At 41.1% G+C, this 244,032-nt stretch overlaps 1 protein-coding gene across 2 annotated transcripts; it reads left to right on the forward strand.

Moving 5' to 3' along the window:
* The first annotated feature begins 24,308 nt into the window (after positions 1–24,308).
* LOC106609097 (ankyrin repeat- and BTB/POZ domain-containing protein 3-A) lies at positions 24,309–242,455 on the forward strand. Of its 2 annotated transcripts, XM_014207500.3 has the most exons (16): positions 24,309–25,430; positions 128,934–129,083; positions 137,008–137,212; positions 146,903–147,055; positions 166,849–167,011; positions 182,383–182,472; positions 192,272–192,365; positions 208,584–208,719; positions 225,626–225,852; positions 226,556–226,734; positions 228,196–228,298; positions 231,197–231,299; positions 231,785–231,866; positions 232,255–232,323; positions 233,482–233,595; positions 241,753–242,455. In XM_014207500.3, exons 1-16 carry the CDS (start codon positions 24,566–24,568, stop codon positions 241,981–241,983), a joined length of 2,964 nt encoding a protein of 987 aa, XP_014062975.3. In that variant the 5' UTR covers positions 24,309–24,565; the 3' UTR covers positions 241,984–242,455. The 2 variants fall into 2 exon arrangements, with proteins under 2 accessions (XP_014062975.3, XP_014062978.3); XM_014207503.3 differs by lacking the exon at positions 24,309–25,430 and having other exon boundaries at positions 128,939–129,087.
* The last annotated feature ends 1,577 nt before the right edge of the window (positions 242,456–244,032 follow it).

Below are 244,032 nucleotides of genomic sequence, written 5' to 3' on the forward strand. Positions count from 1 at the left end.
ACTCAAACATGACTTAGACCTTGTTTTTGAAAAACTGTTTATTTCTGTATTACATGATTGCAACTTGCTGAAAAGTGTCAACAATGTTTCTATCATCCTGATTTATCACTACAGAAAAATTGTACTTACATGACTTAGACCTTGTTTGTGAAAAACTGTTTATTTCTGTATTACATGATTGCAACTTGCTGAAAAGTGTCAACAATGTTCCTTTCATCGAGCTTAAACAGTACAGCAAAATGGTAATTACAGAGTGACTCAAACATGACTTAGACCTTGTGTTTGAAAAACTGTTTATTTCTGTATTACAACTTGCTGAAAAGTGTCAACAGTGTTTCTATCATCCTGATTAAGCTGTACAGCAAAATTGTACTTACATGACTTAGACATTGTTTGTGAAAAACTGTTTATTTCTGTATTACATGATTGCAACTTGCTGAAAAGTGTCAACAATGTTCCTTTCATCGAGCTTAAACAGTACAGCAAAATGGTACTTACAGAGTGACTCAAACATGACTGAGACCTTGTTTTTTAAAAACTGTTTATTTCTGTATTACAACTTGCTGAAAAGTGTCAACAGTGTTTCTATCATCCTGATTAAGCAGTACAGCAAAATTGTACTTACATGATTTAGACCTTGTTTGTGAGAAACTCTTTATTTCTTTATTTCATGATTGCAACTTGCTGAAAAGTGTCAACAATGTTCCTTTCATTGAGTTTAAACAGTACAGCAAAATGGTACTTAGAGAGTGACTCAAACATGACTTAGACCTTGTTTTTGAAAAACTTGTTTATTTCTGTATTACATGATTGCAACTTGCTGAAAAGTGTCAACAATGTTTCTATCATCCTGATTAAGCAGTACAGCAAAATTGTACTTACATGATTTAGACCTTGTTTGTGAAAAACTGTTTATTTCTGTATTACATGATTGCAACTTGCTGAAAAGTGTCAACAATGTTCCTTTCATCGAGTTTAAACAGTACAGCAAAAATGGTACTTACAGAGTGCATCAAACATTATTTAGACCTTGTTTGTGAAAAACTGTTTATTTCTGTATTACAACTTGCTGAAAAGTGTCAACAGTGTTTCTATCATCCTGATTTAGCAGTACAGCAAAATTGTACTTACAGATTTAGACCTTGTTTGTGAGAAACTCTTTATTTCTGTATTTCATGATTGCAACTTGCTGAAAAGTGTCAACAATGTTCCTTTCACTGAGGTTAAACAGTACAGCAAAATGGTACTTAGAGAGTGACTCAAACATGACTTAGACCTTGTTTTTGAAAAACTGTTTATTTCTGTATTACAACTTGCTGAAAAGTGTCAACAGTGTTTCTATCATCCTGATTAAGCTGTACAGCAAAATTGTAAATACATGACTTAGACATTGTTTGTGAAAAACTGTTTATTTCTGTATTACATGATTGCAACTTGCTGAAAAGTGTCAACAATGTTCCTTTCATCGAGTTTAAACAGTACAGCAAAATGGTACTTAGAAGTGACTCAAACATGACTTAGACCTTTTTCTTGAAAAACTGTTTATTTCTGTATTACATGATTGCAACTTGCTGAAAAGTGTCAACAATGTTCCTTTCATCGAGTTTAAACAGTACAGCAACAATGGTACTTTCAGAGTGCATCAAACATTATTTAGACCTTGTTTGTGAAAAACTGTTTATTTCTGTATTACAACTTGCTGAAAAGTGTCAACAGTGTTTCTATCATCCTGATTAAGCTGTACAGCAAAATTGTACTTACATGACTTAGACCTTGTTTGTGAAAAACTGTTTATTTCTGTATTACATGATTGCAACTTGCTGAAAAGTGTCAACAATGTTCCTTTCATCGAGTTTAAACAGTACAGCAAAAATGGTACTTTCAGAGTGCATCAAACATTATTTAGACCTTGTTTGTGAAAAACTGTTTATTTCTGTATTACATGATTGCAACTTGCTGAAAAGTGTCAACAATGTTCCTTTCATCGAGTTTAAACAGTACAGCAAAAATTGAACTTACAGAGTGCATCAAACATGATTTAGACCTTGTTTGTGATTTTTTTTAAATCTGTATTTCATGATTGCTTCTTGCTGAAAAGTGTCAACAATGTTCCTTTCATCGAGTTTAAACAGTACAGCAAAAATGGTACTTACAGAGTGCATCAAACATTATTTAGACCTTGTTTGTGAAAAACTGTTTATTTCTGTATTACAACTTGCTGAAAATTGTCAACAGTGTTTCTATCATCCTGATTAAGCAGTACAGCAAAATTGTACTTACAGATTTAGACCTTGTTTGTGAGAAACTCTTTATTTCTGTATTTCATGATTGCAACTTGCTGAAAAGTGTCAACAATGTTCCTTTCACTGAGGTTAAACAGTACAGCAAAATGGTACTTAGAGAGTGACTCAAACATGACTTAGACCTTGTTTGTGAAAAACTGTTTATTTCTGTATTACAACTTGCTGAAAAGTGTCAACAGTGTTTCTATCATCCTGATTTAGCAGTACAGCAAAATTGTACTTACAGATTTAGACCTTGTTTGTGAGAAACTCTTTATTTCTGTATTTCATGATTGCAACTTGCTGAAAAGTGTCAACAATGTTCCTTTCACTGAGGTTAAACAGTACAGCAAAATGGTACTTAGAGAGTGACTCAAACATGACTTAGACCTTGTTTTTGAAAAACTGTTTATTTCTGTATTACAACTTGCTGAAAAGTGTCAACAGTGTTTCTATCATCCTGATTAAGCTGTACAGCAAAATTGTAAATACATGACTTAGACATTGTTTGTGAAAAACTGTTTATTTCTGTATTACATGATTGCAACTTGCTGAAAAGTGTCAACAATGTTCCTTTCATCGAGTTTAAACAGTACAGCAAAATGGTACTTAGAAGTGACTCAAACATGACTTAGACCTTTTTCTTGAAAAACTGTTTATTTCTGTATTACATGATTGCAACTTGCTGAAAAGTGTCAACAATGTTCCTTTCATCGAGTTTAAACAGTACAGCAACAATGGTACTTTCAGAGTGCATCAAACATTATTTAGACCTTGTTTGTGAAAAACTGTTTATTTCTGTATTACAACTTGCTGAAAAGTGTCAACAGTGTTTCTATCATCCTGATTAAGCTGTACAGCAAAATTGTACTTACATGACTTAGACCTTGTTTGTGAAAAACTGTTTATTTCTGTATTACATGATTGCAACTTGCTGAAAAGTGTCAACAATGTTCCTTTCCTCGAGTTTAAACAGTACAGCAAAAATGGTACTTTCAGAGTGCATCAAACATTATTTAGACCTTGTTTGTGAAAAACTGTTTATTTCTGTATTACATGATTGCAACTTGCTGAAAAGTGTCAACAATGTTCCTTTCATCGAGTTTAAACAGTACAGCAAAAATTGAACTTACAGAGTGCATCAAACATGATTTAGACCTTGTTTGTGATTTTTTAAAAATCTGTATTTCATGATTGCTTCTTGCTGAAAAGTGTCAACAATGTTCCTTTCATCGAGTTTAAACAGTACAGCAAAAATGGTACTTACAGAGTGCATCAAACATTATTTAGACCTTGTTTGTGAAAAACTGTTTATTTCTGTATTACAACTTGCTGAAAATTGTCAACAGTGTTTCTATCATCCTGATTAAGCAGTACAGCAAAATTGTACTTACAGATTTAGACCTTGTTTGTGAGAAACTCTTTATTTCTGTATTTCATGATTGCAACTTGCTGAAAAGTGTCAACAATGTTCCTTTCACTGAGGTTAAACAGTACAGCAAAATGGTACTTAGAGAGTGACTCAAACATGACTTAGACCTTGTTTTTGAAAAACTGTTTATTTCTGTATTACATGATTGCAACTTGCTGAAAAGTGTCAACAATGTTTCTATCATCCTGATTAAGCAGTACAGCAAAATTGTACTTATATGACTTAGACCTTGTTTGTGAAAAACGGTTTATTTCTGTATTACATGATTGCAACTTGATGAAAAGTGTCAACAATGTTCCTTTCATCGAGCTTAAACAGTACAGCAAAATGGTAATTACAGAGTGACTCAAACATGACTTAGACCTTGTTTTTGAAAAACTGTTTATTTCTGTATTACAACTTGCTGAAAAGTGTCAACAGTGTTTCTATCATCCTGATTAAGCTGTACAGCAAAATTGTACTTACATGACTTAGACCTTGTTTGTGAAAAACTGTTTATTTCTGTATTACATGATTGCAACTTGCTGAAAAGTGTCAACAATGTTCCTTTCATCGAGTTTAAACAGTACAGCAAAATGGTACTTAGAAGTGACTCAAACATGACTTAGACCTTTTTTTTGAAAAACTGTTTATTTCTGTATTACATGATTGCAACTTGCTGAAAAGTGTCAACAATGTTCCTTTCATCGAGTTTAAACAGTACAGCAAAAATGGTACTTTCAGAGTGCATCAAACATTGTTTAGACCTTGTTTGTGAAAAACTGTTTATTTCTGTATTACAACTTGCTGAAAAGTGTCAACAGTGTTTCTATCATCCTGATTAAGCTGTACAACAAAATTGTACTTACATGACTTAGACCTTGTTTGTGAAAAACTGTTTATTTCTGTATTACATGATTGCAACTTGCTAAAAGTGTCAACAATGTTCCTTTCATCGAGTTTAAACAGTACAGCAAAAATGGTACTTACAGAGTGCATCAAACATTATTTAGACCTTGTTTGTGAAAAACTGTTTATTTCTGTATTACAACTTGCTGAAAAGTGTCAACAGTGTTTCTATCATCCTGATTAAGCAGTACAGCAAAATTGTACTTACAGATTTAGACCTTGTTTGTGAGAAAGTCTTTATCCTGTTAGGGCTAGGGGGCAGCATTGACACGGCTGGATAAAAAACATACCCGATTTCATCTGGTTACCACTCCTACCCAGTAACTAGAATATGCATATACTTGTTTGTGAAAAACTGTTTATTTCTGTATTACATGATTGCAACTTGCTGAAAAGTGTCAACAATGTTCCTTTCATCGAGTTTAAACAGTACAGCAAAAATGGTACTTTCAGAGTGCATCAAACATTATTTAGACCTTGTTTGTGAAAAACTGTTTATTTCTGTATTACATGATTGCAACTTGCTGAAAAGTGTCAACAATGTTCCTTTCATCGAGTTTAAACAGTACAGCAAAAATTGAACTTACAGAGTGCATCAAACATGATTTAGACCTTGTTTGTGATTTTTTAAAAATCTGTATTTCATGATTGCTTCTTGCTGAAAAGTGTCAACAATGTTCCTTTCATCGAGTTTAAACAGTACAGCAAAAATGGTACTTACAGAGTGCATCAAACATTATTTAGACCTTGTTTGTGAAAAACTGTTTATTTCTGTATTACAACTTGCTGAAAATTGTCAACAGTGTTTCTATCATCCTGATTAAGCAGTACAGCAAAATTGTACTTACAGATTTAGACCTTGTTTGTGAGAAACTCTTTATTTCTGTATTTCATGATTGCAACTTGCTGAAAAGTGTCAACAATGTTCCTTTCACTGAGGTTAAACAGTACAGCAAAATGGTACTTAGAGAGTGACTCAAACATGACTTAGACCTTGTTTTTGAAAAACTGTTTATTTCTGTATTACATGATTGCAACTTGCTGAAAAGTGTCAACAATGTTTCTATCATCCTGATTAAGCAGTACAGCAAAATTGTACTTATATGACTTAGACCTTGTTTGTGAAAAACGGTTTATTTCTGTATTACATGATTGCAACTTGATGAAAAGTGTCAACAATGTTCCTTTCATCGAGCTTAAACAGTACAGCAAAATGGTAATTACAGAGTGACTCAAACATGACTTAGACCTTGTTTTTGAAAAACTGTTTATTTCTGTATTACAACTTGCTGAAAAGTGTCAACAGTGTTTCTATCATCCTGATTAAGCTGTACAGCAAAATTGTACTTACATGACTTAGACCTTGTTTGTGAAAAACTGTTTATTTCTGTATTACATGATTGCAACTTGCTGAAAAGTGTCAACAATGTTCCTTTCATCGAGTTTAAACAGTACAGCAAAATGGTACTTAGAAGTGACTCAAACATGACTTAGACCTTTTTTTTGAAAAACTGTTTATTTCTGTATTACATGATTGCAACTTGCTGAAAAGTGTCAACAATGTTCCTTTCATCGAGTTTAAACAGTACAGCAACAATGGTACTTTCAGAGTGCATCAAACATTATTTAGACCTTGTTTGTGAAAAACTGTTTATTTCTGTATTACAACTTGCTGAAAAGTGTCAACAGTGTTTCTATCATCCTGATTAAGCTGTACAGCAAAATTGTACTTACATGACTTAGACCTTGTTTGTGAAAAACTGTTTATTTCTGTATTACATGATTGCAACTTGCTGAAAAGTGTCAACAATGTTCCTTTCATCGAGTTTAAACAGTACAGCAAAAATGGTACTTTCAGAGTGCATCAAACATTGTTTAGACCTTGTTTGTGAAAAACTGTTTATTTCTGTATTACAACTTGCTGAAAAGTGTCAACAGTGTTTCTATCATCCTGATTAAGCTGTACAGCAAAATTGTACTTACAGATTTAGACCTTGTTTGTGAGAAAGTCTTTATCCTGTTAGGGCTAGGGGGCAGCATTGACACGGCTGGATAAAAAACATACCCGATTTCATCTGGTTACCACTCCTACCCAGTAACTAGAATATGCATATACTTATTACATATGGATAGAAAACACCCTACATTTTCTAAAACTGTTTGAATGGTGTCTGTGAGTATAACAGAACTCAAATGGCAGGTCAAAACCTGAGAGATTCCTTTACAGGAAGTGGCCTGTCTGACCATTTGTTGAACTTCTTTTCCATCTCTATCATTTACTAAGGATCTCTGCTCTAACGTGACACTTCCCACGTCGTCCATAGGCTCTCAGAGCCCGGGAAAAAACAGAATGTCGTCATTCCAGCCCCAGGCTGAAACACATTATCGCCTTTCTCAAGTGGCCGATCAAGAGACACTGGCTTATGCGCATGACCCCGACCGCCCCCGCCTTTGGGATTTTTTCCTCTGTTTGCCGAAAAGGAGATTCCCTGTCGGAATATTATCGCTTTTCTACGAGAAAAGTGTCGTAAAAATTGATTTTAAACAGCGGTTGACATGCTTCGAAGTACGGTAATGGAATACTTAGAATTTTATTGTCACGAATTGTGCCAAGCCCGTGACACTTCTTTACTATTTCGGATAGTGTCTGGAACGCACGAACAAAACGCCGCTATTCGGATATAACGATGGATTATTTTGGACCAAACCAACATTTGTTATTGAAGTAGCAGTCCTGGGTGTGTATTCTGACAAAGACAACAAAAGGTAATGAAACTTTTATAATAGTAAATATGATTATGGTGAGTGCTAAACTTGCCGGGTGTCTAAATAGCGAGCCCGTGATGCCTGGGCTATGTACTTAGAATATTGCAAAATGTGCTTTCACCAAAAAGCTATTTTAAAATCGGACATATCGAGTGCATAGAGGAGGTCTGTATCTATAATTCTTAAAATAATTGTTATGCTTTTTGTGAACGATTATCCTGAGTAATTTAGTAAAATGTTAGCGAATTCCCCGGAAGTATGCTAGTTCTGAACGTCACATGCTAATGTAAAAAGCTGGTTTTTGATATAAATATGAACTTGATTGAACAAAACATGCATGTATTGTATAACATAATGTCCTAGGGTTGTCATCTGATGAAGATCATCAAAGGTGAGTGCTGCATTTAGCTGTCTTCTGGGTTTTGGTGACATTATATGCTGGCTTGAAAAATGGGTGTCTGATTATTTCTGGCTTGGTACTCTGCTGACATAATCTAATGTTTTGCTTTCGTTGTAAAGCCTTTTTGAAATCGGACAGTGTGGTTAGATTAACGAGAGTCTTGTCTTTAAATGGCTGTAAAATAGTCATATGTTTGAGAAATTGAAGTAATAGGATTTTTAAGGTTTTGAAAATCGCGCCACAGGATAGCAGTGGCTGTTACGTAGGTGGGACGAATTCGTCCCGCCTAGCCTAGAGAGGTTATTTCTGTATTTCATGATTGCAACTTGCTGAAAAGTGTCAACAATGTTCCTTTCATTGAGTTTAAACAGTACAGCAAAATGGTACTTAGAGAGTGACTCAAACATGACTTAGACCTTGTTTTTGAAAAACTGTTTATTTCTGTATTACATGATTGCAACTTGCTGAAAAGTGTCAACAATGTTTCTATCATCCTGATTAAGCAGTACAGCAAAATTGTACTTACATGATTTAGACCTTGTTTGTGAAAAACGGTTTATTTCTGTATTACATGATTGCAACTTGCTGAAAAGTGTCAACAATGTTCCTTTCATCGAGTTTAAACAGTACAGCAAAAATGGAACTTACAGAGTGCATCAAACATGATTTAGACCTTGTTTGTGAAAAATTGTTTTATCTGTATTTCATGATTGCAACTTGCTGAAAAGTGTCAACAATGTTCCTTTCATCGAGCTTAAACAGTACAGCAAAATGGTACTTACAGAGTGACTCAAACATGACTTAGACCTTGTTTTTGAAAAACTGTTTATTTCTGTATTACAACTTGCTGAAAAGTGTCAACAGTGTTTCTATCATTCTGATTAAGCTGTACAGCAAAAGTGTACTTACATGACTTAGACATTGTTTGTGAAAAACTGTTTATTTCTGTATTACATGATTGCAACTTGCTGAAAAGTGTCAACAATGTTCCTTTCATCGAGTTTAAACAGTAGAGCAAAATGGTACTTACAGAGTGCATCAAACATGATTTAGACCTTGTTTGTGAAAAACTGTTTATTTCTGTATTACAACTTGCTGAAAAGTGTCAACAGTGTTTCTGTCATCCTGATTAAGCAGTGCAGCAAAATTGTACTTACATGACTTAGACCTTGTTTTTGAAAAACTGTTTATTTCTGTATTACATGATTGCAACTTGCTGAAAAGTGTAAACAATGTTCCGTTCATCGAGTTTAAACAGTAGAGCAAAAATGGAACTTACAGAGTGCATCAAACATGACTGAGACCTTGTTTTTGAAAAACTGTTTATTTCTGTATTACAACTTGCTGAAAAGTGTCAACAGTGTTTCTATCATCCTGATTAAGCAGTACAGCAAAATTGGACTTACATGATTTAGACCTTGTTTGTGGAAAACGGTTTATTTCTGTATTACATGATTGCAACTTGCTGAAAAGTGTCAACAATGTTCCTTTCATCGAGTTTAAACAGTACAGCAAAAATGGAACTTACAGAGTGCATCAAACATGATTTAGACCTTGTTTGTGAAAAATTGTTTTTTTCTGTATTTCATGATTGCAACTTGCTGAAAAGTGTCAACAATGTTCCGTTCATCGAGCTTAAACAGTACAGCAAAATGGTACTTACAGAGTGACTCAAACACAACATAGACCTTGTTTTTGAAAAACTGTTTATTTCTGTATTACAACTTGCTGAAAAGGTGTCAACAGTGTTTCGATCATCCTGATTAAGCTGTACAGCAAAACTGTACTTACATGACTTAGACCTTGTTTGTGAAAAACTGTTTATTTCTGTATTACATGATTGCAACTTGCTGAAAAGTGTCAACAATGTTCCTTTCATCGAGTTTAAACAGTACAGCAAAATGGTACTTACAGAGTGACTCAAACATGACTGAGACCTTGTTTTTGAAAAACTGTTTATTTCTGTATTACAACATGCTGAAAAGTGTCAACAATGTTCCTTTCATTGAGTTTAAACAGTACAGCAAAATGGTACTTAGAGAGTGACTCAAACATGACTTAGACCTTGTTTTTGAAAAACTGTTTATTTCTGTATTGCATGATTGCAACTTGCTGAAAAGTGTCAACAATGTTTCTATCATCCTGATTAAGCAGTACAGCAAAATTGTACTTACATGATTTAGACCTTGTTTGTGAAAAACGGTTTATTTCTGTATTACATGCTTGCAACTTGCTGAAAAGTGTCAACAATGTTCCTTTCATCGAGTTTAAACAGTACAGCAAAAATTGAACTTACAGAGTGCATCAAACATGATTTAGACCTTTTTTGTGAATTTTTTTAATCTGTATTTCATGATTGCAACTTGCTGAAAAGTGTCAACAATGTTCCTTTCATCGAGCTTAAACAGTACAGCAAAATGGTACTTACAGAGTGACTCAAACATGGCTTAGACCTTGTTTTTGAAAAACTGTTTATTTCTGTATTACAACTTGCTGAAAAGTGTCAACAGTGTTTCTATCATCCTGATTAAGCTGTACAGCAAAATTGTACTTACATGACTTAGACATTGTTTGTGAAAAACTGTTTATTTCTGTATTACATAATTGCAACTTGCTGAAAAGTGTCAACAATGTTCCTTTCATCGAGATTAAACAGTACAGCAAAATGGTACTTAGAAGTGACTCAAACATGACTTAGACCTTTTTTTTGAAAAACTGTTTATTTCTGTATTACATGACTGCAACTTGCTGAAAAGTGTCAACAATGTTCCTTTCATCGAGTTTAAACAGTACAGCAACAATGGTACTTTCAGAGTGCATCAAACATTATTTAGACCTTGTTTGTGAGAAACTCTTTATTTCTGTATTTCATGATTGCAACTTGCTGAAAAGTGTCAACAATGTTCCTTTCATTGAGTTTAAACAGTACAGCAAAATAGTACTTACAGAGTGCATCAAACATGATTTAGACCTTGTTTGTGAAAAACTGTTTATTTCTGTATTACAACTTGCTGAAAAGTGTCAACAATGTTCCTTTCATTGAGTTTAAACAGTACAGCAAAATGGTACTTAGAGAGTGACTCAAACATGACTTAGACCTTGTTTTTGAAAAACTGTTTATTTCTGTATTACATGATTGCAACTTGCTGAAAAGTGTCAACAATGTTTCTATCATCCTGATTAAGCAGTACAGCAAAATTGTACTTACATGATTTTGACCTTGTTTGTGAAAACTGTTTATTTCTGTATTACAACTTGCTGAAAAGTGTCAACAGTGTTTCTATCATTCTGATTAAGCAGTACAGCAAAAGTGTACTTACATGACTTAGACATTGTTTGTGAAAAACTGTTTATTTCTGTATTACATGATTGCAACTTGCTGAAAAGTGTCAACAATGTTCCTTTCATCGAGTTTAAACAGTACAGCAAAATGGTACTTAGAAGTGACTCAAACATGACTTAGACCTTTTTTTTAAAAAACGGTTTATTTCTGTATTACATGATTGCAACTTTCTGAAAAGTGTCAACAATGTTTCTATCATCCTGATTAAGCAGTACAGCAAAATTGTACTTACATGATTTTGACCTTGTTTGTGAAAACTGTTTATTTCTGTATTACATGATTGCAACTTGCTGAAAAGTGTCAACAATGTTCCTTTCATCGAGTTTAAACAGTACAGCAAAAATGGAACTTACAGAGTGCATCAAACATGATTTAGACCTTGTTTGTGAAAAATTGTTTTTTTCTGTATTTCATGATTGCAACTTGATGAAAAGTGTCAACAATGTTCCTTTCATTGAGTTTAAACAGTACAGCAAAATGGTACTTACAGAGTGCATCAAACATGATTTAGACCTTGTTTGTGAAAAACTGTTTATTTCTGTATTACAACTTGCTGAAAAGTGTCAACAGTGTTTCTGTCATCCTGATTAAGCAGTGCAGCAAAATTGTACTTACATGACTTAGACCTTGTTTTTGAAAAACTGTTTATTTCTGTATTACATGATTGCAACTTGCTGAAAAGTGTAAACAATGTTCCGTTCATCGAGTTTAAACAGTACAGCAAAAATGGAACTTACAGAGTGCATCAAACATGATTTAGACCTTGTTTGTGAATTTTTTTTTTTTTCTGTATTTCATGATTGCATCTTGCTGAAAAGTGTCAACAATGTTCCTTTCATCGAGCTTAAACAGTACATCAAAATGGTACTTACAGAGTGACTCAAACATGACTGAGACCTTGTTTTTGAAAAACTGTTTATTTCTGTATTACAACTTGCTGAAAAGTGTCAACAGTTTTTCTATCATCCTGATTAAGCAGTACAGCAAAATTGGACTTACATGATTTAGACCTTGTTTGTGGAAAACGGTTTATTTCTGTATTACATGATTGCAACTTGCTGAAAAGTGTCAACAATGTTCCTTTCATCGAGTTTAAACAGTACAGCAAAAATGGAACTTACAGAGTGCATCAAACATGATTTAGACCTTGTTTGTGAAAAATTGTTTTTTTCTGTATTTCATGATTGCAACTTGCTGAAAAGTGTCAACAATGTTCCGTTCATCGAGCTTAAACAGTGCAGCAAAATGGTACTTACAGAGTGACTCAAACACAACATAGACCTTGTTTTTGAAAAACTGTTTATTTCTGTATTACAACTTGCTGAAAAGGTGTCAACAGTGTTTCGATCATCCTGATTAAGCTGTACAGCAAAACTGTACTTACATGACTTAGACCTTGTTTGTGAAAAACTGTTTATTTCTGTATTACATGATTGCAACTTGCTGAAAAGTGTCAACAATGTTCCTTTCATCGAGTTTAAACAGTACAGCAAAATGGTACTTACAGAGTGACTCAAACATGACTGAGACCTTGTTTTTGAAAAACTGTTTATTTCTGTATTACAACTTGCTGAAAAGTGTCAACAATGTTCCTTTCATTGAGTTTAAACAGTACAGCAAAATGGTACTTAGAGAGTGACTCAAACATGACTTAGACCTTGTTTTTGAAAAACTGTTTATTTCTGTTTTACATGATTGCAACTTGCTGAAAAGTGTCAACAATGTTTCTATCATCCTGATTAAGCAGTACAGCAAAATTGTACTTACATGATTTAGACCTTGTTTGTGAAAAACGGTTTATTTCTGTATTACATGATTGCAACTTGCTGAAAAGTGTCAACAATGTTCCTTTCATCGAGCTTAAACAGTACATCAAAATGGTACTTACAGAGTGACTCAAACATGACTGAGACCTTGTTTTTGAAAAACTGTTTATTTCTGTATTACAACTTGCTGAAAAGTGTCAACAGTGTTTCTATCATCCTGATTAAGCAGTACAGCAAAATTGTACTTACATGATTTTGAACTTGTTTGTGAAAAACTGTTTATTTCTGTATTACATGATTGCAACTTGCTGAAAAGTGTCAACAATGTTCCTTTCATCGAGTTTAAACAGTACAGCAAAAATGGAACTTACAGAGTGCATCAAACATGATTTAGACCTTGTTTGTGAAAAATTGTTTTTTTCTGTATTTCATGATTGCAACTTGCTGAAAAGTGTCAACAATGTTCCGTTCATCGAGCTTAAACAGTGCAGCAAAATGGTACTTACAGAGTGACTCAAACACAACATAGACCTTGTTTTTGAAAAACTGTTTATTTCTGTATTACAACTTGCTGAAAAGGTGTCAACAGTGTTTCGATCATCCTGATTAAGCTGTACAGCAAAACTGTACTTACATGACTTAGACCTTGTTTGTGAAAAACTGTTTATTTCTGTATTACATGATTGCAACTTGCTGAAAAGTGTCAACAATGTTCCTTTCATCGAGTTTAAACAGTACAGCAAAATGGTACTTACAGAGTGACTCAAACATGACTGAGACCTTGTTTTTGAAAAACTGTTTATTTCTGTATTACAACTTGCTGAAAAGTGTCAACAATGTTCCTTTCATTGAGTTTAAACAGTACAGCAAAATGGTACTTAGAGAGTGACTCAAACATGACTTAGACCTTGTTTTTGAAAAACTGTTTATTTCTGTATTACATGATTGCAACTTGCTGAAAAGTGTCAACAATGTTTCTATCATCCTGATTAAGCAGTACAGCAAAATTGTACTTACATGATTTAGACCTTGTTTGTGAAAAACGGTTTATTTCTGTATTACATGATTGCAACTTGCTGAAAAGTGTCAACAATGTTCCTTTCATCGAGCTTAAACAGTACATCAAAATGGTACTTACAGAGTGACTCAAACATGACTGAGACCTTGTTTTTGAAAAACTGTTTATTTCTGTATTACAACTTGCTGAAAAGTGTCAACAGTGTTTCTATCATCCTGATTAAGCAGTACAGCAAAATTGTACTTACATGATTTTGACCTTGTTTGTGAAAAACTGTTTATTTCTGTATTACATGATTGCAACTTGCTGAAAAGTGTCAACAATGTTCCTTTCATCGAGTTTAAACAGTACAGCAAAAATGGAACTTACAGAGTGCATCAAACATGATTTAGACCTTGTTTGTGAAAAAGTGTTTTTTTCTGTATTTCATGATTGCAACTTGCTGAAAAGTGTCAACAATGTTCCTTTCATCGAGCTTAAACAGTACAGCAAAATGGTACTTACAGAGTGACTCAAACATGACTGAGACCTTGTTTTTGAAAAACTGTTTATTTCTGTATTACAACTTGCTGAAAAGTGTCAACAGTGTTTCTATCATCCTGATTAAGCAGTACAGCAAAATTGTACTTGCATGATTTAGACCTTGTTTGTGAGAAACTCTTTATTTCTGTATTTCATGATTGCAACTTGCTGAAAAGTGTCAACAATGTTCCTTTCATTGAGTTTAAACAGTACAGCAAAATGGTACTTACAGAGTGCATCAAACATGATTTAGACCTTGTTTGTGAAAAACTGTTTATTTCTGTATTACAACTTGCTGAAAAGTGTCAACAATGTTCCTTTCATTGAGTTTAAACAGTACAGCAAAATGGTACTTAGAGAGTGACTCAAACATGACTTAGACCTTGTTTTTGAAAAAATGTTTATTTCTGTATTACATGATTGCAACTTGCTGAAAAGTGTCAACAATGTTTCTATCATCCTGATTAAGCAGTACAGCAAAATTGTACTTACATGATTTAGACCTTGTTTGTGAAAAACTGTTTATTTCTGTATTACATGATTGCAACTTGCTGAAAAGTGTCAACAATGTTCCTTTCATCGAGTTTAAACAGTACAGCAAAAATGGAACTTACAGAGTGCATCAAACATGATTTAGACCTTGTTTGTGAAAAATTGTTTTTTTCTGTATTTCATGATTGCAACTTGCTGAAAAGTGTCAACAATGTTCCTTTCATCGAGCTTAAACAGTACATCAAAATGGTACTTACAGAGTGACTCAAACATGACTGAGACCTTGTTTTTGAAAAACTGTTTATTTCTGTATTACAACTTGCTGAAAAGTGTCAACAGTGTTTCTATTATCCTGATTAAGCAGTACAGCAAAATTGTACTTGCATGATTTAGACCTTGTTTGTGAGAAACTCTTTATTTCTGTATTTCATGATTGCAACTTGCTGAAAAGTGTCAACAATGTTCCTTTCATTGAGTTTAAACAGTACAGCAAAATGGTACTTACAGAGTGCATCAAACATGATTTAGACCTTGTTTGTGAAAAACTGTTTATTTCTGTATTACAACTTGCTGAAAAGAGTCAACAATGTTCCTTTCATTGAGTTTAAACAGTACAGCAAAATGGTACTTAGAGAGTGACTCAAACATGACTTAGACCTTGTTTTTGAAAAACTGTTTATTTCTGTATTACATGATTGCAACTTGCTGAAAAGTGTCAACAATGTTTCTATCATCCTGATTAAGCAGTACAGCAAAATTGTACTTACATGATTTAGACCTTGTTTGTGAAAAACGGTTTATTTCTGTATTACATGATTGCAACTTGCTGAAAAGTGTCAACAATGTTCCTTTCATCGAGCTTAAACAGTACATCAAAATGGTACTTACAGAGTGACTCAAACATGACTGAGACCTTGTTTTTGAAAAACTGTTTATTTCTGTATTACAACTTGCTGAAAAGTGTCAACAGTGTTTCTATCATCCTGATTAAGCAGTACAGCAAAATTGTACTTACATGATTTTGACCTTGTTTGTGAAAAACTGTTTATTTCTGTATTACATGATTGCAACTTGCTGAAAAGTGTCAACAATGTTCCTTTCATCGAGTTTAAACAGTACAGCAAAAATGGAACTTACAGAGTGCATCAAACATGATTTAGACCTTGTTTGTGAAAAAGTGTTTTTTTCTGTATTTCATGATTGCAACTTGCTGAAAAGTGTCAACAATGTTCCTTTCATCGAGCTTAAACAGTACAGCAAAATGGTACTTACAGAGTGACTCAAACATGACTGAGACCTTGTTTTTGAAAAACTGTTTATTTCTGTATTACAACTTGCTGAAAAGTGTCAACAGTGTTTCTATCATCCTGATTAAGCAGTACAGCAAAATTGTACTTGCATGATTTAGACCTTGTTTGTGAGAAACTCTTTATTTCTGTATTTCATGATTGCAACTTGCTGAAAAGTGTCAACAATGTTCCTTTCATTGAGTTTAAACAGTACAGCAAAATGGTACTTACAGAGTGCATCAAACATGATTTAGACCTTGTTTGTGAAAAACTGTTTATTTCTGTATTACAACTTGCTGAAAAGTGTCAACAATGTTCCTTTCATTGAGTTTAAACAGTACAGCAAAATGGTACTTAGAGAGTGACTCAAACATGACTTAGACCTTGTTTTTGAAAAAATGTTTATTTCTGTATTACATGATTGCAACTTGCTGAAAAGTGTCAACAATGTTTCTATCATCCTGATTAAGCAGTACAGCAAAATTGTACTTACATGATTTAGACCTTGTTTGTGAAAAACTGTTTATTTCTGTATTACATGATTGCAACTTGCTGAAAAGTGTCAACAATGTTCCTTTCATCGAGTTTAAACAGTACAGCAAAAATGGAACTTACAGAGTGCATCAAACATGATTTAGACCTTGTTTGTGAAAAATTGTTTTTTTCTGTATTTCATGATTGCAACTTGCTGAAAAGTGTCAACAATGTTCCTTTCATCGAGCTTAAACAGTACATCAAAATGGTACTTACAGAGTGACTCAAACATGACTGAGACCTTGTTTTTGAAAAACTGTTTATTTCTGTATTACAACTTGCTGAAAAGTGTCAACAGTGTTTCTATTATCCTGATTAAGCAGTACAGCAAAATTGTACTTGCATGATTTAGACCTTGTTTGTGAGAAACTCTTTATTTCTGTATTTCATGATTGCAACTTGCTGAAAAGTGTCAACAATGTTCCTTTCATTGAGTTTAAACAGTACAGCAAAATGGTACTTACAGAGTGCATCAAACATGATTTAGACCTTGTTTGTGAAAAACTGTTTATTTCTGTATTACAACTTGCTGAAAAGAGTCAACAATGTTCCTTTCATTGAGTTTAAACAGTACAGCAAAATGGTACTTAGAGAGTGACTCAAACATGACTTAGACCTTGTTTTTGAAAAACTGTTTATTTCTGTATTACATGATTGCAACTTGCTGAAAAGTGTCAACAATGTTTCTATCATCCTGATTAAGCAGTACAGCAAAATTGTACTTACATGTTTTAGACCTTGTTTGTGAAAAACGGTTTATTTCTGTATTACATGATTGCAACTTGCTGAAAAGTGTCAACAATGTTCCTTTCATCGAGTTTAAACAGTACAGCAAAAATGGAACTTACAAAGTGCATCAAACATGATTTAGACCTTGTTTGTGAAAAATTGTTTTTTTCTGTATTTCATGATTGCAACTTGCTGAAAAGTGTCAACAATGTTCCTTTCATCGAGCTTAAACAGTACATCAAAATGGTACTTACAGAGTGACTCAAACATGACTGAGACCTTGTTTTTGAAAAACTGTTTATTTCTGTATTACAACTTGCTGAAAAGTGTCACCAGTGTTTCTATCATCCTGATTAAGCAGTACAGCAAAATTGTACTTACATGATTTTGACCTTGTTTGTGAAAAACTGTTTATTTCTGTATTACATGATTGCAACTTGCTGAAAAGTGTCAACAATGTTCCTTTCATCGAGTTTAAACAGTACAGCAAAAATGGAACTTACAGAGTGCATCAAACATGATTTAGACCTTGTTTGTGAAAATTTTTTATTTCTGTATTACAACTTGCTGAAAAGTGTCAACAGTGTTTCTAACATCCTGATTAAGCAGTACAGCAAAATTGTACTTGCATGATTTAGACCTTGTTTGTGAGAAACTCTTTATTTCTGTATTTCATGATTGCAACTTGCTGAAAAGTGTCAACAATGTTCCTTTCATTGAGTTTAAACAGTACAGCAAAATGGTACTTACAGAGTGCATCAAACATGATTTAGACCTTGTTTGTGAAAAAATGTTTATTTCTGTATTACAACTTGCTGAAAAGTGTCAACAATGTTCCTTTCATTGAGTTTAAACAGTACAGCAAAATGGTACTTAGAGAGTGACTCAAACATGACTTAGACCTTGTTTTTGAAAAACTGTTTATTTCTGTATTACATGATTGCAACTTGCTGAAAAGTGTCAACAATGTTTCTATCATCCTGATTAAGCAGTACAGCAAAATTGTACTTACATGATTTAGACCTTGTTTGTGAAAAACGGTTTATTTCTGTATTACATGATTGCAACTTGCTGAAAAGTGTCAACAATGTTCCTTTCATCGAGTTTAAACAGTACAGCAAAATGGTACTTAGAAGTGACTCAAACATGACTTAGACCTTTTTTTTGAAAAACTGTTTATTTCTGTATTACATGATTGCAACTTGCTGAAAAGTGTCAACAATGTTCCTTTCATCGAGTTTAAACAGTACAGCAACAATGGTAATTTCAGAGTGCATCAAACATTATTTAGACCTTGTTTGTGAAAAACTGTTTATTTCTGTATTACAACTTGCTGAAAAGTGTCAACAATGTTCCTTTCATTGAGTTTAAACAGTACAGCAAAATGGTACTTAGAGAGTGACTCAAACATGACTTAGACCTTTTTTTTGAAAAACTGTTTATTTCTGTATTACATGATTGCAACTTGCTGAAAAGTGTCAACAATGTTCCTTTCATCGAGTTTAAACAGTACAGCAACAATGGTACTTTCAGAGTGCATCAAACATTATTTAGACCTTGTTTGTGAAAAACTGTTTATTTCTGTATTACAACTTGCTGAAAAGTGTCAACAGTGTTTCTATCATCCTGATTAAGCAGTACAGCAAAATTGTACTTACATGATTTTGACCTTGTTTGTGAAAAACTGTTTATTTCTGTATTACATGATTGCAACTTGCTGAAAAGTGTCAACAATGTTCCTTTCATCGAGTTTAAACAGTACAGCAAAAATTGAACTTACAGAGTGCATCAAACATGATTTAGACCTTGTTTGTGAATTTTTTTAATCTGTATTTCATGATTGCAACTTGCTGAAAAGTGTCAACAATGTTCCTTTCATCGAGCTTAAACAGTACAGCAAAATGGTACTTACAGAGTGACTCAAACATGGCTTAGACCTTGTTTTTGAAAAACTGTTTATTTCCGTATTACAACTTGCTGAAAAGTGTCAACAGTGTTTCTATCATCCTGATTAAGCTGTACAGCAAAATTGTACTTACATGACTTAGACATTGTTAGTGAAAAACTGTTTATTTCTGTATTACATGATTGCAACTTGCTGAAAAGTGTCAAAAGTGTTCCTATCATCCTGATTAAGCAGTACAGCAAAAATGGTACTTACAGAGTGCATCAAACATGATTTAGACCTTGTTTGTGAAAAACTGTTTATTTCTGTATTTAATGATTGCAATTTGCTGAAAATTGTCAACAATGTTCCTTTCATCGAGTTTCAACAGTACAGCAAAATGGTACTTACAGAGTCACTCAAACATGACTTAGACCTTGTTTTTGAAAAACGGTTTATTTCTGTATTACATGATTGCAACTTGCTGAGAAGTGTCAACAGTGTTCCTTTCTGGATTAAGCAGTACAGCAAAAATGGTACCTACAGAGTGCATCACACATGATTTAGATCTTGTTTATGAAAAACCGTTTATTTCGTTATTTCATGATTGCAACTTGCTGAAAAGTGTCAACAATGTTCCTTTCATCGAGTTTAAACAGTACAGCAAAATGGTACTTACAGAGTGACTCAAAAATGACTTAGACCTTGTTTTTGAAAAACGGTATATTTCTGTATTACATGATTGCAACTTGCTGAAAAGTGTCAACAGTGTTCCTATCATCCTGATTAAAACAAGTTAAGCTTTATTTTGATGTATTGCACTTGTGATTTCATGAAAGTTTAACTTTTTATGGACAGGGGGCAGTATTTTCACGGCCGGATAAAAAACGTACCCGATTTAATCTGATTATTACTCCTGCCCAGAAACTAGAATATGCATATAATTATTAGCTTTGGATAGAAAACACTCCTAAGTTTCCAAAACTGTTTGAATGGTGTCTGTGAGTATAACAGAACTCATTTGACAGGCCAAAACCTGAGAAGATTCCAAACAGGAAGCGCCATCTCAGACCATTTATTGGCCTTCTTGATCATCTCTATCCAAAACAGGGGATCTGTAACGTGACATTTTCTAACGCTCCCATAGGCTGTCAGAAGGCGCCAGAACGGGGAATGATGACTCTGCAGGCCATGGCTGAAAAACAGTAGCGCATTTGGATAGTGGTCGATCTGAGAACAATGAGACTGGGGGCGCGTGCACGAGCCGACACCATGTTTTTATTTTTTCATCTTTGAACGAAAACAGGGTTTCCCGGTCGGAATATTATCGCTTTTTTGCGAGAAAAATCGCATAAAAATAGATTTTAAACAGCGTTTGACATGCTTCGAAGTACGGTAATGGAATATTTTGAATTTTTTTGTCACGAAATTCGCCGGGTGCGTCACCCTTCTTTACCCTTCAGATAGTGTCTTGAACGCACGAACAAAACGCCGCTATTTGGATATAACAATGGATTATTTGGAACCAAACCAACATTTGTTATTGAAGTAGAAGTCCTGGGAGTGCATTCTGACGAAGAACAGCAAAGGTAATCCAATTTTTCTTATAGTAAATTTGAGTTTGGTGAGGGCCAAACTTAGTGGGTGTCAAAATAGCTAGCCCGTGATGGCGAGCTATCTACTCAGAATATTGCAAAATGTGCTTTCACCGAAAAGCTATTTTAAAATCGGACACCTCGATTGCATAAAGGAGTTCTGTATCTATAAATCTTTAAATAATTATGTTTTTTGTGAACGTTTATCGTGAGTAATTTAGTAAATTCACCGGAAGTTTTCGGTGGGTATGCTAGTTCTGAACGTCACATGCTAATGTAAAAAGCTGGTTTTTGATATAAATATGAACTTGATTGAACAAAACATGCATGTATTGTATAACATAATGTTCTAGGAGTGTCATCTGATGAAGATCATTAAAGGTTAGTGCTGCATTTAGCTGTGGTTTTGTTTTTTGTGACATTATATGCTAGCTTGAAAAATGGGTGTCTGATTATTTCTGGCTGGGTACTCTGCTGACATAATCTAATGTTTTGCTTTCGCTGTAAAGCCTTTTTGAAATCGGACAGTGTGGTTAGATAAAGGAGAGTTGTCTTTAAAATGGTGTAAAATAGTAATATGTTTGAAAAATGGAAGTTTTCGGATTTTCGAGGACTTTGTATTTTGCGCCACGTCCATCATTGGATATTGGAGCAGGTGTTCCGCTAGCGGAACGTCTAGATGTAAGAGGTTAATATTTATAGTAATTGAATTAGAATTTTGCGCTCTGCCATTTCACCGGATGTTGGCCAGGTGGGACGCTACCGTCCCACGTATCCATAAGAAATTTATTAAGCAGGGCTTATGCCACCCTTTTTATATGTCATATTTTACATAGTGGGTTATGTCAAATTTGACAATGGTTATGCCACATTTATGAACCCTTTATAAAGCATGACATACCGTTATGATTTGTAACACATTTATGTAGTATTTATGAAGGCCTTTATAAGCTGCACATCATTTAAAGTGGGATCCACTAGGTCGATGGCTTGTTTTCCCCCAGCAGACTGTCAATGTTACTGCACATATTCTCTTCCATTTCTAACTTGCTCATTGAGGGATGATGACCTTATCTCTTGTGTTCACAAGAAGGTCATACACTGTCTTTCTGTGATTACCTTGCATGGGATTGTCTCTTCCCATGTGTCTTTAGACGCCCCGTTGATGGAGAATAGACTTAACACTCTTGGGTCTTTTGCTCTCCCTCCCGATGTAGCCTAATACTTGTCAGTCACTGAAGTGAGGTCCATTACCTTTAGTCAATGTATTTCTGTTAATGCATGTCTATTCATCTATCCTGATCCATACTCAACTTTTTGATAGTAAGTGATAGTAAACACTAAGGCTCGGTTTCACATACACTGATTAAACCTAGTCCTGGACAAAAATAACTTTAAATGGAGATTGCACTAAAAAGCATTCTCGATTGTTTGATTTTATTTGCCAGTTTAAAAAAAAATCATATATACACAGAGTACATACATTTTAAAAACTTTACAAGGATAACACAAAGCCAGTGACTTCTTTCCATTGTGTTCCCTAATCTGCATTGAATGTGTTTTTTAGTCCAGGACTGGGCCTTATCTGTGTGTCTAGGGTTATAACATCATTGGAAGCCCTTTTTTTGAACAACCTGCATTTACATGAAGTGTATTTTAAATGAATGAATAATAGGCTTTTTTTCATTTTAGGCTTTTTAAAAGCGTTATGACCACGTTATGAATGCTTCTAACAAATGTAATAAACATATGAACATTTATAAGCCTCATATGCATTACATTGCATTTATAACATAAATGAATTTAGCATAAAAATGCTAAAAGCATTTATAAGCTCTTCATGTGGCAAGTTTTGCTGGGTGAGTTATGAATGTTGATAGCATATTGTGCAATACGCAATGGCTGTGATAAAGTGCACTATGCGCATGAGTAAAACTAATGTTGAATAATGTGGTAATGCTATAAATCTAAATCCTGAATGAAAAGCAAGGGAACTAAGTACCAGGACTGTGTGTTTTATGGCACTCACATGAGGAAATATAAAAAAGACCCCATCAATTAGGATTGTACAAACTACATAGATAGTTAAAATGTTCATATAGCCTTTAGCCCACTACCATTTCTTGATTAGCAATGCATTGCTCCTTTATATCCTTTTGACATTTGATGATGTTTCCATAAGATTATCTGCAGTAAGGCTGCAAGGGTATGTTCAGTGATGTGAGCCATTCAAAACGTTGCAGAAATAAAATGTAGCCTTGAGCTGGTGCGGACATGATTCATTATTTTAAGCCTACCCACCTGATAGGAAACCATTTCTGATATAGTCACAATGTTCAGTAACGTTGCACCCCTGTGAAGATAGGACCTTCACCCCAAAGACACTGATGTTTTATTATCCTTTCCATCAATATTGTGAATGTTTATTTATGTGTATTTCAGGATCCTGTATTCATTCCATTTTCATATCATTGCCATAGTCGAATTCTTTATTAATCATTTTACCCAAGCGGTCTATTGATTTGTAGCTTATATCAGTGAGTACGTTGACATGTATCACTATTAAACTAGTTATGGCAGTAGGCAGATTATGCAATAGTCATGTAAACACCTTACTTTGCCTATCTTAAATCAGCGTAAGGCCAAAATTGAAGAAGCATACTCCGATTAAACACAGGGTTTTCTGAGCAATCTTTCGAATTATTAGGATATTTAAACACCCCAATCGGCATCTCAGCTGTATACTTGATCTGCACATGTGCAAGCACCAGCCGAGCAAGTCTTTAAGATGAACTAAGTGAGTTTGGAACAACTGAATGTATGCGCCTTAGAAGTAATTTTCACATACAAACTTCATATGTTAAAAAAATAGCATGGTCGCAATGCCTATTTTCTGCATTCATCAGAGTGCCATCAGGTAGCCTGATTTCAGATGTGTCCATGTAAACAGGATAATTATAGAAATCATTCTAATCATATTAATCTGACTATCCACAACAATCGCATTATTATGAGCATGTAACGTACGGAGTGTGTTTTCATATGTGTAGACAGGCATTGTTAATGTGCTAACTGCAACACGCTCCCATCCATTAGGCCTGATCATTAGCAGGTGGATAAATGTGTGTGGGAGAGTGTCATTCTTAATCTGCCTGTTTGAAATCTGTTGTATTTATTATGATATAAGACTCAGATTTTTGAGTAAATCCTTTTCCAGTCATATTTGAAACATTTTTAATGTGCCCATCAACAGCTACTATCATCATACATCCCGTTGACACATTGATTATGTCAGTCAAGAGTTATAAAGGCATCAGATTGGCCTTTAGCAGCCCACCATGTGTATAGCCCCTCCTCTCCACACACAAGTCTGTGCTGCGCCTGATGCAGTGGCTTGTGGATTCGATCTCTCTCAGGTTACGCATGAGTTAGAGAAAGACCAGTTTAATGGAATATTGTCAGTAAACGCAAGAAAGTGAAAACTAGGTAAAACATTCACTTCATTTACAGAGATTTAATGTAGCCGAATATAACTCTTGGAGCCAGCAGCTGTGGAATAGCTACGACAGAGACAGAGTTTGTGGTATTCATTGAAAAAGCAGACCTTTAGTATGCAATGCAGCCATGACAGGCAAGAGTAAGACAGCTGTGAGGACGCTGGAGGATTTAACACTCGATTCCGGTTATGGTGGAGCCGCTGACTCCTTCAGGTCTTCCAGTGTGTCGCTGTGTTGCTCGGACACGAATCTGTCATATGCTCATGGGGGAAACTGCTGGCATCTTACCGAATCTATGCACAGCCGACACAACAGTTTGGACACGGTCAACACCGTCCTGGCGGAGGACACGGATATATTGGAGTTCTCCAGCCAATGCGCCAAGCTTCCCGAGCTGGAGGACGTGCCATGGAGCCTCAGCGAGGTGGAGTGCGCACTCAGGAAGAAAGAGGAGCTATGTGTGGGGAACCCGTCACAAGAGGTCCTGGCCAAGCTCTCAGCATTGGTCAGTCGGGCGTTGGTGAGGGTCGCCCGGGAGGCTCAGCGCCTCAGTCTGCGCTATGCCAAGTGCACCAAGCACGAGATCCATAGCGCCATCAAGATGGTTCTCTCCTGGACCATCTCTGTCAACTGCATCACCGCTGCACTCGGTGCACTTTCGCTCTATAATATGAGCAATAGGGATAAATTCTACCGGGGCAAGTCAGCGCGGTGCGGGCTCGTCTTTTCTGTAGGACATTTTTTCAAGTGGATGGTTGAGAATCGAGTGGCACTCCGGGTCCATGAGCACGCGGCTATATACTTCACTGCCTGTGTGGAGAGCCTGTTCCGTGAGGTATTCAGCCGAGTGCAGCGGAGCGCGCTCATCGAGAATGACAACGGCACCTCCACATTTATGCTCGGGTCCCTAGAGAAGGCCATCAACAATGACTCAGAGATCTGGGGTTTGCTGCAGCCCAACCAGCACCTCATATGTGGGAAGAATGCAAGCGGTAAGAAAAACAAAATACATGTTGCTCATTTTCTGTTGACAGAAATGTGTCCTGAGTGGAATCGGATGTAATATGTTGTGGGTTTTTCATTGGAAACTCATGTCGTTCCAAGCAGAATGTACTTTGTTGACCACACCGTTGGCACAGATCCTTTGTTTTTTTTTCTATTATTTGCCTGGCAGATCTGCCAGTGCATTAGGGGATATAGGGATCTGTTAATAGGCGTCTGTTTGTATCATTGGCCCTTGCCAATGTTGTTGTGAATGACGGTCACCTTACGTCGAGTTGAGGGACTGTTTATAGAGGTGACTACATAACGTTTATTTTAATGGGTCTTTAATAATTGAGTTATTTTGATAGAGGAATAACATCTACGTCATCACGCACAGATTATTGGTTCATAATATGCATTTTTAAGACACATTCTGTCATAGGTTAAGCTTTTTTTTTAACCTATTTGCCAAAGTTAGGGTAGTAGGTGGTAACTAGCTTCCTGGGGCAACTGCCCCCCCCCCCCCCCCCTTATCTTTGGGTCTTAATGCAAATTGTCACAGTTAACACTTTCCGTGTTGTAGATATATTCCAATGACGTTAGATCTATAATTGTTTAAATATACAAGAAGGTAAGCCTTAAGATAAATAATCCACTTGTTTAGAGAGAAAAATGTAGATCATTTGAGTAAAGTAGTAATATGTTGGATGAGTGTGTTGGGGCAACACCCCCTCCCCCTCTTACTTTGTGGTTATGAATGTGTTTCTACCTGTGATTTAGACAATGACTAGCCCAGTTAGCGCTAGTTTATGTTCATTTGCTAGCTAGTTACTTCACCAGCAGTAAATACTAGCCAGCTAGCTAGTTAGAGTAAGCTGCTAGGAGTGCTAGCTAGCAACCTTACTGGTTGTAAATGTTTCCACTAGTGACTGATAGCTTTACAGTTAGTTACTTTTTAGCCTTTTAGCTGTTTTACACTGCATTTTATGTTATACAGCTAGATACTGTAGCTAGCTACATTTTAAAGAGAGCTTTTCAATTGGCATCTCTCCCCCTGTTTTCAGTCACAGGTAGGGACTGGATTAGGTGTGAGCGCTGCAGGAGGTGGGCTCATGAGTTGTGCTCCAATTTTACTGACAGCTTTATTTGTGACCTATGTACAAATTAGAATTGTGCAATAGCAAAGCATAACAGTTGCCACGTCAATGTTACACTGAATTTGTCACGGGTGTTGTAGGGATTGGATCAAAACGCAGCGGGAATATGTATACTCATCTTCTTTTTTATTGAAGAAGGAAAACAAAAATAAACACGCATACAAAAACAACGACGAAACAGTCCTGTAAGGCTACTAGGCTATACAAAGAACAACTACCCACAAATCCCATAGAAAAAAACACCCCTCTTAAATAGGATCTTCATTTAGAGCCAACGAGGAACAGCTGCCTCCAATTGAAGGTCAAAACAATAAAGTAGACAGAGAAATAGAAAAACTAGAAAATAGAACATAGAAATACAAAACATAGAACACAACCCAAAAACCCTGACAACACAAAACAAATAAAATGTATCTGAAGGTGAGTTAAAAAGAGGGACTTTACATCAAATCTCCAAATTTTTCAGAAAAAAAATGTAGGGTGTAGAAATGTTATACTCTTAGTGTTATGCTCTTAGTGCGCCGCCCTATGGGACTCCCAATCACGCCCGGATGTGATACAGCCTGGATTCGAACCAGGTACTATAGTGACTCTTGCGCTGAAATGCAATGCCTTAGACTCATAGTGCAGATAGTAATGGTGACATGTGCAATACCATTTTCCCCCCATATTTTATTTAAATAATTAAAATAAGACAACTAGACTTAGCTTTTAAGTATTACTTACAAAATAATTTCTTAATAACACTGATTGTCACACCCTGACCGTAGAGATCCTTATTATTCTCTATGTTTGGTTAGGTCAGGGTGTGACTCGGGTGGGGAAGTCTATGTTTTCTGTTTCTTTGTTTTTGGGCGAATGTGGTTCCCAATCAGAGGCAGCTGTCTATCGTTGTCTCTGATTGGGAATCACACTTAGGCAGCCTGTTTTCCACCTGTGTTTGTGGGAGGTTATTTTCTGTTTAGCATCTATGCCTGATGGAACTGGTCGCTTTCGTTTTGTTACTTTTGGTTATTCTTGTTTGAGTGTTTCTTGTAATAAATTATCAACACTTACCAGGCTACGCCTTGGTCCACTTCTCCTCCTAAACACACTGGTATGAAACCCTACCCCATAATCTAAAAAAATAAATAATTGCCCTTTTTTCCAAAAATGTTATGAACTAAAACGTGTAAATTGTAGGCATTTTATTTCCCTTTATAGTTTTTTCGCCTAAGCATGACCTTCATCCACACAACAACATTGCTTTTTGTGTCAGCAATTAGACATTGTTCTTAGGGGGGGCTAGTTACCCCCTAGGACCCTGCATGAGTCTGCCAGAGTTAGATAATTATGTTGGAGGAAAATATTCCTCCAACATAATTATTATTACTATTCCCATCTAATCATAAGCAACAAAACTGTTTGACAGTAGCTAGGTTCTTCTTAAATAGTGCTTGAGAGTACCCTGGTCTACATAATGAGATTATTATAGATAAGAGTGAGTATAGTCACGGGAGCGAGGGATGCTGAGGGTGCTGCAAAAAAGTATTTGTATGCATTTACACTATAAACACAAAAGTATGTGGACACCCCTTTAAATTAGTGGATTCGGCTATTTCAGCCACACCTGTTGCTGACAGGTGTATAAAATCGAGCACACAGCCATGTAATCTCCATAGACATACATTGTCAGTATAATGGCCTTGCTGAAGAGCTCAGTGACTTTCAACTTGGCACCGTCATAGGATGTCACCTTCCAACAATTCAGTTCGTCAAATTTCTGCCTTGCTAGAGCTGCCCCGGTCAACTGAAGTGGAAACGTCTAGGAGAAACATCAGCTCAGTCGCGAAGTGGTAGGCCACACAAGATCACAGAACAGGATCGCTGAGTGCTAAAAAAAATGTCTGTCCTCTGTTGCAACTCACTACCGAGTTCCAAACTGCCTCTGGAAGCAACGTCAGCATAGGAACTGTTTGTCAGGAGCTTCATGAAATGGGTTTCCATGGCCAAGCAGTCGCACAAGCCTAAGATCACCATGCACAATGCCAAGTGTCAGCTGGAGTGGTGTAAAGCTCACTGCCATTGGACTCTGGAGCAGTGGAAACACGTTCTCTGGAGAGATGAATCAAGCTTCACCCTGTCAGTCCGATGGACAAATTCGGGTTTGGCGAATACCAGGAGAACGCTACCTGCCCGAATGTATAGTGCCAAATGTAAAGTTTGGTGGAGAAAGAATAATGGTGTGGGGAAGTTTTTCATGGTTCAGGCCAGGCCCTGTAGTTCCAGTGAAGGGGAATCTTAATGCTACAGCATACAGTGACATTCTATATGATTCTATGCTTCCAACTTTGTAGCAACAGTTTGGGGTTAGCCCTTTCCTGTGTCAGCATGACAATGCCCCTATGCACAATGCGCGGTCCGTGCAGAAATAGTGGAAGAGATCAGTGTGGAAGAACTTGACTGGCCTGCTCAGAGCCCTGACCTCAACTCCATTGAACACATTTGGAATGAATTGGAACGCAGACTGCGAGCCAACACCACTAATGCTCTTGTGGCTGAATGTATTTGTATTTATTATGGATTGCCAATAGCTACTGCCAAGGCAGAAGCTACTCTTCCTGGGGCCCAGCAAAATTAAGTCAGTTATACAATTTAAAAAACATAACAGTACATTCACAACAGATTTCACGATGCACTAAGTATGCCCTCAGAACCTTACTCCACTACCAAATATCTAAACCCAAAATCCATGTGTACGTGTGTTTATAGTGCGTATGTTATCGTGTGTGTGTATGCATGTGTCTGTGCCTATGTTTGTGTAGCTTCACAGTCCCCTCAGTTCCATATCTGTTTTTTTAATAAATGTTACTGCTTGCATCAGTTACTTGATGTGGAATAGAGTTCGATCTAGTTATACTGTGTGCCTCCCATAGTCTGTTCTGGACTTGGGGACTGTGAAGAGACCTCTGGTGGCATGTCTTGTGGGGTATTCAAGTCTCTCTTTTTGGCACCTGGCCACACGACTGAACAGTAGTCCAGGTGCGACAAAACCAGGGCCTGTAGGACCAGCCCTGTTGATAGTGTTAACTTTTTAAGGCTAGGGGGCTGTATTCGGAAGTTTGGATGACTGAGGTGCCCAAAGTTAACTGCCTGTTACTCAGGCCCAGAAGCTAGGATATGCATATGCATGGTAGTATTGGATAGAAAACACTCTAAAACTTCTAAAACTGTTAAAATAATGTCTGAGTATAACAGCACTGATTTGGCAGGCAAAACCCTGAGGACAATCCATCCAGGAATCTTTTTGTTGTTGAGGTCATTGGACTTTTCAATGCTTTTCTATGGGAAAGTCTAATAATTAGGACCCAGATTGCAGTTCCTATGGCTTCCACTAGATGTCAACAGTCTTTATTGTTTCGTGCTTGTTTTTTGAAAAATGAAGAAGTATTCGTATTCTTTCGAAGTATCCCTCAGAAGGACTCTAGTCTATTGGCGTGCGACTGTGTGCGCGCTCCTCATTAGTTTTCTCCGGTTATTGAACACAGTTTACTCCGTCTTAAATTTTAGCGATTATTTACATATTAGGGTACCTGTGGTTGGATAAGAAACATTGTTTGAATTGTTTGACGAAGTTTACAGGTAACGTTTTATATTATTTTGTAGGCATGTTGGGCGAGTTGGAAAAGGTGGATTGCTGAATCTAACGTGCCAAATAAACGGACATTTTTGGGATATATAGAAGGACTTTATCGAACAAAACAACAATTCATTGTGTAACTGGGACCCTTTGGATTGCAAAAAGATGAAGATCTTCAAAGGTAAGTGATTTATTTTATCTCTATTTTTGAGTTGTGACACATGTGCAGGTTATGAATTCATGTTAATGCAGGAAGTGGGTGAGGTGCTGTCCTCAGACGATCAAATGCTATGCTTTTGCCGTAAAGTCTATTGTAAATCGGACAAAGCGGTTTGATTACCAAGATTCTAAGCTAAAGAATGGTGTATAACACTTATATTGTTATGAATGTTTAATATTACTACTTTTGTTTTTTGAATTTCGTGCTCTGCAATTTCACCGGATGTTGTCGAGTTGGAACGCTAGCATCCCAGTGATCCGAAAGAAGTTAAGGCGGCAGAGCATCGCTTTATTATGGACAGACTTCTCCCCATCTTACCTACTGTTGAATCAATAGGTTTTGACCATGACAGTTTACAATCCAGGGTTACTCCTAGCAGTTTAGTCACCTCAACTTGCTCAATTTCCACATTATTCATTACGAGATGTAGTTGAGGTTTAGGGTTTAGCCTGTTGAGGGTAGGGGGCAGTATTTGCACGGCCGGATAAAAAACGTACCCGATTTAATCTGGTTATTACTACTGCCCAGAAACTAGAATATGCATATAATTATTGGCTTTGGATAGAAAACACCCTAAAGTTTCTAAAACTGTTTGAGGGGTGTCTGTGAGTATAACAGAACTCACAAACGCTCACTAACAGGGATGTAAACAAATTTGTGCAATAAAAATGAGACAAATTAGCTTTTTGTGCATATGGCACATTTCTGGGATTTTTTATTTCAGCTCATGAAACATGGGAACAACATTTTACATTTTTTGATGTTGAGTAAACCTGAGAAGATTCTGTACAGGAAGTGCCCTCTCTGACCATTCCTTGGGCTTCTTGACTCTTTTTATTGAAAACTTAGGATCTTTGCTGTAACGTGACACTTCCTACGGCTCCCATAGGCTCTCAGAACCCGGGAAAAAGCTGAATGATGTCGAGGCAGCCCCTGGCTGAAAAACATTAGCGCCTTTGGTAAGTGGTCTATCAGAGGACAATGAGACTGAGGCGCATGCACGAGGCGACCCCATGTTTTTATTTTCTCTCTCTTTCTACTAAAACACGGTTTCCCGGTCGGAATATTATCGCTTTTTTACGAGAAAAATAGCATAAAAATTGATTTTAAACAGCGGTTGACATGCTTCGAAGTACGGTAATGGAATATTTACATTTTTTTGTCACGAAACGCGTCGGACGCGTCACCCTTCTTTACCCTTTCGGATAGTGTCTTGAACGCACGAACAAAACGGCGCTATTTGGATATAACTATGGATTATTTTGAACCAAACCAACATTTGTTATTGAAGTAGAAGTCCTGGGAGTGCATTCTGACGAAGAACAGCAAAGGTAATAACATTTTTCTTATAGTAAATCTGACTTTGGTGAGGGCTAAACTTGGTGGGTGTCTAAATAGCTAGCCCTGTGATGCCGGGCTATCTACTCAGAATATTGCAAAATGTGCTTTCACCGAAAAGCTATTTTAAAATCGGACATAGCGAGTGCATAAAGGAGTTCTGTATCTATAATTCTTAAAATAATTATGTTTTTTTGTGAATGTTTATCGTGAGTAATTTAGTAAATTCATCGGAAGTATGCTAGTTCTGAACGTCACATGCTAATGTAAAAAGCTGGTTTTTGATATAAATATGAACTTGATTGAACAAAACATGCATGTATTGTATAACATAATGTCCTAGGATTGTCATCTGATGAAGATCATCAAAGGTTAGTGCTGCATTTAGCTGTGGTTTGGGTTTATGTGACATTATATGCTAGCTTGAAAAATGGGTGTCTGATTATTTCTGGCTGGGTACTCTGCTGACATAATCTAATGTTTTGCTTTTGCTGTAAAGCCTTTTTGAAAATCGGACAATGTGGTTAGATTAACGAGAGTCTTGTCTTTAAAATGGTGTAAAATAGTCATATGTTTGAGAAATTGAAGTTATAGGTATTTATATTTCGCGCCACGCGATTCCACTGGCTGTTGACTAGGGTGGGATGCAAACGTCCCACTGGCCCAGAGAGGTTAATTTGTGTGTGCATATTAGTAACTGGAATAAGCAATTTCATAAATGTGTCTGGTTGCTCCTCATTACACACCACTGAAGCTATTAAGGAGCCTTTTGTACCTAGACTTGGCGCTCCGGTACCACTTGTCGTGCAGTAGCAGAAAGAATAGTCTATGAGTAGGGTGGCTGGAGTCTTTGACAATGTTTTGGGCCGTCCTCTGACACCGCCTGGTATAGAGGTCCTGGATGGCAGGAAGCTTGGCCCCAGTGATGTACTGGGCCGTAAGCATTAGCCTCTGTAGTGCCTTTGCTGAGCAGTTGCCATATCAGGCGGTGATGCAACCAGTCAGGATGCTTTCGATGGTGCAACTGTTTCACTTTTTGAGGATCTGAGGACCCATGCCAAATCTTTTCAGTCTCCTGAGGGGGAATAGGTGTGGTCGTGCCCTATTCACAACTGTCTTGGTGTGTTTGGACCATGATAGTTTGTTGGTGATGTGGACACCATGGAACTTGAAGCTCTTGAACCTGCTGAAAGTGCACAGTATGAGCTTGGTGCTCCTTTCCAATAAATGTTGGGTCTTATTCTGGTGACATGATGATCGATCCTTGACTCGGTTAGCTAAATTGGGAGAAAAAAGTATACTTTAACCTCTATGGGCGAGGTGGGACGCTAGCGTGCCACCCGTGGTGCACTCCATCAACAGCAGGTGCATTTCAAGAGCGGCAAATTTGAATCCAAATAAATGTCAAAATTCTAATTTTTCAAACATACAACTATTTTACACCCTTTGAAAGATAAACATCTCCTTAATCTAACCACGTTTTACGATTTCAAAAAGGTTTTACGGCGAAAGCATAAATTTAGAGTATGTTAGGACAGTACATTTACAAGAGTTGTGTGTAATGTTTTGTCAATTCAAAGACAGGGTCACCAAAACCATAAAACCAGCTAAAATGATGCACTAACCTTTTACAATCTCCATCAGATGACACTCCTAGGACATTATGTTAGACAATGCATGCATTTTTAGTTCTATCAAGTTCATATTTATATCCAAAAACAGCGTTTTACTATGGCATTGATGTTGAGGAAATCGTTTCCCTCCAATAACCGGCAGTCAAGTCAGCGTCACAAATTAAATAATTAAAATTAGAAAACATTGGTAAAATATTATATTGTCATTTAAAGAATTATAGATTTACATCTCTTGAACGCAATCAACTTGCCAGATTTAAAAATAACCTTACTGGGAAATCACACTTTGCAATAATCTGAGCACTGCGCCTAGAAAAATACGCGTTGCGATACAGACTAGACGTCATGTTGGGGAGATCTAAAATCGAAAATACTATGTAAATAATCCATTACCTTTGATTCTCTTCATCAGATGTCACTTCCAGGTATCACAGGTCCATAACGAATGTAGTTTTGTTCAAAAAAGCTCATCATTTATGTCCAAAAATCTCCGTCTTGTTAGCACATGATCTAAGCCAGCCGGACTTCTCGTCATGAACGAGGGGAAAAAATATATTTACGTTCGTTCAAACATGTCAAACGTTGTATAGCATAAATCATTAGGGCCTTTTTTAACCAGAACATGAATAATATTCAAGGTGGACGAATGCATACTCTTTTATAACGTATTGGAACGAGGGTACCCAACATGAACTCGCGCGCCAGGTGTCTAATGGGACATCATCGTTCCATGGCTCTTGTTCGGTCAGATCTCCCTCCAGAAGACTCAAAACACTTTGTAAAGGCTGGTGACATCTAGTGGAAGCAATAGGAAGTGCCAAAATATTCCTCAGCCCCTGTGTTTTTCAATGGGATAGGTTTAAAGGCAATACAACACATCAGGTATCCACTTCCTGTCAGAAAATGTCTCAGGGTTTTGCCTGCCAAATGAGTTCTGTTATACTCACAGACACCATTCAAACAGTTTTAGAAAATGTAGGGTGTTTTCTATCCATATGTAATAAGTATATGCATATTCTAGTTACTGGGTAGGAGTGGTAACCAGATTAAATCGGGTATGTTTTTTTATCCAGCCGTGTCAATACTGCCCCCTAGCCCTAACAGGTTTTAAGGAAAAGGTTTTTATATATTTCTTTTTACCATTTTTGTTCAACTCAGATAATATAATTGAAAGGATTGCATTAAGGTGTCTGTAAGAGAAAAAACATTGCAAAAACATTTGTAAAGCATTTCTATAGCTTCCAAAATATTTTTTACAATGGGGGGGAGTGACAAAATGGACCAGTGGTGGCTTCAAATATATATATCATTGTTTGCTCCATTCATCTTAGGGCTAGGGTCTATTTTCCTGAATTTCCGCCTGACTGACATGCCCAAAGTAAACTGCCTGTTACTCAGGCCCAGAAGCCAGGATATGCATATAATTGGTATCACTGGATAGAAAACACTGATGTTTGTAGAATAGTTAAAATAATATATGAGACTATAACACAATTGATATGGTAGGCAAAAATCCAAAGATAAAACCAACCGGAATTTTAATTTTTGAGGTCCCAGGCTATTATCATGGAAAACTATGGGTCCTATGCAATTCTATCTCCCAGATTGCAATTCCTATGGCTTCCACTAGATGTCAACAGTCTTTGTTTAAGGTTTCAGGCTTGTTTCTTCCAAAACGAGGAGTTTTGGTACAAAGAGTCACAGTGGAAAATCAGTCATTCGGCGTGCCTGCTAATTTTACTTTTCTATTGAACATACTTCTTTTCATATGAAATATTATAGTTTATTTACATTTTAGGGTACCTGAGGATTAAATAGAAACGTAGTTTGACTTGTTTGAACAAAGTTTAGCAGTAGCTTTTTGGATTCCTTTGTCTGCATGTTGAACGAGTGGATTACTTAAATCGATGGTGCCAACTAAACTGACTTTTTGGGATATAAAGAAGGATTTTATCTAACAAAACGACCATTCATGTTGTAGCTGGGACCCTTGGGATTGCAAACAGAGGAAGATTTTCAAAAGTAAGTGATTTTTTTAATCACTATTTGTGATTTTATGAAGCCTGTGCTGGTTGAAAAATATGTTGATGTGGGGTGCCATCCTCAAACAATTGCATGTATGCTTTCGCTGTAAAGCCTATTGTAAGTCGGACAATGCAGTTAGATTACAAAGAATTTAAGCTTTCAAACGATAGAAGATACTTGTATGTTCATAAATGTTTAATATTACGATCATTTATTTGAATTGCGCACCCTCAAATTTTACCGGATGTTGTCGACAGGTGTCCCACTAGCCTTAATTAAAACGTTAATAGGTTCCTCCAAGAACCCTTCAACTAACCGAAGATGCAAATATGTATTGATCGGAAACCAGCCTTTCATTACTCTGAACTTCATTATCTGTTCACAATTCAGCAACATCTGCAGTGACATCTGCTAGTCAGCAATAAATAGCTGCAATAAATACCTGCTAAGTCATAATATTTTTTTGCAAAACCCTAACCATCAGTGGGATCTTGTGTTTTGCAACAAACTGAAAAAGCATGAGATCAAACGAAGCTTCGGACGTCATTGAGGACATTCTTCTGATAAAGTGATACACACAGTTCGAAGTTAGCTGCTTAGCGATTTCAAAGTATTTCTTCGAGCTCTGTATTATAACCGTAAAATCACTACCAACTGGAACCACTGGGAAAGGGGAATGTTCAGTTGTAAGTTGTACAACTGAATGTCTTCAACTGAAATGTGTCTTCCGCATTTAACCCTGCCTTAATCAACATCCACATCTTCAGCGTCCAAAGAACAGTGGGTTAACTGCCTTGCTTAGTGGCAGATTTTTACCTTGTCCGGCCGTGTCAATACTGCCCCCCAGGTTAAAGTTTAAACACTGATGCGCAGGTACTATTTAAATGAAAGAAAAAATTACAATAAAGCGTTCTGTGGAACCCGTCTTGCCTTCCAAAGAGTCATCAAATAACATTTTCTAGGATGAAAAATGTTCTATGTAAAATCTTTTTCCTTACAAAGAACCCTTGTCTTCCAAAAAGAGCATATCTTTCAATGGGTAAGAATTGTATGACAGTCTCGAATGCGTGAAAAGAAGGTCTTATCTCATTAAAACAAGCATTTCAAATGTCATTGTCAGGCCAAGAGGTAAATAATCCGGCACCCTCATGCATATGTTAAGATTTTAAATGACAAGTTTTCAAACCCATTCACAGGAATGGTTAACTCTGGAGACTTCTTTGGTATCTAGAAAGTTAGGTAGATCAGCCTTTGGTTTCCTTTTTACGTGGAATGATCTACAATGCACTTCAAAATTTGAGGAATTGGTACCTCTAGGGCATTTTAGACGGTTCTTAGGGGACCTCTATTGTTGTGTATTTCTGTTTTTAATGAAAAAATTTAGGGGGTAGATCACCTTTAATATGCAGATAGTTTGTGGCTTCCATCAATGTAATTGTCTGCATCATTTCCAATCCCCAATTTTTTTTGTCCATTATGGGCTACGCAAGCGTCCCACCCACAGTTCACTATTCAACAGCCAGTGAAAAATCAGAGTGCCAAATTCGAAAACAACAAAATGTCATTATTCAAATTTCTCAAACATACAACTATTTTACACTATTTTATAGATAAACATCTCCTTAAAATAACATAAAATTTATGAGAAACACAGTGTAGACGTTGTAAATGACTATTGTAGCTGGTAACGGCAGATTTTTTTGTGGAATATCTACATAGGCGTACAGAAGCCCATTATCAGCAACCATCACAGTGAAGAGGCAACTCCGGGAGGCTGGCCTTCTAGGTAGAGTTCCTCTGTCCAGTGCCTGTGTTCTTTTGCCCATCTTAATATTTTCTTCTTATTGGCAAGTCTGAGATATTTAATTTTCTTTGCAAATCTGCCTAGATGGCCAGCATCCCGGAGTCACCTCTTCACTGTTGACATTGAGACTGGTGTTTTGCGAGTACTATTTAATGAAGCTGCCAGTTGAGGACTTGTGAGGCGTCTGTTTTTCATACTAGACACTCTAAACTCTTGCTCAGTTGTGCACCGGGGCCTTCCACTCCTCCTTCTATTCTAGTTAGAGCCAGTTTGCGCTGTTCTGTGAAGGGAATAGTACACAGCGTTGTACGAGATCTTCAGTTTCATGGCAATTTCTCACATGGAATAGCTTTCATTTCTCAGAACAGAAATAGACTGATGTTTCAGAAGAAAGTTCTTTGTTTCTGGCCATTTTGAGCCTGTAATTGAACCCACAAATGCTGATGCTGCAGATACTCAACTAGTCTAAAGGTCAGTTTTATTGCTTCTTTAATAAGGACAACAGTTTTCAGCTGTGCTAACAGAATTGCAAAAGGGTTTTCTAATGATCAATTACCCTTTTTAAAATGTTAAACTTGGATTAGCTAACACAACGTGCAATTGGAACACAGGAGTGATGGTTGCTGATAATGGGCCACTGTACATCCTATGTAGATATTCCATAAAAAATCTGCTGTTTCCAGCTAAAATAGTCATTTACAACATTAACAATGTCTACACTGTATTTGTCATCAATTTGATGTTATTTTAATAGACCAAAAATGTGCTTTTCTATCAAAATCAAGGACATTTCTAAGTGACCACAAACTTTTGAACAGTTGGGTGTGTGTGTGTGTGTGTGGTGTGTGTGTGTATGTATGTACACTGCTCAAAAAATAAAAGGGAACACTAAAATAACACACCCTAGATCTGAATGAATGAAATAATCATATTAATAAATTTTTTCTTTACATAGTTGAATGTGCTGACAACAAAATCACAAAAATAATCTATGGAAATCCAATTTATCAACCCATGGAGGTCTGGATTTGGAGTCACACTCAAAATCAAAGTGGAAAACCACACTACAGGCTGATCCAACTTTGATGTAATGTCCTTAAAACAAGTCAAAATGAGGCTCAGTAGTGTGTGTGGCCTCCACGTGCCTGTATGACCTCCCTACAATGCCTGGGCATGCTCCTGATGAGGTGGTGGATGGTCTCCTGAGGGATCTCCTCACAGACCTGGACTAAATCATCCGCCAACTCCTGGACAGTCTGTGGTGCAACGTGGCGTTGGTGGATGGAGCGAGACATGATGTCCCAGATGTGCTCAATTGGATTCAGGTCTGGGGAACGGGCGGGCCAGTCCATAGCATCAATGCCTTCCTCTTGCAGGAACTGCTGACACACTCCAGCCACATGAGGTCTAGCATTGTCTTGCATTAGGAGGAACCCAGGGCCAACCGCACCAGCATATGGTCTCACAAGGGGTCTGAGGATCTCATCTCGGTACCTAAAGGCAGTCAGGCTACCTCTGGTGAGCACATGGAGGGCTGTGCGGCCCCCCAAAGAAATGCCACCCCACACCATGACTGACCCACCGCCAAACCGGTCATGCTGGAGGATGTTGCAGGCAGCAGAACGTTCTCCACGGCGTCTCCAGACTGTCACATCTGTCACATGTGCTCAGTGTGAACCTGCTTTCATCTGTGAAGAGCACAGGGCGCCAGTGGCAAATTTGCCAATCTTGGTGTTCTCTGGCAAATGCCAAACGTCCTGCACGGTGTTGGGCTGTAAGCACAACCCCCACCTGTGGACGTCGGGCCCTCATAACACCCTCATGGAGTCTGTCTCTGAACGTTTGAGCAGACACATGCCATTTGTGGCCTGCTGGAGGTCATTTTGCAGGGCTCTGGCAGTGCTCCTCCTGCTCCTCCTTGCACAAAGGCGGAGGTAGCGGTCCTGCTGCCAGGTTGTTGCCCTCCTATGGCCTCCTCCACGTTTCCTGATGTACTGGCCTGTCTCCTGGTAGCGCCTCCATGCTCTAGACACTACGCTGACAGACACAGCAAACCTTCTTGCCACAGTTCGCATTGATGTGCCATCCTGGATGAACTGCCCTACCTGAAGCACTTGTGTGGGTTGTAGACTCCGTCTCATGCTACCACTAGAGTGAAAGCACCTGCAGAAATCAAAAGTGACCATAACATCAGCCAGGAAGCATAGGAACTGAGAAGTGGTCTGTGGTTACCACCTGCAGAACCACTCCTTTATTGGGGGTGTCTTGCTAATTGCCTATAATTTCCACCTGTTGTCTATTCCATTTGCACAACAGCATGTGAAATGTATTGTCAATCAATGTTGCTTCCTAAGTGGACAGTTTGATTTCACAGAAGTGTGATTGACTTGGAGTTATATTGTGTTGTTTAAAACCTGTTGGGGCTAGGGGGCAGTATTGAGAATTTTGAAAAAAATATGTGCCCATTTTTAACTGCCTCCTACACCAACTCAGAAGCTAGAATATGCATATTATTGTTCCGGTTTGGATAGAAAACACTCTGAATTTTCTAAAACTGTTTGAATGGTGTCTGTAAGTATAACAGAACTCATATGGCAGTCAAAACCCTGAGACAAATTCTGACAGGAAGTGGATACCTGATGTGTTGAATTACCTTTAAGCCTATGCCATTGAAACACACAGGGGCTTATTAATCGTTGAGCACTTCCTATGGCTTCCACTAGATGTCACCAGTCTTTAGAAAGTGTTTTGAGTCTTATACTGTGAGAACTGAACGAACAAGAGCCTTGGAACGGTGGTGGCCGATTAGACTCTGATGCGCGAGTTCATGTTGGGTTCTCTCGTTCCAAAAAGTTTTAAAAGAGAATGCAAACGTCCGCCTTGAATATTATTCATGTTCTGGTTAAAAAAGGCACTAATGATTTATGCTATACAACGTTTGACATGTTTGAACGAACGTAAATATTTTTTTCCCCCTCGTTTAGATCTCTCCAACATGGCGGTTAGTCTGTATCGCAAAGCGTATTTTTCTGGGCGCAGTGCTCAGATTATTGCAAAGTGTGATTTCCCAGTAAGGTTATTTTTAAATCTGGCAATCCGGTTGCGTTCAAGAGATGTAAATCTATAATTCTTTACCAATGTTTTCGAATAGTAATTATTTAATTTGTTGTGCTGCTTGACTGGCGGTTATTGGAGGGAAACGATTTCCTCAACATCAACGCCATAGTAAAACGCTGTTTTTGGATATAAATATGAACTTGATAGAACAAAAAATGCATGCATTGTCTACCATAATGTCCTAGGAGTGTCATCTGATGGAGATTGTCAAAGGTTAGTGCATCATTTTAGCTGGTTTTTCTGCTTTTGGTGACGCCTGTCTTTGAATTGACAAAACATTACACACAGCTATTGTCAATGTACTCTCCTAACGTAATATAACTTTATGCTTTTGCCGTAAAGCCTTTTTGAAATCGGACAACGTGGTTAGATTAAGGAGATGTTTATCTTTCAAAGGGTGTAAGATAGTTGTATGTTTGAGAAATCTGAATTATGACATTTAATTGTTTTCAAACTTGGCGCTCTTGATATTTCACCTGTTGTTGATTGGGTGTACCAGGGGTGGGACGCTTGCGTCCCACATAGCCCATAGAGGTTAAGTGTTCCCTTTATTTTTTTGAGCAGTAAATATGTATTATCATTTTCATTATTGTGCATGCATAATGCCTGCCAATTAAAAAATAGCAGTGTGTTTAACAGTTCATTTCCATGGTACTATCCATTACAACACGGACACATTTCAAAATTACATGTAAATGCTTAAATGTTAATTTGTCATGTTTGCCATTTCATTTCCTTGATGTGACAGTAAGAATTGTGACAAAGAAAATGCTTTTCCATACTTGATTTTGCTATTTAGTTTCTACATTGCTCCATTGCGTTTTCATTTTCAACGTATGTTAGACCTGTCAATCATGCAGGGTGGGCGGTAATGTAAGGTGAAAAAGGTTGCCTGGTCTTGCTATCTATCCTCAAACAGAAATACAATTCATTTTGTGAAGTATTTCTGGATCATAGAGGAAGAGGTGACGCTGTACTATATACTGAATAACAAAAATATAAAACACAACAAGTGTTGGTTCCATTTTCCATGAGCTGAAATAAAAGATCCCAGAAATGTTCCAGATGCAAAAAAGCTTTTTTCTCTAAAATGTTGTGCACACATTTTTGTGAGTTAGTGAGCATTTCTCCTTTGTCAAGATAATCCATCCACCTGACAGGTTTGGCATATCAAGAAGCTGATAAAACAGCATGATTATTACACAGGTGCACCTTGTGCTGGGGGCAATAAAAGGCCACTGTAAAATGTGCATCCTGTCACACAACATAATGCCACTGATGTATCAAGTTTTGAGGTAGCGTGCAATTGGTATGCTGACTGCAGGAATGTCCACCATAGCTATTGCCATAGAAATTAACATTACATTCTCCACCATAAGCCACATTCAACGTAGATTTAGAGAACTTAGTACGTCCAACCGGCCTCCCAACCGCAGACCACGTGAAACCACGCCAGCCCAGGATCTCCACATCCGGCATCTTCTGAGACCAGCCATCCAGACAGCTGATGAACCTGAGGAGTGTTTGTCTTTAATAAAGCCCTTTTGTGGGTAAAAACTCATTCTGATTGGGCGGGCCTGGCTCCCAAGTGGGTGCACCCATGGCTGCGCCCCTGCCAAGTCATTTGAAATCCATAGATTAGGGCCTAATACATTTATTTGAATTGACTGATTTACTACATGAACTGTAAATCAGCAAAATCGTTGAAATTGTTGCAGGTTGCGTTTATATTTTTGTTCAGGACTGCTTTAAAACAGTGTTTGTGTGTTAAGATACAGGTTTAAAGCTGTGTGCAGTGGGTCACCTTGCTTGACTCAGGAGTTTAATCACATTGTGGACATCCCTTATAGTACTTAACTACAGCTCACTAACATGTTGTTTTGGACTGGTCCCCTTGTGTTTAAACGGTAAAGGCTTTGAAGAAAGAGTGAGCAGGATTTTCTGTTCCTACTTGTACTTTGTAATGAGAGCAGTCTGGATCCAAAAAGCACTGCACATTTCCATTTCATATGTTCCCAAAAAGAGAGCGACATCGGTTCAGAGCGATTTTTTTTTTCTGCAGCGATATCTGACGGAAAACCAATTTGTTCAATTTTTGTAGCCATCATGACGCTAGGACTCAGGGAGTTACACCACGGCTGCTTGGCTTCACACAACACCTAATCTGACACACAACACATTACTTAACAGAAAAGATTACAATAGATTGAGTTTATATTACACAAGCTGTATCCATGAGAAGAAATTACACAAGCTGTCGGCAGAGCACCAAAGCAGAAGTTCTGATATTCCAATTCATGTTCTAATTATCGCTGTCACACTAGTCAATCGGTACGGCAATGAGCTGTCCAAAAAGGCAGTGAGTTGTGATTTAGGGAGTTTTGTGTGCCTCGAGAAAATAGCACTAGGTAAATAGGATGAAGAGATTAGAGGCGCAGGAATCACCTCCCCAGTTTATTTAGTTACTAGGGAGTTGTGTGCTTATGTTTATTATGCTTACTACTAGTTTCTCCATTGGTTGCATTTGATTTTATATAGTAATATCGGCACACTGCTTTGGACGAGACAGCCTCTTTCCACAAACTGATAGACTCAATTGAATTAAAAACGTTTATGACAATTAGAATAAATTCAATGAACTCATTAATGATTTAACATAATGGAAGATGGGATGTTGTCCAAATGGTGCCCTTTGTTGTTGGCTGGGGTTCACTATTAATTCCATCTCTGCCAGACTCATCTTCCTCAAACAACAATAACAATCACTGTGACCCTTAACTTCATATTAGCATGTAACGGTTTGAGCAGGATGTAATGCATTTATTTGTCTTTAGGTCATCCCCTAAGCCTAATTGACACCTTCCACTTCAAACGAACGTCCACTCCTGTCCGCACATTAGATATTGCATAATTTGTACTAGCGGATGGCGCGGAAGATATATATTAGGCTTTACCATGTCTAAATGTGATCTCTAACGTGTTTACTGGGGCTAGAGTGTAGGATCAGTACTGACTATGACGGGGTCCTCTGTTTCTGGGTGTTCGGGAGTGGGGAAAGCACCTTAGCAGGCTAGAACTGAAGACCCATGTCAGTCCCTGATCCCTTTCCTCTCCTCTCTACTTACTGACTGTACCGCTTAATCACGAGGTGACAATCGCATGCGAGCGCCAACGCCTATCTGAAAATCCCACACCATGGACCAGGGATGGGGCCAGAAGCATAACGAACAAACTGTATTGAGCTTCAGCAGGAGAGTGAGTGTTCCATTCCTCATGACATGTAATGGAATATTCATGTGTAATTACATGATTGACATTCAAAAACTTTGTATATTAGGAAAGACAACATCTGGGAGATTGAGGAAATTATCAGAAGATAGGAGTTACATAGTTCAGATTACACAAAATAGCGTTTTTTTTGTTTTGAAAGTAATCTTTCATTGACAAGCTATAAGTGAATTATTGATGACTAGAGCTGGAAACACATCAGATGCCTTCCACAACATGTGAACAATATCCCAAAAAATGGGATTGATAGACCTAACAACTACCAATAGGCAACTTTTTTGTAAGTGGTGTCAGGTGTGGTCACAGGAAGTTTCCAAGTGTCCCTAAAACTCTCCAAAGTGGCATATGTCTGTAAATTAGATAATACCAGTGCTATTACATATTTGCAATCCCTAAATTCTATTTGTTCAGTATAAAAACACAATTTCTACCATATCAACCTCACTCCAACATTGTGGCATTATGGGGTGTTATGGGGGTTTCCAGGGCACATTCAAGTGTCCTTTCAACCTACTTTCAAGTGTTCGAAAGTGGTAATTGCACTGTTTTTACACACTGGATGTGCCTAAAAGTTATTGTTCACTATAAAACTACATTTCTACAACACCAACCTCTCTCAAATATTGTGGTGGTGTCAGGGGACATACAGGGGATAACCAAATGTTTTTTCAACCTCTCCAAAGTGCCTGAACGTTTAGCCTAGGCATATCCAATGCATTGGTCCCACATACAATTGAAAAGTTTACAAAAACAATATAAAAGCAACAGATATACAATACCAGTCAAAAGTTGACACATCAACGCATTCCAGGATTTTTCTTTATTTTTACTATTTTCTACATTGTAGAATAATAGTGAAGACAAAACTATGAAATAACACATGGAATCATTTAACCAAAAGAGTGTTAACCTCTTACATCTAGCTCCAATATCCAATGATAGGCGTGGCGCGAATTACAAATTCCTCAAAAATGCAAAAACTTCAATTTTTCAAACATATGACTATTTCACAGCATTTTAAAGACAAGACTCTCCTTTATCTAACCACACTGTCCAATTTCAAAAAGGATTTACAGCGAAAGCAAAACATTAGATTATGTCAGCAGAGTACCAAGCCAGAAATAATCAGACACCCATTTTTCAAGCTAGCATATAATGTCACAAAAACCCAGAAGACAGCTAAATGCAGCACTAACCTTTGATGATCTTCATCAGATGACACACCTAGGACATTATGTTATACAATACATGCATGTTTTGTTCAATCAAGTTCATATTTATATCAAAAAACAGCTTTTTACATTAGCATGTGACGTTCAGAACTAGCATACTTCCGGGGAATTTGCTAACAATTTACTAAATTACTCACGATAAACGTTCACAAAAAGCATAACAATTATTTTAAGAATTATAGATACAGAACTCCTCTATGCACTCGATATGTCCGATTTTAAAATAGCTTTTTGGTGAAAGCACATTTTGCAATATTCTAAGTACATAGCCCAGCCATCAAGGGCTAGCTATTTAGACACCTGGCAAGTTTAGCCTTCACCAAAATCAGATTTACTATTATAAAAGCCTGATTACCTTTTGTTGTCTTCGTCAGAATGCACTCCCAGGACTGCTACTTCAATAACAAATGTTGGTTTGGTCCAAAATAATCCATCGTTATATCCGAATAGTGGCGTTTTGTTCGTGCGTCCCAGACACTATCCGACATGATAAAGAAGTGTCGTGCGCATGGCGCAATTCGTGACAAAAAAAAATCTAAATATTCCATTACCGTACTTCGAAGCATGTCAACCGCTGTTTAAAATCAATTTTTATGCCATTTTTCTCGTAGAAAAGCGATAATATTCCGACCGGGAATCTCCTTTTCGGCAAACAGAGGAAAAAAATCACAAAGACGGGGGCGGCCAGAGCACGCGCCTAAGCCCACAGTCCCTTGATCGGCCACTTGAGAAAGGCGATAATGTGTTTCAGCCTGGGGCTGGGATGACGACATTCTGTTTTTTCCCGGGCTCTGAGCGCCCATGGAAGACGTAGGAAGTGTCACGTTAGAGCAGAGATCCTTTGTAAAAGATAGAGATGGCAAAGAAGTTCAAGAAATGGTCAGACAGGCCACTTCCTGTAAAGGAATCTCTCAGGTTTTGACCTGCCATTTGAGTTCTGTTATACTCACAGACACCATTCAAACAGTTTTAGAAACTTTGGAGTGTTTTCTATCCAAAGCCAATAATTATATGCATATTCTAGTTACTGGGCAGGAGTAGTAACCAGATTAAATCGGGTACGTTTTTTATCCAGACGTGAAAATACTGCCCCCTAGCCATAACAGGTTAAACACATTAAAATATATTTTATATTTGAGATTCTTCAAAGTAGCCACCCTTTGCCTTGATGACAGCCCATAAGTCACACCAAAGATGTTAACGCTTTTACAACATACATCAGTGCGCTGTTTATCAAGGGGAAACTATATGCAATGTGCAGGACAAAATTGAGGCTTATGATTAGGAAGTTGGAGCTCTTCTCTTTCTGCATTAACCTCTCTTGGGTAGGGGGCAGTATTTTCACCTCCGGATGAAAAGCGTGCCCAAAGTAAACTGTTACTCAGGCCCAGAAGCTAGGATATGCATATAATTGGTATCATTGGATAGAAAACACTCTAAAGTTTCTAAAACTGTTAAAATAATGTCAGTGAGCATAACAGAACTGATATGGCAGGCGAAACCCCGAGGACAAACCATCCAGGGGGAAAAAAATTGAGGTCATACGATTTTCCATTTGTTTTCTATGGGATACCCTTATTATTAGAAACCTGGTTGCAGTTCCTTGGCTTCAACTAGATGTCAACAGTCTTTAGAAATTATTCGATGTTTTTCTTTTGAGAAATGAAGAAGTGATATTCATTGTAGTGTCACTCCAGGTGGACTCTACTGTTTTGATCCGCGTGAACTGGAGCGCGCTTCACATTTTTGTGTGCAAATGAACTCAAGCTTACGGACAATGTCAAATGTGATATAGAGAAGCACCTGAGTGAGCTAGGTGCGCAGGTACTTTCCCGAAATGGACAACACAAACAACTGGATTCGTTATCCCTTTCATGCCCTGCCTCCAGTCCACTTACCGATATCTGAGCAAGTGAGCCTCATTGAAATTGAGGTTCTGTGAAAATGTAATTTAATCAGAAGTCACTGCCAGATTTCTGGATAGGGCTGCGCTCAGATCGGCTGTTAAGGCACTGATGCCCTTTGCAACCACGTACCTATGTGAGAGTGGATTCTCGGCCCCCACTAGCGTGAAAACTAAATACAGGCACAGACTGTGTGTGGAAAATTATTTAAGACTGAGACTCTCTCCAATACAACCCAACATTGCAGAGTTATGTGAATCAATTCAAGCACACCTTTCTCCCCTGTGGTGAGTTATTCACAATTTTTGATGAACAAATAAGGTTTTATATGTAAGATGGCTAAATAATGAGCTAAATTATTGATTATATTGTTATTTGTTCCCTCTTCCTATGAGAGCTCTTTGTCATTTCCCACGAGATGGGTTGTGACAAAAACTCACACTCATTCTGATGTTTAATAAATGTATCGTATAGTGTGTATGTGGCAGGCTTACAAATTATGGACAATTTGAGAGTGCGCTGACCCTGGTGCTAGAGGGGGTACGCAGCTGGAGGTTGAATATTTGAAGGCCTACGGGACTAAAAAAAGTTTGGAAACCACTGCTCTAGGCTATAAGGCTTGGAAGCACTAAGGTGAGCACTTTGCTATGTAGCATATCTGGTTGAACCTGCTGCCTTTTGGGCAGTGAAACTGAAATGCCCAGACACATGAGGGTGAAGACTTGCATGACAGCTCATGACTTTGACTCACCACTCCCTGATTCGTTCATTTTTAATCAGTAACACACACACGGCACACTGTGTTTGTGTAACCATTACTTAGAGTCTTCAATATGTCACATGCACTTATTGAAGTCTTTAAATAATGTCACGTGTGCTCCCTCTCTGGTCTCTAGGTCACCAGGCTGCTCGTTAGGGCGCACACCTGTCACCAGCGTTACGCGCATTATAACACACCTGGACTCCCATCACCTCCTTGATTACCTGCCCTTTATATACATTTTTTTATTTTACCTTTATTTAACTAGGCAAGTCAGTTAAGAACAAATTCTTATTTTCAATGACGGCCTAGGAACAGTGGGTTAACTGCCTGTGTCACTCCCTTTGGTTTCTTCCTCAATTGTCATTGTTCCTGTTTCATGTCGGTGCGCTGTTTGTGTTTCTTGTTTTGTCATTTATTTATTAAATGTATTCACTCCCTGAACTTGCTTCCCGATTCTCAGCGTACATCGTTACAAATACTAACATTGGCAGTATTCAAGATCACACAACAGAGCACTTCAACTGGAACAAGACTCAGTAGCGGGTGCACAAAAATAACTGCGTGCAAACCACGGCCCAAAATATTCAAATGAGCCCCATCACTAAATTATGAGGTAGCTGTAAGCTTGCCGGTGCTGGGCTTGGTGTCGGCCTGCCCATGCTGGGCTAGTCTGTGTTGGGCTGGTCTGGGCTAGCCCATGCTGAGCTTGGTGTGGGCTAGCCAGTGCTTGGCTAGACATGTTTGGCTAACCTTTGTTGAGCTGATGTGGGATTGGTGTTGGGCTTGTTGTGGGCTAGCCCATGCCCACCTTGCGCACCGAATACCTACATGGGGTCATGTTTGCTGGGATACTGCTACCATCGGCATTCACACATTGAAATAAGATAATCCTCTAGTTACACAGCAGCAGGCGTCTTCCACAAGAGCTGTCCCATCTCATGAGTGCCCACAATCCATCATAATATTCCAGAGGCTCTGCAGTGCAGTTGCTTAACCTCTTGGGGCTAGGTGGGACGCTAGCGTGCCACCCGTGGTGCACTCCATCAACAGCAGGTGCATTTCAAGAGCGGCAAATTTGAATCCAAATAAATGTCAAAATTCTAATTTTTCAAAAATACAACTATGTTACACCATTTGAAAGATAAACATCTCCTTAATCTAACCACGTTTTACGATTTCAAAAAGGTTTTACGGCGAAAGCATAAATTTAGAGTATGTTAGGACAGTACATTTACAAGAGTTGTGTGTAATGTTTTGTCAAGTCAAAGACAGGGTCACCAAAACCATAAAACCAGCTAAAATGATACACTAACCTTTTACAATCTCCATCAGATGACACTCCTAGGACATTATGTTAGACAATGCATGCATTTTTAGTTCTATCAAGTTGATATTTATATCCAAAAACAGCGTTTTACTATGGCATTGATGTTGAGGAAATCGTTTCCCTCCAATAACCGGCAGTCAAGTCAGCGTGACAAATTAAATAATTAAAATTAGAAAACATTGGTAAAATATTATATTGTCATTTAAAGAATTATAGATTTACATCTTTTGAACGCAATCAACTTGCCAGATTTAAAAATAACCTTACTGGGAAATCACACTTTGCAATAATCTGAGCACTGTGCCCAGAAAAATACGCGTTGCGATACAGACTAGACGTCATGTTGGGGAGATCTAAAATCGAAAATACTATGTAAATAATCCATTACCTTTGATTCTCTTCATCAGATGTCACTTCCAGGTATCACAGGTCCATAACGAATGTAGTTTTGTTCAAAAAAGCTCATCATTTATGTCCAAAAATCTCCGTCTCGTTAGCACATGATGTAAGCCAGCCGGACTTCTCGTCATGAACGAGGGGAAAAAATATATTTCCGTTCGTTCAAACATGTCAAACGTTGTATAGCATAAATCATTAGGGCCTTTTTTAACCAGAACATGAATAATATTCAAGGTGGACGAATGCATAGTCTTTTATAACGTATTGGAACGAGGGTACCCAACATGAAGTAGCGCGCCAGGTGTCTAATGGGACATCACCGTTCCATGGCTCTTGTTCGGTCAGATCTCCCTCCAGAAGACTCAAAACACTTTGTAAAGGCTGGTGACATCTAGTGGAAGCAATAGGAAGTGCCAAAATATTCCTAAACCCCTGTGTTTTTCAATGGGATAGGTTTAAAGTCAATACAACACATCAGGTATCCACTTCCTGTCAGAAAATGTCTCAGGGTTTTGCCTGCCAAATGAGTTCTGTTATACTCACAGACACCATTCAAACAGTTTTGGAAACTTTAGAGTGTTTTCTATCCATATATAATAAGTATATGCATATTCTAGTTACTGGGTAGGATTAGTAACCAGATTAAATCGGGTACATTTTTTTTATCCAGACGTGCAAATGCTGCCCCCTAGACCCAACAGGTTAAATGTAGTTTGTTTTTTATCCATTCCAGGCAAACTAAGAATATCCTATCATGTTGGGGTTATTATCTCATTGTGTCTCTTGTTTTGAAGTCTCAATTGGTCGACCAAGGGCTCAGGAGACAATCCCTGTATGACACAATCTAATACCGTATCCCACATTGCTATTTTCAGACATTTATATTCTCTTCTTCACACTGCTCTCAGAGCACTTGTGTGATAGTTTTCCTTGTGTTTGATCAATTCAGGTGTTCATATCATCTTATACAGATGTTATGATTGTCGATCATGTTATATTATACATTGTGTAAAATAAGATAAAAAAACTGAAACATTGTCTTTTTGTAGTCCTGAATATGTTTATACCTGGTTGTATGTAACCTTATGCAACAGACATTTAGTTCAAAATATATTATTATGAAATACTGTATATTGTCTGCCACATAGGTTTGACAGTTTATTTTTGGGAATACTGTCAAATTAAGCAGATATTATAAAGCAATATGATTCACAACAGTATGAGGTTTATTCCATATATTTGGAAGTATATATCTCGAAAGCAATTTCTGCAAAGGTGACTATACTGTTTCTAAAGAGGGATATACTGCTTGTGGAGCATGCCTTGCATTGAATGAGGATGGTTTTCTCCCAGCCTCCCGTCTCTTCACTCCCAAATACACAAATCCCAGCGTCCTCGGGTAAGTAGGAGACTGATATAGTTCACCGCTCACCTTCCCTCAAAGTCCCCCTGCAGGGAATGGGCTTCCCCATCTTAAAATGCCTCTACAGCATTATGGGTCATGTTTTTGGCAACCGTATGTAAAGGTTAACCCATTAAAGAAAAGCTGAGATTTGACAGCGAACAAGACTTCTCCGGCCTGAAGATGGATTCTGTAGGACTGTAAGGTTGTCACACAGTTTGTTGGGCAGATTGTGGAGGTGATATACTGTAGATTGTTCTCTCAAAGATAAACTGGTGAATTGAGTCTTAACCTCTTGGGGCTAGGTGGGACGCTACCGTGCCACCTGTGGTGCACTCCATCAACAGCAGGTGCATTTCAAGAGCGGCAAATTTGAATCCAAATAAATGTCAAAATTCAAATTTTTCAAAAATACAACTATGATACACCATTTGAAAGATAAACATCTCCTTAATCTAACCACGTTTTACGATTTCAAAAAGGTTTTACGGCGAAAGCATAAATTTAGAGTATGTTAGGACAGTACATTTACAAGAGTTGTGTGTAATGTTTTGTCAAGTCAAAGACAGGGTCACCAAAACCATAAAACCAGCTAAAATGATACACTAACCTTTTACAATCTCCATCAGATGACACTCCTAGGACATTATGTTAGACAATGCATGCATTTTTAGTTCTATCAAGTTCATATTTATATACAAAAACAGCGTTTTACTATGGCATTGATGTTGAGGAAATCGTTTCCCTCCAATAACCGGCAGTCAAGTCAGCGTCACAAATTAAATAATTAAAATTAGAAAACATTGGTAAAATATTATATTGTCATTTAAAGAATTATAGATTTACATCTTTTGAACGCAATCAACTTGCCAGATTTAAAAATAACCTTACTGGGAAATCACACTTTGCAATAATCTGAGCACTGTGCCCAGAAAAATACGCGTTGCGATACAGACTAGACGTCATGTTGGGGAGATCTAAAATCGAAAATACTATGTAAATAATCCATTACCTTTGATTCTCTTCATCAGATGTCACTTCCAGGTATCACAGGTCCATAACGAATGTAGTTTTGTTCAAAAAAGCTCATCATTTATGTCCAAAAATCTCCGTCTCGTTAGCACATGATGTAAGCCAGCCGGACTTCTCGTCATGAACGAGGGGAAAAAATATATTTCCGTTCGTTCAAACATGTCAAACGTTGTATAGCATAAATCATTAGGGCCTTTTTTAACCAGAACATGAATAATATTCAAGGTGGACGAATGCATAGCCTTTTATAACGTATTGGAACGAGGGTACCCAACATGAAGTAGCGCGCCAGGTGTCTAATGGGACATCACCGTTCCATGGCTCTTGTTCGGTCAGATCTCCCTCCAGAAGACTCAAAACACTTTGTAAAGGCTGGTGACATCTAGTGGAAGCAATAGGAAGTGCCAAAATATTCCTAAACCCCTGTGTTTTTCAATGGGATAGGTTTAAAATCAATACAACACATCAGGTATCCACTTCCTGTCAGAAAATGTCTCAGGGTTTTGCCTGCCAAATGAGTTCTGTTATACTCACAGACACCATTCAAACAGTTTTGGAAACTTTAGAGTGTTTTCTATCCATATATAATAAGTATATGCATATTCTAGTTACTGGGTAGGATTAGTAACCAGATTAAATCGGGTACATTTTTTTTATCCAGACGTGCAAATGCTGCCCCCTAGACCCAACAGGTTAAAACAATTCAAGCATTTATCTCCAATTGTCAGGGAATCTGTGGTAGTGAAGATTATATGTGCTTGCTGTTTACGAGATTGTAACGGCCGTCGAAGGGAGTAGACCAAGGCGCAGCGGGTTGAGTGCTCATTCCTCAATCTACACACAATACCCCATAACTACAAAGCAAAAACAGATTTTTCTAAATATTAGCAAATTTATACAAAAAAATTCAAACAGAAATACCTTATTTATATAAGTATTCAGATCCTTTGCTATGAGACTCGAAATTGAGCTCAGTTGCATCCTGTTTCCATTGATCATCCTTCAGATGTTTATACAACTTGGAGTCCACCTGTGGTAAATTCAATTGATTGGACATTATTTGGAAAGGCTCACACCTGTCTATATAAGGTCTCGGAGTTGACCATGTATGTCAGGTACAAAAACCAAGCCAATTGGTCGAAGGAATTGTCCATAGAGCTCCGAGACAGGATTGTGTCGTGGCATAGATCTGGGGAACGATACCAAACATTTTCTGCAGCATTGAAGGTCCCCAAAACACAGTGCTTTCCATCAGTCTTAAATGGAAGAAGTTTGGAATCATAATGACTCTTCCTAGAGCTGGCCGTCCGGCCAAACTGAGCAATCGGGGGCGAAGGGCCTTGCTGTATTTGGCGCATGTGACAAATAAAATTTTATTTTATTTGACATTTGAAAAATCAACACTAGTTAACACTGGCAAATTGGCTGTGTGCTATGAAGGGAACACATCTACAGGCTTCCATACTTTTCAAGAGTTCTCCAAGGAACCTTAAGAGCTGAGAGAGAACCATTTCAGTAATTGTATTTTTTTAATTAATTGACTATGACTGCCTTGGAAGTGAGGGATTTAACATTAAGTAGTCCTATTTTGAGATGTGAGATATTATCACCATCTCTTTCAATAATGACAGGAATGGAGGAGGTCTTTATTCCAGGGAGATTGCTAAGGCGAAACCACAATTTTTAGTTTTGCTCAACCTAGATCGAGGCACTGAAACAGTCTCAATGGGGAAAGCTGAGCTGACTATACTGATTGTGCTAGTGGCAGACTCCACTAAGCTGCCAGGCTGGCTAACATCCTGCTGCCTGGCGTGCACCCTATCTCATTGTGGAGCTAGAGTTAGAGCCCTGTCTATGTTAAATTCTTTGGGATCTGGGGGCAGTATTGAGTAGCTTGGATGAATCATTACATTACATTACATTACATTACATTTAAGTCATTTAGCAGACGCTCTTATCCAGAGCGACTTACAAATTGGTGCATTCACCTTATGATATCCAGTGGAACAACCACTTTACAATAGTGCATCTAAATCTTTTAAGGGGGGGGGGGGTTAGAAGGATTACTTTATCCTATCCTAGGTATTCCTTAAAGAGGTGGGGTTTCAGGTGTCTCCGGAAGGTGGTGATTGACTCCGCTGTCCTGGCGTCGTGAGGGAGCTTGTTCCACCATTGGGGTGCCAGAGCAGCGAACAGTTTTGACTGGGCTGAGCGGGAACTGTGCTTCCTCAGAGGTAGGGGGGCCAGCAGGCCAGAGGTGGATGAACGCAGTGCCCTTGTTTGGGTGTAGGGCCTGATCAGAGCCTGAAGGTTTGGAGGTGCCGTTCCCTTCACAGCTCCATAGGCAAGCACCATGGTCTTGTAGCGGATGCGAGCTTCAACTGGAAGCCAGTGGAGAGAGCGGAGGAGCGGGGTGACGTGAGAGAACTTGGGAAGGTTGAACACCAGACGGGCTGCGGCGTTCTGGATGAGTTGTAGGGGTTTAATGGCACAGGCAGGGAGCCCAGCCAACAGCGAGTTGCAGTAATCCAGACGGGAGATGACAAGTGCCTGGATTAGGACCTGCGCCGCTTCCTGTGTGAGGCAGGGTCGTACTCTGCGAATGTTGTAGAGCATGAACCTACAGGATCGGGTCACCGCCTTGATGTTAGTGGAGAATGACAGGGTGTTGTCCAGGATCACGCCAAGGTTCTTAGCACTCTGGGAGGAGGACACAAGGGAGTTGTCAACCGTGATGGCGAGATCATGGAACGGGCAGTCCTTCCCCGGGAGGAAGAGCAGCTCCGTCTTGCCGAGGTTCAGCTTGAGGTGGTGATCCGTCATCCACACTGATATGTCTGACAGACATGCAGAGATGCGATTCGCCGCCTGGTTATCAGAAGGGGGAAAGGAGAAGATTAATTGTGTGTCGTCTGCATAGCAATGATAGGAGAGACCATGTGAGGATATGACAGAGCCAAGTGACTTGGTGTATAGCGAGAATAGGAGAGGGCCTAGAACAGAGCCCTGGGGGACACCAGTGATGAGAGCGCATGGTGCGGAGACAGATTCTCGCCACGCCACCTGGTAGGAGCGACCTGTCAGGTAGGACGCAATCCAAGCGTGGGCCGCGCCGGAGATGCCCAACCCGGAGAGGGTGGAGAGGAGGATCTGATGGGTCACAGTATCAAAGGCAGCAGATAGGTCTAGAAGGATGAGAGCAGAGGAGAGAGAGTTAGCAATAGCAGTGCGGAGAGCCTCCGTGACACAGAGAAGAGCAGTCTCAGTTGAATGCCCATTCTTGAAACCTGACTGATTAGGATCAAGAAGGTCATTCTGAGAGAGATAGCAGGAGAGCTGGCCAAGCACGGCACGTTCAAGAGTTTTGGAGAGAAAAGAAAGAAGGGATACTGGTCTGTAGTTGTTGACATCGGAGGGATCGAGTGTAGGTTTTTTCAGAAGGGGTGCAACTCTCGCTCTCTTGAAGACGGAAGGGACGTAGCCAGCGGTCAAGGATGAGTTGATGAGCGAGGTGAGGTAGGGGAGAAGGTCTACGGAAATGGTCTGGAGAAGAGAGGAGGGGATAGGGTCAAGTGGGCAGGTTGTTGGGCGGCCGGCCGTCACAAGACGAGAGATTTCATCTGGAGAGAGAGGGGAGAAAGAGGTCAAAGCACAGGGTAGGGCAGTGTGAGCAGGACCAGCGGTGTCATTTGACTTAGCAAACGAGGATCGGATATCGTCAACCTTCTTTTCAAAATGGTTGACGAAGCCATCCGCAGAGAGGGAGGAGGGGGGGGGGAGGGGGAGGAGGATTCAGGAGGGAGGAGAAGGTAGCAAAGAGCTTCCTAGGGTTAGAGGCAGATGCTTGGAATTTAGAGTGGTACAAAGTGGCTTTAGCAGCAGAGACAGAAGAGGAGAATGTAGAGAGGAGGGAGTGAAAGGATGCCAGGTCCGCAGGGAGGCGAGTTTTCCTCCATTTCCGCTCGGCTGCCCGGAGCCCTGTTCTGTGAGCTCGTAGTGAGTCGTCGAGCCACGGAGCAGGAGGGGAGGACCGAGCCGGCCTGGAGGATAGGGGACAGAGAAAATCAAAGGATGCAGAAAGGGAGGAGAGGAGGGTTGAGGAGGCAGAATCAGGAGATAGGTTGGAGAAGGTTTGAGCAGAGGGAAGAGATGATAGGATGGAAGAGGAGAGAGTAGCGGGAGAGAGAGAGCGAAGGTTGGGACGGCGCAATACCATCCGAGTAGGGGCAGAGTGAGAAGTGTTGGATGAGAGCAAGAGGGAAAAGGATACAAGGTAGTGGTCGGAGATTTGGAGGGGAGTTGCAATGAGATTAGTGGAAGAACAGCATCTAGTAAAGATGAGGTCAAGCGTATTGCCTGCCTTGTGAGTAGGGGGGAAGGTGAGAGGGTGAGGTCAAAAGAGGAGAGGAGTGGTAAAGAAGGAGGCAGAGAGGAATGAGTCAAAGGTAGACGTGGGGAGGTTAAAGTCACCCAGAACTGTGAGAGGTGAGCCATCTTCAGGAAAGGAACTTATCAAGGCGTCAAGCTCATTGATGAACTCTCCAAGGGAACCTGGAGGGCGATAAATGATAAGGATTGTTCTGGTTAAAAAAGGCCCTAATGATTTATGCTATACAACGTTTGACATGTTTGAACGAACGGAAATATATTTTTTCCCCTCGTTCATGACGAGAAGTCCGGCTGGCTTACATCATGTGCTAACGAGACGGAGATTTTTGGACATAAATGATGAGCTTTTTTGAACAAAACTACATTCGTTATGGACCTGTGATACCTGGAAGTGACATCTGATGAAGAGAATCAAAGGTAATGGATTATTTACATAGTATTTTCGATTTTAGATCTCCCCAACATGACGTCTAGTCTGTATCGCAACGCGTATTTTTCTGGGCGCAGTGCTCAGATTATTGCAAAGTGTGATTTCCCAGTAAGGTTATTTTTAAATCTGGCAAGTTGATTGCGTTCAAGAGATGTAAATCTATAATTCTTTAAATGACAATATAATATTTTACCAATGTTTTCTAATTTTAATTATTTAATTTCTGACGCTGACTTGACTGCCGGTTATTGGAGGGAAACGATTTCCTCAACATCAATGCCATAGTAAAACGCTGTTTTTGTATATAAATATGAACTTGATAGAACTAAAAATGCATGCATTGTCTAACATAATGTCCTAGGAGTGTCATCTGATGGAGATTGTAAAAGGTTAGTGCATCATTTTAGCTGGTTTTATGGTTTTGGTGACCCTGTCTTTGACTTGACAAAACATTACACACAACTCTTGTAAATGTACTGTCCTAACATACTCTAAATTTATGCTTTCGCCGTAAAACCTTTTTGAAATCGTAAAACGTGGTTAGATTAAGGAGATGTTTATCTTTCAAATGGTGTAACATAGTTGTATTTTTGAAAAATTTGAATTTTGACATTTATTTGGATTCAAATTTGCCGCTCTTGAAATGCACCTGCTGTTGATGGAGTGCACCACGGGTGGCACGCTAGCGTCCCACCTAGCCCCAAGAGGTTAAGCTTGAAAGGGCTGGTAACTGTGACAGCATGGAATTCAAATGAGGAGATAGACAGATGGGTCAGGGGAGAAAGAGAGAATGTCCACTTGGGAGAGATGAAGATTCCAGTGCCACCACCCCGCTGGCTCGATGCTCTAGGGGTATGCGAGAACACGTGGGCAGACGAAGAGAGAGCAGTAGGAGTAGCAGTGTTATCTGTCGTAATCCATGTTTCCGTCAGCGCCAGGAAGTCTAGGGACTGGAGGGTAGCATAGGCTGAGATGAACTCAGCCTTGTTGGCTGCAGACCGGCAGTTCCAGAGGCTGCCGGAGACCTGGAACTCCACGTGGGTCGTGCACGCTGGGACCACCAGGTTAGAGTGGCAGCGGCCACGCGGTGTGAAGCGTTTGTATGGCCTGTGCAGAGGGGAGAGAACAGGGATAGACAGACACATAGTTGACAAGCTACAGAAGTGTTGTTACTTGTATTATTGTCTCTTGTGTCTTTAGAGAACTGTTTCACTTTGATATCCTTTTTCTTCTGTCCTGGTTTTCTCTTTCTTTTCTTCTGTTAACTAGATATTCTTTGTTGTTCTTCGTTAGCTAGCTAGCTTCTTCCAAAAGAGTCCCTAGCAACTGCTTAGCAACTGGTAAACAATTCAGCTAGCTAAGATAACTACAATTTTATGAAAAATAGTTATTTTTCAAAAGCCTATCTTCTTTGTTTGTTGCTTGTTTTTTCTCCTCTTCAGTCTTGCAGTTTTCTTTTGCTTTTTCCGATGTACTTCACTCTAAAAACCATGTAAATTTCAATATTTGTAGGAGCTCATTTTTCAGCTGCTGCTGCTCAAATTGGAGTTCCGGAACAAGGTGGTGCCCAGAGTAAACTGCCTGCTACTCAGGCCCAGAAGCTAGGATATGCATATTATTAGTAGATTTGGATAGAAAACACTGATGTTTATAAAACTGTTTGAATGATGTCTGTGTATAACAGAACTCATACGGCAGGCAAAAACCTGAGAAAAATCCAACCAGGAAGAGGGAAATCTGAGGTTTGTAGTTTTCAAGTGATTGCCTATCCAATATAGTGTCTGTGGGGTCATATTGCACTTCCTAAGGCTTCCACTAGATGTCAACAGTCTTTAGAACCTTGTTTCATGCGTCTACTGTGAATGGGGAGAGAATAAGAGCTATTGGAATCAGATGTCTGGAAAAATGGCATGAGCTCAGTCATGCGTGCAGCCGTGAGAGTTAGCCGAGTTCCTTTTACATTTCTAAAGACAAAGGAATTGTCAGGTTGGAATATTATTGAAGATTTATGATAAAAACATCCTAAAGATTGATTCTATACATTGTTTGACATGTTTCTACAAACTGTAATGCAACTCTTTTGACTTTTGGTCTCGACTCAGTGCATGCGCCTACTGCATTTGGAATAGTGAACTGAACGCGTGAACAAAAAGGAGGTATTTGGACATAAATATGGACTTTATTGAAACAAAACTAACATTTATTGTGGAACTGGGATTCCTGGGAGTGCATTCCGATGAAGATCATCAAAGGTAAGTGAATATTTATAAAGTTATTTCTGACTTTTGTTGACTCCAACATGGCGGGTATCTGTATGGCTTGTTTTGGTGTCTGAGCGCTGTACTCAGATTATCGCATGGTGTGCTTTTGCCGTAAAGCATTTTTAAAATCTGACACAGCGGTTGCATTAACCTCTATGGGCTAGGTGGGACGCTTGCGTCCCACCTACGTAACAGCCACTGGCAGCCTGTGGCGCGATTTTCAAAACGTTAAAAATCCTATTACTTCAATTTCTCAAACATATGACTATTTTACAGCTATTTAAAGACAAGACTCTCGTTAATCTAACCACACTGTCCGATTTCAAAAAGGCTTTACAACGAAAGCAAAACATTAGATTATGTCAGCAGAGTACCCAGCCAGAAATAATCAGACACCCATTTTTCAAGCTAGCATATAATGTCACATAAACCCAAACCACAGCTAAATGTAGCACTAACCTTTGATCTTCATCAGATGACAACCCTAGGACATTATGTTATACAATACATGCATGTTTTGTTCAATCAAGTTCATATTTATATCAAAAAACAGCTTTTTACATTAGCATGTGACGTTCAGAACTAGCATTCCCACCGAACACTTCCGGTGAATTTACTAAATTACTCACGATAAACGTTCACAAAAAACATAATTATTTTAAGAATTATAGATACAGAACTCCTTTGTGCAATCGAGGTGTCCGATTTTAAAATAGCTTTTCGGTGAAAGCACATTTTGCAATATTCTGAGTAGATAGCCCAGCCATCACGGCTAGCTATTTTGACACCCACCAAGTTTAGCCCTGACCAAACTTCGATTTACTATTAGAAAAGTTTGATTACCTTTTGTGTTCTTCGTCAGAATGCACTCCCAGGACTTCTACTTCAATAACAAATGTTGGTTTGGTTCAAAATAATCCATAGTTATATCCAAATAGCGGCGTTTTGTTCGTGCATTCAAGACACTATCCAAGGGTGACGAAGGGTCACGCGCACAACGCATTTCGTGACAAAAAAAAAATCGAAACATTCCATTACCGTTCTTCGAAGCATGTTAACCGCTGTTTAAAATCAATTTTTATGCCATTTTTCTCGTAAAAAAGCGATAATATTCTGACCGGGAGTGGTGGTTTTCGTTCAAAGACGAAAGAATAAAAACATGGAGTCGACTCGTGCACGAGCCTGAGTCTCATAGTACTCTGACCGGCCACTATCCAAACGCGCTACTGTTTTTCAGCCAAAGCCTGCAAAGCCACGATTCAGCTTTTTGCCGCCTTTTGAGAGGCCATGGGAGCCGTAGGAAGTGTCACGTAACAGCAGAGATCCCCTGTATAGGATAGAGATAATCAAGAAGGCCAAGAAATGGTCAGACAGGGTACTTCCTGTACAGAATCTTCTCAGGTTTTGGCCTGCCAAATGAGTTCTGTTATTCTCACAGACACCATTCAAACAGTTTTAGAAACTTTGGTGTGTTTTCTATCCAAAGCTAATAATTATATGCATATTCTAGTTTCTGGGCAGGAGTAATAATCAGATTAAATCGGGTACGTTTTTTATCTGGCCGTGAAAATACTGCCCCCTAGCCATAACAGGTTAACACCATTTACGTCATTTAGCAGACGCTCTTATGAGAATCTCTCCCATAGCTGAACTATATACCTGCAAGTTTATTTCCTTAATGGTATATCCACCAATTTTTCACCAATGTATTTTCATCAGATATGATGGCTTACCTTTGTGTGTAAAATATTACAGTTCTCAGATTCTTTTGAACAGATAAAAAAAAGGTTACTGTAAGTCGCTCTGGATAAGAGCATCTGCGTTGTCTCCACACTGTGTTGTCTCCGTATTGCTGTACTGTTTGTTGTTACTTGGCTACCTACCAAACTTCTTTGCTTTTTAGTCTTAATAACTATTTAATCAAACTATGTATTTAAGGCCAGATCATTCTTCAAGATGTTCAAAGGTTCATACAGTGGATGCTCCACTAATGGTTTTGCGATTATGCTGCAGGACTTAGAGGTCATTTGTGGTTTAGTACGGTACCGTGCATCACCACTTCATGGCTCCAGATCAGCGCAAGGGGAAGTTAGAGCACTGATTATGCTTTTGGGTAATTACTGCGTCTCTAACTGACAATGAATGGGCGACAAAAACCTAAGTAGAAACTGATAATTGTGCACGACTTCAGAATTACAGTTGAAGTCGGAAGTTTACAAACACTTAGGTTGGAGTCATTAAAATTCGTTTTTCAACCACTCCAGAAATGTCTTGTTAACAAACGATAGTTTTGGCAAGTTTTGGCAAATCTACTTTGTGCATGACAAGAAATGTTTCCAACAATTGTTTACAGACAGATTATTTCACTTATTATTCACTGTATCCCAATTCCAGTGGGTCAGAAGTCTACATGCACTAAGTTGACTGTGCATTTGAACAGCTTGGAAAATTCCAGAAAATGATGTCATGGCTTTAGAAGCTTCTGATAGGCTAATTGACATCATTTGAGTCAATTTGAGGTGTACCTGTGGATGTATTTCAAAGCCTACCTTCAAACCCAGTGCCTCTTTGCTTGACATCATGGGAAAATGAAAAGAAATCAGCCAAGACCTCAGAATACTAATTGTAGACCACCAAGTCTGGTTCATCCTTGGGAGCAATTTCCAAAAGCCTGAAGGTACCATGTTCATCTGTACAAACAATAGTACGCAAGTAGAAACACCATGGGACCACGCAGCCGTCATACTGCTCAGGGTGGAGACGCATTCTGTCTCCTAGAAATTAAGGTACTTTGGTGCAAAAAGTGCAAATCAATCACAGAACAACAGCAAAGGACCTTGTGAAGATACTTTTGTACCCGTTTCCTCCAGTATCTATATCCAGTAAAACGAGTCCTATATCGACATTCCGCTCAGCAAGGAAGAAGCCATTGCTCCAAAACCTCCATAAAAATGTTTTGCAACTACGGTTTGCAACTGCACATGGGGACAAATATTGTACTTTTTGGATAAATGTCCTCTGGTCTGATGAAACAAAAATAGAACTGTTTGGCCATAATGGCCATCGTTATCTTTGGAGGAAAAAGGGGGAGGCTTGCAAGCCGAAGAACACCATCCCAACGGTTGAAGCACGGGGGTGGCAGCATCATGTTGTGGGGGTGCTTTGCTGCAGGAGGGACTGGTGAACTTCACAAAATAGATGGCATCATGAGGTAGGAAAATTATGTGGATATATTGAAGCAACATCTCAAGACATCAGTCAGGAAGTTAAAGCTTGGTCGCAGATGTGTCTTCCAAATGGACAATGACCCCAAGCATACTTCCAAAGTTGTGGCAAGGTGGCCTAAGGACAACAAAGTCAAGGTATTGGAGTGGCCATCACAAAGCCCTGACCTCAATCCCATAGATAATGTGTGGGCAGAACTGAAAAAGCGTGTGCGAGCAAGGAGGCCTACAAACCTGACTCAGTTACACCAGCTCTGTCAGGAGGACAGTGGGAAGCTTGTGGAAGGCTACCCAAAACATTTGACCCAAGTTAAAGAATGCTACAAAATACTAATTGAGTGTATGTAAACTTCTGACCTACTGGGAATGTGATGAAAGAAATCAAATCTGAAATAAATCAATCATTCTCTCTACTATTATTCTGACATTTCACATTCTTAGGATTATTTTGCTCTTACTGTAGTACTGTAGGCCACTCCCGACCAATCACATTGTACAGCGCCTTAGTGACACAACGGTCTAAGACACTGTGTTGTTACAGATGCTGGTTCAATACCTGTGCTGGCCTCGACTGGGAGACCCATGAGATGACTGTAGGTTTTTGGTTTCTATCCCTCTAAAAACAGAAAAAAAAACATTCTAAATAACAAACTGGTTTTATTTATCTATATTTAGAAGTTAGTAACAATGTCTCACCCCATGTTCAAGAATGCCGTTTTTCCTCGCTCATTTTACATTATTTGAAAACAAACAATCTCCATGATATTACTTTCTTAAACAAAGTGATTGTTATTATTAATTTAGATTTATATAAAGCCCATTGGATAATCTCAGATATATTATTAACCCTGTCATTAGCAGGACAATATTTATTGTTCATGGCTCTATGGGATTGCTTTGCTGCATCCACTGAAAGCGCGTGAGGTTCAAGGTACGAGGGCAGGGGCCACGGGATGGGCCACAGAGCCGTGCACAGAAGATTGACCTAGCCCATGGGGAGGGGAGGAGGAGAGAGGGTGGACCCCCAGCCCGCCACACTGGCAACAATTTAAGGGGCATTGCATTAATAATGTATTAATTTAACTAGGCAAGTCTGTTAAGAACAAATTCTTATTTTCAATTATGGCCTAGGAACAGTGGGTTAACTGCATTGTTCGGGGCAGAACGATAGATTTTCACCTTGTCGGCTTGGGGATTCAATTTGCAACCTTTCGGTTACAAGTCCAACACTAACCGCTAGGCTACCTGCCGCCCCAATAATAACACTGACAAGGGAAACGTTCCTGCTGTTCTGTTCTTAGTGCCAGTCTGCACATTCAAACTAAAACAATGTAACTAATAATGGCATCTTTTGCTTTCGTTAATAAAATAACGATCAAAATACTCTTTCAAAATGCCTATGTTTATTTAGATATGGATCCATAACAAATTACTATGGGAAGAAATATCACTGAACAACAGAAATATCCTCCAATCCTCTATATGTAATTACTGTCACGTCATATTTTTTGATATACTGTAGTTCTACCGTAGGTGACTTGAGTCTCACTAGTGTTGAGTAGTGTGCTGTTAAAATGTGGTGTAAGTCTTATTTATTTAAAGAGCATATTAAAGTTAGAAGCGATAGGATTTGAAGCAATAGCCTACAACTATTTTAGTACCGTTTCGCGCTGCTCTGAGACAAGCATGGGGACTGGTCTTGATAAATCAATGAGAATTTTATTTTCACTGAATCTCCATTTGGGTATTGGTTAGACTAGAATTAGAAACTTAGGGTGTAGAAATGTTATGCTCTTCGTGTAACCTTTATTTAACTCACAAATAAAATATATTATTCACAAGTGATAGGCTAATATACCCATCAGATTATTATTGACTTAATCGTGTCTTTACATATACTAAATAATATATGTGGGAAATCTAGTTTTGATTTAGAATGGACCAGCAAATGGAGGATGCTTTTCCCATGGTTCATTTTCATGCCAGATAAAAAAAGAGAAGCAATGTGCATAATAATAGGAAAGTTGAGAAATAAATATGGTAGGCCTAGCCTATAGAAAGCTGATGGGATCCTCCTCTTTTTATTAGAAGCCATCACTCTGTTTTCTCATGCAATTTTATATCCTATAGCAATGTTGCCCAACATGAGTTAATTGGCTCTCATGATTGATTAGATTTTCGATTACATTTGCATTGATGTCAGAGTGATTAGAGGGACAACAGAGTGTTGAGTACCAGGCAGTTAGCACATTTGGTAGGCTACTAATGACATCAGTGTCATCAGAGACTAAACAGTCAAGTGGAATTTGATTGCCATCATGACTCATGTGTGGAGGCAATACATTCACCATAAAAGCCCTAGTCATGGCCTCTAAACCTTCCAGCTGCCTACTGGAACCTATTCCAACTAAACTACTGAAATACCTACTTCTTGTGTTTGGCACTCCTATGTTGAACATAATAATCGTCTCCCTATCCTCCGGAGGTGCACCAAGCTCACTAAAAGTGGCAGTAATAAAGTATTTCCTGAAAAGTCCTAACCTTGACCTAAAAAAAAAGTTGAAAGCTGTTGCACAGCAACTCGGTGCTTTGCTGAAGACACATAATGTATACGAAACGCTCCAGTCTGGTTTTACAACCCATCATTGTACTTAGACTGCACTCGTGGTGGTAAATTACCTTTTAACCTGTCTGGGAAATGTGGGACGTTTGCGTCCCACCCTAGTCAACAGCCAGTGGAATCGCGTCGCGCGAAATACAAATACCTCAAATGCTATAACTTCAATTTCTCAAACATATGACTATTTTACACCATTTTATAGATACACCTCTCCTGAATCGAACCACGTCGTCTGATTTCAAAAAGGCTTTACAGCAAAAGCAAAACATTAGATTATGTTAGGAGAGTACCCAGCCAAAAATAATCACACTGCCATTTTCAAAGCAACTAGCATGCATCACAAATACCCAAAACACAGCTAAATGCAGCACTAACCTTTGACAATCTTCATCAGATGACACTCCTAGGACATCATGTTACACAATACATGCATTTTTTTGTTTGATAAAGTTCATATTTATATATAAAAACAGCATTTTACATCGGCGCGTGACGTTCAGATAATATTTTCCCTCAAATGCTTCCGGTGAATCAGCACTACAATTTACAAAATTACTATTCGAAAACATTGGTTAAAATATAATATTGTCATTCAAAGAATTATAAATTAACATCTCGTGAATGCAACCACATAGCCAGATTTAAAAATAACTTTACTGGGAAATCTCACTTTGCAATAAATGAGGTGCTATGCTCAGAAAAATAGGCTAGGCGATACAGGTTAGCGCCATCTTGGACTCATCTAAAATCTAATATACTATTGTAAATATTCACTTACCTTTGATTATCTTCATCAGAAGGCACTTCCAGGAAACCCAGGTCCACAACAAATGTAGTTTTGTTCGAAAAAGTTCATTTATGTCCCAATAGTTCCATCTTGTTAGCGTGTTCCGAAGGCTACTCATAATGTACGAAGCGCACGGTACTTGTCCTTAAGAATGTGCAAAAAAAAATGTATTTACGTTCGTTCAAACATGTCAAACGTTGTATAACATAAATCTTTAGGGCCTTTTTCAATCAGAACTTCAATAATATTCAAGGCGGACGATTGCATTGTCTTACAAAACGTTTCGGAACGAAAGAGTACCCACGGGCATGCGCGTCATAGTAGTAATGGCCCTCCCTCTATGACAAACTTTCCAGGCCTCTCGTTCGGTCAGTTTTTACCGGAGAAGACTCAAACCACTTCGTAAAGACTGTTGACATCTAGTGGAAGCCTTAGGAAGCTAAATGAATCCTAACTCACGGTGTGTTTCATAGGCAAAGGGTTGAAAGTGATTCCACAAATCAGATTTCCACTTCCTGTTAGGATTTGCCTCAGGGTTTTGACTGCCATATGAGTTCTGTTATACTCAGACACCATTCAAACAGTTTTAGAAACTTCAGAGTGTTTTCTATCCAAATCTAATAATTACATTTACATTTAAGTCATTTAGCAGACGCTCTTATCCAGAGCGACTTACAAATTGGTGCATTCACCTTATGATATCCAGTGGAACAACCACTTTACAATAGTGCATCTAAATCTTTTAAGGGGGGGGGGGGGGGTTAGAAGGATTACTTTATCCTATCCTAGGTATTCCTTAAAGAGGTGGGGTTTCAGGTGTCTCCGGAAGGTGGTGATTGACTCCGCTGTCCTGGCATCGTGAGGGAGCTTGTTCCACCATTGGGGTGCCAGAGCAGCGAACAGTTTTGACTGGGCTGAGCGGGAACTGTGCTTCCTCAGAGGTAGGGGGGCCAGCAGGCCAGAGGTGGATGAACGCAGTGCCCTTGTTTGGGTGTAGGGCCTGATCAGAGCCTGAAGGTATGGAGGTGCCGTTCCCTTCACAGCTCCGTAGGCAATCACCATGGTCTTGTAGCGGATGCGAGCTTCAACTGGAAGCCAGTGGAGAGAGCGGAGGAGCGGGGTGACGTGAGAGAACTTGGGAAGGTTGAACACCAGACGGGCTGCGGCGTTCTGGATGAGTTGTAGGGGTTTAATGGCACAGGCAGGGAGCCCAGCCAACAGCGAGTTGCAGTAATCCAGACGGGAGATGACAAGTGCCTGGATTTGGACCTGCGCTGCTTCCTGTGTGAGGCAGGGTCGTACTCTGCGAATGTTGTAACGTTAGCTATATGACACCAAATCCTCCGTTTTAGGTAAACAACATAACTTATGATTTAGTTTTGTTCATAGATATCAGGATGTCTGGTGTGCCCCTTTCTGTTTAATGAGGTCATTTTTGGACAGGATTTCTGTCAATTTTGGAACCCCTTTTTGTCTCAAGAGCCCAGAGGCAAACGTGCCTGGCCTGGTGACTTACTTAGTGAACTCAATGGAGTTGAGTTTATTAAGCTAGTGGCCATGTTAACTAACGTTAACTAGCTAGCTAAAGTTAGCTAGTAAGCATAAACGTTAGCTACACTAAGTCGAACCATATATTTGGTCGATCACATTCACTAACGTTACTGTAGACAGGTAGCTAAGTTACATGTGCTAGCTTCTAACGTTAGCTACCTAGGTACAGTACAGTGCACGCTGTAAAAAGCAAAACACTTACTAATAATATGCATATTCTCGTTTCTGGGTAAGAGTAGTAACCAGTTTAAATAGGGTACGTTTTTTATCCGGCCGTGAAAATACTGCCCCCTATCCCCAACAGGTTTTAACCTGTTGGGGATTGCAAAGTGTGATTTCCCAGTAAAGTTATTTTTAAATCTGGCAATGTGGTTGCATTCACGAGATGTTAATCTATAATTCTTTGAATGACAATATTATATTTTACCAATGTTTTCGAATAGTAATTTTGTAAATTGTAGTGCTGATTCACCGGAAGCATTTGAGGGAAAATATTTTCTGAACGTCACGCGCCGATGTAAAATGCTGTTTTTATATATACATATGAACTTTATCAAACAAAAAATGCATGTATTGTGTAACATGATGTCCTAGGAGTGTCATCTGATGAAGATTGTCAAAGGTTAGTGCTGCATTTAGCTGAGCTCAAAATTGCCTACCTTGGAAGCCTGTGTTTCAGATACAGATATTTTTGTTTATTTTTAACCTCCGACAAAAAGTTCTAGGTCCCAAGAAACAAAGATATCTGCTGTTTGATTTGACAATTAATCTTGATGGTTGTACAGTCGTCTCAAATAAAAAACTGGGAAAGACCTTTGTTACTCTGGACCCTGATCTCTCTTTTGACAAACATATCAAGAATATTTCAAGAGCAGCTTTTTCCATCTTTATAACATTGCAAAAATCAGAAACTTTTTATCCAAAAATGATGCAGAAAAGCTCATCCATGCTTTTGACCATTCTGGATTAGACTACTGCAATACTCTACTCTTCAGCTACCCGGATAAAGCATTAAATAAACTTCAGTTTGTGCTAAATACAGCTGCAAGAATCTTGACTAGAACCAAAAAATATATACATCTTATTCCAGCGCTAGCCTCTCTACACTGGCTTCCTGAAAAGGCTAGGGCTAATTTCAAGATTATAATTCTAACCTACAAAGCATTACATGGAGGGCTTTCTCCCATAGAGCTACATTTTTATGAAATGGTCTGCCTATCCATGTGAGAGATTATCTCAACATTTGTCTTTACTGAAGACTCATCTCTTCAGTAGGTCCTATGATTGAGTGTAGTCTGGCCCAGGGGTGTGAAGGTGAACGGCAAGGCACTGGCGTGATGAACCACCCTTGGCTCTGAATCGCTGGCTTGCTAGTGCTCTCCCATGCCGTCCCTAGGAGGGGGCAGCATGTCGTGCCAGGTTATTTTATCGCTATACTCCTCTTGAGGGGGTTGAGTCACTGACGTGATCTTCCTGTCCGGTGTGGCGCCCCCTCGGGCTCATGCGGTGGGCTATACTCAGCCTTGTCTCAGGGTAGTATGTTGGTGGTCTGTTCATACAGTGGGGCAAAAAAGTATTTAGTCAGCCACCAATTGTGCAAGTTCTCCCACTTAAAAGATGAGAGGCCTGTAATTTTCATCATAGGTACACGTCAACTATGACAGACAAAATGAGAAAAAGAAATCCAGAAAAACACATTGTAGGATTTTTAATGAATTTATTTGCAAATTATGGTGGAAAATAAGTATTTGGTCAATAACAAAAGTTTCTCAATACTTTGTTATATACCCTTTGTTGGCAATGACACAGGTCAAACGTTTTCTGTAAGTCTTCACAAGGTTTTCACACACTGTTGCTGGTATTTTGGCCCATTGCTCCATGCAGATCTCCTCTAGAGCAGTGATGTTTTGGGGCTGTCGCTGGGCAACACGGACTTTCAACTCCCTCCAAAGATTTTCTATGGGGTTGAGATCTGGAGACTGGCTAGGCCACTCCAGGACCTTCAAATGCTTCTTACGAAGCCACTCCTTCGTTGCCCGGGTGGTGTGTTTGGGATCATTGTCATGCTGAAAGACCCAGCCACGTTTCATCTTCAATGCCCTTGCTGATGGAAGGAGGTTTTCACTCAAAATCTCACGATACATGGCCCCATTCATTCTTTCCTTTATCAGTCGTCCTGGTCCCTTTGCAGAAAAACAGCCCCAAAGCATGATGTTTCCACCCCCATGCTTCACAGAAGGTATGGTGTTCTTTGGATGCAACTCAGCATTCTTTGTCCTCCAAACACGACAAGTTGAGTTTTTACCAAAAAGTTCTATCTTGGTTTCATCTGACCATATGACATTCTCCCAATCCTCTTCTGGATCATCCAAATGCTCTCTAGTAAACTTCAGACGGGCCTGGACATGTACTGGCTTAAGCAGGGGGACACGTCTGGCACTGCAGGATTTGGGTCCCTGGCGGCGTAGTGCGTTACTGATGGTAGGCTTTGTTACTTTGGTCCCAGCTCTCTGCAGGTCATTCACTAGGTCCCCCCGTGTGGTTCTGGGATTTTTGCTCACCGTTCTTGTAATCATTTTGACCCCATGGGGTGAGATCTTGCGTGGAGCCCCAGATCGAGGGAGATTATCAGTGGTCTTGTATGTCTTCCATTTCCTAATAATTGCTCCCACAGTTGATTTCTTCAAACCAAGCTGCATACCTATTGCAGATTCAGTCTTCCTAGCCTGGTGCAGGTCTACAATTTTGTTTCTGGTGTCCTTTGACAGCACTTTGGTCTTGGCCATAGTGGAGTTTAGAGTGTGACTGTTTGAGGTTGTGGACAGGTGTCTTTTATACTGATAACAAGTTCAAACAGGTGCCATTAACCTGTTATGGCTAGGGGGCAGTATTTTCACGGCTGGATAACCCGATTTAATCTGGTTACTACTCCTGCCCAGTAACTAGAATATGCATACAATTATTGGCTTTGGATAGAAAACACTCCAAAGTTTCTAAAACTGTTTGAATGGTGTCTGTGAGTATAACAGAACTCAAATGGCAGGTCAAAACCTGAGAGATTCCTTTACAGGAAGTGGCCTGTCTGACCATTTCTTGAACATCTTTGCCATCTCTATCTTTTACAAAGGATCTCTGCTCTAACGTCACACTTTCTACATCTTCCATAGGCGCTCAGAGCCCGGGAAAAAACAGAATGTCGTCATCCAGCCCCAGGCTGAAACACATTATCGCCTTTCTCAAGTGGCCGATCAAGGGACTGTGGGCTTAGGCGCGTGCCCCCGTCTTTGTGATTTTTCCTCTGTTTGCCGAAAAGGAGATTCCCGGTCAGAATATTATCGTTTTTTTACGAGATAAATTGCATAAAAATTGATTTTAAACAGCGGTTGACATGCTTCGAAGTACGGTAATGGAATATTTAGAATTTTTTTGTCACGAATTGCGCCATGCGCACGACCCTGATTTACCATTTCGGATAGTGTCTGGGACGCACGAACAAAACGCCGCTATTCGGATATAACGATGGATTATTTTGGACCAAACCAACATTTGTTATTGAAGTAGCAGTCCTGGGAGTGCATTCTGACGAAGACAACAAAAGGTAATCAAACTTTTATAATAGTAAATCTGATATTGGTGAGTGCTAAACTTGCCGGGTGTCTAAATAGCTAGCCCGTGATGGCTGGGCTACGTACTTAGAATCTTGCAAAATGTGCTTTCACCAAAAAGCCATTTTAAAATCGGACATATCGAGTGCATAGAGGAGTTCTGTATCTATAATTCTTAAAATAATTGTTATGCTTTTTGTGAACGTTTATCGTGAGTAATTTAGTAAATTGTTAGCAAATTCCCCGTAAGTTTGCGGGGGGTATGCTAGTTCTGAACGTCACATGCTAATGTAAAAAGCTGTTTTTTGATATAAATATGAACTTGATTGAACAAAACATGCATGTATTGTATAACATAATGTCCTAGGTGTGTCATCTGATGAAGATCATCAAAGGTTAGTGCTGCATTTAGCTGTCTTCTGGGTTTTTGTGACATTATATGCTAGCTTGAAAAATGGGTGTCTGATTATTTCTGGCTTGGTACTCTGCTGACATAATCTAATGTTTTGCTTTCGCTGTAAAGCCTTTTTGAAATCGGACAGTGTGGTTAGATAAAGGAGAGTCTTGTCTTTAAAATGCTGTGAAATAGTCATATGTTTGAAAAATTGAAGTTTTTGTATTTTTGAGGAATTTGTAATTCGCGCCACGCCTATCATTGGATATTGGAGCAGGTGTTCCGCTAGCGGAACGTCTAGATGTAAGAGGTTAATACAGGTAACGAGTGGAGGACAGAGGAGCCTCTTAAAGAAGAAGTTACAGGTCTGTGAGAGCCAGAAATCTTGCTTGTTTGTAGGTGACCAAATACTTATTTTCCACCATAATTTGCAAATAAATTCATTAAAAATCCTACAATGTGATTTTCTGGATTTTTTTTCCTCATTTTGTCTGTCATAGTTGACGTGTACCTATGATGAAAATGACAGGCCTGTCTCATCTTTTTAAGTGGGAGAACTTGCACAACTGGTGGCTGACTAAATACTTTTTTGCCCCACTGTATGTAGGGGCTGTGCTTTGGTAAAGTGGGTGGGGTTATATCCTGCCTGGTTGGCCCTGTCCGGGGTTATCATTGGATGGGGCCACAGTGACCCCCCCCCCCATCTCAGTCTCCAGTACCTATGCTGCAATAGCTTATGTGCCAGGGGGCTAGGGTCAGTCTGTCCTATCTGGTGTAATTCTCCTGTCCTATCTGGAGTCCTGTGTGAACTTAGGTATGCTCCCTCTAATGCTCCCATCTCTCGCTCTCTCTCCCCTCTCGGAGGACCTGAGCCCTAGACCTATGTTCCCTCAAATTTTGGGGGGCACTGAGAACATTTTAGGTCTTGTGAGCGGAAACTTGAGCATTGTGAGAATTCTGTGCAACTTCCAGCGCACGTTTACAGTGAACACTGAGGCTGTACCCTTACAGTTTTAGACAGTAGCCAATAGGCAATTGTGGCTATTTGAGCATAATGTAGGACTACCAACAAAACCAATGGAGCAAATCCAATTTTTCCCAACATTTTCACATATAAATCAAAAGCTATTTCCATGATATACTAGCCTACAATAGCCTATATGTGGTGTTCAATACAGGCCTACATTGCATGACACTTTTAAAAAGTTTTTACATTATGAAGGGCTTGACATTAATTAATGATTTTTTAATTGGTCTGTAACACCATGGGCCAAATAGGTGACTGTAAATTGCATTGTATTGTTTGATGCAAGAAACCCCTTTACAAAATCGAATGAATAATTATTACAATACAGAGAATTAGACAATGTAGGCCTATTGACTTATTTGTCCCTAAAATGGCACAAAAGAAGGGGCAGCAGTTTTACGGGTGCCCAACCAATTGTGCTATTATGTTGTTTTTTTGCTGTATTTGTAACTTATTTTGTACATACTGTTTCTGCAACCACATCTTATGGCAAATAAGAGCTTCTGGATATCAGGACAGCGATCACACCTCGGATTAGACAAATATATTTTCTTCAACAAGCAGGATGCCCAGGACATTCTCTGAAACCCCGACAAGGCCAACATCCCAGTTATTTGCAAGAGGAAGAGACGCAGGTACAGAGGACACAGAGCGGGGTGCCTCGTAAGGATCTGCAGAAGGCGAGTGGGAAAGCTGCCGTTACCGTCAATATTACTTGCCAACATGCAATCATTAGACAATAAATTAGACGAGGTACGATCACCAATGGGTCATAAAAACTGTAATATCTCATGTTTCACGGAATCGTGGCTGAATGATGACATGGATATTCAGCTAGCGGGATATACGCTGCACCGGCAAGATAGAATAGCACACTCCGGTAAGATGAGGGGGAGCGGCCTGTGCATATTTGTAAACACCAGCAGGTGCACAAAATCTAAGGAAGTCTCTAGATTTTGACTGCCTGAATTAGAGTATCTTGTGATAAAATGCAGACCACACTATTTGCCTAGAGAGTTTTCAGCTATACTTTTCATGGCTGTTTATTTACCACCACAGATGGATGATGGCACTAAGACCGCACTCAGTCAGCTGTATAAGGAAATAAGCAAACAACCACAATTCTATCCTCCTGATTCCTGCCTACAAGCTAAAATTAAAGCAGGAAGCACCAGTGACTCGGTCTATAGAAAAGTGGTCAGATGAATCAGATGCTAAACTACAGGATTGTTTTGATATCACAGACTGAAACATGTTCCGGTATTCTTCCGATGGCATTGAGGAGTACATCACATCAGTCACTGGCTTTATCAATAAGGTGTCTATATGATATTTGCATTGCTACTAGGTAAACCTCCAATTGGTCCCCACTATTCCACCCGCTAAAACCCCTCCTCATCCTGAGTTGGGTTGTCATCCCAGTGACCAGCAGATCAACCCCGACCCCCGGATCCCATGGCCCCCGAAAACAGCACACAAGTTGTTATGCATGTTAAAACAAATGTTGTTATCTGATGACTTTATTATTTCATTCCAAGTCATCTCTATAGGGCTGCTGCATTTGCTGTCACTATTTTGTTGTTCTTCAAAGTAAATAAGCCATACTTTTATGACTGCCAAATACCAACTATCAATCACTTAGATCATGTAGGTACAGTAGAGATACTTTGCAAAGCAACAGCTCTATATCCCCTCATGATCGAGCATGCTTCTGACGCTTCCGTAGCAGGCCTAAAAAAACTGACCGGACAAGTAGATGCACAATGGATTATGGTCATTGCCGTTAATTACCACGTTTTAGACACTAAATTATGTAGAATATTGGCCTATTGGAAACTACATTGCACAGTTCAGGCTGGAATTGATTTAACTCTAGAGAAACTGTGCAATGTGTGAATTGATCTCAAAGAAAGAAAACTGACAAAATTCAAAACCGAAAAATAACCAATGTTGGTTATCTGCTCAGCAATACATAACTGACAGCCTTCTGTGCATAGCCAGAGAGAGACAGAGAGAGGTGGGACGAAATATATAAAAATAGAGTAAGCAAGAGTAAATTGAGTGGGAGGTGAGATGTGCATGATGGTAAAAGTCAAAGTCTACTTTTTTGTAGAGATTCTCAAAAGCAAAGTGGATTTCTGGAAAAAGTCAGGTCATCTGGTGTATAATGCAGTGTTTAATATGTTTTTTGTGCACGTTGAGTGTGAAAGTGTCTGACATACATACATACATACATACATACATACATACATACATACATACATACATACATACATACATACATACATACATACATACATACATACATACATCTTCTTCTATTTGTTGGGAAATTGATCTAAAAAGCCTACTACTCACGGGCAGTAGTGCCGAGCAACATGTATGGATTATATAACTCATAAGTTCACTGTTAACTGCATGAATGAAATGTTTTATCAGTTAGAACAGCCTCTACTGTGAGTGTCTGCTTCCCCAGCATTTGGCATAATGTAGGTAAATTGAATAGCCACATTTTCTGCTGCCTGGAAAGGAATTATACAGTCTTTGAAAAATAAGGTTTAGATTTGTTCCTAAAGGGGTACAAATGCTTGTTACTGGGGTGGTATCCTGTAAGGTACATCCCTTGTACCTTTAGTTACATCTACATAATTGTACCCCAGTTCATATCTCCAGTTCATACCTCAGATAGCACAATTCAAATATATACACTACCAGTCAAAAGTTGTCACACCTACTCAAGGGTTTTTCTTTATTTTTGTATTTTCTACATTGTAGAATAATAGTGAAGACATCAAAACTATGAAATAACACATATGGAATCATGTATTAACCAAAAAAAAAGTGTTAAATAAATCTAAATATATTTTATATTTGAGATTCTTAAAAGTAGCCACCTTGATGACAGCTTTGCACACTCTTGGCATTTTCTCAACCAGCTTCACCTGGAATATTTTTCAAACAGTCTTGAAAGAATGCCAAGAGTGTGCGAAGCTGTCATCAAGGCAAAGTGTGGCTACTTTGAAGAATCCAAAATATATTTTGATTTGTTTAATACTGTTTTGGTTACTACATGATTCCATATGTTTTATTTCATAGTTTTGACACCTTCACTATTATTCTACAATGTAGAAAATAGTATCACGTCCTGACCATAGAGAGCTCTTATTTTCTATGGTAGAGTAGGTCAGGGCATGACTGGGGGGGGGGTTTATCTAGTTTATTTAGTTATATGTTGTTTCACATTAAAAAAGTTTCACATTAAAATAAAAGATGTGGAACGATACCTACAATGCACTCTGGTCTCCTTCCTACGACGAACGTGACTAATATATATATAAAGCTTTGGGGCACCTTAAATGACATTTTGGGGAAAAAGCCAACTCGGCTCCTTCATTCATTGAATCAGATGGTTCATTCATCACAAAGCACACTGATATTGCAAACTACTTTAATTACTTTTTCATTGGCAAGATAAGCAAACTTAGGGATGACATGCCAGCAACAAACGCTGACACTACACATCCAAGTTTTTCGAACCAAATTATGAAAGACAAGAATTGTACTTTTGAATTCCGTAAAGTCAGTGTGGAAGAGGTGAGAATTATTGTTGTCTATCAACAATGACAAGCCACCGGGGCCTGACAATCTGGATGGAAAATTACTGAGGATAATAGCAGACGATATTGCCACTCCTATTTGCCACATGTTCCATTTAAGCCTACTAGAGAGTGTGTGCCCTCAGGCCTGGAGGGAAGCTAAAGTAATTCCCCTACCCAAGAATAGTAAAGCCCCCTTTACTGGCTCAAATAGCCGACCAATCAGCTTGTTACCAACCCATAGTAAACATCTGGAAAAAATATTTTGACCAGATACAATGCTAGTATTTCAGCATGTTGTATAGGGAAGAACACTCAACAAGCACAGCACTTACACAAATCTGGTGATTGGCTGAGAGAAATTGATGATAAAATGATTGTGGGTGTTGTCTTGTTAGAATAGCGCAGGTTTTGACATTATTGATCATAGTCTGCTGCTGGAAAAACTTGTGTTCTGGCTTTACACCCCCTGCTATAATGTGGATAAAGAGTTACTTGTCTGACAGGACAGAGGATGTTCTTTAATGGAAGCCTCTTAAATATAATCCAGCTAGAATCAGGAATTCCCCAGCGTAGCTGTTTAGGCCCCTTGCTTTATTCAATTTTTACTAACGACATGCCACTGACTTTTGAGTAAAGCTAGAGTGTCTATGTATGTGAATGACTCAACACGTCAGCTACTACAGTGACTGAAATGACTGCAACATTCAACAAAGAGCTGCAGTTAGTTTCAGAGTGGATGGCAAGGAATAAGTTAGCCCAAAATATTTCTAAAAATAAAAGCATTGTATTTGGAACAAAACACTCACTAAACCCTAAACCTCAACTAAATCTTGTAATAAATAATGTGTTTGGAGTAACCCTAGATTGTAAACTGTCATGGTCAAAACATATTGATGCAGTAGTAGCTAAGATGGTAGCTAAGTCTGTCTATAATAAAGCGATGCTCTACCTTCTTAACAACACTGTCAACAAGGCAGGTCCTACAGGCCCTAGTTTTGTCTTACCTTGACTGCTGTTCAGTCATGTGGTCAGGTGCGACAAAAAAGGACTTAGGAAAACTGCAATTGGCTACAAATTGGGCAGCATGGCTGGCCCTTGGATGTACACAGAGCTAATATTAATAATATGCATGTCAATCTCTCCTGGCTGAAAGTGGAGGAGAGATTGACTTCATCACTACTTATATTTATGAGAGGTATTGACATATTGAATGCACCCGAGCTGTCTGTCTAAACTACTGGCACACACCTCGGACACCCATGCATACACCACAAGACATGCCAGCAGAGGTCTCTTCACAGTCCCCAAGTCCAGAACAGACTTGATGTGGAACTCTATTCCACATCAAGTAACTGACGGAAGCAGTAACATTTGATTTAAAAAAACACCTTACGTAACAGCGGGGACTGAATCAACACAAACATTGGCACAGACACATGCATACACACACACATGATATCATACGTACTATACATGGATTTAGTGCTGTAAATATGTGGTAGTGGTAGAGTAGGGGCCTGAGGGCGCACAGTGTGTTGTGAAATCTGGGTATGTATTGTAATGTTTTTTAAATTGTATTAACCTCTATGGGCTAGGTGGGACGCTAGCGTCCCCCCCGTGGTGAACTCAATTTGCCTAGGGTGAGAATTATTGAAATGGTTATCATGCAGGCAACTGCCACCTTTGCTGATATTCGAATGATCTTCTAAATCCAATTTGTTTTCAATTCTGGGGTGTCTTCATAAACGCATTTCCAGGTGGATATTTTACCTTGTCTTGATGTGACTGTGTGCACCACTTCCTATGGTACCTCCATTAACCTCTATGGGCTAGGTGGGACGCAAGCGTCTCACCCGTGGTGCACTCCATCAACAGCAGGTGCATTTCAAGAGCGGCAAATTTGAATCCAAATAAATGTCAAAATTCAAATTTTTCAAACATACAACTATTTTACACCCTTTGAAAGATAAACATCTCCTTAATCTAACCACGTTTTACGATTTCAAAAAGGTTTTACGGCGAAAGCATAAATTTAGAGTATGTTAGGACAGTACATTTACAAGAGTTGTGTGTAATGTTTTGTCAATTCAAAGACAGGGTCACCAAAACCATAAAACCAGCTAAAATGATGCACTAACCTTTTACAATCTCCATCAGATGACACTCCTAGGACATTATGTTAGACAATGCATGCATTTTTAGTTCTATCAAGTTCATATTTATATCCAAAAACAGCGTTTTACTATGGCATTGATGTTGAGGAAATCGTTTCCCTCCAATAACCGGCAGTCAAGTCAGCACCACAAATTAAATAATTAAAATTAGAAAACATTGGTAAAATATTATATTGTCATTTAAAGAATTATAGATTTACATCTCTTGAACGCAATCAACTTGCCAGATTTAAAAATAACCTTACTGGGAAATCACACTTTACAATAATCTGAGCACTGCGCCCAGAAAAATACGCGTTGCGATACAGACTAGCCGCCATGTTGGGGAGATCTAAAATCGAAAATACTATGTAAATAATCCATTACCTTTGATTCTCTTCATCAGATGTCACTTCCAGGTATCACAGGTCCATAACGAATGTAGTTTTGTTCAAAAAAGCTCATCATTTATGTCCAAAAATCTCCGTCTTGTTAGCACATGATCTAAGCCCGCCGGACTTCACTTCATGAACGAGGGGAAAAAATATATTTACGTTCGTTCAAACATGTCAAACGTTGTATAGCATAAATCATTAGGGCCTTTTTTAACCAGAACATGAATAATATTCAAGGTGGACGAATGCATTCTCTTTTATAACGTATTGGAACGAGGGTACCCAACATGAACTCGCGCGCCAGAGTCTAATCGGCCATCACCGTTCCATGGCTCTTGTTCGGTCAGATCTCACAGTAAAAGACTCAAAACACTTTGTAAAGGCTGGTGACATCTAGTGGAAGCAATAGGAAGTGCCAAAACATTAATCAACCCCTGTGTGTTTCAATGGCATAGGCTTAAAGGTAATTCAACACATCAGGTATCCACTTCCTGTCAGAAAATGTCTCAGGGTTTTGCCTGCCAAATGAGTTCTGTTATACTCACAGACACCATTCAAACAGTTTTAGAAACTTTAGGGTGTTTTCTATCCATATATAATAAGTATATGCATATTCTAGTTACTGGGTAGGATTAGTAACCAGATTAAATCAGGTATGTTTTTTTATCCAGCCGTGAAAATACTGCCCCCTAGCCCCAACAGGTTAACTGCCTTAATTTTGGTAGCTGCTGCTTTGGCTGCAGCCAATGGGGATCCATAATAAATACATCTGTACTGTGGTTTTGCCTCTTTGATTGCCTTAGAGGGCATAGCTAGTCTGTTTGTAAACGTCCATGTTCCCAGTCATTCTGAGCTAGCCAATTAAAGTATTTTCCACAGCTATAATTGAAGCTAAACAACCCTGTAACCAGTAATCCGAACTGTCAATTTATACATGAAACATTTGTTCACAGGCTGTATTTAACACCAAGGAAATGTTTTACAATGACAAGGGCCCCAACTGTTCACTGAATCCCCCTAAATCAGGTAGGCACATTCCTTCATATGATGTGGGAGTGCCCTGCAGTTAAATGCTTCTGAGGCAAAGTTACTAAATTCCTTTTGAAGTGTATGAATTTCAATATTCAATGCTTTGCATCTATTTTACTTAACATTGATAGCCCCTTGAATCTCTGTCAGAAAAGATTAATGCTGGCAGTCATGAAAAATGAAATAGTTTTTGGCCCTAAGACGGCAACCACCTCTCTCCCATTGGATACAGTTACTATTAGAAGTTATAACATTATAATTATCGACAGCAAAACTGATTGGTAGTAGATAACAGAGGTGGGACCAAGTCATTGTTTTACAAGTCACAAGTAAGTCTCAAGTCTCAGCACTCACATCCCAAGTCAAGACAGGCAAGTCCGAGTCAAGTCTCAAGTCAAGACCGACAAGTCCTAAACAAGTCATAATGTGCTCTTCACCAAATGTAATACCATTTCATATTTTTAATAAGAGTATCGAGGATCGATACTATCGAGGATCGCTATGGGGTGTAATCGGGCGACGTAGGCTTGTACACAATCGTCCAACCTTAACACACACACACACACACACACACACACACACGCACACACACACACACACACACACACACACACACACACACACACACACACACAACATCTGTCAATGGCCAATGGCTTTAGGAACAGCAGTAACATCAGGCAGGATTTAGGCTACCAACTGCCTAGCCAGTTGTAGCGCAATCTTGGGTACAATGATCACGTTCCCGCACTGACTGACTGTGCGGAGGCTCATTGATTTAACGTTACGTTAGCCAACATGCTACACTGGCAAAGTTATGAATGATATAGCTGTCGGCTATATTAGCCATGACTTACCGTTCTTTGTGCAGCTTCAAATGTCGAAGAAAGTTGGAAGTTGTTGCGCCTCCGTCTGTCATTTTCTTCCCGCATGGTTTGCAAGTTGGAATCAGTTTTTTTGTTGATACAGCGTAGTCTTTATATCCTAAATAATAATTTTGGGTATCATCTTTACAAGGGCTCCATCTGAATTCACTCGCCGACGTTCCTCTGCACTGCCACGCGCAACTTTTTCTCAGCTGGAACAGTGTGATTGGCTGATGTCCGATTGAAACTGTAATCCGTTAAATTAAGAGTTGATGCGCTGCACACTTTTTGTAAAGCATAATTTTTTATATTTGGGCTTGGGGAGGGTATCAAGTCAGTTCGAGTTAAAAGGCTCAAGTCCAAATTAAGTCACAAGTCATTGGTGTTAAAGTCAAAGTTGAGTTGCAAGTCATAATATTTGTGACTCGATTCCAAGTCATGTGACTCGAGTCCACACCTCTGTAAGGTACAATTGAATTCTGGACAAATATACTTCACTCTTTAAAGAATAATCTTAGATAAAGCCCTACACATATAAACCAATATTTATTTAGACTTTTGTTACTTTTTTTGCTTTCAGGTCCATGGGGAAGGGGTGGTAAGGGGTTGGGGATTCTCTGGTCATTGTGGGGGAAATGTAAGGGGAGACTCAGGGGATGGATGTTGGGAGAAGTTATTTTTATAAAATAAGGCACAGCTCTCAGCCTTCAAGTAAAACAATACTTTATTTACGACTGTTTTCATACAAAAATAATAGGTTCAAACATGAATGCTTTCATCTTAAAGTGAACTTTACTTTTCGGCTGCACCTCAACTACAGGTCGGCTTTGACCACTGTCTTTCCCTACGGATGAAGCAGTAACAGAAAAGGAGTCCCATTTTCTTTGGTTATCATACCAAGGACAGAGTATTTTATGGTCAGTTTGTATCCAGCCGGCAAGGTATGAAGTCTATGGACTAAATCACTGGTCCTTTTGCATAGAGTATTCCGTAATAGAAAGCATGAAGGTAACTTTGCCAACAGAGCCCAGAACTATACTGAACAAAAACATAAACACAACATGTAAAGTGTTGGTCCCATGTTTCATGAGCTAAAATAAATAAATCCCAGAAATGTTCCTTGTGCTCATGAGTATTTCTGTCTGTAATAAAGCCCTTTTGTGGGCAAAAACTAATTCTGATTGGCTGGGCCTGGCTGCCAAGTGGGTGGGCCTATGCCCTCTAAGGCCTGCCCATTCATGTGAAATCCATAGATTAGGGCCTAATGAATGTATTTCAATTGACAGATTTTCTTATATGAATTAACTCAGTAAAATCTTTTAAATTATTGCATTTCTATTACAACATCTACCACTCTTTTTTTATTTTTTTTTAACAGCCAAAATATATTTTTTCCACATTAATTACAACAAAAAGTACAAAACAGATGAGCATGATTAGTAATGTTTCTTGAACAAGGAATGTATTACTAGTAATACGTTTCTTGTTTTCAACGCGATGTTTTGTGACCTGTCTTTTAACCAAAATATCACAGATGAGACTAAAGTTCAGCTGCCCATTTTAAGGTTACCGTGGTAACGGCCACTCAGGTCCTCACATGTGCCTGTGATCTTTTAACTGGAGGCAGTTGACGCTTGAAAACCCACAAATGTTGCTGAGTTACAGTAGTTCTACTTGAAAGAGTGGTTCAAAATGCCTCCACAGCGACATGAGAGACAGAACAATAACTACAAGAAGCATTTGCTTAGAGACATTGCAGCTAAAGGTGGCACAACCAGTTATTGCATGTAAGGGGGCAATTACTTGTTCTCAACAGGGGCATTGGGTGTTGCATAACTTTGTTTATGAAATAAATTAAATGGGTATAATTGTGTTATTTGTTCACTCAGGTTCCCTTTATCTAATATTATATTGAAGATCTGATAACATTCAATATAAAAAAATATGCAAAAGTTGAGAATTAGAAAGGGGGCAAATACTTTTTCACCGCACGATCTCTTCGTTAGTGGACTCAAACATTGTTTTGTTCACAAGTTAGGTTGTCTTTAAATGTAAATATCCAAGAAACACAAGGAAGTCTCACTATAGTAGACAGAAGCAATGATCACAGGTATAGAAGTTGGTCCTGTGTGGCTCAGTTGGTAGAGCATGGTGTTTGCAAAGCCAGGGTTGTGGGTTTGATACCCACGGGGGACCCGTATGGAAAAAAATGTATAAAATGTATGCATTCACTACTGTAATTCGCTCTGGATAAGAGCGTCTGCTTAAATGTACAAATGTCTAAAACGGACTCTTTTCAGCTTCACTCAGTGCGCATAGTCCCCCAGGCAGAAGGTGTTGCTGCGTGAGGTGGGATAAAACGCTAGAATTCATATGTCTTTGTGCATTACCAGATATGAAACAAAACTGCAGAAATACTTAAACAGCTACAGCAGCATTTTTTAAAATATAAATCACAACTTCCACATGGGCCTAGACTTGACTTTTGCTTGCACTGTAGAGCCCCAAGTGTGACCACCCACCAACGTGGCTGGTTAATTAGTCATTCTTACCCGCCAATGCCAAAATATATCGCATTTGGCGGGTGTTCGTTTTTCTGCCAAGATTAGTTCTTAGAGCTCTGCTCTTGGATGAACAGTGAATTATTTTCAACTCAGGGCAGAGTAGACCATAATAAGGAAGTATGAAGAAACTATGTTCTTATTAAAATAAGTTAACATTGATGGATGGTGTAAAGAGAATTTGACAACAGATAAAAAGTAAGCAGTTCCTACAGCTTTGCTTGTACATTTCAGTATTCCTGTCTTTGTTCGGCAACAGCGACACACGTTGCGTCAGAAATCATGTGGCACCATTGATTATCCAACTCCCAGAGGTATCTCCTTGATATGGTAGATGGCAGGAGATATTTCTTCATCGTCTACATGGCATGGCTACTGTTAAAACGTGTGACTCATCAGTGCATGGGAAGACGATATGAGGGAGTAATGGTGACAACACTGCAGCATTCTGGGTTTGCACCCAACGGAGTGCGCTGCATTATATGGCTAGGGGTTTAGCCATACGATGTGTCGTCGGGGTTCTCATGTAAGATGTCATCCCAGACAATTTGATCCAGGAATGTAGATGTATTAGCATTCCACACAGAAAGTCTAATTGAGTTGACGTCACTTCATTTCAAATCCATGTCGCTGCACCATGCTTGGCAAGAGTGACTCCTTTTATGCGTAGTAAGCTAGATTTGGTTCACTCCCCTGACTTTGACTAGAGGTTTCCTTGCTGTACACAGCACGATCACCTGCCGAGCTGAGTCACACTAAATAAAACGGTGCTATTGAGAGCCACATCACCTGCCTCAGTGCGAAGGGGTGAGAACCTGTGTATGCTGCCCACGTCCTCTTTCCCTCATATCGCTCTGTGGAGGTGGTGAAGTGGTCCCCACAATGCCGCATTTCTGTAGTAACCAGGCAACAGCCGTGGCGTGTCATTGGAGATGTGTTTACCAGAGTGCTGAGGACAAAGAAGGATCTTCTCAGAGGCTTTTGCTATACAGCCTTGGCTTCACCAGCAGAATGGATTTCAGCTTGTGATTTCCTTTCTAAAGCAATTTCCAGCTATTTCACAGCTTGCTGTTTCTCTGATGCCCTCCACTCCCACCTCTCCAGAATCTAGGCTGTCATGAAAATGACTGGGTTGGGAGTTGGACTCTTGCGTTCTTCTGTATTCAGTCAGTATCTGTATCTTGTATTTCAGACTTTAAAAGAATAAAACATGTTTATCCCTACCCAGTGGATAATAGCCATATTGGGTCACTTGGCTTAGGATGAGAGGTGCAGTGTGATACTGCTAGAGTGTGTGTGTTTGTGTACATGCATAAGAGTCAAGTCTTTACACAAGCTAAATACCAGAGGATTTCCCCATGACAGCGCTTCAATCCATGCCTGTGGTTAAGGTGATACCAGCTGGATGTGTAAAGAGGCATATCAATGATCTGTGATGCTCTGTTCAGGAATAGGCAGACTCATGCTCTAAACGTGGAACAAATGACGACAAATTCAACAATTTAGCCATGGTGCAACAATTTAAGTTTTTCTTTCACAATTAGAGATCCCATGCCTGGCTGAGGACGCACCCGGTGTTAAGAAACATTCTCAAATTTCAAAGCTGTAATTGTCTAATTTCACAATGCACCCAATTTTCTTATCCACAGTAGTCAAATCATATCCAGTTTTATTGGTCACATACACGTGTTTAGCAGATGTTATTGCGGGTGTAGCGAAATGCTTGTGCTTCTAGTTCCGACAGTGCAGCAATATCTAACAAGTAATATCTAACATTCGCAACAAATACCTAATACACACATCTAAGTAAAGGAATGGAATTAAGAATATATAAATATATGGATGAGCAATGTCAGAGTGGCATAGACTAAGATACAGTAGAATAGTACAGAATACAGTATACACATCACATTTTATAAGTCACATGCACCAAATACACCAGGTGTAGACCTTACAGTGAAATGCTTACTTACGAGCCCCTAACCAACAATGCAGTTAAAAAATATATATATTGTATTTCTTATTCTTATCCGTAACAAGTAATTAATGAGTAGCAGTAAAATAACAATAGAGAGACTATATACGGGGGGGGGGGGGGGGGGTGTACCGGTACAGAGTCAATGTGCAGGGGCACCGGTTAGTTGAGGTAATATGTACGTGAAGGTAGAATTAATAAAGCGACTATGCATAGATGATAACAACAGAGAGTGTCAGCGGTGTAAAAGAGGGGGCAATGCAAATAGTCTGGGTAGCCATTTGATTAGGTGTTCAGGAGTCTTATGGCATGGGGGTAGAAGCTGTTTAGAAGCCTCTTGGACCTAGACTTGGCGCTCCGGTAGCGCTTGCCGTGTGGTAGCAGAAAGCACAGTCTATTACTAGGGTCTTTGACAACTTTTAGGGCCTTCCTCTGACACCACCTGGTATAGAGGTCCTAGATGGCAGGAAGCTTGGCCCCAGTGATGTACTGGGCCATTCGCACTACCCTCTGTAGTGCCTTGCGGTCGGAGGCCGAGCAGTTGCCATACCAGGCAGTGATGCAACCAGTCAGGATGCTCTCGATGATGCAGCTATAGAAGCTTTTGAGGATCTGAGGACCCATGCCAAATCTTTTCAGTCTCCTGAGGGGGAATAGGTTGTGTCATCCCCACGTCACGACTTGTCTTGGTGTGCTTGGACCATGTTAGTTGTTGGTGATGTGGACACCAAGGAACTTGAAGCTCTCAACCAGCTCCACTGCAGCCCTGTCGATGAGGATGGGGGCGTACTCGATCCTCTTTTTCCTGTAGTCCACAATCATCTCCTTTGTCTTGATGAGTAATGCAAGACATGTAAACATTATTAAAGTGGAAAATGATTTCAAGTCTGTATATACAGTTGAAGTCGGAAGTTTACATACACCTTAGCCAAATACATTTAAACTCAGTTTTTCACAATTCCTAACATTTAATCCTTGTAAAAATGCGTCTCACCCGTGGTGCACTCCATCAACAGCAGGTGCATTTCAAGAGCGGCAAATTTGAATCCAAATAAATGTCAAAATTCAAATTTTTCAAACATACAACTATTTTACACCCTTTGAAAGATAAACATCTCCTTAATCTAACCACGTTTTACGATTTCAAAAAGGTTTTACGGCGAAAGCATAAATTTAGAGTATGTTAGGACAGTACATTTACAAGAGTTGTGTGTAATGTTTTGTCAATTCAAAGACAGGGTCACCAAAACCATAAAACCAGCTAAAATGATGCACTAACCTTTTACAATCTCCATCAGATGACACTCCTAGGACATTATGTTAGACAATGCATGCATTTTTAGTTCTATCAAGTTCATATTTATATCCAAAAACAGCGTTTTACTATGGCATTGATGTTGAGGAAATCGTTTCCCTCCAATAACCGGCAGTCAAGTCAGCACCACAAATTAAATAATTAAAATTAGAAAACATTGGTAAAATATTATATTGTCATTTAAAGAATTATAGATTTACATCTCTTGAACGCAATCAACTTGCCAGATTTAAAAATAACCTTACTGGGAAATCACACTTTGCAATAATCTGAGCACTGCGCCCAGAAAAATACGCGTTGCGATACAGACTAGCCGTCATGTTGGGGAGATCTAAAATCGAAAATACTATGTAAATAATCCATTACCTTTGATTCTCTTCATCAGATGTCACTTCCAGGTATCACAGGTCCATAACGAATGTAGTTTTGTTCAAAAAAGCTCATCATTTATGTCCAAAAATCTCCGTCTTGTTAGCACATGATCTAAGCCCGCCGGACTTCACTTCATGAACGAGGGGAAAAAATATATTTACGTTCGTTCAAACATGTCAAACGTTGTATAGCATAAATCATTAGGGCCTTTTTTAACCAGAACATGAATAATATTCAAGGTGGACGAATGCATTCTCTTTTATAACGTATTGGAACGAGGGTACCCAACATGAACTCGCGCGCCAGGTGTCTAATGGGCCATCATCGTTCCATGGCTCTTGTTCGGTCAGATCTCCCTCCAGAAGACTCAAAACACTTTGTAAAGGCTGGTGACATCTAGTAAGCAATAGGAAGTGCCAAAATATTCCTCAGCCCCTGTGTTTTTCAATGGCATTGGTTTAAAGGTAATACAACACATCAGGTATCCACTTCCTGTCAGAAAATGTCTCAGGGTTTTGCCTGCCAAATGAGTTCTGTTATACTCACAGACACCATTCAAACAGTTTTAGAAACTTTAGAGTGTTTTCTATCCATATATAATAAGTATATGCATATTCTAGTTACTGGGTAGGATTAGTAACCAGATTAAATCGGGTACATTTTTTTTATCCAGCCGTGCAAATACTGCCCCCTAGCCCTAACAGGTTAATGAGTGATAGTAGAGGTCAAGAGAAATGCACCCCTTTTTCATGGTTGTGAATACACAATTGGCATCTTGCCCTGTCACCCATAAAGCCTATGGGGTGTCTTGCATGGACAGTGAGTGGCAGAGGAGGATAGTGACCTAAACCCACACCAGCTGAAGCACCGACCCAGACACTCCTGGCCCTGTCTCCCTCTCTTCAAGAGACAGCATGCCCTGTCACTAACTGCTCAGCAACTTAAAAGTGGTGCTGGGTTTGTTTTTCCTCTGTAATTCTGTGTGATATCTCATGCTTCCAGGGAAAAGCAAGGGGAGACTCAATGACTGTATCAGGATGTTTTAAAAAAAAGATGAGCTGTTGCCCTGTTGTATCAATGTGCAAGATGTAATTGATAAATGACACTAAAATACTAGATAGAGAATGGTACTTTTGTTTTATAAACAGCAAATGATCCAGTGTTAAACACAAAACAGTGTTACAAATTATTTTTATCGTATTGGTACTATTTTCACAAGTATGTGGTTAATTTTCAAAACTCATATGGTAACACTTGTAACGCAGCCCCTGTCTTACATTCAAAACCTTTTATTCATCTTTCACACCACAACCATTGATCCAAAATATACATACGTTTACTGTGGAATGAAATAAATACAAGTACTTCACACTGTTTTCACATTAGACAATACACTTGCACTATCCATGCAAATTGACTGAACATCCAATTTCTATCCCATTTCTGATCAAAGATGTGATCATTGAAGACCTCTTTCCAGAATGTAATCAAATGAAAGAAAAGAAAGAAACAATGTTTAGCAGGCACTAGTTTGCATCAAGCCTGTCTTGAGCATTTGGCAATAGGTTCTCATCAAAACTGCAGTAAATATCCACATTGTTCATGCACCTGGGGAAAGACCTTTTGGCATGGCAAATCCAAGCCTGACATACAGTCTCAGTCAAACGTTTGGACACCTACTCATTCCATGGTTTTTCTTAGTTTTTACTATTTTCTACATTGTGGAATAATAGTGAAGACATCAGAACTATGAAATGATACGCATTGAATCATGTAGTAACCAAAAAGTGTTCAAGAAATCAAAATATATTTCAGATTCTTCAAAGTAGCCACCCTTTTGCCTTGATGACAGCTTTGCGCACTCTTGGCATTCTCTCAACCACCTTCATGAGGTAGTCACCTGGAATGCATTTAAATTAACAGGTGTGCGTTGTTAATTTGTGGAATTTCTTTCCTTCTTACTGCGTTTGAGCCAATCAGTTGTGTTGTGACAAGGTAAGGGTGGTATACAGAAGATGTATTTGGTAAGACTAAGTCCATATTATGGCAAGAACAGCTCAAATAAGCAGAGAAACGACAGTCCATCATTACTTTAAGACATGAAGGTCAGTCAATCTGGAAAATTTCAAGAACTTTGAACGTTTCTTCAAGTGCATTAGCAAAAAACATCAAGCGCAATGATGAAACTGGCTCTCATGAGGACGCAGTGTTACCGCTGTTGTAGAGGATAAGTTCATTAGTTACCAGCTTCAGAAATTGCAGCCCAAAGAAACGCTTCAGAGTTCAAGTAGCAGACACCTCATCAATTGTTGAGGAGACAGCCTGAGTCAGGCCTTCATGGTCAAATTGCTGCAAAGAAACCACTACTAAAGGACCCCAATAGGAAAAGTCTTGCTTGGGCCAAGAAACACAAGCAATGGACATTAGACAGAGTACAAATTTGTGATTTTTGGTTCTGACCGCGTCTTTGTGAGACTCGAGTAGTTGAACGGATCTCCGCATGTGTGGTTCCCACCGTGAAGCATGGAAGTGGTGTGGGGGTGCTTTGCTGGTGACACTGTCTGTGATTTATTTAGAATTCAAGGCACACAACCAGGATGGCTACCGCAGCGATACGCCATCCCATCTGGTTTGGGGTTAGTCCCACTATCATTTGTTTTTCAACAGGACAATGACCCAACACACCTCCAGGCTGTGTAAGGGCTATTTGACCAAGAAGGAGAGCGATGGAGTGCTGCATCTGTCACGATTCCCACCGACGGTGGCGCCCCCTCCTGCCTATTAGCTGCCACCGATTCCCTTTTGCTTTTCCCTTTTTTTATTTTGTGACACCTGTGGTCAATTAGCCATTAGAGGGGCTATTTAGTTTAGCTGGCCCGCTCCTGTTCGTGCGGGATTAATGATTGTTTCTTGTTAGACAGCTTATGTTCGTGTCGACGTTGTTGGACGCCGTATGTATTTTCTCCCCTGTGTGTGGGAACATTTGTTTTTGTGTGAGTGTATATTAAAAACACCACTACCCTGTGTTCGCTGCTTCCTGCGCCTCATTCCTCCTCCACGATTACCAAGCCGTAACAGAATCCCGCACCACGATAGAAGGCATGGAATCAGCGGGAGCAGCGGCCACTCCTCTGCCCTCGATGGAGGAACGCGTACTCCACCACACGACAGTCCTCCATCGCATCGGATCGGCAATGGACCAGATGATGGAGAGGATGGACAGATGGGAGAGAAGTGGTATCCTCTCTCCACCTCCACCTCCCCCGATACAGCCATCTTCGCCTCCCATGATGTCTGGCTCTGGCGCGCTTCGTCTGGCGCTCCCGAGGGAGTAGAATGGGGCGGCGGCTGGGTGCCAGGGGTTTTTGCTCCAGCTTGAGCTGACCTGGCCACCGTCAGACCTGCTCCCATGGGGGAGGAGAGCGTGAGTGCCCTCGTTTCCTGCCTGACGGGCCGAGCTCTGGAGTGGGCTAATGCGGTCTGGAACGGTCCAGACTCGGCGAGGGACCACTACCCGGAGTTCACCCGCCGCTTTCGGGCCGTGTTCGACCACCCTCCGGAAGGAAGAGCGGCGGGTGAACGGCTGTTCCACCTCAGGCAGGAGACGAGGAGTGCCCAGGACTTCGCGCTGGACTTCAGGACCTTGGCTGCTGGGGCGGGGTGGAACGACAGGGCCCTCATAGACCACTACCGCTGCAGTCTCCGGGCGGACGTCCGCAGAGAGCTGGCCTGTCGGGACACAGCTCTGTCCCTGGACGAGCTGATAGATATTTCCATACGACTGGACAATTTGCTGGCTGCCCGCAGCGTTCGGAGAGGGTCCTGCCCGTTCCACCCCCGTGCACCCCCGCCCCTACCCCTATGGAGGTGGGGGGGGCCGTGCCAAGGGGCACCGGAGGAGGTGGCTCCTCCTGCACCAGCTGTGGTCGGAGAGGACACACGGCCGACCGGTGCTGGAGGAGCCAGTCTGGGAGTCGAGATGGTAGGCAGAACACTTCTCGGTCACCTCAGGTGAGTCAGCACCAGATTCACCCAGAACCCCCTGTTGGTCATGTGTTTTTACCTGTTTTGTTTACTAAATTTTTTCCCTCTTCCCAGCATAGGGCGCTAGTCGATTCAGGCGCAGCTGGGAATTTTATGGACCGTGGACTTGCCATTAAGCTGGGCATTCCGCGGGTATGTTTGCGATGGTCGACGGAGGCGGACGGAGCCTTCAAGAAGTTGAAGACGCTGTTCACCGACGCACCCGTGTTGGCGCACCCGGACCCGTCTTTAGCGTTCGTAGTGGAGGTGGACGCATCCGAGGCTGGGGTGGGTGCCGTGCTATCACAGCGCTCGGGTGCGCCATTGAAACTCCGCCCCTGCGCTTCCTTTTCGAAGAAGCTCAGTTCGGCGGAGCGTAACTACGATGTGGGGGACAGGGAGTTGCTAGCAGTGGTTAAAGCTTTGAGGGTGTGGCGGCACTGGGTTGAGGGGGCTAAACACCCCTTTCTCATCTGGACCAACCACCGAAACCTGGAGTACATCCGGGCAGCGAGGAGACTGAATCCACGTCAGGCGAGGTGGGCCATGTTCTTCGCCCGGTTTAGGTTTACCATCTCCTATAGACCGGGTTCCCTGAATACTAAGGCCGACGCGCTGTCCCGTCTCTATGACACGGAGGACCGGCCCATCGATCCAACTCCCATCATTCCAGCGTCTAGGCTGGTGGCACCTGTGGTATGGGAGGTGGACGCGGACATCGAGCGGGCATTGGTGTTGGAACCTGCGCCTGCGCAGGTGCCCGTGGGGCGCATGTATGTGCCGCTCGGTGTTCGTGATCGTTTGATTCGGTGGGCGCACACGCTACCTACTGCGGGTCATCCTGGTGAGGCGAGGACAGTGGGGAGTCTAAGGGGGAAGTACTGGTGGCCCACCTTAGCTAAGGACGTGAGGTCCTATGTCTCTTCCTGTTCGGTGTGTGCCCAGAGTAAGGCTCCTAGGCATCTACCAAGAGGGAAGTTACAGCCCCTCCCCATTCCACAACGACCATGGTCGCACCTGTCCATTGACTTCCTGACAGATCTTCCCCCCTCTCAGGGGAACACGGCGATTCTGGTGGTTGTGGATCGGTTCTCTAAGTCCTGCTGTCTCCTCCCATTGCCCGGTCTCCCTATGGCCCTGCAGACTGCGGAGGCCCTATTTACCCACGTCTTCCGGCACTACGGGGTGCCGGAGGACATTGTCTCTGATCGAGGTTCCCAGTTCACATCCAGGGTTTGGAGAACGTTTATGGAGCGGCTGGGGGTCTCGGTCAGTTTGACCTCCGGTTATCACCCCGAGAGCAATGGGCAGGCGGAGAGGGTGAACCAGGAGGTGGGCAGCTTCCTGAGGTCGTATTACCAGGACCGGCCAGGGGAGTGGGCGAGGTATATTCCCTGGGCTGAGTTAGCCCAGAACTCACTTCGCCACTCCTCTACTAACATATCACCCTTTCAGTGTGTGTTAGGTTACCAGCCGGTCCTGGCACCATGGCACCGGAGTCAGACCGAGGATCCTGCGGTGGAGGACTGGGTCCAGCACTCCAAGGAGACCTGGAGAGCCGTCCAGGACTCACTAAAGGAGGCCAGTGCGCGGCAGAAGAGGAGTGCTGACCGCCACCGCAGTGAGGCGCCCGTGTTCGCACCGGGAGACAGGGTCTGGCTCTCGACCCGGAACCTGCCCCTCCGCGTGCCCTGCCGGAAGCTGGGGCCACAGTGTGTGGGGCCCTTCAAAGTCCTGAGGAGGATAAATGAGGTGTGTTATCGGTTGCAACTCCCTTCCTATTACCGTATTAACCCCTCGTTTCATGTGTCTCTCCTCAGGCCGGTGGTAGCTGGTCCCCTTCACGAAGATGAGGTGCCGGAGGCCCCTCCGCCCCCTCTGGACATCGGGGGGTCCCCGGCGTACAGCGTACGGGCCATTCTGGACTCGAGACGCCGGGCGAGGGGCCTACAGTACCTCGTGGACTGGGAGGGGTACGGCCCGGAGGAGAGGTGCTGGGTGCCGGCGGCGGACGTCCTGGACCCATCTATGTTGAGGGAGTTCCACCACCTCCGTCTGGATCGCCCTGCGCCTCGCCCTCCGGGTCGACCTCGAGGCCGGTGTCGGCGCGCTGAGGGAGCCGCGCGTCAGGAGGGGGGTACTGTCACGATTCCCACCGACGGTGGCGCCCCCTCCTGCTCGGGTGGCGCTCGGCGGTCGTCGTCACCGGCCTATTAGCTGCCACCGATTCCCTTTTGCTTTTCCCTTTTTTTATTTTGTGACACCTGTGGTCAATTAGCCATTAGAGGGGCTATTTAGTTTAGCTGGCCCGCTCCTGTTCGTGCGGGATTAATGATTGTTTCTTGTTAGACGGCTTATGTTCGTGTCGACGTTGTTGGACGCCGTATGTATTTTCTCCCCTGTGTGTGGGAACATTTGTTTCTACCCTGTGTTCGCTGCTTCCTGCGCCTCATTCCTCCTCCACGATTACCAAGCCGTAACAGCATCAGATGACCTGGGGCCTCATTTATAAAACTGAGTGGTTACACACAAATATTCTGATAGCAGTGCGCATGCACGTCCCACGCCGGTTTCCCTTTATAAATCACAATCAACTCAAAATTTGGTGCACGTGAGCGAGCTCATAGTTGCCAATAAATAGTCAGTGAAACGCCCCTAATTAATATTCATCCATTCTGACTGCATGACGACAATGACGGCAAATCCCAACAAATGCTAAACAAATAAATTTCACCCAGTGTGAAATGGAAGGTTGAAGCAAGAAAACGTATTGTTTAGTGGACACAGTATGGACATTACAAATACCCCATGTGGCGGACGCTGTGAATGCTGCTGGCTCAGGTCGGATCCTCTCAGATATAAAAAAGACATGGTCCGACATAAGTGGAGGCCAAAAGGCGTATAGCCTTACACAGTGTTTGTGTCACAGGCTGGGGAAAGGGGACACTGGAGCTCAACCCCCTTGATGAGCGACTGGCCAGTATTATAAGGGAATCCCTCCTGAGTGGAGTAGTGACAGAGGTGGAGTGGGACATGGACATGCAAGATGCACAGGATGATCCAGGTATGTAATTAGTATTCCCTCGTTTGAAAAGCGTAAGCCAAATGCATTCAACTTGGGTTTAAACATTTATTTGCACTAACAATTGTGACATTTTTCTATTTTTAGTCGCTGCGTGTTCCAGCGGGGTCGGTGGTGCTGCAGCTGAGCAGGAGCTGAGTGCACCCAGCCCTGGCATCTCCACTGTACCTCCTGCGTCACAACCCTCCAGCAGCCATGTCCTCACAGATGCAGTCCTGCAAACGCAAAGAGACCCCATTGATGCTATTAACGAGGTTTCCAAGGAGTTGAAGTGGGACAGGCACAGCTTGGTTTCCGCAAGTAAAGCTGGGCCCAATACAGCACAGAAATCCAAGAGAACAGCTATGGTAATCAAAACCGGCTCATAAGCCACTCATCATTGGCCAGTAAATCTTGCTGGTCTCTGAAAATTTGCTCTCTCCGAAATCTTCCAATCGCCAAATCTTCCAACAGTGACAAAGCAGCCATTGTGCGTCATTACACATTGTAATTGCATGCCTTTTCATACCCACCCATTTGATTGTCAAAGCTTCCCAATTGCGTAAAACCTTCAGGTGTGGTAATTACCCTGATTATAACTAACAATGACAGGTCCATTATCACATTAAAAGTTCTGCGCAACAAACATGTGATAACAATATATGAAACTGTGTACTCGCATCTACTGTTCTCCTTGTTATTTATGAGAATTAATGTCATAACATGCAAGTAATGTTTAATTTAACCTCTTACATCTAGACGTTCCGCTAGCGGAACACCTGCTCCAATATCCAATGATAGGCGTTGCGCGAATTACAAATTCCTCAAAAATACAAAAACTTCAATTTTTCAAACATATGACTATTTCACAGCATTTTAAAGACAAGACTCTCCTTTATCTAACCACACTGTCCGATTTCAAAAAGGCTTTACAGCGAAAACAAAACATTAGATTATGTCAGCAGAGTACCAAGCCAGAAATAATCAGACACCCATTTTTCAAGCTAGCATATAATGTCACAAAAACCCAGAAGACAGCTAAATGCAGCACTAACCTTTGATGATCTTCATCAGATGACACACCTAGGACATTATGTTATACAATACATGCATGTTTTGTTCAATCAAGTTCATATTTATATCAAAAAACAGCTTTTTACATTAGCATGTGACGTTCAGAACTAGCATACTTCCGGGGAATTTGCTAACAATTTACAAAATTACTCACGATAAACGTTCACAAAAAGCATAACAATTATTTAAAGAATTATAGATACAGAACTCCTCTATGCACTCGATATGTCCGATTTTAAAATAGCTTTTTGGTGAAAGCACATTTTGCAATATTCTAAGTACATAGCCCAGCCATCACGGGCTAGCTATTTAGACACCCGGCAAGTTTAGCCTTCACCAAAATCAGATTTACTATTATAAAAGTTTGATTACCTTTTGTTGTCTTCGTCAGAATGCACTCCCAGGACTGCTACTTCAATAACAAATGTTGGTTTGGTCCAAAATAATCCATCGTTATATCCGAATGGCGGCGTTTTGTTCGTGCGTCCCAGACACTATCCGAAATGGTAAATCAGGGTCGCGCACATGGCGCAATTCGTCACAAAAAAATTCTAAATATTCCATTACCGTACTTCGAAGCATGTCAACCGCTGTTTAAAATCAATTTTTATGCAATTTATCTCATAAAAAAGCGATAATATTCTGACCGGGAATCTCCTTTTCGGCAAACAGAGGAAAAATCACAAAGACGGGGGCGGCCAGGGCACGCGCCTAAGCCCACAGTCCCTTGATCGGCCACTTGAGAAAGGCGATAATGTGTTTCAGCCTGGGGCGGGGATGACGACATTTAGGTTTTTCCCAGGCTCTGAGCGCCCATGGAAGACGTAGGAAGTGTCACGTTAGAGCAGAGATCCTTTGTAAAAGATAGAGATGGCAAAGAAGTTCAAGAAATGGTCAGACAGGCCACTTCCTGTAAAGGAATCTCTCAGGTTTTGACCTGCCATTTGAGTTCTGTTATACTCACAGACACCATTCAAACAGTTTTAGAAACTTTAGGGTGTTTTCTATCCAAAGCCAATAATTATATGCATATTCTAGTTACTGGGCAGGAGTAGTAACCAGATTAAATCGGGTACATTTTTTATCCAGCCGTGAAAATACTGCCCCCTATCCTAAACAGGTTAAAGAGATGGGTGGAGCTAAGAGTTAAAGGGGAATGGAAACACTTTAGGAAGTAAATCTAAGCAAAGATATGCATTTAACATCTAAATGTAATATTTTGATCGCGACAAGGTTTGAGCTATGGTCAGCGGCATTTTAAATTACCTTAGTAATGACTGATGCCAGTGCGCAACTGGCAAGAAACGACAAATTGTTGTCTGTGGTATTGAGTTTTTGAAGAGAATGAGGTTAGGGGCAGTCAACGAAGATGGCAACAGCAAGTAGTAATTCAAGCATGAACTGTATAGCGCCAGGCTGTATTGGCTCAAAAAAAATCCCTCTGTAAACTACAGTACCATCCCAAGGACCTACAACTTTTGTAGTGGCTCCATGTCCTGAAGAGGAAGGACATGCCAGCTTGAGCTAGCATGATCTGCAGACAGCATTTTGCGGTGGCAGACTTCGGGATGAAGGGAGCTTTCGATGCGGCAACCGGGACTTTCCGAAATGGAAAGGAATCATATGCCTTCGTTGAAGCCCTCTGCTTGCATCTCCATTTGACATTTCGAGGGTTATGGTGTAGTGGTTACTGACCGACCAACATCGCTGACTTTGGAGTCAAGCAAAAGCGACTAAACGGAGGAGGCGACGCGGGTGCAATGGAACCTGAGGTAATGTTAACCGTTCATGACTGTTTAGGCTAGTGTTAGACACTGGACCACGTTGTTGCAACTGTAGTTGAATGTAACTAGCGAATTGCGTCTGAAGTGTTTTGTGTAACAACCCCCAGCAAATAACGTCAGCAAGCAACTCAAATTGCAACAGTTTATCCATGTACCCGTTACTAGGTAACGTTAGTTTCTGTAGCTAGCTTCCACCTCATAGTCAAGTACTGTGACATTTTGTTCATTTAATGTTTTAGCTCCACCTCATTTAGCTAGACTGAAGTTGACATAGTTAATGTTTGCTGAAAAATAAATGTCCCTGTAGGTGTGTGTTGACAAAGCATACAACAGGTAGCTTGTTAATGCCAACTTATATATTTGGGTTCAGTTGTCTTAACAAAATATTTGACATCATCATCCTGGAGGAAACTGTGCAGGAGGCAGGTGGTACATGCAAATCAATGTTTCTAAGGCTATTGTTTTATTTCAAGTACATGCAGTGATTCTTGAATATAATAGATGCCTTAATTGTTTTCTACCAACAGGAAAGAATGGTTAGTACAGTGGAGAAGAGGTCCACCGGGACCATCACTAAAGAGCTCAGGGCCCAGCTAGATTACGCTCACAACCATCAGTATACAACCGAGTCCTGCTCCTACACAGAGAGTGAGATCAGTGAAGACCATAACTCGCTGTATGACCCTGAGAGCTCAGAATCACAATCATCACAGTGTGAGCCAAGATATACTATCGATCACTTTGGGGGTGCGGGATGGAGTTCCGAAAATGGAGAAGGAGCAGGCCATTCAACAGCGAATTCAAAGATACATCCATCCATAAAGGGAATCGGAGTGGAATTGTTTTCCCCCATTTCAATGTCTCCCTGCTCCTCTTTCGGTAAAAAGCTGAGAGATGGGGCTTGAGAAATGTAACCACTCTCAAATTCATAGACAGAGCTATAGATGCAAGGACTGACCATCCATGATATCAAAATTGTAATTCTGTTTCCACTACCATGTACCCAGTTCGCTTTGGATAAAGGTGTCTTCCAAATGGCATATATTATTAAAGTCTATGTTGACTCTGACAACTAGCTGCCCAGTGTAGTTACCATTCCTTTCCAATAGATGGCAGCCAAAGCTAGTTGAAGTCACTACTCTAGCGACAGGGACACAGAATTAGTGTGCACTGAAAGTAGTTATTTTCAAAGCCAGTTTATCTGGTTACACTTGAACCTGTTGTTATAGTGGACAAGCTAACTAATACTATTTTTACATAAGGCACAGGCATTAGGCTAGGCTAGATGTACTAAATGAATTGGTTTTATTCAAAGCCTTTTAATTCTGGCTATGCGCACCTTGTGGAAGAAACGACACACGTAGGGATGAGACTGCGTACACATACATTCTCTGCAATAAACTCATTCTCAGACTTGGAGCTACTCGGTAAATTCAGTAATTTTTGGGAGTTCCAAAATGTTCTCTCCTGCCAGTGACACAACAATGCCAATATGGCGATTTACAGTTAGCTGCCGTTCTAAATCATAGTGTTTCCATTCCCCTTTAGAGGGTGTGAACAAAGCTGAATGGGTATAGACAGAGCTGTCCAGTAGGTGTACTAAAACATTCAAGGGCCATTTTCTCCAAAGTGGGTTACATGTTTATCAACTTTCAAAGCAGAATTTCTTTCCCATTGTTCCTCAACTGTAGTGTATGATATACCATTTTGTAGCTCTGAGTCTCTACTTTTATCCAATGTAAAAATCAACATGAAAAATGTTGCTACATAAGACCGAATCGAGCCAATCGGTAACATTTATGCCCATCCCTGCCTGCAAGTCATATTATGCTGGTTTACAAAGTGATATCTAACTCCTATTGGAATCCAGCCAGAGTGAGGATATCCAACAATTGTTGAACTTTTAATCATTTGCAATCTTCATCAAGAATGACTGCCGCGATATTGAATATGAATTATTGAGACTACCTAAATCATAATGGGTGTGGTTTTGAGCAAACACAAATTTGTAATTTTGCACATTAGCTCAAATTCCTGTCCTTTTGAAGTCAATTCAACCCACATAATGCTGATTCAAGCCATGTTGGCTTTTTTACAGTGTTACCTTCCAAAGGCAAACATGAATTTGTAATTTTACTCAAGATTTTTCAAAATCTGCTCACTTTGAGCAGAGTTTGTTGACTAAACAAAGATCAAATTATTGTCCTTTTGAAAACTCACAGAATAATGCTGATAATCATTTTTCCAAGATGGCGTAGCAGTCAGACGTCTTTGTTTTTGTCTTGTTGTGTCCCATGTATATATCTTTTTATATCCTTTTCTTTGCATATCTTTTTTATATTTTTCTAAACTTCAAAATACTCTCCTGCAACCCGCCTGGATCTGTTTTTTCTAAAGTATTTTTATTTACCTCGGAACCGGAATCCCCCAACAGAAGCTAACCTTTAGCTTGGAAAGCTCTCGCGAGTTTGTACAACGCGACTCAAACCAGAGCATACCGGACCTATTTTCTCTCCATATCCCCGGATTCCTACTGCAAGCTCTGAACCTTTCACCGGATCATCACAGCTAGCTAGCTGCAACTCGAGTGACTACTCCTGGCTAACGTCTGTCCCGAAGCAAGCACCAATTAGCCTGGAGCTAGCCCATGCTAGGCCCATTCTCCCGGCTAGCTGAAGAGGACCATCAGCACTCCTGGGCTACAATACCCGGACCCCTTCTACTGCCGGTACGGGGCACGGAACCACGCCGATCCGTCACGACTGGACTATTGATGTAACCTGCTCGAGGGGGTACTCAACTGCCCCCTATGCCGTGACGTTCCCTGAATGCCCATCTGCTAGCCTACTAGCCGCGGCCCACTAGCTGCTAGCCGTGGCCAGCTAGCTGTCTAGAGCATATTGGACTGTTAGTTGAATAGATCCATCGGCCAATTTCTTGGGCCACTATACCTATTTTGCCAATTGGACATGAACCCCTCTGCTACTCGGAACCATACTAATCCATCTCAACTGGTCTATCAACGTCACCGCACACGGAGGCTAAAACAGACTATCCTCTGTTGCGACGTCCTTCTAAGGCCCTTCTGCTAGCTTGCTAGCCCCGGCCTGCTAGCTGTCTGAATCACCGTGTCTGCAGCCAGCCCAACCACTCACTGGACCCCTATGATAACTCGGCTACGCATGCCTCTCCCTAAGATCAATATGCCTTGTCCATTACTGTCCTGGTAAGTGATTATTGTCTTATTTCACTGTAGAGCCTCTAGCCCTGCTCAATATGCCTTAACCAACCATTTAGTTCCACCTCCCACATATGTGGTGACATCACCTGGTTTAAATGTCTCCAGAGACAACATCTCTCTCATCCTTACTCAATGCCTAGATTTACCTCCAATGTACTCACATCCTACCATACCTTTGTCTGTACATTATGCCTTGAACCTATTCTATCACACCCAGAAACCTGCTCCTTTTACTCTCTGTTCCAAATGTACTAGCCTCTTTGGCCAAGGCGGGTCGCTAGCGACCCACCTCGACAAATTCCGGTGAAATCGCAGAGCACCAAATTCAAATGACAGAAATAGTAATAATAAACATTCATGAAAATACAAGTGTTATATATCAGTTAAAAGACTAACTTCTTGTTAATCCAGCCATCACTAACCTTTGAAGATCTTCCTCTGGTTGCAATCACAAGGGTCCCAGACACACAATGAATGGTTGTTTTGTTCGATAAGGTCCTTCTTTATATCCCAAACATTTCCCTTTATTTGGCGCCAATGAACTCAGTAATCCAGTCCTTCAAGATGCATACAAACAAATCCAAAAATGTACCAGCAAAGTTTGTCCAAACGATTCAATCAATGTTTTTTATGAATCCTAAGGTTGTCTAACATCTAAATAAATGATAATATTTCAGATGGAGATTACGATGTTCAATAACAAAGGAAAAGAACGAAGAGCGCGCTCTCGTTCATGCGCGCAAAGTGAATTATTTTGCCATACTGCTCCTCTTGGATAAACAACTATTACTCGTTGGTTTTTCAAGAAACAAGCCTGAAACCATGTATAACGACTGTTGACATCTAGTGGAAGCCATAGGAACTGCAATATGGGAGGCGGAAGTCATAGTTTCCAATAGCTTCACATTTGAAGTTGATGGTAGCTCAAAAAAATAATAATTAAAGATGGATATCCCTTGGATTTTCGCCTGCCATATCAGTTCTGTTCTACTCACAGACATTGCTTTAACGGTATAAAAACTTGAGTGTTCTCTATCCAATGCTACCAAGTATATGCATATCCTAGCTTCTGGGCCTGAGTAACAGACAGTTTACTTTGGGCACGTCAGTCATCCGAAACTTTGACCAAAAAGCAGTATGCCAAAGCTAGACGACCAGTTCTGTTAGCCTTTAGCCGTACCCTGGTTTCATGCCTGTTAAAACCTCTTGGGGATCCCTGCCCGGTATAGGGATTCATTGTCAAGAGACCATGGCGGGAAATTCAAAACTGCAAGAATCTAATAATTTCAATTTCTCAAACAATCAACTATTTCTCACCATTTGAAAGATAAACATCTCCTAAATCCAACCACATTGTCCGATTTCAAAGAGGCTTTACGGCGAAAGCATAAAGTTAGGTTAGGAGAGTACATTGAAAATAGCTGTGTGTAATGTTTTGTCAATTCAAAGACAGGCGTCACCAAAAGCGGATAACCAGCTAGAATTATGCACTAACCTTTGACAATCTTCCTCAGATGACACTCCTAGGACATTATGTTATACAATACATGCATTTTTTGTTCCATCAAGTTCATATTTATATCCAAAAACAGCATTTTACAGTAGCGGTGAAATTCAGATTTTTTTTTCTCTCAAATGCTTCCGGTGAACAACGTTACAATTTACAAAATTACTATTCGAAAACATTGGTAAATTATAATATTGTCATTCAAATATTTATAGTTTAACATTTCGTAAATGCTACTGCATTGCCAGATTTCAAAATAACTTTACTGGGAAATCACAATTTGCAATAAACCGGGTGCTGTGCTAAGAACAATAGGCTAGGCTATACAGGTTAGCACCATCTTGTAACCATGTAATATCAAAATTACTATTGTCAATAATCCCTTACCTTTGATTATCTTCATCCATTGGCACTTCCAGGCATCCCAGGTCCACAACAAATGTGGTTTCTTTCAACAAAGTTCATAATTGATGTCCAAATAACTCCAAGTTGTTAGCGCTTCGGTAGGCTACTAAAAAGTAGCGCGGGGGGGGGGGGGGGGTCACAGCGAAAAGTTTAAAAAATAATCTATTTACGTTCGTTCAAACATGTCAAACGTTGTTTAGCATCAATCTTTAGAGGCATTTTTAACGTGAAACATCAGTAATGTTTCAACCCGACCTCTCCTGTGTCTTGAAAAACGTTTTTGAAAAATGTCTCGCATCACATGATTGCGCAGGTGCAGGCAATAATGAAGTGACGACATCCCAGGGAGGTCAACTTCTCTTCCTTGTCATCCGGTCTCTGTTCATCATAGACGCTTCAAACAACTTTATAAAGATCGTTGACATCTAGTGGAAGCCGTAGGAAGTGCGAAATGAATCCTTTCTCACTGTGTTATCTATTAACAATGACTCAAAAAAAATAGTACTGCCACAAAATAAAAAAAAATTCTCAGGTTTTTGTCTGCCATATGAGTTTTGTTATACTTACAGACACCATTCAAACAGTTTTAGAAAATTCAGAGTGTTTTCTATCCAAATCTGGTAATAATATGCATATCCTAGCTTCTGAGTTGGTGTAGGAGGCAGTTAAAAATGGGCACATATTTTTTTCAAAATTCTCAATACTGCCCCCTAGCCCCAACAGGTTTTAACATTAGAAGCATCCTCCCTAAGTTTGTTTTATTCACTGCTTTCGCACAGTCTGCCAACCCGGATGTCCTAGCCATGTCTGAATCCTGGCTTAGGAAGACCACCAAAAACCTTGAAATTTCCATCCCTAACAACAACATCTTCCAACAAGACAGAACTGGCAAAGGGGGCGGTGTTGCAATCTACTGCAGAGATAGCCAGCAGAGTTCTGTCTTACTATCCAGGTCTGTACCCAAACAATTCAAGCTTCTACTTTTAAAAATCCACCTTTCCAGAAACAAGTCTCTCACTGTTGCCGCTTGCTATAGACCACCCTCTGCCCCCAGCTCTGCCCTGGACACCATGTATGAATTGATTGCCCCCCATCTATCTTCAGAGCTCGTGCTGCTAGGTGACCTAAACTGGGACATGCTTAACTTGTTATGGATAGGGGGCAGTATTTTCACGGCCGGATAAAAAACGTACCCGATTTAATCTGATTATTACTCCTGCCCAGAAACTAGAATATGCATATAATTATTAGCTTTGGATAGAAAATACTCCAAAGTTTCTAAAACTGTTTGAATGGTGTCTGTGAGTATGACAGAACTCATTTGGCAGGCCAAAACCTGAGAAGATTCCAAACAGGTATCGCCCTCTCTGACTATTTCTTGGCCTTCTTGATCATCTCTATCCAAAACAGGGGATCTCTGCTGTAACGTGACATTTTCTAATGCTCCCATAGGCTCTCAGAAGGCGGCAGAACGTTGAATGATGACTTTGCAGGCCATGGCTGAAAAACAGTAGCGCATTTGGATAGTGGTCGATCTGAGAACAATGAGACTGGGGGCGCGTGCACGAGACGACTCCATGTTTTTATTTTTACGTCTTTGAACGAAAACAGGGTTTCCCGGTCGGAATATTATCGCTTTTTTACGAGAAAAATCGCATAAAAATGGATTTTAAACAGCGTTTGACATGTTTCGAAGTACGGTAATGGAATATTTAGAATTTTTTTGTCACGAAACGCGCTGGGCGCTACCCTTCGGATAGTGTCTTGAATGCACGAATAAAACGCTGCTATTTGGATGTAACTAAGGATTATTTGGAACCAAACCAACATTTGTTTTTGAAGTAGAAGTCCTGGGAGTGCATTCTGACGAAGAACTGCAAAGGTAATCCAATTTTTCTTATAGTAAATCTGAGTTTGGTGAGTACCAAACTTGGTGGGTGTCAAAATAGCTAGCCATGATGGCCGGGCTATCTACTCAGAATATTGCAAAATGTGCTTTCACTGAAAAGCTATTTTAAAATCGGACACCGCGATTGCATAAAGGAGTTCTGTATCTATAATTCTTAAAATAATTGTTATGTTTTTTTGTCAACGTTTATTGTGAGTAATTTAGTAAATTCACCGGAAGTTTTCGGTGGGTATGCTAGTTCTGAACAAAACATGCTCATGTAAAAAGCTGGTTTAGGTATAAATATGAACTTGATTGAACAAAACATGCATGTATTGTATAACATAATCTCCTAGGAGTGTCATCTGATGAAGATCATCAAAGGTTAGTGCTGCATTTAGCTGTGGCTTTGGTTTTTGTGACATATATATGCTAGCTTGAAAAATGGGTGTGTGATTATTTCTGGCTGGGTACTCTCCTGACATTATCTAATGTTTTGCTTTCATTGTAAAGCCTTTTTGAAATCGGACAATGTGGTTAGATAAAGGAGAGTCTTGTCTTTAAAATGGTGTAAAATAGTCATATGTTTGAAAAATTGAAGTTTTTGCATTTTTGAGGTATTTGTAATTCGCGCAACTCTATACCATTTGATTTTGGTGAGGCGTTCCGCTAGCGGAACATCTGTCCCTAACAGGATATCGATATAGTTCAAGACTTAGTAAAGGGTTACAACTACAGCTACCATAAGAGTATAAGGATGAAGCCCTCAGAGGTCTCTTCTGAAAACTCTTTTCAAGTCTTTAAAAATCTGTATGGTTTGTTCCCTCTTCGCCGTAAGAAAAAAATTGATTTAAAATTCCTAGTGGGGGACTTGGTACGTATATCCAAGTTGAGGGGTGTTTTCGACAAAAAATATGAGCAAGGTTACAGCGACGAGGTGTTCACCATTACCGAATGTCTACAAGTTACCCGGTCTACAAGTTAAAAGACTATGACAGGGAGCTTATGGAGAGATTGTTTTATGAGAAGAAACTACAGAAGGTACAGATGGGTAAAGACAAAGTCTTTCACGTGGAGGAGATTCTAGATCATAAGAGAGAAAAGGGTAAAAAATGGGTGTTGGTCCGTTGGGAAAAACTGGCCCCAAAAGTTCAACAGTTGGGTTTTAGAGCACAATGTGGTGGAGGCATCGGGGGTTAAGCTTCAGAACCCTCATGCATGATAAATACAACATCATTCGAGTGTACACAGGAGTGCATCATGGAACACAGCGGCTTCTACCTGACCCTCCCCAGTAATGCATCTGCACATATATATCGTAATAACCAAAGTTTGAATTATACAACCAATTTTCCAAAGCCTATAGAGTTATCCGAGGCCTGGGAAGTAGGTCTCAACGAGATTACATACCCCCATAGTTGGTATAATATCAAAGATAAGGACCGGGATTTTTATTTCAAAAGGATATCGGAACCTGTGAAATTTATAAAGATTAAAAAATGGTTCTATAGAACCGTCGACAGGATCATCTCAGCGTTGAATGAACTCCTAACCCAGAACAATACGGAAATACTCTCGAGCTACAACCCTATTCATAAACGTGTACAAATCTCAGGGGCTGCGGATAGGAGTATAAAGTAATTTAGCATACATGTTGGGGATGGTTCCCAATAAATAGACTTATGTGAAAGATAAATTATTCCCATTTACAACATATTTGTGTATACCGACATCATATCAGAGGGTAGGAGACAGTTGTGTGCCCCTCATGAGAACAGGTCATATAGAGAGAAAGGATGGATAGTCACTGTCACCTACGACAAGCCACACTACGTACCTGTAAGCAAGAAATACACTGCTCAAAAAAATAAAGGGAACACTTAAACAACACATCCTAGATCTGAATGAAAGAAATAATCTTATTAAATACTTTTTTCTTTACATAGTTGAATGTGCTGACAACAAAATCACACAAAAATAATCAATGGAAATCCAATTTATCAACCCATGGAGGTCTGGATTTGGAGTCACACTCAAAATTAAAGTGGAAAACCACACTACAGGCTGATCCAACTTTGATGTAATGTCCTTAAAACAAGTCAAAATGAGGCTCAGTAGTGTGTGTGGCCTCCACGTGCCTGTATGACCTCCCTACAACGCCTGGGCATGCTCCTCATGAGGTGGCGGATGGTCTCCTGAGGGATCTCCTCCCAGACCTGGACTAAAGCATCTGCCAACTCCTGGACAGTCTGTGGTGCAACTTGGCGTTGGTGGATGGAGCGAGACATGATGTCCCAGGGGAACGGGCGGGCCGGTCCATAGCATCAATGCCTTCCTCTTGCAGGAACTGCTGACACACTCCAGCCAAATGAGGTCTAGCATTGTCTTGCATTAGGAGGAACCTAGGGCCAACCGCACCAGCATATGGTCTCACAAGGGGTCTGAGGCTCTAATCTTGGTACCTAATGGCAGTCAGGCTATCTCTGGCGAGCACATGGAGGGCTGTGCGGCCCCCCAAAGAAATGCCATCCCACACCATGACTGACCCACCGCCAAACCGGTCATGCTGGAGGATGTTGCAGGCAGCAGAATGTTCTCCACGCCGTCTCCAGACTCTGTCATGTCTGTCACGTGCTCAGTGTGAACCTGCTTTCATCTGTGAAGAGCACAGGGCGCCAGTGGCGAATTTGCCAATCTTGGTGTTCTCTGGCAAATGCCAAACGTCCTGCACGGTGTTGGGCTGTAAGCACAACCACCACCTGTGGACGTCGGGCCCTCATACCACCCTCATGGAGTCTGTTTCTGACCGTTTGAACAGACACATGCACATTTGTTGCCTGCTGGAGGTCATTTTGCAGGGCTCTGGCAGTGCTTCTCCTGCTCCTCCTTGCACAAAGGCGGAGGTAGCGGTCCTGCTGCTGGGTTGTTGCCCTCCTACGGCCTCCTCCACTTCTCCTGATGTACTGGCCTGTCTCCTGGTAGCGCCTCCATGCTCTGGACACTACGCTGACAGACACAGCAAACCTTCTTGCCACAGTTCGCATTGATGTGCCATCCTGGATGAGCTGCACTACCTGAGCCACTTGTGTGGGTTGTAGACTCCGTCTCATGCTACCACTAGAGTGAAAGCACCGCCAGCATTCAAAAGTGACCAAAACATCAGCCAGGAAGCATAGGAACTGAGAACTGGTCTGTCGTCCCCACCTGCAGAACCACTCCTTTATTGGGGGTGTCTTGCTAATTGCCTATAATTTCCACCTGTTCTTTATTCCATTTGCACAACAGCATGTGAAATTTATTGTCAATCAGTGTTGCTTCCTAAGTGGACAGTTTGATTTCACAGAAGTGTGATTGACTTGGAGTTACATTGTGTTGTTTAAGTGTTCCCTTTATTTTTTTGTGCTGTGTATATTGAAAACATTCTGGTTGAGCTTAAAATGGATCAGAACGAAAACATCGAATTTACTTACGGTAAAACGATTGTAAAACTCCACTTTAGGCCCTCCAAAGCTTCTCTACATATATAATATATTATTAGTATTTTATATATATTATTATTTTTTAAATATTTTTTAAATATTTTATTTTTTTATAAACATAATACAATAAATTAAAAATGGTTATGGAACACAACCACCATCTGGACCCTAACCGCTATGTCTCATACTATGTTGATCAAGTGGGTAATGGGTTACTCGGCTACCATGGATCCCCGACCATGTACGGTTCGGGGATAGGCGGTATATTTCGTAACCTCTTTAGGATGGTTTTACCGTTTATGAAGAGAGGCCTCAGCATAGCCAAACCCCATTTAAAATCAGCGGCTAAAAATATAGTAAGTGAGGTTGTAGCCAATGCTATTACCCGAAGGGTGTCACCAGATGCCGAGCATCAAGAAGGCTCCGGGCTTATGATGATGTCTCGAAAACCAAAAAAGAGGCAGGCCAGCCCCTAAAAAGTGGAGGTTAACCGTTAAAAGAAACTCAGTAACTCAAAGAAAACGACAAAAACGACAAAAAGAATACTCGGAAGTATTTTCTAAAAGAACCAAGAAACATGGCTCTTTTACACCGCATGTCCTCTGAAGCTATAAAGACAGAGCTCAATCTTTTCACGGCCCCCTTAACCCAACATTCAATAGATAGGTCCAGTTATGTGGAGATAGCCCCACTCTCTGCCATTACCGACAACGGTCCTATAGATTTTTTTATACCAGGCCATGGTGACAACTATCTGGACCTCAACAACACCTTGGTGCATTTATGTCTAAAAGCGACCAAAAGAGATGGTACTAATATTGCAAACGATGCCAAAGTGAGTCTCATTAATTTCCCCTTGGCGACCATCTTCTCCCAAGTGGATGTGATTTTGGGTGAACGCCTTATCAGTCAAAGCAGTGCCACATACCCCTATAGGGCCATCATAGAGTGTTTACTCAACTACTCCGAAGACACTCTCAAGACACAATTCAGCACTGGGCTGTTTAGCAAGGGTACTGCAGGAGTCTCTATGGAATCGATAGACCCTTCCACCGGTGCAAATAAAGGACTGGAGGAACGCGCTCGCTACTGTGCCGAATCTCGAGAGTTTCATCTGCTAGGGCCTATACACTCTGACATTTTCTTTCAACCACATTTACTCTTAAATTCGGTTGATTTAAGACTAAAATTAACCAGGGCCAAGGATTAATTTTGTCTGATGTCTGCCCAAGACGGTGACTTTAGTTTAAAAGTGTTGGGGGCAACGCTTTTTATTAAAAAAGTGTCTGTATCTCCGGCAGTTCGTCTGGGTCACACAGGCTTTGATGAAAGGAAATGCCCTTTACCCTCTCCAAAGAATTACCATGAAAACCTTTAGCATACCTGTGGGCAGTAGAATCTGCAGTCAAGAAAACCTTTTTCTGGGCCCTTTACCCCGCTACGTGGTTATAGGTTTGGGTGGTCACGCCTCTAATACGGGCAGCTTACATAAAAACCCATTTAATTTTCAACACTTCAATGCAGAGTATGTAGCTCTCTGTCAGGACGGACGTCAGGTCCCTGCTAAGGCTTTCCAACCGCAATTTAATAACAACATATCTGTGCGAGAATTTTGCAATCTATTCCTGGCTACTGGGAGGCAGCTAAAAGATCTCTCTTTACCTATTGACAGAAATGATTTTGCAGAGGGTTACACATTGTATGCTTTCAATTTATCCCCTGATGATGACACCTCAGGAAATCTGTCAGTGGTGTCCCAAGGTAACCTCAGGCTGGAAATGCGTTTCCGTACACCTTTAGCCTGTACAGTTAGCATGATTGTTTATGCATGCTCTGATTCAATCTTGGAAGTGAATGCCCGAAGACAGGTCTTAGTGGATAATTATTAAGGATTGTTGAGCAAAGACATGAATACCCAAGAGTTGGAAGGGCTCATGACCCGCTTGATTGGAAAAAGTTTTATGGAGTGTGGGCTTGTGATGAATTACCTATTGAGAAATGGCCTGAGCGGCCGGCCATGTTTATTGTCAATACCCATCCTAAACACATGCCTGGTGAACATTGGCTTGCTGTGACCTTAGAAGATGAAGGAGGAAGAAAAATCTCAACTTTTTTTTGATTCCTATGGCTTCCCCCCCCGGTTTTTCACATTTTCCCAAACCTATTAAAGAGTTTTTGACCAAAAATGTATCAAAAATCTACTACAGCATCAAACAAGTGCAAGATAACCTTTCCACTACTTGTGGTCAACACTGTGTATTCTACCTATGCCAAAGAGCCCGTGGAGTTTCTTTTGAAGATGTTATGTCTCTTTATAATGATGATTTAAGAAGTAATGATACCGTTGTAGCTTGTTTTGTTAGAAAATATCAAAAGTGTTCAAATATGTGTCCTTTAAGACCGTGTAATCACGGCATATGCTCACGTCAAATGTTTCAAGAATGCCACAAATGTACATTTTTCAAATAACATTTCTTGAATTTAATCATAGTCATTCAAAAGTCATTCAAAAGTCTAACCACCCCAAGGATTGAATATAACACTCGTGTGGCACATCTTGAACCACTTCAGAGTCTCTGCTTTTCAAAGGCCCTTTACAGATTGGGCAATGTATGATTCCACACACATGAGGTTTAGGGCTGTCTATTTTAAGGTTGTAATTGCAATGGCATTTTGGACATTTCTTGTTAATGTCACAACTGCTTACAGATTTACAGGCCTTGGGTTGCCATGTTTCAATTTTGTTTTTTTCATAACAGTAGGCCGAACGACATGTCCTGTGACAATCCTCACAGGGTGTCAGGTTTAAGGGCTGCATCGGACAATTTTCATCCAGACATACGGAACAGTTATAACGGCACAAGTGCCCCCCCTTTCGGGTGTAGCCGGTATGACAGGTTGGACACACATAAGGTGCGCCTAAAAACACGCAGATGTTGGTAACAGCATAATAATGATCGTTTTGCACATAAAAGTACAGAATCTGAGGATGAGGTTGTGGGTTGTTTTGGAATTTCAAGAGAGCTGCATTAGCTCTACTGTGGTACAAAACCACAATCTTGATGTTCAGAAAGTTTTCAAATTTGACTATGTCAGAGAATGCCACAGCATCCTATATGCCCAGACTGAAAGCATTTTGAAGCTCTCTAGCCTTTTGTAACGCCTCTAGATCTGTACATCCAGGGTTGAGTAAATGTGCTAGACCTATTGCAAAGCATAGCTTATTACCGGGATTGTGAACGTTTATGAGGCATGCCCTTTTATTGTTTATCATTTCTGATTGCATTAGGCTATCTAGTTTCCTTCTCTGCCCCCCACCACCCAGGGGTTGACGTATTATTTGCACTACAAGCTCTAAAGTTCTATCGGCTATGACGGATAAATTTGATTGAACAAGTAATTCCAGCAGGGCTATAAATTGTTCAAGATCTGCTTCACCATTGGGTAAAATAAGAGATACAGTGTTTTGCATGCTATCTCCACAAATGTCCAACTGTACGACATCACGAGGTTCGTCATAATCTCTGGCCCTGTCTAACAGTTCGTTCCCAGTATCCAAAATCATCACGTAAAAAAACGTATCATCGAGATTTTGATTCAACCATGTGAAACTGAAAAATTGTCTAATCTCTGTATTGCTGAATTTATTTCTGTACACAATCTCCCTCCTGATTTATTAGACAATTTATGCTCTCGTTCATATGGTTAATTAAACAAACTAGGGCGGCTGGGATTTGGGATAATTGGTTTTCATCGGTCGTCCCGGACTCGTTCATATGTTTAATTATTTCGATGAGGTCGGCGGGATCCTGGGATAACAGCTTTTCGTCTATCGGAATTATGTCCGTTACCCCATCCTCGTTCATCCATTCAATTAAAGCTTGGAGATCGGGCGGTATTTGGGCTAACAGGCTTTCAACTGTCTCAATTATGTCTGTTGGCTCGTCCATTTGGGTAACTAATGATGTATGTTCTTGTGGTATTCTGGAAGGATCCATGCTACATATTGGTTTTTTAGCGCCTGTATTTGCGTTTTTTTAAAGGTTTGTCGCTTAACAAACGAGGCATTGTTCTGCGCCAGAAGGATACATCCTGACTGTATTGCCGCTCTAGTAAAGACCCCATTCATTTGTGTAGCAAGACATTTCTGGATTTTAGAGCCCTGGAAAAGGCGGTAATAAACCTAGCTTGTTCTATTTCAGGTTTGGGTGTTTCTATATAAGAATTGGAGGAATCAAGAAGGTTGGCCAATTCGCAGAGGAGCAAGTCGTCTACCTCGGGAATGTCATTTAAAATGGTGAAATCATCCGGTTTCGTTGTTTTATTGGGAATGTCCGGCGAGCCGAAATCCTCCGCGTGCTCTCGGTGTGTAAGGTCTTCTGTGCCGTTATACGCCGGGGAGGAGTCTGAAAGAAAATAATATATACAAAATAGGTTATTAAAGTCTGCTTGAAATAGCCGCAAACCAAGCTAGGCTGCTAATGTTAGCCATCAAGCTAACAAAGTTAGTCCCAGATGAGTTTTCCAATGGAACCCTCTTTTTCTGGAGAGGTAAATGAACGGTTCCAGCGCTGTAGCAGCTGTATCTATTACACTTTGTTTCAGGAGGAACTGGATCACTCTGAGTTCCAATGCAGCTGTTGTTTGCTTGCCGAGGATTATAGGCTTGAGGTGGCTTCCTTCATCACAGAGGTCGCCAGCCTACATAAGAAACTGGGGAAAACGCAGAGTGGAATGTTTATCTTTTCTAAGCCGGTGGCTGGACGGCGTTCTCATATTGGATGCATCTCCATCTTGTCGTTTGTCGTTATCCCACTGGCCAGTGTTGCCCAGAGTTCGTTCGCCAGGGGAGCCATCTCTGGCCTCTTCTCCCCCATCTGATAATGGAGTCAAAGGATCATAGCAAGTGGAGAATGGTAATCAACAATGGTCGCATGTCACGAGCCGTGGAAGCCTACACTCCCAACGATAGACTCAGCGGATCTTCATCAGATGACACTCCTAGGACATTATGTTATACAATACATGCATGTTTTATTCAATCAAGTTCATATTTATATAAAAAAACAGCTTTTTTACATTAGCATGTGATGTTCAGAACTAGCATACCCATACCCATGAATTTACTTAATTACTCACGATTAACATTCACAAAATACATAACAATTATTTTAAGAATTATAGATACAGAACTCCTTTATGCAATCACGGTGTCAGATTTTAAAATAGCTTTTTGGCGAAAGCACATTTTGTGTCTGAGTAGATAGCCCGGCCATCACGGCTAGCTAATTTGACACCCACCAAGTTTGGCCCTCACCAAACTCAGATTTACTATAAGAAAAATTGGATTACCTTTGCTGTTTTTCGTCAGAATGCACTCCCAGGACTTCTACTTCAACAACAAATGTTGTTTTGGTTCGAAATAATCCATAGTTATATTGAAATAGCTCCATTATGTTCGTGCGTTGAGGTCAGCATTCGAAGAGTGACGCGCGGGCGCATTTCATGACAAGAAATGTCAAAATATTCCATTACCGTACTTCGAAGTATGTCAAACGCTGTTTAAAATCAATATTTATGCGATTTTTCTCATAAAATAGCGATAATATTCCAACCGGGCGACGTTGTATTCGTTCAAAGAGAGAAAGAAAAACATGGAGTCCTCTCGTGCACGCGCGCTCCAGTATCAGTGTTCCCTGCCTGACCACTCACAAAAACTCCTGCTTTTTTTTCGCCCAGAGACTGCAGAGACGTCATTCTGCTTTCTGGCGCCTTCTGAGAGCCAATGGAAGCCTTAGAAAATGTCACGTTACAGCACAGATGCTGTATTTTGATAGAGATGCCCTAGAAGGACAACAAATTGTCAGACAGGGCACTTCCTGCATGGAATCTTCTCAGGTTTTGGCCTGCCATATGAGTTCTGTTATACTCACAGACACCATTCAAACAGTTTTAGAAACTTTAGAGTGTTTTCTATCCGAATCTACTAATTATTTGCATATTCTCGTTTCTGGGTAAGAGTAGTAACCAGTTTAAATCGGTTACGTTTTTTATCCGGCCGTGAAAATACTGCCCCCTAGCCCCAACAGGTTAATCAGGGAACAAGAGGAGACTTAGTTGGAAATGCATATAGCAGATACATTCCATTACAGCAGCACCATCATAGGTTTCAGAAACATGTTTCTCCATGAAGTTAAACTCAGACGTCTCAGAATTCACCAAGTATCTTGCCCACTTGGCACATCAAAGTAGCCCAACAAACTTTCCTGAATGAAGCCCTGATCATCCACATACCTGACGATAACTGACAACTGCGAGCAGACTGGTAGCCCCATATGTCCCTAGAGTGGGGGGTAATTTTTCCTCCCTGGGGCCCAGAGTTTTTCCTTATCTGGTAACCTTACCAGAAACTTTGGAACCAAAAGGTATGACACTGATTAATCAGTTGTAAAAAGATTTTATATGGGCTATGATGGGACCAGGTTTTCCTAATCTGGTCACATGGTTTTAAAGAAAACCCTGTCAAACTGCAGCAATCTAATACTGAATTATATTTTGACTGGACTAACAAGGGGGTTTCCTCTACCCAGACACAGACAACCGATGGACAATATATCAGATCAAAGGGCTGAGCTAGCAGGCCTATGCAACTGTAGGTCTATTAAAAAAAATGTACACAGTCTGTCATCAATATTATGTTGATTGATTCATTCATTTTGGATTGAAAATGAATAGGTAACCTAGCCAGCCCAAGTTTGAAAATAAACCAAATTTGATCACATTCACACGTTCTCCTGACAAGCAAATGGCACTACGAACATACCGTCACCCGACCGATGGCAGGGGCATAGGCTGTATGCAGCTGCTATTATTAGTAGCCTGCAGTTGATCAGACTGAAAAATTCTCATTTTCATCCCATACAGCATGTCAGATCTCTAATGTTTAGGTGTAGCCTAGGCTGCTTCAACATTTATGGAATTCATTTTTGCTTGTCTGTCTGGAGTGATAATGTGTTATAACCTTTGCTAAATAAATACTGGAGGGAAGTGGAAAGCCTACTTGAGCGCACATGAAAAAATTCTGCGTCAACCTGTTTTTTTTATTTAACTTTTTAATAGATCATGTGATGGAAGCTATCAAATCATTATGAATTGATTTGGACATCCCAGAGAAGACAATAGAAACGTCCATATGCTCAACAAGTAAAGCATCATAACGTGCAATTTCCTCTACAAGCTCCTTGTAATTGCCCTTGTTAGCTGAACTTTCCCTCTTATCGTGCCAATAAGATGCTTTTGACCCTGTTTCTTCTTACCTTCTCGTTGTATTGCGCAGTTTGAATACGCAGATGTTCATCCATTACATGATCGGTGCGACTTTTTCCCAGAAGCTTGATTCTGATTTGGGCAATGAAAGGGGTTTGTCAACAAAACATACAGTACATTGTTGTTAGCATTAGCTAGCCATTCTGGAGGAAACTGCACTCTGATAGCAAGCTAACATTAGCAAGGCAAATTGAAAGAAATTGCACTAACTCGAGACAAAAATAAAGTTATATAACCAAGAAAACAATATCTACCTCCGTCTCCTACAGTTTGAAGAAACTCATTTGAATTGAATAATATCCCCAAAATGCTCGACTATCACTCCTCACTCTCATTCTCCAATATGTCACCAACTCACCAAGAATCTCAACATGTGCTCTGTGGTACAACCCCAATAGACCACTTGTGTTCTCTGATCTTAATCCTTTCATTGGATGGACAATATGTCAGTTTATATTGCAAAAGCTTTGATTGGTTGGAGGATGTCCTCCGGAAGTCGTCATAATTACCTTTTAGGTCTATGGAAGAGGGTAAGGCCTATGAGCCTCCTAGGTTTTGTATTAAAGTCAAAGTCAGAGGATGACTGGGAATAGCTATCCTCCGGCTACACCATGGTAATAACCTAAAGTGTGTTGTTGAGACTACTGTAGACCTTCATTGCAAAACACTGTGTTTATAATCAGGTATTTGGTGACGTGAATATATTTAGTATAGTTATGTAAAAAGGATAACTTTTTTATTTCATTTTATTTTCTGAAATTCACTGAGTAGGATGATGCTCCCCCTTCCTCCTCTGAGGAGCCTCCACTGGTATGAGGATGACTCAACACCATACACATCAGCTACGACAGCGAGTGAAATCACTGAAACATAACAGAGCTGCGGTTAGTTTCAGAATGGATGGCAAAGAATAAGTTAGTCCTAAATATTTCAAAAACTAAAAGCATTGTATTTAGGACAAATCATTCACTAAACCTCAATTTAATCTTGTAATAAATAATTTGGAAATTGAGCAAGTTGAGGTAACTAAACTGCTTGGATTAACCCTGTATTGTAAACAGTCATGGTCAAAACATGTTGATACTTCAGTAGCTAAGATGGGGAGAATGTACTGTAAATATCTCATGGCTCAAAGTGGAGGAGTGACTTCATCATTACTTGGAAGAAGTATAGACATGTTGAATGGACCGAGGTGTCTGTTTAAACTACTAGCACACAGCTCGGACACCCATGCATGCCACCAAAGATCTCTTCAAAATCCCAAAGCCAAGAACAGACTGGCTACATGGAACTCTATTCCACATCAGGTACAGTAACTGATACAAGCAGTAGAATCAGAATTAAAACAAACAGATGCAAATAAACCTTATGGAACAGCGGGGACTGTGAAGAGACACACACAAGCACAGATACACATAAGACGCGTACATATGGATGTTGTATTGTAAATAAAGTTGAAGTCAGAGGTTTACATACACCTTAGCCAAATACATTTAAACTCAGTTTTTCACAATTCCTGACATTTAATCCTAATAAAAATTCTGAGTCTTCGGTCAGTTAGGATCACCACTTTATTTTAAGAATGCGAAATGTCAGAATAATAGTAGAGAGAATTATTTATTTCATCTTCTATTTCTTTCATCACATTCCCAGTGGGTCAGAAGTTTACATACACTCAATTAGTATTTGGTCTTTAAATTGTTTAACTTGGGTCAAACGTTTCGGGTAGCATTCCACAAGCTCCCACGATACGTTGGGTGAATTTTGGCCAATTCCTCCTGACAGAGCTGGTGTAACTGAGTCAGGTTTGTAGGCCTCCTTGCTCGCTTTTTCAATTCTGCCCACAAATGTTCTATAGGATTGAGGTCAGGGCTTTGTGATGGCCACTCCAATACCATGACTTTGTTGTCCTTAAGCCATTTTGCCACAACTTTGGAAGTATGCTTTGGGGTCATTGTGCATTTGGAAGACCGATTTGCGACCAAGCTTTAACTTCCTGACTGATGTCGTGAGATGTTGCTTCAATATATCCAATATATTTTCCTACCTCATGATGCCATCTATTTTGTGAAGTGCACCAGTCCCTCCTGCAGCAAAGCATCCACACAACATGACGCTGCCACCCCCGTGCTTCACGGTTGGGATGGTGTTCTTCTGCTTGCAAGCCTCCCCCTTTTTCCTCCAAACAAAACGATGGTCATTATGGCCAAACAGTTCTATTTTTGTTTTATCAGACCAGAGTACACTTCTCCAAATTGTACGATCTTTGTCCCCATGTGCAGTTGCAAACCATAGTCTGGCTTTTTTTAAAAGCGGTTTTGGAGCAGTGGCTTCTTCCTTGCCGAGCGGCCTTTCAGGTTATGTCAATATAGGACTCGTTTTACTGTGGATATAGATACTTTTGTACTGTTTCCTCTAGCATCTTCACAAGGTCCTTTGCTGTTGTTCTGGGATTGATTTGCACTTTTCGTAACCAAAGTACATTCATCTCGAGGAGACAGAACACGACTCCTTCCTGAGTGGTATGATGGCTGCTTGGTCCCATGGTGTTTATACTTGGGTACTATTGTTTGTACAGATGAACATGGTACCTTCAGGCATTTGGAAATTGCTCCCAAGGATGAACCAGACTTGTGGAGGTCTACAATGTTTTTCTGAGGTCTTGGCTGATTTCTTTTGATTTTCCCCTGATATCAAGCAAAGAGGCACTGATTTGAAGGTAGGCCTTGAAATACATCCACAGGTACACCTCTAATTGACTCAAATGTTGTCAATTAGCCTATCAGAAGCTTCTAAAGCCATTACATTATTTTCTGGAATTTTCCAAGCTGTTTAAAGGCACAGTCAACTTAGTATATGTAAACTTCTGACCCACTGGAATTGTGATACAGTGAATAATAAGTGAAATAATCTGTCTGTAAACAATTGTTGGAAAAATTACTTGTGTCATGCACAAAGTAGATGTCCTAACCGACTTGCCAAAACTATAGTTTGTTATCAAGATGTTGGAAAAGTTTTAAATCACTCCAACCTGTGTATGTAAACTTCCGACTCAACTGTATGTGATAGTGGATTTGTCGCCTGAGGGAGCACACTACATGTATTGGGTAAAGTGTTATAAGTAATTTTAAATGATATATAACCACCTTCATGTTGCTGCATGCCAGGAATAAATGCAAATGCTTGTGGTATATTTAGCACACGGAACAGCAGTGTATAAGGAAAGTACCAAAATACCTTGATACTGGGGAGGTGCATGCAAGCAGATGAGGACATTTTGTATAGGATAGACAAAATTACATAGTAAAACCTGCAAAAGGGCAAATGTAAACCAGGGGGAAAAAAACACTACTTCCCCTGTGCCCCCCAAAAAACACACAACCTTACCCAAAGTTTGACAATCTACCCCTTTTTTGGACAAGGCCTTACTAACCAGAGATAGACATGCCTTTTGCAGTTGGCAAAAGGCTGTAAACTTGGCTGCAAACTTTCCAACTTCTCCAAAAAAAGTTATCATCTAACTTGACAACTGGCCCAATTCACTTTGATGTAAACTGTCAGTCTCATTATTGAAAGTAGCTGTGTCAGAGTTGGTAGAGCAAGCTATTTTTCACACAGAAAGACAACAGTATAGTTTCTCTGAGTATTCAAATGTGGTATTGTAAGTAGAGAGGCTAAGAGGAATATTTCTTTCTGTATTTTCATTGAAGTGAAATGACTTGCTTGCATTTGCATTACATGGACAGATACATTCATTGGTGGTTTATTTATGAGGACTGTCTCTTGTTGGACATTATTACAGGGTGATGGAGTTAGTTCTTGTAGGAATGATGTTACAAGGATGTGCAAGAACATCAACTTTATTTAAGCTGTTGAATGGGTCACTTTTTAATGTCTTTCATATACCGTACAGTGAGATTTTTTTTAAAGTGAGGGTTTTTAGTAGGTGCCATTTGTAATACTGTAGTTGTCCTGGTTTTGAACATCAATTTAACTAATCCTATATATGAAGTACTTAAGAAATTATTGTTTACCTAATGTGTACAGTGATAGATCATGTGAATATCAGTGATTTGGTTGGCCCACTGGGTACCAATGCTAATTCGAATAACGAAAGAAATGTCTGGAATATTGACATCGTTCTCATATTCAGCGTTATAATTATTCAGTTAATCAAAGAATTACAAACAAATTTTAAAAAGTGCTGATCTTCCATGATCTTTTTATTAATTTCTTAGCAATTCTACTGCTGGAACTCCCTTTAGGTGTCATTACAGTATGGAGGGGCAGCACGGCCACCACCGAATAGTTCAACTGTTGCACAGTCTGGACCCTCTGTAGTATCAGTGGCAAAGCTCTCTAACGTTAACCTCTCTAGGGTAGGGGGCAGTATTTGCACGGCCGGATAAAAAACGTACCCGATTTAATCTGGTTAATCCTACTGCCCAGAAACTAGAATATGCATATAATTATTGGCTTTGGATAGAAAACACCCTAAAGTTTGTAAAACTGTTTGAATGGTGTCTGTGAGTATAACAGAACTCATATGGCAGGCAAAAACCTGAGAAGATTCCTTACAGGAAGTGGCCTGTCTGACAAGTTCTTGTTCTTCTTGACTCTCTTTATTGAAAACTGAGGATCTTTGCTGTAACGTGACACTTCCTACGGCTCCCATAGGCTCTCAGAACCCGGGAAAAAGCTGAATGATGTAATTCCAGCCCCTGGCTGAAAAACATTAGTGCCTTTGGTAAGTGGTCTATCAGAGGACAATGAGACTGAGGCATGTGCACAAGGCGACCCCATGTTTTTATTTTGTCTCTCTTTGTACTAAAACACAGATTCCCGGTCGGAATATTATCGCTTTTTTGCGAGAAAAATGGCATAAAAATTGATTTTAAACAGCGGTTACATTTACATTTTTTTTTTTTTACATTTTAGTCATTTAGCAGACGCTCTTATCCAGAGCGACTTACAGTAGTGAATGCATTCATTTCATACATTTTTTTTTTTTTTTCTGTGCTGGCCCCCCGTGGGAATCGAACCCACAACCCTGGTGTTGCAAACACCATGCTCTACCAACTGAGCTACAGGGAAGGCTACAGGTTGACATGCTTCGAAGTATGGTAATGGAATATTTAGAATTGTTTTGTCACGAAACACACCCTTCTTTACCCTTTCGGATAGTGTCTTGAACGCACGAACAAAACGCCGCTATTTGGATATAACTATGGATTATTTTGAACCAAACCAACATTTGTTATTGAAGTAGAAGTCCTGGGAGTGCATTCTGACGAAGAACACCAAAGGAAATAACATTTTTCTTATAGTAAATCTGACTTTGGTGAGGGCTAAACTTGGTGGGTGTCTAAATAGCTAGCCCTGTGATGCCGGGCTATCTACTTAGAATATTGCAAAATGTGCTTTCACCGAAAAGCTATTTTAAAATCAGACATAGCGAGTGCATAGAGGAGTTCTGTATCTATAATTCTTAAAATAATTGTTATGTTTTTTGTGAACGTTTATCGTGAGTCATTTAGTAAATTCACTGGAAGTTTGCGGGGGGTATGCTAGTTCTGAACGTCACATGCTAATGTAAAAAGCTGGTTTTTGATATAAATATGAACTTGATTGAACAAAACATGCTTATATTGTATAACATAATGTCCTAAGATTGTCATCTGATGAAGATCATCAAAGGTTAGTGGTGCATTTAGCTGTGGTTTGGGTTTATGTGACATTATATGCTAGCTTGAAAAATGGGTGTCTGATTATTTCTGTCTGGGTACTCTGCTGACATAATCTAATGTTTTGCTTTCGTTGTAAAGCCTTTTTGAAATCGGACAGTGTGGTTAGATTAACGAGAGTCTTGTCTTTAAAATGGTGTAAAATAGTCATATGTTTGAAAAATTGAAATGACTGCATTTGAGGAAGGTAGTCCAGGACCCAGTTGCACAGGGTGGGTTCAAGACCCAGGGTCTCGAGCTTAATGACGAGTTTGGAGGGTACTATGGTGTTAAATGCTGAGCTGTAATCGATGAACAGCATTCTTACATGGGTATTCCTCTTGTCCAGATGGGTTAGGGCAGTGTGATGTCAATTGCGTCGTCTGTGGACCTATTGGGTCGGTAAGCAAATTGGAGTGGGTCTAGGGTGACAGGTAGGGTGGAGGTGATATGGTCCTTAACTAGTCTCTCAAAGCACTTCATGATGATGGAAGTGAGTGCTACAGGCCGGTAGTCAGTTAGCTCAGTTACCTTAGCTTTCTTGGGAACAGGAACAATGGTGGCCCTCTTGAAGCATGTGGGGACAGCAGACTGGGATAAGGATTGATTGAATATGTCTGTAAACACACCAGCCAGCTGGTCTGCGCATGCTCTGAGGACGCGACCGGGAATGCCGTCTGGGCCTGCAGCCTTGCGAGGGTTAACACGTTTAAATGTGTTAAGTCAGTCAGTATCTGGATAACATGGGTAAAATGCCTGATAATGTATGTGATATCAACAGAGGTATATTTTCTGGGTGATTTTAAATAGACTGGCTTTCATCAAGTTGCCACTCAAGAAAAAGCTAAAAACTGTAACCAGTGCCTGCAACTTGGTTCAGGTCAACCTACCAGGAAAGTTATAAACGGCACAGGAATGAAAATCAACATGTATTGTTCACATCTGAACTAATGCTTTACTAATGTATCCCAATCCATCAGATGTAGTGATCACAATATAGTAGCTATATCTAGGAAAAGTAAGGGTCAAAGGCTGGGCCTAATATAGTGTATGCGAGGTCATACAATATCTTTTGTAGTTATTCCTATGTTGTTGAGGTAAATAATATTTGTTGGTCTGTGGTGTGTAATGAGGAGCAACCAGACGTTGCACTTGACAAATGTATGGAATTGATTATTCCAGTTACTAATAAGCATGCACCCATTAATAAAATGATTGTAAAAATGGTTAAATCCCCTTAGATTGATGAGGAATTGAAAAATGGTATGGTTGAGAGGGATGAGCAAAAGGAATGACAAATAAGTCTGGCTCCACAACCGATTGGCAAACGTACTGCAAATTGAGAAATCATGTGACTAAACTGAATAAAAAGAAGCAGCAACTGGTAAGATTAGCAAATTTAGGCATGACATGCCAGTAACAAACGGCGACACTACACAAATTACAGATTTTTTTTAAAAAGAAATTGATAACCCCCAAAATATTTTTATCAGACTTCAGTGAGACTCAACACTATCCTTGTCAGCTACTACAGCAACTAAAATGACTGCAACACTTAACAAAGAGCTACAGTTAGTTTCAGAATGGGTGGTAAGGAATAAGTTAGTCCTGAATATTTCCAAAACATTGTAATTGTGACAAATCATTCACTAAACCCTAAACCTGAACTACATCTCATAATGAATAATGTGGCAATTGAGAAAGTTGAGGTGACTAAACTGCTTGGAGTAACCCTGGATTGTAAACAGTCATCGTCAAAACATATTGATACAAAAGTAGCTAAAATGGGGAAAAGTCTGTCCATAATAAAGCGCTGCTGTGCCTTCTTATCAACAATATAGTAAATAATATAATATATAGTAAATAATATAATACAGACCCTAGTTTTGTCACACCTAGACTACGGTTCAGTGGTGTGGTCAGGTGCCACAAAGAGGGATTTAGGAAAATTGCAGTTTGCTCAGAAAAAGGCAGCACGGAGAGCTAACAATGATATGCATGTCAATCTCTCATGGCTCAGAGTGGAAAAGATTGATGTCATCACTACTTGTTTTTGTAAGAAGTGTTGACAAGCTGAATGTCCCGAGCTGTCTGTTTAACCCTTGTGTGGTGTTCATGTTGGGTTTTTTTCACCCAATGTTTGTGGGTCTGATGGACCCACAACATTATTGGGTTTTTAAAACAATACAGCCATAATGTCACGCCCTGACCTTAGAGCCGTTTTATTTCTCTATTTGGTTAGGTCAGGGTGTGATGTGGGGTGGGCATTCTGTGTTCTATTTCTTTGTTGGCCGGGTATGATTCCCAATCAGAGGCATCTGTCTCATTGTCTCTGATTGGGGATCTGGCAGCCTTTTCCCACCTGTGATTGTGGATCTTGTTTTTGTGTAGCTGCCTGTGAGCAGCACGTCACATGTTTTTTTCTTCTGTTTTGTTGCTTGGTGAGTTTCATCTTCATAAAAAATATGTGGAATTCCATGCACGCTGCGCCTTGGTTTATTCATGATCGGGAGTTTGAAGACAGTGAACGTGACAGAAGATCCCACCACAAAAAGACCAAGCAGCGTGCGCCTACGGGGAAGACGAGTTGGACATGGGAGGACATCCTGGACGGCAAAGGATCCTGGATGTGGGCGGAGATCCAGGCCGGAAGGGATCGCCTCCCATGGGAACAGGTGGAAGCAGCGAGGGAGGAACGGCGACGAGATCGGGAGTCACGGCAACGACGGAAGCCCGAGAGGCAGCTCCCCAAAAAATGGAGGGGGGGGCACACGGGGAGATTGGCAGAGTCAGGGTTGAGACCTGAGCCAACTCCCCGTGCTTACCGTGGGGAGCGTGTGACCAGTCAGGCACCGTGTTATGCGGTGATGCGCACCGTATCTCCGGTGCGCATTCACAGCCCGGTGCGCTCGTTGCCTGCGCCCCGCATTTGCCGGGCTAACATGAGCATTCGGCCAGGACGGGTTGTGCCGGCTCAGCGCTCTTAGTCTCCAGTACGCCTCCTCGGTCCAGGATATCCTGCGCCAGCTCTATGCACTGTGTCACCAGTGTGCCTTCACAGTGCCCAGTGCCCCGCACTTGCCGGGCTAAAGTGACCCTATTCAGCGTACTCATGAGTACCACATTTTTGCCTTTCTTTGGCACATTGGACGTGTCGGCCATGAACACAAACTTTGAGGAATTGACAGGCCTGTTCTGTGTATTCAACAGCTGAAGTGAGAGTTCATGCTTGTTTTTGTACTGTTCTTGCCATCGTCAGCATCCTCTTGAGGAGCTCCTGTCCCAGCTTGTGTGAAGTAAAAACAAAAGTTATTGCATGTGATGTTGTGGCCACGGAGTCCCTGTGTCACATCCAGGACAACCCGCATCCCTTGTTTCTCGGACATCCAGCGAAAAATCATATCGCCATTAGCATAACAAAATTGAATAATTTTTTTTTTCAAATTATCGTTTTATAGATACACCTCTCCTGAATCAAACCACGTTGTCCGATTTCAAAAAGGCTTTACAGCAAAAGCAAAACATTAGATTATGTTAGAGGAGTATATCGTAAAAGTAGCCACATAGCCATTTTCCGACCAACCACATGCATCACAAATAACCAAAAAACAGCTAAATGCAGCACTAACCTTTTACAAACTTCATCAGATGACACTCCTAGGACATCATGTTACACAATACATGCAATCTTTTGTTCGATAAAGTTCATATTTATATATAAAAACAGCATTTTACATCGGCGCGTAACATTGACTAACTATTTTCCCTCAAATGCATCCGGTGAAACAGTGCTACAATTTACTAAATTACTATTCGAATTTTTTTTTAAATGTAATATTGTCATTCTAAGATTTATAGATGAATATCTCTTGAAAGCACCTGTAATGCCAGATTTAAAAATAACTTTACTGGGTAATCACACTTTGCGATAAAAGGGGATGCGATACTCAGAACAATAGGCTAGCCATCTTGGAACAATCGCATATCACATCTAGTCTTGTATACTATTGTCAATAATCCCTTACCTTTGATTATCTTCATCCTTAGGCACTTCCAGGAATCCCAGGTCCACAACAAATGTATTTTCGTTCGAAAAAGTTCATCCTTTATGTTCCAATAGCTTGTTCTTGTTAGCGCATTCTGAAGGCTGAACCAAAAGTTCCGATGTGCGCGGGGCTACTCGCATTTTTTTCTTATTTAGGTTCGTTCAAACGTTGTATAACATAAATCTGTAGGGCCTTTTTCAACCAGAGCTCCAATAAGATTCGAGGGGGACGACGATTGCATTGTGTTTCAAAACGTTTCGAAAGGGGAGGGTAACCAGGGGCGCTGGCGTCATAATGGTGATGGCCCTCTCATTGTGTGACCATGTTCCACAGCGTGTCATTCTGTCAGTTTTCACAGTAGGAGAGTCAAATCACTTTGTAAAGACTGGGGACATCTAGTGGAAGCAATAGGAAGTGCTCAATGAACCATAGCTCACGGTGTGATTAATAGGCAACGTGATGAAGTTGAGTTCGCAATTCAGAATTCCACTTCCTGTTTCGATCTGTCTCTGGGTTTTGACTGCCATATGAGTTCTGTTATACTCACAGACACCATTCAAACAGTTTTAGAAACTTTAGGGTGTTTTCTATCCACAAGTATTAATTATATGCATATCCTAGCTTCTGAGTTTGAGTAGTAGGCCGTTTAAAATGGGCACACATTTTTTTCCAAATGCGCTGTGGCGCCCCCTATCCTAGGCGACCGCCAAGAGGTTAAACAGCAGAGGGAGCCCAGATCTTGATTCCATATTTTGCGGGTTTAGACGGTATGTACTGCCTGAAGGGGCCAGCGGCCCCTAAATGGCATAAGCTGCTCATCAAAAGTAACGTTGGGCCCAGGTTTGTAAAATAGGGGAAGGCGGTCCACGCACTTGTCCCACATTGACCTGACTGCAGCTAGCTTGTCTCTCTGCCGCCGAGCTAGTCTGCTGTCTCGGTTATGGAAGCGGATAATCCTGGAAATAATGTGGAAGTTTTCCAGAGATTGTTGCACATAAGTTCTCTACCAGTTTCCGCATCCCACAGGGATCTGAAAACACCAGCAAGGGTAAGGACACAAGTATGCATGTAAATGAGTCTCCCATCTCTCTCCAAAAACACAGCTTCCCTCCAAATTAGTGCAGTCCAGAATAATTTTCTGGATGGTGTCTGGGATGAACAGTTCAAAAGAAGACTATGTCCTGGACATGAGTAACTGCCATCCGTGTCGGCCCTGGTTGCATCCTTATCACATTGGCAGCCATGCGGGGTGGCTCATTCCTTGGACATGAAGACCCTTCAATTTCACAATTTTTGGACATCAATATTTCTCCTTCTGCAGGCTGCTGATGAGCTGGTTGCTGACTGGCTGGTTGGTCCTGGTTTTGGCTGAGGGTCAATCTCATCCTCTTCTTCCAACTCACTGTCCAACTCTAAATTGACAGACGTGATCCTCATATTCCGAAAATTCTTCATCTTTCAAAGTGGAAGACGCTCCTTCTCGCTCTGCAAAAATTATTTCTAAGGCCCTCTGAGCAGAGATTATTTTTGCCATAATCATTGATTGTGGTAAGGAGTCACACATGCTAAGATATTTAGGGGAAGGCCACCCACTTGTCCCACATTGTCTGAAGTTTACATTCATCTTAGCCAAATACATTTAAACTCAGTTTTTCACCATTCCTGACATTTAATCATAATAAAAATTCCCTGTCTTAGGTCAATTAGGGTCACCACTTTATTTTAAGAACGTGAAATGTCAGAATAATAGTAGAGAATTATTTCAGCTTTTATTTCTTTCATCACATTCCCTGTGGGTCAGAAGTTTACATGCACTCAATTAGTATTTGGTAGCATTGCCTTTAAATTGTTTAACTTGGGTTTAAACGTTTTGGGTAGCCTTCCACAAGCTTCCTACAAATAAGTTGGGTGAATTTTGGCCCATTCCTCCTGACAGAGCTGCTGTAACTGAGTCAGGTTTGTAGGCCTCCTTGCTCACACGCTTTTTCAGTTCTGCCCACAAATTTTCTATGGAATTGAGGTCAGGGATTTGATGGCCACTCCAATACCTTGACTTTGTTGTCCTTAAGCCATTTTGCCACAATGGCTTAACAACAACTTTGGAAGTATGCTTGGGGTCATTGTCCATTTGGAAGACCCATTTGCGACCAAGCTTTAACTTCCTGACTGATGTCTTGAGATGTTGCTTCAATATATCCACATAATATTCCTACCTCATGATGCCATCTATTTTGTGAACTGCAGCAAAGCACCCCCACAACATGATGCTGCCACCTCCATGCTTCACAGTTGGGATGGTGTTCTTCAGCTTGCAAGCTTCCCTCTTTTTCCTCCAAACATAACTATGGGCGAACAGTTCTATTTTTGTTTCATCAGACCAGAGTACACTTCTCCAAAATGTCAGATCTTTGTCCAAGTTGCAAACCATAGTCTGGCTTTTTTTATGGCGGCTTTGGAGCAGTGGCTTCTTCCTTGCTGAGCGGCCTTTAAGGTTATGTCGATATAGGACTCGTTTTACTGTGGATATAGATACTTTTATACTGTTTCCTCCAGCATCTTCACAAGGTCCTTTGCTGTTATTCTGGGACTGATTTACACTTTTTGCACCAAAGTACGTTCATCTCTAGGAGACAGAACACGACTCCTTCCTGAGTGGTATGATGGCTGTGTGGTCCCATGGTGTTTATAATTGCATACTATTCTTTGTACAGATGAACATGGTACCTTCAGGCGTTTGGAAATTGCTCCCAATGATGAACCAGACTTGGAGGTCTACAATTTCTCTGAGGTCTTGGCTGATTTCTTTTCATTTTCCCATGATGTCAAGCAAAGAGGCACTACGTTTGAAGCTAGGCCTTGAAATGCATCCACAGGTACACCTCAAATGATGTCAATTAGCCTATCAGAAGCTTCTAAAGCCATTTACATTATTTTCTGGAATTTTCCAAGCTGTTTAAAGGCACATTCAATTTAGTGTATGTAAACTTCTGACCCACTGGAATTTTGATACAGTGAAATAATCTGTCTGTACACAATTGTTGGAAAATGTACTTGTGTCATGCACAAAGTAGATGTCCTAACCGACTTGCCAGAAATATATTTTGTTGACAAGAAATGTGTGGAGTGGTTGAAAAACAAGTTTTAATGACACCAACCTAAGTGTATGTAAACTTCCGACTTCAACTGTATGTGTTGTGTCCCTCCCCCAATTTGCACCTGGCTGGGGAAGAGTGTGAGAAAATAGAAATTTTTACAATGTATGGAAATAATCTATTGTAATAACATTGTGCAGGATCCTGCAAGATATTGTGTAGTTTCAAACACTACAAAGGGTAAAGATGCGGGACACACACAGGTTCTTGGTGTTATGTTGAATCAGCAGGCCCAGGGAGGAGGAAAACGGAGTGAAGACAGAGCAAACCTTTTTGTTTAATTTTTACTTGTTTTCACACATGCGCACACTTATTACCATTGGGTCCAGTGGACCTGAACACCACATACATAATATATATGTTTAGGGTGGCACAAATGTGTTCTTTTACATGTTCTTTACAGAAAATGAGCCTCGACCAATGAGTCTCACGTTGAAAAAGTATTAATTGTATAATTTCTTTTAGCAAACATTGAAAATGGGTCCCACAGGCCCGAAAATTACACAAGGATTAAACTACTAGCACACAGCTCGGACACCCATGCATAACCCACAAGACATGCCACCAGAGGTCTCTTCACAATCCCCAAGTCCAAAACAGACTGGGAGGCGCACGGCACTACATAGAGCCGTGACTACATGGAACTATATTCCACATCAGGTAATTGATGCAAGCAATGGAAATGCATACATTATAAACTGGCAAAAATACACCATATGGAGCAATGGGGACTGTGAAGAGACATACACAAAGGTGCAGACACACGCATATGCACACGCACTCTACACACACATGCATTGTAATATTGTTGTATAGTGGTATCATACGTTTTGTGTAATGTAGTGCCATAATGTGTTTGGACCCCAGGAAGAGTAGCTGCTGTATTGGGAGCAGCTATTGGTGATCCCTAATAAATAAACATTGTTTTCCTTACTAATATTTGCTCTGTGCATTCCTATCAAAGTGCCTGTGTCATGATGTGTAATTTCTACTGTAACACCATATTTATGTGTGGAGCATAATGTATTCTGTGTATATCCCTTCATAACCGCAGACACGTGATGCAATTTCATACCCTTTATGGTGTTATACTCAATTGCGCTTATGTAGCAACATTTTCATTAGTTCTGTAAAACAATGCTAATGGCATCAAAATACGTATTGGCTTGTGTTGTATACTTTGACGCTACGCTGGTCATGACTAGAATTTGAATTATTTAGCATTTAGGCTAACCCTAACCCTTGAGGATGAAGGAGTGGGGAGGTGGGTGAGATTGTCAGTATAATTGCATACTGGAACTATATTTGAATTGTATGGGAACTTTATGTCCAATAACAAAAACCCGTGTTCAGTAATCATCTCCCTATAAAGCTGGCAGTGGACTATGTGGTCATTGAGGACAGCAGTGTCGATCAGATGGAAAAAGATCTTCATATACCACTTGGTGGGTTTCCGAGTGCATGGCTGCCTTATCCACTGCCACCATATTGCGATTTATAGTTAAGCACACAGTCTGGTTTGATTTTTCTCCCTCCTATCAGGTGATCCAACCTTCCCTGTGGCTCGTTCTTCTCCTGTAGCTACAAGACATAGCAATTGGTCTTCTTGCCCAGTGCAGCTCTCAACAAATACACATGCTCTTACAAAGATTGTAGAACTCAGTGTTCAAAGAGCTGCTCAACCTTTGACAACATAACCATCAACCACTTAAACTGGTACAATACTTCCACTGATGGTTGGCACAAATACACAAAATTCTAGAACTTGTTATTTACCATACTTTCACTGCAACCTGTAGTGTACTGTAAAATTACAGGAACTTTTTAACAGTGCAGCATTTCATGTCATGGTGGAGAGGGAAAGAACAGTATGGTTCTGCACAACCATCACAGCAGTAAAGAACCGTCAACCCTGACAAAGAACAATTCAATACCTTGTTTTCTGTACTCACCCCTGACCTCTAACCTCTGTCATGTGCCCTCACCAGGTGTGCTGAGCTTGCCGGACAATCTGACCCTGCACTGGGATCAGCGGCGCTCTGGGAAGGGTGGCAAGGGCAATGCCAACAATCAGGCCGAACTCCGCAACCTGGAACAGTCCCTACTGGCTACACGTGTGGGAAGCATCGCAGAGCTCAGTAAGTGTGTTTTTTAAATTTTTTTAACTACCATTGCAGTAGACGTTAATCAAGACCTTTGTCGTTCCTCTCGCTAATGGGAGGGATCCATAACTCCACGACATACCCTGTCCGGGAACTATGTTACAGCTGTTCCAACACCTGTTTATGAGTCCTGTGGTGGGCGTTTAATGCAAGGGTCACAGGCTTGATGGTGTTTACCCTTGACTTGAAAGGCTGAACCCCACCTCTAACCTCTGACCCTTTTGTCTTCTCTCTGTTGTATTTCAAATAGATCTATTCTGAACAAAAATATAAATGCAACATGTAAAGTGTTGGTCCAATGTTTCATAAGCTGAAATAAAAGATGCAGACATTTTCCATATGCACAAAAAGCTTATTTCTCTCAAAATGATGCCCAAATTTGTTTACATACCTGTTAGTTAGCATTTCTCCTTTGCCAAGACAATTCATCCACCTGACAGTTGTGGCATACTAAAAAGCTGATTAACCTCTTACATCCAGATGTGCCGCTAGCGGACCGCCTCGCCAATATCCAATGATAGAGCGTGGCGCGAATTACAAACACCTCAGAAATCCCAAAACTTCCATTTTTCAAACATGACTATTTTACACCATTTTAAAGACAAGACTCTCCTTTATCTAACCACACTGTCCGATTTCAAAAAGGCTTTAAAACGAAAGCAAAACATTAGATTATGTCAGAGTACCCAGCCAGAAATAATCCCACACCCATTTTTCAAGCTAGCATATAAATGTCACAAAAACCACAGCTAAATGCAGCACTAACCTTTGATCTTCATCAGATGACACTCCTAGGACATTGTTATACAATACATGCATGTTTTGTTCAATCAAGTTCATATTTATATCAAAAAACAGCTTTTTACATTAGCATGTGATGTTCAGAACTAGCATACCCACCGAAAACTTCCGGTGAATTTACTAAATTACTCAAGATAAACGTTCACAAAAAACATAACAATTATTTTTAAGAATTATAGATACAGAACTCCTTTATGCAATCGCTATGTCCGATTGTTAAAATAGCTTTTCGGTGAAAGCACATTTTGCAATATTCTGAGTAGATGGCCCAGCCATCATGGCTAGCTATTTTGACACCCACCAAGTTTGGCCTTCACCAAACTCAGATTTACTATAAGAAAAATTGGATTACCTTTGCTGTTCTTCGTCAGAATGCACTCCCAGGACTTCTACTTCAACACCCAATGTTGTTTTTGTTCCAAATAATCCATAGTTATATCCAAATAGCTGCGTTTTATTCGTGCGTTCAAGACACTATCCGAAGGGGGATGTGCCGGCGCGTATCGTGACAAATGTCAAAATATTCCATTACTGTACTTCGAAGCATGTCAAACGCTGTTTAAAATCTATTTTTATGCGATTTTTCTCATAAAATAGCGATAATATTCTGACCGGGAGACCTTATTTTCGTTCAAACACTGAAAATAGAAAATGGAGTCTTCACATGCACGCGCGCACCCGTGTCATTGTTCTCAGAACGACCACTTTCCTAAATCCCTACTGGTTTTCGCCCAGGGACTGCAGAGTCATCATTCCCCATTCTGGTGCCTTCTGAGAGCCTATGGGAGCCTTAGAAAATGTCACGTTACAGCAGAGATCCTCTATTTTTGATAAAGAGGCTATAGAAGGACAAGAAATGGTCAGACAGGGCACTTCCTGTATGGAATCTTCTCAGATTTTGGCCTGCCATATGAGTTCTGTTATACTCAGACACCATTCAAACAGTTTTAGAAACTTTAGGGTGTTTTCTATCCAAATCAAATAATTATATGCATATTATAGTTTCTGGGCAGGAGTAATAACCAGATTAAATCAGGTACGTTTTTTATCCAGCCGTGAAAATACTGCCCCCTATCCTAAACAGGTTAAACAGCATCCACATTACACAGGTGCACCTAGTGCTGGGGACAATAAAAAGCCACTCTACACAAAATTCTGCCACACATCTCAAGTTGAGGGAGCGTGCAATTGGCATGGTGACTGCAGGAATGTACACCAGAGCTTTTGCCAGAGAATTGAATGTTCATTTCTCTACCATAAGCCGCCTCCAACATCTTTTTAGAAAAGTTGGTAGTACATCCAACTGGCCTCACAACTGCAGACCACGTGTAACCACGCCAGCCCAGGACCTCCACATCCGGCATCTTAACCTGCGCCATCGTCTGACACTAGTCACCCCAACAGCTGATGAAACTGAGGAGTATTTATGTTTGTAATAATGCCCTTTTATGGGGAAAAACTCATTCTGACTTGCAGGTCCTGGCTCCACAGTGGGTGGGCCTATGCCCTCCCAGGCCCATCCATGGCTGCGCCCCTGCCCAGTCATGTGAAATCCATAGATTAGGGCCTATTTCATTTATTTCAATTGACTGATTTCCTTCTATGAACTAACTCAATACATTGGTGGAAATTGTTGCATTTATATTTTTGTTCAGTATTATTGACTATTGGGGCATGTTTTGGGCATATTTATGTGTATAGAAGAATACTGTTCATTGTTGAACGAAAATGTATATTTTCACTTTTCAACCCAACTCTCCAAGGCTCATACACATACCCTGACAGGTTGGAAGCACAGGGTCAGCCGTAGGGTCAGCAGCAGTGCAGCACCCCCGCTGCAGTTAAGTGCCTTGCTCAAAGCAATTTTGCTACTGATGCCAGAAACCAGTCAGATTTCTCACATCAGATCTGTGTCTGTTGGGGTTCAAAGATTATCCAATAAAAGCAGAGTGCCTAAAATGATCTGTAGTTAATAATGTCGACATTGTCTTATTGAAAGTCATGGGTTCTATAATTAAACAAGCCCAACATGTAAGACCCATAATGAATGAACAGGAAGGAAGGAGAACTTTTACGCTAAATTATGTCTGAATTTGTCAGTTACTATTTAAATGGTTTAAATGCATTTAAATAATGCGGCTTATTAACCATTCTGAGTGGCCAATCCTAATCATGTTGAGTCCTACAGTACATTGCTAGATCAAATCCCCGCGCTGACAAGGTAAAAATCTGTTCTATCCCTGAACTGGGCAGTTAACCCACTGTTCCTAGGCCGTCATTGTAAATAAGAATTTATTCTTAACTGGCTTGCCTAGTTAAATAAAGGTAAAAAAACAACAAACAAAAAAACATGCTGTCTAAGACAGCAAGACATCACATACTGTAGCAGTAGTTAAGATGGTGGCTTTTCAAACCCAGGTCCTACATTTACTATCTTAACTTTCTTCCAATGATGAATGAGAGATCCAAACAGAGTAATGAAAGAAATAGAGTTCTGATGCAAATCTCCCAAATGTTCCTTCATGGCCACTCAAGCCTTTTGAAGATAATCCCCAAGGAGTAGGAAAAGAATGGCTGATACATACATCGTCTGCACTCCTAAAAGATAACAGAAAGTGAAAACAAACTCCACTAAAGGGCACTGAAAATGTTTGAGGGAATGATTAGCAACTCGTTTGTACTGAAGTATACAGACCCATTATTCTAAAATGCATCACCAATGACCTCAATATGCTTTACACCTTTGAAGTTGCCATATGTTGGGAGAAAGGCTTACTGCTCTACACTTTTTGGATGTCTGGAAGTATATTTCCATTAGGTACTGTACATTCATGAAATGTATTGAATTTCACAGTTTCTGTATGTGTTAGCATGATTAGAAGTGCAAAACTCATTTCTTTCTCCTATTCCTGGAGGATTTACAGTCCAAATTCACTGCAGTATTGGAGTATAAGCAATTAAAATGACTAGCTTTGTTTTGAGCCAGCATTTCACCAGATGTCAGGAGTTGTGTGGGTGTGTGAATTAGAAATGTTATTGTGACTGAGAAAGCACTTGAATGAGGGAGTGTGTGAGGGCTTTAGCAAGGGTGTGTGAGCATTTTTGTATTGTAAGGGAATCACGTGCCATAGAAAATGATAGTATCTTATTGTGTTGTAGAGTGAATGTGATGTTAGGTGTCAAGCAATAGGTGGACCAGACACTCTTTTATATATAGAGTAGTATCTCTTGACAGATTAAACGTATGTCAGCCCTGCTGCTTAATCTGAGTGGATCAATGTAAATTATTATTTTGATATCATGATTTCGTGGAAGGGATAATTGAAGTAGGGCAGGAAAAGTTCTCTAGTGCTGCACATTAAAAGTTGCCAACTTGCAAAATAATTGCATTAAACTCCATATTGTCATTCAGTGCATTGCATGCATTCTGGATTATAAACAAAGGTGGACTTTTCTGACAGGGCGGGGGATAGGCTTTGGCAGAGGCTTTGAGAGGGGTGGTACTTGTCTGCTGATTTTGTTCAGTACATATTTGAACACCTCGACCCCCAGAAAGCAAATTGAGTAGCTGGCCAGAGCACACAAGATTTGATTTGGGTTCTGAGATTAAACAGGTATTATAAACCTATTCTAATCAAATTTTATTGGTCACATACACATGTTTAGCAGATGTTGCGAGTGTAGCGAAATAATTGTGCTTCTAGTTCCGACAGTGCAGCAATATCTAACAATTTCACAACAAATACCTAATACACACAAATCGAAGTAAAGGAATGGAATAAGAATATATAAATATATGGATGAGCAATTTAGAATGGCATAGGCTAAGATGCAATAGATAGTATAGAAAACCGTATATACATATGAGATGAGTAATGCAAGATATGTAAACATTATTAACCTGTTATGGCTAGGGGGCAGTATTTTCACGGCTGGATAAAAAACGTACCCGATTTAATCTGATTATTACTCCTGCCCAGAAACTAGAATATGCATATAATTATTAGCTTTGGATAGAAAACACTCCAAAGTTTCTAAAACTGTTTGAATGGTGTCTGTGTATAACAGAACTCATTTGGCAGGCCAAAACCTGAGAAGATTCTGTACAGGAAGTACCCTGTCTGACCATTTCTTGGCCTTCTTTGTCATCTCTATCCATTACAAAGGATCTCTGCTGTTACGTGACACTTCCTACGGCTCCAATGGGCTCTCAGAGCCTGGGAAAAAGCTGAATGACGTAATTCAAAGCCCTGGCTGAAACACATTATCGCCTTTGTCAAGTGGCCGATCAGGGGACAGTGGGTTTAGGCGCGTACACTGGCCGCCCCCGTCTTTCTTTTTTTCCCTCTATTTACCGAAACGCTTTTTTACGAGAAAAATGGCATTAAAATTGATTTTAAACAGCGGTTGACATGCTTCGAAGTACGGTAATGAAATATTTATAAATCTTTTGTCGCGCCATTCGGATAGTGTCTAGAACGCACGAACAAAACGCCGCTGTTGGACATAACTATGGATTATTTTGGACCAAACCAACATTTGTTATTGAAGTAGAAGTCCTGGGAGTGCATTCTGACGAAGAACATCAAAGGTAATCAAACTTTTCTAATAGTAAATCTGATTTTGGTGAATGCTAAACTTGGTGGGTGTCTAAATAGCTAGCCCTGTGATGCCGGGCTATCTACTGAGAATATTGTAAAATGTGCTTTCACCGAAAAGCTATTTTAAAATCGGACATATCGAGTGCATAGAGGAGTTCTGTATCTATAATTCTTAAAATAATTTATGTTTTTTGTGAACGTTTATCGTGAGTAATTTAGTAAATTCACCGGAGGTTTGCGGGGGGTATGCTAGTTCTGAACGTCACATGCTAATGTAAAAAAGCTGGTTTTTGATATAAATATGAACTTGATTGAACAAAACATGCATGCATTGTATAACATAATGTCCTAGGGTTGTCATCTGATGAAGATCATCAAAGGTTAGTGCTGCATTTAGCTGTGGTTTTGTTTTTTGTGACATTATATGCTGGCTTGAAAAATGGGTAGTCTGATTATTTCTGGCTGGGTACTCTGCTGACATAATCTAATGTTTTGCTTTCGCTGTAAAGCCTTTTTGAAATCGGACAGTGTGGTTAGATTAACGAGAGTCTTGTCTTTAAAATGCTGTAAAATAGTCATATGTTTGAAAAATGGAAGTTTTCGGATTTTAGAGGAATTTGTATTTCGCGCCACGCCCATCATTGGATATTGGAGCAGGTGTTCCGCTAGCGGAACATCTAGATGTAAGAGGTTAAAGTGATTAGTGTTCCCTTTAATAAAGTGGCCAGTGATTTACAGTCTGTATGTAGGCAGCAGTGATGGCTATTTAAGTCTGATGGCCTTGAGACAGAAGCTGTTTTTCAGTCTCTCGGTCCCAGCTTTGACGCACCTGTACTGACCTCGCTTTCTGGATGATAGCAGGCAGTGGGTCGGTTGGTTGCTGTCCTTGATTATCTTTTTGGCCTTCCTGTGACGAAGGCTTCAAAGTTTATACCCGGTGTGAATATACTATACACAATAAATTACGTTTTTTTTTTGTCCTCAAGGTAAACAAATGTACAGTACCCCACCTACTCATTCAAGGGTTTTTCTTTATTTTTACTATTTCTACATTCTAGAATAATAGTAAAGGCATTAACCATTAAATAACACATATGGAATCATGTAGTAACCTAAGTGTTAAATAAATCAAAATATCATTTTATATTTGATGACAGCATTGCACACTCTTGGCATTCTCTCAACCAGCTTCACCTGGAATGCTTTTCCAACAGTCTTGAAGGAGTTCCCAACTATGCAGAGCACTTGTTGGCTAGTTTTCCTTCACTCTGCGGTCCAACTCATCCCAGACCATCTCAATTGGGTGATTGTGGAGGCCAGGTCATCGGATGCAGCACTCCATCTCTCTTCTTCTTGGTAAAATAGCCCTTACACAGCCTGGAGGTGTGTTGGGTCGTTGTCCTGTTGAAAAACAAATGAGAGTCCCACTAAGTGCAAACCAGATGGGATGGCGTATCGCTGCAGAATGTGGTAGCCATGCTGGATTAGTCTGCCTTGAATTAAAAATAAATCACAGATGGTGTCACCAGCAAAGCACCCCCACACGCTTCACGGTGGGAACCACACATCCGGAGATCATCTGTTCACCTACACTGCGTCTCACAAAGACACGGCGGTTGGTACCAAAAACCTCATATTTGGACTCTTCAGACCAAAGGATAGATTTCCACCAGTCTAATGTCCATTGCTCATGTTTCTTGGCCCAAGCAGGTCTCTTCTTCTTATTGGTGTCTTTTTAGTAGTAGTTTCTTTGCAGCAATTTGACCATGAAGGCCTGATTTCATGTAGTCGCCTCTGAACAGGTGATGTTGTGTCTTACTTGAACTCTGATGCATTTATTTGGGCTGCAATTTCTGAGGCTGGTAACTCTAATGATCTTGTCCTCTGCAGCAGAGGTAACTTTGGGTCTTCCTTTCCTGTGGCGGTCCTCAGAGCCAGTTTTCATCATAGCGCTTGATGGGTCTTGCGACTGCACTTGAGAACTTTCAAAGTTCTAGAAATGTTCCAGATTGACTGACCTTCATGTCTTAAACTAATGATGGACTGTCATTTCTCTTTTCTTATTTAAGCCCTATTTGGTAAAATACAGCTATCTTCTGTTTACCACCCCTACCTTGTCACAACAAAACTGATTGGCTCAAACACATTAAGGAGAAAATAAAACCCACAAATGAAATTGACAAGGCACACCTGTTAATTGAAACGCATCCAAGGTGACTACCTCATGAAGATGGTTGAGAGAATGCCAAGAGTGTGAAAAGCTGTCAAGGCAAAAGGTGGTTATTTGAAGAATCTCAAATCTAAAATGTATTTCGATTTGTTTAACACTTTTTTTGGTTACTACATGAATCCATATGGGTTATTTCATAGTGTTGATGTCTTCGCTATTATTCTACAATGTAGAAAACAGTGAAAATTAAGAAAAACCCTTGAATGAGGTGTCCAAACTTTTGACTGCTACTGTACAAACAAAATCCCTTGTTTTTTTTCCATTGTAGGTGATTTGATGTCACGGGCCATGCACCATCTCCAGCCATTGCGCATTAAGAACCCTAGCAACGGCATGCCAGTCCACCAGAAGAGCAGGTCGGTGCACTGGGAGCCTGAGGCACTCTACACTCTCTGCTACTTCATGCAATGTCCCCAGATAGAGTGGGAGAACCCGAACTTGGAGCCCTCCAAAGTCACCCTGCAGATCGAGAGGTGAGTCCAACCTTGCTCCACTACCCATAATACACTCTTAGATGTAAAGGTGCCTGGAAGAACCGTTTGAGTTGCTACACCGGCGGAACCTTTCCAGTTGAAAAAGGTTCCTTGAGGAAATCTGGTGTAAAGGTTCAAACATGAACCTTTTTATGATGGGAGGGTTTCAATTTTGAACTTAATATAAAAAAATTAAGTTATGAATAATCAAAAGTTTTAAAGAATATAGAATTAACTAATTCAAAGAATGAAAAAATGTAATAATATATATGCTCAAGCCCACAGACATTCGTTCTGACTGTCTGCTCAGACTAACAGCCTCACCTGTTGTTCCTGTCAATCAGACACGCAGTGTCAACCAAAGATGAGTGAGGGAGGGCCGAGCCAACTAACTCAGTCACACACTTAGCAGCTGTGAAATGAGTCAGAAGTACAGTAGCATTTGGATGCATTTTAATAATGTAGACAATGTTAGAGCACAGTGTAGAATTTGCCAAAACAAAATCTCATATAAAGCCGGTTCTACGCACAACCTACACCGGGATATGTGAACTGTGAACCCAACTGTGAAGATAGCTGTAGCGGCGCTTTGAGAAACTAGCGAGCCTGCTAGTGATAGTGGTGGAGTCAGCACCTCCACACGTGGAAAAGTATCCACTCAGTCAAGTAGGCCTACTCCGCAACCCACAGCAACGCAGTCTTCTATGGACCAGTTTATGTCTGTAGCAAAACAAGGCCAAATTGATATTTTATTGGCTAAAATGATTGCAACCGATTTCCAGGCATTTATTGATTATAGAGAAATTATAGCAATAGTCTAAATCCAAATGTACACAATTCCAAGCAGGAAAACCCTTTCAAAATAACTTATTCCACAACTGTACGAGATCACACAGGCTTCAGTGTGGGAAAGAGTCCAAAAAGCTACTGCAGTTTGCCTTACCACTGACTTCTGGACATCAAGGGTAACCACTTCTTACATGTCACTTCAATGTCTAGCTGTCTTCTGGACTGCTTTGAGTTCAGAGACAGACACACCTCAGATAACTTGGCAGAGGAAGTGTTGAGTGGCCAGAGAATGACAAGTAGATGGAAAAGTGGTCTGTTGTGTTAGCGACAATGCAGCTAACATAACCAAAGCCATGAACATTTTAAAATGGATGCGTCATCCATGTCTTGCCCACACAATCAACCTGATTGTAAGAGATGCTCTGAAGGTAATGAAGCCCACTGTGGACAGAACTTCCACAGGAGCACAGTCCGTGCTGAGAAATTTAAGTCTACACAACGCTAGAAGGGGATGCATTATTTTTCATAACAAACCAATGCATTTTTTAAATATTTTCTTTTTAACCTGTTGGGGCTAGGGGGCAGTATTTTCACGGCTGGATAAAAAAACGTACCCGATTTAATCTGGTTACTACTCCTGCCCAGAAACTAGAATATGCATATAATTAGTAGATTTGGATAGAAAACACTCTAAAGTTTCTAAAACTGTTTGAATGGTGTCTGTGTATAACAGAACTCATATGGCAGGCCAAAATCTGAGAAGATTCCATACAGGAAGTGCCCTGTCTGACAATTTGTTGTCCTTCTGTTGCATCTCTATCGAAATTACAGCATCTGTGCTGTAACGTGACACTTTCTAAGGCTTCCATTGGCTCTCTAAAGCTGCCAGAAAGTGGAATGGGGTGTCTGCTGTCTCTGGGCAAAGTACAGCAGCTCTGTTTGTGAGTGGTCAGCCTGGGAACAGTGAGACTGAGATGCGCATTCACGAGACTTCTCCTTTTTTTTCTTTCAGCCTTTGAATGAATACAACGTTGCCCGGTTGGAATATTATCGCTATTTTAAGAGAAAAATAGCATAAATTGATTTTAAACAGCGTTTGACATGCTTCTAAGTACGGTAATAGAATATTTTTACATTTTGTCACGAAATGCGCTTGCGCGCTACCCTTCAGATAGTGACCTGAACACACAAACAAAATGGCGGTATTTGGATATAACTGGATTATTTGGAACCAAAACATTTGGTGAAGTAGAAGTCATGGGAGTGCATTCTGACGAAGAACAGCAAAGGTAATCCACATTTTCTAATAGTAATTCTGAGTTTAGTGAGCCCCAAACTTGCTGGGTGTCAAATTAGCTAGCCTGTGATGGCTGAGCTATGTACTCAGAATATTGCAAAATGTGCTTTCACCAAAAAGCTATTTTAAAATCGGACATAGCTTGTGCATAAAGGAGTTCTGTATCTATAATTCTTAAAATAATTATGTATTTTGTCAACGTTTAGTTAGTTGTGTGCAAATACCTCTGTTTTGTTCGTGCGTTCAGGTCACTATCCAAAGGGTAACGCGCAAGCGCATTTCGAGACACAAAATTTCAAAATGTTCCATTACCGTACTTAGAAGCATGTCAAACGCTGTTTAAAATCAATTTTTGTCATTTTTCTCGTAAAATAGCGATAATATTCCAACCGGACAATGCTGTATTCATTCAAAAAGTAAGAGAAAAAATGGCGGTCTCGTTATGTAGCCTTAAAGTGCTACATAACCCCAAGGGGCACTGTAGTTTTGATAGAGACGCAAATGGAGAACTACAAATTCGCAGACAGGCCACTTCCTGCTTGGAATTTTCTCAGGTTTTGGCCTGCCATATGAGTTCTGTTATACTAGGACACCATTCAAACAGTTTTAGAAACTTCAGTGCTTTCTATCCAAATCTACAAATAATATGCATATTCTCGTTTCTGGGCAAGAGTAGTAACCAGTTTAAATCGGGTATGTTTTTTATCCGGCTGTGAAAATACTGCCCCCTAGCCCCAACAGGTTAACTGACTTGCCTAGTTAAATAAAGGTAAAATTACATTTTTAAGTCATGCACAATTATCAGTTTCTATTTGGTTTATGTCGCCCATTCATTGTCAGTTAGACACATTAGTGTCTTGGGACACAAAAGCAGAATTTGTGCTCTAACTCCCCCTTGCACTGGTCTGGAGTAATGAAGCAGGGTACCGTACTAAACCACAAATTACCTCTATCCTGCAACATAATCTCAACTTTTAGTTGAGCAACCACTGTATGATTAAAATTCTTCTATTGAAATGAAGTTTACTAGCTACCTTGCAAGCTAGGTATCTAACCACCACCAAGTAGCTTGGTGGTGGTTAACTTTATTTGTGAGATTAGCATAGAAACATTGAAATGACAACTATTGTTAGCTTTAAAAACAGAATCATGCAATAAATAAAAAATGCTCACTCACTGTAACTGGTGCTGATCAAATAAAAATGTAATCTCTGCCCTTACATAGCCTCGTTTAGAATCCATAGTGGACTTAAACTCCTGTCTTTAACATGTAGGGTCAGCATTCCTGAACAGTCCTATTACAAGTCAGAATGTTGAATAAACTTCATTTTAAATGAAGATGAATTGCTATGTGTGTGACGTAAGGATGAAACCTGTATAAAAAGTGTCTGCCAAGGCTGGAAAGTCAGTTGCTTCATGAACCAGCTTGGCTTATATTATTTTGTATTAAAGTTTATTTGAGCTCACAGGCTCCGGTATTTGTGAAAAATTATTGACTGAATATTTCCACGACAAGTCATTCCCTTAGCAGCAAGAGCCTCTCGGTGGATGCTGCAGTGTACCCAAGTGACGTCGGGAGCAACTGCTTGCACGTGCGTTACCACTACACTATGTCTCACTGTCTTGGCTTTTGCGCCATCAGTACACATCTTGACCATCCATTTGATGTCACGAAGCTCTCCAGTACTTTAAAAATATCCTCTCCTGTTGTCCTGTTTTCCAGTGGTTTGCAGAAGAGGATGTCTTTCTTAATTGACCCCCCATAAACGTAACGGTCATCTACCAGGAGCTGTGCCAGGTCCGCCAAGCTTGTTGACTCATCCAGCTGTAAAGCGTAGAATTGTATGTGAAGCAGTAATTGTGTCAACATCTCCACGCGTGTCACTGATGCGTCGTGAAACTGTTTTTTGATGTATTTGTTTTTGGGCCTTTTCCCCCAGCACTGTCCCAGCCATATCTGTGGCAGCAGGAAGAATGAAGTCCTCCACAATAGAATGAAGTCCTATCCACTCGGGAGCTCACCATATAAGACGCTTCTAGCCTCTTCTTATTAACGTTATCTGTTGCTTTTATACTACTCGAAAGTCGTCTTAATTCTCGCTCAAACTCCTGTGGTTTATTTTTCAAATTGCCATGTTTTGTTTCTAAATGTCTGCGCAATAGTGAAGGTTTCATCGAGTTGTGAAATACTGTGTTATATGTGCAAAAGTACTGTGGCTGAGGAAAGGCACTACTCCCAATATAAGGGAACCCCAAATCAATGTGGCTCATCATATTTGTGCCTCTTTGATGGTCCAACGTCCCTGTCTGTTCGGTGCTTTCCCAGGTAAGGGGGTAGTAGCTCTTCGGCTGCATCAGATTCCCAACTGTCAGTGTCCATGCTAGCTGGACTGACAACAAATGTAGAATTACTGATGCTAGCATTGGATGTGCTTGTGGAAGCAGAACAACTTGTGTCGTTGACAGGTGCAGTACTGCTGGTAGTAGCAGTACTACCAGTAGAGCTGGTATGTGTCTCTGGACACAGGCCTTACTCAATTTTCGAGCAAACAGAATGAGCAGCAGCTACGTTAGGCTACATATGGACCGTTAGTGTTAATTATTTGACATTGTGTTAATTATTTGACATTGTGTTATTTCGCTGAACACGAGATGGTTTAATTTTATATTTGGCAGTGAAATGAGGCTACACAGGCAAGAAAAAAAACTCACCCAAATGTATAGCCCCATTGGAAAATATAAATGGACTGTTTGAAAATGTGAATAATGAATTTTTAAATATATTTTTAAATGTGAATCACGTTTTTATTTGGCATACCCCTGATGGCATTGGCAATTTTGGGAATACCTGCTGTAGCGTAGCCTTTTTGGTTTGGTAGACAATCTTTGGATGTCATTGCTCACTTGCTTCTGGTAAAGTGATAAAGGCATTGACGTACTGCCTCGAGAAAAGGGTGTGGGGAATGAGTGTCAAATTAGTCAGCTGGCTGCTGAGAAATGGAAAAATCCCTGCAGTTTGTTTTGCCGGAGCAGACTGTCTCATCTTGGGGAGAGGTTATGTCAAATCTGGTGACCTTCAAAAAGTAGGCCAATCAAACACAGTGCACTGATATTCAAAGGATGCATGTTGTTGTAATTAATTATAAACATTCACATGTAAAGGTTTCAGGCTGTAGTAGCTCAGAAAAGTTGTGCAATACGTGGGAATGTGGAACATAATCTATTATAATTTGGCTGCTCTAAATTATTTTGACCAACAGGGGTCACAAGTGTACACTGTTGATCAAAGCAAGAATTTCCCTGTATTTAGCACCATCCATCATTCCTTCAATTCTGACCAGTTTCCCAGTCCCTGCCGATGGAAAAACATCCCCACAGCATGATGCTGCCACTACCATGCTTCACTGTGGGATGGTGTTCTCGGGGTGTTGGGTTTGCATCAGACATAGCATTTTCCTATATGGCCAAAAAGCTACATTTTAGTCTCATCTCAGCAGAATACCTTCTTCCATATCCTGTTGGGGCAGTATTTTCATGGCCGGATGAAAAACGTACCCAATTTGAACAGGTTACTACTCTGGCCCAGAAACTACAATATGCATATTATTAGTAGATTTGGATAGAAAACACTCTGAAGTTTCTAAAACTGTTTGAATGGTGTCTAAGTACAACAGAACTCATATGGCAGGCAACCTGAGAAAAATACAAGCAGGAAATAAATCTTGTGGCTGTACTATTTTCAAGTCATTGCCAATGGAACACACAGTGACAAAGGATTAATTTTGCACTTCCTAAGGCTTCCACTAGATGTCAACAGTCTTTAGAAAGTTGTTAGAGGCGTCTATGATGAACAGAGACCGAATGAGAAGGCTGGGAAGTTGGTAACTCAGGGAATGACATCATTTCATTGGTGCGCGTTCATGAGGGAGGAACCTCTGTTCCAAAACGTTTTTCAAGACACAGGAATGGTTCGGTTGAAATGTTACTGAAGTTTCACGTTAAAATGGACCTAAAGATTGATGCTATACAACGTTTGACATGTTTGAACGAACGTAAATAGATTTTTTTTTTTACTTTTCATCGTGACACTTTCCTCGCGCTTCCTGAGTAGCTTACTGAACGCGCTAACAACATGGCGTTATTTGGACATAAATTATTAACTTTATCGAACAAAACAACATTTGTTGTGGACCTGATGAAGATTATTAAAGGTAAGTGAATATTTCTAACGTTATTTATGCATTTAGATGACTCCAAAATGGCGGCTCTCTGTATTGCCTAGTGTGTTTTTCTGAGCGCAGTACTCAGATTATTGCAAAGTGTACTTTCCCAGTAAAGTTATCTTGAAATCTGTCAATGTGGTTGCATTCAGGAGATGTTAATCTATAATTCTTTGAATAACAGTTTAATATTTTATCAACATTTATAATGAGTATTTTTGTAAATTCACCGGTAGTTTTGGGGGAGAGACATTCTGAACTTCACGCGTCGCTGTAAAATGCTGTTTTTGGATATAAATATGAACTCGATAGAACAGAAAATGCATGTATTGTCTAACAATGTCCTAGAAGTGTCATCTGATGAAGATTGTCAAAGGTTAGTGCATCATTTTAGCTGGTTTTCTGCTTTTGGTGACGCCTGTCCTTGCATTGAAAATGGCTGTGTAATTTTTGTCCATGTACTCTCCTAACATAATCTAACTTTATGCTTTCGCCATAAAGCCTCTTTGAAATCGGACAATGTGGTTGGATTAACCTCTTAAATCTAGACGTTCCGCTAGCGGAACACCTGCTCCAATATCCAATGACGGGCGTGGCGCGAATTACAAATTCCTCAAATACAAAAACGTCCATTTTTCAAATATGACTATTTTACAGCATTTTAACTTCTCCAGGGCCGGCGGGACGAAATCGTCCCCCCTACGTAACAGCCAGTGGAATCCTGTGGCGCGTTATTCAAATACCTTAGTAATGCTATTACTTCAATTTTTCAAACATATGACTATTCTACACCATTTTAAGACAAGACTCTCGTTAATCTAACCACACTGTCCGATTTCAAAAAGGCTTTACAACGAAAGCAAAACATTAGATTATGTCAGCAGAGTACCCAGCCAGAAATAATCCCACACCCATTTTTCAAGCTAGCATATAATGTCACATTAACCCAGAAGACAGCTAAATGCAGCACTAACCTTTGATCTTCATCAGATGACACACCTAGGACATTGTTATACAATACATGCATGTTTTGTTCAATCAAGTTCATATTTATATCAAAAACCAGCTTTTTACATTAGCATGTGACGTTCAGAACTAGCATACCCACCGAACACTTCCGGTGAATTTACTAAATTACTCACGATAAACGTTCACAAAAAACATAACAATTATTTTAAGAATTATAGATACAGAACTCCTTTGTGCAATCGAGGTGTCCGATTTTAAAATAGCTTTTCGGTGAAAGCATATTTTTCAATATTCTGAGTAGATAGCCCAGCCATCATGGCTAGCTATTTAGACACCCACCAAACTCCGATTTTACTATTAGAAAAGTTTGATTACCTTTGGTGTTCTTCGTCAGAATGCACTCCCAGGACTGCTACTTCAATAACAAATGTTGGTTTGGTTCAAAATAATCCATTGTTATATCCAAATAGCGGCGTTTTGTTCATCCTTTCAAGACACTATCCAAGGGTGACGAAGGGTCATGTGCACAACGCATTTCGTGAATAAAAATGTCAACCGCTGTTTAAAATCAATTTTTATGCCATTTTTCTCGTAAAAAAGCGATAATATTCCGACCGGGAGTGGTTTTCGTTCAAAGATAAAACATGGAGTCAACTCGTGCACGAGCCTGAGTCTCACAGTACTGTGACCAGCCACTATCCAAACGCGCTAATGTTTTTCAGCCAGAGCCTGCAAAGCCACGATTCAGCTTTTTGCCACCTTCTGAGAGCCCATGGGAGCCGTAGGAAGTGTCACGTAACAGCAGAGATCCCCTGTATTGGATAGAGATAATCAAGAAGGGCAAGAAATTGTCAGACAGGGCACTTCCTGCATGGAATCTTCTCAGGTTTTGGCCTGCCAAATGAGTTCTGTTATACTCACAGACACCATTCAAACAGTTTTAGAAACTTTGGAGTGTTTTCTATCCAAAGCTAATAATTATATGCATATTCTAGTTTCTGGGCAGGAGTAATAATCAGATTAAATCGGGTACGTTTTTTTATCCAGCCGTGAAAATACTGCCCCCTAGCCATAACAGGTTAGTGTACATTCCCTAACACTGAGAAAGTGTAACAGCATCAGCACTAAGCACAATGTTAATTTAACACTGAAAAGTGGACTCGTATACATAATGGCTTAGTGTTAAATTGAAGACTGTTAGTGTTGATTCAACACTAGAGAATTTGCTGTGTAGTATAACACCTATACCTTTTGAATAAACATCACCCTCAACAGTTTAGAAATAAATGTTTTTTCTTTAACATACAACCGCAAACATAATGAGAGGACCTATGACATGAAAAGCAAGCTTATCTCCCACCTTAAAATGATCGTCCCTTTGGCGATCGTTATATAATTTGAGCTTTTCCTCTCAAATGGTGAATGGGAAGATTTCATCAGCATCCTTTTCGAGAGAGATCAGAAATGTGAAATATGAACATGTCAAACAGGGGAAGTTCCTTAGCAGATTGTGATTGAAGTAACCTTTAACAGCATAGAGGAGCCATTTCTGTACCAACTTATCTCTGGATTAATGTGTCTGTGGAAATGGCATATTCAGTCAATTCTTGAATAATTGGAGTCTGTGTAAACCTTGAAACTGGTCTTGATAGAGTAACTGATTTGATTTGTGATCAAATGAAAATGATACTCTGAGCATACATTATGATCAAGACAGTATACATCATGATTTAACAGGTTCAAAATCAAGATTGTAACTTTTTTCCGCATGGTTTTGCAATGCCAATGCAGGGTCCACAGCGGTGGACAAGCCAAAGTAAATCTCAGTTGTCCATGCTGAAGAGTAACACTGGTTATGAACAGCCTAGTGAGTAGTCTCGGAAATCCCAGACCTAGGGCAACAACACTAGGTCTTCGAAGCAGGAATATAAAATCTTCCTGGGAGGGTGCTCTTCACACAGACAATTCTCCCAACAAATTACAAGTTTGGGTAGGCAGGGCTTAAAATGTGGACAGGAATTGTGCTCTTTGAAAAATAAGAGGCGGACCCAATGACAGACATGGACCCGATGCGGACGCAAATAGCTAGGCTATTTATAGCCACAGCCAGTCAGTGGTAGAATGTTAGCTGTCATGGTGCAAACAAACTACTCACTTGCGAAATAGATACTCATTGAAAATATCCATCTGGCTAGCTTCCAATTTTGTGTCTGGTGGGGATGTTTATCCCATGGCACAAACGGATAAGGCTCTGGGCGGATTTCCTACGTGTCCATTTCTGACCTGTTTCCTACTATACCAAACGGATGTTTGTATCTGTGCAGACGTGTATGCTGGAACATTATTAATGTGGGAGACAACCAGTCTGCCAAGGTAGACTACATAGTGAGAGCTAATGGTGTGTCCCCCTTTCAGGCCCTTCCTTTTACTGCCCCCGCTGATGGAGTGGATTCGGGTGGCGGTGGCACACACAGAACACAGGCGCAGCTTCTCTGTGGACAGCGACGACGTGAGACAAGCTGCCAGGTTGCTCCTGCCAGGGGTGGACTGTGAGCCACGGCAGCTAAAGTAAGACATGACATGGATGAACATACAAGTGTACACACACACACACACACACACACACATAAAAATCTCTCTCAGACAGGCACACACAATTACTGAACACAGGATTGTGCATTTATTCCGACATACAGTGGCAAGAAAAAGTACGTGAACCCTTTGGAATTCTGGTTTTCTGTATAAATTGGTCATAAAATTTGATTTGACCTTCATCTAAGTCACAACAGACAAACACAGTCTACTGAAACTAATAACACACAATTTTTTTTTCTTGTCTATATTGAATACATATTTTGAACACTCAGTGTAGGTTGGAAAAAGTATGTGAATCCCTAGGTTAACCTGTCTGGGCTAGGGGGCAGTATTTTCACGGCCGGATAAAAAACGTACCCGATTTTACACTGGTTACTACTCTTGCCCAGAAACGAGAATATGCATATTATTAGTAGATTTGGATAGAAAACACCCTAAAGTTTCTAAAACTGTTTGAATGGTGTCTGTGAGTATAACAGAACTCATATGGCAGGCAAAAACCTGAGAAGATTCCATGCAGGAAGTGGCCTGTCTGACAATTTGTAGTCCTTCTGTTGCATCTCTATCGAAATTACAGCATCTGTGCGAGTTTGCTATTCACAAGAAGAATTGCCTGATATGAACCATGCCTCAAACAAAAGAGATCTCAGAAAACCTAAGATTAAGAATTGTTGACTTGCATAAAGCTGGAAAGGGTTACAAAAGTATCTCTAAAGGCCTTGATGTTCATCAGTCTACAGTAAGACAAATTGTTTATAAATGGAGAAAGTTCAGCACTGTTGCTACTCTCCCTATGAGTGGCCGTCCTGCAAAGATGACTGCAACTACACAGTGCAGAATGCTCAATGAGGTTAAGAAGAATCTTAGTGTCAGCTAAAGACTTCCAGAAATCCCTGGAACATGCTAACATCTCTGTTGACGAGTCAATGATACGTAAAACACTAAACAAGAATGATGTTCATGGGAGGACACCACAGAAGAAGCCACTGCTGTCCAAAAAAACATTGCTGCACGTCTGAAGTTCGCAGAAGAGCATCTGGCTGTTCCACAGCGCTACTGGCAAAATACACTGCTCCAAAAATAAAGGGAACACTAAAATAACACATCCTAGATCTGAATGAAATGATCTCATTAAATACTTTTTTTTTACATAGTTAAATGTGCTGGCAACAATCACACAAAAATAATCAATGGAAATCCAATTTATCAACCCATGGAGGTCTGGATTTGGAGTCACACTCAAAATTAAAGTGGAAAACAACACTACAGGCTGATCCAACTTTGATGTAATTTCCTTAACAAGTCAAAATGAGGCTCAGTAGTGTGTGTGTGGCCTCCACGTGCCTGTATGACCTCCCTACAATGCATGGGCATGCTCCTGATGAGGTGGCGGAGGGATCTCCTCCCAGACCTGGACTAACGCATCCGCCGACTCCTGGACAGTCTGTGGTGCAACGTGACGTTGGTGGATGGAGTGAGACATGATGTCCCAGATGTGCTCAATTGGATTCAGGTCTGGGGAACGGGCAGGCCAGTCCATAGCATCAATGCCTTCCTCTTGCAGGAACTGCTGACACACTCCAGCCGCATGAGGTCTAGCATTGTCTTGCATTAGGAGGAACCCAGGGCCAACCGCACCAGCATATGGTCTCACAAGGGGTCTGAGGATCTCATCTCGGTACCTAATGGCAGTCAGGCTACCTCTGGCGAGCACATGGAGGGTTGTGCGGCCCCCCTAAGAAATGCCACCCCACACCATGACTGACCCACCGCCAAACCGGTCATGCTGGAGGATGTTGCAGGCAGCAGAACGTTCTCCACGGCGTCTCCAGACTCTGTCACGTCTGTCACATGCTCAGTGTGAACCTGCTTTCATCTGTGAAGAGCACAGGGCGCCAGTGGCGAATTTGCCAATCTTGGTGTTCTCTGGCAAATGCCAAACGTCCTGCACGGTGTTGGGCTGTAAAGTTAGTGTGGGAGAGGTGGAAAAAGTGTTATCGATCAATAATCACAAACCTCCTGGCATTGTTAACTTAGATGGAAAGCTACTGAGGATGGTAACTGACTTTATAGCCAATCCTATCGGTCATATATTCAATCTGATGCTAGAGGAAAGTCTTTGTCCTCAGGCCTGGAGGGAAGCCAATGTCATTCCACTACCCAAGAATGGCAAAGTGGCCTTTACTGGTTCTAACAGCAGACCTATCAGCTTGGTGCCAGCTCTTAGCAAACTGTTGGGAAAAAAATTGGGTTTGACCAATTACAATGCTACAGTATTTATCTATAAACAAATTAACCACAGACTTTCAGGGCACTCAACATATAAAGCACTGACCAAATGACTGATCATTGGTTGAAAGAAACCGATAAAGAAGATTGTGGCAGCTGTACTTTTAGATTTCAGTGCAGCCTTTGATATTATTGACCATAACCAGTTGAGAAAAACATGTTATGGCTTTTCAATCTCAGCTCTAAATCCACAATATGGCAACCTAATAGAACTCAGAAGACTTTCTTTATTGGAAGCTTCTCTAATGTCAAACATGTTAAGTTTTTTTTTTTTTTTTTTACCAATTAACAAAGCATATGTGTCCATGAATGCTGATGATTCAAACATATACACATCAGTAACCACAGCTAATGAAGTCACTGAAACCCTTAACAAAGAGTTGGTCTGTTTTGGAATGGGTGGGCAGCAATAAACTGGCCCTGAACATGTCTAAAACTAAGAGCATTGTATTTGGTACAAATCATTCCCTGAATACTAGACCTCAGCTGAATCTGGTAATGAATGGTGTGGATGTTGAACAAGTTGAGGAGATTCAATTGCTTGGTGTTTCCTTAGATTGCAAACTGTCATGGTCAAAACATAGAGTCAATTGTTGTAGAAATGGGGAGAGGTCGGTCCGTATTAAAGAGATGTGCTGCTTTTTTGAAACCAGACTCCACAGATCAAGTCCTGCAGGCTCTAGTTGTATCTTGATTATTGTCCAGTCATAATGGTCAAGTGCTGCAAAGAAAGACCTAGTTAAGGCTCAAATTTATAAGGCTGTATAAAATGTAAGATGAAACTAATGTCATGTAGCTAGATATCGTTGATCACCGCTCGCAGACAGACAATCAACGGGCTCCTAACCAATTGTGCCATTTTACTTATTTTTCTGCCACCATCACTTATGACCTAAAAGAGCTTCTGGATATCAGAACAGCGATTACTCACCTTGAACTGGATGAAGATTTTTTTTCTTTAACGAATCGGACGCTAAGTATTTACTGCTGATACTGGACCAGAACCAAATCTCTGTAATTCACATGAAGACGGGACCGGGTGCCTTGTGAGAATTAGTCGGCGAGTGGGTAACCCGCCTCTACCATCAGTCCTATTGGCCAACTTGCAATCATTGGAGAATACGCTGGAAGAGCTTTGTTCAAGACTATCCTACCAACGAGACATTAAAAACGAATATCCTATGTTTCACTGAGTCATAGCTAAATGATGACATGGATAATATACAGTTGGCAGGGCTTTCCGTGCATCAGCAAGACGGAACAGCTGCCTCCTGTAAGACGGGGGGTGGAGGTCTGTGTCTATTAGTCAATAATGCAAAATCTAATATTAAGGAAGTCTCTGGGTTTTGTTCGCCTGAGGTAATCTCATGATAAACTGCAGACCACACTATTTACCAAGAGTTTATCTAGGTTTTCCAAGATGGCATAGCAGTAGGACGTGTGTTTGTCTTTGTCTTATCACGTGTAGATAGCCGGTCGTTTTCGTATATATATCTTAATCTCACTTTCTATCTACAAACTAAATATACTTTCTTGCAACCCGCTCACCCAATGTGGTACGGATCTGCAATTTTTATTCCTTATAACTGGAACTTCCATCAGGAGCTAGCCAGCTAACTAGTCTTTGTTAGCCACAGCTAGCAGTCTTCACCTTTTTCTCGGTCACCAGCCAGCCTTAGCTCGGGCATCACCGGCCAGTCTGCACAGCACGATATCAACCCAGAGCATATCGGACTGCTTCTCCCTACCACATCACTGGAATCATGCCGCTCTGGATCATTACACCGGATCATTGCAGCTAGCTAGCTGAAAACGAGAGGCTACTGTTAGCTAACGCCTCTGTCCCGAAGTAAGCACCAGCTAGCCTTGAGCTAGTCTTGAGCTAGGCCCATATACCAGCTAATTTTGGGCTACAATACCTCCTTTGCCAATTGGCCTGGACCCTTTATTGTCGACACGAAGCCCCGCCGATCCATCACGAATGGACTGCTGACGTGATCACCCAATGTGGTCTCAACAGGCTATTCTGTTACGTTGTTGATGAAGAACCATCTACTAGCCCCGGCCTGCTCACTCTTCTGAACGCTGTGTCCCCTGCTCGCCTAGCGTAGTAGTGACTACCGAATGGCACCCTGACTCACCTATTGCTGCTCTTTTGACTCTATGATCACTCGGCTACACAGCTGATGCCCCCTGGACTGTTTCAATAACACGGTACCTCATTTTGTTTACCTGTCGGCCACAGCCTCAACTCAGGTGCTGTATGTACCTAACTGACCCGCTCTGCCTATTCAACGCCATATACCCATTGTTGTGTTAGCTCTCCTGATCAACACCTGTGATTGCTTTATGACTCTCTGTCAATATGCGTTGTCTATTGCTGTCCTGGTTAGTTCTTGTTTTATTTCACTGTAGAGCCCTGAATCCCACTCAAAATGCCTTAGATAACTATTTTACCCCACCCTACACACATGGGGAGACCTCACATGGCTTAACAGGTGCCTCCAGAGTTGAAACCAAACGTCGTCACTCAATGCCTAGGTTTACCTCCACTGTACTCGCATCCTACCATACCATTGTCTGTACATTATGCCCTGAATCTATTCTAACACGCCCAGAAATCTGCTCCTTTTATTCTCTGTCCCCAACGCACTAGATGACCAGTTCTTATAGCCCTTAGCCGTAACCTTATCCTACTCCTCCTCTGGTGATGTAGAGGTTAACCCAGACCCTGTAGCCCCCAGTTCCACTCCTATTCCCCAGGCGTTATCATTTGTTGACTTCTGTAACCGTAAAAGCCTTGGTTTCATGCATGTTATCAGAAGCCTCCTCCCTTAGTTTGTTTTATTCACTGCTTTAGCACACTCCGCCAACACTGATGTCCTAGCCGTGTCTGAATCCTAGCTTAGGAAGGCCACAAAAACAATCTGAAATTTCAATCCCCAACTACAAGTTTTTCCGCTAAGATAGAACTGCCAAACGGGGTGGAGTTGCAATCTATTGCAGAGAGAGCCTGCAGAGTTCTGTCATGCTATCCAGGTCTGTGCCCAAACAGTTTGAGATCATACTTTAAAAAATCCACCTTTCCAGAAAAATAAGTCTCTCACTGTTGCCAATTGTTATAGACCCCCCCTCAGCCCCCAGCTGTGCCCTAGACACCATATGTGAATTAATTGCCCCCCATTTATCTTCAGTTGGTACTGTTAGGTGACCTAACCTGGGATATACTTAACACCCTGGCCGTCCTACAATCTAATCTAGATGCCCTTAATCTCACACAAATTATCAAGGAACCTACCTGGTACAACCCTAAATCTGTAAACACTGGCACCCTCAAAGATATCATCCTGATCAACCTGCCCTATAAATACACCTCTGCTGTTTTCAAACAGGATCTCTGCGATCACTGCCTCATTGCCTGCATCCGCAATGAGTCCGCGGTAAAATGACCACCCCTTATCATTGTCAAACGCTCCCTAAAACACTTCAACGAGCAAGCCTTTCTAATCGACCTGGCCCGGGTATCCTGGAAGGATATTGAACTCATTCTGTCAGTAGAGGATGCCTGGTTATTCTTTAAAAAGTGCTTTCCTCACCATCTTAAATAAGCATGCCCCATTCATTTTTTTTTAAAACTAAGAACATATACAGTGAGGGAAAAAAGTATTTGATCCCCTGCTGATTTTGTACATTTGCCCACTGACAAAGAAATGATCAGTCTATAATGTGAATGGTAGGTTTATTTGAACAGTGAGAGACAGAATAAGAACAAAAAATCCAGATAAACACGTCAAAAATGTTATAAATTGATTTGCATTTTAATGAGGGAAATAAGTATTTGACCCCCTCTCAATCAGAAAGATTTCTGGCTCCCAGTTGTCTTTTATACAGGTAATGAGCTGAGATTAGGAGCACACTCTTAATAAAGGGAGTGCTCCTAATCTCAGCTTGTTACCTGTATAAAAGAAAAATGTCCACAAAAGCAATCAATCAGATTCCAAACTCTCCACCATGGCCAAGACCAAAGAGCTTGCCAAGGATGTCAGGGACAAGCTTGTAGACCTACACAAGACTGGAATGGGCTACAAGACCATCGCCAAGCAGCTTGGTGAGAAGGTGACAACAGTTGGTGCGATTATTCGCAAATGGAAGAAACACAAAAGAACTGTCAATCTCCCTCGGCCTGGGGCTCCATGCAAGATCTCACCTCGTGGAGTTGCAATGATCATGAGAACGGTGAGGAATCAGCCCAGAACTACACGGGAGGATCTTGTCAATGATCTCAAGGCAGCTGGGACCATAGTCACCAAGAAAACAATTGGCAACACACTACGCCGTGAAGGACTAAAATCCTGCAGCGCCCGCAAGGTCCCCCTGCTCAAGAAAGCACATGTACATGCCCGCTGAAGTTTGCCAATGAACATCTGAATGATTCAGAGGACAAATGGGTGAAAGTGTTGTGGTCAGATGAGACAAAATGGAGCTCTTTGGCATCAACTCAACTCGCCGTGTTTGGAGGAGGAGGAATGTTGCCTATGACCCCAAGAACACCATACCCACCGTCAAATATGGAGGTGGAAACATTATGCTTTGGGGGTGTTTTTCTGATAAGGGGACAGGACAACTTCACCGCATCAAAAGGGACGATGGACTGGGCCGTATACCGTCAAATCTTGGGTGAGAACCTCCTTCCCTCAGCCAGGGCATTGAAAATGGGTCGTGTATGGGTATTCCAGCATGACAATGACCCAATACACACAGCCAAGGCAACAAAGGAGTGGCTCAAGAAGAAGCACATTAACCTGTTGAGGACAGACGTTCTGCTAGCGGAACCCCGTTCCGCCTGCGGAACCCCTAGCCAACAGCCAATGGCATCACACGGTGTGAAATACAAAACCAACTAAAATACTACAATTCAATTTTCTCAAACAATCAACTATTTTACACCATTTTAAAGATAAGACTCTCGTTAATCTAACCACATTGTCCGATTTCAAAAAGGCTTACAGCGACAGCAAAACATTAGATTATGTTAGGAGAGTACATAGACACAAATAATCACACAGCCATTTTCAAAGCAAGCATATGTCACATAAATCCAAACCACAGCTAAATGCAGCACTTAACTTTGATCTTCATCAGATGACTCTCCTAGGACATTATGTTATCCAATACATGCATGTTTTGTTCAATCAAGATCATATTTATATCAAAAACCAGCTTTTTACGTTAGCATGTGATGTTCAGAACTAGCATACCCACCGAAAACTTCCAGTGAATTTACTATATTACTCATGATAAACATTGCCAAAATACATAACAATTATTTCAAGAATTATAGATGCAGAACTCCTTTATGCAATTGCTATGTCTGATTTTAACTTCTTTGGGATAGGGGGCAGTATTTTCACGGCCGGATAAAAAACGTATCCGATTTAATCTGGTTAGTACTCCGGCCCAGAAACTAGAATATGCATATAATTAGTAGATTTGGATAGAAAACAGTAAAGTTTCTAAAACTGTTTGAATGGTGTCTGAGTATAACAGAATTCATATGGCAGGCCAAAACCTGAGAAGATTCCATGCAGGAAGTGCCCTGTCTGACAATTTGTTGTCCTTCTGTTACATCTCTATCGCAATTACAGCATCTGTGCTGTAACGTGACACTTTCTAAGGCTTCCATTGGCTCTCTAAAGCCGCCAGAAAGTGGAATGGGGTATCTGCTGTCTCTGGGCAAAGTATAGGAGCAGAGTTTGTAAGTGGTCAGCTTGGGGACAGTGAGATTGGAGATGCGCGGTCACGAGAACTCGCAATGTTTTTCTTTCTCTCTTTGGATGAATACAACGTTGCCCGGTTGGAATATTATCGCTATTTTACGACAAAAATAGCATAAATGTATTTTAAACAGCGTTTGACATGCTTCTATGTACGGTAATGGAATATTTTGAAATTTTGTCACGAAATGCGCTCGCGCGTTACCCTCAGATAGTGAACTGAACGCACGAACAAAACAGAGGTATTTGGATATAACTATAGATTATTTGGAACCAAAACAACATTTGTTGTTGAAGTAGAAGTATTGGGAGTGCATTCTGACGAAGAACAGCAAAGGTAATCCAATTTTTCTAAAGAGGAGTGGGACAAAATCCCTCCTGAGATCTGTGTAAACCTGGTGGCCAACTACAAGAAATGTCTGACCTCTGTGATTGCCAACAAGGGTTTTGCCACCAAGTACTAAGTCATGTTTTGCAGAGGGGTCAAACACTTATTTCCCTCATTAAAATGCAAATCAATTTATAACATTTTTGACATGCTTTTTTCTGGAATTTGTTGTTATTCTGTCTCTCACTGTTCAAATAAACCTACCATTAAAATTCTAGACTGATCATTTCTTTGTCAGTGGGCAAACACGCAAAATCAGCAGGGGATCAAATACTTTTTTCCCTCACTGTATAGCCCTTGGTTCACTCCAGACTTGACTGCCCTTGACCGGCACAAAAACATCCTGTGGTATACTGCATTAGCATCGAATAGCCCCCATGATATGCAACATTTAAGGGAACCAATATACACAGGCAGTTAGGAAAGCATAGGCTAGCTTTTTCAAACAGAAATTTGCATCCTGTAGCACAAACTCCAAAAAATTCTGGGACACTGTAAAGTCCATGGAGAATAAGAGCACCTCCTCCCAGCTGCCCACTGCACTGAGGCTTGGTAACACTGTCACCACCAATTAATCTACAATAATCGAGAATTTCAATAAGCATTTTTCTATGGCTGGCCATGCTTTCCACCTGGCTACCCCTACCCCGGTCAACAGCTCTGCACCCCGCACAGCAATTTGCCCAATTCTCCCCATTTCTTGTTCACCCAAATCCAGATAGCTGATGTTCTTTAAAAGCTGCAATATCTGACCCCTACAAATCAGCTGGGTTAGACAATCTGGAACCTCTCTATCTAAAATTATCCACCTCAATTGTTGCAATCCTTATTACTGGCCTGTTCAACCTCTTTCGTATGGTCTGAGTTCCCCTTTTCAACGGGGGAGGAACTCTAGACCCAAACTGTTACAGACCTATATCTATCTGCTACAAGACCATGGTGCTTGCCTACGGAGCTGTGAGGGGAACGGCACCGCCGTACCTTCAGGCTCTGATCAGGCCCTACACCCAAACAAGGGCACTGCGTTCATCCACCTCTGGCCTGCTGGCCCCCCTACCTCTGCGGAAGCACAGTTCCCGCTCAGCCCAGTCAAAACTGTTCGCTGCTCTGGCACCCCAATGGTGGAACAAGCTCCCTCACGACGCCAGAACAGCGGAGTCAATCACCACCTTCCGTAGACACCTGAAACCCCACCTCTTTAAGGAATACCTGGGATAAGATATAGTAATCTTTCTAACCCCCCCCCCCCCCAAAAAAAAAGATATAGATGTACTATTGTAAAGTGGTTGTTCCACTGGATATCAGAAGGTGAATGCACCAATTTGTAAGTCGCTCTGGATAAGAGCGTCTGCTGAATGACGTAAATGTATCCTACCCTGCCTTTCTAAAGTCTTCGAAAGCCAAGTTAACGAACAAATCACCAACCATTTCGAATCCCACCGTACCTTCTCTGCTATGCAATCTGGTTTCCGAGCTGGTCATGGGTGCACCTCGGCCACGCTCAAGGTCCTAAATTATATTATAACCGCTATCAATAAAAGACAGTCTGTGCAGCCGTCTTCATCGACCTGGCCAAGGCTTTCGACTCTGTCAATCACCGCATTCTTATCGGCAGACTCAACAGGCTTGGTTTCTCAAATGACTGCCTAGCCTGGTTCACCAGCTACAGTTGAATTCGGAAGTTTACATACACCTTAGCCAAATACATTTAAACTCAGTTTTTCACAATTCCTGACATTTAATCCTAGTACAAATTCCCTGTCTTCGGGTCAGTTAGGATCCCCACTTTATTTTAGGAATGTGAAAGGTCAGAATAATAGTAGAGCATGATTGATTTCATCTTTTATTTCTTTCATCTGGGAGTTTCCTGGCCATGGACCCAAAATATTGATGTTTTGTTCCCCGAGCCACTAAGTTATCACTTTTGCCTTATGGCAAGGTGCTCCATCATGCTGGAAAAGGCATTGTTCATCACTAAACTGTTCCTGAATGGTAGCGCTCACATTGTCTTCTCCGGATATGCTTTTTTCCGGATGCCCCAAACAATCGGAAAGGGGATTCATCAGAGAAAATGACTTTACCCCCGTCCTCAGCAGTCCAATCCCTGTACCTTTTACAGAATATCAGTCTGTCCCTGATGTTTTTCCTGGAGAAAAGTGGATTTTTTGCTGCCCTTCTTGACACCAGGCTATCCTCAAAGTCTTTGCCTCACTGTGCGTGCAGATGCACTCACACCTGCCTGCTGCCACTCCTGAGCAAGCTCTGTACTGGTGGTGCTCCGATCCCTCAGCTTAATCAACTTTAGGAGATGGTCCTGGCACTTGCTGGACTTTCGTGGGCGCCCTGAAGCCTTCTTCAAAACAATTGAATGGCTCTCCTTGAAGGTCTTGATGATCCGATAAATGGTTGATTTAGGTGCAATCTTACTGGCAGCAATATCCTTGCCTATGAAGACCTTTTTGTGCAAAGCAATGATGACGGCACGTGTTTCCTTCCAGGTAACCATGGTTGACAGAGGAAGAACAATGATTCCAAGCACCACCCTCCTTTTGAAGGTTCCTGTCTGTTATTTGAACTCAATCAGCATGACAGAGTGATCTCCAGCCTTGTCCTCGTCAACACCTGTGTTAACGAGAGAATTACTGACATGTCAGCTGGTCCTTTTGTGGCAGGGCTGAAATGCAGTGGAAATGTTTTTGGGGGATTCAGTTCATTTGCATGGCAAAGAGGACCTTTGCAATTATTTGCAAGTCATCTGATCACTCTTCATAACATTCTAGAGTATATGCAAATTTCCATCATAGAAACTGAGGCAGCAGACTTTGTGAAAATGTATATTTGTGTCATTCTCAACTTTTGGCCATGACTGTATGCAGACGACACCATTCTGTATACTTCTGGCCTTTCTTTGGATAATGTGTTAAACTTTTTAGGGATAGGGGGCAGTATTTGGAAGTTTGGATGACTGAAGTGCCCAAAGTAAACTGCCTGTTACTCAGGCCCAGAAGCTAGGATATGCATATGCATGGTAGTATTGGATAGAAAACACTAAAGTTTCCAAAACTGTTAAAATGTCTGAGTATAACAACTGATTTTCCAGGCAAAACCCTGAGGACAATCCATCTAGGACATTCTTTTTTTAGGTCATTTGACTTTCCAATGCCTTTCTATGGGAAAGCTTAATTATTAGGACCCAGATTGCAGTTCCTATGGCTTCCACTAGATGTCAACAATCTTTTGAAATTGTTCGATGTTTTTTTTTTAAATGAAGAAGTTTTCGTATTCTTTCTAAGTGTCACTCAGAAGGACTCTAGTATTTTGGTGCGTGTCTATGACTGCGCGCTCCTCGTTGTTTTTCTCAGAATTTGAAAACCGTTTATTCCGTCTTAAATTTGATCGACTATTTACATATTAGGGTACCTGAGGTTGGATTAGAAATGTTGTTTAAAATGTTTGGACCAAGTTTACAGGTTACTTTTTACATTCATTGTAGGCATGTTGGGCGAGTTAGAACAGGTGTCTTTCTGAATCAAATGGACATTTTGGGGATATAAAGAAGGACTTTATCGAACAAAACATCAATTCATTGTGTAACTGGTACATTTAGGATTGCAAAAAGATGAAGATCTTCAAAGGTAAGCAATTTATTTTATCGCTATTTCTGACTTTCGTAATGCATCTGCTTGGTTGGAAAATGTTTGGTGCGCTCCGATGAGGGTGCGCACTTGGTTATTTCTCCGGTATTGAATATACTATTTTCCGACTTAAATGTTATCGTTTATTTACATATTAGGGTACCTGAGGATTGATTAGGAACGTTGTTTGGCATGTTTGGACTAAGTTTATTGGTAACGTTTGGGATTCATTTTGTATGCATTTTGAACGAGGGGAAACTGGTAGATTATTGAATGAAGCGCACCAAATAAGCGCACCTGTTACTTTTTTGGGATATAAAGGACTTAATCGAACAAAAGGACCATTTGTTATGTAACAGGGACCCCTGTGAATGCAACCAGATGAAGATGTTCAAAGGTGAGGGATTTATTTTATCGCTATTTCGGACTTTCGCGATGCATCTGCTTGGTTGGAAAATGTTTTTAATGCTTTTTTATGCGGGGCGCTGTCCTCAGATAATCGCATGGTGTGCTTTTGCCGTAAAGCCTTTTTGAAATCTGACAACGCGGCTGGATTAACAAGAAGTTAAGATTTTAAATGATGTATGACACTTGTATTTTCCTAAGTTTAATATTACGATTTCTGTCATTTGAATTTGGCGCACAGCAATTTCACTGGATGTTGTCGGTGGGTTGCTTGAGGCACGCCTATCCCAAAGAGGTTTAATTACAAACTTCCAGACGAGCTTCAATGCCATACAACACTCCTTCCGTGGTCTCCAACTGATCTTAAATGCAAGTAAAACAAGATGCATGCTCTTCATCCGATCGCTACCCGCCCGCCTATTTAGCATCCCTTCTCTGGACAGTTCTGACTTAGAATATGTGAACAACTACAAATACCTAGGTGTCTGGTTAGACTGTAAACTCTCCTTCCAGGCTCACATTAATTACGCATCTGCAATCCAAAATTAAATCTACAATCGGCTTCCAATTTTGCAACAAAACATCCTTCACTCATGCTGCCAAACATACCCTCGTAAAACTGACTATCCTACCCATCCTTGACTTCGGCGATGTCATTTACAAAATAGCCTTCAACACGTTATTCAGCAAGTTGGATGTAGTCTACCACAGTGCCATCCGTTTTGTCACCAAAGCCCCATATAATACCCACCACTGCGACCTGTATGCTCTCATTGGCTGGCCCTTGCTTCATATTCGTCGCCAAACCCATTGGCTCCAGGTCATCGATAAGTCTTTGCTAGGTAAAGCCCCGCCTTATCTCCGGTCACCATAGCAGCACCCACCCGTAGCACGCGTTCCAGCAGGTATATTTCACTTGTCATCCCCAAAGCCAACTCCTCATTTGGCCACCTTTCCTTCCAGTTCTCTGCTGCCAATGACTGGAATGAATTGCAAAAAATCACCGAAGTTTTAGTCTTATGTCTCCCTCACTAACTTTAAGCATTAGTTGTCAGAGCAGTTTACCGATCATTGCACCTGTACACAGCCCATCTGAAAATAGCCCACCTAACTGCCTCATCCCCATATTGTTATACATTTTTTGCTCCTTTGCACCCTAGTATCTCTACTTGCACATCTATCACTCCTGCGTTTTTAATTGCTAAATTGTAATTATTTCGCCACTATGGCCTATTTATTGCTTCACCTCCCTAATCTTACTACATTTGCATACACTGTATATAGACTTTTCTATTGTGTTATTGACTGTACGTTTGTTTATCCCATGTGTAACTCTGTTTGTGTTGATCAATGTGGCTCAGCATTCACCCGACTCTACGTCAAGCCTGGTCAATATTCCATTTCATATTTTTATGGTGCACATGCAGGCCAGCAGTATATAATCAAACCGTTCAAAAGTTTGGGGTCACTTAGAAATTCTTGTTTTTGAAAGAAAAGCTATTATTTTGTCCATTAACCTCTCTTGGGTAGGGGGCAGTATTTTCACGGCCGGATGAAAAACGTACCCAAACTAAACTGCCTACTACTCGGGCCCAGTAACTAGAATATGCATATTAGTAGTAGATTTGGATAGAAAACACTCTGACGTTTCTAAAACTGTTTGAATGATGTCTGTGTATAACAGAACTCATATGGCAGGCAAAAACCTGAGAAAAAGCCAACCAGGAAGTTGAAAATCTGAGGCTGTAGTTTAAAAAGAATTTATTCCCTTTCCAAACTACAGTGACTTAAGGGTCATTGTGCACTTCCTAAGGCTTTCACTAGATGTCAACAGTCTTTAGAAAGTTGTTTGAGGCTTCTATGGTGAATTTTGAGGAAATAACAGCCGGTTCAAGCAGTGGACTGTGAGGTCATGTAGTTACTTCATGCGCAATCACGCATGGCTAGCATTTTTTTGTTTTCATTCTGTAATGAATACGCTATTGTCCGGTTGGAATATTATAGATTATTTATGTTAACACCCTAAGGATTGATCGTAAACATCATTTGACATGTTCCTACAAACGGTAATGGAACTTTTGAGCTTTTCGTCTATTGAGTTGCGCTCCCGCATCGTGCCTTTGGAATAGTGTTCTGGACGCGCCAACAAAATGGAGGTATTTGGACAGAAATTATGGACTTTATCGAACAAATTAATATTTCTTGTGGAAGTGGGAGTCCTGCGAATGCATTCTGCTGAGGATCAGCAAAGGTAAGGAAAGATTTATAACACTAATTTAGAGTTTTGTTGATGCCAGAACTTGGCGGGTAACTGTATAGCTTGCTTTGATGGCTGAACTCTTCAATATTCTGAGTACAATATTCTGAGTACAATGTGCTTTCTCCGTAAAGTTATTTTGAAATCTGACACAGCGGTTGCATTAACCTGTTGGGGATAGGGGGCAGTATTTGCACGGCCGGATAAAAAACGTACCCGATCTAATCTGGTTACTACTCCTGCCCAGTAACTAGAATATGCATAATTGTTTGATTTGGATAGAAAACACCCTAAAGTTTCTAAAACTGTTTTAATGGTGTCTGAGTATAACATAACTCATATGGCAGGCAAAAACCTGAGACGATTCCTTACAGGAAGTGCCCTCTCTGATCATTTCTTGGGCTTCTACACTCTCTTTACTGAAAACTGAGGATCTGTGCTGTAACGTGATCCTTCCTACGGCTCCCATAGGCTCTCAGAAGGCGGCAAAACGTTGAATGATGCCATTGCAGGCCCTGGCTGAAAAACAGTAGCGCATTTGGATAGTGGTTGATCAGAGAACAATGAGACTGGGGGCGCGTGCACGAGGCGACACCATATTTTTTTTTTTCGTCTTTGAACGAAAACAGGGTTTCCCGGTCGGAATATTATCGCTTTTTTACGAGAAAAATCGCATAAAAATTGATTTTAAACAGCGGTTGACATGCTTCGAAGTATGGTAATGGAATATTTAGAAATTGTCACGAAACGCGTCGGGCACCCTTCGGATAGTGTCTTGAACGCATGAACAAAACAGAGGATATTTGACCATAACTATGGATTATTTTGAACCAAACCAACATTTGTTATTGAAGTAGAAGTCCTGGGAGTGAATTCTGACGAAGAACAGCAAAGGTAATCCAATTTTTATTATAGTAAATCTGAGTTTGGTGAGGGCCAAACTTGGTGGGGTTCAAAATAGCTAGCCCGTGATGGCCGGGCTATCTACTCAGAATATGTGCTTTTGCCGAAAAGCTATTTTAAAATCGGACATAGCGATTGCATAAAGGAGTTCTGTATCTATAATACTTAAAATAATTATGTTTTTTTGTGAACATTTATCGTAATTTAGTAAATTCACCGGAAGTATGCGGTGGATATGCTAGTTCTGAACGTCACATGCTAATGTAAAAAGCTGTTTTTTGATATAAATATGAACTTGATTGAACAAAACATGCATGTATTGTATAACATGATGTCCTAGGAGTGTCATCTGATGAAGCTCATCAAAGGTTAGTGCTGCATTTAGCTGTGGTTTGGGTTTATGTGACATATGCTAGCTTGAAAAATGGGTGTCTGATTATTTCTGGCTGGATACTCTGCTGACATAATCTAATGTTTTTTTGCTTTCGTTGTAAAGCCTTTTTGAAATCGGACAGTGTGGTTAGATTAACGAGAGTCTTGTCTTTAAAATGGTGTAAAATAGTCATATGTTTGAGAAATTGAAGTAATAGCATTTCTAAGGTATTTGAATATCGCGCCACGGGATTCCACTGGCTGTTGAGTAGGTGGGACGATTTCGTCCCACATACCCTAGAGAGGTTTTAAGAAGTAGTATGTCTATAATTCTTTAAATAATTGTTCTGTATTTTGTCAATGTTTATGATGAGTATTTCTGTAAATTAATGTGCACATTCACAGGAAATTGTGGGAGGCAAACATTTTCTGAACATCACGCACCAATGTAAAATGCTGTTTTTGGATATAAATATGAACTTGATCGAACAAAACATACATGTATTGTGTAACATGATGTCCTGAGTGTCATCTGATGAAGATCGTCAAAGGTTAGTACTTAATTTTAGCTGTATTTCTGGTTTTTGTGATGCCTCTCCATGCTAGGAAAATGGTTGTGTGGCTTTTCTTGTTTAGGTGGTGTCCTAACATAATCTAATGTTTTGCTTTCTCTGTAAAGCCTTTTTGAAATCGGACAATGTGGTTGGATTAAGGAGAAGTGTATGTTTGAGAAATTTGAATTATGAGATTTTGGTCGTTTTGAATTTGCCGCCCTGCTATTTCACTGGCTGTTGGGAGTGTGTCCCGCAGGTGGGACGGTCACGTCCCACATACCCAAGAGAAGTTAAAATAACATCAAATTGATCAGAAAAAAATCTCACAAGTCCTCAACTGGCAGCTTCATTAAATTTTCCCGCAAAACACCAGTCTCAACGTCAACAGTGAAGAGGCGACTCTGGGATGCTGGCCTTCTAGGCAGAGTTGCAAAGAAGGAGACATATCTCAGACTGGCCAATAAAAATAAAAGATTAAGATGGGGGGGAAAAAGAACAGACACTGGACAGAGGAACTCTGCCTAGAAGGTCAGCATCCCAGAGTCGCCTCTTCACTGTTGCCGTTGAGACTGGTACTATTTAATGAAGCTGCCAGTTGAGAACTTGTGAGGCGTTTGTTTCTCAAACTAGACACTCTACCGTACTTGTCCTCTTGCTCAGTTGTGCACTGTGGCCTCCTACTCATCTTTCTATTCTGGTTAGAGCCAGTTTGCGCTGTTCTGTGAAGTGAGTAGTACACAGTGTTGTACGAGATCTTCAGTTTCTTGGCAATTTCTCGCATGGAATAGCCTTCATTTCTCAGAACAAGAATAGACTGACGAGTTTCAGGAGAAAGTATTTGTTTCTGGCCATTGTGAGCCTGTAATCGAACCAACAAATGCTGATGCTCCAGATACTCAACTAGTCTAAAGAAGGCCAGTTTTATTGCCTCTTTAATCAGAACAACAGTTTTCAGCTGTGCTAACATAATTGCAAAACGGTTTTCTAATGCTCAAATAGCCTTTTTAAAATTAAACTTGGATTAGCTAACATGCCATTGGAACACAGGAGTGATGGTTGTTGATAATGGGCCTCTGTATGCCTATGTGTATATATTCCATTTTTTTTTTTTTGGGCTGTTTCCAGCTACAATAGTCATTTACAACATTAACAATGTCTACACTGTATTTCTGATCAATTTGATGTTATTTTAAAATGGACAAATAATTAGCTTTTCTTTCAAAAACAAAGACATTTCTAAGTGACCCCAAACTTTTGAACAGTAGTGTATATTTTTTAAATTACATTTCAGATGTATACATACAGTACCAGTCAAAAGTTTAAAAAAGTGTTAAATCAAAATATTTTAGATTCTTCAAAGTAGCTCCACTTTGCCTTGATGACAGCTTTGCACACTCTTGGCATTCTCTCAACCAGCTTCACCTGGAATGCTTTTCCAACGGTCTTGAATGAGTTCCCACCTATGCTGAGCACTTGTTGGCTGCTTTTCCTTCACTCGGCAGTCCATCTCAATTGGGTCGAAGTCGGATGATTGGAGGTCAGGTCATCTGGCGATGCACTCTATCACTGTCCTTCTTGGTCAAATAGCCCTTACACATCCTGGAAGTGTGTTGGGTCATTGTCCTGTTGAAAAACAAAATGATAGTCCCATTAAGCGCAAACCAGATGGGATGGCGTATTGCTGCAGAATGCTGTGGTAGCCATGCTGGTTAAGTGTGCCTTGAATTTTAAATAAATCATAGACAGGGTCACCAGCAAAGCACCATCACAACTTCTCCATGCTTAACTGTGGGATCCACACATGCTGAAATCATTTGTTCACCTACTCTGCTTCTCACAAAGACACAGCGGTTGGAACCAAAAATCTCCCATATGGACACAAAACATACATGTATTGTGTAACATGAAGTCCTATGAGTGCCATCTGAAGATCATCAAAAGGTTAGTGATTAATTTTATCTCTTTCTGCTTTTTGTGACTCCTCTCTTTGGCTGGAAAATGGCTGTATGATTTTTTGTGACTAGGTCGCTGACCTAACATAATCATATGGTATGCTCTCGGCGTAAAGCCTTTTTGAAATCAGACACTGGATTAACAAGAAGTTTATCTTTAAAATGGTGTATAATACTTGTATGTTTGAGGAATTTTAATTATGAGATTTCTGTTGTTTTGAATTTGGCGCCCTGCAATTTCACTGCCTGTTGTCGAGGTGGGACGCTAGTGTCCCACATATCCCAGAGAGGTTAATTAAGGACAACAAAGTCAAGGTATTGGAGTGGCCATCACAAAGCCCTGACCTCAATCCTATAGAACATTTGTGGGCAGAACTGAAAAAGCATGTGCGAGCAAGGAGGTCTACAAACCTGAGTCAATTACACCAGCTCTGTCAGGAGGAATGGGCCAAAATTCATCCAATATGTTGTGGAAGGCTTCCCGACACGTTTGACCGAAGAAACATTTTAAAGGCAATGCTTACAAATACTAATTGAGTATGTATACTTCTAACCCACTGGGAATGTGATGAAAGAAATGAAAGCTGGAAAAAATAATTCTCTATTCTGACATTTCCCATTCTTAAAATAAAGTGGTGATCCTAACTGACCTAAGGCAACTTTTACTAGGATTGTATGTCTTGAATTGTGAAACTGAGTTTAAATGTATTTGGCTAAGGTGTATGTAAACTTCCGACTTCAACTGTGACATTTTTATTTTAACACTTTCTTGGTTACTACATGATTCCATATGTGTTATTTCATAGTTTTGATGTCTTCACTATTATTCTACAATGTTGAAAATAGTAAAAAAAAAAGAAAAACCCTTGAATGAGTAGGTGTTTTAACTTTTGACTGGTACTGTATATGCACTAATCATTATTGTTTGGGTTGTTTTAATGTTAAGCATAGCCTTTAAAAGCACAGCTTGAGTGGATATAAAAAAACATGAATAACTATTACTGACGTGTTAAAACTGCCTTGGGAAATGCACAAAGCAAGTGTAGCATTATATACCAGATCACCACATGAGATCTTTAGAATCCATCATCATTTGTGGCAGATACCCTCTTGATGTAGAAGTTTGCAATTTGATATTTATGGTAGCATTCAACATGCTTTATGGATGTGTACTTACATTATTCCTTCAATTTGTTGAAGGAATCATGAGTATTAATCATCCTTATCCCTCCCTCAGGGCAGACGATTGCATCTGTACCCGGAAGCTGGATGCGGCGTCCACAGAGGCTAAGTTTCTGCAGGACCTGGGTTTCCGCATGCTCAACTGTGGCCGGACAGACCTCGTGAAACAGGCGGCCAACCTACTGGGGCCTGATGGTATCAACAGCATGAGTGAGCAGGTCCGAGAGATACACATATTAGACACACAAGCTCGACATGCACTTACAGTACGTACAGTAAAAACCTTTACACATGTGACCAGATTTCTCTGTGAGCTTAAGTCAAATGATAATCTTTTTTATAGAAGTACAGACTCAGAGATTCAAAATGGTCTATCATTTTTTTTTTTGAAATCTTTATTTTAACAGGGAAAACAGACTGAGACCTGGATCTCTTTTACGGCTGTGCCCTGTGTAAACATGTTGACATGTACAGTTTTAGGCATACAGACAAGAACATTTCAAACATACAAAACAAAGACACAATTCAACAGAAACAATCACAGACAACATCATATTGATCCTCCATAACATTTTAAAATGGGCAAGGGACACCAGAGTGTCAAACTTAAGTTGGATCTGCAGTTTGTTCCATAAATAAGGCGCAAAGGAACTAAAGGCAGTCCTACCCAACTCTGTGGAGACTGCAGGAGTCTCTAATGTAATCCACATCTGTGATCTGGTTTTAAAATTGGTATATCTAGTGGAAATTAATGATGATATATATGGAGGTAGTTTTAACCTCTTACATCTAGACGTTCCGCTAGCGGAACACCTGCTCCAATATCCAATGATGGGCGTGGCGCGAAATACAAATTCCTCTAAAATCCGAAAACTTCCATTTTTCAAACATATGACTATTTTACAGCATTTTAAAGACAAGACTCTCGTTAATCTAACCACACTGTCCGATTTCAAAAAGGCTTTACAGCGAAAGCAAAACATTAGATTATGTCAGCAGAGTACCCAGCCAGAAATAATCAGACACCGATTTTTCAAGCTAGCATATAATGTCACAAAAACCCAGAAGACAGCTAAATGCAGCACTAACCTTTGATCTTCATCAGATGACACACCTAGGACATTATGTTATACAATACATGCATGTTTTGTTCAATCAAGTTCATATTTATATCAAAAACCAGCTTTTTACATTAGCATGTGACGTTCAGAACTAGCAAACTTCCGGGGAATTTACTAACAATTTACTAAATTACTCACGATAAACGTTCACAAAAAGCATAACAATTATTTTAAGAATTATAGATACAGAACTCCTCTATGCACTCGATATGTCCGATTTTAAAATAGCTTTTTGGTGAAAGCACATTTTGCAATATTCTAAGTACATAGCCCAGCCATCACGGGCTAGCTATTTAGACACCCGGCAAGTTTAGCCTTCACCAAAATCAGATTTACTATAAGAAAAATGTTAATACCTTTCCTGTTCTTCGTCAGAATGCACTCCCAGGACTTCTACTTCAATAACAAATGTTGGTTTGGTCCCAAATAATCCATCGTTATATCCAAATAGCGGCGTTTTGCTCGTGCTTTCTAGACACTATCCGAAATGGTAAATCAGGGTCGCGCGCATGGCGCATTTCGTGACAAAAAAATTCTAAATATTCCATTACTGTACTTCGAAGCATGTCAACTGCTGTTTAAAATCAATTTTTATGCAATTTATCTCGTAAAAAAGCGATAATATTCTGACCGGGAATCTGCTTTTCGGTAAATAGAGGGAAAAACAGAAAGACGGGGGCGGCCAGTGCACGCGCCTAAGCCCTTTGTCCTCTGATAAAGCGCTCGTGTGTTTCAGCCAGGGCTTTGAATTACGTCATTCAGCTTTTTCCCAGGCTCTGAGCGCCCATGGAAGCCGTAGGAAGTGTCACGTAACAGCAGAGATCCTTTGTAATGGATAGAGATGACAAAAGGCCAAGAAATGGTCAGACAGGGTACTTCCTGTACAGAATCTTCTCAGGTTTTGGCCTGCCAAATGAGTTCTGTTATAGTCAGACACCATTCAAACAGTTTTAGAAACGTTGGAGTGTTTTCTATCCAAAGCTAATAATTATATGCATATTCTAGTTTCTGGGCAGGAGTAATAATCAGATTAAATCGGGTACGTTTTTTTATCCAGCCGTGAAAATACTGCCCCCTAGCCATAACAGGTTAAAAGAAGCGCTTTATAAATAAACAAGAGAGCATGTTGCTCTCGCCTCACAGATAGAGGCCCAACCCACATGTTGATATAGGATACAGTGATGAGTTTTGTAACTATCACCCGTGATAAACCTGAGTGCACAATGGTAAATAGCATGTAGTGGTTTTAATGTGTTTGTGATGCATGCATATAGATAATATCACCATAATCTAAAACGGACATAAAAGTAGCCTGCACAATTTGTTTTCTATTTACAAAGGACAGACAAGCCCTGTTTCTGTAAAGGAACCCTATCTTGAATTTGAGCTTTTTTCCCAATTCAGTAACATGTTTTTTAAAAGAAAGCTTATCTAACCATACCCCTAAATATTTATATGCAGAGACCTGTTTGATTTGAGTACCATCCAAGCTAGTGATTACAAAAGTGTTTCTAACTGAGAGTTTAGACCTAGAAAAAAACATGACATTTGTTTTCTTAGCGTTTAAAACAAGTTTAAGCTGTAAAAGAGACCCCTGTAGTATCCTAAAATCAGACTCCAACTGCATTAAAGCTTGGTCTGCTGTTGGAGCAATAGAGTACATCACTGTGTCATCTGCATATAAATGGAATTTACAATATTTGACATCATCACCAATGTTGTTTATATAAAGTGAGAACAATAGTGGGCCAATTATTGAACCCTGAGGCACCCCTTTAAGTAACTGTAAGGAGTCAGACTTGACCCCGTCGACCATGACACCCTGAGTTCTATCTTTAAGATAGTCATAAAACCATCGGCAGGCATCAGTGCCCACTCCTATAGATGACAGCTTACTCAAAAGGATAGCATGGTCTACAGTGTCAAAAGCTTTTGACAAATCTACCAACGCAGCACAGTGCTTTCTATCATCTAAGGCATTTGCAATATCATTTACAACAAGCATAGTGGCTGATGTGGTACTGTGTTTAGATCTAAAACCAGATTGATTGTCTGTTTGTTGACTATAGATTCTAGGATCTTTGCCAGACAAGGGAGCCTAGAGATGGGTCGATAGTTATCCAAATCACTACCGTCACCTCCCTTATGTAATGGCAGAACAAAAGCTGCTTTCCACACCTTAGGGATAATTCCTGTGCTTAATGTTAGATTAAAAATGTGTGTCACTGAACCAGCAATGATAGGTGCAGCACACTTAAGTAAGAACGGGTCTAAATTGTCAGCGCCTAAGGATTTCTTAGTATCAATGGCACACAGGGCAGCTAGAACCTCTGCTTTGGTTATTTTCTGGAAACTAAAAACAGGGTTACCATTTTTCAGAGTAACGGTTGAAAAGCAAGACGAAAAATCAACTAACTGGCCAGTGCCACAATGGCCACTTTTCCTTTCAAATAAAAAACCAGCAGAGATGAAATGCTTATTAAAAGCATCACAAATATCATTTTTTTCACTTAGGATACAGGAATCTGAGGTAATTTGCTTAGGAAGAGAAACAGCAGAATTCCCCCGTTTCAGTGAATTAACGGTTTTCCAGAATTTTGCAGGATCTCCTGCAGAATCTGTCATAGCATTAAGGAAGTAATTTGATTTTGCCTTTTTGACAGCTGCAGTACATTTATTTCTCAATTGCCTAAAAAACAGCCAATCAGCTGGAGTACCTGTTTTCCTCGCCAAGGCCCAGGCCCGATTCTTTTGCAGGAAAAGACCTGACAATTCAGGAGAGAACCAAGAACTGGTTCGGTTTCTTACTCTGTGATTCTTAAGCGGGGCATGTTTATCAGACATAGAGGTAACAATAGAAGAGAAAAAAGCAAGGGTTAAAACCGGGTCCAGAAAGCAGCAAGTGGATAAATACTCAGAGTGAGTCAGAGTCAAGGGTAAAAGCTTGTTGTGAGAAATGTTTATAATTTCTCTTAGAGATTATACAGGGATCAGAGTGTTTCAGCCTGGTATCTCTAATACAAGCAATAGGGCAGTGGTCACTGATATCATTTGCAAAAACCCCACTGGCTGTGTATTTATGGGGGGTGTTTGTTAGAATAATGTCTAGTAGAGTAGATTTTACTGGGTTCTTAAACTTGGGACGGGTTGGTTTAGTTATCAGCTGAGTTAGATTTAGCTCAGTACAAATTACTTTTAATTTATCGGATACTGGTGAAAGCCAATCCAGGTTAAAATCTCCCAAAATCAGTAATTCAGAGTTTGCATAATTAGACAGTATATCAGATAATTTGCATAGAGTACAAGGAGGAGCTGAGGGGGGGCGATATACCCCTCCTAGAGTTAAACGAGCATTATTACCAAGTACCAAATTTAAAACTAGACATTCATATTGCTTTGGGACAGAGGTTGATATGGACACAGAAACATTTAAGCAGCATTTTACATAAATCGCGATACCACCACCTCTACCAACTCTATCAGCTCTATAAATATTGTACCCAATCAACTGAACATCTGAATCAGGCACAGAATCACACAGCCACGATTCAGATACAACCAATACGTCAACATTTGATTGTGAGACCAAAATTTCAATAAAGTCCAACTTTTGTATCAGGCTTCTAGCATTCAAATGAATTATTCCAATGCCATTGCTACAGGAATTCATATCAGATGGAGTATCCAAGGTAGCACCCGAAGCTGCACTGGATGAGCAATAAACCATTTTCGAGCTATTGACAGAGCTCAATTTTATGGGGACAAGATTACTACTAACAATACCTCTCTGCATGTGAGTATCATACACTGTAGTTGGAGGAATCATGGGAATGTTATGCTGCTTCGACAGTTTATAGACTTTCAGCATACTGCAAGTGGGTGTATGGAAAACTGAGAGCTAACTGGGCACGTTTTGCATAGCTGCTTTCTTGTAAAATAGCTTAGAGGTTAAGCACATTAGGCCAATAACTGAAAGGTCGCTGGTGTGAATCCCCGAGCGGTATACCGGCCGTCGAAGGGAGTAGACCAAGGCACAGCAGGTTGAGTGCTCATTTTTAACTTTTATTGAACACGACAAAACAAAAAAACGAACGACAGCTTAACAGTTCTGTCAGGTACAAAACACTAGACTGAAAACAACCACCCACAAACACAAGCTGAAAACCCTCTACTAAATAGGACCTCCAATCAGAGGCAACAAGAAACAGCTGCCTCCAATTGAAGGTCAAACAAAAACCCTAAACATAGAAATAGAAAAACTAGACACGGACATAGAAATATACTAACATAGAACATATACCAAAACCCCCGAAACACATAAAACAAACACCCCCTGCCATGCCCTGACCAAACTACAAAAACAAACAACCTCTTTTACTGGTCAGGACGTGACAAGCAGACAAGTTGAAAAATCTGTCAATATGCCCTTTAGCAAGGCACTAAATCCTAATTGCCCCTGTCAGTCGCTCTGTATACTATGAAAGTGTCTGCTAAATGATTCAAGTTTATTTAGTTAAAAAATTATCCCAAGTAGGAGAAAATGCCCTTGAAAGATTTTGCTTAGATTTTCACACTTGCTAGTGAGCTCTTATTTGTTAATGCCCACTCACCGAAAGACTCAGAATGCCTATCACTAGTTGTGTGTGTGTGTATGTATATAGATATATGTATATATGTGTGTGTGTGTATGTATATGTATATGTGTATGTACGGAACACTTAAACAACACATCCTAGATCTGAATGAAAGAAATAATCTTATTAAATACTTTTTTCTTTACATAGTTGAATGTGCTGACAACAAAATCACACAAAAATAATCAATGGAAATCCAATTTATCAACCCATGGAGGTCTGGATTTGGAGTCACACTCAAAATTGAAGTGGAAAACCACACTACAGGCTGATCCAACTTTGATGTAATGTCCTTAAAACAAGTCAAAATGAGGCTCAGTAGTGTGTGTGGCCTCAACGTGCCTGTATGACCTCCCTACAATGCCTGGGCATGCTCCTGATGAGGTGGCGGATGGTCTCCTGAGGGATCTCCTCCCAGACCTGGACTAAAGCAGCCGCCAACTCCTGGACAGTCTGTGGTGCAACGTGGCGTTGGTGGATGGAGAGAGACATGATGTGCTCAATTGGATTCAGGTCTGGGGAACGGGCGGGCCAGTCCATAGCATCAATGCCTTCCTCTTGCAGGAACTGCTGACACACTCCAGCCACATGAGGTCTAGCATTGTCTTGCATTAGGAGGAACCCAGGGCCAACCGCACCAGCATATGGTCTCACAAGGGGTCTGAGGATCTCATCTCGGTACCTAATGGCAGTCAGGCTACCTCTGGCGAGCACATGGAGGGCAGTGCGGCCCCCCAAAGAAATGACACCCCACACCATGACTGACCCACCGCCAAACCGGTCATGCTGGAGGATGTTGCAGGCAGCAGAACGTTCTCCACGGCATCTCCAGACTGTCACATGTGCTCAGTATGAACCTACTTTCATCTGTGAAGAGCACAGGGCGCCAGTGGCGAATTTGCCAATATTGGTGTTCTCTGGCAAATGCCAAACGTCCTGCACGGTGTTGGGCTGTAAGCACAACCCCCACCTGTGGACCCTCATGGAGTGTGTTTCTGACCGTTTGAGCAGACACATGCACATTTGTGGCCTGCTGGAGGTCATTTTGCAGGGCTCTGGCAGTGCTCCTTCTGCTCCTCCTTGCACAAAGGCGGAGGTAGCGGTCCTGCTGCTGGGTTGTTGCCCTCCCACGGCCTCCTCCACGTCTCCTGATGTACTGGCCTGTCTCCTGGTAGCGCCTCCATGCTCTGGACACTACGCTGACAGACACAGCAAACCTTCTTGCCACAGCTCGCATTGATGTGCCATCCTGGATGAGCTGCACTACCTGAGCCACTTGTGTGGGTTGTAGACTCCGTCTCATGCTACCACTAGAGTGAAAGCACCGCCAGCATTCTAAAGTGACCAAAACATCAGCCAGGAAGCATAGGAACTGAGAAGTGGTCTGGTCCCCACCTGCAGAACCACTCCTTTATTGGGGGTGTCTTGCTAATTGCCTATAATTTCCACCTGTTGTCTATTCCATTTGCACAACAGCATGTGAAATGTATTGTCAATCAGTGTTGCTTCCTAAGTGGACAGTTTGATTTCACAGAAGTGTGATTGACTTGGAGTTACATTGTGTTGTTTAAGTGTTCCCTTTATTTTTTTGAGCAGTGTATACACACACACACACACACACACACACGTGTTTAGGGTCTCACTTGGTGAACTCCATAAGATCGAAAATGGATGAATGCAACAACAACGTCTCTGACATTAACATATACAGTCATTGCTCGTTAGCAGGCAAGGCACTCTGAATAAAGCTTTACATTAAAATGCAACACTGTTCTGGTGTCTACAGTGGTTCTGCTTTTAAAAGTTGCGAGCTTGCACCGCGGGATATAGAGGTACCCAGCGTCACGGCTTCATTGCTCGAGACCACCACAAGGGGGAGTTAGAGCACTCATTTTTCATTTTGGGTCCCAAGGTTTTTATATGACCAATCATATCGAGTGGTTCCAATGACGAATTTTGACGAGAGCCACCCTTGCCTTGTGGCGTTCTTCAACAAAAATGGCTGACAAAGCATTACGGGGGAACCAGATGTAAGTTGCTATAACATCATAACGAGTCAAGCAAAAAATGTACAATTGAGAGGAATGTTAGTTAATGAAAACACACATTTGTGAATATTTTTTTGTCAAGTTTATTCACGAAAATCGCTATTTAGCAAGTTTTGACTAGCTAACATTAGCCAGCTAGCTAGTGTTAGAATTAATTTGTACTTTGTTTAAATGTTTTAGGGACTCCTGAGAAAACCAACACACCAGGCTGTCTTCTTGTGAAAGTGTATGTAAAGAATCTAGCTAGCTAAAGCATTTATTACAAATTGAATGTACAATTGTGTAAGCTTGCAGCTGAAGTAACATAGCTAGCTAACTATTTACTTATTGTGTAGCGGAGGATAAAAATAACTGCCTATGGATGTGTAGCTAGTTACAGTATGTAGCCGATCTGTGTATGGACCCTAAAACGTTAGATTGGTATGAATATTAGTTCAGAACCTATGAACCTCAGCTGATATAGTTGTCGTATCAACTTCAAGTCTGAATGGCATTAACCTGTTAGGGCTAGGGGGCAGTATTGACATGGCCGGATAAAAAACGTACCCAATTTAATCTGGTTACTACTCCTGCCCAGTAACTAGAATATGCATATAATTATTGGCTTTGGATAGAAAACACCCTAAAGTTTCTAAAACTGTTTGAATGGTGTCTGAGTATAACAGAACTCATATGGCAGGCAAAAACCTGAGAAGATTCCATACAGGAAGCGCCCTCTGACAAGTTGTTAATCTTGGCTCTTTTTATTGAAGACTGAGGATCTTTGCCGTAACGTGACATTTCCTACGGCTCCCATAGGCTCTCAGAACCCGGGAAAAAGCTGAACGATATCGAGGCAGCCTCTGGCTGAAACACATTATCGCGTTTGGATAGTGGCTGGTCAGAGTACTCTGAGACTCACGCTCGTGCACGAGGGCACGAGATGTATTTATTTTCTCTCTCTTTGTACGTATACAGGCTTTCCCGGTCGGAATAGTATCGCTTTTTTACGAGAAAAATGGCATAAAAATTTTTAAACAGCGGTTGACATGCTTCGAAGTACGGTAATGGAATATTTACAATTTTTTTGTCACGAAATGCGCCATGCTCGCCACCCTTATTTACCCTTTCGGATAGTGTCTTGAACGCACGAACAAAACGCCGCAGTTTGGATATAACAATGGATTATTTGGGACCAAACCAACATTTGTTATTGAAGTAGCAGTCCTGGGAGTGCATTCTGACGAAGAACACCAAAGGTAATCAAACTTTTCTAATAGTAAATCGGAGTTTAGTGAAGGCTAAACTTGCTGGGTGTCTAAATAGCTAGCCCTGTGATGCCGGGCTATCTACTGAGAATATTGCAAAATGTGCTTTCACCGAAAAGCTATTTTAAAATCGGACATCTCGAGTGCATAGAGGAGTTCTGTATCTATAATTCTTAAAATATGTTTTTTGTGAACGTTTATCGTGAGTAATTTAGTAAATTCACCGGCAGTGTTCAGTGGGAATGCTAGTCACATGCTAGTCACATGCTAATGTAAAAAGCTGGTTTTTGATATAAATATGAACTTGATTGAACAAAACATGCATGTATTGTATAACATAATGTCCTAGGGTTGTCATCTGATGAAGATCAAAGGTTAGTGCTGCATTTAGCTGTGGTTTGGGTTTATGTGACATATGCTAGCTTGAAAAATGGGTGTCTGATTATTTCTGGCTGGGTACTCTGCTGACATAATTTAATGTTTTGCTTTCGTTGTAAAGCCTTTTTGAAATCGGACAGTGTGGTTAGATTAACGAGAGTCTTGTCTTTAAAATTTTGTAAAATAGTCATATTTTAGAGGTATTTGAATAACGCGCCACGGGTTTACACTGGCTGTTGAGTAGCAAGCGTCCCACCTAGCCCATAGAGGTTAATGAAGCCTACTGATAGAGTAGAATATAATAACTTTATTGTGCCAAGGATTCAAGTCCTATATACACATGCACTGTAGTTATTACCATGCATGAGATTCCCATATTGTAGCCTGTATACTGAATATATTCACTGAACTCTTTCTTGGCAAATAAGGTGCGGTTCAGGTATGAATCTGAGGCATTCTTTAAGTCATAGCAAACTCCATTATTTGAATGATGCCGTGTCTGCGTGTATGTATTACAATTATACACTTCAGTGTTTACCACTCCTGCTCCTGGGACATCAATGATTACACATTGTAATAAACTGGAAACATGATCGATTTGTAATTCATATATACAGAAAATATGCATATCTAACTCCCTTCATCTGCATTAATCTGAGGACACAGAATAGTATTTCAATGAGACTTAATTTCAACCAGTGGAGAAAGTGAAACGCTTTATTCAAAAGTTAATTATCCAGGTATTATAAATGCATGCATTATAATTGATAATTTTTATATTATAAATACAAGTTCAATCTGTACTTCAATGCCCATATGGTGTGCATTATAAAACAAGGAAGAAAGATGAGGTGGGGATAGAGGTGTAGAAGACAAAGGGAAAGAGGTAAGAACAGCAGCAGACAGCATATGATTCATGAATTACAGTGCTACCCTAATATTCTCTCAGTTCGTCACAATTGTGGTGTCTCCTAACCAGCCTCGGCCCCCCAGTTGGCCCGAAGGTTATCTTAAGAGCGGATGAGGTGGCGATGACGTCTCACATCAAAACATACCTGCAGACGAGTGACAAATGGATAGAGAGCATGATTAAGCCTTTTTTATTCTAACATGGTCAGTCATCTTAAATCAGGAGGTGAAATGCAAAACTGACCTTGGGTCATTAACTCTGGGACTACTACATCTGTATTTCAATGTAAAGCATCTTTAATAATACTTCCTGTTGACTCGACCAACTGACATCTCACCTATGATCATGCTGCACCCTCTGTCAGCCAGTTCAGATGCAGGAGGGATTCACCAAAACAGCTTATATAACCTAGAGGATTTAGGGAGAAAGGAAGAAGTGAAGGAGAGACTTATTGTGTGTGTGGTGTCCACAATAAGTGGCTACAGAGTACATTATGCTGAAAAAGACGAGGACAAATGGAAGATAATGTCAATAGAAGATACTGTATGTGATGCAGACACCTATCGGAGTGTACCTGAAAGATTTAAATAGACGCCTATGCATCTCACCACTTGATTATTGCAAGGCTAACCCCCAGGGTAATCATGACTTGGCAACAGAGTCCAGTGAAAATGACTGTGTTTGGTGTAAATCTGAAAATTAGCAGCTGACATCTTAATTTTTTTTTTTTAAATCTAATGCATGTGAGACAGGTTCCATGTACAACAAGACAGGCAGACATGGAGAAAAAGAACACAGAACAGTGTAATTACATCTGGTTATGGACACTTGCCAGCAATAAAGCTTCCACGGCCTGTTCCTCGGACAGTGAAAATCTGGCAATATCTACATTTTCGACCCCTTGGTCAGCTCGCTCTCTGAAAGTAAAGAAAACAGCTTTATTTTTTATAGATATGTAAACAACTACTGAGATATGACCGTTCAATCTAAAGCAGCAGATGTTAATTTAGGATACGTCAATACAGCCCAGTGCTGCTTCCCTGAGATGCCATCTTCGTAGGTGTCCGTTGACTTCCTTTGTGTCAGAAAAAAGTTGCTTTAAGAATTATTTGAATGAAAATAAAGGTTTTGCTCTCGACAAAAAGACAAATGTACCTCCATAGCAATTTGCCTGTGAATATAACCACAACTTCCTACAAATATGCTACTGTATGCAGAATTCTTGACACAACCGAAGATGCTGCCATATCCTGCCAGCACGCCCACAAGCGAGCCACTCAGGCACAGAATGATGATGCGTGGAACAGGGAAAGGAATGAGATGGGAACAACAATTTGTTGCAAGTTGGGGAGGAGGGCTAATAGCCGAACAATAGACTATTCAACCTTAACTAAAGAATAGTCTGATAGCCGAGCTAGGTGTAAAAAAAAAACCCAGACCAGATTTGCCCTAACGACCAAGGGATAGCTTGCTACTCAATGTAATAAAGTAATGCCTTTTCAAATAAGTTACCTTAAAGTTATGTTGGCTGACAATTTGTTAGCAATGCTGTCCTTACGAACCACATAGCATATCATTATAGCAGTATGTACCGGTATGTTAGCTAGGTTAGTTGTTATACAAACTTGCCAGTATATTAACTATAGGCTATCTTTTGATTATTCTCGGCATTCTTAGCTAAATGGTATACTCGTTGTGCTTTCAACGGACATTCGAGTGCTTTCGTAAATTTGCTCTGGCTATCTATAGGCTGGACAATAGAACGTTTCAAAATTCACCCAAGGCTGAATAAACGGCTGGCTAAACTGGAACACTAGCATGAGCCCATAGCAAATTAATGGAATCGAATGTTCGCAGAGCTTGTTTTGACTGGAGGGATGCTTAGAATTACATAAATATCTATTTTACCACTACAATCTGTTCATCGGACGAAACTGAAAAAAAAAACATCTTGTGTAGAAAGTAAACATCCGCACCACGATGGTGTCAACTGTGCTTATGTCTGCATAATGAAAAAGTAGGGGAAAAAAATTCAAATTTCGGACTATTTCTGGTCTAGTGATTGACAAATGAGCTCGCTGCCCAGACTTACATAACTACAAAGAGGAGATTCTCCTGATTAAAATGGTGCCCATGTAACAGTTTTGCTTCCGTCCCTCTCCTCGCCCCTACCTGGGCTCAAACCAGGGACCCTCTGCACACAGACAACAGCCACCCTCGAATGCCGGAAGACCTGCTGGAAGTGCCTCAGCAACCTGGAGAGAAGTAGGGAGACCAGAGAGAGGGATAAAAGACAGGATTTAGAGAATTTATCCATAACCACCAAAATGGTGGTAAACCCGTCAGAGGGCGAGATTAGTGACAATATTAATGGATAGATGAGACCAGGGATGCTGAGGAACAGGAAGGGGAAGGAGTTTCCCTGCTGGACCGTGCCGGAGGGACTTAGTTCTTAGTTTGCCCAAACACAGAACAGGAGTTGATGTAGCAAAGGTGGGCCACCAATACTTTCGGAGAGAGATTGATTAGTATGGGTGATCCCAGGATGTCCAGCGACAACGGCTGTGTGTGCCCAGGTCAACAGCCGCACCCTTATCCCCATGGGAACGTAGATGCGCTCAGGAGGACATGTAGTGGGTGCAGGTTGCCTCTTCAGAGCCTGGCGAATGTCCACATCTACATCCCAGACCACAGATGCAAAGACTCGAGAGGGAACGGGAAAGGAGGTCCTCCGGCATTAGGGTGACTAGTCCGTGATTCTCATCCTCGACCATGAGATGGTGGGGTTATGGCATTGAAGCCATGGGAGGCCGAGGATGATCTTGTGAGCTGGTGCACTAGTGATGAAGAAGGGAATGTTCTCCTGATGAATGGACTCCATGGTGAGGGTGAGTGGTGTGGTGATGGTTCCGGATCCTAGTGGCCGATTATCAAGGGCTTGAAACGGAGAGGCACAGGTGCGCGTAAAGATGGTGCCAGGTTTGCGTAATGATGATAGTTAGAGCCAGTGATTAGTAAACCGGAGACGTTGAGCATATTACCCGTAAGACATTTATCATCCTCCCTCTCTGGAAGGATTTCCTCCTCCACCAAAGCAGTACCGATCAACTCTGACTACTGCTTTTGGATCGCCAGAACACCTTGACTTGATAATGCTTTGCAATGATGAGTAGATTCGCCTTTGTACATTTATCTAGCGTAGGGTTTTCCACAAATGCTTCCAACTTAGTCAATGGCTTTATTGATATTTATAAGACTGTGGATGTCAGTGACAGAAACTCTACCACAAAAGTGTATTTTGAACACTCAAATATCTGTGCACAGCAGAGCTTCAGAGTAGGCGATTAAAGCAACTACCATACTCATGGGAAACAAGATCCCGGACGAGCCCCCATTTTGTTACGTTCCCAATCATGAATGTCGCTCAAACAGAAGAGAGAACTAACAAAGTCACTAACCAACAGCCAAAACAACAGGTGGGGTTTTGGGAGTAGTTCTAGAAGACAGCCATATGTGTGTCCACTGAAAGTTTTCTAGCAACAACTAGAACCCAAAAAGACATCCACTAAATTTGCCCAAGAAGAGGCAAATAAATGCAAAATCCACAACAAACCTAAAGACAGGAAGCAAACCAAAAAGGTGGAGCAAAACTAAATCAGGGAACTCAGATATAGGACTGTTTAGTCTAGAAATCAACACAGGGAGAGCACTTGGCCAGCCACTCTTAAATAGCACCTGGGCCAGCATAGGTGAAACACTTTCCCACTAACGAGATCGCAACCAGCACAGGTATAACATATACTGACTGAGGTGACACCAATCGGTGTGCCCTACACGCTAATGAGCTATATTTACTAAGGTTCAACCTCAAATCATAATAAAAAGAGTAAAAACTGAAGGACATTTTATCTAAATTGGTAGTGATAGAAGGAATCTTGAGTTACCTTACAGGCTCACAGTTATGGCCATCATACTTCTGTAGGTTACTAGTGTCACGGCTGTCGAAAGGAGCGGACCAAAGTGCAGCGTGGTTTTAGTTCCACATTTTATTAAATCCGTGAAACTTTGCAATACATAAATAACTGGATTGACAAAACTACAAACCGTGACGCAGAGAGAAACAAACATCACTCACAAATATAATAATAACCCACAAAAACAGAAAAAAAAACCTTACTTAAATATGATCTCCAATCAGAGGTAACGAGGACCAGCTGCCTCCAATTGGAGATCAACCCAAACAACCCCAACATAGAAATAGAAAAACTACAACTTAAACATAGAAATAGAAAACATAGAAAACACAAAACACTCCCTGTCACGCCCTGACCTACTCTACTATAGAAAATAACATCTTACTAGGGTCAGGACGTGATAACTAGCAATGAGGTAATACGTGAGTTTTTGTATAAGAGCTTTGAAAAATTAATAGGATACTGTTTTGATTTCTGTGGCACCTTAATAAGCTCCCAAGTGGCACAGTGGTCTAAGACCCTGCATCTTAGTGCAAGAGGCGTCACTGCAGTACCTTCAAATCCAGGCTGCATCACATCTGGCTGTGATTGGAGTCCCATAGCGTGGCACACAATTGGCCCAGCGTTGCCAGGGTAGGCCGTCATTGTAAATAAGAATTTGTTCTTAACTGACTTGCCTGGTTAAATAAAATAGAGTGCTTTCATCAGAAGTTTAGTTTTTTTCTGAGGAACCAATATAAAGTGCATATATAATGTGAATAGTATGGACCCTTGACGTACACATTTACTGACCTCAAGGAATTGTGAATTGATAGTCAGCAACAATACATTGAGATCTGCCCATAAGGTAATTTCTGGTTGCTGTCATGTCCAACCGAGACAGTTTGTTCAATAACAATAAGTGCCTTTGACAGGTCAATAAACAAGGCAAAAGAATGCTGATTTTTATCTAGCAAGCATACAATATCATTGACATCAATGGATGCAGCTGAGATGGTACTTTGACCTTGTCAAAATCCTTATTAATATGTATTTAGGATATATTTGCTGGTTAAGAAGGAGCGAAGTAGAGAGTTTATCAATGATTCGAAAAGCTTTAATATATGGCAGTAGTTATTTAGGTCGCTAGGGTTTCCGACCTTGTGATGAAGAAGTACAGTGTCCACACTTTAGGAATACTGACATCCCTGAAATTGGGACCATATGCTCATGTAAGTGTCACCTCTGCAAGTGACTGTGAATCTGTCGCCATTTTTCTCTCCATCTCTCCCCTCTAGGGGATGACACCACTCATGTATGCCTGTGTGCGAGGAGACGAGGCCATGGTTAAGATGCTGCTGGACTCTGGGGCCGACATCAACAGTGAGGTCAGTGCTGCTGTGCACACAGTGTTAAATAAATAGTTGGGATAGTGTGGAGAGAAGCAGACAACCCCTGTCTTGTGTTTATCAACGTTCCTTGTTTCATTTTTCTTGCATTCTTTTACCTGCATTTGACATGCGTGTGTAGTGTTGGTAGCATGTTACATTAAATGCATACATCCTGCAAATAAACCTGTTTGTGCTATCTGTAAGGCGTCTAGGTGTAGCAGGTAAGGCGGAGTGAGGCGCAGGACACAGAGATGAGTAATTCACGTAACTTTACTCAAAACAGCAAATATTCCAAGAAGGAAAATAAACAAGCTCACAAACACAGACCAACTTACAATGAACAAACACGCACAAAACCATGGGGGGGGGAACCAGAGGGTTAAATAAGGAACATAATTATGGGAATGGAAACCAGGTGTGTACAATGAAGACAAAACAAATGGAAAATGAAAAGTGGATCGGTGGTGGCTAGAAAACTGGTGACGTCGACCGCCGAACGCCACCCGAACAAGGAGAGGGACCAACTTCGGCGGAAATCGTGACACTATCGTACAATTGCCAACTCTTTGTCTCGTTGTCATGCCAAATATCTTTGGATTTACAGTCAGAGATGAGCATAGTACTATCTTGTTACAATCACAAAATACTCTAAAGACCAATGTATCAAAATAAAATACAAAATACTTTAGCAATGTATTGTATTAATCCAAATAGTTATTGTATGAATTTTGTATTTTCAAAAACATTTCAAATACAATTTGCAAGTACACGCTTTCCCTACAACAACATTCTCAGTAATGGTAACACATGTTAGGTTTTACTTGCTACGACTGTGATATGTGGTTGTTTATCTGCCATAGTTGAATGAAATGACTGTAATTAAATCAGATCAAGTGTTAACCTCTCTGGGCTAGGCGGGACGAATTCGTCCCACCTACGCAACAGCCAGTTGAATCCCGTGGCGCGATTTTCAAATACCTTAGAAATGCTATTACTTCAATTTCTCAAACATATGACTATTTTACAGCATTTTAAAGACAAGACTCTCATTAATCTAACCACACTGTCCGATTTCAAAAAGGCTTTACAACGAAAGCAAAACATTAGATTATGTCAGCAGAGTACCCAGCCAGAAATAATCAGACACCCATTTTTCAAGCTAGCATATAATGTCACAAAAACCCAGAAGACAGCTAAATGCAGCACTAACCTTTGATCTTCATCAGATGACACACCTAGGACATTATGTTATACAATACATGCATGTTTTGTTCAATCAAGTTCATATTTATATCAAAAAACAGCTTTTTACATTAGCATGTGACGTTCAGAACTAGCATACCCCCCCGCAAACTTCCGGGGAATTTACTAACAATTTACTAAATTACTCACGATAAACGTTCACAAAAAACATAATTATTTTAAGAATTATAGATACAGAACTCCTTTGTGCAATCGAGGTGTCCGATTTTAAAATAGCTTTTCGGTGAAAGCACATTTTGCAATATTCTCAGTAGATAGCCCAGCCATCACGGCTAGCCATTTAGACACCCACCAAGTTTAGCCCTAACCAAAGTCAGATTTACTATTACAAAAGTTTGATTACCTTTGTTGTCTTCGTCAGAATGCACTCCCAGGACTGCTACTTCAATAACAAATGTTGGTTTGGTCCAAAATAATCCATCGTTATATCCAAATAGCGGTGTTTTGTTCGTGCGTTCCAGACACTATCCTAAAGGGTAAATAAGGGTGGCGAGCATGGTGCAATTCGTGACAAATTCTAAATATTCCATTACCGTACTTCGAAGCATGTCAACCGCTGTTTAAAATCAATTTTTATGCCATTTTTCTCATAAAAAAGCGATAATATTCCGACCGGGAATCTCCGTTTAGGTAAACAGAGGAAAGAAAACAAAGCATTCGGTCGACGCGGGCACGCGCCTGAGTCTCACAGTACTGTAACCAGCCACTACCCAAACGCGCTACTTTTTCAGCCAGAGCCTGCAAAGCCACGATTCAGCTTTTTGCCGCCTTCTGAGAGCCCATGTGAGCTGTAGGAAGTGTCACGTAACAGCAGAGATCCTTTGTAATGGATAGAGATGGCAAAGAAGGCCAAGAAATGGTCAGACAGGGTACTTCCTGTACAGAATCTTCTCAGGTTTTGACCTGCCATTTGAGTTCTGTTATACTCACAGACACCATTCAAACAGTTTTAGAAACTTTGAAGTGTTTTCTATCCAAAGCCAATTATATGCATATTCTAGTTACTGGGCAGGAGTAGTAACCAGATTAAATCGGGTACGTTTTTTTATCCAGCCGTGAAAATACTGCCCCTATCCCAAACAGGTTAACTCAAAAAGCGTTGAGGCCTCGATGCCATCTTGTTCGGGGCTAACTGCCCATTATGCCAAACCTATGCACACCAAGTTTCGTCTTCGAAGTCTTTTCCATTTAGGAGAAATGGCCATGTCGTGATTGATGTTTTGTACATTTGCAATATGATTCCATTCGCCATCTGCTGGAATTTACCGGGACAGCGGAAAAATGACCAGAATTTGAAAATTTTATAAAACGGAAACCAAATGTCCGAGAGACTTTGTTTGACTTCCCGGAGGATCTGGCCCTGGTGCACGACCCGCCGCCGTCCGCAAATTTTAGAAGCATTCGCGGACATCTAGTAAGGACCGTACATTTGTAATATGGAGTTTCTCATCAATCATACAGCAAATGCCAAAATGTGCCCTTTATGTATGTAATGTTTTGTGTGCTGGGTGCTGTCCTCAGATAATTGCATGGTATGCTTTTGCCGTAAAGCCTTTTTGAAATCTGACATAGCGGCTGGATTAACAAGAAGTTAAGCTTTATTTTGATGTATAACATATTTTCAAGAATGTTAAATATTTGAATTGAGTATTTTTGAATTTCACTCTCTGCAATTTCACTTGATGTTGGCCAGGTGAGACGCTACCATCCCAGGTACCCAGAAGAATTAAGCATCTCCAATCCAAAATTAAATCTAGAATCGGCTTCCTATTTCACAAAACAAAGCTTTCTTCACTCATGCTTCCAAACATACCCTCGTAAACTGACTATCCTACCCATCCTTGACTTCGGTGATGCCATTTACAAGTTAACCTCCAACACTCTACTCAGCAAACTAGATGTAGTCTATCACAGTGCCATCCGTTTTGTCACCAAAGCCCCATATACTACCCACCACCGTGACCTGTATGCTCTTGTTGGCTGGCCCTCACTACATATTTGTCTGCAAACCCACTGGCTCCAGGGCATCTATAAGTCTTTGCTAGGTAAAGCCCCGCCTTATCTCAACTCACTGGTCACCATAGCAACACCCACCCGTAGCACGCACTCCAGCAGGTACATTTCACTGGTCATCCCCAAAGCCAACACTTCCTTTGGCCGCCTTTCCTTCCAGTTCTCTGCTGCCAATGACAGGAACGAATAACAAAAATCAATGAAGCTGGAGTCTTATATCTCCATCTCTAACTTTAAGCATCAGCTGTCAGAGCAGCTTACCGATCACTGTACCTGTACACAGCCAATCTGTATATAGCACACCCAACTACCTCATTCCCATATTATTACTTACACTCTTGCTCTACATACACCCCAGTATCTCTACTTGCCCATCATCATCTGCCTCTCTAGGGTAGGTGGCACCAAATCGTCCCACCTACGCAACAGCCAGTCTAATCCCGTGGCGCGATATTCAAATACCTTAGAAATGCTATTACTTCAATTTCTCAAACATATGACTATTTTACACCATTTTAAAGACAAGACTCTCCTTTATCCTCTTGGGGCTAGGTGGGACGCTAGCGTGCCACCCGTGGTGCACTCCATCAACAGCAGGTGCATTTCAAGAGCGGCAAATTTGAATCCAAATAAATGTCAAAATTCAAATTTTTCAAAAATACAACTATGTTACACCATTTGAAAGATAAACATCTCCTTAATCTAACCACGTTTTACGATTTCAAAAAGGTTTTACGGCGAAAGCATAAATTTAGAGTATGTTAGGACAGTACATTTACAAGAGTTGTGTGTAATGTTTTGTCAAGTCAAAGACAGGGTCACCAAAACCATAAAACCAGCTAAAATGATGCACTAACCTTTTACAATCTCCATCAGATGACACTCCTAGGACATTATGTTAGACAATGCATGCATTTTTAGTTCTATCAAGTTCATATTTATATCCAAAAACAGCGTTTTACTATGGCATTGATGTTGAGGAAATCGTTTCCCTCCAATAACCGGCAGTCAAGTCAGCGTCAGAAATTAAATAATTAAAATTAGAAAACATTGGTAAAATATTATATTGTCATTTAAAGAATTATAGATTTACATCTTTTGAACGCAATCAACTTGCCAGATTTAAAAATAACCTTACTGGGAAATCACACTTTGCAATAATCTGAGCACTGCGCCCAGAAAAATACGCGTTGCGATACAGACTAGACGTCATGTTGGGGAGATCTAAAATCGAAAATACTATGTAAATAATCCATTACCTTTGATTCTCTTCATCAGATGTCACTTCCAGGTATCACAGGTCCATAACGAATGTAGTTTTGTTCAAAAAAGCTCATCATTTATGTCCAAAAATCTCCGTCTCGTTAGCACATGATGTAAGCCAGCCGGACTTCTCGTCATGAACGAGGGGAAAAAAATATATTTCCGTTCGTTCAAACATGTCAAACGTTGTATAGCATAAATCATTAGGGCCTTTTTTAACCAGAACATGAATAATATTCAAGGTGGACGAATGCATAGTCTTTTATAACGTATTGGAACGAGGGTACCCAACATGAAGTAGCGCGCCAGGTGTCTAATGGGACATCACCGTTCCATGGCTCTTGTTCGGTCAGATCTCCCTCCAGAAGACTCAAAACACTTTGTAAAGGCTGGTGACATCTAGTGGAAGCAATAGGAAGTGCCAAAATATTCCTAATCCCCTGTGTTTTTCAATGGGATAGGTTTAAAGTCAATACAACACATCAGGTATCCACTTCCTGTCAGAAAATGTCTCAGGGTTTTGCCTGCCAAATGAGTTCTGTTATACTCACAGACACCATTCAAACAGTTTTGGAAACTTTAGAGTGTTTTCTATCCATATATAATAAGTATATGCATATTCTAGTTACTGGGTAGGATTAGTAACCAGATTAAATCGGGTACATTTTTTTTATCCAGACGTGCAAATGCTGCCCCCTAGACCCAACAGGTTATCTAACCACACTGTCCGATTTCAAAAAGGCTTTACAACGAAAGCAAAACATTAGATTATGTCAGCAGAGTACCCAGCCAGAAATAATCAGACACCCATTTTTCAAGCTAGCATATAATGTCACATAAACCCAAACCACAGCTAAATGTAGCACTAACCTTTGATGATCTTCATCAGATGACAACCCTTGGACATTATGTTATACAATACATGCATGTTTTGTTCAATCAAGTTCATATTTATATCAAAAAACAGCTTTTTACATTAGCATGTGACGTTCAGAACTAGCAAACTTCCGGGGAATTTACTAACAATTTACTAAATTACTCACGATAAACGTTCACAAAAAGCATAACAATTATTTTAAGAATTATAGATACAGAATTCCTCTATGCACTCACTATGACCGATTTTAAAATTGCTTTTTGGTGAAAGCACATTTTGCAATATTCTAAGTACATAGCCCAGCCATCACGGGCTAGCTATTTAGACACCCGGCAAGTTTAGCCTTCACCAAAATCAGATTTACTATTACAAAAGTTTGATTACCTTTGGTGTTCTTCGTCAGAATGCACTCCCAGGACTTCTACTTCAATAACAAATGTTGGTTTGATCCCAAATAATCCATCGTTATATCCAAACAGCGGCGTTTTGTTCGTGCGTTCAAGAAACTATCCGAAATGGTAAATCAGGGTTACGAGCATGGCGCATTTCGTGACAAAAAAATTCTAAATATTCCATTACAGTACTTAGAAGCATGTCAACCGCTGTTTAAAATCAATTTTTATGCAATTTATCTCGTAAAAAAGCGATAATATTCCGACCGGGAATCTGCGTTCCGGTAAATAGAGGAAAAAAAAGAAAGACGGTGGCGACCAGTGCACGCGCCTAAGCCCACTGTCCCCTGATCGGCCACTTGACAAAGGCGATAATGTGTTTCAGCCTGGGGCTGGAATGACGACATTCAGCTTTTTCCCGGGCTCTGAGAGCCCATGGGAGCCGTGGGAAGTGACACGTTACCGCAGAGATCCTTTGTTTTGGAAAGAGATGTCAAAGAAAGCCAATAAATGGTCAGACAGGCCACTTCCTGTAAAGGAATCTCTCAGGTTTTTGCCTGCCATATGAGTTCTGTTATACTCACAGACACCATTCAAACAGTTTTAGAAACTTTAGGGTGTTTTCTATCCATATCTAATAAGTATATGCATATTCTTGTTACTGGGTAGGAGTAGTCACCAGATTAAATCGGGTACGTTTTTTTTTGTCCGGCCGTGTAAATACTGCCCCCTAGCCATAAGAGGTTAAGAACAGGAAGCATAGAAATACCGCACATAGAAGAAATCTACCGCTTCTTAGACTTGCTTTCAATAAGAATGACAGATCTATAACACACATTTCTAAGTTAATTTGGTCAGGCAGGCCCAAAAAGGCAAGGCCCTCTAGGAAATATCTAAATTAGTCTTTACATTAACTTCTACAGGATCGGTGGGTCCCCCACGGGATGGTTGAGCTAACGTAAGCTAATGCGACTAGCATGAGGTCGTAAGTAACAAGAACATTTTCCAGGACATGGATATATCTGATATTGGCAGAAATCTTAAATTCTTGTTAATCGAACTGCACTGTCCAATTTACAGTAGCTATTACAATGAAATAATACCATGCTATTGTTTGAGGAGAGTGCACAGCTTTGAACTTAAAGTTATTTATAAACCAACTCTGCACATTTGGGCAGTCTTGATACAACATTTTGAAAATAAATGCAATGGTTCATTGGATCAGTCTAAAACTTTGCACATACACTGCCATCTAGTGGGCAAAATCAACATTTTGGATCAGCCATTCCTCCTGCATTTCAAAGATTTTATATTTTTTTTATTTTTATATTTTTTTATATTTTTTAAACTGTTAGTTTTTTTGTTGTATTATCTTTTACCAGATCGATTTGTGTTATTTTCCTACATTCATTTCACATTTCCACAAACTTCAGTGTTCACATGGTATCAAGAATATGCATATCCTTGCTTCAGGTAATGAGATACAGGCAGTTAGATTTGGGTATGTCATTTTAGGCGAAAATGGAAAAAAATGGGTAGGATCCTTGATGTTTTTAAGCGGTGTGTTAATTTAACACTGAAAAGTGTGGACCCGTATAGACACTGGACAAGTGTTAAATGTAACACTGTCAGTGCTGATTTAATACTATATGTAGAGAACAATGGAATGAGTGGTGTAACTGCATTTTAGGTGTCTTACATACCTAATGTTTGTTATGGAATTAGACAAGGGTGTGAAGTACATTCAGGCAAACACTAACAGACAAATGATCACACAGACTGATACACCCCCCATATACCAGGGGTGCTGAATTTCAAAAAAATTCCTCTACAGTTGTAATGTATTATATATTTAGCATCAAAATCACTAACTGGTTCTTTTTTACCTTAATTTAACTAGACAAGTCAGTTAAGAGCAAATTCTTATTTACAATGACCAAAAAGCCAAAAAGCAAAAGGCCTCCTGCGGGGAAGGGGGCTGTGATTAAAAAAAAAAAAGAATCACTACAAGAGACAACACTACATAAAGAGAGACCTAAGACAACATTGCATGGCAGTAACATATGACAACACAGCACAGTAGCAACACAACATGACAACAACATGGCAGCAGCACAACATGGTAGCAGCACAAAACATGGTATAAACTTAATTGGGCACAGACAACAGCACAAAGGGCAAGAAGGTAGAGACAACAATACATCACATGAAGCGGCCGCAACTGTCAGTAGGAGAGTCCATGATTGAGTCTTTGAATGAAGAGATTGAGATAAAACTGTCCAGTTTGAGTGTTTTTTTGCAGCTTGTTCCAGTCGCTAGCTGCGAACTGAAAAGAGGAGCGACCCAAGGATATGTGTGCTTTGGGTACCTTTTAACAGAATGTGACTGGCAGAACGGGTGTTGTATGTGGAGGATGAGTGCTGCAGTATTTGTATTTTTGTATTTATTATGGTGTTATGGTATTGTAATTTTTTAAATTGTATAAACTGCCTTCATTTTGCTGGACCCCAGGAAGAGTAGCTGCAGTTTATGAAGGCAGTTTATACAATTAAAAAAATTACAATACATTCACAGATTTCACAACACACTGTGTGCCCTCAGGCACCTACTCCATCACTACCACATATCTACAGTACTAAATCCATGTGTATCTATAGTGCATATGTTAGTGTGTGTGTGTGTGTGTGTGTGTGTGTGTGTGTGTGTGTGTGTGTGTGTGTGTGTGTGTGTGTGTGTGTGTGTGTGTGTGTGTGTGTGTGTGTGTGTGTGCATGTGCCTGTACCAATGTTTGTTGCTTCACAGTCCCCGCTGTTTTTTCATCAGTTTTTTTTATATCAAATTTTACTGCTTGCATCAGTTACTTGATGTGGAATAGAGTTCCATGTAGTCATGGCTCTCTGTAGTACTGTCTGCCTCACATAGTCTGTTCTGGACTTGGGGACTGTGAAGAGACCTCTTGTGGCATGTCTTATGGAGTATGCATGGGTGTCCGAGCTGTGTGCCAGTAGTTCTGACAGACAGCTCGGTGCATTCAACATGTCATTACCTCTCATAAATAAAGTAGTGATGAAGTAATCTCAACTTGCTCAATTTCCACATTATTTATTACAAGATTTAGTTGAGGTTTAGGGTTTAGTGAGTGTCTTGTTCCAAATACAATGCTTTTAGATATAGAAATATTTAGAGCTAATTTATTCCTTGCCACCCACTCTGAAACTAACTGCAGCTCATTGTTGAGTGTAGCAGTCATTTCAGTCACTGTAGAGGCTGAGATGGGGGTGGAGTGAGGGCTAAGAGGGTTTTATAAATAAGCATCAACCAGTGGGTCTTGCGCCAGGTATACAGAGATGACCAGTTTACAGAGGAGTAGAGAGTGCAGTTATTTGTCTTATAAGGAGCATTGGTGGCAAATCTGATGGCCGAATGGTAAAGAACATCTAGCCGCTCGAGAGCACCTTTACCTGCCGATCTATAAATTACGTCTCCGTAATCTAGCATGGGTAGGCTGGTCATCTGAATCAGGGTTAGAGAAAACCAAGTCTAGATTTAATCTTAGCATGCAGCTTTGATTTGTGCTGAGAGAAGGACAGTATACTGTCTTGCTATACTCCCAAGTACTTGTATGACATGCCTACCTCAAGCTCTAAACCATCAGAGGTTGTAATCACACTTACCAAACCACATGACCTTTGTTTTGGAGGTGTTCTGGCTAAAAGCCAGTTCTTGTTTGTAGTACACCAGAGGAAATGTTTACTAAAATCAGGCATCTTGACAACAAACTAAATCTCAGCTGAAAAACCACAACTCAAAAGTGATAACTTGAATAAAATTATGGCTAGAATCACGGGTATTATAGTTCTGATGAATACCAGCGTCAGGAGGTCATTTTAGAGAGGCATTTGGGCATGTGCCTTGCTGAACTTGTCAGTAACGTGTTTCTTTCACTCACTCCCCTCTCTCGGCCTCCTGGCATCCCTTCCTCCCTCAGTTGCTTCTGGATAGCCGAGACAGCATGGAGGGGGCCCTGCAAGATGGAGCAGATAACAACACTGAGACCCCACTTCAGCTGGCCTCTGCTGCAGGTACTTGTTGACAAAACAGGAATACTCCATTGACAATGTGTGCAGATTTATTGAACCTTTATTTTATACTTTTAAAAGTGTGTGTGTGTGTGTGTATATAATTAGAATTTTCTAAAAACCAGTATTTGCTTTGTCATTATGGGGTATTGTGTGTAGAGGGGGGAAAAAACAATTTGATCAATTTTAGAGTAAGGCCCATAACGTAACAATAACGTAACAAAATGTAGAAAAAGTCAAGGGGTCTGAATACTTTGTATATATAAAGTACCAGTCAAAACGTTGGACAAACTGTCACGGTTATCCTTGGTAGCAGGAAAGGGGCAGAGTCAAGTGCTGGAGACTGAGGTCCGGTAACACAGATGTTTATTAAACACTGTTTGAATAAGGTAGCCGCAAGGAAGGATGCGCACAACACCCGACAGGAGAACAGCTCCAAAAATGAAAACGCACGGGGCACAGCCCGGCAATACAAATGTCTGATCAAAAGTACGCTGTGTCTAAAAGGCAGCGCAAAATACCAACAGCCCTCATACATGACATGAAAATAATCCCGCACGAATTCCCGAACAAAAAGGACAAACTAAATACCCCCCCCCCACTAATGACAAACCAGGAACAGCTGCGGACCTAGACAGACAAAACCAAAACTCACAAACATAGATCGGTGGCAGCTAGTAGGCCGGCGAGGACGACCGCCGAGCACCGCCCGACCGGGGAGGGGCGCCAGCTTCTGTGGATACTGTGAAGGTGCGCAGTGCGCCGACGCCGGCCTCGGGGACGACCCGGAGGGCGAGGTGCAAGTCGATCCGGATGGAGGCGGTGGAATTCCTGTAGCAGGGCTGGATCCAGAATGTCCCCAACCGGGACCCAGTACCTCTCCTCCGGGCCGTACCCCTCCCAGTCCACGAGGTACTGCAGGCCCCCTACCCGACGTCGGGAGTCCAGGATGGCCCGGACTGTGTACCCTGGGGCCCGTCGGGAGTCCAGGATGGCCCGGACTGTGTACGCCGGGGCCCCCCCGATGTCCAGGGGGGGGCGGAGGGACCTCCCGCACCTCAGCGTCCTGCAGCGGACCAGCTACCACCGGCCTGAGGAGAGACACATGAAACGAGGGGTTAATACGGTAATATGAAGGAAGTTGTAACCTATAACACACCTCGTTTATTCTCCTCAGGACTTTGAACGGCCCCACAAATCGCGGACCCAGCTTCCGGCAGGGCAGGCGGAGGGGCAGGTTCCGGGTCGAGAGCCAGACTCTGTCCCCCGGGTTAAACACGGGGGCCTCACTGCGGCGGCGGTCAGCGCTCTCCTTGTGCCGTCCTACCGCTCGCTACAGGCACTCCTGGACAGCACTCCAGGTCTCTTTCGAGCGCTGTACACATTCCTCCACCGCAGGAGCCTCCATCTGGCTCTGATGCCATGGCACCAGGACCGGCTGGTACCCTAACACAACCTGGAAAGGTGACAGGTTAGTAGAGGAGTGGCGCAGAGAGTTCTGTGCCATCTCGGCCCATGGCATGAACCTCGCCCACTCCGCTGGCCGGTCCTGGCAATAGGACCGCAGAAACCTGCCCACATCCTGGTTAATGCATTCCACCTGCCCATTACTCTCTGGGTGAAAACCCGAGGTCAGGCTGACCGAGACCCCCAGCCTCTCCATAAACGACCTCCACACTCTGGACGTGAACTGGGGACCCCGATCAGATACGATGTCCTCGGGCACCCCATAGAGCCGGAAGACGTGTAAATAGGGCCGTAGGAACACCAAGCAAAGGGAGCAGACGGCAGGACTTCGAGATCCAATCCACAACAACCAGGAACGTGGTGTTCCCCTGAGACGGCGTGAGATCCGTGAGGAAATCCACCGAGAGGTGGGACCAAGGTCGCTGTGGAACGGGGAGGGGCTGTAGTTTCCCTCGAGGCAGGTGCCTAGGAGCCTTACACTGGGCGCACACCGAACAGGAAGAGACAGTGTCTAACATCCTTAACCAAAGTGAGCTACCAGTACTTCCCCTTCAGGCCCCACACAGTCCGTTCCATACCAGGATGACCCGAGGAGGGTAGAGTGTGGGACCATCGGATCAGGCGATCGCGAACACCGAGCGGAACGTACTTAAGACCTGCGGGACATTGAGGTGGAGTGGGTTCTGACTGACCCGCCCACTCGATGTCTGCATCCACCTCCCAGACCACCGGTGCCACCAGACAGGAGGCGGGGAGTATGGGAGTAGGATCAATGGTCCGCTCCTCGGTGTCGGGGAGACGCGACAGTGCGTCGGCCTTCCGGTTCCGAGAACCTGGAATGTACGAGAGGGTAAATTGAAACCTCGTAAAGAACATGGCCCACCTGGCTTGACGAGGGTTAAGTCTCCTCGCTGCCAGGATGTACTCCAGGTTACGTTGGTCAGTCCAGATGAGAAAAGGGTGTCGTGCCCCCTCAAGCCAATGTCTCCACACCGTCAAAGCCTTGACCGCAGCTAACAACTCCCTGTCCCCCACATCATAGTTGCGCTCTGCCAGGCTCAGCTTCTTAGAAAAGAATGCGCAGGGGCGAAGCTTCGAAGGCGCGCCCAAACGCTGCGACAGCACCGCTCCTACCCCAGCCTCGGACGCGTCCACCTCCACTATGAATGGCAAAGAGGGGTCCGGATGCGCCAGCACCGGAGCGTTGGTAAACAGAGCCTTCAGACGACGAAAGGCTCCGTCCGTCTCTGCCGACCACCGCAGCCGCACCAGACCCCCCTTCATCAGTGAGGTAATGGGAGCCGCCACCTGGTCAAAACCCCAGATAAACCTCCGGTAGTAATTGGCAAAGCCCAAGAACCGCTGCACCTCCTTCACCGTGGTTGGGGTCGGCCAATTACACACAGCCGTAACGAAATCACATTCCATCACCACCCCTGTGGTGGAAATACGATATCCCAGAAAAAAGACGGCTCGTTTGGAGAACTCACAATTCTCAGCCTTGACGTATAGGTTATGCTCCAGCAGCCGCCCAAGCATTTTACGCACCAGAGACGCATGCGCGGCGCGTGTGGCAGAGTACATCAAAATGTCATCGATGTACACCACCACACCCTGCCCAAGCATGTCTCTGAGAACCTTGTTGACAAAGGATTGGAAGACGGCGGGAGCATTTTTTAACCCATATGGTATGACGAGGTACTCATAATGGCCAGATGTGGTACTAAATGCGGTTTTCCACTCGTCTCGGATTCGCACCAGGTTATACGCGCTCCTGAGATCAAGTTTTGTGAAGAAGCATGCCCCGTGGAATGACTCCACTGCCGTAGCGATGAGAGGTAGCGGGTAACTGAAACCTACCGTGATAGAATTTAGACCTCTATAGTCAATGCACGGGCGCAGACCTCCCTCCTCCTTCACAAAAAAGAAGCTCGAGGAGACGGGTGACTTGGATGGCCGAATGTGTCCCTGTCTCAAGGACTCAGTGACGTATGTCTCCATATCCGCTGTCTCCTCCTGAGACAGAGGATACACGTGACTCCTAGGAAGGGCCGCGTCAGCCTGGAGGTTTATCGCACAATCCCCTCGTCGATGAGGGGGTAATTGAGTCGCCTTCGTTTTACTGAAGGCGATAGCCAAATCGGCATATTCTGAGGGAATGTGCACGGTGGAGACTTGGTCTGGACTTTCCACCGTGGTCGCACCGATGGAAACTCCTATACACCTACCTGAGCACTCCCTCGACCACCCCTTAAGAGCCCTCTGCCTCCACGAAATCTGAGGGTTGTGAGTGGCTAGCCAGGGGATTACCAGTACCACCGGAAACGCCGGGGAGTCAATGAGGAATAGGCTGATACGCTCCTCATGGCCCCCCCACGTCACCATGACCAGTGGCACTGTGACTTCCCCCACTTGGCCGGACCCTAGCGGTCGACTATCTAGGGCGTGCACGGGGAAGGGGTGGTCCAGCTGAACCAGGGGAATCCCTAACTTCTTGGCTACCCCACGGTCCATAAAACTCCCAACTGCACCTGAATCGACTAGTGCTTTATACTGGAAGTGAGGGGAAAACTCGGGAAAACAAACTGAGGTGTACATGTGGTCGACAGGGGGCTCTGGGTGTGGCTGGTGCTGACTCACCTGGGGGGTCGATGTAGTGCTCTGCCTGCCATCCGAACTCCCGGGTGGACCTCTCCAGTACCATTCCGCAGTGTCTTCTACGCCCACAGTGGGTGCAGGAGAGGACCCCCCCTCCGGTCCTCCTCGAAGCAGCCCCTCCTATCTCCATGGGCAGTGGAGCAGGAGGGCTGGGAGGTGGAACAAACAGGCCCGACTGGAACGTCCCCGGGCAGCCAGCAGGTTGTCCAGCCTGATGGACAGATCTATCAGCTGGTCTAGGGCGGTGGTGTTGTCCCGACAAGCCAGCTCCCGGCGGACGTCCTCTCGGAGACTACATCTGTAGTGATCAATCAGGGCCCGCTCATTCCACCCCGATCCTGCGGCGAGAGTCCGGAATTCCAAGGCAAAGTCTTGAGCACTCCTCGTCTCCTGTCTCAGGTGAAATAATTGCTCACCCGCCTCCTTGCCCTCCGGCGGATGATCGAATACCGCCCAGAAGCGGCGGGCAAACTCCGGGTAGTCGCCCCTAGCCGAGTCTGGGCCACCCCAGACTGCGTTGGCCCATTCCAGGGCTCTACCCGTGAGACATGAGACGAGGACGCTCACCCTCTCTTCATCAGAGGGAGAGGTTCAGACGGTCGCCAGGTAGTTCTAACTGGAGTAAAAACCCCTTGCACCCCGCGGCCGTCCCATCGAACTCCCTGGGAGGCGTAATCCTGATCCCAGTTGAGCTTGCTTCAGTGGGGGCCGGTAGGGGCGCAGGATGGGGAACCGGGGCTGATGTGGCTGGGGAAGCACCTCTCTCCCAGCTCTCCAACCGGGCTAGCACCTGATCCATCGCCGAGCCCAGGCGGTGGAGGAGGCTGGCGTGTTGCGACACCTGTTCAGCCATGGACGGCGCTTCTGCTCCTGCTGACTCCATCTGTAGTGGTGCGGGATTCTGTCACGGTTATCCTTGGTAGCAGGAAAGGGGCAGTCAAGTGCAGGAGACTGAGGTCCGGTAACACAGATGTTTATTAACTTCCCTGGGCTAGGTCTAGTCAACAGCCAGTGGAATCGCGTGGCGCGAAATACAAATACCTCAAAAATGCTATAACTTCAATTTCTCAAACATATGACTATTTTACACCATTTTAAAGACAAGACTCTCGTTAATCTAACCACATTGTCCGATTTCAAAAAGGCTTTACAGCGAAAGCAAAACATTAGATTATGTCAGGAGAGTACCCTGCCAAAAATAATCACACAGCCATTTTCAAAGCAAGCATATATGTCACAAAAACCAAAACCACAGCTAAATGCAGCACTAACCTTTGATCTTCATCAGATGACACTCCTAGGACATTATGTTATACAATACATGCATGTTTTGTTCAATCAAGTTCATATTAATATCAAATACCAGCTTTTTACATTAGCATGTGATGTTCAGAACTAGCATACCCACCGCAAACTTCCGGTGAATTTACTAAATTACTCAAGATTAACGTTCACAAAATACATAATTATTTTAAGAATTATAGATACAGAACTCCTTTATGCAATCGCGGTGTCAGATTTTAAAATAGCTTTTCGGCGAAAACACATTTTGCAATATTCTGAGTACATAGCCCGGCCATCATGGCTAGCTAATTTGAAACCCACCAAGTTTGGCCTTCACCAAACTCAGATTTACTATAAGAAAAATTGGATTACCTTTGCTGTTCTTCGTCAGAATGCACTCCCAGGACTTCTACTTCAACAACAAATGTTATTTTGGTTCCAAATAATCCATAGTTATATCCAAATAGCTCCGTTTTGTTTGTGCGTTCTAGTTACTATCCGAAGGGTGATGCGCGAGCGCTTTTCGTGACAAAAAAATTCAAAATATTCCATTACCGTACTTCGAAGCATGTCAAACGCTGTTTAAAATCAATTTTTTATGCTATTTTTCTCGTAAAATAGCGATAATATTACAACCGGGTGACGTTGTATTCATTCAAAGGCTGAATTGTTTGTTTTTTTAATTCTCATGAACGCGCATCTCCAGTGTCACTGTTCCCAGCCTGACCACTCACAAAATCTCCTGCTGTTCTTCGTCCAGAGACAGGAGACACGTCATTCCACTTTCTGGCGCCTTCTGAGAGCCAATGGAAGCCTTAAATGTCACATTACAGCAGAGATGCTGTATTTTCGATAGAGATGCAACAGAAGGATAACAAATTGTCACAGGGCACTTCCTGTATGGAATCTTCTCAGGTTTTGGCCTGCCATATGATTTCTGTTGTACTCACAGACACCATTCAAACAGTTTTAGAAACTTTGGGGTGTTTTCTATCCAAATCTACTAATTATATGCATATTCTCGTTTCTGGGCAAGCGTAGTAACCAGTTTAAATCGTATGTTTTTTTTATCCGGCCGTGCAAATACTGCCCCCTAGCCCCAATATAGGTTAAACACTGTTTGAATAAGGTAGCCGCAAGGCAGGGTGCGCACAACACCCGACAGGAGAACAGCTCCAAAAATGAAAACGCATGGAGCGCAGCCCGGCAATACAAATGTCTGATCAAAAGTACGCTGTGTCTAAAAGGCAGCGCAAAATACCAACAGCCCTCATACATGACATGAAAATAATCCCGCGCGAATTCCCGAACAAAAAGGACAAACTAAATACCCCCCCACTAATGACAAACCAGGAACGGGTGCGGACCTAGACAGACAAAACCAAAAGACACAGAAACATAGATCGGTGGCAGCTAGTAGGTCGGTGACGACGACCGCCGAGCACCGACCGACCGGGGAGGGGCGCCACCTTCTGTGGATACTGTGACACACACCTACTCATTCAAGGGATTTTCTTTATTTTTACCATTTTCTACTTTGTATGAAATTACACATATGGAATCATGTAGTAATCAAAAAAGTGTTAAACAAATCAAAATATATTTACATTTTGAGTTCTTCAAAGTAGCCACCCTTTGCCTTGATGACAGCTTTGCACACTCTTGGCATTCTATCAACCAGCTTCACCTGGAATGCATTCTTGAAGTTCCCACATATGCTGAGCACTTGTTGGCTGCTTTTCCTTCACTCTGCGATCCAACTCATCCAAAAGCATCTCAATTTGGTTGAGGTTGGGTAATTGTGGAGGCCAGGTCATCTGATGCAGCACTCCATCACTCTCCTTTTTGGTCAAATAGCCTTTAAACAGCCTGTGCTGGTTCATTGTCATGCTGAAAAATAAATGATAGTCCCACTAAGTGCAAACCAGATGGGAATGGTGTATTGCTGCAGAATGCTGTGGTGGCCATGCTGGTTAAGTGTGCCTTGAATTCTAAAGTAATAACCGACAGTGTCACCAGCAAAGCACCCCAACACCATCACACGTTCTCATCCATGCTTAACTTCTTACATCTATACGTTCCGCTAGCGGAACACCGCTCCAATATCCAATGATAGGGCGTGGAGCGAAATACAAACTCCTCGAAAATCCGATTTTTTTTTTTTTCAAACATATGACTATTTTACACAATTTTAAAGACAAGACTCTCCTTTATCTAACCACACTGTAAGATTTCGAAAAGGCTTTACAACGAAAGCAAAACATTAGATTATGTCAGGAGAGTACCCAGACACCCATTTTTCAAGCTAGCATATAATGTCACAAAAATCTACACCACAGCTAAATGCAGCACTAACCTTTGATCTTCATCAGATGACAATCTTAGGACATTATGTTATACAATACATGCATGTTTTGTTCAATCAAGTTCATATTTATATCAAAAACCAGCTTTTTACATTAGCATGTGACGTTCAGAACTAGCATACCCACCGAACAATTCCGGTGAATTTACTAAATTACTCACGATAAACGTTCACAAAAAACAATTATTTTAAGAATTATAGATACAGAACTCCTTTATGCAATCGCGGTGTCCGATTTTAAAATAGCTTTTCGGTGAAAGCACATTTCGCAATATTCTGATTAGATAGCCCGGCCATCACAGGCTAGCTATTTTGACACCCACCATCTTTGGCACTCACCAAACTCAGATTTACTATAAGAAAAATTGGATTACCTTTGCTTCAAAAACAAATGTTGGTTTGGTTCCAAATAATCCGTAGTTATATCCAAATAGCGGCGTTTGGTTTGTGCGTTCAAGACACTATCCGAAGGGTGACGCGCCGGCGCATATCGTGACAAAAAATGTCAATATTCCATTACCGTACTTCGAAGCATGTCAAACGCTGTTTAAAATCAATTTTTATGCGATTTTTCTCGTAAAATAGCGATAATATTCCGACCGGGAGACATCGTTTTCGTTCAAAGACTGAAAATGTAAAATGGACTCTTCACGTGCACGCGTGCTCCCGTCTCATTGTTCTCAGATCGACCATCCAAATGCGCTACTGTTTTTCAGCCAGAGACAGCAGAGTCATCATTTAACGTTCTGGCGCCTTCTGAGAGCCTATGGGAGCCTTATAAAGTGTCACGTTACAGCAGAGATCCTCTGTGTTCAATAAAGAGGCTAAAGAAGGCCAAGAAATGGTCAGAGAGGGCACTTCCTGTTTGGAATCTTCTCAGGTTTTGGCCTGCCATATAAGTTCTGTTATACTCACAGACACCATTCAAACAGTTTTTTAGAAACTTTAGGGTGTTTTCTATCCAAATCAAACATTTATATGCATATTCTAGTTTCTGGGCAGGAGTAATAAACAGATTAAATCGGGTACGTTTTTTATCCGGCCGTGAAAATACTGCCCCCTATCCATAACAGGTTAATGGAGGGAACCACACATGTGGAGATCATCCGTTCACCTATCCTGCGTCTCATATAGACAAGGCAGTTGGAACCAAAAATCTAAAATTTGGACTCATCAGACAAAAGTACAGATTTCCACCTGTCTAATGGCCATTGCTTGTGTTTCTTGGCCCAAGCAAGTGTCTTCCTATTGGTGTCTTTTAGTAGTGGTTTCTTTGCAGCAATTCGACCACGAATGCCTGATTCACGCAGTCTCCTTTGAACAGTTGATGTTGAGATGTGTCTGCTACTTGAACTCTGTGAAACATTTATTTGTGATGTAATTTCTGAGGCTGGTAATTCTAATGAACTTATCCTCTGCAGCAGAGGTAACTCTGGGTCTTCCTTTCCTGTGGCGGTCCTCATGAGAGCCAGTTTCATCATAGCGCTTGATGATTTTTGCGACTGCACTTGTCTTAACCTCTATGGGCTAGGTGGGACGCTAGCGTGCCACCCGTGGTGCACTCCATCAACAGCAGGTGCATTTCAAGAGCGGCAAATTTGAATCCAAATAAATGTCAAAATTCAAATTTTTCAAACATACAACTATTTTACACCCTTTGAAAGATAAACATCTCCTTAATCTAACCACGTTTTACGATTTCAAAAAGGTTTTACGGCGAAAGCATAAATTTAGAGTATGTTAGGACAGTACATTTACAAGAGTTGTGTGTAATGTTTTGTCAATTCAAAGACAGGGTCACCAAAACCATAAAACCAGCTAAAATGATGCACTAACCTTTTACAATCTCCATCAGATGACACTCCTAGGACATTATGTTAGACAATGCATGCATTTTTAGTTCTATCAAGTTCATATTTATATCCAAAAACAGCGTTTTACTATGGCATTGATGTTGAGGAAATCGTTTCCCTCCAATAACCGGCAGTCAAGTCAGCGCCACAAATTAAATAATTAAAATTAGAAAACATTGGTAAAATATTATATTGTCATTTAAAGAATTATAGATTTACATCTCTTGAACGCAATCAACTTGCCAGATTTAAAAATAACCTTACTGGGAAATCACACTTTGCAATAATCTGAGCACTGCGCCCAGAAAAATACGCGTTGCGATACAGACTAGACGTCATGTTGGGGAGATCTAAAATCGAAAATACTATGTAAATAATCCATTACCTTTGATTCTCTTCATCAGATGTCACTTCCAGGTATCACAGGTCCATAACGAATGTAGTTTTGTTCAAAAAAGCTCATCATTTATGTCCAAAAATCTCCGTCTTGTTAGCACATGATCTAAGCCAGCCGGACTTCTCGTCATGAACGAGGGGAAAAAATATATTTACGTTCGTTCAAACATGTCAAACGTTGTATAGCATAAATCATTAGGGCCTTTTTTAACCAGAACATGAATAATATTCAAGGTGGACGAATGCATACTCTTTTATAACGTATTGGAACGAGGGTACCCAACATGAACTCGCGCGCCAGGTGTCTAATGGGCCATCATCGTTCCATGGCTCTTGTTCGGTCAGATCTCCCTCCAGAAGACTCAAAACACTTTGTAAAGGCTGGTGACATCTAGTGGAAGCAATAGGAAGTGCCAAAATATTCCTCAGCCCCTGTGTTTTTCAATGGGATAGGTTTAAAGGTAATACAACACATCAGGTATCCACTTCCTGTCAGAAAATGTCTCAGGGTTTTGCCTGCCAAATGAGTTCTGTTATACTCACAGACACCATTCAAACAGTTTTAGAAAATTTAGGGTGTTTTCTATCCATATGTAATAAGTATATGCATATTCTAGTTACTGGGTAGGAGTGTTAACCAGATTAAATCGGGTATGTTTTTTTATCCAGCCGTGTCAATACTGCCCCCTAGCCCTAATTAAAGTAATGATGGACTGTCTGAAAGTATGTCTTAAAGTAATGATGGACTGTCGTTTCTATTTGCTTATTTGAGCTGTTCTTGCCATAATATGGACTTGGTCTTTCACCAAATAGGGATGTGTTCTACCTTGTCACAACACAACTGATTGGTTCAAATGCCTTAAGAAGGAAATAAATTCCACAAATTAACATTAAACAAGGCACACCTATTAATTTAAATGCATTCCAGGTGACTACCTCAATAAGCTGGATGAGAGAATGCCAAGAGTGTACAAAGCTGTCATCAAGGCAAAGGGTGGCAACTTTGAAGAATCTCAAATATAAAATATATTTTGATTTGTTTAGCACTTTTTTGGTTACTACATGATTCCAAGCATAATTTCATAGTTTTGATGTCTTCACTATCATTTTACAATGTAGAAAATAGTAAAAATAAAGAAAAACCCTTGGTACTGTATATACAGTGCATTCAGGAATTATTCAGACACCTTGACTTTACCCACATTTTGTAAACTTACAACCTTTTTCTAAAATGGATGAAATAGTTTTTTTTCCTCATCAATCTAGACACAAAACCAGATAATGAGAAAGCAAAAACAGGTTTTTAGAAATGTTTGCAAATGTTTTTAAAATAATAAACTGAAACATCACTTTTGACTGGCACTGTACATACATTTATACAGTTGAAGTCGGACATTTATGTACACTTAGGTTGGAGTCATTAAAACTTGTTTTTCAACCACTCCACAAATTTCTTGTTATCAAACTATAGTTTTGGCAATTCGGTTAGGACATCTACTTGTGCATGACACAATTCATTTTCCAACAATTGTTTACAGATTATTTAATTTATAACTCACTGTATGACAATTCCAGTGGGTCAGAAGTCTACATACACTAAGTTGACTGTTCCTTTAAACAGCTTGGAAAATTCCAGAAAATTATGTCATGGCTTTAGAAGCTTCTGATAGGCTAATTGACATCATTTGAGTCAATTGGAGGTGTACATGTCGAAGTATTTCAAGGCCTACCGTCAAACTCAGTGCCTCTTTGCTTGACATCATGGGAAAATCTAAAGAAATCAGCGAAGACCTCAGAAAAAGAATTGTGGACTTCCACAAGTCTGGTTCAACCTTGGGAGCAATTTCCAAACGCCTGAAGGTACCACGTTCATCTGTATAAACAATAGTACTCAAGTATAAACACCATGGGACCATGCAGCCGTCGTTACAGCTCAGGAAGGAGACGTATTCTGTCTCCTAGAGATGAACATACTTTGGTTCCAAAAAGTTCAAATCAATCCCAGAACAACAGCAAAGGAACTTGTGAAAATGCTGGAGAAAACAGGTACAAAAGTATCTATATCCACAGTAAAACGAGTCCTATATCACCATAACCTGAAAGGCCGCTCAGCAAGGAAGAAGCCACTGCTCCAAAACCTCCATAAAAATGCCAGACTACGGTTTGCAACCGCACATGGGGACAAAGATTGTACTTCTTGGAGAAATGTCATCTGGTCTGATGAAACAAAAATAGAACTGTTTGGCCATAATGACCATCATTATGTTTGGAGGGAAAAGGGGGAGGCTTGCAAGCCAAAGACACCATCCCAACCTTGAAGCACAGGGCTGTCAGCATCATGTTGTGGGGGTGCTTTGCTGCAGGAGGGACTGGTGCACTTCACAAAATAGATGGCATCATGAGGTAGGAAAATTGTGGATATATTGAAGCAACATCTCAAGACATCAGTCAGGAAGGTAAAGCTTGTGGGTCTTCCAAATGGACAATGACCCCAAGCATACTTCAAAAGTTGGCAAAATGGCTTAAGGATGGCTTAAGGACAACAAAGTAAAGGTATCGGATTGGCCATCACAAAGCCCTGACCTCAAACCTATAGAAAATTTGTGGGCAGAACTGAAAAAGCGTGTGCAAGCAAAGAGGCCTACAAACCTGACTCAGTTACACCAGCTCTGTCAGGAGGAATGGGCCAAAATTAACCTAACGTATAGTGGGAAGCTTGTGGAAGGCTACCCGAAACGTTTGACCCAAGTTAAACAATTTAAAGGCAATGCTACCAAATACTAATTCAGTGTATGTAAACGTTTGACCCACTGGGAATGTGATGAAAAAAATAAAAGCTGAAATAAATCATTCTCTCTACTACTATTCTGACATTTCACATTCTTAAAATAAAGTGATGATCCTAACTGACCTAAGACAGGGAATTTCTATTAGCATTAAATGTCAGGAATTGCGAAAAACTGAGTTTAAATGTATTTGGCTAAGATGTATGTAAACTTCCGACTTCAACTGTATATACACACACGAACATACATGCATGCCGGACTCCAACTTTGCTCGTCGTAATATCTTATTTACATTCTTTTACTTTTAATAGTGTGTGTATTGTTAGATATTACTGCACTGTTACAGTGAGGGGCAAAAAGTAGTTGATCCCCTGCTGATTTTGTACATTTGCCCACTGACAAAGAAATGATCAGTCTATAATTTTAATAGTAGGTTTATTTGAAAAAAAATCAGAAAACGCATGTCAAAAATGTTATAAATTGATTTGCATTTCAATGAGGGAAATAAGTATTTGACCCCCTCTCAATCAGAAAGATTTCTGACTCCCAGGGGTCTTTTATACAGGTAACGAGCTGATATTAGGAGCACACCCTTAAAGGGAGTGCTCCTAATCTCAGCTTGTTACCTGTATAAAAGACAAATGTCCACAGAAGCAATCAATCAGATTCCAAACTCTCCACCATGGCCAAGACCAAAGAGCTCTCCAAGGATGTCAGGGACAAGATTGTAGACCTACACAAGGCTGGAATGGGCTACAAGACCATCGCCAAGCAGCTTGGTGAGAAGGTGAAAACAGTTGGTGCGATTATTCGCAAATGGAAGAAACACAAAAGAACTGTCAATATCCCTCAGCCTGGGGCTCCATGCAAGATCTCACCTCGTGGAGTTGCAATGATCTGGCGAGGAATCAGCCCAGAACTACACGGGAGGATCTTGTCAATGATCTCAAGGCAGCTGGGACCATAGTCACCAAGAAAACAATTGGTAACACACTACACCGTGAATGACTGAAATCCTGCAGCGCCCGCAAGGTCCTGTTGCTCAAGAAAGCACATATACATGCCCGGCTGAAGTTTGCCAATGAAAAAACTGAATGATTCATAGGACAACTGGGTGAAGTGTTCTTTGGCATCAACTCAACTCGCCGTGTTTGGAGGAATGCTGCCTATGACCAAGAACATCATCCCCACCATCAAATATGGAGGTGGAAACATTATGCTTTGGGGGCGTTTTTCTGCTAAGGGGACAGGACAACTTCACCGCATCAAAGGGACGATGGATGGGGCCGTGTACCATCAAATCTTGGGGGAGAACCTCCTTCCCTCAGCCAGGGCATTGAAAATGGGTCGTGGATGGGTATTCCAGCATGACAATGACCCAAAACACACAGCCAAGGCAACAAAGGAGTGGCTCAAGAAGAAGCACATTAAGGTCCTGGAGTGGCCTAGCCAGTCTCCAGACCTTAATCCCATAGAAAATCTGTGGAGGGAGCTGAAGGTTCGAGTTGCCAAACATCAGCCTCGAAACCTTAATGACTTGGAGAAGATCTGCAAAGAGGAGTGGGACAAAATCCCTCCTGAGATGTGTGCAAACCTGGTGGCCAACTACAAGAAACATCTGACTTCTGATTGCCAACAAGGATTTTGCCACCAAGTACTAAGTCATGTTTTGCAGAGGGGTCAAATACTTATTTCTCTCATTAACCGTTTGGGGATGGGGGGCAGTATTTACACGGCCGGATAAAAAAACGTACCCGATTTAATCTGGTTGCTACTCCTGCCCAGTAACAAGAATATGCATATAATTACTGGCTTTGGATAGAAAACACCCTAAAGTTTCTAAAACTGTTTGAATGGTGTCTGTGAGTATAACAGAACTCATATGAGAAGATTCCTTACAGGAAGTGGCCTGTCTGACAAGTTCTTGTTCATCTTGGCTCTTTTTATTGAAGACTGAGGATCTTTGCTGTAACGTGACACTTTCTACGGCTCCCATAGGCGCTCAGAACCCGGGAAAAAGCTGAACGATATCGAGGCAGCCCCTGGCTGAAATACATTAGCACATTTGGATAGTGGCCTGTCAGAGGACCATCAGACTGGGGCTCGTGCACGAGGGCACGAGACGTTTTTATTTTCTCTCTCTTTGAACGAAAACCACCACTCCCGGTCGGAATATTATAGCTTTTTTACGAGAAATGGCATAAAAATTGATTTTAAACAGCGGTTGACATGCTTCGAAGTACGGTAATGGAATATTTAGAATTTTTTTGTCACGAAATGCGTCGTGCTCATCAGAAGTCCTGGGAGTGCATTCTGACGAAGAACAGCAAAGGTAATAACATTTTTCTTATAGTAAATCTGACTTTGGTGAGTGCTAAACTTGCTGGGTGTCTAAATAGCTACTGAGAATATTGCAAAATGTGCCTTCACCGAAAAGCTATTTTAAAATCGGACATAGCGAGTGCATAGAGGAGTTCTGTATCTATAATTCTTAAAATAATTTATGTTTTTTGTGAAAGTTTATCGTGAGTAATTTAGTAAATTCATCGGAAGTGTTCGGTGGGAATGCTAGTCACATGCTAGTCACATGCTAATGTAAAAAGCTGCTTTTTGATATAAATATTAACTTGATGAACAAAACATGCATGTATTGTATAAAATAATGTCCTAGGGGTGTCATCTGATGAAGATCATCAAAGGTTAGTGCTGCATTTAGCTGTGGTTTGGGTTTATGTGACATTATATGCTAGCTTGAAAAATGGGTGTCTGATTATTTCTGGCTGGGTACTCTGCTGACATAATCTAATGTTTTGCTTTCATTGTAAAGCCTTCTTGAAATCTGACAGTCTGGTTAGATTAACGAGAGTCTTGTCTTTAAAATGATGGAAAATAGTCATATGTTTGAGAAATTGAAGTAATAGCATTTCTAAGGTATTTGAATATCGCGCCACGGGATTACACTGGCTGTTGAGTAGGTGGGACGCAAGCGTCCCACCTAGCCCATAGAGGTTAAAATGCAAATCAATTTATAACATTTTTGACATGCATTTTTCTGGATTTTTTTGTTGTTATTCTGTCTCTCACTGTTCAAATAAACCTACCATTAAAATTATAGACTGATCATTTATTTGTCAGTGGGCAAACGTACAAAATCAGCAGGGGATCAAATACTTTTTTCCCTCACTGTAGCTAGGAACACAAGTATTTCGCTACACCCACAATAACGTCTGCTAAATATTTGTAAGTGACCAATAAAATTTCATTTTGTATTGATTTAGTTCATGTAAAACGTTTGGGGTAAGCAGTCATTGCAGATGGCAAAACATATGTTGGTAAGCTTATACACATAATCATTCTTTTTTTTAACATGAGTTTGTTCATTTGAGTTCATAACGTTGCTTTTTCTCCTCAGGGAACTTTGAGCTGGTCAGTCTATTGTTGGAGAGAGGGGCAGATCCCATGACTGGGACCATGTACAGAAATGGCATCTCATCTGCCCAACTGGGGGACATGAACTCATATAGCCTGGCAGCATCACATGGGCACAGGTAACACACACTCATGCCAGTGGAGGCTCCTCAGAGAAGGAAGGGGAGAATCATCCGACCCAGTGAATTACATTTTTTTTTTTATATTGAAAAACATTTTTTTAAAGTGAGCATTTTTAGATAAAACTAAATATATTAACGTCACCAAATAACTGATTGAAACATTTGTTTTTGCAATGAAGGTCTACAGTAGCCTCAACAGCATCCTCTAAGGTAGCACCACGGTGTAGCTGGAGGACAGATATTTTCTGTCCTCCTCTGGGTACATTAACTTCAATATAAAACCTAGGAGGCTCATGGTTCTCACCCACTTCCATAGACTTACTCAGTAATTATGACTTCCGGAGGACTTCCTCCAACCTATCAGAGCTCTTACAGTATGAACTAACATCTTTTCCATCCAATCAAAGGATCAGAGAATGAATCTAGTAGTGAACACATAAGCTACAGCTAGCTAGCACTACAGTGCATAAAGTGTTGTGAGTAGTTGACTCAAAGAGAGAGAAAGACAATAGTTTCTTCAAAAATGAAAGAGAAGCAGCGAGTATATTTAGTAATTTTTTTCTCGTTAATGTACCTTTTACTTAGGTAATGCAGCCAATTTGTGACCCGACTCAGGAAACTAGGTGTATGTCACAAGTCAAGACTTCACAGGAGAGCCGTTTGAACTGATATTTTTTTAATTAAAATGCTACACTACAGGACGGTTTTGCTTGCACAGACTGGAATATGTCCCCGGGATTCATCCAATGACATTGAGGAATACAACACCTCAGTCATCGGCTTCATCAATAAGTGCATCGATGACTTCGTCCGCACAGTGACTGTACGTACATATCCCAACCAGAAGCCATGGATTACAGGCAACATCCGCATCGAGCTAAAGGCTAGAGCTACCGCTTTTAACCTGTTGGGGATAGGGGGCAGTATTTGCACGGCCGGATAAAAAACGTACCCGATTTAATCTGGTTACTACTCCTGCCCAGTAACTAGAATATGCATATAATTATTGGCTTTGGATAGAAAACACCCTAAAGTTTCTAAAACTGTTTGAATGGTGTCTGTGAGTATAACAGAACTCATTTGGCAGGCCAAAACCTGAGAAGATTCCTTACAGGAAGTGGCCTGTCTGACCATTTCTTGCCCTCCTTGATCATCTCTAACAAATACAGGGGATCTCTGGCATGACGTGACACTTCCTACGGCTCCCATGGGCTCTCAGAAGGCGGGAAAAAGCTGAACGATGTAATTCCATCCCCAGGCTGAAACACATTAGCGCGTTTGGCAAGTGCTCTATCAGAGGGCCATCAGACTGAGGCTCGTGCATGAGGGGATAGCATGCTTTTACTTTCACTCTCTTTGTATTAAAAACTATTTCCCAGTCGGAATATTATCGCTTTTTTACGAGAAAAATGGCATAAAAATGTATTTTCAACAGCGGTTGACATGCTTCGAAGTACAGTAATGGAATATTTAGATTTTTTGTCATGAAACGCGTCGTGCTCGTCACCCTTATTTACCCTTTCGGATAGTGTCTTGAACGCACGAACAAAACGCCGCTATTTGGATATAACAATGGATTATTTTGAACCAAACCAACATTTGTTATTGAAGTAGAAGTCCTGGGAGTGCATTCTGACGAAGAACAGCAAAGGTAATAAAATTTTTCTTATAGTAAATCTGACTTTGGTGAGTGCTAAACTTGCTGGGTGTCTAAATAGCTAGCCCTGTGATGCCGGGCTATCTACTTAGAATATTGCAAAATGTCCTTTCACCGAAAAGCTATTTTAAAATCGGACATATCGAGTGCATAGAGGAGTTCTGTATCTATAATTCTTAAAAAAATTTGTGAACGTTTATCGTGAGTAATTTAGTAAATTCACCGGAAGTGTTCGGTGGGAATGCTAGTCACATGCTAGTCACCTGCTAATGTAAAAAGCTGGTTTTTGATATAAATATGAACTTGATTGAACAGACATGCATGTATTGTATAACATAATGTCCTAAGATTGTCATCTGATGAAGATCATCAAAGGTTAGTGCTGCATTTAGCTGTGGTTTGGGTTTATGTGACATTATATGCTAGCTTGAAAAATGGGTGTCTGATTATTTCTGGCTGGGTACTCTGCTGACATAATCTAATGTTTTGCTTTCGTTGTAAAGCCTTTTTGAAATCGGACAGTGTGGTTAGATACACGAGAGTCTTGTCTTTAAAATGGTGTAAAATAGTCATATGTTTGAGAAATTGAAGTAATAGCATTTCTAAGGTATTTGAATATCGCGCCACGGGATTACACTGGCTGTTGAGTCGGAAGCAAGCGTCCCACCTAGCCCAGAGAGGTTAAGGAGCGGGAGACTAATCCCGCTATGCCCTCAGACGAACCATCAAACAAGCAAAGCGTCAATACAGGATTAAGATTGAATCCTACTACACCAGCTCCGGCGCTCATTGGCTGTGGCAGGGCTTAAACTATTATCGACTACAAAGGGAAACCCAGACGCAAGCTGCCCAGTGACGCGAGCCTACCAGACAAGCTAAATGCCTTTTATGCTCGCTTCGAGGCAAGCAACACTGAAGCATGCATGAGAGCACCAGCTGTTCTGGATGACTGTGTGATAATGCTCTCGGTAGCCGATGTGAACAAAACCTTGAAACTGGTCAACATTCACAAAGCCGCTGGGCCAGACGGATTACCAGGACGTGTACTCAAAGCCTGCGTGGACCAACTGTCAAGTGTCTTCACTGACATTTTCAACCTCTCCCTGACCGAGTCTGCAATACCTACATGTTTCAAGCAGACCACCATATTCCCTGTGCCCATGGAAGCCAAGCTAACCTGCCTAAATGATTACCGCCCCGTGGCACTCATGTCGGTAGCCATGAAGTGCTTTGAAAGGCTGGTCAGAGCTCACAACAGCATCCTCCCGGACACCCTAGACCCACTCCAATTCGCATACCGCCCCAACAGATCCACAGATGACGCCATCTCAATCGCACTCCACACCGCCCTTTCTTACCTGGACAAAAGGAACACCTATGTGAGAATGCTGTTCAGCTCAGTGTTCAACACCATAGTGCCCACGAAGCTCATCACTATGCTAAGGACTTTGGGACTAAACACCTCCCTCTGCAACTGGATCCTGGACTTCCTGACAGGCTGCCCCAGGTGGTAAGAGTAGGCAACAATACGTCTGCCATGCGGATCCTTAACACTGGGGCCCCTCAGGGGTGTGTACTTAGTCCCCTCCTGTATTCCCTGTTCACCCATGACTGCGTGGCCAAACACGTCTCCAACACCATCATTAACTTCACTAGGGTAGGGGGCAGTATTTCCAGGGCCAGATGAAAACCTGATGGGGACCCTTTTGAGATAGGATCCCGTTAACGGGATTGCTTGACAAGATAGCATGGTGCGAAATTTAAAACAGCAACAATCTAATAATTTAAATTACTCAAATATACGACTATTTTACACCATTTTAAAGATGCACTTCTCCTTGATGTAACCACGTTGTCTGATTTCAAAAAGGCTTTACAGCGAAAGCAAAACATTAGATTATGTTAGGAGAATACATAGACAAATTAATCACACAGCCATTTTCCAAGCAAGCATATATGTCAATAAAACCCAAAACACAGCTAAATGAAGCACTAACCTTTGATGATCGTCATCAGATGACACTCCTAGGACATTATGTTATACAATACATGTATGTTTTGTTCGATAAAGTTCATATTTATATCCAAAAACCCCATTTTACATTGGCGCGTGACGTTCAGAAATTCTTTTGCCTCCAGAACTACCGGTGAATGAGCACAATGAGCACACATATAACAGAGATACTCATCATAAACCTTGACAAAATACATAACATTATTTTAAGAATTATAGATACAGAACTCCTCTATGCACTCGATATGTCCGATTTTAAAATAGCTTTTCGGTGAAAGCACATTTTGCAATATTGAAGTAGATAGCCCCGCATCATAGGGCTAGCTATTTAGACACCCAGCAAGTTTAGCACTCAGAAAAGTCACATTTACTATAAGAAAAATGTTATTACCTTTGCTGTCTTCATCAGAATGCACTCCCAGGACTTCTACTTCAGTAACAAATGTTGTTTTGGTTCAAAATAATCCATAGTTATATCCAAACAGCAGCGTTTTGTTCGTGCGTTCAAGACACTATCCGAAAGGGTAAATAAGGGTGACGAGCATGGCGCAATTCGTGACCAAAAAATTCTATATATTCCATTACCGTACTTCGAAGCATGTCAACCGCTGTTTAAAATCAATTTTTATGCCATTTTTCTCATAAAAAAGCAATAATATTCCGACCGGGAATCTGCGTTTAGGTAAACAGACAAAAGAAAATAAAGCATTCGGTCGACTCGGGCACGCGCCTAAGCCCATAGTACTCTGATCGGCCACTTGCCAAAAGCGATAATGTGTTTCAGCCAGAGCCTGCCTCGATATCGTTCAGCTTTTTCCCGGGCTCTGAGAGCCTATGGGAGCCGTAGGAAGTGTCACGTTAGAGCAAAGATCATCAGTCTTCAATAAAAAGAGCCAAGATGAAACACCACTTGTCAGACAGGCCACTTCCTGCATGGAATCTTCTCAGGTTTTGGCCTGCCATTTGAGTTCTGTTATACCCACAGACACCATTCAAACAGTTTTAGAACCTTTAGGGTGTTTTCTATCCAAAGCCAATAATTATATGCATATTGTAGTTACTGGGCAGGAGTAGTAACCAGATTAAATCGGGTACTTTTTTTATCCGGCCGTGTAAATACTGCCCCCTAGCCATAACAGGTTAATTTCAGAAGAAAAATAAGGAAAGGTGCGCTCACGTGACCACGCATTTCCAATCCCTTTGTCCTCCAGCAGTCCACTCAGGAACTGAGCTCCTATATTCTGCCCGGTTACTGGATACGTATGAAACAACTTTCGGAGGGCTTTTGACAGCCAATGGAAGCCTTGGGAAGTGCAACGTGACCCCTAAGTATTTTAAGTTTCTCTAGGGATTCAAAAGTAGAACTACAGTTCTCAGACCTTGCACTTCCTGGTTGAAATTTTCTCAGGTTTTTGCCTGCCATATGAGTTCTGTTATACTCACAGACACCAATCAAACAGTTTTAGAAACTTCAGTGTTTTCTATCCAAATCTACTAATAATATGCATATTCTCGTTTCTGGGCAAGCGTGGGAACCAGTTTAAATTGGGTACGTTTTTCATCCGGCCGTGAAAATACTGCCCCCTAGCCCCAAGAGGATTTATTAAATAGTGTGTCCCGTGGGTGGGACGGTAGCGTCCCACCTGCCCAAGAGGTTACCTTCTCAGGGCTACGTGGGACGCTACCGTCCTACCTGCGGGACACACTATTCAACAACCAGTGAAATAGCATGGCGCGAAATACAAAACAGCAAAAATCTCAGAATTTCATTATCTCATACAATCAACTATTTTACACCAATTTGAAGATAAACTTCTCATTAATCTAACCACATTGTCCAATTTCAATAAGGCTTCATGGCAAAAGCATAAAATTAGATTATGTTAGGACATAAACTTCACAAGAAAAACCACACAGCCATTTTCCAAGCAAGGACATGCATCACAAAGATACAGCTAAAATATTCACAAACTTTTGATGATCTTCATCAGATGACACTCATAGGACTTCATGTTACACAATACATGTATGTTTTGCTCGATAAAGTTCATATTTATATCCAAAAACCCCATTCTACATTGGCGCGTGATGTTCAGAAAATATTTTCCCACCAAAACCCCCGGTGAATGTGCACATCAATTTACAAAAATACTCATCATAAACGTTGATAAATTTTACAACAGTTATTGAAAGAATTATAAATATACTTCTCCTTAACGCAACCGCTGTGTCAGATTTTAAAATAGCTTTACGGAGAAAGCACATTTTTCAATATTTTGAGTACATAGCTCGCCATCAAAGCAAGCTATACAGATACCCGCCAAGTTCTGGGGTCAAAAACTCAGAATTAGTATTATACATATTATTTTACCTTTGCTGATCTTCGTCAGAATGCACTCACAGGACTCCTACTTCCACAAGAAATGTTATTTTTGTTGGAAATACTCCATATTTATGTCCAAATACCTCCGTTTTGTTTGTGCGTTCAGATCACTATCCAAAGGCATAACGCGCGAGCGTAAATCCAGACACGAAAAGTCAAATAGTTCCATTACTGTTCGTAGAAACATGTCAAACGTTGTTTACAATCAATCCTTAGGGTATTTTTAAGATAAAACGTTGATAATATTCCAACCGGACAATAGCGTATTCATTCAAGAAGAAAAAGAAGGAACGGCACGCAGGCGGGCTCGCCTATCACCAAGTCCTTTGTCCATAGGCAGTCCACTCATTGACTGAGCTCCTATTTTCTGCCCAGTAACAGGAGAAGGATGAAACACATTTCTAAAGGCTGTTGACAGCCAATGGAAGCCTTAGGAAGTGCAACGTGACCCCACAGACACTAGTTTTGATAGGGATTCAAAAGAACTACAATTCTCAGATTTCCCACTTCCTGGTTGGATTTTTCTCAGGTTTTTGCCTGCCATATGAGTTCTGTTATACTCACAGACATCATTCAAACAGTTGTAGAAACTTCAGAGTGTTTTCTATCCAAATCTACTAATAATATGCACATATTTCACTCTGGGCCCAAGTATTAGGCAGTTTACTCTGGGCACGATTTTCATCCAAAAATGAAAATTCTGCCCCCTATACCTTAAAAAGTTAACTTGGCTTTCGAAGACCTTAGAAAGGCAGGGTAGGATAGATATAGGTCTATAGCAGTTTGGGTCTAGAGTGTCTCCCCCCTTGAATGAGGGCGACGACAGTGGCAGCTTTCCAATCTTTGGGGATCTCAGATGATACGAAAGAGGTTGAACAGGCTAGTAATAAGGGTTGCAACAATTTCGGCAGATCATTTTAGAAAGAGAGGGTCCAGATGGTCTAGCCCGGCTGATTTGTAGGGGTCCAGATTTTGCAGCTGTTTCAGAACATCAGCAGTCTGGATTTGGGTGAAGGAGAAATGGGGGAGGCTAGGGCGAGTTGCTGTGGGGGGTGCAGGGCAGTTGACCGTGGTAGGGGTAGCCAGGTGGAAAGCATAGCCAGCCGTAGAAAAATGCTTATTGAAATTCTCAACTATCGTGGATTTATCTGTGGTGACAGTGTTTCCTAGCCTCAGTGCAGTGGGCAGCTGGGAGGAGGTGCTCTTATTCTCCATGGTTAGGGATGGAAATTTCAGGGGTTTTGGTGGTCTTCCTAAGCCAGGATTCAGACACTGTTAGCACACTCTGCCAACCCGGATGTCCTAAGTCAATAATGAACACCTTGTGAAACAGCTGTGAAAAACAACCTGGCAATATTTAATACATAAACTGATATTTTTTGGTACAGTTGTGTCATTATTTAAATTTTCAGATTTTTTGTACACTCACATAACAGTCATAGACTAAAATACTGAATTCTGGTGTGTGGAATATAGAGGAGGTGGTTGTTGTGTGTGTGGGAGGTTATGCCGGTCACTGCTGCTATCTTTGTTCTGAGTGTTTGCAGTGCTAGTGTTTTTAGTTAATCTGTGTATCTCACATATTATGTGCCCAGTAGATAAAGCAAGAAAGCTGTCTTAGCAGAAAATGACATCATGTAGCTGTAGATGATATAATGAAAAGTTGGAGGGGGGTTTGTAATGCAGGATATCAGGTGGATCCATGTCTGGGTGTTGGGCAGAACGCCTAGGTCCTGGAGAACAGGAGCATAGTTAAAGGGAACCAGCTAGGAGACAGACTTAGACAAACAAACACACAGGTTACACTTTACTGTGAGAAAATTGTATGGATTTGTGCAGTGTTATAAATGGGATATATGTACTTTTCAACACTTTTGAAAGGTATAGCCTACCTCAACTCAGAGCACAGAGACTCAGACTGAGCCAAACTCGCTGGTTCTGGGGGATGGGGTGCCTATTGGGGGGCCTGGACAGTCATTGGTCTTAAGTCATTTGGAGAGGTAAATTGAAGAGGTACATTTCTATAAACTCAGCATAACTACAATTTCTTGCTTCCTCAAATGTCAACCAAAGCTTACCATACTTTGTCTATTGGGCTTCATCGAAGTGTAGGGCGTTAGTGCTTTCAGTGGTCGACCGTCCAACTGCTCCAACTGGAGAATATTTTACCTCATTTGCACACACTATATATAGATTTTTTTTGTGTTATTGTGTTATTGGCTGTACGTTTGTTTATTGCATGTGTAACTCTGTTGTTCGTGTCGCACTGCTTTTTTAAAATCTTGGCCAGGTCACAGTTGTAAATGAGAACTTGTTCTCAACTGGCTAACCTGGTTAAATAAAGGTGAAATCATTTTTTTATTAAAAAAAAGACAGTAGGCATTTAAGGTCACAGTTATGAAAAATTAAGACTCTAAAGAGGCCTTTCTGCTGACTCTGAAAAACACCAAAAGAAAGATGTCCAGAGTCCCTGCTCATCTGCGTGAACGTGCCTTAGGCATGCTGCAAGGAGGCATGAGGACTGCAGATGTGGCCAGGGCAATAAATTGCAATGTCCGTACTGTGAGACGCTTAAGGTCCTGGAATTGCTAGCAAGTCTCCAGACCTTAATCCCATAGAAAATCTGTGGAGGGAGCTGAAGGTTCGAGTTGCCAAACATCAGCCTCGAAACCTTAATGACTTGGAGAAGATCTGCAAAGAGGAGTGGGACAAAATCCCTCCTGAGATGTGTGCAAACCTGGTGGCCAACTACAAGAAACATCTGACGTCTGTGATTGCCAAAGTGACAAAACCAGGCGGAAGAGGTGGAAGCTAGCTAGCATAGCATAAAATCAACATCAGAAAAAAATGCTCAACGGTCTATGTCGACATGAGATGGAAGGGAAGCTAGTGGGAACTTTGGAAAAATCATGAATGCCTGTTCAATGAATCTTCTGAGTTTCATCACAAACGGATTGAAAAAAGAAAAGAGGTGGACAGCCAGGTGAGCAAAATAGCTTGATAACTAGCTAAAGTTAGGTTGCTTTCTCTTTTTTCTTTTTACAACTTCATGCCATGAAAAAGGAAGAACAGCTTGTCAAATAGGACACTTTCAGGCATTTTAATAACTTTTATGTATGTAGTTAGCTGAAGGCTTTAATGTCACGGTCAATGCCACTCTTATCATGGGCCATATGAATAGTTACATGAAAATATTTGTGCCACAACTGCTCACCCTTTGCCTTGAATTGAGCACTTAACAACACGGAGGGAACATAATAGGAAACGTATCCATATAATTTTCTTTTTTTTGGTAATGTGTAAATATACACTGCTCAAAAAAATAAAGGGACCACTAAAATAACACATCCTAGATCTGAATGAATGAAATAATCTTATTAAATACTTTTTTATTTACATAGTTGAATGTGCTGACAACAAAATCACACAAAAATAATCAATGGAAATCCAATTTATCAACCCATGGAGGTCTGGATTTGGAGTCACACTCAAAATTAAAGTGGAAAACCACACTACAGGCTGATCCAACTTTGATGTAATGTCCTTAAAACAAGTCAAAATGAGGCTCAGTAGTGTGTGTGGCCTCCACGTGCCTGTATGACCTCCCTACAACGCCTGGGCATGCTCCTGATGAGGTGGCGGATGGTCTCCTGAGGGATCTCCTCCCAGACCTGGACTAAAGCATCCGCAAACTCCTGGACAGTCTGTGGTGCAACGTGGCGTTGGTGGATGGAGAGAGACATGATGTCCCAGATGTGCTCAATTGGATTCAGGTCTGGGGAACGGGCGGGCCAGTCCATAGCATCAATGCCTTCCTCTTGCAGGAACTGCTGACACTCCAGCCACATGAGGTCTAGCATTGTCTTGCATTAGGAGGAACCCAGGGCCAACCGCACCAGCATATGGTCTCACAAGGGGTCTGAGGATCTCATCTCGGTACCTAATGGCAATCAGGCTACCTCTGGCGAGCACATGGAGGGCTGTGCGGCCCCTAAAAGAAATGCCACCCCACACCATGACTGACCCACCGCCAAACCGGTCATGCTGGAGGATGTTGCAGGCAGCAGAATGTTCTCCACGGCGTCTCCAGACTCTGTCATGTCTGTCACGTGCTCAGTGTGAACCTGCTTTCATCTGTGAAGAGCACAGGGCGCCAGTGGCGAATTTGCCAATCTTGGTGTTCTCTGGCAAATGCCAAACGTCCTGCACGGTGTTGGGCTGTAAGCACAACCACCACCTGTGGACGTCGGGCCCTCATACTACCCTCATGGAGTCTGTTTCTGACCGTTTGAGCAGACACATGCACATTTGTGGCCTGCTGGAGGTCATTTTGCAGGGCTCTGGCAGTGCTCCTCCTGCTCCTCCTTGCACAAAGGCGGAGGTAGCGGTCCTGCTGCTGGGTTGTTGCCCTCCTATGGCCTCCATGTCTCCTGATGTACTGGCCTGTCTCCTGGGTGCGCCCCCATGCTCTGGACACTACGCTGACAGACACAGCAAACCTTCTTGCCACAGCTCGCATTGATCTGCCATCCTGGATGAGCTGCACTACCTGAGCCACTTGTGTGGGTTGTAGACTCCGTCTCATGCTACCACTAGAGTGAAAACACCGCCAGCATTCAAAAGTGACCAAAACATCAGCCAGGAAGCATAGGAACTGAGAAGTGGTCTGTGGTCACCACCTGCAGAACCAGTCCTTTATTGGGGGTGTCTTGCTAATTGCCTATAATTTCCACCTGTTGTCTATTCCATTTGCACAATAGCATGTGAAATGTATTGTCAATAAGTGTTGCTTCCTAAGTGGACAGTTTGATTTCTCAGAAGTGTGATTGACTTGGAGTTACATTGTGTTTAACTGTTCCCTTTATTTTTTTGAGCAGTGTATATACAGTTCATGTCAAAAGTTTGGACACACCTACTCAGGGTTGTTCTCTATTTTACTATGTTCTAAATTGTAGAATAATAGTGAAGCCATCAAAACTATGAAATAACACATGGAATCATGTAGTAACCAAAAAAGTGTTAAACAAATCAAAATATGTTATTTGAGATTCTTCAGAGTAGCCACCCTTTGCCTTGATGACAGCTTTGCACACTCTTGGCATTCTCTCAACCAGCGTCATGAGATAGTCACCTGGAATGCATTTCAAGTAACAGGTGTGTCTTGTGAATTTGTGGAATTTCTTTCTTTCTTAACTTCTCTAGGGCCAGTGGGACAACTTCGTCCCACCTACGTAACAGCCAGTGGAATCCCGTGGCGCGTTATTCAAATACCTTAGAAATGCTATTACTTCAATTTCTCAAACATATGACTATTTTACACCATTTTAAAGACAAGACTCTCGTTAATCTAACCACACTGTCCGATTTCAAAAAGGCTTTACAACGAAAGAAAAACATTAGATTATGTCAACAGAGTACCCAGCCAGAAATAATCAGACACCCATTTTTCAAGCTAGCATATAATGTCACATAAACCCAAACCACAGCTAAATGCAGCACTAACCTTTGATCTTCATCAGATGACAATCTTAGGACATTATTATTATACAATACATGCATGTTTTGTTCAATCAAGTTCATATTTATATCAAAACCAGCTTTTTACATTAGCATGTGACGTTCAGAACTAGCATACTGGTGAACTTCTGGTGAATTTACTAAATTGTTCACAAAAAACATAATTATTTTAAGAATTATAGATACAGAACTCCTCTATGCACTCGCTATGTCCGATTTTAAAATAGCTTTTAGGTGAAAGCACATTTTGCAATATTCTAAGTAGATAGCCCGGCATCACAGGGCTAGCTATTTAGACACCCACCAAGTTTAGCCCTTACCAAAGTCAGATTTACTATAAGAAAAATGTTATTACCTTTGCTGTTCTTCGTCAGAATGCACTCCCAGGACTTCTACTTCAATAACAAATGTTGGTTTGGTTCAAAATAATCCATAGTTATATCCAAATAGCGGCGTTTTGTTCGTGCGTTCAAGACACTATCCGAAAGGGTAAAGAAGGATGACGCGCCCGACGCGTTTCATGACAAAACATTTCTAAATATTCCATTACCGTACTTCGAAGCATGTCAACCGCTGTTTAAAATAAATTTTTATGCCATTTTTCTCGTAAAAAGCGATAATATTCCGACCGGGAATCTGTGTTTTAGTACAAAGAGAGAGAAAATAAAAACATGGGGTCGCCTCGTGCACGCGCCTCAGTGTCATTGTCCTCTGATAGACCACTTACCAAAGGCGCTAATGTTTTTCAGCCAGGGGCTGCCTCGACATCATTCAGCTTTTTCCCGCCTTCTGAGAGCCTATGGGAGCCGTAGGAAGTGTCACGTTACAGCAGAGATCCTACGTTTTCAATAAAGAGAGTCAAGAAGTTGTCAGACAGGCCACTTCCTGTAAGGAATCTTCTCAGGTTTTTGCCTGCCATATGAGTTGTGTTATACTCACAGACACCATTCCAACAGTTTTAGAAACTTTAGGGTCTTTTCTATCCAAAGCCAATAATTATATGCATATTCTAGTTTCTGGGCAGTAGTAATAACCAGATTAAATCGGGTACGTTTTCTATCCGGCCATGCAAATACTGCCCCCTACCCCCAACAGGTTAACAATGTGGAGTAAGTCCAGTGGTCTGAATACTTTTCGAATGTACTGTACATAGTAAGACATGGTTGACTTCAAACAGAATATTAACTAAACATGGAACCTGACCTGCAGGTGATACAAAATAATCCCTAAGCAGGTTGCGTTGTTCTTTTGCACTGATTGTGTGGTTACGTCCCCTTCTAGGTTCCACTAGCTGCAGAATACCCAGTTATGTCTCCTCCAGGCTCTCTTGATGACCCTGTGGTCAGCATCCTCCCAGTCTGCAAATGCAGGTGGCATGAATGCCTCAGACCTACGCTCTATGAGGAAGTTGTGTATGCAGAGGGAGGCCATGGTGATCTTTGTAACCTTGTCTGGTTCAAGGTAAATGGTGGCCCTAAACACTCTCAGCCTGTTAGCGAGAATGCTAAAGGCATTTTCCATTACTCTCCGTGCCCTTGAGAGGCGGAAGTTAAGGATTCTCTGGTCATGGTCCTTCTGTCGAAATGGATAGGGCTTCATCAGGTCAGTCCATAGGGGTTACGCCTCATCCCCCACAAACATGTACGAAACCACAACATTTGAGTTGGGCAGTGGCTCAGGTGGCGGAACATTTAGAAGGCCCCATTGCTTTTCTGAGGTCAGAGTGGGTAAACAGCCCAGCACCCTGCCCCGTTCCCCACATTGGTATAAATGAACTTATAGTTTGCATCTGTAGCAGCCATTATGAAGACAGAACCTAGACTTGCAGTTGTGATACATACTGCCACTGTTGGCTGGGGGGTGTATGTAAATGTACTTGCCATCGAAGGCACCAAGGCAATGAAACTGCCATTTGTCTTCAAAGTCTTTGGCAATAGCCTGCCATTCAGCCGCCGATGCTGGTGTCTGAAAAAAATAGAGAGGAGAATAATTAGTACATTTCATTTAAATGAAAAACAGATGTTTGTTGTCGGATTTAAAATACAGCTTAATGTCTACAGTCCTGTGTTGTCAGCAAGGCCTACCTTCAGGAATTCTTCCTTCATGACCCGATGGAGGGCTTCACAGGTCTCCATAACAATCTTGGACACAGTGCACACAATCCTATATTGGAAGCTGAGGGATTCTTCATGAAAAAGACAAACATTTAGAAAACATTAAATGTACAGTGAGGGAAAAAAGTATTTGATCCCCTGCTGATTTTGTACATTTGCCCACTGATCAGTCTATACTTTTAATGGTAGATTTATTTGAACAGTGAGAGACATAATAACAACAAAAAAATTCAGAAAACGCATGTCAAAAATGTTATAAATTGATTTGCATTTTAATGAGGGAAATAAGTATTTGACCCCCTCTCAATCAGAAAGAGTTCTGGCTCCCAGTTGTCTATTATACAGGTAACGAGCTTAGATTAGGAGCACACTTTTAAGGGGAGTGCTCCTAATCTCAGCTTGTTACCTGTATAAAAGACACCTGTCCACAGAAGCAATCAATCAATCAGATTCCAAACTCTCCACCATGGCCAAGACTAAAGAGCTCTCCAAGGATGTCAGGGACAAGATTGTAGACCTACACACGGCTGAAATGGGCTACAAGACCATCGCCATGCAGCTTGGTGAGAAGGTGATAACAGTTGGTGCGATTACTCGCAAATGGAAAAAACACAAAAGAACTGTCAATCTCCCTCGGCCTGGGGCTCCATGCAAGATCTCACCTCGTGGAGTTGCAATGATCATGAGAACGGTGAGGAATCAGCCCAGAACTACACGGGAGGATCTTGTCAATGATCTCAAGGCAGCTGGGACCATAGTCACCAAGAAAACAATTGGTAACACATTACACCGTGAAGGACTGAAATCCTGCAGCGCCTGCAAGGTCCCCCTGCTCAAGAAAGCACATATATATGCCCGTCTGAAGTTTGCCAATGAACATCTGAATGATTCAGAGGACAACTGGGTGAAAGTGTTGTGGTCAGATGAGACCAAAACGGAGCTCTTTGGCATCAACTCAACCCACCGTGTTTGGAGGAGGAGGAATGCTGCCTATGACCCCAAGAACACCATCCCCACCGTCAAACATGGAGGTGGAAACATTATGCTTTGGGGGTGTTTTTCTGCTATGGGGACAGGACAACTTCTCCGCATCAAAGGGACGATGGACGGGGCCATGTACCGTCAAATCTTGGTTGAGAACCTCCTTCCCTCAGCCAGGGGATTGAAAATGGGTCGTGGATGGGTATTCCAGCATGACAATGACCCAAAACACACGGCCAAGGCAACAAAGGAGTGGCTCAAGAAGAAGCCCATTAAGGTCCTGGAGTGGCCTAGCCAGTCTCCAGACCTTAATCCCATGGAAAATCTGTGGAGGGAGCTTAAGGTTCGAGTTGCCAAACATCAGCCTCGAAACCTTAATGACTTGGAGAAGATCTGCAAAGAGGAGTGGGACATAATCCCTCCTGAGATGTGTGCAAACCTGGTGGCCAACTACAAGAAACGTCTGACCTCTGTGATTGCCAACAAGGGTTTTGCCACCAAGTACTAAGTCATGTTTTGCAGAGGGGTCAAATACTTATTTCCCTCATTAAAATTCAAATCAATTTATAACATTTTTGACATGCGTTTTTCTGGATTTTTTTTGTTATTCTGTCTCTCACTGTTCAAATAAACCTACCATTAAAATTATAGACTGATCATTTCTTTGTCAGTGGGCCAACGTACAAAATCAGCAGGGGATCAAATACTTTTTTCCCTCACTGTATATACAATAGACAACAATAATGTAAAATTATGATATAGGCCTACCCACCCATTGCCAAAAATGGAACTGTCAAAGACAGCCGCTCCCTCGCAGTGATTGTCCATCTCATCTTGGAGTCCTGCTTTCTGATGAGGAGTCTCACCATCCCCAGCAGGAATTCAAATTTGTCTGAGGTCATCCGCTGCAGGGGGGGGGGGGGGGGGGAATAGATGAAGGCAGAGCACAATGTAGTCCTATTGGAGCTAAATATCCTGAATCAGATCATTCTATTTCCATGCAACAATAATCTTTAGGAATTTGTATTGGTGCTACAGCCATAACAACAACAACAAAACAATAACAACCCTTCATTGGTTATGTAAGTGATATTAGGACAAAGTACATGCATTGTATGAAAGACATCAGTTAGTAAGCTAGCTAGCTGTGTTGATTGGGCTTTACTTACCTCCAACTCTCTCTGCAGAACAAACAACCCAAACTGTCCTCGTCTCACCAACCACAGCCTAACCCAAATTTGGAATCTTCTCTTCTTTTCTTCTTTTTCTGGCCAGCTGCTGTTCACAGTCAAACTCCATATTTGTTTTGCCACTGTGTGGCTCGTGACAAACTCCTGTTTTGTTTTCGTGCAATAGCATGGTATCGAGAATCCTCATGACCAAGTGAAGAATCTTGTAGTGTGTGACCAATCTGTGACAGATCGATTAGTGTGCGCACCACTATGTTGGCAAGACAAAAAATTACAGGAAAGACAGTCGTTTACTGAGAGGCTCAGCGATATTTTGTGTAGTGTTCACCCGGCTTTAGAAGGGTTCTATGTAGAACCCTTCTTGCCTTCAAAAGAATCCTTCTTGCCTTCCAAACTATAGTCCTACTTAACTACCCTTTCTTCCAAAAGCGTTTTTTCAGATGAAAACTATTCTTGGTAGAACTCTATCCTTCTGCAAAGAACCCTTTTGGAACCCTTTTTTCTAAGAGTGTACAGGCCATACATACCGGCCATACCTCTAAACCAGGATTGTAACTAATTGTAGGGTGTTTTTCGAATGTTGTTGATCATAGCGGTACAAATTCTCATTAAGTCTACAGTATATAATTTGTATCCCAATATGAAGAGAATGTTGAAATTTCCACGTCCCAGGTAGCTGGATTTATACTGTAGTGATCACTTGACCTGTGTTTGCTCTATGTTTGCGTTTGACAGCTAACACATGCAGAATGTGATTGTTTAGCTCTGGTGTTCTGAAGGGTGAGACAGGGGCGGAACGGGTGGTTCGATCTCGTCACGCATCCTCAGCCTAGAAAAGAAACTCCAACACACTGGAGTGTACCTGAAGAAGTTCTATTGGGACTGAAACATTGGAGAAAAGATCCATTAAATCTGTGGAGCATTAAGATCACCAGTGTGTTGGGGTTTCTTTTCTACTCAGCTTACCGTTTTTCTCCATGCATCTGGTAGAACGATAGGTGTGTGAGTTATAATGTAAATCCGACATTACAAACCTCCCCCTTTTAGGAATGTGTTCCGGAAGCTTCTGTCCCATGGAGAGAAAGAAAAGGGTGACGTCCTCTCTCTGGAGGAGATCCTGGCCGAGAGCTCGGTGCCCGGGGAGAAGAAACCTCCCCAGGCCGTCGGAACCCTCCAACGAACAGGAAAGGCCAAACTGAGGGCCCTGAGAGAGGCCATGTACCATAGCACTGAGCATGGCCATTTGGACATCACCATAGACATCCGCAGTTTAGGTCAGAGTTAACATGCACACCACCCCGCGCCAAACACTATGTCAAACACTTTCAAAAACAAAGTGCACTAGACTTGGTTTGGTACAATGGAGCGAATGGAACAGTCCCAAAAATGCAGCTTAATCAGGTGTACATCAAGTATTTGATGTATGGATTTGACCCAGGTCTGATACCGCATTCAAGTGCTAGTCGGAACTAGGAAACTCTGACATTTTCGACTTGCTAACTGGTTGTAATTATACGTGTGCCGGTTTCAACCAGTTAGCAAGTCATAAAATGCTGCGTTTTCTAGTTACGACTAGCACGTGAACATGGTATTACGCAGACATGCCTCACTGTAGACGCCCACCGCTGGGAGCTGTGTTTATGCTGCGCGCGGCAATCATCACCGATCAAAATAATGCTAATGCACTGCCATCATACAGTATAGTAGACATTCACTGATTAGGTGAGTCCATGAACTGTACAAGACCACCATAGATATCCACAACTGAGGGCCAATGCAAAAACTGCACCACCACTCCATATACACCACAGACAGCAACAGCTGCACTTTAAGCTCATCCATCACCATTATAGAGTGAGGCAGGCATGGTCAGTGCTTTAGCCATTTTTGAGCTAATTGCTTTTCCTGCTGGTGTAGTAGTTAGCAGCTACAGTATTTACTATTTTGTTATTTATTGACTGCTGCTGGTCTTCCCAGGTGTCCCCTGGACCCTGCACACTTGGCTGGAGTCTCTGCGCACCTGTTTCCTGCAGCACCGGCGCTCACTGATCCAGGGTCTGCTCAAGGACTTCATCTGCATCCAGGAGGAGGAGTACACTGAGGAGCTCATCACCCATGGCCTGCCACTTATGTTCCAGATCCTCCATGCCAGCAAGGTGATGTGATTGTGTGTCCTCCCCAATTTAAAGCTCTGGAATTCCCTGTCCACTGTGGTCATGTTCATTAGGGACCAAACAGAAGAAAACAGACTGAAACAGGGAAGGACTACGTGGACTTTTCCAATAAGAAACATTCCTTTTAATTTTTAGTTTCCAAAACGTTTTTTTTTAATTCCCGTTGTCTGCCCATGTGACCAGGAAAAATTCCAGTCACTAGTTCTGTGCAGTCTGACTTTTTCCTGTAGGTCACGTGGCCAGGAAAAACGTAGGGCCCTACCTCCTTTCATGGCACATGTTTCTATTAACATTTCTTGTTTTTCTAACCCATCACTTGCTTTTTTACAGTACAAATTCCTATCTTGTCCTGATGCAAGTCTGTCTCAATCATTTACTTTCTGACTTTTGTTAATATGCATCTTCGTATGATGTACTTTTTCGATTTTTTTTTTCTTCCCCATGTACATTACCAGTCAAAAGTTTACACACTTACTCATTCAAGGGTTTTTCTTTCTTTTTACTATTTTCTACATTGTAGAATAATAGTGAAGACATCAAAACTATGAAATAACGCACATGGAATCATGTAGTAAGCAAAAAAGTGTAACAAATTCAAAACATTTTATATTTCACATTCTTCAAAGTAGCCACCCTTTGCCTTGATGACAGCTTTGAACACTCTTGGCACTCTCTCAACCAGCTTCATGAGGTTGTCACTTGGAATGCATTTCAATTAACAGGTGTGCCTTGTTAAAAGTTAATTTTATGAATTTCTTTCTTTCTTTCTTAATGCGTTTGAGCCAATCAGTTGTGTTGTGACAAGGTAGTGGTGGTATACAGAAGACAGCTCTATTTGGTAAAAGACCAAGTCCATATTTTGTCAAGAACTGCTCAAATAAGCAAAGAGAAAAGACAGCCTAATTGAGATGGTTTGGGATGAGTTGGACCGTAGAGTGAAGGAAAAGCAGCCAACAGGTACTCAGCATATGTGGGCATTCCAGGTGAAGCTGGTTGAGAGAATGCCAAGAGTGTGCAATGCTGTCATCAAGGCAAAGGTTAGCTACTTTGAAGAATGTCAAATATAAAATATGTTTTGATTTGTTTAGCCCTTTTTTGGTTACTACATGATTCCATGTGTGTTATTTCATAGTTTTGATGTCTTCACTCATATTCTACAATGTAGAAAATAGTAAAAAATAAAGAAAAACCCTTGAGTGAGTAGGTGTGTCCAAACATTTGACTGGTATTGTATGTAGCAGCTTTGCGTTTTAGTAAAAGCACTTACACAATAAAATGTATTTTTCAATCTGTATCATTATATTCATGCATGAATTGCAAAACATTCACCTCTATGGCCTTCTATTTAATAACTCTTCTTACAGCAGTAAGTAACTGCTCTTTTTCCAAACATTTCCCATGTCCATTTATGTCTTCTCATCTCCCTCTTTGCCTGGCCTGCAGAATGAGGTGATCAGCCAGCTGTCTGTGATTTTCTCCCAGTGCTATGGGCCCTTCCCTATCCCCAAACTCACTGAGATCAGGAGGAAGCAGACCTCGCGACTTGGTGAGCAAAGGAAGGTGTTGCTCCCGAGTGGAAATGGTTTGCACCCACGCCATGCATGTTCAGAAAGGCAGCAGAAGCAGCCGTTACTTGCCTCCCTCTGTGTTTGTGGTGCCTCTGAAATGTGCTTAAATGTGATGGGATGGAGGAGTGGCCCTATAGAAATTACAATAATAATTTATCATCATCATTAACTTCTATGGGCTAGGTGGGACACAGCCAGTGAAATATCAGGGCGGCAAATTCAAAAACAACAAAATGTCATAATTCAACTTTCTCAAACATACAACTATTTTACACCATTTTAAAAATACACTTCTCCTTGATGTAACCACATTGTCCGATTTCAAAAAGGCTTTACAGCGAAAGCCAAACATTAGATTAAGTTAGGAGAGTAGATAGACAAAAATAATCACACAGCCATTTTCCAAGCAAGGACATGTGTCAATAAAACACAAAAACACAGCTAAATGAAGCACTAACCTTTGACGATCTTCATCAGATGACACTCCTAGGACATTATGTTACACAATACATGTATGTTTTGTTCGATAAAGTTCATATTTATATCCAAAAACAGCATTTTATATTGGTGCGTGATGTTCAGAAAATGTATTCCCACCAAAACTTGAATGTGCACATCAATTTACAAAAATACTCATCATAAACATTGACAAAATACATAACAATTATTTAAAGAATTATAGATGGACTACCCCTGGATGCAACCGCTATGTCAGATTTTAAAATAGCTTTATGGAGAAAGCACATTTTTCAATATTCTGAGTACATAGCTCAGCCATCACGGCGAGCTATTCAGACACCCGCCAAGTTCGGGGTAACCTAAACTCAGAATTAGTATTAGAAATATTCTCTTACCTTTGCTGATCTTCATCAGAATGCGCTCCCAGGACTGCTACTTCCACAAGAAATGTTGTTTTTGTTCCAAATAATCTATATTTATGTACAAATACCTCTGTTCGTGCGTACAGATCACTTATCCAAAGGCATAACGCGCGAGTGCGGAATGAGAGACAAAGTCAAAATGTTCCATTACCGTACTTAGAAGCATGTCAAACGCTGTTTAAAATCAATCTTTATGGTATTTTTTACGTAGAATTGCGATAATATTCCAACCGGACAATAGCGTATTCATTCAAGAAGAAAAAGAAGGAACGGCGCACTCAAGTGACCGTGCATATCCAATCCCTTTGTTGCCAGGCAGTCCACTCAGAAACTGAGCTCCTATTATCAGCCCAGTGACAGGAAAATGCTCAAACCACTTTCTGAAGGCTTTAGACAACCAAAGGAAGCCTTAGGAAGTGCAACGTCACCCTACAGACACTGTAGCTTCGATAGAGAATCAAAAGAAGAACTCCAATTCTCAGACTTTCCACTTCCTGCTTGAATGTTTCTCAGGTTTTTGCCTGCCATATGAGTTCTGTTATACTCACAGACACCATTCAAACAGTTTTAGAAACTTCAGAGTGTTTTCTATCCAAATCTACTAATCATATACATATTCTAGTTTCTGGGCCAGAGTAGTAACCTGTTTAAAACGTTTTTCATCCGGCCGTGAAAATACTGCCCCCTAGCCCCAAGAGGTTAAGAATTATAGATACAGAACTCCTTTGTGCAATCGAGGTGTCCGATTTTAAAATAGCTTTTCGGTGAAAGCACATTTTGCAATATTCTGAGTAGATAGCCCAGCCATCACGGCTAGCTATTTAGACACCCACCAAGTTTAGCCCTGACCAAACTCCGATTTACTATTAGAAAAGTTTGATTACCTTTGGTGTTCTTCGTCAGAATTTCACTCCCAGGACTGCTACTTCAATAACAAATGTTGGTTTGGTTCAAAATAATCCATTGTTATATCCAAATAGCGGCGTTTTGTTCGTGCGTTCAAGACACTATCCGAATGGTAAAGAAGGGTCACGAGCACGATGCATTTCGTGACAAAAAATGTCTAAATATTCCATTACCGTACTTCGAAGCATGTCAACCGCTGTTTAAAATCAATTTTTATGCAATTTTTCTCGTAAAAAAGTGATAATATTCCGTCCGGGAAAGCGTGTATACATACAAAGAGAGAGAAAATAAAAGCATGGGATCCCCTCGTGCACGAGCCTGAGTTTCTTAGTACTGTGACCGGCCACTATCCAAACGCGCTACTTTTTTTCAGCCAGAGCCTGCAAAGCCACGATTCAGCTTTTTGCCGCCTTCTGAGAGCCCATGGGAGCCGTAGGAAGTGTCACGTAACAGCAGAGATCCCCTGTATTGGATAGAGATAATCAAGAAGGGCAAGAAATGGTCAGACAGGGCACTTCCTGTAAGGAATCTTCTCAGGTTTTGGCCTGCCAAATGAGTTCTGTTATACTCACAGACACCATTCAAACAGTTTTAGAAACATTGGAGTGTTTTCTATCCAAAGCCAATAATTATATGCATATTCTAGTTTCTGGGCAGGAGTAGTAACCAGATTAAATCGGGTACGTTTTTTATCCGACCGTGAAAATACTGCCCCCTAGCCATAACAGGATAACATCTGTTCGATTCATATGAACACAGGAGGCTTCAATCCAGTAAAGCTTTGTAGTCATAGAGATGCTTAGTTAGCAATGTTTACATTTTAGAATACTCTCTACGGGAGATTACATGGGATGCCATTTAATTATCCTGCTAGCATATCTGTCCAGCCTATGCCATTCTGCGTAATTTGCAAAAGGTCACATGCAGGTCAAAATGGACAAGTAGTCAAGATGGATGAATACACAAGTCAAATGTATTTCACAAATGTCTCTACATTTTCTTTATTAAACACTAACTGAGTAACAATAGAGATAAATATAACAGTGTTAGAAGTGGACAAATATAGTAATTATCCTTCACTTCTTTCAGACCCCCACTTCCTCAACAACAAGGAGATGTCTGATGTAACGTTCCTGGTGGAAGGAAAACCCTTCTATGCACATAAAGTCCTGTTATTTACTGCTTCAGCCAGGTGAGCCACAGAAAGCTAAGAAATTGAGTGATTGATGAAAAATGCTTGAACATGATAATCTGTGAAATACTTGTACTGCATGTTGGAATTGAAAAATAAAACATTTTTATACAAAAAAATTTTTGAAAAATAATGCTTGAACAATTAGAATGGCCCCAAACTATTTTTTCTAACAAAATTGTCAGAGGTGGTTATAAATCAATTATTTCACCCCCCGTGTATGTTAGGTTACATATGTTCATAAGAGTGACAAAGACATGTCATATACAAAACTTGGTGGATAAACGCTGATCGCTGTTGGCGGTGAATAAAGTAACGCTCACTATACTTTCAATGCATTTTTCAGCAAAAGATGCTCATGAAAAATAATAGAAGGCGTTTACCAATACAGCACTGGTCACATGTCACTAATGCAGACTACGACATGCTCCTTTTGTTTTCTGACAACCTGTCTTCCCCACCTTTTCTTTCATTATTTCATACAGGTTTAAATCCCTGCTACAAAACAGACCAGCAGCAGAGAACACCTACATTGAGATCAGTCATGTCAAGTACAACATATTCCAGGTAGCCTACTGTATGTACTACTGTATCTAGGTTGCAGTAAATGGGTTAATGGTAATGTGTTCATAGTTCAACTGGGATTCGCACCACAGCAATGTAGTATCTTAAACCTTCAAAGGGGGGCAGTCATGCTTATCATTGAGAGCAGATTACTACCCTCTGCTCAAGCACCCTAAAAAAACAAATGTAAAACTCCTGAGCTTTCTATATTATTTAAATGCTATAGGGTGACATACTGTATAAAAGTCAGTAATCATTCAATTGTACTCTTTAAGTACTCTCTCATTATGTCAAAACAGGTACAGTATTACCCTACCAGTACCAGTAATTCATTTAGGCTAATTCTAATGTGTTGAGAGGCTTGAGTCATAACAACATTCCTCTTTTACAGCTGGTCATGCAGTACCTGTATTGTGGAGGCACTGAGTCCTTGCACATCATGAATACTGAGATTATGGAGGTAAGAATTACTTTTTTTTTTAATATATTTTATTTCAATGACAATGCAGCCATACTTGTCACACAATCATTCTCAAACAATTACACTGACAGAGCAGGTTTGCAAATCATACATACCGTCCCATGATTATTATCTATGCGTGTAAAATTACATTTTGTTTTGTGCTTTGTATAACTTCAAGAAATGTGTTTTATAAGCTCTTATGTGGTGGGGGACCGATTTGTGAATGACACTTAAATAAAATACACTATATATACAAAAGTATGTGGACACCCGATCAAATTAGTGGATTCGGCTATTTCAGCCACACCAGTTGCTGACAGGTGTATAAAATCAAGCACACAGTCATGCATTCTCCATAGACAAACATTAGCAGTAGAATGGCCTTACTGAAAAGCTCTGTGACTTTCAACGTGGCACCGTCATAGGATGCCACCTTTCCAACAAGTCTTTTCGTAAAATGTTTGCCCTGCACCGGTCAACTGTATGTGCGGTTATTTTAAAGTGGAAACGTCTAGGAGCAACAACGGCTCAGCCGCATAGTAGTAGGCCACACAAGCTCACAGAATGGGACTGAAGTGCGTAGTGTGTAAAAATCATCTGTCCTCGTTGCAACACTCACTACAGAGTTCCAAACTATCTCTGGACGCAACGTCAGCACAAGAACTATTCGTCTGGAGCTTCATGAAATGGGTTTCCATGGGAGAGCAGCCACACACAAGCCTAAGATCACCATGCGCAATGCCAAGCGTCGGCTGGAGTGGTGTAAATCTGGGTTTGCCGGATGCAAGGAGAACGCTACCTGCCCCAATGCATAGTGCCAACTGTAAAGTTTGGTGGAGGAGGAATAATAGCCTAGGCCCCATAGTTCCAGTGAAGGGAAATACAATGGCATTCTAGACGATTCTATGCTTCCAACATTGTAGCAACAGTTTGGGGAAGGCGCTTTCCTGTTTCAGCATGGCAACACCCCGTGCACAAAGCGAGTTTCATACAGAAATGTTTTTCAAGATCGGTGTGGAAGAACTTGACTGGCCTGCACAGAGCTCTGACCTCAACCCCATCAAACACTTTTTTATTTCATTACCCAGAAAGTCTTCCCCACTTACCCACTTCTCACTGTGTGTGTTTCTGCTCTCTTTTCCCTCTCTTCCACAGCTCCTGTCTGCAGCAAAATTCTTTCAACTAGAGGCCCTTCAGCGACACTGTGAGATCATCTGCTCCAAGAACATTGCCGTGGAAACCTGTGTGGACATCTACAAACACGCTAAGGTGAGAGGCAACGGGAACAAGCCAAACGTATACAGTTCAAAATGTTTTCTAAAATGAGTTGAAATTGAAAAAACATTTGGTGTTCACAGGTGTATTTGTTTGTTTTTAAAACTGCACAGGACCAAGGGAAACAATTTAAATTGAGATTTTTCACTTCAAAGTCATAAATGTCACAATTAATGTGGTTGGAGGCAAGTGATTCTTTAATCTCACCTGTGATAAGTTGTAGGTGCCTACAGGATAAAAATTGCCATTCAACCAGTTGTGAAAAGAGAAGACAGAATATTTTGCTCCATTGCACATTTTAAAATTGTACATTTGTAACACATGAAGCTGTGGAAGAAAAAAAGGTGCTAAGTTGAACCATAAAGGGTTCTTCTTAGGGGAACCCTTTTTGGTGCAATGTAGAACTCTTTGTAGAGGGTTCGAGCTAGAGCCCCCTTGTAGGTTTCTTCATAGAACCCCCTTTATCCTCTAAAGGTTCTTCCTAGCAGGACCAGCCTTATTAGCCATTAAATTGTAACTCTTAATGTCTTTCTTTGAGGGCCTAGTTTTGTATTCTAACAGTTGTATTAGCAAACTCTAGGTCTACAGGCCACATCAGGCCTAAAAATCACTTTGTGGGCTTGCAAAATGGTGTGTAAATCCAATTGAAACTTTGAATTATTCAGAATGACTGCCAGGGTAGGTACAATAAATTCTTCTTCTTTTTTGGGATCGGGTTAGCAGATCGCATCCAACTTCAAGGTGCTGTCACGCCCTGACCATAGAGAGCCCTTGGTTCTCTATGGTGTTTAGGTCAGTGCGTGACTAGGGGGGTGTTCTAGTCAGTTTATTTCTGTGTTGGTGAGTTGTATGGTTCCCAATTAGAGGCAGCTGGTAATCGTTGCCTCTAATTGGAGATCATATTTAGGAAGCCCTTTCTCCCACCTGCATTTGTGGGATATTGTTTCAGTTAGTGCCTATGTGTGCGCTGTACTTCACGTTCGTTGGATGTTTTGTTGTTTTTGTTGTTTCACTGTGAATTAAAATGATGTGCAACTCAACTCACGCTGTGCCTTGGTCCGCTCATTACGACGATCGTGACAGAATATCCCGCCAACGCAGGACCAAGCAGCGTGTTAGAGGTTAACTTTTTAAGCTATAGGGGGCAGTATTTTTGATTTCGGATGAAAAGCGTGGAAGGACATAAACAACAAGGAAGGTGTAAGGACAGCGACGACGTCGGGGTCCGCGGCCACAGAAACCCCAAGATTGTTTTGGGGGGGGCACAAGGAGCTGTCAGTCGAGCCGCGGAGAGAGCAAGAGACCGTCGGGGAGGTGATGGAGCTGTTGGAGGAGAGAACTGAGATATGTTGGCTAGGTGTATTCTGCACGGAATACAACCTGAAGAGCCTGTCAGCAGTCTGGTGAGTCCTGTGCCAGCTCCCCGCACTCACCCTGAAGTGCGTGTCCCCAGTCCGGTGAAACCTGTGCCGGCTCCACGCACCAAGCCCCCAGTGCGCCTCCCCAGTCTGGTACATCCTGTACCAGCTTCCCGCTCTCGCCCTGAAGTGCGTGTCACCAGTCCGGTGCCACCTGTGCTGGCTCCACACATCAGGCCTCCAGTGCGCCTCCCCAGTCCGGTACGTCCCGTGCCAGCTCCCCGCACTCGGCCTGAAGTGCGTGTCACCAGTCCGGTGCCACCTGTGCCGGCTCCATGTACTAGGCCTCCAGTGTGCCTCCCCAGTCCGGTACGTCCTGTGCCAGCTCCGCGCACTCGCCCTGAAGTGCGTGTCACCAGTCTGGTGCCACCTGTACCGACTCCAGGCCTCAGGCATCCAGTGTGCCTCCCCAGTCCGGAGCGTCCTGTGCCGGCCCCACACACTCGACCTGAGGAGCGTGTCACCAGTCCGGTGCCACCTGTGCCGGCTCCATGTACTAGGCCTCCAGTGTGCCTCCCCAGTCCGGTACGTCCTGTGCCAGCTCCGCGCACTCGCCCTGAAGTGCGTGTCACCAGTCTGGTGCCACCTGTACCGACTCCAGGCCTCAGGCCTCCAGTGTGCCTCCCCAGTCCGGAGCGTCCTGTGCCGGCCCCACACACTCGATCTGAGGAGCGTGTCATCAGTCCGGTGCAACCTGCGCTGATGCCCAGTCCAGGCACGGTGTCCTGTCCAGCTCCAAGGCTGGAGCCCTCCTCTGCGTCGGTGCCCAGTCCAGGCATGGCATCCAGTACCGCTCCAAGGCCGGAGCCTTACTCTGCGCTGATGCCCAGTCCAGGCAAGGCGTTCAGCCCAGCGCCATGGCCGGATCCGGGGTTTGGGCGGGGCGACGACTCGCACCGGAGCCGCCACCGACACAAGTCACCCCCCCTACCCTCCCCATCTGGTTTAAGGTTTTGCCGCCAGAGTCCGCACCTTTGGGGGGGGTACTGTCATGCCCTGACCATAGGGAGCCATTGGTTCTCTATGGTGTTTAGGTCAGAGCGTGACTAGGGGGGTATTCTAGTCAGTTTATTTCTATGTTGGTGGTGTATGGTTCCCAATTAGAGGCAGCTGGTAATTGTTGCCTCTAATTGGGGATCATATTTAGGAAGCCCTTTCTCCCACCTGCATTTGTGGGATATTGTTTCAGTTAGTGCCTATGTGCGCGCTGTACTTGACATTCGTTGGATGTTTTGTTGTTTTTGTTTCACTGTGAATTAAAATTATGTGGAACTCAACTCATGCTGCGCCTTGGTCCGCTCATTACGACGATCGTGACAGGTGAATACACCACCACCTAATGTACTGAAGTGTGAGGCCAGTCACGGCCTACCTACATTAAATTCTCTTAATTATTCCTGTTCCTAAAAGTATAAAAATTCACCACCTAAATTCACCACCTATTTACCAAATTCACCACCTATTTACGACGGCCTGGGAGGACGGGACTCGTTTAACCTCTTACATCTAGACGTTCCGCTAGCGGAACACCTGCTCCAATATCCAATGATAGGCGTGGCGCGAATTACAAATTCCTCAAAAATACAAAAACTTCCATTTTTCAAACATATGACTATTTTACAGCATTTTAAAGACAAGACTCTCCTTTATCTAACCACACTGTCCGATTTCAAAAAGGCTTTACAGCGAAAGCAAAACATTCGATTATGTCAGCAGAGTACCTAGCCAGAAATAATCAGACACCCATTTTTCAAGCTAGCATATAATGTCACAAAAAACAAAACCACAGCTAAATGCAGCACTAACCTTTGATGATCTTCATCAGATGACAACCCTAGGACAATATGTTATACAATACATGCATGTTTTGTTCAATCAAGTTCATATTTATATCAAAAAACAGCTTTTTACATTAGCATGTGACGTTCAGAACTAGCATTCCCACCGAACACTTCCGGTGAATTTACTAAATTACTCACGATAAACGTTCACAAAAAACATAACAATTATTTTAAGAATTATAGATACAGAACTCCTTTGTGCAATCGAGGTGTCCGATTTTAAAATAGCTTTTCGGTGAAAGCACATTTTGCAATATTCTGAGTACATAGCCCGGCATCACAGGGCTAGCTATTTAGACACCCACCAAGTTTAGCCTTCACCAAACTCCGATTTACTATTAGAAAAGTTTGATTACCTTTGGTGTTCTTTGTCAGAATGCACTCCCACGACTGCTACTTCAATAACAAATGTTGGTTTGGTTCAAAATAATCCATTGTTATATCCAAATAGCGGCGTTTTGTTCGTGCGTTCAAGACACTATCCAAGGGTAAAGAAGCGTCATGCGCACGAAGCATTTCGTGACGAAAAATGTCTAAATATTCCATTACCGTACTTCGAAGCATGTCAACCGCTGTTTAAAATCTATTTTTATGCCATTTTTCTCGTAAAAAAGCCATAATATTCCGACCGGGAGTGGTGGTTTTCGTTCAAAGATAAAACATGGAGTCAACTTGTGCACGAGCCTGAGTCTCACAGTACTGTGACCAGCCACTATCCAAACGCGCTAATGTTTTTCAGCCAGAGCCTGCAAAGCCACCATTCAGCTTTTTGCCGCCTTCTGAGAGCCCATGGGAGCCGTAGGAAGTGTCACGTAACAGCAGAGATCCCCTGTAATGGATAGAGATAATCAAGAAGGCCAAGAAATTGTCAGACAGGGCACTTCCTGCATGGAATCTTCTCAGGTTTTGGCCTGCCAAATGAGTTCTGTTATACTCACAGACACCATTCAAACAGTTTTAGAAACTTTGGAGTGTTTTCTATCCAAAGCTAATAATTATATGCATATTCTAGTTTCTGGGCAGGAGTAATAATCAGATTAAATCGGGTACGTTTTTTATCCGGCTGTGAAAATACTGCCCCCTAGCCATAACAGGTTAATTTAGCCCTAATACCTTGCCCCGAACTGCCACTCTTATAGGTAATAAGTCATGCATGTATTTACGTGTTGAAGGTATTGGTCGGGTATCTCTGTTGGGCCCAGGCCTTTGTGGGCCGGGTTCCACTTGGTAATAAGGGTTCGATGGAGGCCTTGTTCTTTGTATGGCCCTCTCTTTCGTTGTCGGTGTAAGTCTCTGATTGTCCACAAGATGTCACACTGTCCTTCTTAGTTGTCTGTTTACTTGCATTCGTTCTGGAAGAGTGGTCTCCTGAGGATGGCTAATCAGCTGTGTCGATGGTCCCAGAGTGGTGATGAAAGCCGTGTAGAGAAATGATGATTTGAAGTGAATAACCGGATGGTCTTGCTTAACCTGTTTAGGATAGGGGGCAGTATTTTCACGGCCGGATAAAAAACGTACCCGATTTAATCTGGTTATTACTCCTGCCCAGAAACTAGAATATGCATATAATTTGGATAGAAAACACTCCAAAGTTTCTAAAACTGTTTGAATGGTGTCTGTGAGTTTAAGTGTTCCCTTTATTTTTTTTGAGCAGTATATATATGAAAGTGACATTCATTAATGTCGTTATAGGACAGATGTTTTGACAGTCTTTGCGTTCAATGATCCCGAATTCCTAGCTGCAGACTAGTAATTAATATCAAAGACTTGTTATTATTCTGTCGGTATCAATAGTCTAACCACGTGGAATGGTTAAAGTTCAGAATGAGGAATGCATGGTCAAACCTTGGCCCTCTCATTATCGAGGTAAGCTGGTCTCCAACCTTTAGCCACTCGTAATGGAGGTAAGCTCGGTCTGGTGATAGAAACCCTGTGCCGATGACTTGGTGAAACTTTAAATAGAAATACAATTCTCTCACATTAACATCTTACAAGCATCCCAACATATTCCAAATAGCTTTATCCTTGTTAATTCATTTTATACAACGATTAGATGTAAGTCTCACAACTGAGGCTTTTATATAAACAGCGCCATTGTAATGTGCCCGTATTGTCTCTCATCAGCTTCACAAAATTGTACCAAACGGACCAGTTCGTAGCTGGATTCTTCACCGATATTTTATACCTTCTCCAGAACATAAATGTCATTCGCTTCTCCAGTCCTGTGAGGTGGAATAATTCCGGGGTTTTTTCTATGAAACCCACTCTCTCTTTATACTGTGGCCATGAGACACCTGAAACCCCACCTTTTTAAGGAATACCTGGGATAGGATAAAGTAATCCTTCAAACCCCCCCCCCCCCCCAAAAAAAAAGATATAGATGTACTATTGTAAAGTGGTTGTTCCACTGGATATCATGAGGTGAATAAAGCAATTTGTAAGTCGCTCTGGATAAGAGCGTCTGCTAAATGACGTAAATGTAATGAGGCAGGACATTTTCTTAGGAATTTACGACCACTCTCACAGAGCCTGGGTGGGGGAGGCAGAGGTAGGGGATGGTGCATAGAAAACCCAAAGAGGGCAACGTCATGACAGGTGTCATTAAACCCCCACATCCATCCCTCTTCCCCTCTGCGGGAGACAGAGCTCTGTAGAGCCGATACATTGTAACCTGATCCTTTGGATCCTCACAGGATAGTCATGACAACCAACACGGGCTATTTTACACTACTGGCCCTCTCCAGTGAGGTAAAATTGTTAACATAATTTAACTCCTTAATCAACACTAGAAATGTTACAATGAAAAATCAACACTGGGTAAAACTTGTCAGTTTGTTGTGTACCATATGATACACTGCTAATTCTGTTCTTCTACTCTCTGCTTCAATTCGTTGTGGCATGGACTTTACATGGTGTCGAAAGCATTCCATAGGGATGCTGGCTCATATTGACTCCAATGCTTCCCACAGTTGCGTCAAACTCGCTGGATGTCCTTTGGGTGGTGGACCATTCTTTATACACAAGGGAAAATGTTGAGCGTAAAAAAAACATCAGCATTGCAGTTCTTGACATAAACCGGTGCACCTGGCACCTACTAGCATACCCCGTTCAAAGGCACTTAGTTATTTTGTCTTACACATTCACCCTCTGAATGGCACAAATACACAATCCATGTGTCAGTTGTCTCAAGGCTTACAAATCCTTCTTTAACCTTTCTCCTCCCCTTTACCTACACTTATTTTAAGTGTATTTAATAAGTGACATCAATGAGGGATCATACTTTAGCTTTCAACTGGGTTCACCTGGTCAGTCTGTCAGAGTATATTCCCATATAAATTCAGTTTAACCTCTCTTGGGTAAGGGGCAGTATTTTGAATTTTGGATGAATGAGGTGCCTAATGTAAACTGCCTGTTACTCAGGCCCAGAAGCTAGGATATGCATATGCTGTATTAGATAGAAAACACTCTAAAGTTTCCAAAACTGTTAAAATAATGTCTGTGAGTATAACATAACTGATATGGCAGGCGAAAACCTGAGGAAAATCCATCGAGGAAGTGGGACATTTTTGATGTGGATACTTTTCTATTGAATGCCTATACAGTATCTGTTGGGTTAGGGCCCAGATTGCAGTTCCTATGGCTTCCACTAGATGTCAACAGTCTTTAGACATTGTTTCAGGATTGTATTCTGGAAAACGAGGAAGAATGAGACCATTTTCTATGTGGCATGCAGAATGAACCAGAGCTGTTTGGCACGTGTGACCGATTGCGCGCCGTTCGTTGTTTTTCCTTTCTATTGAAGACGCTATTGTCCGGTTGAAATATTATCGATTATTTAGACAATAGACAACCTGAGGATTCATTATAAACATCGTTTGACATGTTTCGATTAACTTTACAGGTACTATTAGGATGTGTTCGTCTGCATGTCGTGACCGCCTTTGAGCCAATGGATTACTGAACAAAATGCGTCGACAAAACTGAGTTTTTGGGACATAAAGAGGGAATGTATCAAATAAAACAAACATTTATTGTGTAACAGGGACTCTTGAGAGTGCAAACATAAGAAGATCATCAAAGGTAAGTGATTACTATTTCTCACTTTTGTAATTCCTTTACTTGGTTGTAAAATGTTTGTACGCTTTTGTAAGCGAGGCGCTGTCCTCAGATAATCGCATGTTATGCTTTCACGGTAAAAGCCTTTTTGAAATCTGACACGGTGGCTGGATTAACAAGAAGTTAATCTTTAAGCCGATGTATAACACTTCTATTTTTATGAATGTTTAATTTGACTATTTCTGTATTTTGAATTTGGCGCTCTGCAATTTCACCGCATGTTTGCCAGGTGGGACGGTAGCATCCCACCTGCCCATAAGAAGTTAAAACATGCTCACATATATCTTTTTAAATTCATCAGAATACTTTAACACTCCTAATGTTAAAGTTTAAACACTGAGGTAAACACTAATGCTTACTACTTAAAAGAAAGAAAAACATTTGTAATAAAAAGCTTATTCAGATGCAGAAGGGTTCTATGTAGAACCCTTCTTGCCTTTCAAATAGTCCTTCATGCCTTCCAATAATCATCAAAGAACCCTTTCTTCCAAAAAAGGCTCTTAGGATGAAAAATATTCTATGTAGAACTCATAGAATCATTGTCTTCCTAATATGATTCTTCAGATAAACAGTTCTTGGTAGAACCCTATCCCTCTGCAAAGATTTTGTAACCCTTTTTTCTAAGAGTGTACAGTAAAAGAGGATAAAACATAAGTAGGCAAGATACCCATGCATGATACAATGTGTATGTATCAGACATTAAAAAAAAAACAGTGAGAGAGGGCATTGTGACAGAGTGAGTTAAGGTTCTGACTGTATCCTTATGCCCTGTTTAGTTCCTCTGTGCCAATGAGCTGGCGACTTTCATCGAAGGCTACTTCCTGAAGAACATGGTGCTGCTGATAGAGGTGGAGGCTTTCAAACAACTACTGTACGAGATGCCTGTTACAGTGAGCCCCGGACCCTGCCTGAGCCCCATCTCCGATGTCCTCCATGACCTGGAGAATACTCTAGCCACCCGCATCCAGTCAATTCACCTCTCCTCCTCCAAGGGCTCCATCGTTTAACCTCTCTGGGTTATTGAAACAAACTTACAACCACCCAGTAACGTTACTGCAACATCCACCACCCCAGTTCATCCACCTGTCCCCTGATGTAAACATTTTCATAACATCCCTTTAATGTTACTGTTATATCAAACCCTGTCCATCTACCTGTCCATGCTAGGGAGTGCTGTTGGTTAATGTGACAGGTCTGGGTGCTAACGCTTTCACAACATTGCTGCAGCGTTACACTGCAGCGTCCAGCCATCTGACAGCGCCATTGTCTTCTCTTTGTTACAGGTTTGAACATTGTTGTAATACTCCTCTAACGTCACTGCACCATCTAATACATAAAGGAAACATAAAAAAAATGTATGACTTGTTACAGGCATATAATATGCCCATGATAATAAAATGTACAATTGTATTTCATATGAGATGCATACGTAGAATAGGTCCCTTTTGCTGAAAGAGTGGAATAACTTGTAGAATAAAAACTCTACTTTGAAAAATGAACTCTTCATTCAGTGGTTAGTATCTGGTATGAGAGTTTACTTGGCTATGTAATATATATTTTTTTGTAGAATTGGGATGCAAATCTGTTTGGTGACAGAGCAGGTGACTAAAGTAAAGGAAAAAATGTCTAACTTTAACAAAACCAACCACAAAAACTTCACTGTAAAAGAAATCTGGTTGTTTTTATGGTAACTTAGTGGCAGCCAGTTACTGTAAAAAAAGATACAGTATGTTACTGTAAATTCCAAAGAAACTTTGGTTTAACAGTATGTTACTTTACATTACAATAATTTACTGTTAAATCAAAGTTTTTTTAAATTAACGGAAAGTTACCATAAGTTGTTTTTAAAAACAACTTAATTTTTTTTACAGTGTATTGTTTGGAAGTGCGTTGTAGCAATGATTTGAGAGTGATTTGAGAATGTAAACACATATGCCAACTAATTCTCTTCATGTGTTGGACAGCATCTCGCTCAGTCGTCGATAAAGTATGCACTGATGGAAAATTTATCAGAGGAACTTCCACAACTGACCAATACTTCAGTGCTCCTTGAACTGTACTCCCAACAATCATTATCCATTTATGTTTGAAACATAGATGTTCAACTTGGACCAAACTTATGATATATTTATGAACAATGTCAATAATTTGCATGACACCTCTCAACTGTACTACCCTACTGTTGCATTTCAGCAGAGCCAACCTCAGACTACTTTGGAGGGAAGTGAAGAGTTCTCTCTGACGAGTCATAGACTCATAATGGCAGTCTTGAGAAGGAAGGGTCTTCAGGCTGTAATTGGGGGAAACAAAGTAAATATGTCATGGAAGTCAATTCTGTTGGTCGTTCTTTCTACAAACTAATGTACAGTATATTTAATTAACCTACAGTTGCTTGGCTAACAGCATTGCTCTTGTTGGATGTGTTACCTGCACAAACATTGTTCCTGTTGGGGCTAGGGGGCAGTATTGAGAATTTGGAAAATAATATGTGCCCATTTTTAACTGCCTCCTACACCAACTCAGAAGCTAGGATATGCATATTATTAACACATTTGGATATAAAACACTGTTTGAATGGTGTCTGTAAGTATAACAAAACTCATATGGCAGGCAAAAACCTGAGAAAAATACAACCAGGAAATTAGAATTTTGTGGCTGTACTATTTTCGAGTCATTGCTAATAGATCACACAGTGACAAAGGATTCATTTCGCACTTCCTACGGCTTCCACTAGATGTCAACGATCTTTATAAAGTTGTTTGAAGCGTCTACGATGAACAGAGACCGGATGACAAGGAAAAGAAGTTGTCACTTCATTATTGCGCGCACCTGTGAGTTCATGTGAGGCGAGACGTTTTTCAAGACACAGGAGAGGTCGGGTTGAAACATTACTGATGTTTCACATTAAAAATGGCCCTAAAGATTGATGCTAAACAACATTTGACATGTTTGAACGAACGTAAATAGATAATTTTTTTTACTTTTCGTCGGGACTTCCCCCCCCCGCCCTACTTTTGAGTAGCCTACCGAAGCGCTAACAACATGGAACAACTTGG

Source organism: Salmo salar, chromosome 07 (genome assembly GCF_965601325.2).
Source record: "Salmo salar chromosome 07, fSalSal1, whole genome shotgun sequence".
Taxonomy (NCBI): Eukaryota; Metazoa; Chordata; class Actinopteri; order Salmoniformes; family Salmonidae; genus Salmo; species Salmo salar.

Bases quoted from the DNA above. Each gene is read 5' to 3' on its own strand.
- LOC106609097 (XM_014207500.3), top strand. From the start codon at position 24,566: ATGACAGGCAAGAGTAAGACAGCTGTGAGGACGCTGGAGGATTTAACA. The intron at 147,056-166,848 runs GTAAGACATGAC...TCCCTCCCTCAG, and splicing joins TGTGAGCCACGGCAGCTAAA to GGCAGACGATTGCATCTGTA. The intron at 231,867-232,254 runs GTAGCCTACTGT...CCTCTTTTACAG, and splicing joins TCAAGTACAACATATTCCAG to CTGGTCATGCAGTACCTGTA.